At 38.9% G+C, this 288,358-nt stretch overlaps 5 protein-coding genes, 1 long non-coding RNA gene and 1 other non-coding gene across 18 annotated transcripts in view; 4 read left to right on the plus strand and 3 right to left on the minus strand.

Moving 5' to 3' along the window:
* The first annotated feature begins 2,353 nt into the window (after positions 1 to 2,353).
* On the plus strand, positions 2,354 to 16,842 carry LOC127477765 (serum paraoxonase/arylesterase 2). The gene is made up of 9 exons (XM_051802624.1): positions 2,354 to 2,496; positions 6,322 to 6,392; positions 10,641 to 10,696; positions 11,582 to 11,747; positions 12,837 to 12,963; positions 13,790 to 13,990; positions 14,654 to 14,735; positions 15,261 to 15,389; positions 16,322 to 16,842. Exons 1-9 carry the CDS (start codon positions 2,423 to 2,425, stop codon positions 16,478 to 16,480), a joined length of 1,065 nt encoding a protein of 354 aa, XP_051658584.1. The 5' UTR covers positions 2,354 to 2,422; the 3' UTR covers positions 16,481 to 16,842.
* A 4,089-nt stretch (positions 16,843 to 20,931) lies between these two features.
* Positions 20,932 to 157,794, minus strand: PPP1R9A (protein phosphatase 1 regulatory subunit 9A). Of its 5 annotated transcripts, none has more exons than XM_051802609.1 (20): positions 157,568 to 157,794; positions 154,424 to 156,113; positions 85,107 to 85,239; positions 84,494 to 84,614; positions 79,077 to 79,181; positions 64,868 to 65,003; positions 56,549 to 56,704; positions 51,035 to 51,088; positions 48,965 to 49,194; positions 47,483 to 47,579; positions 47,173 to 47,344; positions 41,856 to 42,013; positions 41,018 to 41,318; positions 36,962 to 37,049; positions 36,785 to 36,862; positions 33,444 to 33,642; positions 30,744 to 30,863; positions 28,886 to 28,909; positions 27,489 to 27,671; positions 20,932 to 26,540 (listed from the first exon to the last, which is right to left on the minus strand). In XM_051802609.1, exons 2-20 carry the CDS (start codon positions 155,888 to 155,890, stop codon positions 26,328 to 26,330), a joined length of 4,035 nt encoding a protein of 1,344 aa, XP_051658569.1. In that variant the 5' UTR covers positions 155,891 to 156,113; positions 157,568 to 157,794; the 3' UTR covers positions 20,932 to 26,327. The 5 variants fall into 5 exon arrangements, with proteins under 5 accessions (XP_051658569.1, XP_051658570.1, XP_051658571.1 ...); XM_051802610.1 differs by lacking the exon at positions 157,568 to 157,794 and adding an exon at positions 157,188 to 157,301; XM_051802611.1 differs by lacking the exon at positions 28,886 to 28,909 and having other exon boundaries at positions 157,568 to 157,793.
* Positions 157,795 to 193,169: 35,375 nt separating this feature from the next.
* SGCE (sarcoglycan epsilon) lies at positions 193,170 to 226,777 on the plus strand. 8 transcript variants are annotated; one of them, XM_051802616.1, is made up of 13 exons: positions 193,170 to 193,355; positions 202,014 to 202,118; positions 205,973 to 206,095; positions 208,651 to 208,808; positions 211,687 to 211,759; positions 212,574 to 212,772; positions 214,420 to 214,582; positions 217,872 to 218,083; positions 218,842 to 218,868; positions 219,572 to 219,760; positions 221,360 to 221,403; positions 222,245 to 222,279; positions 225,262 to 226,777. In XM_051802616.1, exons 1-13 carry the CDS (start codon positions 193,244 to 193,246, stop codon positions 225,292 to 225,294), a joined length of 1,473 nt encoding a protein of 490 aa, XP_051658576.1. In that variant the 5' UTR covers positions 193,170 to 193,243; the 3' UTR covers positions 225,295 to 226,777. The 8 variants fall into 8 exon arrangements, with proteins under 8 accessions (XP_051658576.1, XP_051658575.1, XP_051658578.1 ...); XM_051802615.1 differs by having other exon boundaries at positions 193,171 to 193,355; positions 223,995 to 226,777; XM_051802618.1 differs by lacking the exon at positions 222,245 to 222,279 and having other exon boundaries at positions 193,171 to 193,355; positions 223,995 to 226,777.
* A 730-nt stretch (positions 226,778 to 227,507) lies between these two features.
* CASD1 (CAS1 domain containing 1) lies at positions 227,508 to 255,973 on the minus strand. The gene is made up of 18 exons (XM_051802614.1): positions 255,714 to 255,973; positions 250,703 to 250,799; positions 249,896 to 250,016; positions 248,316 to 248,360; positions 246,023 to 246,085; positions 244,804 to 244,848; positions 242,000 to 242,123; positions 240,102 to 240,316; positions 238,719 to 239,144; positions 238,216 to 238,305; positions 237,520 to 237,639; positions 236,402 to 236,558; positions 234,777 to 234,856; positions 233,838 to 233,939; positions 232,413 to 232,553; positions 231,820 to 231,897; positions 230,755 to 230,847; positions 227,508 to 229,908 (listed from the first exon to the last, which is right to left on the minus strand). Exons 1-18 carry the CDS (start codon positions 255,844 to 255,846, stop codon positions 229,642 to 229,644), a joined length of 2,397 nt encoding a protein of 798 aa, XP_051658574.1. The 5' UTR covers positions 255,847 to 255,973; the 3' UTR covers positions 227,508 to 229,641.
* Positions 255,180 to 272,773, plus strand: LOC127477766 (uncharacterized). Its single transcript, XR_007907027.1, has 3 exons — positions 255,180 to 255,292; positions 272,063 to 272,229; positions 272,664 to 272,773. It is a non-coding gene; the product is annotated as an uncharacterized LOC127477766 (long non-coding RNA).
* On the plus strand, positions 258,867 to 258,940 carry TRNAN-GUU (transfer RNA asparagine (anticodon GUU)). Its single transcript has one exon. It is a non-coding gene; the product is annotated as a tRNA-Asn (tRNA).
* Positions 265,191 to 288,358, minus strand: part of COL1A2 (collagen type I alpha 2 chain) — a 38,960-nt gene continuing 15,792 nt past the window's right edge. Inside the window, exons 17-52 of the mRNA XM_051802608.1 lie at positions 288,164 to 288,262; positions 288,034 to 288,078; positions 287,831 to 287,929; positions 287,244 to 287,297; positions 287,037 to 287,144; positions 286,141 to 286,194; positions 285,937 to 286,035; positions 285,022 to 285,075; positions 284,537 to 284,635; positions 283,726 to 283,779; positions 283,035 to 283,088; positions 282,856 to 282,909; positions 282,703 to 282,756; positions 281,842 to 281,886; positions 279,570 to 279,668; positions 278,742 to 278,849; positions 277,371 to 277,424; positions 276,732 to 276,785; positions 276,142 to 276,195; positions 275,980 to 276,033; positions 275,776 to 275,883; positions 274,730 to 274,783; positions 274,583 to 274,636; positions 273,508 to 273,669; positions 272,653 to 272,760; positions 272,105 to 272,212; positions 270,555 to 270,608; positions 270,344 to 270,451; positions 270,106 to 270,159; positions 269,706 to 269,813; positions 269,006 to 269,059; positions 268,768 to 268,875; positions 268,139 to 268,385; positions 267,556 to 267,746; positions 266,216 to 266,458; positions 265,191 to 265,614 (exon numbers count right to left, since the gene is read on the minus strand). Coding sequence (XP_051658568.1) covers positions 265,468 to 265,614; positions 266,216 to 266,458; positions 267,556 to 267,746; positions 268,139 to 268,385; positions 268,768 to 268,875; positions 269,006 to 269,059; positions 269,706 to 269,813; positions 270,106 to 270,159; positions 270,344 to 270,451; positions 270,555 to 270,608; positions 272,105 to 272,212; positions 272,653 to 272,760; positions 273,508 to 273,669; positions 274,583 to 274,636; positions 274,730 to 274,783; positions 275,776 to 275,883; positions 275,980 to 276,033; positions 276,142 to 276,195; positions 276,732 to 276,785; positions 277,371 to 277,424; positions 278,742 to 278,849; positions 279,570 to 279,668; positions 281,842 to 281,886; positions 282,703 to 282,756; positions 282,856 to 282,909; positions 283,035 to 283,088; positions 283,726 to 283,779; positions 284,537 to 284,635; positions 285,022 to 285,075; positions 285,937 to 286,035; positions 286,141 to 286,194; positions 287,037 to 287,144; positions 287,244 to 287,297; positions 287,831 to 287,929; positions 288,034 to 288,078; positions 288,164 to 288,262 — 3,303 coding nt within the window. The 3' untranslated portion in view covers positions 265,191 to 265,467. The remainder of the gene's footprint in view (positions 265,615 to 266,215; positions 266,459 to 267,555; positions 267,747 to 268,138; positions 268,386 to 268,767; positions 268,876 to 269,005; positions 269,060 to 269,705; positions 269,814 to 270,105; positions 270,160 to 270,343; positions 270,452 to 270,554; positions 270,609 to 272,104; positions 272,213 to 272,652; positions 272,761 to 273,507; positions 273,670 to 274,582; positions 274,637 to 274,729; positions 274,784 to 275,775; positions 275,884 to 275,979; positions 276,034 to 276,141; positions 276,196 to 276,731; positions 276,786 to 277,370; positions 277,425 to 278,741; positions 278,850 to 279,569; positions 279,669 to 281,841; positions 281,887 to 282,702; positions 282,757 to 282,855; positions 282,910 to 283,034; positions 283,089 to 283,725; positions 283,780 to 284,536; positions 284,636 to 285,021; positions 285,076 to 285,936; positions 286,036 to 286,140; positions 286,195 to 287,036; positions 287,145 to 287,243; positions 287,298 to 287,830; positions 287,930 to 288,033; positions 288,079 to 288,163; positions 288,263 to 288,358) is intronic.

Raw genomic sequence — 288,358 nt, forward strand, 5'->3', positions numbered from 1 at the left:
CCCCATTTCCTTACTCTTCATAAGCCCATGCCTACTGCCTTTGTTGGATCTTCAGTTAGATGAACCCTTCATCTTACACAGTATGGCCACTCTTGCAATCTTATACCATCTCTGTTGTCTACATCTCACCTCCAGACACTAACAGTTTATCAAATGAGTTGCAACTCATCTTGTGCAAAAAATGAGTACCAGGCAGTAAGCAGTATATGCTCTTGCACATTAAACTGTGGTGTAAATAAATAAATGAAAAATACTATGCTAATAAAGTGGTGCTGTGAAACCTGAGATATAGAACCAGTCTTGTTTAAAACAGCAGAATCTAGGATTTTTGATGATAAGTCAATCTAGACAACATCAGGCCTGTTGGTGACAGACGGGGTACATCTGTCTCAAAGGGGGAAAGGATCTCTGCACAGGAGTTAGAAGGGCTCATTGGAAGACCCTTAAACTAGATTTGAAGGGAGAAAGGGATAAAACCATTATTAATAATTAGAGATAACCCTGGAGGTAGTAAATCAATGTTTGATGGATGGTGTGCTAGCGAGTTCCTTCGGTCTGCTGCCTCAGTGGCAGGGGGGTAGAGATGGATGGAGATACATCCAGCAGCAAAGACGTAGGGGTTACTGTGTGTTAGAAATCACAGCAGCACATGAAAATGGTCATGCATGTCTTAGGGTTCCTACCCCCAAAAAGTGGCAGAATCAATAGCCCAAATGAAGTGCATCTACACCAATGCATGTACCATGTGCAACAAACAGGAGGGGCAGGAAGCCATTAAGCAGCAGGAAAATCTGTGGGATAGTTGCTGTCATGAAAATAGGGTGGAAAGACTCACACAACTGGAGTGTTGCAATGCATGACTATAAACAGTCCTGTCAGCCTGACCTCAGTGGCAGGGAAGGTCATGGAGCAGATCATCTTGAGTGCCATCATGCAGCATGTGCTGGACAATCAGGGGATCAGGTACAGCCAGCATAGGTTTGTGAAAGGCAGGTCCTGCTTGACCAACCTGGCCTTCTCCTATTACAGGGTGACCCACCTAGTGGATGAGGGAAAGACTGTGGATGTGTCTACCTAAGGCTATTGACATCATTTCCCACAGAATTCTCCTGGAGAAAGTGCTCATGGCTTGGATGGGTGCACTGTTTGCTGGGTAAAAAACTGACTGGATGGCCAGTCCCAGAGAGCGGTGGTATATGGAGTTAAATCCAGGTGGTGACCATTCACTAGCGGTGTTCCCCAGGGCTCAGTATTGGGGCCAGTACTGTTTAATACCTTTATCAATGATCTGGAAGAGAGGATTGAGTGCACTCTCAGTCAGTTTGCAGATGACACCAAGTTGGGCAGAAGTGTTGATCTGTTGGAGGGTAGAAAGGCTCTGTGGAGGGATCTGGACAGGCTGGACTGATGGCCTGAAGCCAGTGGTATGAGGTTCAACATGGGCCAAGTACTGGGGCCTGCACTTTGGTCACAGCAACCCCATGCATTCCTCCAAAAAAAAATCTCATCTACCTATAATTCCAAAGTAATCAAGGACCCAAAAAAGGAAAAGAGCTATGGCAAAATGGAGAGGAAAAGATATTTCAGGGTGCCTCCTCTTCTCCAGCATGCTTTACTTTAAGTGTTGTTAAATGTGGAGCATCTGCTTGGCCTCAAGGGCAGGGGTAAGAAGAGCAGAGAAGACCTTTTTAGTGATTGCTCAGACTTTCAGGGAAGCGCAAAGGAATGTGAACCTTGCAGGTGAGGGCATTCGCTGCGCAGGGAAGGGAAAGATAACTGCTAAGGGAGGGCATTAACCCGCTAACGTGTGTTCCCCAAAAAAGCAAAAGGCCAAGGAGGCCAGTGCTGCAGATGATGCAAAAGCAGATTGCTGCATGGAGGAACCCTGGAGCCCCAAGGTGGATTCTGTAGCCCTTGTCCTGCACACGGGAGAAAGCTGTTGGTGGGAGCATGGCAGTGGAGGAAGCATCATTCTGGGGGGAAACTTTGCTGTTAGTGCACATGTATTAGCATGTACATCTCAGCCTAGAGGTGTACACGGAGTACTTGTACATTCTGCATCACATAGTCTTGGTCAGACACACTTATTTTTGTACAACACTTTTCTTTTTTTTTTTTTTTTTTTTTTTTTTTTTTAATAACAGAGCTGGAACTTGGTCCACCTGCCTTTCCCATGGGAGCTGTAGCATGCAGCCTCCAGAGGGCCAGTGTCCGGCTCCCGCGTCCCTGGCTCTCGCCGGCCGTGAGGCGGGCGGAGGGTGCCGCGGGTGCGGGGCACGGCCGGGCGGGGCGAGGAGGCAATGGGATGGGAGGGCGCTGCCCGCGGGAGCGCGGAGCCGGGCCCCGGGGGCGGCCCGGGCAGGCGCGGCGGGGCGGGACGGGACGGGACGGGACGGGGCAGAGTCGGGAGCGGGGATCGGCCATGGGGAAGCTGCTGGTGGTGGCTCTTGTCGGGATAGCGGCAGCCCTGGTGGCGGAGCGGCTGCTGGCCTTTCGGTAGGAGCCGCCCTGCGGGGTTTCGGAGCGGCGGGTCGCGGTGCCGGCGGTGCGGGACGGGGGTGGCCCGCGGGTGGGGGGCGGCAGCCGGGTCCTGCCGCGGGGCTGAGGCGGGCGCGGGGCGGCGAGGGCTCCCCTCCGCCCTTCGAGCTGGCGGGCACCGCAGCTCCCGGGCTGGGGCTCGACTTCGGCGGACACCCGCACTTGCACAAGTGCAGTGGCAGCCAGAGGGGAAGGGTTCTTCGTTGTCATCACCATCGCTATCATCATCATTATCAAGGGAACCGTTTTTCCCCAGAGAAAAACTAGGCACTGCGATGCCTTTTTCATTCTCTTTCTTCAAAAACTAACTTCGGGAGCATTTGTGCAATGGAAATGCCCTTTGCAGTGGGAGGATGTGAAACTCTCCCTGGGAAGATGCTGGGAGCCAGGAGACCAAAGGGAGAGGGTGCCCTGGGGCAGGGGGCCAGTACCTCTGTTTTTACAGAGGCTGCAGTTAACCGGGGTATATCAAAACCCCATATCTGCGAATTTACCTCATCTCCCACCAACTGGCCAAACAGTAAGTGGAAATCAGTTTGTCAGAAACGTGTGTTACTTTCTACCAAAGCTGACCTCTGGATAACAATAGCCCCTGTGTACATGAGGTTTCCTCTGACGGAGCACAGGCTTTGGTGATCCTAAGACGTGACCTCGCTGTAGCTGAAATACCCAGCCATATCATGATCCTCATGCCATGGTGTTACAGCAGTTTCTGTCCTGAAAGCTACCAAACACATAACTGGTCATTTCAGGTCAGAAAAGTGGTGGTGAATTACTGTGTTAAAAGGCAACTACATCATTATAATTTTGCTCATGTCCACAAGGACTCCAAATGCTCGATTTCAAAGCAACAACACCCAGCTAATTGAATTTTGGGTAATTGTAGGTAATTACAGAAGGGGGGCTATACTGCCTGGACCCAGGTATGTCACATAGATGTGTTTTCATCTTGCGCTAAATCCACCTCAGGCATTAGTGATAACCACAGCGGTAGAAGAACCCTCCTGCCGTGGAGTCACACAAGCTGGGATGGCAGAGCTGGAAAACATTCCCTGGCTTTACTGGGGTGAGACATTTCGAAGGGCTGTAGAGAGCAACGGTCCCCACATCTCCTCCAAACTGAACAAACAAATGCAATATTGGAAATCTGGTAAAGAATAATCTCCTGATAAAAACAGGATCCCCACTGTCTCTGTAGCTCTCTATGGGTTTTCCCTGCGTGCTGTGTTTTCAGCAAACTCCAGCGTAGCAGAGGTCTTAGGATGATTGCTGAGTTTGGAAACACACAACTTCAGTTCACAAAGTACTCTAAAAGTCATTTAACACAATTAAGAGAAACTGTGGGTAATTAGCTCTTACTATGTGTCTCTGTTATCCATTCCCTACCTAGAAGGCAGAAATCCAGCAAAGAGTCTTTGCAGTTCCTTCTGAGTTTGGTATTTTGTGGCACATACAGCAGAAAACTGGTGAAGTTCTGTGTTACCAGCTGAAATGACACCAATGCCCCTATTGACATTTTAAACTGCTCATTCTCTGAAGAAAGTGCTGAGCTAATTTGTAAAATGTGAATGTGAATTATATAATTATAAAATGTGTGTTACTGTTTTCCTCAGAACAATGTGTATATGATATTGTTCATATGTATTTATATATTCACATACAATGTTATCATTTTGTAACACTGTACCCATAGGGCACTGAACTTGCATACTATGTTCAAAACAGCAGCCTACTTCCAGAAAGATGCTGACGGTTTTAAAAGAACTGGGAGCAAAACCAAAATAAGAAGTGATTTTCAATCCTGTCAAAAAAACCCCTCAAAACCAAAACCCAAAAATCCAGGGTTGGTAAGTCTAGAGATGAGGAAAACTGAAAGAGAGGTCTTTGAATATGCAACGGGTTCCTGCTGAAGGAAAGGCCTATCCTCTGTGTCCCATGAAGTGGAACAGTGGGCGTAGGACTGAAACTGGAAAGAGAAACAGTGGGACAAGGTGCCGTGCATTGCAGTTGCACCAAGTAGCAAAAGTTCCTTCTTTTTTTTGAAGTTGCATCCTCCATATATTGCAGGCCTCCTGTGTTCTTGGTACGGCCAGTTAGTTATCTAGGCCATCTGGCTGAGTGGCTCAGGCTGTGCGAGGTAGATAAACTGACACATTTTGGAAAAGCCTCTATATGTGCTGCAGCCTTGTGACTAGTGTCCTTTTGAATTACTCTCATTCCAGCCCATGAAGTGTTTCCCTGGGAATGCTGTCAGGATATCATCGTCCCTCTCTGGCTGCTAGCTGCGTTCCTGCTGTGCTTTTGGCTCAGGGTGGCTTGCAGCGGGCCTGGGAAAAGCTGATGAAAGCAGGGAAGAGAAAAACCCTAAGCAGGCAGCAGTGCAAACTTCAGGCAGGATTGCCTTGAGCCACCCTTGGGTGCTTGGTGGATTTGGCTGTGCCAAGTTGCCAGTGGGCAATGGGGGAGCTGATATTCCTCCCGTGCTGTTTATCAGCTGGGAGCCAGTGTAATTCTCTGTCAGTACTCCTGGGCTGGAGAGAGAGGGCTTGGGAGGGTTTAACTTGGTTCCTTTCCCTTACTGTCCTCTGCACTTTTTACCCTTTTTCATCTTTTCTTTTGGCCTTATGTTAACAACCTATGTGAATGATACAGCATTGAAGCCATTTGCAATTCATATTTTAAGTGATTAAAACCAGGCAGGACTGACATACCATACGACGCTCAGCTGTAGCACATACTTTTCATATCACTGACTGATACTGCCGTTTAGTTTATGTTTATGCCTAAAACTATAACATAAACATGGCAAGGTTTTGCTATGGGATCTTTGCGTTCAGAATTTCCTGTGGTTGGAGCAATAGCCTCAACACATGCATAGGATAGACATGCAAAGGAGTAACTATGTTAGGTTAAATGCTTTCTTCTGGGGGTAAAAAAAAAAAAGGAAGAAATATTCTAGTACTCTACCCTGACATTTTCATGTTGAAATACAATATATTTTCTTAGAGCACTGTGGACCAGCATGGTCAAACACAGCAATTCTGATAGTGAGGTGTCTTTCATAAGAATTTGCAAACAACTTGGAATGGAGGAAATTGAGAAATAGGAACTCGTGTAGGTACCTGTCTGTATCTGCTTGTTCAGTGAAGCATGAGCCAGAGACTGAGTTTCGTGGGTACTTGTGAATGAAATAAGCACTGCTGAAGAGTGATGCTTGGAGTGGTATCGGGAGGGAAGAAGAAGGGACAGGGTAATTGCTGAAAATTGTACTACCAAGTCCTGCTTGTTGTAAGGAAATGAGTACTCTTGCCTCGCAACAGTGCTATCACTACCTTTGAATGTGGAGTAAGAAATGAGGAAGGTGCAACTGCTGGTGGCATGATCAGCAAATAGGGTTGGAGTAGAAGGTCGTCCCCTCCTCATCTGAAATGCTGGTCCTAACTGTGGGATACTACTATAGTTAAGTGACTGAAACCTGAAGAAAATTTGGCTGTCTTATTTTATTGTCTGAGCTGGGGTGGGCCATGAAAGCTTGTTCCTGACGCTCATGAACAAAATCAGGTTTCCGAAGTTACTCAGTGTGGAACAACCACTTAATCCCTGGACATACGTAACTACCACAGAGATTTGGAGCATTTGCTGCTGCAGTTCTGGGGTTTGTCTATTCAGTATCTTATGGCTGATTTGTCGCTGCAATGGAGCAGACAATAAAACTAAAAACTAGGAATGTTACCTGTTTTAAAACTGGCTGTGTGCTGTTAACCCCGCTCTTTTCTCTTGCAGGAACAGACTCAATGCTTCACGGGAAGTAGCCCCAGTAACACTCCCGAACTGCCGGCTCATTAAAGGAATCGGTATGTGCTTAAAATAACCGAGTGCCTTGCTTTTGTCCAGCCTTATTTTGTAACTGCTTCTTAAAGTCAGCTTCCAAGCCTGATCCCAAAAAACAAAGTTCTCATTTGACTTTCATTTGTTACTCGGACTTGGAGGTAGGGAGAAACTGCAGGAAGAAAATTGTGCTGAAAAACTAGTTTGATATAATGCTTTTTGCCTTCGGTATTTAAAGTTTCTGTTCCTTTTCTTGAAATTGAGTACCTTGCAAACACTTCTCCGTTGCTGAGCCACTTAGGAAATGATCTGGCTTTTAGATGAGGGCATGTTGGCTCTTCAGGCAGGTACCTACAGGTGTCTGTCAGACGGTAGTGACATCTTGAAGACAGAACATGCTGCAAGGGTGCAAGCTTTTGGAGAAGACCACAGGCATATGGTGAAGGAGCAGCTGCTAAATGCCAGCCAGGATTGCCCGCCTTAGTGCTGCATTTTGTGGAGATTTAGGAGCTGGCTGGTACCGCGTGGTGCCAATGGCAGGCAGGAGCCCAGCGTGGTTGTGCAATGCAGCTGTGTGGTTTCAAAGAGCAAGGGGTTATGTTTGCTAACAAAGTGGCCAAAATGTTGACTTTGTACTTTGGATCATGTGTTTAGCACACACCAGTGTTTCTGTCTTGTTTTTTTTTTCTCTCTGATTAGGATAACCAGTGTATAAAATGGATAGCTTTGAAATTGATTGCTTTTTTGTGTCTCCCTTTCCCCAAATAATAATTTTAAGCTTAATGGCTGGGGATTTTCCCCTCCTTAGTATTTTCAGAAATGTCTTAAATTCTTTTGAAATTTGCCTGGATTTTGCATATGTAAAAACATCATTGGATGAGCTTTAACAGCCTTGCCTTTGAGCTTGCTGAGTCAGTGAGTTGATTTCATAAATCTTGCTTCTTCCTTGTGTCAGGATTCAAGCATCTTTGTAAAGTCAAATTACTGCCACGAATGAGTATATGCTGAGTTCATTTGCCTGAGGTTATGTACAGAATTGCATTTGAAAGAAATTCCAGGTCTTCTAGATTGAGCTGTAATTTACTCATACAAGATTCTGAATAATGCTTTTTTGATGGTGATTAATATAATTCTTTTAAGCATTTCACTGTTGCAATCTTTTTAAGACTTTTTTGCAACATGATTATTGTGTTGAGGAAAGGATAAAGCTGGAAATGAAAAATAAAGTTGTATTTCATTTCCTAACAGCATTTAGTTTTCGGTGCCTGACATTTACGTGGAGATTAGGTGAATTCTGAGAACCCATCTCTGCTTGGAGGTTGCAGTGGATCAATTTACAGAGCTTCATTTCTGCTTCTTGCTGTGCTCCTCTAAGACTGTCCCTGCACACTGAGCTCTGCGCCTTGTCTTGCCTTTGCTCTGTTGTTTACAGCTCTTTAGAAAAATTAATATGCCAAAAATTAATTCATCATGTCCAATGTGGCAGAAAGAGAAATAACAAAGGATTTGTGCAAACTTAAAAGTTAGCATGTTCACTTAAATATCTTCCAAAACTCGTTTGCTATGACTAGGGAGGTTATATTATTCAGGGAGATCAAGGATCCCTAAACCTAGTTGCTGCATAGGTAGCACTATTCAGACCAGAGGGTTTGCTGTACTCAGATCTGTAAGATTGCTCCTGTGGGTGCCTTTGTGTAAGAATGCCTTTCTCCACGGACCTCTTGGCCTCCTGGGCCTTTTTCCATTAAAGTGCTATGATAAAGTTGAATAAACATTATGTCTTTATTTTAATGTTTAAAACAGTCCTTCTGAACTCCTAAGTGAGACATAGGTCCCAGGGCTGGATCAGCTATGAGCAAAATTGTCTTAAACTATCCCCTTTTCTTTCTGCAATTTCATCTTTTCTGTATCTCTATTTTTAAGACTTTGATCTATTCTGCTTTTCAAATACTGTGCTATGCAAGCACAAATGCAAACATTGAACAAGCCAATAAAAAATTGCAAAAAAACTTCATTCACCAATACTTAGGAAAGGCTATATTTCTAGAATAAACAGTAGCTTCTGATTTTTATTGGTGCCTAATCATGTTACTGGTTTATAATAAAGTAACCATATCTCCTGTTCTAATTCCTAAAGTTCAAGAAGCTACAGAAGAAGTTGCCAGAAATACTTTCATCCTGGAACAATTCCTGGGATATAGGCAAAATAGCCTCGTGCTTTTGGACATGAAATCCAGATGGGGTTTTTATTGTTAGATACACCTGCAGAATACATCAATCTAAGATAAAATAAAGAACAACATTTCTAGAGTAGGCAGTAATTTTTCTCAATATTTGTTAATTTTTTTAAAATGCTGCCTGTTTAGATAATCGAATGGACAAGCTGGGCTCAGTGATACAAATAAGCAATATCCTGCAGGTAACTGATACCTAATAAAGCAGTTCCTATTTCTCTCATGCCATATAACACCTGCAACAGCCCTCCCAAAATGGGGCCCACAGGAGAGCCCTTGAGCTTCCCTGCGGCCGGCTGTGTCCCCATCCCCTCCTCACTGTCTCCCTGGTGCTGGCTCAGCAGGGTTGCGCTGAATCAGCATTTCACTGCTCTTCTGATGGCACTCAGTTGCTTCCACACATACCAGGACCTGGCCATGAAGTGCCTGAAAAGTGCTTTGCTGGGCACTTTCTTCCCAAGCAATTGGGTGTGGGGCTCTGAGCACTCTCCTTCCACTGGAAACTTGTAGTTTTTAATTATCTGCTCCCAATTAGCCTGCTCATCTTTCTGCTTGGCAGCCTCACTGATTCAGTAGCGATAAATGATTTTATCTCTGTTTATTCACTCACCAGTGTGTGCTGCCAGCAAAAGCAGTCTGTCTAGCTCATGTCACCATGGCAATTGAGCCTCTCAGCATTTATTTGTGCTTTTATCCTCCCAGCAATCCCAGGAAGTGGAGAATCGCCACTAACCCCATTTTATAAATTAACCCAGACGTGGAAAGACTAAGGCAAAGAAAAGGAGTTGCTGGTTTAAATGAGAGTGTAAGCTGAGATAAAAAAAAAAGCCCCAATTCAAAACTTTAATTGGAAAATACAGGCTCTAAATCATAGAATCGTAGAATCAGACGGGTTGGAAAAGACCTCCAAGATCATCAAGTCCAACCCTTGATCCGCTACCGCCATGGTTACTAGACCATGGCACTAAGTGCCACATCCAGTCTCTTCTTAAAAACCTCCAGGGATGGAGAATCCTCCACTTCCCTGGGCTGCCCATCACCCTGTCTGTAAAGAATTTCTTCCTAATATCTAACCTAAACCTCCCTTGGCAGAGGACACTGTGTCTCTGGACACACCAGTGCAGATGTTTGCTTCCTGCCTGAGCCCAGTGAAAACTCAGACAAAAACCCAGGGGTGGGATAACAGGCTGTCTCTCCCCAGAATGAATCTTCAGACCTTTTGCTCTTCAGAAGGCAGGGATGCTCTGCTTGTTGGAGTCATGGAGTGGAGCAGGGGTTTTCTGAGGCTGAGAAGGTGCTGACCCTGGCCCTCAGTGAGAAGTTGTGCCACTGTATCTTCCCAGGTCTGAGCTGGGGAGAAACTTTCCTGGATGGATGAACTGGGGGTTCTGGTTCCTCTCCACTAAAGGGCTTTTGTTTTATCTTCTTTCCTACCAGGGAAAAATATTACAGGATATACAGGAATTGGTAATATTGGAAATGATTACCTGCAGTGAAAAGTGTGGTCTAACTATTAAAGCCCTTAGCTGTTATGGATATAGTAGGTTCTCTGACACTTGAGAGCTTTAACTAAATATTTAGCAATCCATCTTCGTGAAGTGTCCTAGCTCAACCAGGAGAATTAGCGTGCACAATTCTCAGAGCTGCCTTATGCAAGCCTGAGGCCCGAGTCATGGGGATGGTCCTGCCCTGGAAATCTCGTTGCCCACACTAATTGCTGCAGAACATCGTCGTCAGAACCTGGTGATTCATCTCACACTGTCTGGGGGCACATGGAGCTGGGTGAGAGGCTGTCTGGCCACTGCAGGGGCACCCCTAAGCCCCCAAAACGAAGTGAGCTGCAGTACTATTTCCTAACCTGACATGCTGTCTTCTGCTACCAATTTTAACGCAGAATGATCTTTTCCTCTGAACTTCATTGCGTGCTCAGTCATACCAGAAAGGGGCATTCATGAGAGCTGGAATTGTACTAAAGAGGATTTTTTTTCAATGGGAAATATCTAATGTCACCTGAAAAATCCTGTTTATCTCTGTTTTCAGAAGCTGGTTCCGAAGACATCGACATACTTCCCAATGGACTAGCTTTCATCAGCTCTGTAAGTGCCCATGGCACCTTCCCATGCAGGGGCCTGCTTTCTTCCTTACCTGCAGAAGCCATAGGTGAAAAAATCAGGAGGGAGAATTTTTTTCTACAAGGCTGGCTGGCTCCCTAAGAACAGCCCAGTCTTGTGTTGGCTTAGCAGTCATTCCCTTCTGCTTGAGCAAGTGCACTTCTTGACACAGAGGTGGTGTTGGTGGCTCTGAAGCATGTATATTGCACTGACTTATCTGCCCACGTAACCTTGACTTTCTTTCATGCTACTTCATTGAAATGTTGAAATGTCAATCCTCTCCCATGTTAAGATGTCTGAATTTCAAAATTAAAAAAAAAATCAGATTTTGTTTGTTGATTATGTTGTTCCTGATCTTTTTTTTTAGCCTTTAGGACATAGGTTTTCCAGCTTTCTTTTCCAATCAGGATGGCAGGTGATCATTTTCTAAAACAAAAGCTGATGTTTTCATCTACGTGTTCCAGGGACACCCAGGGAATGATAATGTTGCAAAATGCATACCAGAAATCACGATCTGTTGCGCTGCTGCTGTTCCTCATGGCTTTACCATGTTGTAGTGTTGCCTGGTTCCCCCCAGTGTCAGTTTGTAAAGGGGTTTGGCACACAGAGTGTGGCTGCAGTGGGGCTGTGGTGCCTTGGGCGTGGCTCCTTGCACCCTGCATACAGTTTGCTCCCTTTGCACTGTGACTGAGGGCTGGAGAGAGAGAGCAGGGCCAGTCCCTCCACCTCCATTGTGGCTCAGCAGGCTGAAGCAGGGGGACATCCTGATGTATTCTTGCAAGTCAGAGCAAGACTCCAGCATTTTCAGCTCTGTGATGCTCCTGTTTACTTTTTATGCAGGAATAATTTTCTTATGTTTTGATTCTATAGGGCTTGAAATATCCAGGATTAAAGAGCTTTGCTCCAGACAAGCCAGGTGAAATATTTTTGATGGATTTGAATGAAGACTCTCCCAGGGCAGTGGAACTGAGAATCAGCCGAGGGTTTGATGTGTCATCATTTAACCCTCATGGAATCAGCACCTATGTAGACAGAGGTAAACAGCTTGAGGTGGTGGCAAATATTGTCCTAAAGAGCACAAACAGAAATCCCTTTGCAGCACCCATAATAGCTTGCTCTTGCAAGGAGACAAAAGGGTTTTGGGGGTTTTTGTCTTTGTTGGGCTATTTTCTAAATGTCATCTATCAAAGGAAACAACCTTGCACATGACCTCAGTCTGTCTAAAACAGAAAGATGTCCTGTATATTAAAAGGAAAGGAAACATGAAAAAGTTTGAGTTGAAAACCACAGAAAATTTATTTTGCCAGTTTACACTTGTCTCACACTGGGTTCAGGTATTTTGAGGAGATACATCCTTCACCAACTGGTAGTGCCCAGAGTGGAAACTTTTGTGGCAAAACGATAAATTATCAAGTCTCTGTAAATTACCAAAACCTCTGTTACTCTTTGGCCAAGCCAGGTTCTCCTCTCCAAGATATGTTCTCCTGTGTCAGGTTCTGACTACCAATAAAGTATCTTTTTGCCTGTCCTTTCACTGGGGATTTTAGCAGGGCAAATAGAAGTCTGCAGATACTAAGAGAACCATTGCTGCACCTTGACCTGTGTCTCCATACAAGTCACCCTTTAAGGGAAGGTGTTGGAGAAATCAGTGGTGGCTAATTCAGGGTCTTACCAGAAGGGCTGGGCAGAAGGGCTACAGCCTTACACAGGATACAGGAGCTCCTTCTGCTTTCTCAGAGGATGTAATAAACAAACCAAAGAGCCCAAACTGGCTCTTTGAGATTCTTCTTCCAGTTGACTGGGACTGTTTCACAGATTGCAAACCCCATTGGCTTAGGCACAAGGATGAGGTTGTGATTTCTTTCTTCCTTGATAGAAATAGCAAACATGTAGTTTACCCAGCAGGTCCCTCAGTGAGGCTGGGAGAAATGTAGCTGGAGATCTGGACCTTGTTGCAGATGCATCCTGCAGTACATGGATACTTGTCCCTCTGCCTCTGAAGAGCCCTGACACAAATGCACCAAACTTGGCATGTGCTCTGTACTAGAGGCTGCATCAGCACTGGGGGTGCTCAGCCATGAAAGCTGCTGCAGAGAATTCAACTGTTTCCATTTCTTTTTTTAAGATGACACCGTGTACCTCTTTGTTGTGAACCATCCCCATCAGAAGAGCACAGTAGAATTGTTTAAATTTGTAGAAGATGACAATTCTCTTTTACACCTGAAAACCATTCAACATGATCTTCTGGCAAGGTATGGGACCCACATACCATCTTCCTCTAGAACAGGCTGCTTTGAATGAAATCCAATGTAGGATGATTTTTGGTTTTAAGGTATTATTAATATGTGATATTTCCCCTTTAACCAGCATCCCTGTTTCTCTTATTGATTACTTCTTATCTATGTAATCAAAAGCAATGTTTCTCCAATCTCTTCTGTAAATTAGATTTTTAATAGTTGTCCCACTCAACTAGTCTTAAGCACTGCTGTGATTGATGGCAGTGAATTAGCTTAGCATCCATTTCTCCTTTCATGTAGCCCACTCTTAGGTCATTGCAGATATGAATCTCCGATGTTTTATTATTCTGAATTTGCTATGCTACACTGTAAAAATAAACATAGATTTAGCTTTGTCTTTTTTTCTTTTTTTTTCAATACAAAATTTTCTTGGTCTGTCCTACTGCAAAATGATTGTAAGATAAACAGAACCAGACTGATAAAGTTGTCACAGCATCTGCCTGTTCTCGGTTTTTCACTTGAGCGTAATGAAAAGAGAGAAGAATTTCCAAGGGCTTATGGACAGGCAGCTAGATTTCTAGCTGATGCCGTATAGTCCTGTTCAGGTCTCAGCACTGCACAGTCCTGGCTCACGCAAAAAAACAAACAAAAAAAGGAGTTAAAAGGATCTAAATAGCTCAGTGTCTATCTGCAGTACCATCTCTAATTGCAGCACCCTTATGTTTGTGGGATGACCATGTCCTGCCTGGATTCTGGGCAGTCCTAAAATGTTTCTTCATACGTCTTATTTCATTATTTTATTTAACTTTCTCCATTTCTTTTTTTTTTTTTTTTTTTTTAGTGTGAATGATATAGTAGCCATGGGGCCAGATAGTTTCTATGCTACCAATGACCACTACTTCACCGACTTCATCTTGATATTCTTAGAGGTGTTCTTGGGTTTAACTTGGTCAAATGTTGTTTACTACAGTCCAAAAGAAGTTAAGGAAGTGGCAACTGGCTTTTGTTCAGCCAATGGAATTAACATTTCACCTGATAGAAAGTAAGTTTCTCCTTACCTTAGATTTTGTTTGATCACACAGAAGAATCCAGAGATCCTGATTTGTACATATGGTACCTCCGTGGTCAGGTGTCTAAGCTGGTTCATATAGGGCAAGGTGCTGCCTGTGCAGTGTAAGTAGTACAGAGCGATTGCAGCACGGGGTTGTGTGTGTTGGTGTTCAGCAGCAATGTTTGCTCCTTTGCATCGTAGTTCATGGGCAGTAAGATCAAAGGTTGCTGCATTTAAAGCAGCCGATACAGGAGTTTGTCTGTATTGCTTGCAGGGATTAACAGGGCAGAGTTTCTGCAAGCGGGGAACGTTCTACCGTCCTAAAGTCTGTGTGCCCGAATCAACCAGTCCTGTGGTGTGGACAGGTGATCTTAAATTAAAAAAAAAAAAAAGGCATAACTGGGGATTTCTAGTTCCAAGGTCTGTTTTGGTGTTGCAATAGAAGAACTGGCACAGTGTGAAGATACATTAGGATCTCAGCAGGTTGGCTTCATTTCAGTGCCCTTTGGCCTGCTTGCAATGTCTGTTGCTGTGTGAGAACTGTGGGCTGGCATTCCTCATAGGAAGAGCTGGGCTTGCATGGAAGGAACTGTCTGGTTTTCGTGTCTTCTTACTCATATACATTGCTGAGAAGTGCTTTGCTTTCTTTTGAAGGTACATCTATGTTGCAGATGTATTTGATCATAGTGTTCATGTTATGGAAAAACACACTAACTGGAATTTAACTCACGTGAAGGTAAGGTGCTGCTGTTCTATAAAAAAGAGACAAATGTCAATTTTGGACAGAATAGTCCCCATGAATGCTTGAGATATCAACATGATTGTGTGTAAAGTTCTGGTCTGGGTGGCTCCTGCTGTGGGGTTGCAGAGGTGCTGTGTGCCCTATTACAGAGCTTCAGGTCTTCCACCCTCCCTCCAGCAACCAGAGAGGAATCCTTGGGCGTGCTGTTGAGCCACAGTGGAAGTCTGCCTCAGGCAGTGTGGGTCAGAGCACAAAGAACTGAAGGAATCAGCAAACACATAGGTGTGAATGAGCTGATAGGGGAAGCTCAGAGCAGCAAGCAGATTTCTCATGGTGTAGAGGTGGGGATGATGCATACCAGGGGAAAAGAAAAACAATCCTGGGGGAGAAAATATTTCTTAAAAAAAATAAATCTAAGATGTCAGATGAGAGTCTTGGACAAGTCTGTTCATTATGTTGTAGTTTACTTCCAGGACTTATGATAGCTTTAACTTCTTGTTTTTGCTTTCTGTTGGATAGACACTACAGCTGGACACTCTGGTCGATAACTTGTCTATTGAACCTCACACTGGAGACATCTGGACAGGATGTCATCCCAATGGGATGAAGCTGTTCTACTATGATCCTGAAAATCCTCCTGCCTCTGAGGTGCTTCTTGAGAGACATCACTGGTCTCTTGGCTGTATCTGTGCCCAGAAGTTGTTTTGTTCAAATCACCCTGGTATAACGTAACTGCAATACATAGAGAAGGGCCTGGTCAGCCTTTGTGAAAGCAAAGACCAAGCTGGCTTCTGCTTTCAAGTGGAAGCCCAAACAGCATATACTCACTAACAAACACCTGTTCAGATCCTCGGGTGACAACTGAACACTTTCTACCCAGTAGCTCAGTCACTTTGGACTCCTTAGGCTGCTTTCTGTGCAGCTGTGGCCACACCCAGATTCTGATGAACTGCATTGATTACCAAGCCAGCACATCTTTGCCAAACTAAACATGATTGATGAGTGCAAAGCATGACCAGAAACGTTTGCACAGTAATGATTAATCAAGGCAAGTGTGATTCATCAGTAGGTGACACTGTAATTCTTCTTTCCTTCTGAAATTAATGAGGTACTGGCCTCAGGGTAATAGTGGCCACAAGTGCAGCTGGCTGGTTGGTGTCCATTTGATTTCAGCCTTGTCTGAAGCGCCCTGTAAGACACTTCTCAAAATTACCATGTTCAATAGCAGTAGACTTATGGTACCAGGCATTTGTTTATTCTGTCTGGAAAAAGCATGAAAATAAGAAGATATTAACTAACTCTTCAGCAGGAAAAAACTGCGCACATTCCTTGGAGTGGGGATGACTGCCTTCCTTACAGACATGGGGTCTCTGTCGCACAACCACTTAAAACCCCCCCCAAACTCAGTCTTCATGGACTGTGCTTCCCCGAAGGCCCTATCACAGGGATCACATGGTTGTAATTATCAGCAGCTGATCACCCTAATTAGTTTGTTTAAGTTAACATGCTGATGTTCCCTCCATACATGGACCATTTCCACCTGCGGCCATTTCAGTAGATGTGTCCTCCCCCTCTGGCAGGTTCTGCGCATCCAGAACATCCTCTCAGAGGAGCCTGTGGTGACACGTGTCTACGCTGACAACGGCTCTGTGCTGCAGGGGAGCTCAGTGGCAGCCATCTACGAGGGAAAACTGCTCATTGGCACAGTCTACCACAGAGCTCTCTACTGTGAGCTATAGCTCGTCATGGGTAAGATCTGCTGCAGCGGAAAGGATTTAATTCCTTGGGAACTCAGTTTCTGCTAGATTTGCTAACAACAAGACTGTTCCAATAAAGGTTAACTGCAGTAATAGACATGTATTTTAGCCTTCCTCTCCAAAATGAGACTTCTACGCAATAGTGAAGGAAATGTAATTGAAGGTGAGAAATTAGGTTATTTGTGTAATGGGGAGGACCCCATATCAGTAACAAAGGGTTACCTTGAAGTTCAGTTTCAGATTGCAAATGACTAAACTGTCAGACATTGAACTCATCTCTGCTGGCTGGATTTTTTTTTTCCCATGAGAAAACTGATTTTGTAAATAAGAATTGCTGACTACCAGTGTGGTGTGTGTTTGTGACTGACCCCTGGGCCTTCCCAGGGACTGTGTGAGATTCTTCTGAATCTGCCTATTGGCTTTCCCTAATGCTTCCAGAATAACTGGAAGGTGAATAAATGTTATTTCAGTTTTATCCACTTCCCCTTCCCCCTTCAAGCCATTTCCTAACATTACTTCAGGTTCCTAATTTTTTCTTAATTCTATTGAGAAAAGAGTGGGGTATCACTTCAGAGTGGTTTCTTACTGAGTCTTCCAAAGGGAGTTTGAAAAAGCTTTTTTTACTCTTAAGAGTGGGAAACGTCTTGAGCACCTTCATTGAGAAGTGCATTAGCAATTACTGTTGTCTGTCACAGAAAAGGGAGCATTTCTGGACACTTTGCCACAGTGACTACCCCCAAGCCTTGGTCACACATGTTGTGTGTTTATCTTCAGTCGGTCTGGAGCTGATTCCCACTGTGCTACTGTGCAGCAGGCACCCCTTCCCGTTTATCTAGCATCAGTTACTGATAACGTCTCACACTGCTAAACAGCCTATCCAGGTTTCCATCAGCTGGTGGTTTTGCAATAGTGTTAGTAGTCACTTTCAGTGAACTGAACAGAATGTCCTTTGAAGCTGGAAATCACTTTGGTGCTCTCCAGCACAGCAAGATGCCAAAACCCCCTGTTTTGGCCACCACTTGGTTTCCTGCTCATGGAGTGAGCTCTTCTTGCATTAGTGTAGATATCCTTACCCACAGAGCAGCTCCTGCTGCTCTTTTTGTCCTTCCAAGTTCCCAGCTGTGATCAGCCCTCCAGTTTTGTGAGAGATGCTGACATCCAGCTAAAGGTTCTGTGTTACCTGTGGTGGCTCTCCTGCAGGGGTTGCTGCTGTGCTTCCTGCACATGCCTGCACTGGCCCTTCTCAGCATCTTGGCAGCCCCTCCAAATGCTTCCACCAGACAGACCTCCCCAGGGCTGCCAGCCCCTCTGTATCCTTCAGCTGATGCAGTAGCTTTTCCTCACTGCAGTCCTTCCCCCATTGTATGGAGAGAAAAAAGACAGGCTGCTCCTGAAGGGCGAGCCTGGGAGGAGAGAGAGCCAGTCCCTGGGGTGCCAATTGCTATGCTAGCTTTGCTGTCCCCTCCTGCAGTCTGCTCCACCACCAGCCACAGCCCCTCCAGTCTGGAGAGTACATGGAAAGTCCAGTACTTTGAAAACACAGGAGTACTTGTGCCTACAAGATAGAGAAAATAACCCACTCTGTAGTGGCTCAAACACTGAGGCAGGAGGCAGAGTATGTGCAAACCCTCCTCTGTCTGGATTTTCCCATTCTGGCTGAGAGGAGGCAGTACTGCAGGCTGAGGTTTGGGTGAGCAGTGGCCCTGAAGAACAAATGTGTGTACTGACACCTCTTGGCTCCTGTGCTTTTCCTTTCTAACAAGCTTTCATCCACTGGTAGGAAAAGATCTGCTGCTCCTTCCCTGACGGAAAGGGACAGCTCTAACCAGAGCAAGGAGTCCGTGCCAGGGCTCGTGGCTGAGGCAGTGTTGCTGTACAGGAGGGACGATGTCATCCCCCTTCCTGTGCACAGCTGTGGGTCTTGCCACATCACCCATCTCCTGCCCCCAAAAAGCATCTGCTGCACCCTGTGCTGCCCCAAGCCTGCTGGAACAGACCCTGCTTGGTGTAAGGCAAGTCCCTGGGCACAAAGAAGTTCTGTGAGGTTGAAGAACTGAGCATGTTTGGCTCAGTCACTGCCATGGCAGAAAGCTCTTTCACATGCATGTACCAGTACAAATGGCACATGCTGCGGGGGTTACCGATGGCCAGAAGGGGAGACTTGAGCATTAGTTAACCGCGTGGCTAATTGACTTGTCTCTTGGTGGCAGCCCTGCATTAGCAGGTCTGTGCACAAACTGCGTTCACAGCTCCTCTCCAAAATGCTCACAGTTGATCTGCAGACTTGAGGGCTGCCCAGGCTTCACTGCTCACAAAGGCTTTGGTGACAAGGACTCAACCATTTGGATCACAGTTTTGAATCTCGCTGACCATGGCGTGCAGCCCTTCCACAGAGCAGAGTTGGCCTTGAATGAGGGCTGCTTTTGTCTCATCCCTTCCTTGTACTTGCCTTTGGCATTACCTAACCCTGGCTTTGCTGCTCACTCCTTAGCAACTTCTCTCCCTGCGGGACACTTTCATCTTCCCTTGGAAGTGGTGTACTTTCCTACAGGAACGTGTTATCCATTTTCAGTCTTGAGGAACAGATATCATTCCCAGAGCCCAAGCTGAAAGGACTGCTCTGAAGAAAGTTCTCACAGCAATGAGAGGTTGGGCTATTAACTTGTTCATGATTAGCCATCAACAGTCTGCACAAGCATTCTGAAGTGGTTATTTTGGGATTGTGCCAGTATTTGTTCTAAAGTGCCATCTCCTAAAGAGTTATATCACACATTAGTGGCAGTAACACACTGAAATGCTGATCAGCCACTCTGCTGGTCCTGGATTTACTCTGTGTTTGTAGAAACGCAATAACCATTTCCCTCAGCAGTGGCAGAAGTAACCCATAAAAACATTAACTTCAAATTTTACAGTGGCTTAAAACATCTTCAAATAAGCAAATCCACACGTTGTTGGGTCTTGTCAAACTTTTACTTTTTTGTTGGTTTTAGCCTTCCAGAAAATAAAGATTGTCTTCACTCATCACTGGCTATTTTTTCTGTTCTAAACTACTCCTGTGCTGAAGGCTTTCCCATCCGTCTGCCTGCAGACTGAACCGTAGGAAAGCAATGTGCCTTATCTTTTCTCACAGCATTTGAGAGGAGAGAGATTGTAGGTACTTGATGTAACATTTTGAAGTTTAACCTGAGGTGAGGACGACTGGAAGCCCATTGCCAACCTTCTCTGCAGGTATCCCAGCCTTGCAGTGCAGAGGCAGGAATTGAAGCTGGGCCACCGTTCATTCAAGTGATGCTGAGCAGGACAGAGACGGCAAGAGCCATGCTGGGGTACAGCTTCTACCTCTTGGCATGACATCACCACTTCATAAACGCACTGGAGGCCTCAGTGCAGAAACAGTAGTGGTGGAAGATGCAGCTCAAGCCTGGCCTCTCAATCACAACGTAACCTGCATAGGGAAAATCCATGCTTGCAACCTGGAGGAGGGCATAACACATCATCTTCAACCAGCTGTAGAGACTGGAGCAGTTCTGGGTATTTCAGAAACCAAACTGCAGCTGGGACAACTTGCACAGATAAGAAAAATGTATGTATATATGGCTTAGGAAGCTGCTGAGGAGACACATTTTACATGTCAATTGTGGACTTGGAGCCTCTTAGTATATCTCCTTTAATTAAGATAATAATTTTATGGATTGAAGATTCTTTTTATGTTCTTGCAGGTGATGGCCATATTAGCAGAAAGTAAGGTTTATGATTCAGTTGTTGGGAAACACAAACTGGGTTAAACAGATTAAGTGCAGAGTATTTGGCCTAGATTCTGCCAGATGTAAATCCACTGAAATGACTACACAAATTGGACAGTCTGCACCCTCTGCTTTTCCTTTATTTAATCCTCTACTAAAATCAAATAAATAAAGACATATTAAATATGTTCAGTTGAAGAACTGGTGTACTTTGAGGGTATAAAGTGCCCGTTGTAACTAAGCTACACTTAAATATAAAACGGTAATTTTTTTTATATACCAAAACTAATTCAAGTCTTTTAAACAAACACTGACCAGTATCAGTGTGAAAGTAGCCTATTTTTACATCAACCTGCAGCAAAAGATTGCACTCTACATTTCATCAGCATATGAAAAAAAGAGTAATTCTCTTTCCTTACTCTTTTTTTTTTTCACTTCTTTTTACATAATTACAGATTGTAAATGAGACCCACTTGGAGGCCTGTGAATCATGCCAATTTGGCCATGAGCTAGGATTAAAATAATCTTTGGCTGAGCAGAAGGAAGGAAAGAACAAGCAGGGGAAGGTCCATATCCAACCCCACCCCCCAGTCTGGCCCATGCAGCTGTCCAGTTGTGCTCACCATTTAATATTTCTTCTGGAATGACCAACAAATGGTCAGAAAAGTGAGGACTCGATACAAATTCTAATAAAGATTCAGGATTTCTCATTTTATTGCATTCGTTGTCTAACAACAATAATACTCATTGGCAAGAAATTTATTTACACTAACAAATTAAACCACAAGGCTTTGTTGTTTGTATTTAAACTGTAAGAAAACAAAGGGCCACCATGATGTTTTGTTTTGATGTCTCCCAATAACTAAATATTAACCAAAGTTATCTTGGGGAAAACTCAACAATCTAGAGAAGTTCATATCAACCAAGCACAAGAGAACAAGCTCAGACATGGCACTACTGTGTCCTTCATGCAGGTGATCAGACATCAACATGTACAAACAAAAAGTTCAGGATAACATGCACTTCATATACATTTGATCTCTTTAAAAAAAGACAAGAAAAATGAAAAAATCTGGAGCGCAACCATCTCTTTAACCATATAAAAAGAAACAATGTAAGAAGCCAATTTTTACAGTTAGCACAGTGCATTTTAGTCTTTTAGCTGCCTGGTCTTCTAGCAATATGTGTAACACACGTCAGTGACCAGTGAGATACCATCACAACATGACTGGGAAATATGAAAGCAGTTGTTCAGACAGTAAATGTATATGGGAAAGTATAGTCAGAAGAGGTTCACTGTGCACTCTCCACTTCCAAATGGGCTGGTTATTCCTTATGTCTGGTGCCCTGTGATCCCCCTTTCCTCCAGACATTTCTACATTGGGGCCCAAATCCACTTCCACCGGTGTCAGCAGCAAACCTCCCACTGGAAACCCATCAGGAGGCCCAGGCTCCTGGTTTAGGTGGGTTGGATCCGATCTCATGAACTGTGAGCCCTCCTCACCTCTCTGGAAGAAGAGACACGCCTAATGCTGCAAGTTTCACAAACCCTACAGCTTGTTCTTAACACAGTCCACACTTCCCAAAGAAACAGGCAGCCCAAGGCACTATAAGCCAAACCTTCCTGTAAGATGTGCATTTTAAAAATAATTACTTAATGCCAAGAGCAGAAGTATCAGTTAGTACGGCCGGTTAGGAGCAGAAAGCACATTTTATATGGAGGGACTGGAGGGCTCAGTGTCATGACTAAGGTGTCACAGCTTTGAAAAATCAGTTTTAGAGGTGGAAAAGGTACAGTGAAATCCATAGAGGAGGCTAACAAAAGGGACTGTGCTATGTGCAGATGACCCACACTCCCCTGTGGTGAGCGGGCAAGTTGCCTCAGATGACACCTGTTATCCTGCTCAAAAACAAACTGCTGAAAGTGCTACAATAGAAATAAAAGTTGGGATTAAAAGCAGAAAATTCCTTCCTAGAATACAGGCACTCAAGTAAATGAGGATCCTCTTCCTTACTACTGTAGAACTGGATTCTGCACTATTAGCAAGTGGCATTTCTTTCTCTTAGAAGTGAAACACAATTAATTCTCAAAAATGATATATCATTGCCCACCTCTTACTTGCCAGTCTGTGAGCCAGGAGGTGAAGGTGGAGCAGCTCAGGAGGAGAGGAGGCCTTGATGGAAGCAATAAAGTATGAGGAACCCTAATGCTCAGCGTCAAACACAACCCTAATGCTCAGCGTTAATGAGAGCTGAGGGCTGGCAAGTTTCAAAGGAAAGCTGCTCAGTAATTCTAGTGAAGCTCAATTCTTGTGGTATCCCTGCAGCAGACTACAGTCACAGCACAACAGATGCCATTGCAAAAAAAATATAAGAAGTTAAAAAAATACAAAAGTATTTGTATACACTGAAATACAAACATCACCCAACTCTGTCCGGCTTTTTATTACTGGCTTCTGTTCCACTGTGCAATTCTAACCCATGATCTAGGACTAGCTCCACTTACAACAACCCCCACCAGACCTGCTCAGAGCAGGGGGTGAAGTGCAAACAGTGGTGGGCAATCTCTGTGCACTGCAATGAACGAGTTCTGCTCCTTCCTTACACCCTGGTCCTGATCTCCCTAGGCAGACTGAAACTAAATTGGGAGTTTTGACACGGAAGTTGCATGGGTGCAGGAACCCACCACACGGGAAAATACAAGCTGGAACCAACTAACGTCAGTATATTTGGCTGATTTGAACAGAGCAAGGAGGTACAACTTCCTTCACAATGTCAGTATAATAATAGATTTTTCCAGACTAAAGTAACTTGCAGTGTTTTATCTTCTATTTTCACTTTCTGAGAGTTCCATTTTTTGCTAACTGTCCTTTCTTCACCTTTTTAGAGGCTCAATATATTCACAACCTGGAAATACTGCAGCAATGAGCAGAAACTAGAGTTTACAGAACTGGCCTACCACCCAAACCAGAGAGAAAATAACTTCATCAGCCTGCTGTGGTCACCTGGGTGTAATGATGACACAAGTGCATGGAAACACCACACTGCCTGCACAGCAGTTTAATGGTGGCCAGGCAAGTCAGACTAATCAAAACAGCTTTAGCTCCAGAAATAAATACACAAAGTAGGCAACAAGTACACCTGCAGGTGAGCCAAATGAGAAAATCTGTCAAGTTATTTAGCCCAGAAATTTGTTTCTTCTTATTACATCAAACCCCATATTACTCTGACTTAACACTGGTTTACAGGAAGTTTGGGTTAAGAATGATGAGACATCCATCTTTTGCTTCATATGTCATTACACAGTACAAGGGGAAAAAATGCAACACAATTTTAAAGATTCTGCAGAACAGCAAAAAAAGTTTCAAACTATGCTTTATGTCTGTTATCCAGTGACATTTCTACACATCCCAAGATTGAGTTGCATATTTAATAAAAGGAACCACATAAATCTCTTTCATCACAGAAAGAAGAGCAAAATTCTTGACATTGTTCTGTTTGCTTAGTTTTCACATGTTGATCAAAATGCATTTTAATAGTTTTATTTTAAATTTAAGCTACTATTTTTTAAGTTAGGTTTTTGTTTGTTGGGGTTTTTTCTTGTAGTCTGAGAATAACAAAATTACATTATCACAAAGCAGTAAAAATCCCCTGAATACTTAAAGGACTTAAGTCGAATTAGTTATTCTGCAGAATAAGAACACAATTTACAAAGAGATTAACTAGGCACTGTTCTAAGCAGCAAGAATGAAAACTCAGTCAAGCAGTCTGCTCAGGTTTCTAAGAAAACAAAGAACATAAAATGGGGACACCACCTGAGATTACTATATACAACCACTTAAACACTACTACAGTGTAAACATAACTTAAAAAGAAAATCATCATCAAATGCATTTATCAACATTGTATTTAAGAGATTAAATTTCCAGTTTCTTCCAGATAACTTCTCTTACTCAAAGAATGCTAGTTTTATGAGGCTGTTAAACATTTGTATAATTTTTCTCCTATAAAGAGCACAGAAAGATTTACTGCAATGTGTAATTTTTGTTAGCAGGTGTATTTTTCTGCCAGTGGTCTATCTCAAGAAAAATATTGCAAGCCTTCAGAAGTATCAGAAAGTATCTTTTATGGCAATTTCAGTTTTAGAGCTGAATAAAATATACATCAAAAACCTGTAGAAATTGGATTTGGAAGGAAAAATAAAGCTAATGCTAAGTAGATCTGCTGTGTATTAATTTTGAATGAACTACACTGTCTCAGTTTATAGACCATTTTATATGTCAAAGAAATTATTAGAATCAAAAGAAATGTAACTATAAGCAGTGCACCCCAAGTGTTTCAAACCTGAGCTTCAGAGAACTTTGCAGAAACAAATTTGAATGCTGCAAAGTGCAGAGCAGAAGAGAAGCCAAGCCAAACTAAAACAGACGTTTTCTTCAAAAGAATTCGGTATTTGCAATTTCAGGCTGGCATGTTTTTAAGTTCAAGATTCTAACTTTGTGTCACCATCTAAAACAATATATGGGTTGGCACGACCAGATGAAGACTGCCACTTCCAGGATGCATGAATGGGAAGTGGCACTTCTCAACTACTACAGTTAGCTTCAACTGTAAAGCTAATACCCCCCAGCTTCTCATTGTGGAGATTTGCCTGTTGTCTCCCCATTCTTTTGAAGAAATACTGTATAGTTTAATACTGCTCTTAAGAGGCAGTAACACCCTACACTGCTTCTGTTTGTCATAGTCAAAACTACAAAGCAGGCTTCACCGATGGCCTCACACACCATGGGAATCTCTGAAAGATATAATATGACCACTGCTAAGCCAACATTCTACAGCCAATGCCCCAAAATGCAGGTTTTGGTGGGGATATTCTTTAAACACATCAATCAAAGCTGTTAAAATGTGGGAGCTTTGGACTTAGTAACCATCATCTCCATGGCAGCACTGACCTTAAAAGCAATGTACTGAATTTAATTTTAACCAGAATCACTCGTCTTCCTCTTTTTAAAGTGCAGTTCTGTAAAAAATAGAAATCTTTAGCAGACTCAAGTCGGATAATTGTTTCTAACAACAGCTTCATAATAGCAGAGCACAAAGCTTATTCTTCCAATGCTTGTTGGAGAATGAATCTGAAGATGTGGTGTTTTTCCTAGAAAAAAACCCCAAAACCTCAAAACAAAATAAACCTAGTTTCCTGTTCAAAACACATGAAAAAGAAAGTGGAGTGTGCTATAAGAAAGTTGCCTACACGCTGGGAGCACAATGAAATTTATACAGATATATATGCTGTGCTCTAGTTAGAAATTTATCCTTGCTCAGATATCTAAAGGATAAATGTTATCCTCAGATTTCTGTGTAAACCCACATAACCATTTAAGGCTTTGCCTCCTTCCTGGATTAACTATTGTACAGTTAACAGAAAGAGTTTCACCTCCTGTCTTTTACCCAGGGGGAATATTGACTCTCCTGTCTTATCTCCAGTGTATAAGAAGTCATTGAACAGTTGTGTTTCCCGAGCAGTGTCGCTTAAAGGTACTGACACAGGATGAAACTTACTCCAGCAGATGGAACTGAGTATCCAAACACTGTAAAGAAGGTGAACTTCCAGTTAGAAAGTGAAGTCAAGTCTTATCAGACAGAGCACAACTCCTTTTACCCAGCTGAAGAAATGTTCACCAATTGTATTGACTGGCCATCCTATTCAGAAGAGGTGAAGCAGTGGACCATGCTCCTTGGCATCATGCTGGTTATTGAAGTGACCAAACACACACAGCTCAATAGAGAAGAGTAGTTTGGAAGGAAACACCACCACACAAATATGAAATCTGTTAGCTGGCAGCAAGAACAAAACAAACCGAAGAGCTGGGGTTGTTTCACATGGCAACAACAACAAGCGTGAACTGGATATGCGGGAAAAGAAAACTACACAATATAAATTTCCCTAGTCATTCTATGTATAGCCCCATTTCTCTGTACACGATCTTGGGTGATGAATACAACAAAGCTGAAGGGGCACCAGTGGATATGAGTTCCTCTTCCCTTGACATGCCTCCACTTTCTGAACACAGCCGCACTTCTCCTTATCACTGCTCATTAGTGCCCTCTGTTGCATCTGATGAACACTTGTCTGTTTTCTTTGATCTCCTCTGCAGTTGCTCTTGTTCCTTCTTCCGAAGCTTTTCCCTTTGCTTTTCCATTTTCTCTTGAGCTTTGCGAGCCTTCTCCAAGGATGCTTTCATTTCCTTTAGCTTTTTTTTAATGATTGCTCTGTCCTGGGAAGATGTCATACCAAGAGCCTGAAGTGGAGAAAACAAAATTAAAGAATTTCATATGGTTTAATCTGTCACAATTTTTTTTCATATTCTAATAGTAACTCTTAGGTAGATGACTGTAACAACTAAGTAGATCTGAGACAGACTCAGATCTGATCTGTAAGTACTACTTTCCATGCCTTTCACTTCTAGAATATTAAAGAATGATACCTCATTGCCACTACCAATGTTGATTTCATTGATCAAATAAGGCAAATAAACTATTTTCTTGAAGTCATCTAAGTCTACATAGAACAAGACTTCCCAATTTTCACTGCTATGCCTTAGTCAAAAGTTCACTTGCACTCTTCTAAAACCCCTAGAGTTAGTGAAGTGCCATCAAAAAAATGCAGAAAGGAAACACCAAACTTGGACTTTCAGATCTGCTGAGCTTCCCACAACTCCTTCCTGTAATTATTTTTGACAGAAGTAGGTTTGTATTTTCACTACAAGAAACAATGCATACTTTATACATCAAACCTATATTTAGTTCTAATACAGTACAACTGGTATCAGCTTATGCCTCCAGTATCCCACTATAATCCATTATTCTGTTGCTAGTTCTGATACGTTTCTGTCCACTATCTTCTCTGAATCACCCTTTCACAGAACAGAGAGGGATAAGAAATATATGCATGCAAATACCACTTACACATGCTGCTATATGATTTACACATGCAAATACGGGTATATTATATACACCAAGAATTTTCACAAAGCAATTGCCCTCTATTTCTGAAGCTTCTGAATCCAAGTGCATATGGGAATTTCTTGAAGTGTTGCTGTGGCTTTATACTCTGTGTTACTATTCTAGTCTATCACCACTCCACATGCAGGGATTTACTGCTTTCTGAACGAATTCTTACTGCCTTTAAGATTATGTAAATGACAAAAAATACCATAGTTACTCTTGAAGCCCAGTCAGTTAATTACCTTGAGCTTACTCCCATCCAGCTGAAGGAGATGCTCCCCGTTAATGTTTTGGGCACTGAATTCGGCAACATACTGTTCAAGGTTCAGGCTCATTAACCAGTGGGAAACCTGCTGCACACTCCACTCGTGAACAGCACGACTCTGACAATGACTGTGCTTAGGCGATTGTCCATCGTCCAGGATCTGTGACAAAAACATGCTACATTATTATTGAAAGGGTAACAGATGAGTAACAACATTTTCCTGCACAAACAGCCAGCAGCAGAGGTATCTGTACAATACCTCTTGTATTGTACAAGAGGTACACTACAATCTTTACACTACAATAATAACAATTTCACACTGCTATATTACATGTCTATCTAACCAGACACCCAAGAACAAGAACAAGGTACCCAAAAAATCTTTTATCTATAGAACCATAGAAGAAAAAGGAACTGGCATTCCTTTTAACTCAAACAGGGATTCAAAGGGCCAGGTGGCACAATTCAAACCAGGTATGCTCGATTCCCCCACAAGATTTTTATCCTTCAAATTAGAAGGTTTCTAAAGGATGACATGAATTGTGCATTCCACCTCCTTGGCTCATTCACAGATATTTATGATTTGTTTAAGCTATAAAACAAGAAATTTGAGGGGAAAAAGAAACCCTCAGAAAACCACTGCAAAGTTTAAAGTGATGACATCAAACAGCCAGTGAGACTGGTACTATCTATGGAAGATTCATGCGATGACACAGAGGAGCAGTATGGAACACACAGTGATCCCACAGCCCTGGCCCTGCTCTCATCACTGCTGCAGATGACAGCACAAACCGTACCACAAAGGGCAGGTGGGATGTCAGCTGCCAGAGTAGCCTCATGTCCCTGCTCTGCCATTTTATTCCACCCAGGGGTATGCCAGTGGGGCTGAAACAAAAGCTACTCTGTCCTGGCTGTGGTCAGCAAAGCAGCTGCTACAGGCTGCAGCAGCTGTCTGCTGTTGCAGCAGCTTTTACACTGAGTTAGATGATGCTGGGAGCTCTCTCAGCTTCTGGCTGTCCAGTTCTCAGGGCTGGGGAAAAGACGGTTTAAGCACTATCTTTTCCTTCTCCTGTTGCCAGCAGGAGCACAGTGCAGCTGATGCTTGGCCTTGTAGATTTGTTTTGACACTGACTCTCCTGCCCCTCCCAGCATACTGCAAAAACTGCAGTTTGCTGTGGCCTTGAAAACTCTTAGCAAAAAGGAGAGGGGAACTCAAGAAAAGGAAAGAGGAGCCAGTGACACCTGCATGTTCTGCTCCAACAAGGGGGTTCACCACACAACACCATAAAACAAGAAATGTGACTCTGCAAAAGAGATGATACATTGCCACGCCATGGTCACAAGATTCACCACAACAGCACACTAGTATCTCACCTCATCATCAATCATATCCAGGCTCTGAGTGAGGGAGCAACAAAGAAATGGGAAAGAAAAACATTATAGAAACACAATACCAAACATGGAACAGCATGTAAAAGTTCAGGTAAGGGCAGCACCAAGATTTGCAAACAGATATGGCTACTCAAAACCACAAAGATTTCTTTTGAAAAACTATTTCCAGAAGCAAAGATGTTATGTTGAAAGCTCAGCACACACATGATTTGGCAGCTAAACCTGACAGTATGTCAATGAAACACCTTTGGAGTTCCCTATCTCAACACTCTAGAACTGGTGGGAATCTCCCTGATGACTCCATTTCCAAGAGTAAAAGCTCCTTAATTAGAAGAGAACTGCCTGCAAGAACTGGATTCCCTCCCCACCCTGGAGGAGCCAGAGCAAAGCAGTGCTTGCAGCAATGCACTATGAGAGGCTGAAGAGCAGCACTGGCCTAACTCCTGGCCAGGGTGGCTGGGGTGGTTTCCACTGCAGCTCTTGCTGAACACACTGCCTCATTTGGAGGCAGCAATTTGGCACACAGCAGAGGATGGAGAAAACACATTCATTTTTATAGACCTGTTCAGGCTTGATATTTTAGAAACAATAAAGCAGAGAGTTGAACATGCAAAAAGAAAGCATTTTCAAGCTTTTAATTCAATACCACTCAGAACAGGGCATTGTCACAATCAAATACATAACATAGGGGATATTGAACATGGTGAGATAATTAAATGTATTATTAAGATAGTACTAACAGTAAAAAAAGTGCAAATGATGACTTTGTTGTTTTCAGTAATTCACAGGATACACAGGCCTGTCTGCAGTCTCCTTTTGTTATGAATTGCTGCCCTTAACTACCTGCAGTAGGAATGTCCAAAGAACAGTTGGGTTTGTAGATTTGCAGTTTGGCAAATGGGGTTGTGCAGAACAGCCCTCATTGTTAAAACAAAGTAAATCATGCAAGCAGTAATAGAAAAATCTATCATACAGAAAAAAAAAAAAAGATACTTCAAGTTCCTCATGTCTGGGAAAAAAAATCCGGCTCAAATCTCACATGAAAAATGTGAAGTATGGAGTATTAGTAAAAGAACAAATGCACAGGTTTTCTGAGTCCACAGGATTTGCTGTCAGCTACTGTCAAATTGTGCAGCCTCACTGACAACTGAGTTACAAAACTAGTATTGTAAGAAGAATATTTTCAATACGTTATATTCAGCTCAATTATGTCACCAATTTATACAGTTAGGAATACCTTTTTACTTTATCATTGTTTAAAAACTCTAGTTTGAAGAAACTGAATTCAAATGCACTGTGCAAAGCAAGCACAAAGCATGCAAAGTGGATTAATACACACAATATAATCAATAGACATACATTCAGGTACAGTAACACACAATTACTGTATATACAGGTCATTTTATCAGGGTAAAAATTAGTGTGGGTTAATTCATCTTACATCTCAACTATATTTACCAAACTACAGTGTAGGTTTGGTATATCAAATTGTCTCAGTTATGCCTAATTTAGTGTATTTACATATATACACCTATGGGTTCACATGTATATATTTAGAGTGTAGGGAAAATTTATTAAAATGTGTGAGGATACAGTATCTGAGGATATAGCATCTCTTAGGAAACCAACTGCATTCCACTTTCCTATGATAATACCACAGGGTATTTATTTAAAGTCATTATTATATGAACAAGAAAAATCTTAATCTAGAAACCAAGATTAATTTTCTTCTCCAATTCTATTGCCTAAAAAATTCCCTTTATTATTCAAGTAATCAAGCAAGATGCCACTGGAGAAAGAAAATAACTATTTCCCAAATTAAACAATTTCATCAGCATACCTCATCTGATGACAATGCTAAGGAGTGTGAGAAGCCTGGGGTTTTAGGTTCTGCTCCTAAACCACTCAAATCAGCTGAACTTGTGCTGCTGGGACTGAAATCATCGTTGAATGTGAAATTCTGTGGACAAAAAGAGGAGTGAGAATGAACAAATGATTGCATATGTGCATTCAAAAGGGAAATTTGCTTTTTGTTTTCCAGGTTGGCATAGCTCAGGAGTGATTTCATTTCATTTACCAAACCAATTAAAATGTACATGAGGAAGCCTAATTTTTTTATTGTTAATATTTATAGAATACACAGTATTTTTACCACTGTGTACTTCAAGAGACACTTTTACCAGCTTAATGCCTCAATGAATAACAAAGGTGTCTTAAAGCCATTTCCAGACTCTTAAGATGCTGGCTCTCATCCTGGAGCTAAATTACTGCTTCTGCAGGTTAATCACTAGCATTTACTGTCCTCCAAATATTTAGGAGAAGAGTAGCACAGGCAGTAGCACAAAGAATAGGACAGAAGATTAATGAACAGAGAGAAGTGGAAATTCCTATTGAAAGAGCAAGAATATCCTGTGAATCCATTTCTGAGTCCCAAATACTCTCCCCCAAAAAAAGTAAAAGGATCCTCCCTGTTTGTCTATGCCTTTAGAAAAAAACCTGAAAGTAAAAGAGATCTTTGGATATTGAATGTTATTTACTGAACTAAAAACCATAAAACAAACTCTCTTTTTTCTTAACAAATCAATGAGAGACATCACACCTTACAGCAAATGATAGCAAAAGCAGGCACATATTTTTCAAGAATACAACAGAATTACCATTAGAATAAGACAAAAATTAACAAGTATTTCACGTTAGAGGGAGAACAACAAAGAAACCAAAATATATAAAAAATTAAGGACACCATGATATTCCATTTAAGTTGAAAATACACTTGACAATACACAGACCTCTAATCTCTACTCTAACATCTAAATGAGTATTAAATTAATTTTTGGTGTTCACTTTAAAAAGTGAAACAATAAAAACAACACTAAAAAAGCTATCCTTTTATCTGCCCTCCCAAGATATTTGAACTATCTTTCCTGAAAACACAAAGTCTTCCAAAAAATATCAAGTGTTGATCCTCTTAAGTTTTGCCGGAAATCCAACTTAATATTGGTATGTTGTGCTTTGAAAGCCTTAATAGCAGTACAGGCACTCTTAATTTAAAAGCCTGCAGACTTTAGAGAGAACATAAGAATGTTTTTATGATTGGTTTTCTCTCACCTACATTTAGAATTCCTGTTCTGTTTTTCCCAGCTCTTTATAGGGGAGAAGCACATCTCAGCAGCCTCCTTAGCTGCTTCCTTAGCCCACACAGCGTTCTTAGGCCAGGAGTTCAACAGCTCTACTGCCTGTTGTGTGAAGAACATATTTTTCTTTTTTAAGTACTCTGGTTTTTCTTTCACCTCTATTTTGTGCAAGCTTCAGCTTTACAATAAATTTAAGCCTTTAAAATTTAATTTTCTATAGGAAAACCACAAGATAGCCAAGGCCTGCTAATAATTATGATAGCAGGACAACCCCCTAAAGCCTCAACCTAATGCTATCTAAAAGGGTGAACTTTTTTCCCTGTTTGAAAATCATTTTTAGACAATGTTTGTTTAAAGACCCTAAAAGGATTTACAGCTCCAATAATTATTTTTGTTTCCAAAAGAAAGATGTAACTGATTTTCTCTTTAATCTTCAGAAATTTCATTGGTTGTCTTCTCTATTAATCTGATTTTGATTGGGGTAAGCCTTGTGTAGCTCTCCCTGCCAGGTAACACAAGAACAGCTATGACCTTGCATAGTTTAGTGCACAGTAGAAGTAAGGTATCACCAGCTTTTGGCATCAAAAGAGTAAGAAATGCCTGTGGAAACTGCTACTATGAACATGCATTTGGTTGTAGAAGACAGAGAAATTAGATTTCTGATTCATAGTCCTGTACATAAAGTTGAAAACCATATCTGTTTCTTTTTACCAGACTAATATAAAAAATTAACTGCTAAAAATCATAAGAAGATACAGGCAGAGAAATATTTTCCAGAAGTGAAAATAAACATGAAATGCTAAATATATTGCAATAACGGAGGGTTATTTAAGGAGTTATCATGCTGAAACATTCATGCACATAGAAAGGAATCACACAGATGTATTAATTACAATAGTTCATATTTACAGTTCAAGCATCTTCATACAGAGAATTAAATCCAACAGCAAGCATGCATGACAAACAGATTTCATTATTCGGGGAGAAAAGGCAGATGACTGACGGCATACAGCATTTCTTCACTTGCAAACATCTCATTTGAACACGGGTACGTATTCCCACTACCAGTTCTGAAGAATGAAGAAAATGTCTACAACTGAACACACAAATCTAGCATTTGTTCAGTGGATCCAAATGCTAATTTCCAGTGGCACCATTTGCTTTTGTTACGGTACAGCACATCACAGTTAGTTTACTGAAATAATGTACATTAAGATAGAGTAAAAAGGTAGAATGTGGAATGGTACAGTGACAGAGATGTTCTGTTTGGATGGGCTGTTACCGTACAATGAACACCATGCACTGTTTATTGTAGTAGTCACATATTGGCCTGTTCTTTTTTCCAGAAACACAAAGCCAATTATGCTACTCAACACAGTGGGAATAAGGTAGTTTTTATTTTCTACCTTTGACCCTTTTTTAGCTGGACTTAAATTTTCAGAGGAGGGTTCGGTTGAGCTGGTAGGTGATGGCAGGTTGCTAGAAGAATTGGATCCCTTGCCACTCTCTCCATACCATGTGACTGGTACACAGTGTGGGAGAGAGGAGGATCGCTCTGCTAAAGATTTTGTGTTTGATGATTTCTGCAGCATCTCTCTGACAGTCCTGTTTAGGAGAAAGGAGCAGGAATATGTGTTAGACTATAAAAGAAGAGAAAACAAAATGCTAGAGGCAGTTAATTGTGGAAAGAGTGACATTCCCTGTAACTGACTAAAGAACTGAGGGGCATGCCTGAAATCCCTCTCTCAGAAGAAAAAGAAAGTGTGTTGTTTTGATTCTTTTTCTACATCAAGCTCTCTTAGACAACATACACCCAGCAAATGGAGACAGATGCCAGCTGAAAATGCCTGTAACTCCCACCGTTCCGATGAGAACCAGCTCCATCAAGAAGCCACATGTTGTGTTGGTTCATTTCTGAGCCACATTGGTATCTCAGCATGATTAAATAATTAGACTCAGCACTGACCCAAATGGGCTCTGGTTCCCAGAGAAGATTTGCCTTGGATTTCAAGCACAGGCATAATGAATTAAATGCATCTGTATCCATCTGTGGAGATGTGTCTTTGTTACAACAGCTAAATATCGATGAAGTACTATTATCTTGCTTTTAAATTTAATAAATATTAAAAATATTATAGAAAAATTAAAGAAACAGCTATGGGACTTTATCAGCTTCTCTCTTTGTAGTAATAAAGATTGCAGTGATCAAGGCAAAAGTAACAGTTATAAACTAAAACACCTAAATTATTCGTGAAGTATATCAAGTCAGTATTATAGTATGCAAATTAAAAATAACTATGCAAAGTGTCTGTCTCAAAAAACTTATGCATATGTCATAGAATCATATTAATTACATCATATACATTACTGCTTCAGAGCACTAAAATCTCACTGCTCTTAGCACCCATATGTAAAAGCCATGCATGTAAATCTCCCTCAACTTCAAGCTTCTGGACAGCTTCTAAATCATAATTAACATAATCACTACATCTTTGTATATTGTGAAGCTTCTTTTCTGTATGGATGAAAGTGAGGTTGTCAAAGGACTCCTATCTATGGAAGCAGAAGGAGAATCCTACTTCCATTTCACTACATAAAGAAAGATATATCTGACCCAGACCTATACTTCTCCCTCATCCTCTAATCTTGCTTGAAAGTAGAAAGAAAAAAAAAAAATTATGTTCCCCAAACCACCTAGCTTCAAGTAGGGAAATATATGCTTCTTATTTAAATGGGGAATTTTTTGTATCTCTAATATTAGCGGTAGTTTTAGGAAATAATTCAGGATTTTATGTACACATCCTGAGTGCTACTTTCTGGCAATGGCAAACAAGCATGCAACATTCATCTAAAAGTGTGATTAATTCTACACCAATCAGTTGCTGTAATTGATATGATTATAACAGGATGCTGTCTTTTCATCATGTTCCTTCTTTCAAAGAGCTTATACAGCTTTGGACTTGTAGAGAAAACATCCTCACATTTCTTCTGAGGCAAATTCTTTGGAGTTAGTAACAAAAGAAGTGACAATGGCTGTTTAAATAGTTGTACTGAAGTAATAAACTCCCAGTTTACAGAGGTACAGTGTGACTTAAAAATGTTCATAAATTTCAACTTTGAAAGCAGAATGAAACTTTACTTTCAGCAACTGTAACACTGAAATATTGAACTGTAATAAAGAAATATTAAGCATATAACTGATATATCAAATGGTCTAATAAGCAACTGATCTCTCTGTGCTGAGATCTGATGTCTCTAAGGAAGATACCTATGGGATCTCACAATCACCTGTAGCATAGTGTGTTGGTATAAGGGACATATCAAGTTCTTACAAACAAGTATACATTCATTTCCCCTGCCCTGTGCCTTTGTATGTAAATGCTACATGATGTCTAATACCCTTAGGGTATTAGACAGTTAAGGGTACTAGCTGCCTCACAGCCACACAGAAGTGTAGATTTGGCTTTAACAAATCTCCTCCTGTCACTAAGGAAACCCAGCAGTGGGTATCACTAACTCCAGGTAACACTGCAAGCAGACACAGTGCAACAGGTTTTCAGACAACAGCACAGAGGCGACGACTGCTGCCTAAGATCACCAAAGATCCTGCCAGGTATTTGCAGGATATAAATGTACAAATGTATGCTGAGACAGAACACTGCACTTTGGTACAGTGTGCCTGAGAGAGCAAGTCAGCAGGCTAAGATTTCTTTTGCTTTTCCAATTTTACGGAGCTACACAACATACTTGCCATTGGGTCTCCATATATTAGACTGTCAGGAGAACTCCACAAATGGCTACATACTAGTTTTCCACCACAATGATTTTCTGAGTAGCATTCAAGCTTTGCTTTCTTCCAATAGCACTTTTATCATGTAGGTTTTCTTTTGCATTGCTTTATGAGCAGTTTTTGAGTTGCTATGTCCTTTATAGACTTTTGGAACATATTAAGTTTGCTTTGCCCTCCTGACATTAATCTTTCATACCTGGAATCAGGTATCATGCCTGTAGCTGTGATTTTGTACTTATGTACTCATGAGTACATAAGGAGAGGCCTCCAGCAAAAATCTACACTAGTTTTTGCAGAGAAGATTGCCTCCTGTCATTTTGAATATTCATTTATTTATTCAGAGTCCAGTTGCTGGTGATGTGGTCTCATCAGATCTCACAGGGAATTCAAAATTCCTTGCCTGAAAGTTGGTGACATGACATGCAATCAGCATTTTTCCTATCTATTTTCAACTTCTGATGTTCATCTTCATTTAAAAAAAACCTGAAAGCATTCCTGATGTGGGTGCTGCAAAGCTGCAGTGAACAGCTGCTGCCCAACCTCGCTCTGGGGGTTTTTTAAAAAAATATATGGAATTGTGTCAAGGTTTCTGGTTCATGGGTTTTATCAACTGACTGTGTGCATCTTGTAAGCCTGCTCTGAAATCTATTTCTGCAAATCCCATTAGTGGATGCAACAGCAGTAGTGATCGAGTTGGACATGATGATCCTTGTGAGTCACTTCCACCTTGAGATATTCTATGATTCTACAACACTATAAACCTCCAAGTATTTTTAGATCATATGTTAGTCTTTTCTTAGCCAAGGAATCTAGGTTTGTAAGCTCAGAAGGTTATCTCAAAGCTTAACACTTATTTATGAAGTCAGTGGGACTGTTAATGTTCCATCTGCTAGGATGATTAGGTTTTTCCAGTGTTTCTGGCATATCATTTCTTGCATCCTCAATTTTCACCCATACCTACTGCCATAGGTCACCCTAATAGCTTCTTTCTCTTTCCGCTTCTTGCCCTTGTTTGAATTCCTTCTCAAGGGAGCCCTACAAAAATATTAGAAAACATCAGGAAATATCTTTGAAATTTTACTTTCAATCCTTTTTATGAAAAAAAGAAGTATTTTTTTATAACAAAATGCTTACCCAAGATCTGCAAGTTTTCGCTTTAGTCTTTCTGTATGCCCTATAGTAGGGCTAGTTGTTCTTGCTGCCTTAGCACATGTGGCACCATCTAGGATACATTTGTACACGGAAGAATGTACATTATTAATTTTAAATGCTACTTTTCACCCAGAACACCTTGTGTATCTTTTCATAATTAGATATGCATACAAACATATGTGTGAGTACACAGTTTAAATAGGGGAATTCTCTATTTTAGGAAGATGGTACGAACAGGAATAGGAAAAATCAGAATTTGAAAATACACATGAAGAAACCTTATTTTTAATTGAAGAAAATGGAAAGGTAATTTTGGTTGAGTTTTAATGAATATGTAATAAATCAAACAACACAAGAGATTTACAGGCAAACATTATAATGAATCCATTTTTAAACTCAGCAGTAGCTGTGAGTTTCTTTTTACAGAATTCATTTTGTATGTGTGTTTACTTCCAAAACTACTCCTGAAATGCTTTCTTTAAATCTGGAGCCAAGGGTACCCTTTATGATGGACATGCTACAAAATAGTTTAACTGTTTAACCTGAACGTCTTTGTTAAACTAAACATTTAACTTGAAATCTAACCACCCTGAATTTAAAAAAAAAAAACAACCACCCACCCAACCAAAAAACAAAGAACAAAACAAAACAACACAAAAAAAAGCCACCAAAGAAAGAAAGAACTAAAAGTAGCTTAGTTAATAAATCTGCCCTGAGACATCTATCAATTTTTTATCTCTTCTACAAACACTGTTAAAGCCTAAAGAGGAAACAGTCTGCAGTACCTATAAAGCCAAAACAATGAATCTGAGTCTGGAAAACATCCTGTGAAATCTATATAGAAGCCGAAAGAAAACATATAGTAGCTAAAAAATTCAGACACAGTTACTCTTAAAACATAAGGACTGTTCCCAAATACTCTAGAGGAAGCAAATGAAGCTCATTCACTCATATCACTCGTGGTTTGGTGGCTTTTGCAATGTGACCTCAGACATAGAGCAACTTTTAACTGAGAGCACTGCTGGGTTTGTGGATTTCTCCTACCGTGGCTGATATAAATTAAGCCCTCAGAATTAACCCAAAATACCACAGCACTACCACAGGACAGTCAACTCTGTGTATAGAATTTTGTGTGCTGCTTTGAGGATAATATCCGCCCAAGTTTTCATTCAAGTAAAAAATTTAGTGTGCAACTGGTTCATAAATCCTTTGAAAAGCAGGAAAATAAGCCTCTTGCAATACCCCCACTCTAAAAGCCACACTGTTTCTACCAACACAAGTCCTTATGTTAAAAAAAAAATCAAGAACAAATGACAAGTAATCTCATGCCAAAAAAGCAAACAAAAAAAAAAGTAATATGAAGAATGACAAAAGCAAAGTGAAGTCTCCTCAGAAGAAATCCATTCCCTAAGGAAGTTGAGGAGAACTTTAGGCAATACACACTCTGCATCAACCTTACACCATGCATACTCCTCTTCTGTCTCCTCTTATGGTTTCTCTTTCACCTTTAATGCACACTTCTCATTTAACCACTGCCAAAATTGCCACTTTAAAGGAAAAACTTGCAAAGTTTACTTTCACACTAGCTATTCACAGGCTTGGGGGCCAAGGGGCAGTGTGGTTTTTTGAGAAACTTGTTAATGAAAGTCAGTGAAATGGAGGTTTTGCTGCTGTAGTAGAAAAAAAAATCTGGAGAGCTCAGCAAGGACACGTAGCAGCTACCTGGTATGGCAATCTTCTGTTCAGGGTCTTGTATCACAATATTCCCCCTCTCACACAGCTTGGGCCAGCCAGGGCCCTCTGAATGACAATGACTTACTGGGGAAAATACTTGTGCTGGCTATAGGATACAGTGGCAAATGGATAGGCTAGGTCCCAAAACCAGCTTCATGGCAGAGTACATCTGAATCTACAGGGTCTTGCATGCAGGGAAGTACACAGTGCTTGGCACACGGCAGTGACCACGAGCCAGAGCTGCAGGTGCCCCATCGGGGCAGGAGGGGACTTCAGCCACCCTGGATGGGTCCACCTTCCCCAACTCCTTGTAGTTCTTCAGAGAGGTAAAGTGAAAGCCTATTCCTCAGAATAAATCACACAGAAGCTGTTTAATCCATCACTTCCAGCCTCAAGCTGGTGTGTAAGTAATCTCTGGCTGATGGATGTGAAAGGAGACTACACTTAACTTTCTTCCCCAAGGTCACACACCCATTGCAGGCAGCCTCACATCAACAAGTACTGCCCACAGGGGTCACCTCACAGCCTTATCAAAGGATGCTGTTGCACAAAGCAGGCAGAATTGAAGAAAACAAATTCATCACATACACATGAAAAAGCTGGCAGTAAAAGACAAATAAGCAAAGTTCCTCATCATTTTGCAATGAAACTGATCTCACACCACTTCAGCCCCTCCCACAACACTGCAGAATCTCATAAGAAAAAGAACAAAAGAAAAGTGTGATCTTGCTAATACTCACTTTTGCTAATGAGAGATTAACCAATGGACACATACTTGTCCACAGATGTGCTCTCTTTCCATCTCTAAAAAAACCCTCACCTGAACACATAGAACAAATACAGTGTCTCTTTTTATTTTCTGAGCTGTATGAGTTTAACAGCCAAATTAACAATCAATTAAAATAGTATTGCTACAGCACTTGTTGCCAAACAACTGCTTTAGTATGTTTCTTTATTTTAGGACTTATTAATGCAATTTTTCCATTTGAAACTAAATTGCTCTGGTTAATTCTAATTCACTACTCATCAGAGCCTGGATACACACAAAAGCACAGGTTGTTTACTTAATGGTCACAGCAAGGAAAGCATGACATCAATATTTAGACAGAGATTATTTTTCAAACCTAAAATGGAAAGAGTGACACAGTGGGCGGAATGTAATACTCTATTCCTTACACTACAAGGCTAGTTTCCACTCAATTTTTACAAAGGTATTTTTCATACATCAGTTGGAAATGCAGGATTTAGGGCTTTCCTGATAAACCAATCACACTCAAGCTGAAGTATGAGTTTGGAAAGTCACAGTCTTACGTTCACACCCTTATTTTTACTTGCAAAACTCAAATATTGAATTTAACTTCAGATCATTAACAATTTAGCCCACAAAAACAGAACAAAAAATTTTTCTTTTCAGTTAATTCAAGTAAGTCGAAGTCTGTAATGAACCTATCTAGACCTATTCCTGCAGCCCTCTCTTATAAATGGTTTTTATCATGTATTTTAGCTTATGTGACAGTTTGAGAATGCAAGCTGCATAGCTAAGAATGCTGAAGTTGTGTCAAATGCTAATTTTGACTTCCAAAGGTATCTGAAAAGGAGAGCTCAGTATTCTGTGACATATCGTATTGTTAATTCACATAATAAACTGGTGTTTACCACTTTATCTGACCTCTGTATGAATGCATCCTGTTTTATCCAGCTAGCATTTAAAGAATCTGAATTAAATTAAAACTAATGAGGACAATCTCCCCAAAAAATTACCTGCTGCTTTTTTCTTCTGTAAATGAAGAGTGTCCAGACACCAACCTCATGTTAAATCTAGACTGTGCTGCCTCTCAGCAATTAAAAGCTACAGTCTGTTGTTCTTGCTTTACACTCCTTTCCGCACCCTCCAAAAGAATCATCTAGCAGTGCCAAAATCACATTATTTGAGTAAGTGCACTGTGTTAAGCATTTTTGTAACACAAAGATGTCCCAAGGTCAAATACTGTTGTTTTTTCAAAAAACACAATACAACACTCTCTTAAAGGCAACTTTTCTTTTTTTTTTTTTCAGTGAGCTCCAAGAAAGCAAAAAAAAAAAAAAAGAAGAAAGTAAGCAGTTCCCTATCCCATTTTAAACTTTGTCCTTTTCTTATACCATCAGACAAGGTCATTTGAAATTTTCTGACTTCCAGGTAGGCAAAAGAAGTTATGAGATGATGACCTTCTAGTTGCTAAGGTGTTACTACATAACAAAAGGTCATTAAGTAGGTGTAAGTGAGCAAAATGATGCATCAATTTATTGTAAAAAAAGTAGTAATACCTTTATCCTGTAAAATATTCCTGCCAGCTGGGTGATGCAAAGGAGATGCTTCAGAGCTGTGCCCAGATTTTGAAGGAGATGAAAGTGGAGTGTCTCCCCAAGCATATGGGGAAAGGACACCTCCTTTGTGGTGCTGTTCTTCTTCTTGGTTTTCAGTTAGGTTGTCAAGTGAGATTGCTGCACTGCTAGCCACGGGGGAGAGGGAGGAAGCACCAGAATCTGATGCTGGTGAGGATGCTCTCATGCATAAGGGCAGTGGTGATTTTGAAATGTGCATGGGACTACTGTAACTGTGTGATGGCTGTTGGTATAAGAGATTATAAAGCAGGTTATACCACTTAGTAAGCAAACAGAGCAAGATTTACTTTGAACATGCAATTCTTTTATTCATTATTTAGCTTTCTATTTGTACGAAACGCTCTAGTAATTCATGGCATTACCCTTTGATACCACACACAGTGTTGTTTATTGGTATTTGCTTCCAGACAGAAATCAGAATAGGACAAAACAATTCCGTTAACAAATTAACAAATAGAGAAATGCACAATTCCAGCTCCTTTCACCTCCTGCATAAATGAAAGGACCCATTCTGAATTATAAAGCACATGTAAATCCAAAAGACCACAATTCCAGTTAAAACACAACAAAATCAAAAAACCAGGTGTGCTGACTCAAAAGGAGACTGGACTCGCACATTACTCAAGGACATTCACAGCAGACTGGCCACAGAAGAATAAATACTGCCTGTGCTACAATGAAAGGATAGATAGAGGATGACTTACAGGGGCAATCTAGCATTCCATAGGAAGCCTGAAAGAGGGGTTAGAGTCCTTCTCACCTTTCGTTCAAGGCTGTCCTCTCCATCAGTTGAACTGATGCTATCGTACAGCCTGGTTCTGGAAGGCCTCTGCCTCTTGTTCTTCACTGACAGCTGAGCTCGAGTCTTCAGAGCTTTGGAGTCCAGTCTCTCTGTTTCTGGAACTGCTTCATTGAAATCTATATGGAAACACGATTTGGAGCTATTTAACAGAACAATCTTTCACTACTTCTTCCTAACAGAGGAAGTTCATGCAAACACATGCACTTTGCATAGAATCATAGAATCATTTAGGTTAGAAAAGACACATTTTACTTGTACCTGTATCTTTGTAAGTGCTAAAGTATCCTCAAGAAAAAAGAAGTCACTTGCATAAACACGTTTATCTACACAGATTCAGTAAGTGCATAGCAAAGAATCAACTCCAGATATTTAAGAATTCAACAAATTATTCCCACAATTACATGAAGGACCACACAAGCCCATCTATACTAGCCCAGAAAGCAGGTCCACTTAGACTACTTCAGAAGGACTTACATGTTCTTGGTCTGCAGAGAATTTTCCTCCATCACAGCATAAACACCACTACGTGATACATGAAAATTGGGGGAATATTTCACATAAAAAATGGAACAATGAAACCATCTTACCTGCCTAGTTTCAAAGCCACCCTATGCCTGAATGTCTTGTGAGCAAAGTAAACTGAACACTTCATATATGGCTTGCCTCTACAAGAAAAGCTAACATAGCTTCACTTTTCTTAGCTATCAATAATCTATTCAAATGAAATCTGAGTATTGAAGCAAATTTATCACTTTACAAAGCTGTAGTAACTAAGACAAAAAACATTTTAAAAGGTGTGTCTGCATTTTACACCAGAAAAGGAACAGATTTTTTTATGGTTTTAATAATTTTTTTTCAATTCTGACAGTATAAATGAAACCATAACCCGTTGGATTCATTTATTTGTCTAAGTACTGCATTCATAACACAGTAATTAATAAGAATCTGATCTTAAAGATATTTTTACTGTTCTTTGAGTAAGAGTTAAATTTTTCAGTCACAGAATAATACAAAATAATTAGCATTATCTGACTTGTAATTAGGCTTCTGTCCTAAGTACCCCATAGGATAACTGCACATTGTCATGGTTTGAACTGCTTACATTTGTTCTTTCAGTAGTACACATTTTCATACATCCCTTCCGTTCACTGCTGAAATTATGCAAACAGTATTCACAGAACTGGTCATATTGGCTTTGTTAAAGCAAAATACCATCTGGGCCTGGAGCTTCCTGCCTCTTCCACCCCATCACTGGTCCTGCCCTGCTCACCACATGTTGTTGCAGTGGAACTGGGCTGTTGTCAGATGGTCTCTGCTCCAGCCACATGTGCTGTTATTCCCCAGTTTCAGCGCCTGCTTCTGCAGAGAGCAGCCAGCCTTCACTCCTCCAAGCACAAACACACAACTCACACATTTCCCTAGAAATCTCCCAACCCACTAGGGAGACTGGTGCATCTCTCACATAAAAGTCATAACAGGTTTTATTTTGCTCTCGGAGAAAATCTAATTAGACTTTCTTTCATCAGATGTTCAACCATTTGACTCCCATGGTCTTGTATCTGAATTATTTCAATAGCACTGTGGAGCAGGAGCTTCCCTGTCTTCCCACTCTTTTTCCATTATACAGGCTGACAGACTTCAAAATCTCCTTCTGTGAACTAATGTGTCCCTGGGTATCCAAAGGCATACAGAAAGTACAGCCACAAAGTGGCCTGAATGGGCACTTGCACAGAGATGAGTAAATATTGTCAAAGAGGACCTCAGCACTGAACTGTTTAGATTTCAAACCACTGACAGTAAATATCTCGATTCTTTACTGCAGATACAGCTCATGAACACTAAAACAGAAAGCTACAATCCACTTTATGTATTCTTCTGGACTTTCAGAATAAATTGTACATTTGTAAAAGAAACACAATCCTCAGGTTTCTAATATTCCCTGGCAAAGCAACAGAAGAATTCTGTGGGCCACAATGGTTTTTATTTTCTCTTTCCAGCTTCCACTGATGTTACTGGCAGCCCCTTAAGCTCAGCATGAGGTTATGTTACAGTCTGAGGAGTCGTACAGTCTGTCATGATGCTAAACATGGCCAGAGCACCAGCAGTGTTAGGAAGAGATATGCTTGAATACTTGTGACCATCAAGTTGCATCCATTACTTCTTCCCAAGTCTATTAATATGCAAGAATGTAACAAATATCCCGGATCATATGGAAGCAAAACCACACTTGATACAACCTTAATTAAAATATATTTTTCCATAACCTAATTTTCTGAGGGAAGACAGTCCTGCAAACTTCTGAACAAAAATTAAGGGATGTGGCTGTGTACATGCAGTCCTACTCCAGGAACCTAACGTAGAGGCTTGATCAAGGAGTACGTGTTATACTGGCCAAACAAGAGCCAGAAAAGAGACTGAAGCACCAAAGTGAATGTCACAAAGGCAGCGTGTGCGACACACAGAACCCAGAGGGATTCTGCCTGCACTCCAAAACATCGTGGACATCTTCCCTGATGTTTATAGCTCCTTCACAAACATCCATGGGTTAATGGATGTTTAACCCTTTTAAGAAAAGGGTTATGATATGGACACCTAGGCTCTTTGTTGGCACAGCAAGTATCACTACATTACAGCCTGATACAGACTTCAGAGACTGATACAGAATTTACTGGAAAAGGTATATGGAAGTCAAAGAGTGCTACAGAACATTTAAGGATCTCTTAAAAACACAAATCCAGCCTGGAATCTAAGGTCTAACTATGCTACTTCTGCTTGCAAAAAATTATTGCCAATTTATCTATTTTTCCCAGTAAATAATTGGTGTTTGTATTCAGGTGGTTAAACTTGGGCATTTAAATTCATCTATTTTAGGTCCCAGAAGAAATTAACACTGGTAGCATTGCTCCAGAAGAACATTTTTGCAATGAAAAAAGACAGCTCCTTGAAAATTTTCATGCAAATGCATCAATTGGAAAACACACTTTTGAAGCACAGACATGCAGAATTTTAATGCCATACAAAGAATTTTCAAATTTTTAGAAAGAATTTTACAATTTTTTTTTGTCTATAGAAATTCCTGGATTTTAGCTCTTGAGCCATAGATGTGCATTGACATTGTTACAAGAGTAGATGCAAACATGATTTTTGTGAGTCAGGTAAAGAAAACACACTTCCCTCTCCTGATGTAAACTACTGAAAGGTTTTGTGTTAACAGAGTTGCTAAGTATTAAATGTTTTATATTTTTTACTGAGTCTCTACGGTAGAAATACAGACTTCTCCCCCTGAGTGCTTTTCTGAACTTCAGAGATTTCAGTACAATAAAAATTTGATAGAAAGAAGCTCTGTGAAGATTTGCAGAAGTCAATTCCACAAGGACTGCATATCACCTAACATCATTTCAGCAGGACTAGCTCTTATTTGTATTTGTTAATAATGTAATTCATATTGATCTCTTTGTAAGCAATATTGCTTGGGTCCACACATGAAATGACTGCTAAAATATCAATTTTAATAAAACACCTCTATACTTGCTAGAAATTAATTTATTTCACAATGTATTACATTTTTTCACCAGAGAAATAAATAATATTATAGGAAAAAAGTTTGGTGCTCCCTTGTCAAAATTCCAACACCTTCAACATGTGATTTCAAAGATGTTACTGAATACAGAATAAGTATTGCCTACCCCTGCATCAAACAGGTTTTTTTCCCAAGGCTGTGGGTCTAAATTGGCTTTAATTCTGCATATCCTTCAACAGTGAGAAGCAACTTGCATTTACAGAACTGTAACTAAGCTGTGGAAGTTATCTGTATGTTTTCACTGGCACAGGCTATAAATGAGAATTATCTTTTCTACGTGAAACAAAGAAAAGGTACAGCCACCCTGCTGACAGCATCTATCCAGATCTCAACGTTGGTACAAACTGTTTTGTTTCTTGGTAATGTAGGAAAAAAGTCTTACAAATCTTATGTTGTAAATCAGGCTGTGCTATAGCTGAATAAGTTTTTTTAATTAATGTGCTAGTAAAGAATTTGCATTTTATTCACAAAAGGTTCCATCCTGAGAAATGGTGAGTGCCACCTACAAGGTTCCTTCCTTTTGATGTCTGTACCATAAGATTAGAACTTGCAGAGAACCATTAAAAATGGGGGATTTAACATTGTTTTCTCATTCTGGTAACTGTTCTTGTTTGATCTTTGGTGGTTGGGTAATTAGGGATAGATTTAGGAACACAGGAGAAAACACAATTTCCTCCTACTTTATTAAAATACCAGAAGCATCAAATTAAACCTAAATGTTGATGGCTTTAAGCAATCAATAGTGATCTTTGCTATACTAACATTTAGTTCCATTTCTTTTAGAATATACATTGTACAGCTCTTCTAGGACTCTATATTGGCATTATTAGGTAGAGCACTGATACAGTTGTCATTAGATACTGAATTTTGGAAAAATATCAACATCCTGGCATTATTAATTGTTTCTTTTAAATCCTAAATGATAACCATGCTGTTTACACACATTATTGGGCCCTATGCCTGGGACACAGCAACCCCAGGCACACCTACAGGTTGGGCAGAGAAGTGGCTGAGAGCCGCCCTGCGGAGAAGGACTCGGGGGTGATGGTCGATGAAAAACTCCCCACGAGCTGCCAGTGTGTGCTCACAGCCCAGAAAGCCGATGGAATTGGCTCCATCAAAAGGAGTGTGGCCAGCAGGTTGAGGGAGGAGATTCTGCCCCTCTGCTCTGCTCTTGTGAGACCTCACTTGGAGTGCTGTGTCCAACTCTGGGGTCCCCAGCACAAGAAGGACATGGAACTGTTGGATCAAGTCCAGAGGAGTGTCATGAGGTTGCTAAGAGGACTGAAGCACCCCCGCTATGAAGACAGGCTGAGAAAAGTTTGGGCTATTGAAGAGAAGGCTCATAGCAACCTTCCAGTACTGGGAAGCTGAAGTGGGACTCTTTGTCAGGGAATGTAGTGACAAGACAAGGAGTGATGGATACAAATTGGAAGAGGGAAAATTTAGGTTAGATATTAGGAAGAAATTCTTTACTGTGAGGGTGGTCAGACACTGACACAGGTTGCCCAAGGAGGCTGTGGATGCTCTATCCTTGACAGTGTTCACAGCCAGGCTGGACAAGGCCTTGAGCAACCTGGTCTAGTGGGAGTGTCCTTGCACACAGCAGGGGTGTTGGGACTAGACCAACTTTAAGGTTCTTCCAACTCAAATCAATCTATGATTCATAGGAGTTACGGTTCGTTTCAAACCAACCTTGACTTAAGCCATCCAGGCAGGTCACTTGCTTAGTATCTATATTTTCCACTGGATCTCCTCTAGAAACTTCTCCAAAAGATGTCTGCCTTTCAAAAATGTTGTTGTTATTGTTAACCTGGCTCCCATTTTGCTTCATTAGCCTGAAAACTTCTGCTTCCAAGTCTTGTATCTGAAAGAAATACAACATAGTATTACCCAAAACACATATCCCAATACATCTTCCCCATTAGATATGTTATTTTTCCAGAATATCAGACATTTTTTTTATCAGTCTCATTCTTAAAATATAAGAGTAAATGCTACTCACACGAGCTTGTAAGCCTTGAACCTCTGCAAGGTGTGCTTTCTCCAAATCTTCTATTTTCTTTCGTTCAGCTTCCTGGCGTTTGATGAAGTCAAGTTCTCTTAGAAAAAAATAAAAATGTATTTGCTGTCATCAAAGCAATCAGACTCAAACAGAAAATAAAATGTTCTGAAAAATCTTAAGCTATGCATCTGAAAAATCTGTCCTTACTAAATAATTTATCACTTACTTAATAAGGACTATGAAACTGCAGTCAGGACAAAACCCTAAGCTATTAGTCTAAATGAACATGCTAGGTGATGATATAGAAATGGTAAAAGCAATTTATCTGGAAAAAAAATCTCGGTTCTAATTGATCATCAAAAAAGTTAAACCAAATTTTTTCATAATATGTATTTACAACAGAAACATTATCTTAGTTTATGTTGTTCTCTGTTGTGGGAAATGGAGCAAAATCTCTGTTTTACTACAGTATGACTGCACTCCTTCACAGAAAGGACATCTGTAACTTTTCAGGTACAAATCAAATTTTCTTGTAAGCTATAAGGAAATTTGTTAGGTCAGTTTAGGAGTCTGAAATAATTAAAACCAACCGACTAGATATTCTACTAATATAAAGGAGAATAACAACAGAAAAGCTATCAAAATTCATTCTAGCAACTTTCCCTATCTCTTTTTATTTTGAATATCAAAGACATTTGTGATAGAAAGCACATAAGATGTAAACTAGGTTCTGGAACAGTCCCGAAATTCCAAGACGGGTAATGGCATTTTGACAATTTAACTCCTTTTTTAATGGGACAGGAAAGTAATTTTTGCAGTCCCAGTTGTCACTTGACATTGCTGTATGTTTTTGAGTTTTCTTCTTGAAACATGTATATTTCAGCAGAAAATTCAAAAGTTGCTGGGAAAAAAAAAGGAATTTGGGCAATGGAAGCTGTTATAGAAATGTAAGATGTTATTATTCTTGCTAGCCATCAGGGAGAAGGGACCACATGAAACAGAGGGGGTCAGGTAATCATGAGTTAGCTCAACTCAGCTGAAACGTTCTTGGTAACTACAAGAAGAAAAATAAAATGTAAAATATAACAAAACAATATTTTACTTGATGTCACATTAGTACACAGCAGGAATGAATCCAGCTGACACAATACCAATATAAATTCCTGCAAACCTGGCTAATCAAATGCTTTACTATGATTACTCTTTGTTGTTTGTATTCACAGTGAATTATCCAGTAATTCTGAAACATTCCAACCTGGAATACTACACACAAAGTCTTTATTTAGCTACAGTATGACTACATCTCAAATACTAGTAACATTTTTCCACAATAAAGAGTCCAAGTTTTCATGAAAAAAAGAAGTGAAAAATAGTGTTTACCTTACAGGTGTTTAACAGGGAGGTTCATATTTCAAAATATATCACATACATGTTTCCTATCTGGCCACTAAGTCATTTGCTGCCCCTGGTGTAGCTGCTTACTTTTGCTGAAAATCCTTGATTAATTTCTTTGCCTTGTTATATTTCTTCTCCAGAGCCTGATACTGGCTTTGCGTCTCCTTGAGATGTTCATTCACCGTGTGACACAGGGTTTGTGCCTCAATCCAGTAACTCTCTAATTTCATCATCCTTTCCTTATTCTCCTCAATGTTCTGCTGGAGTTGGGTCTTCTCCAATTCCCACCTCACCTTCTCATTCTCAGCAGCCTGCAGCTGAACAAAGGAGTGGAGATGCAGTCCATAAAATCTGCCTTATAGTTCAGGATTAATTCAAGCAGCATGAATGGTGAAAATCAGTAAATTAGTAACAACACTAGTAATATGCTAGCAGTGAAAAGAGTGTTCCAGGACAAAGAAAACAGGCTGATACGTACATTATTCTTCCTCATAAAACCAAGTAGAGCTTTTGCTCAGTGTACCAGTGCAGCCACTATGCTTCTCTGGGTTATAGTAACCTATCTGACTGACTGACATTTGAAAATGTCAATAGTAGAGTACTTGGGCAAAGTGCAGGGTTAATCAGCCAGCACTAGAGATGCATTTTGCTATATGCATGTGGCTCAGGTGCTAGCTATAAAGCATTGATACACTTTCATAAAATGATGACATTTCTTAATTTGGGGAGGGGGAATCTGATATCCAGTTTTTTTTGTGTGTGTGTGTTTGGTGTCTCACTTCCTAACTGAAGCCACTTGCAGGTTTCAGTGTTTGGTGCTGGATAAGGGTAGGATTGTTCAGCAGCTTGTGTATTTTAGCTCCCAGAATTTCCAGAGAACAAAAAATGCCTTAAACACCCTTTTTTACTTATCGAGACTGTTTAATTTGCTCTAGACAGTTCCACTAGCAATCATGGATGATACACACAAAAAATTTAATTTGTTTTCAGTTTTATTAGTAATATACTTAAACTACTCACAATTTCTTCAGCTCTATTGAAAATACAATAAAGGTAAAGAGATCCAACACAAAAAGGCAAATTAACCCTTATCTGGCAAATGAATTTGCACAGATGAATATTTACACCCACACATTGTTGTTATCAAGTCAATGGGGCTTGGCACAATCCCAAGGGATCGACCTTGTGGCTCCAATTGCTAGACTGGAACTGGAAAGTAGAGGAAGAAAAGATTTCTGACCTTCTGAACTGACACACTACAATAGAAATTGTCCTTACAGAAAACAGTTGCACTTTAAATTTGTTTTTAACAAAAATTTATGCAGATTTGATAAATACCATGCAAAATACACAGTGAGTGCAAATGCTGCTAAGAAGAAATAATAATCTAAAATCTTTTTCTGAAGTTCAATTTTATCTTTTTCTTGTTTTTATTTCCCTTATAATGTATTCAGACTCAAAGAGCAGGATGTCATTATAAAACCTGGTATTACTGAACAACTGAATTATTAGCTGAGTTCTCATAAAGGTTACCCTAGTACAAAAAAAACCCAATTCATTTTTATTGCTATAGCAAATTCAATCTAATAACTAGCAACTGATTGTGAGATGTTTTCTTTTAAACTGGTAATATTTTTTTTTCTAGAGTATCTTTTGAATAGAACTGCAACAGGATATAAAAACACTTTTTCTTCTGTATATAAAAAATAATTTCTATTAAATACATTTAAACAGATCAGGTTTTTTTAAAATGTCAAAAAAAGCAAAGTAGCATAAACAGGATACTTTAACATCACTGGTAAATAAAAAACCTACTAACTTGGACTTGAATATTCAATCCAAATACAATTTTAAAACCTGAGAAAATGCATTACAATTTTAACACTAGAAATCTGCTGTATAGTCAATATGATACCCCTTAAAATGTATGTTTAATTGAAGCTACAAAAGTTGGAATTTTCTTTTAACAGCAGCACTTAAGATTTTACTTGAAACTTTGCATATAGAATATACACCAAGACAAGATTTAGCTGAGCCACTGTGCTTCTTAATCAGCCTTCCATAAGGATGTTGACTTCTCCACCCACACACGTTTTCAGATTTGATTTTGTATGAAGAAAACTGTATTATATGTATTAACCATATATTGATTCTTACCTTCGTCTTCAGCTTCTGAATTTCAGCTTCTGTAACTGCATGTTTGATTTGCAACTAGAATTGAAAATATAAAATAAACAAGTGAAGTCACAGAGTACTCCGGTATTTTTAAAGCCTGTGCTGCAAGTTGAATACCTTATTACATAGCAGAAGGCCCTGAAGAGTGCTGCAGTGCAGTAGATTGTAAATTAAAATGTCTAGCTTGCAAAATGACTCAGTCTGTGCAACCTAATTAAAGATAGGATGCTGTTTAACCACTCATAATTTCAAATCAGAACATCCAATCTGTTTAGCAAAACGAAATGTCTTATGCTTAAAAAAAATAGATATTATCCTGCTGGGCTTTGCTCTCCTCTGATATGAATGTGAAATACGTCCCAGTGCTGTCGGAAAGTCCCACTGCATTGATTAAAGCAGGCATGTTACAAAAAAGCAAATATGGAAATAAGTGATTTAACAACTCAAGAACTCAGGAAAACCTTGAGGGAAGATTCCACACATTTATTTCATGCAAGAAAAAAAGGTAAACTTCTCCCTGATTAGCTGGAGTTATTCTGCTCAAGCTAGCTAATCTCAAATGAGAGCAGTTACACAGGGAAACTGTAAATAACAGCAACAGCATTCAAGCACACAAGATGATTGCAAGCAGATTAAGAGCCCCGGCAGCGTGCTAAAGATTGTAGTTCCACCACCAAGCAGCGTGCCACAACAACAGTGGATCTGTACAGTGAAAGGGTTGGTGGGGAGGACCTGGCATCCACCTGCACACTTACTGGGGGATTTCTTTTGTACTAACCTACAATACTCTGATCCTGTGAAGGGAATAGTTATTATTTTGAGTGTAATATGCAATGTTCCGAAACATCTTTAATTTTACCCCAAAGGTCTGCTATTCACAGGCTCCAAGAATGCTCAGAACTATGAATTGAACCACAACTTTAATAGCATAACCCTAATCCAAATGGAAATGATCATACACATTTACCCAACACTGGCATGCATCCCAATCCCTGCTGCTTATTATTTAAAGTAGGCAGCAAGGACAAACTTCTCACGGGCCCCAAACCCTTAAACTGAATCAGTGACTTGTGCGTGTTGGGTATGGAGTTGAGGGCAAGGGCAATTACAGCCTGAGCTGGCACTGCAGTGAACACAAGGCCTTTGTCCATTATTTATAAATAGAAGGAATAGTTACAGAAAAGCATGTTTTACACAGGGGTTACTTCTCTTACAAGATTAACATAAGCTTTAGGGAATAGTTTATGTTGATCTAATGGAGTATGTGAGGGCATTGTACTGAACTAGAAACTATCATCTCCGGTGAAGCAAAGGCTATGTTCTTGAAGACCAGGCTGTTAGTAAAATTGTGCAAGTAATTCAAAGGATAAATGCTTCTGGAAGAGAGGAATAATTTTCAAGATAACAGGAGCTATCACAGAGCTGATCAGTATCTCTGAGAAAGGCTGAGTTTATTTAGAAATTCCCTTTTTATGAAGTCTCTCAAATGCCCTTCTTGTGGCATAGGAAATGCATATTCCCAGAAGCAGTTTGGTTTGCAAACCAGCCTTCATTGATCTAATTGGACAGAATAAAGGAGACACTGACTCAATCAGTTCCACCTGAGGAACACTTCAGGAATCTTCTTTCCAACGCTCACTTCTTGGTTGCTGTCTCCACAGGAGACTGTAAACACTTCTAGTCCCCAAGATCATGTTACTTACACTTACTTTTTTACTTTGCACTGAAAAGTGTTACAACTTTACACGTGCTCAGTGAGAGCAGACGTAAGATTTCATTTCAAATGAAACCAGGCACTGACTGTGACAGCTTGCAGAAACGCAAGATGTGGAGGCACACCAGGCACACTGGCAGGTGGAATGAGCAAGGGACCAGACCAAACCCGTCCGGAGCATGCAGCTAATCTGTGGATCAAAGAGGGTTCCTGAGGAAGTGCCATAGGAGAGCAGGGCTACTGGTCCAGCATGGAGAGATGCCAGTGCAGCTGGAAACGGGGCACTCAGCAGCCCTGGAGCTGGTCTTAACAGCAAGAAGTGGCCAGTGAAGCTACTGCACTCAGTAGGCCAGGAAGCTGAGAAGGACATGTACCTTTTTGTAAATATACATATTAGAGGAAACTAAGGAGATACTTTAATTAGAATTTGAAAGAGGTTACTTGCAATTTTGAGCTCACTCAATCCAACCTCTGATCTGCAATTTTCAGAGACTGAGAACTGCTTTTTCTCATTCCATTCCTGTGAGTAGTGAAAAATTACTCAAGAACCATCTAAAAATGTTATGGTGTTTACAAAATGTCCAGCCCACTACTTAGTTCTGCTACCTCATTTTTCTCTGAGGAGATAAAATTTCTCTGATGAGAATGGATGAGCTAAATTTTGCCCTTTGTAGACTTAATAATGAAATCAAAAAACCAAGACTCAAACCCTTAGGCTACCTGCTGATAGTCCATTCCCATCTCTTCTAAACCCCCACAGATCCATAAGGAGCACTTAAAAGAGCTTATTATTACATACAAGTAAACTCCACATTGTTGCATAAATGACGATTTGCTCAGGTACAGATGGTTCTAACAGTTATTTTTATGCTCTCTGTTATTAAGTTAAAAAAATAAATACTGAGCACCCAGTCAGATCATTGAATCAGTACATGGTACAGTAGATCCCACTGAGGCAGAAGGAAAAAAGACACTTTTCTGCTGAACAGACAAATGTGTAGCTGGATATGTACATTTTTAAAGAACTAATTATGCTTGCAGAATAGATGACAAATACTAACACATTTATAGGTTAGACTAAACAACAGGGAAGGTCAACTGTTTGGCAAGCAAATCTAGATTCCGTAGCTAAAATTTTTTAAGAAAGTTTCCTAAAAGGGGATCAGAATCTTTATTCCATGTTCTATATAATGCCAGACAAATTCTTGGCACATCTTATTTTGTATTTTTATGGTTTTTAAGTTAATATAAAATTGTGATGGCTTCATTTTAACAAGGACATTTTAAGTAATTTTTGGCACATTTCCTATCCAAATATGTCTTGAAAAGCTGATTAACTTTCTTCAAAACAATAAAACTTCTTATGAAAAATAACTTTCAGAGCAAAAATGGATTGAATTAATCTAAGACTGCAAAGCGCACAAAGGGATGAAAGGCTAGCAAATGTTAAAATATCACATGTGCACTGGGAAGGAAGGTATGCAATAGAATCTAATAATCTCCATGACAATTTTTACATAATCATTATATATATTTTTGCATATAATGACAATCCCTTTTTCATATATTTAAGACATGAAATGTAATAACAAATTTTTACATAACATGTCCCTTCTCCCTACAGAACACCTCTCTCTTCAATCATCACGGATAAAATAAAGTTTCTAGCTCTCTCAAAGCAGTTAAGAAAAATCAGTCCCATTTTTCTGTTCCACAGCCAGGAAAACAAGATTTGCAGAAGTACAATGATTGACCCAGGAATGCCCATCTCTCTTCTTTCATTCCAAAAAGCAAGGCATTTCAAATAGGAGTGCTCTCAGAACATGTGAGCACATTTTTCATTGCAAGGACTGAATTCAACTAATTAGGTCAAACTATTATGCTTAAAGATTATGTCCTACCCACTTGTTTAATACTTTCATTAATCTCTGGAGTAAGAACAAGAACGAACAGTTGTTCTTTAAATACAATTCCAGAAAACACTGTGTGGGCTTGTGCAGTGTGATCGTGAACAAGTCCTCTAGTGTTTAAAGAATTCAGGGCAAATACCAAGAAAAATACATGTACTCACTCTGCATCAGCCAACAAAATACAGCTGTGTACTGTTAAATACAACCAGTGAAACAGAAGTGGCATGCTCGTAACTGCGTGGGCCAGTGAGAAAGAGTCTGCTCTTATGCAGGAGCATTTAATGTTTTCTTCTCAGGCTCTCATCTGCACTTACACTTGAGGATCCCAAAGTACCTTCATCTGGTCTCCTCTACATCAGCATTTTGAGGCCATTATATCACACAGGTCTGTAAATAGCTTCAAATCAGTTTGGACAAGCTCAAGTACGGCAATAGCCCAAGTTTATGGAAACATAGTTTATTTAAGTATAGTTTTACTTGTAATGTATTCAAAGGTCCTCTTGCCCATCACTGCATCTGTGGTTTGCACGGCCTCGGCACCCCCACTGCACACGTAGAATGGTAGCATCTTCCCACCACTTTGAGAAAGCATTAATATGTGTGATGCAAAGTATTAGAAAAGTAAGTAAACTGTTCTACTAATATGTCTAAGAGCCTGGAACTTGAAATATGGAGTGAGAAAATTATAAATTAACTAAAGTAAAAAAACTTCAGGAAATAATGATGAATTATAGGCACACAAAGGCTGAAAAGAGTATCGGTTGAAAAGAGTATCAGCAGAAAAGAGAAAAACTGGTTGCTCATTTACTTTCCATACATTACTCTCACTAGAGAGTAGGAGCAACACATTTATAGAGACTAAAATATCTGGTTTGAGTGGAGGGAAGAGGAGAGGACAATTGAAGAAGGACAAAAAGGGGAGTCTCAGTATTCTAAAACTCCTTTGTCGGCCCAGGTTCTGCTACTCAAATATCCTATGAGGTTCTGGCTACTTTCAACTCTTTTATCTTCCTGTATTGGAAAAAAAAAAAGTTCCTTATTGCCATCACTCAACCCATTACTGTGAGCTTAGATAAATCCATTGTTTCGTATCATTATTTGCATCAGAATTCAGGAAAGCTCAAAAAGAAGCCACATCAGAAGCATAGACTAAAATACAGAAGAAATGTCTCTCAGTACTTCGGTATGTGAAGTTAAATGAATTCAATAACCACAATGAACACCACTGATTCAAGCCACACTTAGTAGAGGTGGGTGCTATACAAACTCTGTAACCACAGTTCAGTAAAACACCAGCTTAAAATATGCCTGCTTCCCCAATACGGCATCTTTCTAAACACATGGCTAAACATATGACACTACTGTACATTGATGAGTTGCTGTGTAATGGTATAGGATAAGCTCCACATGTCCCTTTTCACTGAAATTTAACATTTGCTGTCTGCTTTCCTGATCATCTTTTATTGGAATCTTACAAAAACCAAAATCAACAAACCAACTAATCAATAAACTAAAGCCAACAAAAAAACACCCACGCCAAACCCCAGCAATCTGCTAGTAATGAATTAACTTGCACTTTGTCTTCCTTGTCAAACTAAGTGCCGAGGCAGAATAACTTCTGTACTAAAAAGTTAATTTATAAATTTATCCACCACCAGTACAACAGTCACCCTAAAGCTGATGCCAAAACAACTCCAAAGAATAGTTCCACTTCTTTTAAGTGGAAATTTTGAGTAGTTCAGAAGTACTGGGATACAAATAGCTAGAAATCAACTCTAGTTTTGAAGAGAAAAAACAAGCTCTGAGCAATGAGATGACTAGAAATGTAATTCAATGTGGTATTTCAGGAGTATTTTCTGACCTGTAACGTACCTCTTTGAATTTATGAGCAAGTTTGCTGGTGTCCACATCACTAGGGGAGAACATTTCATCATTTTCAGGGAGATCGAACACTTCAATAGCCATGTCACCTCCTGGAAGGACAGGTCCCATGTCTTCATCTTCTTCATCTGTAGCATATTCCCCTGTCTTAATTTTACAGTATTTAAGAAATTCCAGTTATCCTCTAATTAGGCAGAGACTGTTCAAAGAATAATTAAGCTACTGTGCAAAGCCAGCATTTTGCATACAATAAAGGTTATCTTTTTCTTTGACTATAACCCCAGTACTTATGAATTCTACGAGACAAAATACAACTCCACAGTAGTATTTCGGTACATTAAGAGAGAAAATAGCATCTTAAGCAATAAGAATTTAGTTCTTAAGCATTACTGGTTCTGTATTTCAATGTTTTCACTTTCCAAGTGAGACCTCTTTTCCGTAGGAAGAACCCTCCAAATTTATTTCAGATTTAACAAGAAATCTTTTCCAAACAGAAATAAAAGAATAGGACCAACAGGATCTTGATTGGTCTTTGGTAAAGTCAACTGGAGGAAGTAATTCTCCAGTGATATTCCATGGTGAATTTGAAAATTCATTGGTTTGTTCTTTATAAACAAATTAATGATAGAAAAGTCACACCCACACAGAAAGACAACAGTAGGAAAAAGAAACTGAGTGTTAGAGACAAGTTCAGAGACTGAAATCAGAGTTCGTCCTGAATAAGGAGCTGCTTTGAGCTAGTTTTAAACTGAAAAGGTGGGTTTTTCTTGAGCTGGTAAACCATGAGCTGTGTACAATTTGCTGACAAAACAATTTTAAAAAATCATAAGCTGCAATCAGTATTTCAAGAGTAAACAAAATAAAACAAAACAATATTGAAAAGGCTTGCAATATCAAACCCCAAGTTGCCTAGACAATCTCTTGCACGTATTCCTGTGCTCATCTCTCCCCATATCTAAGGCGGGTGGTACCACCTCCCTTCCGTGGGGCTCCCTCTGGAAGCTGGAGCGCATCACCTATGGATCACAGTCTGCTGGCTGTGCAAACACGTTATAAAGCACACACTTCCCCCAGGACCACATCTGGATTTATAAAGCTTGGGACTCAATAAATACATGGAAAAGGAGATGTGGGGGAAGGGGTGCAGTCTTTCTTACGTTTATACAGTAACACCACCAAAATTTTGACAGAACTACTCAAGTTTTTGTTCATGAGCTTTCAGTTCCTTATATGAAGAAACATATTATCAGAAATACATTCCCTGTAGCACTAAAATTGTCTATTATTGTCATTTTTTTTTGACAAAAGGACTTCTCAAAACAACAGGTTTGAAAAACAGTTCAAATCCCAGATCCTACCTTAGTTTAGTTTCCCAGTTTTGTTAAGGCTTATGTGAATATCTCTCAACTAAAAAGCAGTGCATGGAAGCATGTTAAATCCAGGTGCACAAGTACACACAGACAGAAAAGATACATGTATGCATCCAACAACAAGGTGATATACCCACAATAAAATATTACCATTTCTTTGAGGAGTAGCAGGAAGAATCATAGAATAGTTTGAGTTAGGATGGACCTCTAAAGATCATGAAAAATCTATATTCTTTTTTTTTAAAAAACCATTAAAGTTTTTAAAAAATAAACTAAGTCAGAACACATAGAAGGCATAACATTATTCAGTAACATTTTCTGACAGTAAAAGAACTACCAAAAAGAAGGTAAGTCACCAACAGGCACAACCCATCCATATTTAAACATCACTGTAAAGTGAGGCACTTTTCAGGCGAACTATCTCGACTTCTGTATATAGTAACATATTCTCCAATGAAACAAACAGTATCCACTTATTTTATATACTTGATATGTACTAAGAATGTATGACTAAGAATCACAGTAGTCTTCAACAAAAAAGGTTAACAGCTGGTTTTGCTTCTTAAAACAGAAGCAAAAAACAACATAATCCATCTCACTGGAGTTTTCAGGCATGTAAGGATTACAACTAAACAAAAAAACACCTGAAATTAAATTTAGCATTCTGTATGTCTAGATATCATACACTCACACAAAAATCTTCCGTCACACTACAGCTGTAGTAACTTCTGTTTCTATTTTATTCCCTGTGGCTATTTGCAGTTCCTTCTAAACAGAAAATTTGACTACTAACTCCCCTGGCTTTTTTCAGGAGCATAACACTACCTTTACATACTGTCAGGGCAACCAGAAGCAGAACAACTAACTCTTAAAATCGCAGCGAAAATTCAGTGAAATGAATTATTGTGTGGACAAAATATTAACAGTCCATGGACTATTGATTCTGCAGTTATTATCCCTAAAAAAATCTCTAAGGTAATACACAACTATAGGTTGTAAGTTCAAAAAAACATCTTGGCAGGTCCATTAGCAGTAGCAAGGAAATCTCTGAAGCATGCAAAGAGGAGGCAGAAAAAGGATCATTAAGCAGCAAACTTATGCCCTGTTTACGTAAAAGAACCCAGATCTAGCTCAGCTACATGTGTATTTTAAAGGAATTATTAATTTAATGCAAAATCCAAATCACATTTATCAATTTTGGCAAAATAAGAAAACAAATGAAATTAGTTAAAACTGATTTCTCCAAAGACTTAAACTAAAAAGAATTATCGAATACAAAAAGAAAAATGAACACACATGAAGAACTAAATTATAGGGAAAAAATTCAAGAGCAGGCAATATTCTACTGGGCTCAGGAGGATGAGTGTTTGAAGAGGAACAACAGGCAGTTAAAAATGAACACAAAGGAAAATCTTGCTTCAAATTGTACATAATGAGTGTCAATGAGCACAGTCATTTTTGCTTCAATTAATGAAAAAAGTACTTGTCAAAGCAAAGCACCGCTCAGGTAAACATGACAACAGGATGACACAAACACATTACAGAACACAGAAATAAATGGGACTTTTGCTTTCATCTTCAAAAGGAAGGGACTTCATCTTACAGTCACATGAAAAACAAATTACAAGTTCAAAAGAACCAATGTGTACATTAAGAAAATATACATCGTGAATTACATGGAACATACTTTCCTGGAAAAAAATTATCTCTGCTGACTTTTGTTTCACATGAAACTACCAGAAGGTTGTTCAGACAGTGCCAGTAAGCTGGAATGGGAAATTCAGTATTTTACAAGAAGCAGTAAGGCACAGAAAAAATTTTTATTACTTCAAAATAACAAAGTCCTGTAAGAGAACAGTTGTTGCTGTAACTCCCTGAGGTTTCCTGCAATACATTTTGTTTTCTTAGCTGACAACAATAATAGTATTTTTTTATTCAATAGTCAATGAAAACTTACATGGTCTTGAAGGAAAATCTCGGACTCTTCATTCTGTGTTGCTGAGCAAAATTCATCCATGCAAAAGCCCCATTTCTCATTTCAGTAGCACCTAGGGCTTAAGCTTATACCATCCAAAGCAATAGGTTCTGATACTAGCCATTCCATTTTGCTATATGCTATCACAGCTAATAGCATGAAATTATCAATATGAGCTGCAATTTTCCACTTGTACATGGCAAATGTGTTGCTTGCATTGTTTAACTGCCTTGTAAATTCCTGAAATGGGCCTAACACTCTCAAGCAGAAAGAAAGAGCAGCAGCACCAGCCAGGATAATGCAGACAGACCTTCCCCAAATCACCATAACAAAGGCTGCATCAAGCTACATCTTTGATCCTGCTGAAACTCTCCCACAATCAGGGAACTATAAAAATAACTCAAGCCCATCTTTTCATTTGATTTTTTTTTTGATGGCTCATACTTAATGCTTCCAAAAGAGCGAAGAAAAATTTAATGGTATAGTTTAATCATTGCTTTTACGGGAATGTGTCATATTAATGATGTTGGAAAAAACGTACTCTCTGAAAGATCTGGTTTAGCAAATGTATTCTTTGGGTGTTAAACATTCAAGCACACTGCGACATTTTTCTTTTTGCATGTGTCAAGATTTGCTTCAATGGTTCCAATGTTGCTTTGCTCTCAGAATGTCCTGATGAATGAAAACTTAAAAAGAAAAAATATTCATATGACTATTAATGATATTAAGATATATTAAAACACCACTTGCATTAAACTACTTGTCCGTGGCCAGTGAACAGAATTCTGTAATATCTTATTAATTTCACATTCTGCATCACCATATGCAGCCTTCAGGGGAACAGGTCATCTGCTCTATGTAATTTTGTCACTCACTGCAGAACATGAAGAAGATAATGCCAAGTTCAAATTAAAATTCCAAGAAATGTCAGAATTTGACTCGTGCACAGAACACTGTGTTAACACAAGGAATTCAAAAGGGTTTAGTCAAGGATACAGATTCAGGTCATACTTAGCACACTAAGTAGGAAATACAAAGACAGTGCCTACTTCAAAGCCTTTGAGCTTTATTTTCTGACAGGATACAACAAATCAAAAGGATATGGGACTTTAGGAAGCTAGACAAGCTAGTGATGAGTAAACTCTGCAACAAGCTATCTAGAGGCAACATACTCTCCTAGCTTTATAGTAGTTAGCACAGACTCATCAAGAAATGCCAATGCTGCCTACCATACATCATAGTCAAGAAATAACTGGTACTACTGGTTCGTGGGAGCTTAACAACAAATTTTAAGCTATTGCACATTTATCCTGCTAGTCTTGGCACAGATCCCATTGTGAGCATCACTTTTCTTTTAGTGTTCATCAGTTCTGCACAAGATTTTTGAGTTTCCATGCAAAAACTTTAATGAAGGAGCATCTGAAAGCATCCTACAATCCTGTGACAACCTGCAGCCCATGGTAACAGCAGGTTCTCAAATGCAGGAATGCAGGGCATTTATACAGTAAGTTATGTTTTCTCCAGTCTTATTTATATAGTAAATGATATATATTTTAGAAACATTATGTCTATTAGTGTGAATCTTTGCCAAAAAATGGCTGTCATGTAACACTTCTGCAAGGTAATGGAATGAGAAGTTACAGCAGGCTAACATGTGTCTCTAAATTTAGTATCTAACTCAAGTCCAGTGTCGACTGGTTGGCAGAAATCAAAACTATCTCAAAATGCTGCTTTTTTAAGGAACTTGGATTCTTCTAAAATACCTAGATGCTCCTTGGGCTATGAAGACTGTCAGCAGTTTCAAAACAGAGGAAATTCAGCCAGCTGGTGGCACAGCAAGATAAAACACCAGAACTTGCACATGCCTGACACATACTCTCTTCCTGTGATTTGACCAGCTCTAGCAAACACAGTCATGTGCAGTGACTCCAGGACTCAAAACACTGATCACTTATTTCCTGCTCCGGAAAACAGATAGGTTATTGCTGTCCTTGTAGTAAAGTCTCTGAGCCTCAGCATTTGGCAGCCTCAAAGGAGGGTTGAATAAAAATAATTTTCTTGTTTATTTATGCAGCACTGTACCTGGAGATCCATTTACCATATTTTAAGGACTGTATGAAAATTAATAGGATGATTTGACAGCTCTAAGACTGAGCAAATCCTGTATAATTCTGTGCCACCTCAATGCAAAACCTCTTACACCGGCAATCCAAATACTCCTGAACTCCATGCAGTCAGAATCACAATTTGATGAAATGGACTCAAAAGGGTAGGGTTTTTTGTACATTTGTAAACATTCATTCAGACAGTGTAAACTGAAATTTTCTTGCCCAAAAGAAGCCCTGCTTACCAGAGACAAAGAATGCAGGGCTGGCAGTGGTGTCGCATAGAGCAACATAAACCCAGTCATATTTGTTGAGAGCAAGGTAAGCTCAAAGTAGTAATACTCATATTTGACAGTAAATGGAGCAGAAGTCCTTGTGGTGACCAAAAATGTCTTTGAACTGTGGCTAATGTGCATTAGATCATAGCTAACTTCATGTCAGTTGTGTGGGAATGGTACAAGTTGCATGAGTTTACTTGGATGGCACAGTCAGGTGATCAAAAAAAATAATAATATTCAGGATTATTGCAGGTTTCCAATATAATCTATTTCTGGTAAGTCTCTTAATTAAGAAAGGAAACATACTGCATTGCATACTTTAGTAACTAAACCCCAGCAGCTATTCTGATAATGTTTACCACCATCTCCCAAATACATATTCTCAAATGTATATATGGCATCTAGTAGGAAAAGGGTACAACCTTCAGTGATCCCAATGCAGTTTTTAAGAACTCAAGTACTTGATTTGTTCTCAGACTTAATTCCTTCTTCCAAAAGTAATCATTGATGAGATCATTTGGATCTCCCCTGCTAGATGTCTTTTCCTTTCTTTTTCCTCCTTTCCTCATATACTGCACAAAAGTCACCTTTGCACTGCAAACACTAACGCCCAAAAAGCACATCATGGTCACAGAGATGGTCATCATCCTCAGTGTAGTGCTACAATAAGAGAAGATACCTTTAACTCTCTTAATTAGAGAAAAATCAGGGAAAAACTCTCTATGATGCAAAGACTCTACCAGTAGAAAACACTTTGTGCATCTAGTATTTTTGTGGTAAAAATGTATGCAGTGAACAGGACTTAAGAGTTCGTAACCACTGAACTGAAGGACAACAAGACACATCACAAAAGGTACCTGAGACCTACTAATGCCTACTCATCCTTGTCCTCTTTCACTATTGTACTGAGAAACACTTGCATGGTCATCAGTATGACAGTGTTACCATAAGCATCCTCACAGCAACAATCCCTATTGAATGCTGAAGTACTTCCAGGATCAGTATTGATCTATATGGTTTTAACAACAGGTTTTTTTTCCTGATCTTGAGTAACACCACCTGTATGGTGCATGAAGGTAAGAAACACAAACCTTTCAGGTTTTTTACAGGTGGATGCATCCTATAGATAAAAGGTGTGACACATCAATTACTCACACAGGTCTGCCTTCAGCCCCACACCCACAAACCAAGAAAGATCTGATCATCAGGCACTTGGGACACACCTCCCTTGCCAATATGAAAGCTATCAGACTATGTTCACAATAAGATGGTATCGCAGGTCTTTGAACCCTGACATCTCCAGCACGCTGTGATGAGTTATGGTAAGTCTTACTCCAAAGGCTAGTTTGTCTCCATTTTGGTTTTGAGGAGATAACAGAGCTGCTTCAAGAAACTTATCTTGAATTTAATTCTAGACTAAATAGAAGTTAGAAGACTTGTTTCTGTAGTTTGAGGAGCGAACAGAGAAGATATGGATTTTCCAGCCATTGTGGCCTCACACAGGCACACACACATATGCATGTATATTGACGAGTACAATTTTATTTAGAAGAGTTAAATATGTCCCTGTGACATGATTAATTTTAAAACATACTAAAATATTTTTAATATCAGTGGAAATTAAAGTAAGTGAAAGCATTACTGGGGCTAGACAGGATTTTTACTTAGTCTGTTGGGACACTTCTGATTGTTCTGACCTATTGTTAGTTTAACAGCATGTTTCAAAATCCAAGTGTATCCTGATTTTATATCAAGAGTATTTCTTTTCTAAAAAGAAAAACTAAACTGAAATAAATGCATAGCATGCATTTCCCCTTCTTTATGGTTTCCTTACACAAATATAATAAAAAATCTGGCCCAGGACAAAAACACACTAAGACGTGGAATCTGACATTTCAAATAATATTATTCAAGTATCTTGGTATTTAGGCATATTAGGAATTTTAAGAGAATGCAAAGAAACTATGGAAAATCTACTGCATGAAGTTGTTAGTTTCAAAACCACTGTATTGGGACATCAGGCACTAATTGTGAACATGAATCTAGACTTCAGACAAGCTAGATTAATTCTCTATCCTGTGGAATATCTGTTCACACAGAAACAAAAAACAGTGTGTGGAAGGAGGGGTCTTAGCCAGAATTTTCAGAAAACGTTCTGAATTAAGAACATCAACTCTTCCAGAAAAACAAAAAAAGGTCTAAAACTTCCTTAACCCCTCTAAAAGTCAGAAGGCAACTTCTACCAGTTTTCACAAAAATCTAATGTTTGAGTGCACAACTAAACAAACTTTATTCCCTTATTTCAGAAAGGTATATGCTTTCAGAGGAAGAGCAGTGACTAGAGAAGCATCAACCAATTTGTTATATGCTCTTCTGGAACAAAACATTAAATCCATGATGAAAAGCTTTCCTGTAACTTTGTTCTTCAAATAAGATTCATCATCAATCTGTGAAAATCAGCAGCAAAGGTAATGGAGAGGTCCAGAAGCTGACCTCTAAGTGATAATTAAAAAGAAGGAGTCAGGAATAGAAAATGGAACATCAAAAAACACCAAACAGTGAAACGCTAGTCATTCTGTTACCTCATCATCATCTGCATCATACTGTGCATAATGCTGCTCCAGCAGCTCTCTCTGGCGGCGTTCTTGTTCTAGAGTTTGGCTAATCAGCTGCGCAACCTCACTCACTTGTCCCGGTTTTTCTCGTCCAATTACAAACCTATACAAAAAATTAGTGAAAAAATATTACTCCTATTGTTTACCAAAGTTCTACCATTTTAGCTGTGTCTAGTACAGAGGGTAGCCTTTTTCTCCGAAGATATGTAGCTGGGATTGTTTCAAATATGTTCTATGGATGACATTTGTCAGAAGGGTACTGTGTGCAGGACTAGGGGTGATCAGACCATGACAGGTCTGGCCACATGACAGAAAGGGGAAAACAGGAGCGACCACTAAAGCCTTCACTCCAAACTTCAGTAGTTACAGACACAGACCTAGAGCAGAACAATTTTTTTTTAAAAGTATCATCACTTCCATTCCCTTTAGAGCCATGTATTTCCCAGAAGGCTGCATTAGACCAGACTCTTACAGATATATAGTAACAGCACAAGGCGCACTTCTGGCAGCTTATAGTGAAAGGTACGTACACCAGAGTAACTTTTCCACCTTGACTTAGAATTTATCTTCTGTTTCTGAGCTTTTATATTTGTCTTTCTCCTGTCTATAAAAGAGAACCTATTTTCACATTTTTAAATCTGACAGATGCTACTTCCATAATTTTAAGCCGCATTTTAATTTGTCTTTTATTTCATGAACTTCGGTTGCTAAGAAATGTTTTTCTCCACTGTTAGCTACTGCTGAACATTGGGAGCACATTTCTTTGGCCTAACAAAAGACAAGGGAAGTGCCTCTTTCTTGGTTGAGACTTACAAAACTGCTTCCTAATCCTGCTTTCTGCAACTGGAACTCAGAATTGGTTTGGACTGTAGCTTTTTTTCTCAGCACAGTGGCATAACCATAATTAGATATATTGCTATCTATAGAACTAATGATAAACACCCATTACACAGGACCAACACACTGTAAACAACTGAATAAAAGCACACTTTAAAGATGTCAAGCTGAAGGAATATTTTCTTAGCAGGCTAGAAAGACAACTGGGTAATTACAGATGAAAGAAGTATTATGTGGAGCTAAAAAGCACAATAAGGTGACACTGAGATACTGCATATGGTAAATTACTTGTTTCCACAACATTTGGCTCAAATGATTAATTTATTATTTGAAGGAGAGGCCGAAATGTGCATTATATCCCATGTATGAAAATTCTTTTCATTAGTACTGCCTATCACTGTTAAAAGCCCTTGGGATTTGTCATCCAACTTCTCATGAATGGATGACCCTGGGTCCATTTCCTAAGCCAAACAATTTTTCAGACTCTATGAAGTCAGGCATACAGAAAGGACTACAATTTGGAGATTATTTCAACATCATCAAAACATCTGAGTCAGTACTTTCTTCCAAAAGGATAAGAAAGGTGAGAATGAGTGACTACCTTTGAAATAATGACACAAGGTGCTCTGAAAATAATTGTCAAGAAAGTGCGTTAGCTTAAAAACATTAATAGAAAATACAGCAGAAACTGGAACAAAATCAAGACAATAACATCAGCATTTTAATCCTTATCAAAACATATCACAGTTTGGCACTCATATCCCACTATTACAAAATATGACGTTAGTTCTCAGTAATGATTAAGATGTTGGGCTGAAAGAAAAAGAATGTTTCTTCATGGCCCTTACACTTCATCTGTTCTGCATACTGACTCATAGACAGATCCTGTTTCCTCTGATTTTTAATTTTAGAGCCAAGTATTACAAAGATTAAACCAGTCATGTATTCAGACTCAACTGGGAGGAACAATGAACTTTAGGTATTACTACATAAGGTAAAAATTATTTAACCCATATTTGCTATGTGTTTATCTCCTCTAATGTAAAAACAGATTAAAAGTAAAAAGGGAAAAAAATAACTTCTATTTTAAACAAACATTTTAAGCAACATTTTGCATGAGTATATTACTTACACATAGTAGAGAGAGCACCCTGTTTGTATACACAAGGGAGATCAGCAATGTGGCAAATCAGGGAACCACGCAAAGTGATGCAAATATTGTATTCCCTCCGGCCCTCTGCCTAATAATACCCCTCCCTTGGAAAGGGACTCTAAATACTTCATATAATCATTTTTGTACACTGAAAACTTCGAACAGACAATATGTAATGCATCTCAAGTCTGGTAACTCCCGATTATTCAGGAGTGGTTTTGACACATTAGACTGTAATGTAATTATTTTTTCATACAGACAAATTTAGGTAGGATGTAAAAACCTTATTAATTGAATTTTTCTTCTCATGCCAAAGCCACTTACAGTTCACAGTGATGTGATTTTCAAGGCTGGAATCACATGTCAAAATGAAGTTCCTCAGTGATACCTGAAGCTGTTAGATGATACATTAATAAAAGCCTCCAAGCAATGACAAAGTTTAAAGCAAATGTTTTCCAAAACAGAAATACATAAGGAATGTTTTATCTTCATACAATTTACTGCTTTAGAGTGAGACATTTCCAAAGTGTCTGAAAATAAATTTTTAGAAGCATTCAATCTATGACTGATGTCAGTTCTAGATAAAGAACTGTAAATTTGTAAAATGGAATAAATACTATGTTGCCAGCAATTACAGCTTTTAGCAAGCAAACTAAACCTATTCCATGACCTTTAGAATACCATGATGCATATAATTAACTTTTAACTAAGATAAGCCATAAAGTTTAAATTTAAAGGCAGATGAATAAATATTACTCTCTTAGAAAACCATGAAGCAAAGGCAGTTATTAAAACTCTAAGCCTGAATTAGATCTTTATGCATAGAATGGCTTTAAATACAAGAACTATCATAATCTGAAGTGTTTAAATATGAGAAAGAGACATAAGGTTGTGATTCACTGACCAGAAAATTAGTCACTGAACCATAACACGCACACTTCAACGAAGGGGCTAATTATATTTTTCAAATTACTCTTGCCACCCAAAATTAAGCACATGCATTTCAGACTTGATTAATTAGTCTCAAGGGCCAAAAGTAATATAAGAAAGAACTATAAATTCTATCAACAGTAATATATTTACGATGATGGTTATGTTTCTGGATATGAGATAAATGAGGGTTTTAAAGCCTTTAAACCACACCACAATAACATTCCTCTTAATTATTAAAGCCAGCAAATGTAAAATAAAACCCAGCGAATCTGTGATACTCCCATCACTGTACTAAATCTCAGATCCTTACTGATTATTTCTGATGTGAGCAAAAAAGAGAGAGAGAAGCAGGGTATAAACTGACCTTGATATTCAGAGTTAGATGGAATTTAGTTGAATTACCAGCTGTGAAATATTCTTTGTGTTTGTGGTTAAAATAAACAGGGACAGAGACAGGAATATAATTAATATTTGACTATATCTTGGATTTAAGAATATCTAAAAGAATCATAGAATAGAATCATAGAATCATAGAATCGATTGGGTTGGAAAAGACCTCCGAGATCATCGAGTCCAACCCTTGGTCCAAATCCAGTCCATTTACTAGATCATGGCACTCAGTGCCTTGAGAAATTGAAAATTAATTACAGTAGTGGTGGTTATGAAAAGCATTCTAGTGAAACTGTCAGCAACTCCTACATCTCCTGAAATCCATGATTTAAATATTTTACAGCACACCTGATACACAGCTTTCTGCATATTTCTAGCTTTTATTAAATGAGGATCTGCAGACCTGTGCTTCTTGAAATAATAGTAGATAACTTATGTTTTTTACCAACTATGGGAATCAGAAACATTATTACAAGGATTAAATCAAAAATATTTCCACTTTGAAAATAACTTTGGTACTAAAAAAAATTGTGAAGGCACCAAATCTGTGATGGAAAACTGAAGTTCTGCAGCACAGATTTTTAATGACCTGGGTTAATGATTTGTCCTAAAAATACTTCAGGCATTAACTGCTTAGTTAAAAATAATTTAGCATGGTTCCCTTAAATTCAACAAAAATCATGTAAGAATCCAGTGAACTCATTCTAAGAAATAAAGAATAGGGAGTTTGCCTTTCTAAAATACAGTGTGGTCAATAAAAATATACAGTAAAATTCATTGTATTTGGGGGAGTTTAACAGTTGGATGCCTGGAAGTGTTCAAAGCCAGGTTGGATGGGGCTTTAGCAACCTGCTCAAGTGGAGGGTGTCCCTGTCCATGGCAGGGGAGTTGGAACTAGATGATCTTTAAGGTCTCTTCCAATACAAACCATTCTATGATTCTATGATTTTAAAAATGGTTTTAAAAATGGTTTTTCTCTGATGCTGCTTCTGCTACCATTTATCTCATTTATTTCAAGATGTCTTCAATTACCTACTCTGGCTTCTTCCATTACGATAACAGCCATATAATTAATCCAAAGTGCTAAAAGGAGTGTGAACTGTGTTAAGAAGGCAGTTTTATTTAGTCACAGCAGCACAAGCTGCAATTTTTCTGGGTTTCATGAACAAGATCAACCCCTCCTAAACACCAGTCAACTGCAGAAGTCACTGACTACACATAAGGAATTCACAGCCTGTGAGCTTCCACTACAGTTTTTCAGATAAAATGATCTAAAACTCATAAAGACTCTTCCTATCATTGAATAATTTAGGTTGGAAGGAGACTCTGGTCTACCCTAAGCCCCTGACTTCAAAGCAAGGCCAACTTTGTCATGGCCTTGAGCAGAATCACCCTTGCTGCAACTTCTGTTCATTGCCTGTTATCCTGTCCCTGTACTGAGAGTACAAAGAACCTGGCTTTACCCTTTCTACCTCCTGGAAGGTAGTTGAGACAGCAGTAAGATGCCTGGCATCTCTTTCTTTTCTTTAGACTGAAGATGGCTCTTTCCACCTCTTCTCAGAGTGTTGCCTGCACAGCTGCTCTCTAGCTCACAGTGTTACACAGGGATATGCTGCCTCAGATACAGGACTCACATCTGCCCTTCCATCGTAATGTTTCTGTCAGCTCATTCCTCCAGGCTGTTGAAGATCCTGTGAATAGCAGTCCCACCTGTTAGCCCCTCTAGCCTCACCTGCAACCTTGCTAATGGTGCCTACTCCACCCAGCTCTCCCTTGCACCAGAGACAAGCATGTGCACAGCAATCTTTAAAGCTACTAGCTGGAACCAAGAGGAACTGAGGGTGACCGATAGAAGGAAATAAAAAAGGTTTGCCTGGAGGTGAGTGAAGGTAGTGAACCAAAACTAACAAACATGAACAACTCTGCTTGGAGATCAGCACCCAAAGTAACACAACAAAGTGACAACCATCAGCCAATGAAAGGAGTAATGACTGATGAAGTTATCATACATAGGAAACATCTGAGAGGGCAACCTGTCCAGTGCTGGATGCTGGCTATGTAAAGCCAGCACAGACAAGCAAACTCTGGGGAAGAGCCTTCAAGGACCCTAGAGACAGAGTTGCCAGTAAGCTGAACTGTTGTGCAGAAGTTCTGCAGCCTCCATCCTTGTGTACAGACCCAGGATAAAGTAAGCTACCTTGAATTTAAAGACAGACAGCGTGACTCCAACTTACCAGCTTGGGTTGGAAAGGACCACACTATGAGCAGAGACACCTTTCACTAGATTGGGGCCCCATCCAACCTGGCCCTGAACACTTCAGGGACAGGTCATCCCCGACTTCTCTGAGAAACCTGTTCCAGTGCCTCACTACCCTCTGAGTGAAGAACTTATTCCTAACATCTAATCTAAATCTCTCCTCTTTTGGTTTCAAATTGTTCCCCCTTGTCCTTTTCATCTGTCCGTGTAAAAAGTCACTCTCCCTATTTTTTATTTTCAGTACTGGAAGGCTACTGTAAGGTCTCGCCGGAATGTTCTCTTTTCCAGGCTGAACAACGCCAGCACTCTCAAACTGTCTTCACAGGAGAGGTGCTCAATCCCTCTGATCATCTTTGTGGCCCTCCTTGGACTTGCTCCAACAGGTCCGTGTCTTTCTTGTGCTGGGGACCCCTGAGCTGGATGCAGTATTCCAGGTGGGGTCTCACAAGGGCAGAGTAGAGGGACAGAACAACCTCCCTCAACCTGATGGCCATTCCTCCCTTGATGCCAACCAGGATGTGGTTGGCCTTCTAGGCCAGCAATGGTATCAGTGGTGCTGGTGGGTGAGCAGCAAAGTAATAGCTCACATGCCTGAAAAGCCTCAGCAGTGTCCCCAGAGCATATTGGATACAAGCCTCTGATAAGCTATTCTGGTATCAACACTAAATGGATATTGAGTCAGACGATTAGAAAGTCATGTAAAAAACCCACATACTAATAATAATGCACTTAGATTAATTATTCCCACAGAAATCAATTCTAATATAGGGCCTCACTGACACATTAGCTTTACTCAAGAGTACTTAAAAATTAGCCAAGGCATTCAATATTTTGGCACCTCTCCAGATTCTGGTCCTTACATTGCTCTGTTCCTCTGAGAGTGGAGGTTAAGAATCAAATCCATCTCTCCCAGACAGCCTGGCTGTATCCCAACACAGTGTTTGCTTAAAAGGTTTCCTTGAATACAGGACGATCATTTAATCAGCATTTGCTACAGCACCACACAATCCTTATGGGAATGGCCAGCTCAAAGAAACACATTTGTAAATCTATACTTTAACATACCTGAATGCAGTCAGCTCTGTTCAGAAGGTACAAGTACTACCTGGGAATGTTTCTAAAACCTGATTGCTTTCTGAGGTAAGATCTGTCTTCCCTCACCCTTGCTGACATCAATAGGGAAGAAATCCAGGAAGAAAATGGGTCAGATGGGTCAGATGTAAAATGCTGGGTTCAAGCCACATCCTTAATCTGGAAGATTATGTGATCCAGATTCTAGGCAAGCTGGACCATCCCCACAGCACAGTCCAAATAAATGCTCCTACAGCACCATCCCTGTAGTTTGGTGAGTTATCCTGCAACAATGAACAGTGGATATTTCTGCCCAGCTGTCACATTGTTGTATCCCATTAATCAAGGTGTATCAAACTGTGTGGGAGCTTCTACAACATAGTAACTTGGATGAAAGAGTAAAAGAATTAGCTAAATAAACATATATGATAATATTTCAGTTGCAGGGATAGAAGTTCATGTTTAGATCCAACCAATTTGAGGACAAAGTGATTCAAAACCTGTCAAGTTGTTCCTTTTCCCAGGAAAACAAAAAAAAAAGCTGCTCCTAATGAAATTCAGCCCCACTGAGTCTTATTCATTCATGTTACACTTAATTGTAAAAACAATACTGCAATACCTAGCACGATAGCTTATAATTCAGACAAAATCTTTAAATAAAGATTTCTATATATATTTCAAACTCAAAAATATAATTTCCCATCCAAATGTGCAAATATTTCAAGAAATAACTTACCATAAAATTAAAATTAGCAAGATCTCAGGACACAGGGGCTATGTTTATGCCAGTAAATTAAACAGTGCCAGGGAATGATTCCAAGTACTAGTAATTGATTATCATATTAAAATCATATTAAATCACTGAGTCTCTGAAACAGTTTGGCCCACGTTAATTATTATTCTACTGAAGAATACTCAGACAAAGCCCAGGAGTTAGCAAAGACTAGGAGTTAGCTTGGATTGGGTTTCCAGTGAAATATACAGCCTCCCTGCCCAGAAAGGTACAAAACTTTAAGGGTAGGAGCACTGACCACTCCGGTGCCAGCTGGCCTTAGTGTGAAGAACAGTTTGAGGCACAGACTGCCTACTACAACAAGCACAGCCAAGGCATATAAACCAGCTAAGCAGTGATGAATGCAGCCTTACCTCACCTGTGCTAAGGGGTCAGAGTACTTATGGGTAGTTTTTCATGTTCAACATGCTACTCCTAGTAGTCTTACAGTCATTACCAGCGCTTGTAGGAGTTCTTTGCAGAGACCAAAAAGAAAACAGCTTATATTATGGAATATTTAGTATAACCATAGTGGAATAAACAGGAGAAATTTAAACTATTTCGGCACACAGCACCACATATTTAGTTTTTGTAGGATCCACGATTTGGGTTTATCAAAGAAGCAGAAAGTGCACCGAGCACACGTGGCTTCTTAAGCAGCTCAGCACGAAGTCCCAGCTCAGCAATCAGCATTGCAGAGGCAAAGGTCTTTTCTTTCCTTTTCTTTCCTTTTCTTTCCTTTTCTTTTTCTCTTCTTTGCTCTTGCACTTGGATTCAAGGAAAAAGAAACAGACAAGGAAGGAAAGAACAAAACCACAACCCCCAGCCAGAAAACAGATTACACAATCCAGCTCTCGGAATCAGATATGGAGTGTGGTATCCTTTGCTTTTTGGGTCCTGTCTCATTACCCAGGAATTAGAAGTCCTGCCTCTATCACAATGTGGATCTGCATTATGGAGAATGCCTGCAAATGTTTAAAGGACCCAGCTGTTTCATAGGGTAAGAGCACAGGCAGGCAAAGCTAAAAGGAGCAGAAGAAAATCTGCACAGGCATGCCCACTGGAAGAAGAGAAGATTATTATCTAGGCAAAGGAGTTACAAAAATAAAGCCATGCTGTTCAGTGCTACTGTCAACAAACAGCATTCCCACCAGGGTATACTTCTGCTGGTTAGATCCTGAGGTAGGCTTCATCCGTCCTGTATACTGTCTTAGTGCTTGCAAAGACACGACTGTATAAATTACCTTTTCAGATGCTGTGATGGCAAACAAAACTAACAGCAGGTATACAAATATTATTTTCTGAAACAGTGTATTTTTCAGAAAAAAATCAGCTCAAGATGGGATGAGGAATTAGCTGAAGAAGGAATAAATGAATTTCAAGTTGATGTTAATGAACAAGTGATTATTTTCACTTTTCACCCTTTAACTGCTCATGGTGTAAGAGCTAAATAAAAGTAAAAACTTGTCTGAAAGATTGCATTTGCAGTTCAGCAGAAGATAAAGAAATTAGGCTGTGAACCAGGATTGAAAGTTGAGACAGAACCCTGCTTTGAATTAAAACTGTCCAGATAAGCAAAAACAAAAAAATGGTAATAGATGATTCTTTATTAGAACAGAGAATAGTTAATAGTGAAAAGCCACAGGGTCTGATAGTTACACTGCTATTGTTAGAGCACACTCTTCAGTGATCTAGAAGATTAATTAAACATGGTAAAATTGGCTAACCAATTATTTAAGATGGGAAGACTGATGCATTTCAGAAGAATTTAATTAAACAAAAGCAGGTAAAATCATTGGTAGGCTAGAATTAATACAATTAATAACTTTCAGAGCGGTACAAATCATGAGACACCAAAGAGGTTTTGCACAGGTTCTGTGTGGTTCCTTAAAAAATCAAGAACTGCCTCAGAAAATACCATGAGAGCATCCGCTCAGTGCTTAGCAACAGTTTAGAAAGCTGAGAAAATGTTTAGTCACATTCATACAATGGGATACGGAAGGAGGACACGGAATTTAAAATTCGCCTCTCCAGTAAAACACTGAATTTGGTTAACTTTAAAGAAACCTTTTAGAGGAAAGTAATAATGCTAAAAGCATACAAGCAGCATGGGAAGGACTGGGATTTTCCAATGACTCTCTCATGCAAGACCATTTCTACTTTTCAATGCAGTAAGACTTCCCAGAACCAATTCCTCCTTTCCTGGGATCCTGCCCTTTCCCAGAGCTGCATGAGCACAAATCTTTGCATCCAATAAGGCAAAGAAGTGCAGTCCCCACTGAAAGCTTCCATATTTGTTCTAGAAGAGACAGAGACTAGGTAAGTATGATAAAAGGATAAAGTCTTCATTATGCAAGAACTAGATTTTCTTTCTAGTGAGGATGTTCAAGAAAAAAAATAAAATTCCCTGGAAGGATACAGCTCTTTGAGTGAGCTTTTTCTGGCGAGGACAGTAGGGTCTCCCAGCACCCTTTCCTTATGATGAACAGGGGAAAGAGTGGGATCACAAAGGCTCAACATAACCCAAGCAGCTTCAAAGAACTTCAGGTTTGATACTCAATACCACAGTCCATGGTATTCAAACAAAATAACAAAGGAGAAGCTCCACGACAGGATAGGATTCCCACTGTCAAGCTGTCTCCTTATCCTATCTTTTATGACTGCAGGCACCACTCACAAACTTCAAGCTCATGGATTACATCCTAAATGGGGTCAAAAGAAGCACAGAACAATTAGTGGTATTAGTGTGGCACTGCCCTCTAACTGATCCATTAATCTTAGAGCAGGATCAACACTCAACGATATTGAAAACTACACACATTTCAAAGGAAAATCCCTCCTGTATGTAGTCAAATTCTGAAATCCACTAATATGAGATATTAGTAAACTAAATAGTTAAGCAAAATTATGAAGAAGACTTGATATTTACATCAATTGAAACAGTATTCATAGCTGTATTTGCCAGATTAGAGTCACGAGGACATTAATTCTCATCCCGAAAAACAGAAGCTGATTGCCAGCTGGGATTATGAAAGAATTCCCTCTCTTTCCTTTGCCTCATAGGCTACCAGAGTACATCTGGTGGGTACTGATTATCTTTCTATAAAACATTATAAGAAAGAATAATTTAATTTATTATCACTGGAGAAGCCAAATTGGCTGAGTCTATGATCTCCCATGATGGTATGACAACTCTGCTGGATAGTCCAATACCGCAAACAGTAGATAAAATAATCACAGATGCTTATTTTCTCTTCTTTCCTCTCAGCCTCACCTAAAACAGTTCAAAAGGTAAAAGCCATGTCTTCATTCTCACAAATTCTTTACTGTGTCAGCTACAGACAGTCTGGATAGATTTTTTTTCTGGTAGAAGAACTGTAAAAATCTATTCTAGGTCAACGATTTCCACTCAGTATCAGTCAAAATGTTCAGAAGGCTCAAAGGGGAAAAATAAATCACTAAGTATTGGTATTACGCAAGCTCTCTGAAGAGGTATTGACTGCATTTATTGCAAAGAATTAAGAAGTGGCTTTAATGTCATTCTATTCATCTATGTCCTTTCTTTACAACTGATCTCACATAATAAACCCTGCTACAAAAAACAGCATGCACTTTGACTAGATTAAGGACAAAACGATTGCATATGCGTAATGCTGTGGGTTATAAACATAAAGTAATGCCAGTGAAATGCACACATATCTCTGTGTGCACAGGACACCAGGCAGAAGGTACAGATTTTGCTTGCTATGATCACAAAGATAACTATGCTTACTAAAGAAGTTCTATAAAATCCATCAAACTGACACTATTAAAGAGCAGACATGTGACTAAGTATGAATGTGATTTCCCCTGTGAAAGAAGGATTCATGAAGCTGCCTTGCCTTGAATTAGGTGGGGCGTGAGATTATACACTGCCTACACACTTGTAGTTCAGCAGGGACACCCCTTGCAGGAATGGCAGAAGGTATTTATAAAGCAGCAACCTTTTCCACTGCTCCAGCCTCCCACAGAGACGCAGATCATTAATGGCAGCTGCCACGGGAATGGTGCACACAAAGGTCAGTAGCACCTCCCTCCCTGCACTGCCAACAGGCAGAAGCTGACAGCTGGGGGCAAGAGAGGGATTTTGCCCCAGAAGACCCCCTTAAATTGCCCCTAGTGTTCTGGAGCATTTCAGGTGCAGAGGTGGGCACCGTCTGCCAAAGAAGGTGGAGATGAGGGACTTCTCAGTCCTAGCTCTGATACAGCTGTAAGCAGGAAAGAGGATCTGTCAGAAACCAATTGTTCTCTCCACAGAACGAGCAGCAGGCAAGGCTCTTTTGTCACACATCAAAACAAAAACAGTAAGGGAGGTAAAAATACCTCATTTTCTTTCGTATCCAAATTCATCAATATTAGCTCTCTCTTTACAAGCAAATATTCAAACCTACATTGAAGCCAAAAATCCAAGCATCTTGAAATCTAAAAAAACCAGCTTTCTGGAACCATTTTTACTTTTGAGTAGCTAAAACCAATGCAGAGTATCAGACAGCAAAACCATCCAGGACCAGATCAGAAGCCAGGATCCTGTGCCACATAATGCTTGGCCATCTTGTAAAGTCTTGCTCCTAGCCTACCACAAACCAGGGAAGAAATCATGCATTTCTTGCCTGGCCTGCATAAAGCAGAGAAGTGGTGTTTAAGGGTTTTTTTTTCCCCCCCATGAATTTTTAAATGAAACAAAAAATAGGGGGAGCTGCACCACATTGTCCCCATTTTTTTCCTCTAGTTAGAGACATATATATTAGTAAGATGCTGCTAAGCACAGCACTCTAGTGTACATATAGATTATTTTGTATCTGGTTTATTTATTAATAATTTAATATTATTTTATATTACAAATCAGATTGTATTTAAAATTGTATTGTTAAATGAATAATATTTTATGAAGGTTTTTTGTCTAATTATGACACTAATGCACTGGGTCATTTTTTTTCCATGAAAGCTCAATATCTTAAGCTTACTTACAAGGAAAAATGTAGAAACACACATATCTCTTTGATAAATGAGACCTGTCAGAAGCCAATGATCCCAGTGCACAGGATATATAGTACACTTGACAATGTAAGCTCAACAGCAGTGAAGTAATAGTTTTTACAGCCCCCTATTTTGTAACAAGGGTCTAGATTGCAACCAGTCTCACTGTAATTTACTTCCTGGGAGAAGACTCTGGGAGTTCTGTGTGAAAATCGTTTTATGTTTCTTCATTCTATTATTTTTCCATGGAAACAAGTACTCTATTCTGTAACTTATGCAATAATTATTACACGAACTAAGCTGATTATAAATGTATCTAATACATATGTTTTACGTAAGTGCTTTCTTTTTTTCTTTTGAGCTAAAACATCAAACACAAAATATACATAACATTTGCTTTGTGTACTGAAACACAGGAACACATTATTCTCTGTCATAAGGATTTTATATTTCAAGGTCCCAATTCTGCAGAAAACCTAATAAAGTATATACTCATTTTTATAGTTAGCTCAGTAGGAACACTCATAGCATGTGTGAGTCTTTGCAGAAATAGTACTGATGTAACTTAAACTGTAGATGTCAGACAAAAATGTATTCACCTGTAATTACACTACAATTTCTAATATTTTTTTTCCTAAATAACCTCTTTCAAATAAAACCTTGATCAACCACCCCCAAGATTCTTTGCAGAATCCACATCCCAGCATTGTTTTCTTAATGTTGTACAGGAACAGCCATGGAATTATAGTGGAAATGTGCACGCCAACATATAGCACCACAATCTGAGGGGGTCTGCATATATTACCACACATAGTTTAGTCATGGTTCAAAAGAACTCAGCTCTGATCTCATTAATTAAAGAATTCAGCTCTATTCCCTAAAGAAGATTTTGAAAGAGAACCAAAGGGTGACTACAGAATGGCTGTTGCTTTAAAGGATGCCAAAAATATTTTGGGGTTTATTTTGTAGAGTTAAATCTTTACTGAAATTAACAAGCTGTTAAACAGAAAAGCTTTGTGTCTGCACGGGGTTTTAAGTGGCAAACCAGTTCGTTTCTAGGCAAACAACGTTCTTATTAATTTACAGACATTTTACAACTTTGCATTTACATTAGTTCAGACTTTTACTTGCAGTGTATGTTACATTTTCTAGCCTATTCATTATCTTATGGATTTTTACAGGGACAGTATAGGAGCAGAGAGAAACCCAGAGATGGTGCCAGGAGCTAGGCAGCTCAATGAATTAATACTGGGACGTTGCCTTCCTCAATTTGGTAGCTGTTAACACTACTGCACTCAGTGTTCTCCTCCTCTCTGTGCTGAGGTGGTATCTGCAAGCACCAGAGGGCTCACCACCTAACTCCTCCAACCCTGGGGCACTAACGTGGCCAGTCTCCCCACGGGAAGAGCGGGGAGGTGATCAGTGGCAGCACAGTTTCCATCTGATCAACACCTATGACCTTCGTCATTCCAACTTATACAGTTTGAATCCATGGAGATCTAGACCAGTAGTTGAGACCATGGTCATCTATCTGCAAGTTCAGTTTGTCTCAGTGGTCATATTTTCAAAATCTAAACCAAAACAAAACTGTAATACTGTATCTTTTCCCTCTCTTGGGATTAAAGGAGAGAAGACATGAAGAAGTCGAAAAACTCTGATTCTACTTGGGAATACTGTAAGTCCTGTGAAGGAAGCCAGGTAATCTTAAGTATTAAATTAAAATTTTTTTTCCTTCTAAAATACTCACCTGACTTTCTCTTTGGTGTTTCTAAGAACAGTTGCAGCAAAATTTTGAGTAACACCAACCAGACTGATGCCATCAACTTCTACAATTTGATCATTCACTTGGATCCTTTCAGGGAAAAAACACAAATACATAAACAAATGTGTGAATTCTTGGGAATCTTCAGCAAAATTTAGCACAGAGAGATCTTTCTAGTTAGACTTTAAACAAAAGCTCAGTCATAAAATGACTGAGGTAAATACAAAAATGCATCATTCCTTGCATGCAGACATCTTGCAAATCCAGCTTCTAAGTTACTACAATTAATAGCATCAATTATCCAGTCCCTTTCCTTGTATAGAAATACAGCAATGCAATATGGTAATATGGAATTTGTCACATGATTGAGATACTTCAACAGCTCTTATATAATTTTTTCCTAAGCCAATCTTGAAAAACAGTGTAAGACATAGTTCTGGTATTTCATGATAATGGAAAAAAATGTGATATTTAACTAAAACAACCTGCTCATCTGTGAAAAAAAGGGCTTATGTATTAGACTTAATTGTGACATACTCTCTTAAGATATTTCATCTAACTTGCTCCAAAAAATGAATTTCCAGTGTAGATGTGATCTTGCTGCACACATTAACAAGACTTTGGACTGTTTTAATGAGGCCTTTCTTTCTGAAACCAAACACCTATTTGTAGCTGATATACTGTTTGATGCAGAAAAAGTTAGACAGAAGGAAAACCATGCCACTTTTATCCAAAGCAAGCACTGCTACAAAATCCCTAGAACAGGCACTGGAGTCATCTGGATTACAAATCCTTGGAAGATGGTTGCTGCATTATCCTCCAGAAATGCATGATCTCCAATAGTGTCAAAACTTAAAAAACAAACACATATAGAACTAGTCAAAGGGAGCAATTTTCCAGTACTTACAGGGATTCTATTGATCCAAACCACACAGTTTACAAAGGAACCAAGAAATAGCTATGAAAAAATCCTATTTAAATTATATGAAAGTACCTACATGAATATATTTAATATCTTAGGATATCTTAGTGATAAGACTTCTTTTCAAAGAACAACAGAGGCTTCAACACAGGGTTGAAGCATTTTGACTTGGAGCACCAGTTTCTCTTTCAAGTCTGATGCAATGCTTTGCAGTTTTACATGTGTTCAAGCAGTATTTTCTGTTCTTTGGATTCCACTGATGAGTAAGAAATACAATATTTATTCTTTGGCAGCCTCACACCACAGATTATCACTGTCTTCTGGGCAGGATCTCCCTTGAAGAAGACAGCCTATAAACTATTTTGAAAATCATATTAGGTATTTTATTCTCAGAATTTTATTTCAATTTTCACCAAAGCATTTAAGAAATACACCTATCACATTAATATTTATTGAATTTTGATTTTTGTTTTTACTTAAGTGAACATGAGGTGCAGTCAGACGGCTGCAGGAGTTCCTAGAAAAGAACTTTTAAGAAGTTGGTGCTGACTGAGAGGGAAACTGTCACTCTCCTGGCTGAAAATGGTGGAAGAACAGACTCCTTTTAGATGACAGTTTATACACAACACTGTACATCACTATGCAGTGGATTAGCAGAGTTCAGACAGAACCACAGTTACAGTATTTCAGGTGATGAAACATTATGTTAGAGAACTGTTGCCTAAAACTTTGTACGTGGCTCTATCTTGATTCAGTCTAGTTCCATTTGTCCTTCAGGCATATTTCGTTTCTCCTTCTTTCTTGTTTATATAGCTCCTAAATTAATTTCCAACTCTTATTTTTATGGCCACTGTTCTCCAAACCCCCTTTCTTTCTACATATACATATATTTTAATTATACATAAACACACATACATATCAAACAATATACAAAGGCCAGCCTTCCTGTTAGAGCTCCCTCTGCCAGGAGCTCTAGGCCTCCTCTGTCTCTCAAATCTAATTTCAAACATGAATGAAAAATTAGGCTCAAGTTGCCAAAGCCTGAATTATAGACATGTAACTGCTTTTATCATTATTAACAAAATTTGTAATTCTTCTGACAATTATTTTCTTATGCTCATGACTTTAAACTTTGCCTGCAGATTAGAATGAAGTAGCAGCTACAGAAGTGAACCAACCAAGGTTGAACAAATTACCAGCACAATTACTGCTCTGCATGACAAAATAAAAAATTTCACCTCTTCAGAGATAACTTTTAGAGCTCACGTTAAGAACTATGTAATGTTTCAAAACTGTTGTTCCCAATGTTATCAAAATACTTTAAAATGTGAATGACTCATCACCACAATAATTTGAAAGAAGCAGTTATGGATTGATTCATCCAGATAAGTTTTTGTTTTTCATATTCAGTCTAATGACTGATTCCCTATTTTACACAGCAGTAATAACCTCCCCTATTACTTATCAACATGCTTGCCTTTGGGTTCATCTTAAAGCACCCTTCTTTGTTAAATATTGGTACACAATGCCTTTTAATATGACAAATAAACTCTACCTGTCTGTCTGAAGCAACATGAATCAAGCCAGTGGTGCTCAATTACTGGGAAACCCTTTTGTACAGATTTTGTGTTTCCATGGGAGGCAAGTACTTTATATCACAATTTGATGGGTCTTTCCATGAAAGACAGGAGCTATCCTACAGATACTGTAATGTTTTAAACTGTAGCTTCAGAAGAACCTGGTTGAATAGTGCTATGTGATTATTCAGAATATCTGATGCAATTGTTGAAATATAGTTTTATTTTCATTATGAGACCTTGTTTTGCTATCAGTGTTAATGATTAACTAGGCTTTTCACAAAGATGAAGTTAACAGGACCCTTTACAGTTGATGCACTTCATTATAGAACCGTCTGCTCCTGACTGAGAGGATTACATATCCCTTTCCCAAGTGAATGATCAGTCAGGCTCTCAAAGAGAAAATCAGAGTGCTATTTCTCAGCTGACTGAACATTCTGCCAGTTGAAAACCAACACAAATATTAGAATGGTCAAAGAATGATTTTATTTTTCCTCAGCTGACAAGCTCCTTTCAGATGCCATCTAGGGAAATGAAAGAAGAGACTTGTGATGGAACATTAACTTCTGTAGCCCACTCAAACATGTGAATAATGAGAGGGAAAGAAATTACAGATCATCACAGAGCAGTAATGAGTGACTGATTTTCAACCAGAGAATTTCACAAAGAATGCCAGTCGTGAGCTTAATGCCTTTTGGCTGCGGTCAAGCACACACTTCAGAAAAACATTCACTGAAATTTAAAGTAATGGATAAAGTCATGACATCTTGAGGTGTCAGCTTCTTCATTTCCCTTCATTACGTTTAAGCCTGTGATAAATCAGTACTTGGCCTTCAACTTGGTATCTTACTGCCAAGATCTGTATAGACACCTCCAAGTCCAATCTAGATGATGATATACCTCAGTAGTTTCAGAGCAATGTTATTAAACTTTGCAATCCCCTGCATTTTAGAATCTTCTTATTTAATTTTTGTGGGGTTTCCACAGCAGAACAACTTTTTGCCTGGCTGAAAAGGTAGAGTTGTTCATCAATAAGGAACGTGTTACTGCAATACATTTTTCAGAAGACAGTATCACCTTTTTAAGAGTTCATTCTTACTTTGACTTATAAATAAAACATTCATATTATTTATAACTAATATAACAAATCATTAATGGTTGTAAACAAAGAGAATGTATATAAGTTGTTTTAATAGCTTACGTATCAGATAAGTAATATTTTATTGGCACGCAAATTTACAGAGGTTATGCACTGGGACAAAATGACAAATTGTATGGAAGATACTTGAAAATACTTTTCATTATTAAATTATTAGACAGTAACATTGGCCTTATTGTGACAGGTATTGTGTAAAACACAGATAACTTGTCCCATATGATAGGAATATTTTATGCTCTAAAGGAATTCCTTTAACCTTAACACACCAAATAAGCAATTCTTGAAGCAAGCAGGTTTTGTACGAGCATCATATAAGACTACAAACACCAGTTCATTTCTTTATTGGGCAAGATTTATGGTACAGCTTCCTATTCAAGTTGATTATTGTACTTGCAATGCCGTATGTGAAAACTGAACTCTGGAACAGAAGACTAGCCATAATAAGAAATACTAACAGTCTGTGTTAGTAAACTTAAAAGGAGTGCATTTAGTACCAGTTTAAACATTCAGATACACTAATTATTTTCCTAATCACATAATCATCAAGGTTGGAAACGATCTTCAAGATCATCTATTCCAACCATCAACCTATCATCACAATCACTCCTAAACCATAATCCCAGGTGCCACATCCAGACGCCTCTTAAACAATTCCAGTGACTCCACCACCTCCCTGGGCAACTTATTCCAATGCCCAACCCCCCTTTCAGTGAAAAAAAAAAAAGTTCTAATACCTAATCTGAACCTCTCATGACACAACTTAAGGCCATTTCCTCTCGTCCTTTCTCTTGTGACATGGCAGGAGAGACTGACCCCCACCTTGCTACAGTCTCCCTTCTGGGAGTTGTAAAGAACGATACAGTCCTCCCGAGTCTCCTCTTCTCCAGACTAAACAGCCCAGTTCCCTCAGCCACTTCTCTCACTTTCTAGACACTTTTTGTTGCCCTTCTCTGGACATGCTCCAGCACCTCAATGTCTTTCTTGAAGTGAGGGGCCCAAAACTGAACATAGGATTTGAGGTGCAGCCACACCAGTGCCAAGTACAGAGGGACAATTACTTCCTGATGGCCACACTATTTCTGATACAGGCCAAGATGCCACTGGCCTTCTTAGCCACCTGGGCACACTGCTGGCTCATATCAAGCCACCTGTCAATCAGCACCTCCAAGTCCCTTTCTGCTGAGCAGCTCTTAAGCCACTCTTCTCCCCAGTCTGTAGCGCCCCATGGGTTTGCTATGACCCAAGTGCAGGATCTGGCACTTTCCTTACTGAACCTCATGCAATTGTCCTCAGCCCATCCATCCAGCCTGTCCAGATCTCTCTGGAAAGAGATCAAATAATCAAATGTTGAACAGAACTCTTTATCTTAAGTACTGTCTGTCCAAAGCTGGCTTGAAGCGAAAAGAACAGGTGGGAGCTCAACACCTTTAAAATCTAAACTACCTTCAAAAGTGATACACAGTTTGGAATCACCAGCTTTACTCATGCTAAACCATCTGAGATTTCAGTAGTCACAAACACACATCTTTGGCAATTCTGTTCTCCTTGAACAGTTTAAACTCACTGTACCAATTTGGTGTCTTCTCATAACCACATCAGGTATTTAGACCTTACCAATGAAGTCTCTGAACTCTACAGCTTTGGGTAATCGTGACATACATTAAGCAAACAACTATTTCCTGTGGAAATCATAATTTATAGTAACCATTGCTGAGAAAATGTCCAAATACAGAGTCTAGTTTACCTGCCATCTCTTTCTGCTGTCCCACCTTCTGTTACTGTTTTGACAAATATTCCCAGTTTTTCAAGACCTGCATCTGCTCCAACTCCCATTCCAATAATGCTTATGCCAAGTCCATCTTCATCTGTAAAAAAGCAAGAGAAAGCAGAAAATTCTTACATTTGATGTGTACAGCTATTTGGTAGGTAAATATTTATGCTTTGGTCCCTCTTGCCTTTCTATGTCAATAACATTAATATTATTTTACTTCTTTTCAAAAAAATCTATGCGACTACTATTTTAATTACACACAAAAAATATCACTTTCACCCTTATGAGGAGCTTAGAGAAACAGTCAAGATTTTTACTCCCCCAGTGAAGAATGAACATATCAAAGACTGTGCAAAATCCATATGTTAATGGAGTGTCACAAAACAATTCTTTTAAGGAAAGTAAAAACTGCTTCTCTCTGAGCTGCTTCTTTAATTCCTTACTGAACAATTCTTGAAATCCAAAAAGCCAAGGTGACTACAACAGATTCATGGAAATTCAAGATAAGCTCTGTATACATGTGTGGACCTCCTCAGACTTGTAGGTCAGTGTCACAGGAACTGGAAATGGCACACAGACACCATACCTTTTTCTAGTTCGACTGGGAAGAGCTCCAGCTTTTCCACACGCTTCTCGAGTTCATATTCAGCAGATGCAGCAACTGGGTCAACTTCATCATTTCTCCTGTCATAATCTTCATTAGAGTATGTATTGAAAACCTGTAGAAACAGACCAAAAATCACTCAGCTACCTACTCCAAAAAAACCTCCAACTTATGAAACTAGCTACTGCTTTTGTCCTGTGATGTTGCAGATTTTGAAAAGGCTTTTAAAAGACAAATTTCTCCTGTTCATTCAAACTTCAAGTTTCTAAATTTGTGCTTTTTCATTCGAGAAAGCACAAGTATGGTTGCAAAAGTCAACTGAGTATAAGTTTTTATTGTTTTTGATTATAAATGAAAAGGTGATCTTTAATGACTATGTTGGTCTATGCATGTCAATATTTAAATTATTTAACTCATTAAGAATGCACTATTAGTAAACATTCACAGACATAAAAGAGTCAAGTACATTGAAATGATAATCTTTATAGTGTCTATGTTTTAGTCTTTACTCCTAATGAAGTTCCAGTTTGCATTCACCTAACAAAGCTAGACCAGAAGATTATTCATCTACATTTATGATGCCTATGGATATCATCAGAGATTATGATCCATATTATGTATTCACTTTTTTAGGACAGCAATATACACAGTCATGGGTATTTTTTAAGTAACCAGGTTTACAGGTTTATTTCAGCTCTAAAGCAGTAATTTAACAGTGACAGCATTAACCTGATTATATTATTTATGCTACTTTCTATCATACTTTCACATGGCCTTCAATCAGTGATGAGTCAGACCTTCAGGAACTTTAGTCAGGAAAAGCATATTTGCATATTTTAGAATTCAGAATTTGCCAGCCCAATTCACTTAACTGTCCACATTTGGCAGTAAGGAAAGAATATGCATTATTAGGGGTAATAACTTTACTGAGCTTTAGTCCCAGGGATATATCACATTCATTACTTCAAATAAAGGAAAACAATTTCCCATATCTCCCCTTCCTCTTTTACAGACACATTACAGAAGATACAATTGGTAGCCATGTTTTCCTTTATCTCTGCTCCTCTGACAACAGAAAACACTGCACCGTGCTACACAGCTACACATATATTCAGAAGGTCTACAGAAGCCTACTCTCTCAGCACCTTTCTTGGAGGCTCCAAAAGTACTGCCCCTGGAGCAAGCACGGCAGCTTGGTGGACAGTGCAATGCCAGAAGCTGGGTTCATTTCCACCTGAGGTTTCACCTGCCCAGAAAGCTGTTAGTGAACATTAATTTCATTTAAATAGCAAGTGTATTAAAGTTGCAAAAAAAAATACCATTAAGTTCTATTTTAAATATATTAACTGTGTTATGGCTACCACAAAGCTACTGAAAAAAACCCTCCCAGCTTTATATAAAGTAGTGGACAAAACAGAAAAGATGTTAGTTGCTCGATGGGAATTTTAACTCCTGTATTTTACATCAATGTGAAACAATCAATTTCCTCTGCCAAGAAGACTGAGGTGATAAACATTTTACAAGAATCTACAAATCTATCTCACACTGATTTTTAGTGATTCTGATCCAAGAAAAAGGCTTTTTAAACTATGTTCCTAGGAAGTCTTCATAAATATACGCCAAAGCTAAGTAAGATTAATCACATACTGAATGCTGTCCAATGCTGCTGAATTTTTGATGCTGCTTTAGTACTTGTATGATTGGAGAAAAGACACTGATGCAGAAACAAGTATAAGGGGAAGTACAATGTCCACGTTGAAACCCAACCTCATTCATGCTGACATCAACCAAATGAGGATGAGTCAGTATTGCTAGACTCAACTAAAACACTACTGAGCTAAGGTTCAACCACAAACCTTTAGGTCTGAAATGCAACAATTCTGCAAGCAAATACAGGTTAAAAACAACAGCTGTTAGTTTAGCTTGAATTATCTCATTTATCAACATGATGAGAGAGACCTGTGCCTCAAATGTGAACAGAGATGAATCACATCAAGGAAAATGGAGATACTGTTTGCTGAAGACAAAGAATAGCTGAGAGTTAGGTATAGGGAAAAACTATATCACAAAATGAGTATATTTATTTCTGGATTTCTTTTTATTACGTTAACTGATCCCATTCTTTTCCTTGTGTTCAATGACTGGCATTAGTATATCATGGCAGCAGTTTCAGATTTGTTGCAAAATGACTGGATATGCTTCCAGATAATTTTCTTTCTAAGCATAAAATCGTATACTGAATTCTGGTTTGGGATGATCTTTCTTGAATCAGACTAGACAGAAGAGATGGCTTCTTGGATTCTGCTCACTGTTTTGGAATATTTGGATAATCACACTAAAAGGGAACTGAAGATACTGCTGGTGGTGAATACAGCTATCATTATGTCTCCAAATACATCATGCTGTTCTTATCTAGTATCTTACCTAAGCATTCAATCTGAGATTGTAGGATCATTGACTGCATTAAGGTCTATATTTCCTATCTGGTATTAACTCAGTCTTTTGTACATTGGTCACATATTTTTGCCCACTACCTTGAACAATGCTGTTGACTTCCCTGAATTAGGGGAAGAAGGAGGATATTCTTGTATGTAATTTATCTCATTTTGTACAATCAAATTTAATGGTTGCCTGATTCTATTAAATGAATCCCTGGGTGTTAAACTGAAGAAAATTTGTGCTTGGAAACTTTCTTTCTTTGTGAAACAATCTATCCACCACAGTAACAAACTGCTTGCTCAGTACAGTCATGAGAACTGTCACTCAAGTTTTACTTTGCTAAAAATAAGATAAACATTTATAACTTTTTCCTCACGGTATGGTTAACTTGATTCAAGTAGAACTATTTCACTTTCCCCACGTCTGTTGCCACTGTGTTTCCCAGAGTGTGCGTGGGATTTCAGACTCATGGGAATTCTCCCATTCCCTGTGATTTCACAGATTTGGGGTTGCTGTCACTCTGGCCAAGTACCCAGTACAATAAATCTACTTAGTCATTACTTAAAGAAAGCTCTTTTTCAGGAAAATCCAATATACTATCTTAATCTCTGATTTTACCACCCCAGGTATTTAGAAAAAAAAAAGTTTCCATAGAGTTCACCTGTGCATTTACTAGGATTTACAACAGCACCTGTAATCCAGCAACAGCTGAAACAAAAAGCCAGCACTGGTGAGATGTCAAAACAAACCCTGGAGAACTGCTGCCAACAGAACATACTTCTGTGTTCTCTAAAGTGAAAGGAAAAGGGGCCATCAGTAAATGAGACAGCACCAAAATAATAATAAACTGTATCATCAAAGAAGCAGGTATTATTGTTAGGCACCCTGGGTGGCAACCCCAGGGAAATCATACGTACACATACATAGTGACCACTTGTTTCTCTTCCAGAGGGCAGTTGACAGAGCAAAACCAGAAAAGACATGTCACTAACTATAAAAATATATTGAGGACTAATTCAGAAAAAACCTACATTTTTGTTATAGTACTTAATTTTTAGGAGTAAGATCAGAAAAATGGAAACGGATTATTTTTGAAAAAAGGTAAAGTTTCAAAAGTTTGGGGCATTTTCCCATAGTTCTTAACAACCAAGTATCTTTACAGAATTTAGCTGCCCGCAACCAGTAAGTAGTGACAAGCCTTTTTTTTATTTTTTTAAAGAAAGTCAGAATGGAGGTAACTATAAAGAATCACGTGGGCTGTTCTGCCCATGGGCTAGCCAGTTTGGTGTTACATAAACCACATTATTAGTGTTTCATACTATAAACTATGCAACATAAAAACTGTCTTATCTGATGTAAGGCTAAGAGAATTGGGATTGTTCAGCCTAGAAAAGAAAAGGCTTAGGGGTAACCTAACTGTGGCCTCCAGTACCTGAAGGGAGCCTACAAGAAAGATGGAGAGAGACTATTTACAATACAGGACAAGGTGGAATGGCTTCCAGCTGAGGGTTTAAATTAGATATTAGGAAAAAAATCTTTACTGTGAGGGTGGTGAGGCACTGGAACAGGTTACCCAGAGAGGTTTTAGATGCCCCATTTCTGAAAGTGTTCAAGGCCAGGATGGATGGAGCTCTGAGCAACCTGGTCAAGTGAAAACTGTCCCTGCCCATGGCAGAGGGATTGTAACTAGATGATACTTAAGGTACCTTCTAGGCCATTCTATGATTCCATAAATCTATTTAAGAAAGTCCCAAACATATTGAGTGTGTGCTGGTTATGACTATACCGTCCTTGCAAGTTGTGCTAAGGAACAAGACCTGATCCCAGGTTCAGCTGCTGCCAACTGTGCTTTTTACCCCTCCAATGACTAGTGGTCAGCAAAGACAAAGAAACAAGTACGAACTGCATATTGGTGGATGGCACCTTGTTGCAGCAGCTGTTCTACCACACCTTCAGTTACTCAAGTCTTACTCACACATAAATAATCTCTCTGACATTCAATTCATGATTATACTAGGACATTCAATATGAGGGGCCACAGTTAATGTACACTGTGCAATATCAATTAAGAAACCATGCCTTCACCTGCTATTGCCATGCTGTCATAATGCCTGCTCCTCATTGCCTGTGTTCGGAAAGCAAAAACAAGCAAAAAAAAAGATGTGATGTCATCCACCACAGGAAAGCAGCTGCAAAAAACAGCACAAGTTTTGTTGTGATCTTTTGCAAGAATCCAAATGAGGAAACTCAGTGGCTGAGTAAGTAGTTTGGAAATCGGACATTCAGAAAAACATTTGAAGCTGTGGATGAGACCCTCAATACTTTCTCAGTCTAGAGAAGTTTTTAAGTCCAGAACAGCATGCAACAGCCCCTCTGTGAGAAGGAACAGGCACATTTGCAGGGTAGCTGCCAATTTCTTCAGAGCAATTTTACAATCATCTGTTTTGAATATACCAAACTGGACTACTGCGTTTCCTCCACTAACGACGAAAAATTCTCTTGTGGAGAGATAACCAAGGAAGAGCTGGAAGAGTGTCTCAGGAAGAATCAGTCATGTTCAAGGACATGACACTGACCTATGGTGTTGTACTTGAAGCACAAGAAGTTGTGAGAATTCCTGTGCTGCATCCTGCAAGGGCAGGAGGAAGGCACAGCACTGAGGATTCCCTCTCTGGTTATGATCAAGAAGCTAATGAGAGGAAAAGAAATCACAGTTTGACCATTATGTTCTGCTTTGAAGTCTTTCTACAGCACAGCTTCAGTGAGGAGAGGAAGCTCTGGCAATGTCTGCAATTGGTGGCTTCTTTTAAAGAGTCTTTTCTCTGCAATGTGGTTGTTTTGTCACAGTCAAAGCAAGTGAATCAGTGAGGAGGCTTCCTCCAGCTTTCCTGGCTTCGTGCTCCCCTAAAGCCTGCGTGGGCATTAGCTGTCACTAATGCTTCAGCAAGGAAGCATCAAGGAGACAAGTCTTCCCAAGACACAATTGCAGGGGTGAGACACAGATGGGAATTAGACAGTAGCAATATTGAAAGAAACTGATCATCTAACATCAAATCCGAGCCTGGGGTTTCCCGCAGAAAGCTCTGTAGGAGAAAAATCTGTTTTAAGTGTCCTGAAACTCTGGCACAGCAGTTTCTAGTTTCTGAAATTCTGGAAGTATCTGGACCCTAGACTTGTACATTCCAGAGAGACCTCTTCAGATATATGACAGGGAGACAGGAGCAACTGCTGCCACACACAGACAAACTGTTCACAGAATCACAGAATATGCTGAGTTGGAAGGATCCCAACAAGGATCATTGAGTTCAACCCTTAGCCCTGCACAGGACCATCCCCAAGAGTCACACCATGTGCCTGAGAGCATTGTTCAAATGCTTCTTGAACTCTGTCAGGCTTGGTGCTGTGACCACTTCCCTGGGGAGCTGTTCCAGTGTCCAATCACCCTCTGGGTGAAGAATCTTTTTCTAATATCCAACCTAAACCTTGCCTGACACAACCTCAGGCCATTCCCACAGGTCCTGTGACTGGTCACCACAGAGAAGAGATCAGTGCCTGTCCCTCTTCTTCCCCTCACGAGGAAGTTGTAACTGCAATGAGGTCTCCCCTCAGTCTCCTCCAGGCTGAACAGACCAAGTGACCTCAGACACTCCTCATACGGTTTCCCCTCAAAGCCCTTCACCATCTTCATTGCCCTCCTTTGGACACTCTCTAACAGCTTAATATCTTTCTTATATTGTGGTGACCAAAATTGCCACAATATTCAAGGGGAGGCTGCATCAGTGCAGGGCAGAGCGGGACAATCCCCTCCACTGACCAGTTGGTTATGCTTTGTCTGATGCCCTCCTGGCTGCCAGGGCATTGCTGACTCATATTCAACCTGCCATTGACCAGGATCCCACTAGTCCCTTTCCACGGCACTGCTTTCCAGCATCTCAGTTCCCAGTCTGTACAAAGATCCAGTGTTGTCCCATCCCAGGTGCAGAATCTGGCATTTCCCCCTGCTGAACTTCATATGGTTGGTGGTTGCCCACTCCTGTTGAGGTCTCTCTGCAGGGCCTCCCTGCCTTTGAGGGAGTCAACAGTTCTTCCCAGTTTTGTGTCCAAACTGGAAAATACTATCTCTAGATATTCTTGTTTCAGGCAACTGGCATGTTATCAAGCCTTTTGTCTGTTGGAACAGTCATAAAGACCAGTTCTAATCGAAAACCTCAGTGCCACTGTCCTGCAGCAGTGCTGACACATCTCATCTGACACCCGTACACCTCCATCCACTACAGCATGTCCTGCATCTGGTCTGTCTATGGGGAGAAGCATCCAACTGATGTTAACTCCAAATTGTGCCACATTTGCATTGCCTGGTGGGACACAAGCATTAAAATACATGGACTAATCACATGCATTTATTAGCCCTGTGACACAAGGGTGCGCTTGCTTCATGTTATAAACAGTTAAAGAAACGAGCAAAATTCTCTTTTAAACTTCTTTCACTGAAGCTAGAATCTTAAATTTTACAAAGTGCAGTTTGGTCTAAAACATGAAACTGAAATTGCCTTGGTGGTACTACATATGGATCAGATCCCCTGTTCCTGCTACTTGGCTCACTTTCAGGTGTGACTTTTTAAAACACCTGTCTTCATTAGGTAATTTTCTAGAATCAGTGAAATTTATTATTTATATTCATTTATTATTTACTCAGTGTGTACTTGTTTTATTGCTGATGTACTAGTTTTGTTTCAATTTACATTCCTCCTTGTCTACAGAGCAAAAAAATACAAAATCACTGTTACTGTAAATGAGATGTGTGCCCCATGTGAAAACTTCATGCTGTTACTCTTAATGAAGACAGGTCAGAGTAATTAGCAAATAAAAGTAAGCCCTGGTACTGAAGAGTAAAACCACAGCTCAAAGGGAATTTGCCACTTGTACAGCTCTTAGGGTTGCTGTGTGTTTGTTTTAGTAAGTGAGTTAAACAGTAAGGTGCACTGAAACCTGGAGTTGACATATGTACAAACAGACTTGTCTGAATATTCCTGGGGCTTTTCTGGTATATAGTAATGGGTTACAATTCCATTAGCTATTTTTTTTCTTCTCACAATTTTTTTTTTGTCACAACCATTATTACAAATGGGAGATTGCAATACTGTCCTGTTTTTCTCTGGTACAGACTAAATGATTTTCACTGAATTCTCTTCGACGAGTTTTGCAGACTTGGGTCTAAATCTTCTTGGATAGTGGGTAGGTTTTTGTAATGCAGCAGCTTGGATGGAACAGTGTAATGGAAGGAATAAATGACCAATAAGGTGACTCTTCCAGATCTTACTGATCATATATGAATACCTAGGAGACTTTTGAGTGTTGTGTACCTCACAGGTACACTTCATATGTAATAAATTCTTTTGCTCTGACCTTACCTTTTTTAAACTCTACTTTGCATCACTGTAAGTTACTGACAAAAATGTACTTTGCAACTGTTTATATCTTCTACTTTCTATTTTTGGTCAGTAATCTGCTATTTAGACATAGAGAATAAAAATCAGGAAGAAAAAAATTATGTGTTTTTCACAACAGCAGCTTGACAATGGCAGGGAAAAGAGACAACTCCACCATACTGCATTCCCATAAAGCTCAGGGTTTGTCAGGAAGTCCCTCCTGCCAGACTTCTTTCACAGATCCTGGACAGATTAGAGATCTAGGTACAGCAATATTAACACCTTATTGCCTACAGCACTGAAGTACTGGCCTTTAAGCCTGAATGCCTCTGGCTGACTCTCACTGCACTTCTGTTTCAGGAAAAAGTAAAAACATTTGCCTACACCTTGAGAGTGCCTCCTTCCAGCAGAATGAAGAAGCAGTTGCAACAAGAGCACTCAGATAGCCACGCTACACAGAAAAATTATAAAATATGAACACGAATACTTAAGAAGAAAATTCATTTCCTACATGACAGCAGATATTTTGGCAAGCCCCTCTATTGCCAAGGTAACAAACTAGCATGCTCAAGAACCCATAGTATCTTTGAACATGGAAATAAGCATGCAAATGAGAATGTTTGTAGTGAGTCAAGTTTGACAAATTAATTATACTACAGTACAGGCTCCAGTCTGGACCTCTGGTGTCCAAACAAATTTAAACAGATAGGACAGCATGAAGCAAGTTGCCGTTTCTGTCCCTAGACATTTATTCCTGAATCTGTTGCAGTATTTCTTCCAGATCCTTGCACTGCTGCCAGTTTACATCGTAACCAATGGTGCTATTTATCTTCTGCCTTTAAGAGTGTGACACATGAGCCAGCCAAGAGTAAATGCTGCTTCTGGTACCAATTAGTACAGGCTGCCATACAGTAGCAATGTCACCATGAATCAACACATCAGTGTTTCTTCTCCCAGCAACTTCACCCTCCCTCAGCCTACAAGTCAGGATGTCCAAACATAGAGTAAAAATGCCACAAATGTTCTCACAGGCAAACATTTGAAACAAAATATCGACTATGCATAGAGCATTCTATTTAAAATACTTCTCAGCAGGGATAAATCGTGTAACTTACACATTCCCTAAAAATGAATCCACAAAAAAAATTCACAAGCAATTCCTTTTATTTATTTACAGATGTCAGAACTGTTAAGAAAATGATTCAAAGGAAAAGAAGGACACAAAAAAGTGATCATAGGCATTAATTTAGAACATTTGCTGAGTAAATTATACAGAGAGTATTCATCCAACTTGAGTTTTATTGTGAGTCTTTATTGTGAAATTATTACATACTTTGAACAAAAGTGAATACAATTCTTTTATATGTATTTATATTTAAAAAAATCTTAAAAGTGTACTATAAATAGTACACATTGCTCTCTATTCCTTTACTTAAAGCAGAGAAGAAAGCAGTGGTGGAAGAAAAGAGTTAGGTGGAAACAGCCTGATTTTGTGTCTGATTTTCTCAGTATTAAAAATATCAATATCATCAATACACATATTGTGCTTTTTTAGGGTGCAAAGGTGGAACTCTCCTAAAGGTTTTTTATTGCTTTCTCACATATCTTGTCTCCTTCTGCATTTAGTACTAATTGTCAGTCTTACTAATAGTCTGCAGACGCAGCAAAGGCTGCATGAGCCAGGGAGAAGGATCTCCAGTGCCAGAAACCAGAGGACTTTACAGCTTTGACTCAGACCAAGGCACAAAAAGCAAATGTACCTCCATGCCAGACCATAGCAGGAGCCTTTCTGAATCTCTAAAGCTGTCTCATCACCACCTTTCACAACAAGTTCACATAAAAATCTTAATTTTTTTTTTTAAATGAGAAGTTCTTAATGAATTCTTTAACAGAGATGAGATTACTAAATATAGTGCTTACAGTCTAAGATGAGCGTGGGAAATTCTATTATATTCTATTAAGAAAGACACAAGAGATGTAATAAACTCTTCCTTTGCACATGCCAGCACACAGACTATTCATTATTTAAGTACACGGCTTCTGAGCTGAAGCATAGCTAAGTATGACATTAGATACCAGATATCAACTGGCCTTCTGTACAGGGTAAACATAATTCCCCAATTTAAGGTGGCACATGCCACATAGGGTATCTATTTCGTTTCTAGTGCAAGAAGGTATTTTTCTACAGCAATGGAAATCTTATGATTCTAAGGAACCTGAAGCCTTTGGTAGCCTATTGCTACATTCACGTTAACTTCACCATGCAGCGATATAAAAGAGACCAATTAATGGAGTGTTGCATTTATTTGGTAAGAGTCTTGCAGCCATACAGCCTGTTAATGCCATTGATTGCATATAAAAATGGACAAACAGGCAGAGCCTAAGAGGATTAATGGAAAAGCTTCTGTAATACAGAAAACGGTTTGCCGTATTTTGTAAACATCTTTCAAATGGGCAGTGCAATGCCACATTCTCAGTGCCAGATCACTACTCAGTTACTTCATACTGTAGACTTATCAATCCCTTAATTGCACCTGCAGGCAGAATTCATTTTGGCTGACTGCATTTTTTTTAATGATAGTTTCACATTTGCACTGTTTAGCACAATGAATTGCATCCCAGTAAGATGTAAAACTGCCTAGAGTAAGCAAAAGAATGTTTATCCATTAAGAATTCATACCAAGTGTATTACATTACAGTTAATCATACCAATGCTTCAAAAATGAGACAGTCTGTATTTCCAGAGGAATTCAGTCTCCCTAATGCCTCCTAATATGGTATGTGGGCTACACAAGCCAAGAATAGGGGTTCCCAGGTCTGACTTCATAGCTGGTTCAAACACACCAGCTCTAAGTGAAATTTAAAAGATGGTATTAATGGACTAAGAAACAGAAGGTTACAAATGTGTGCAGAAAGTATATCCAAACAAACAGACAAAGAGAAAGACGGATCACAGGGGATAAGCTGGTATTAATGAATAATGCTAGCTTGGGATGAGACTACAGCAATAATGCCACAAAGTGGGGATTCAAGATAAATACATTTAAAGTGACTCAATTCAACACTATTCTTGGACATTTTTCAACTTCAACATTTGTTATGACATCAGGTACAAAGTCTGGTATTACCCTCCTGAAAACAATAGCAAAAAACTTCATCAACCCCAAGAGGAAGAGATGGGAGTCTATATCACAATTGGTTTTCACTCTACCCCACATACTGTGGAAAAATTAGATAAGCATAGAAGCTACAACGAGGTTTGCTTACATAAAGATTTTACACAATTCTACGCTTTGTGCCCAAATTTACTACATAATTTCAAATTTATTACAGACATTTCCTATATACCAATCTGTGATGGATCTGAAATTCTGGAGAACCAAATGAAAGTTTAGCACCCAGTGCTGTCATCCTGAAAACGCATCTGGGGAACTCCACAGGGACCAGGTTGTGGGCATCCCAGCTTTCAGTATGACTCTCCCCTTATTACAGCAGATTTCCCATGTCTATGGCATGGGGTGTCAAACACATCGAGGTAAGGCTAGGTAACACTTATTGCAGGGTTGTTATTGCTACGCCTCAAAAAAGCAAAGCAGAAGACCTTTGCTGTCTGCATTGATACCATTTCCGTATGTGGAAGAATGAATATGAACCTTCTCCACCAACACCTCTTGCTTTACTGCTCTGGGGTTGACCAAGCATCTCCCTGTGCATGCCCTTAATAGTCCCTGCATGCTACTTTCAGGCAGAGCAGCAGGTAGGGCACCATGTCTATAGAGATCCATTACTGGGTACAGAGACAGATATGGGGTTAAATGTGAGCCCAGTGCTGTCCCTGCCACATGCCAGCAATGGAGATGGCTGGGGAAGCTGATGTACAGCCAAGAAACTCCCAGACCTTTACAGCTGACTTGAGTCTTCTAAGCTTTCTGTCTTCCAGATGCAACTTCTTGACCTGCCTAAGATAGAAATAAGTGAAGCTCAAGACAAATATTCCACCTTTGTGAGGGAAACTAAAACATGAGGCTTAGCTTTCTGTCCAGATTCGCCCAAGCAGAGAAGGAGAAACTGCTGTTTACCCTGTGCAATGACAGAGAACTGTAAAGGCTATGGAAGAACCTCTCTGTATGTTGTGTCAATGCAGCAAACAGAGCAGGGACATCTATGAGTGTGCTGCTCAGTTATTCCAGCAGCTGAAGTGTGCAGCATACAGCTGGTATCACTGTCACTCACAGTAACTGTATTTTCACTACAAACAGCTGCACATTTCTTTTAAAAGTAAAACAGACACCATTTAGCAGAAGCTGGACATACTCCAGATATCAGATTAAAACGTGTGTAATCTGTGTATGACAGGCTATAAAGCCAATACTGTAAGCCTTTCAGTAATCTTAGCATGATTTCAATGGCTACCCCAGTCTAATATAATGAATAAGAGAACATACCCAAATATCTCAAAAAAATCCTGACATCTAAATATTTTAAGTCAACTAGTGTTCATTGTCTAAAGAAACTGGCAATGATGCCTAAACTAAGAGCTGTGAATGAACCACTAGAGGAAGTCAGCAAAGTAATCTTGTAAATTTTGCTAGAATACATTTACACATATAACCTTAGCTATTTTTATGAATCCCTAAGTAAAAAAAAAAAAGTACACACTCAAGTTTTTTAGAAGCACGTCCTAAAATAGTATTTATAGTTAGTTTCAAGAATACCCATCAACGCTGAAAGGCTTCTTTTCCTGGGCATGACTCTTGTTCTTAATCAACTCTCTCTGTAGATCAAACGTAAGAAAAACAGAAAGCAATTCAAAGCAGTCCTTCCAAGTCCTTCTTTAGTATTACTAACAAAAAGCGAGTACTAGGTCAAGGAAAACATAAGTGATAATGTTAACATTCACTGGGAAACTGCACAACAGACAATTGGTACAAACTATATGTAACTCCTGGCTGCTTCTTACCCCTAAAAAAACCCAAAACAATGGTGAATAAAACCACTGTCGTGGATGAGGGAATTAGTTAGATACAGGTAGTGTGAGAAAATAAGTATGTGGTTGGACATCAAAACAGCCAAGCTGGTAAAACTTTAATCCTAAAAACTTTAATTTTAACCTTATTGTTACTGATTAAACACTGAGATTCTAAAAAAAATCTTATCAAAAGAGCACCTTTTGCTTGCAAATAAAATAATTAAAAAAGAGCATGAAATGACAATTTTTAAAAGCCTTTTCTATTGTACTGGTAAACTAAAAATCCACAAACACAGTTTTGTCTATAATCAGCTCAAGTTTTATCTTTCAATTGCTTGCAGTAAAGGATGCTATCGACCATTCTAGTCTTGAAGGCAAGAAATGTTTTCACAGATTATTCAAGAGTAAAACCAATAAAAGTGCATGCCAGAAAGTAAAATATTATCCAAACGTGTTTGTTGCTCACAACCAACAGGATTAGCTACAGATACAAGGCAGCTGCATGAATGCATTCTTGCAGCTTGAGCACAGGAGTCCATCCATCCTCAGGTGTGAAAGCTGGGTATAAGAGCCACACATAGACCATGCAGGTCACTCTCCAGGGTCAGGACCAAATGACAAAGTGTTGGCAGAAGGATTCAGCAAATACAAAATGGATTCCCTCCACTTTTTTTTCAAAGGAAAAGGCAAATCTCCCCTCTTCCTTTAAATTTTAAAAAGCTACAGAAGCATGAGCATCACCCCATTTCAAGAAGCACAAATTACCATAAAAAAAGAAGAGCAGTGCACGAAATACTGGAGAACAAAAAGGCATTCAAGTTTTAAATTGCAACTGCAACACTGGATAGTGTAAAGCATTTATTACTTTATTTAATTTTCCAAAAGAAATTTTAACACAAATGGCTAAGTGGTTTTGGTACCACAGAGAATATCAACAGTAAGTGGCTGTCACAGAAAATGATGCAGGGAACTGGTAACCTTATGACAGTTAACTGAAAACTGTTTGATAGTACTTCCAATTAAAAGCAACTTGAATATATCATGTATGTTTTTGGCCCATTTACCCTGAAAGGTAAAAGACATTGCTTCAACTCAAGTTTTAAAAAATTATTTTATCTGATTGGGCAGGCCTCATAAAAACAGTATTAAATTAATATTACTTTACCTACCTTTAGGTTAAAAGCTTGTCTCGCCTAAAAGGGTAACTGTCAAAATGCACATTAAATTCAAGCTTTCAAATAGTGAAAATACTCCATCTTCCACGCCCTAAGCCTAATTTTATTTCTGATAAATGTTATAATGTAACTCAACAAAAAAGGCACAATAAAAATACAAACTATAATTGTTTTGTCCTAATGTTATGACTTCTGGCTAACAAGAGGCAAATTTATGAAAAATCCATCATGTCTCTGTTTTGGAAAGAACTTGCATTTTATTAACCCAGCAACCTTTTTTTGAGCTTTTTTCCAGGACAGGTGCTTGAAAACCAGATGTACAAAATGGGTTCCATCACACGTACACAAAATGCATTTTAGATACAAGAGTTGTTCTTCATATTCAAGCTTTTTCTTTGCTCTACCAAAACAAGTCTTATGGCTTATATTAATTTCTGCCAAAACAGATGAGGACAAAATCCTTCCACTGAGTAATAAGAACAATTTAAAGATTGTCACTTTGCTTTTCAAAAAATGTTTACTTAACTGGGGACTTATGTAGGGAACCAGAAATTAGTCAGCAAGAGACTACTGCTACATGATAATCACCTGGATGAAAATCCCTCTGTGCTCGATGCAAGATAATTAAATCCAGGTTAACCCTCCCTCATGGAAGTTACCTCAAACTGCTGTCCTTCTACTACCATAAGAGCTTGCCACTGCCAGTTACAACAAAATAAATCTTTTATCTACCACTACACAGCCTGTTGCTAATGTGCAGGCCACCAAACAGACCACCTGTAACTGAGCGATTAAAATATCACACCTCCTCCATGAAGCCACTCACGTGGTTTTCATTAAACCTTAATGATCCCACAATACAAAACCAAGAGCTCACATTTAGTAACAAAGCCCTCTCAAATGAAACTAATGTGGTGCATATAATGCACCCAGGACAGTCTCTGTGTACAGTTCTCAAGTGCTAGAAACAACGTGGAGAAAAAGCTCTTCTCAAATAATGGCCATGAAAATACAACATGATACTAGGTAGTAAAAGCAAGCAGTACTTTTACAGTAAACGGTTCTCTTTGCTATGAATTATGAGGTAAAATAAAATAAACACCAAATTATGGTGAGATAGAAGCCTCACATCTGGCAGTTTGCATGTATTGACGAGTACACTGAGAGATATACTGGCACTCCATGGACTCAGTCCCATTTGTCTGTCTTCAATAAGGTCTTAAATAATGTTTATAAAAAAATTATTGCAGCGGTATCCTAAATGCTGAGAATCCTACAGCATGACTTTGCATTTTTAACATCTTTTTTTTGACAGCAGTTTGGTTATTCGGTTGGGACGAGGTATCCCAGCAGTTCAGTGATGTGCTTCTGTGAAACACCAGGTAAGCCATCCAAACTCTACCCAACATCACCACAGATTACAGTGAGGACAGATCCAGTATGTCTACCTAAGCATCTGGGTTACCAGCTAAGAGTGAGACTGAAGATAATACAGGGTACACCTTTTATGATGGCTCAGTACCAGAGAAAAGCAAAGATTGCAACTGCAGAAGTCAGTTTTGGCTGGAGGGCATGTAGCAGCTCAATTTGTTGCATGAAGCTTACAATCCAAAAGCCAAAATCACAACTTCAAAAGAAGAACAGCAATGGATCTTTTTTTTTTGTGAGATTTAGAAGTACTTCTAAGAGAAATAGTATATAAGTCTAGCAAAGTCTAGCAGATGGAAATGCTGAGTACTATCCAAGAGCAAAATGACTGAAAGATGCAGACACGTTTTGATACACTTGCAAAATCATACTCTGGACTGTAGGTCAAAATTGCATAGATCAAATAAAAGGAGATGGTTTCAGAAAAGTAATAATATTTCATAAATATGTTAATTAATTATAAATTATAAAATATTATTTCCAAAGTATTTTTTAATTATATTCCCCATTACTTAAAATCCAGTCAAGGTGCTACATGCTGTTTTACCCATGAACAGGTATTCACTGGTTACAGAGGGTGCAAGGAACAGCACTGGTTTAACTAAGGCACAGGTTACACGGGCATACAAAGCCCAAGGACACTCCTCTATTTGCCTGAGGACCCACAGCACCCCTTGTGAAGGAAAGGGCTGGCAGGTTGTGAGCAGGGAGAGGAAAGCAACGCTCCCCAGAAAGCTAGTCTCAGCTGCCAGCTGCCCACCCCTCCTGCAGACAGGAGACAAGCCCCTGGTGCTGACAGCAGGCAGAGCAGGAGGGAACATTTTACATCCCTGATGTCCAAGAAAAAAAATCAACCTTATGCTTCTGGGCAACTTTAAACAGAAGGCAAAGAAATCCAATATACTTATTCAAATAAATGTCAAAAGGTTAATGCTATTATCCAAGGAACTTTGCCAACCAGAAATATCACATTTTATGATTGCTACAGCTTTACATTGTAAAATAGAAGCACTTCAAAAGCAACGGTTGGCACACAGTGCAATACAAGCAATCCATTACATTTACCGTGTCTGAAACAAAACTTGTTTATGCTTAGAACGGGTGAGTGAATGAGACTACCTGGAGAGCTGATCTCAAAAGGCAGGGAGGCATAAGGGTTCATCCTACTTAACCACTGTTGTGGCTGCATGACCTATGAGGAACAGTTTCAGTGCTAAAGAAGCTTCACTTTATACTGGCCTCAGATGCATCTGTTATGAAATGATCAGCATCAATTTCTAATTTAAAAGTCACATATATTAGTTTATTTCCCTCTGGGATGAAAGAAATCCGTACGAAAAATTCCTCATATCCCGTCTAGTCCTCTGTTACAAATCAAACTGAACAAGTCACAAGTTTATTGCACTTCATTACATGTTCGTATCATGGATGAGATCAGAACTGATTTTGATTTTTTTTTCTCTAGAAAAGTCAAATGAAACCGATTTAAATTATTTTTGTAGATATCCTCTAAAGTTGGTGTACAAGAAAATCTGTCCAATAACATGCCAGTAGATTAGTATTTCAAAGGAAGCATTTATAACTGACCAAATATCAATTATATATTATAAAAATTCTATATCAACATATTTATTACTTCCTTTAGTCATCCATTTAAAAGACCTTATTAAAAAGACTTGTTTTCCCAAAGGACAATTTCTTCTCTAAATTAAGATAGCACTTTCTATATTGTAAGAGTCACACGACTTTCAACAATTTATTAAAATGGTCTCCTCATTGCACAAATTGACCATATATATAATACACCATTTTTTCTTCAAACTATTTTCAGGATTTAACTGACATGTATGTAAAAGCATCTGCATATGGGGGTACAATGGCTGCCAGAAAGGATGCAGCCTACTAAAAAAGTATTAAAGTTAACATTGGAATATTAAATGTTATTTTATGTGCCCAAAATTCACATTTCAACAGTCATATCTAAAGACAAGTTTGAGAAATGAGTATAAACAGGAAGTTGAGAGCAGAGCAAATTTATTTTCACCCTTGAATCCTGATACAACCAGTAAACTCAAAAAGTAGGTGCTCACCAGTTCTACAAAACTTCAGCAGTAAAACAACACAGGTAAAAATTTGTGCTGGATTATCACCTAATAACTATTAGAATAGTAATTATAATGCATAATATATGTTACTAGTGTGTCCTTCAGCTGAGGCTCAACCTCTCCTCCTCTCAGCACTGTGGCAAAGAAATGGGTCTGGAATCTAACCTTGCTATACTTCACATGTATGAGAACTTAATGCCCTGTTTCTTTCCCCTTTAGAAAGGAGCATGCCATCATCCCACAAGGAACACGATGGGCTCAATAATTCCCATGCTTCACAGAAAGTTAACTAGGTAGGCAGGTTGGTGGACATTCATACCAAGACAACTTGATTTTTTCTCTTGTACCCATTTGCTAGTTCTATTGTGAATTTAAATGAAAGCAGGTGATGTGATGGTTGAGTTTTCCTAAGAAATACTCCTTCACAAGAACATGACTATCAAAGCCTATTATGTGACTGCTGGTCAAACACAGCCTAGTAGAAAAGGAATTACATCTCTGACTCTGTAAACTCAACATGTATCAGCATTTCAAACATCCATATTTTAAAAGACTCCTTTCTTTGACCATGTAAACTATTTTCAGGCAAAAACCTCCCTTCTCCTGCAAGTTCATTACTTTAAGTACTTAAACAGGTAAAATGGTATCAGAAAGACTTAAAAAAAAGGAACATAGTCATTATGCGTTTATATGGTATATAATGGATATAAGTTCAGCTTTGATAGAAGCAAAATTAAAAGTGCCAGACACCCCTGCTACAGAAGTTTTGGTGTGAACTAAGCCAAAAAAGTTCTTTCAACACAAAGACAACAGAAGAAAAATAGGCTAAAGAGAAAAGGGATTTTGGAAGCCACCAAGGCACACTGAGATACTTGGTTTGATGATACTCACCTACTATGTTCTAGCATAAACTGAAGTACTGCTTAAACTATATACAAATACACACAAATTATGTAATATCCCACTTTTGTCTATGGGACCTCCTGAACGCAAAAAAGACTTTGCAAAGTGAATACTTCTTTGCCTATTCCTCCAAATCCCCCTTAGGAAATGTAGGCAGCCTGAAAATGCAAGGTGTAGGTGAGGTGTCTAGGAAGGAGACACCGTTAGAAGTACAAAGCAAAAGAATATATTAGCAAAAACAAAGTCTATAATTAAATTAAAAGTAAATTGTCTGGTAAAAACTTAAAAATTGTATAAGTATTTGAAATCAATAAGCCTTCGTTGAGAGAAAGCTGACAAAATGGCAGTTATCAAAGAGCTCCAGGCTTAGCTGGAAGGGGCTAGAGCGATGTTTAGAGAGCGTTCACCAACGCCCTGACCGGTATAGAGATGGACAAACAGGTTAGTAGGAACGGGCAAAACAGGCAAGAATTCATAGATCTAGTACCTCCGTTTGTTGCCTTTTTGCTGCTTCTCAATTCATTTTGCTTATCAAGCAAAAACCAAAAAGCACTGAAACGAAATGAATGAGACTATTCATTAGCCAACCTAGACTAGACAGATCTTTTAAGGAAACAAATTGAATGAAAACAAACAACAGATCAGAGGGATGTGATACTACCAAGCAACTGATTAAAAAAAATCAGAGGTATACACTGAATTGGAAAATATTGAGGCTTTTCCAAAGGTTCATCACCTGCTAAGACACCAAAACTATCCTAAAAGTTCCCAGGTAAGGCACAGCTGTACCTGTTTTCAGAGAATGTCTCTCCTGAAGTATAACTGCACTTTACTGGCTCATGAACTTCCCAAGTGCTAACATGACATGCAAAGAAAAGGCAAGGACGCTCAGGGAAGGCAACCATGTTAGTACACAAATAGGAGAGATACAAAGATCTTAACAAACTCCTTTTTGCTTTGTCTTGCTACAGGACCCAAACACACAAAGGGACCATGACAAATAAAATACTCCTGAAAGTATTAGAAATTGCTAATTAAGAATTCTTTTCTGTATTTTTAGCGAAAAGATAAATTAAACAAGGCTATGTTAGTGCTCATTCTCTTTGTCAATAAATAAGGGGTAAAAGTTAGTCTTTTATAAAGAACCACGTGATTTCCTCATCTACAGTCTGACACAAGAACATATTCTTCTTGCCTCTTCTATTTTTCTTTTTTTTTTTTAACTCTTCTCTCTTAACACAAGTCAATATTTATTTATGCAATTTAGAACAGATGCTATTTCTGTTCTTCAGTTATCCAGACAATCTGCATACAGTATCCTGACAACTGAATTTATATTTTAATCACATACTGCTTTCCTTTGTTATTTTTCTTTTACTGGCATGTGGGTATATGGCACATGGCTGTAAAAAAATCCTGCATGGCTAAATTCTGTAATGCAGACTTTTGAAAGCAATCAAAGAATAACTTAAATATGAACAGTACTGATTCTCAAAAACAACAAAATGCAAAGCTGTTTTACAAGATCACCATTTAAATCTCTGCTTGTACATTTTGTATATGCTATATATGCATTTATATACTACAGGTTAAAAAAACTTAATTTCTCAACTATTTAAGCAATAGTATTATCACTGTCATAAGCAGAAACTAATTCCCAAATGTCACTCAGAGAGCAAAAACTTAAATGCTGACCAGGAAACAACCCTCATATTCTGAGCCCTGCACTCCCATTCCTTATTCAGGGACTTCTAGAGAACAGGTAAAAACCTAGAGAGGGATGCAATCCTTTAGTTAAAAAGCATCATGTCTCTGCACAGCAAACTGAACACTGAAATGATATCTATTACACAAGCATTCTTCAAAATATACTTCCAGTATCATATCAGTCCATTATTTCTCTACTAACATTTAAAAAAAACTCCACTTTTTTCAAGACATAATTACACATTTAGACGTTACAGAAAAATAGCCTCAGCATTGCCTGTTATGGATAGAAGAGTAATTTAGCCTTTGTGTGGGATAACACTTCAGAGTTCTAGTATCCATCCCTCAACATGCTTCTGTAAGGTAAAACATTGGATAAATCTTCTCTGACACATTTTTATTAAAGAAGGTTGCAGGATTAAAAGTTGTACTATCCTTTCCTAAGGCATCAGATATTAGCTAATCCTAGTACACTGATTGATTTATTTGGTATGTTAAAAATTCTGTAACACCTTTACTCACCAGGGAGGAGCCAATGACAATCTGTGTAACTGCCCCATGGCACTGACCAATTTTTGACTATGATTTTGTGTTTAGTAGTTCTTTCACATTATAATCCATGAAGTAGCATATTCTTGAAGTGGAATAAGGAAAATTTCATTCAACATGTAAAGTTTAAAAAACAATCTCCTCCCTCAACAAACAAAGCTTGGTAAAAAAGTACATACTGAATATATGTAAATGTAATATAGGTTTATTGTATCAATCTTTAGAATAGTTGAATATTTTGTAGGTATGTTTATTTTTGTGCTTTAACTTAGATTTTGTATACATACTACGTATAATCATTTAACATTTGTATATTGATATGTACTATTAATATATTAGATATCTTATTAACAAGTATTTAAATAAGCCACATATAAAATATAACTAACTTTAAAAGTGAAGGAAAATCTGGATTAAACACTAATAAATCAGTAATGTATCTAAAATAAAAGATAATATACTCAATGGATTTGCTGTGTTGGTTTTTTTTTATTTTGGTTGGGGTTTTTTGTTGTTTCTTTTGTTTTGCTTTATTTGCTTGGTTGGGTTTTTTTTACTTAGAATGTGATCATTTGAAGAGTTTCCCAGAATGTCCATGCAGATTCCAAGATGGAAAAGAACGGTCATCCCAACCAGCATGGTGAACTCCCTGCAGGTCAGATCAACAGCTGTGCTGAAAGGCCCTTGGCTGGTGTCTCCCAGAATCCCGTCCCTCCTACACGTGGGATTATGTCTGAACCATGCGATGGGTCACAGCAGGCAAGGGCAAACCTCACCACTGCCTTCATCTGCCTCAGAGTAGGGATTAGAGAGGGATTGGAGCTCCCAAGGGAAAGGACAAGAAACCACAGACACAAGCCCGTACGTGGGAAATTTTTGTTAGAAGTAAGCAAGATTTCTCCCTGTGATGATGCTCCAGTGTGGGAACAGGGCACCCAGAAAGACTCCAGAATCTTCCTGGCTTGGGGAAGATGCAAAATTGAAATGGGCTGAGCCCCGAGCAAACTGGTCTGCCTTCACCTGCTCTGAGTAAGGGCTGGATAAGAAGGTGTCCTCAGGTCCCTTTTTGAGCTCAACTGCCCTGTGACACCAGTCCGTGCTCCTGTGTATGGGGACAAGAAAATTCTGCACCAATGTATCAGATAATCAGCATTTAGTTAAACAGTGGTGGTCAAGACTGAGATAAATCCCCAAATGACAACTTTAAAACCTTTTTTTGAAGTGTTTCCTAAGATTAAAGTGTTACATTTTTCAAGCTTTTATCACCCAGTCCCTACCTCCCATATCACCTCTCCACATCTCTTCCCATACAACTTCTTCCCTGCTACTGCAATCAGGCCAGTGAGTCTGATGCAGAGCTTGATCTTCTGCTCTGTTCCTCAAAACACACATGCATTTTGGCCCCTGTTCTGCAGTGGGGGCTTCTCCTGAAATTTCTTATTTTTAACCCCCTGGTGCTGGCCTTCTCTGTTATAAATTTGCCAGCAACCAGAAAAATATACAAGTACCTTAACTGTGAGGGAAAGGAGGCAATCAGATTGTAAATATCATATTGGTGCAACTGGAGAAACAATTTTATACTTTCAACACTGGAAATCCTTTTGAAAGTAGAAAGTTTAAGCTTTGTAAAAGGCTACAAGGAAGGGGAAAGAGGCATTCTCTGCACAGAACAGTATAATTCTCTCTGACAGTCTCTCATTAAAGTAAATTGTTATTACTTCTCATTAAAGAAACTTCATACCTACTCATGTACTATATTTTCTCTTTCCACTACTGTGCACCAACTACCATGAACAGTTCTTGCATTACATTCAGTGATAAACAGTATGTCCTAAAGCCACTAAAAATGCACATCTGTCAACAGCATTTAATGCTGTGATGAATGGAACTCATCAGTTAGTGTAGGGTTTTCCTATTTGACTCACTTTTCCTCGAGTGCTTGGACAATCCTTTATTGTGATACTGTAATTTTAATGTAATACAATGATGGATTCCTAATCACAGAACTGCTGTACATTACCTGTTTTTTAAACAGCATTCTGTAAGCCACAAGTAGTTCCTGAAACACAAGAGTCAAGCACAACTCTTCAACATCATACATCAGGAAACCTAAACTCTGTCTGAGAAAAGATTTTATGACCTATTTCTGAAACATATATAGCCTGTATAAAAATTCAGCACCCTATCTCTAAGTTCAAGTTTACAGAAATAGGATTACCGATAAAAAGACAATCTGCGATGAATTTTGCTTCTATATAGTTCTTTTTGCTGGAAATTCTATTTAGGAAAGCAGTATTTGGACTATGTTTTAAGAGTTGTACAGATACTGCTAGAATAGAAATATAATAATTTTAGAGAGTGGTGTAATTATTTAAATTTACCTAAAAATGGAAATGAAAAACAATCTTGTATTACAAAAAGCAGATTGTCCAAATCAGAAGACTGATTAGCACTAGAAAATATTGTATTTATATCCCATCGGTTACTGTGATCTAATCAGACACATAATAAACAGAAGTCTATCTTTAGTCCGAAGTGAACCCTATTTGCTCATAGTGAAAGGCTATGACATACCAGGAAAGGCTTAACCTACTCTCCTCCCATCTGTTGCCTACCTAAGTGGCTTAGCAACTTAGTTCTTCCCACAAGCACAGTATCAAATATCTTGTCTGTATGCAGTTCTCATTCCACTTCCTTATACACAAGAATCTGAAGATTGCTAATGATCTGTAATCCAGCTATAAACAGAAAGAAGTGGATAATCGCTTTAGGAGGTACTCTCTTAAACATTAACAGATTACTAGACTGCAAGAATATTAAAGATCAAAAGCTCAGTGACAGTAATGAAGTAAAGGTTTCCTTTCTTAAACACAGGGTAGTGATATATTGTTTATAAATAACTAGCACTATTTCTTATGACAGATTCAAGTAAGAAGTTACCCAGCCATTGATTAAGTTTTGCCAAGGAATGGAAATAAGGAGTTTCCTACATTTTTTTCTGGGTCTTTACATATAGAGAGGAGAAAAGACGAGAATTCAAGTCACTACTATTCTTAATCACCCAATGCAGGTGTTCCCTCACTCCTCCCTTCCCCTGGTTGTTTGGAAGAGCAGGGATATGTGAGGTTGTGGCCAATGGCAGTATTCTTTCTTATCCTTCTGCAGTCTCCTAATCTGCATTTTACATTATCACCGCTCAGAGAAACACTGTGCCTTTTCAAATGTCATCATGGCTGGCTACTACCACCCTAGCCTGATGTCAGAGGCTGGGGAGAGTCAAGTGTTTCACATAAAATTTTAAGTATTTATTTTGCATCAGCATTGATGCACTTTCTCCAAGAAGCACATAAGAAAAACATGAGCCTTAATCTGTTCAGCAGGTCTATTCAGAAAATGGTTCAGAAGCAAATAAAAATGTCAGCAATACCTATCCAGGCTGAGTAAGATAATCACAGTGGACAGTGGAATAAACAGTAAGGGTAAGTATAAAGGAAAGTGAAAACTATAAAATAAAGACTGGACATTGAATTAAGAGACAGGACAAAACATTATACAGCATTTTTTTAAAACAGATTGAGAATAATTTCTTTAAGCTCATCTTGGTAATGTAAAGATTGCCTCTGGACAATACTTCATCTTACAGACAGACCCTTCTGCTTAAAACATCTAGAAAGGTGCAAAACCAACTTCACAAAATTTTCCAGTGTTTGCATATATTTCAGCATGAAAAGTCCTTTGAGTTGCACATACTGGTTAAGTGCTCATACACTTTCCCCTTGGCAAGGCATTTCTGCTCCTTCCATCATTACAGCTTTTTTATCTACTACTTCTTGGGGCAAAACCTCCCCTTGTGAAGAAAAGACTTCTCCCAAGATGCATGGGAAGAGCACAAAACATTACTCTTAAAAAAAAAACAGGTCCTCACACTGTATCTGCCAATTTTCCCATTTACAGTGTTCCTAGTTATTTCTGCCAAGCTATAAAAAGTACCTATTTCAAAAAAATTCTTGTACAAAGAAGGAGCAAGCCAAAGTTTATTGTGTACCTGAAGTTAATTTCAGAAGTATAAACCAAAGCTCTTTCATTTTGGAAAGAAGTATCTACTGTCCTAGGCAGATACTAAACAATGTAAGTAATCTGGATTAGAGTTAATTAGCGCTGCTACTCTGAAGCTTGTGACTGCCTGTCCCAGACACATTGCTAAACCAGAGTGCAGTGGAAGTCCTTGTGCTGTAATTAAGATTCAGATGAACTACTGGAAGTTTTGCATTTTATTCAAAATTCTCTATACTTATGATGGTACTCTCTCCTTACAAAGTGGTAACAGAAGACCAGAAGCAGATCTGCAAGCCTGCCACGAGAATCAGAACAACCCACCCCCTAACAAAAGGCTCTGACAGAAGTAAATTAGACTACCTCTGCTTTTAAAAACTTCTGCTTGCCCTACAATCGGGATGTATTTGTGGCCACTTGACTTGCAGCTGGTGCAGGTTTGCTGTTTAAACCAATGCTGAAGTTGCAGCCAGCATGGCCTGTGTTCCTACACCATCACCAGCTCAAGACAAGGACAGGAGACAGAAAGTGGAGTGGGGAAGATATTTGTGAGGTCCCTCTCCTGTATAAACACAAGACTGCCAGGAAAGGATGTAGACACACTCAGTGATGGGACAAAGGGCAACATCCGTTCATTTTCCCCTCATGGTTGATACACCAACATCCTTTCTTTAAGACAGCTCTCAAAGAAAGTTTTTTATATACTTCTCTATCCATACCCCTTTTCTGGCCCAGACACACAAGCCCCTTCCACTTTCCTCTAACTCTCAGGCCTCAAAAACCACTGTAAACAGGCTGGTGACCTGAGATGCTGCTGTGGATTGCTACAGCCGGTACTCACAAAAGGGTTGAGATTTCAGGCTGTATCTATATTAGTATATAACTAATCCTAGTAATTTAACAGTAGGAATGACTGTGACAGTGGTCACACCATATTCAGTTTCACAGAGCAGATACAGCTTTGCAGAGAAATATTCCTACAGACATCAAATAGGCCGCAGACATTTAAAGGAAACAAAGAAATACCAGAAGTCTATTTAAGACTTGTTCTAATAAAAAGGGATGTGTGGGACAAAAAGTCAGATCAAATAAAATTAACTTCCAGAAAAGCTCTATAAGCTAAAACAAGAGATGAACATATGCAGAAGGAAGAGGTGCCATAAAACCTAACCTTGAACTGAATATTACTAACAAACTAAAGCTGACTTCCATTACATTATTATATGCTTCAATGTCTCTAAAGGCCTTTTCACCCTCTACAATAGTCTACTGTAATTGTCACAGGGTAATCAGATCTGTTGAGTATGCAGGAACTCACTCGCTTTCAAAATGTTATGGTGCTTACAAAGGATTTTATTCATTAGACAGATTAATAGCTGTTCTTTGAACTCCCTCTCCTTCACACAAGTCTGTGCTGAGTGCCAGTCCAGTGCTCGCTGAAGAAAGTAGAGAAGGGCTTTAGGAACTCACCTCTCAGAAGAAAAGCAAGCTTACATGAAAAATCTTACTGGGAATTGTAAAAGAAAATAAATTCTCAAGCTAGCACGATTCCCTTAATTATTAAAATAGACTAGCCATAAAAATAAATTCTCAGTGATAATATAAGAGGAATCTGATTACAATCTTACTCCTTCTCCTCTTCCCCCACTTCAGAATCAGATCGTTCTGGTTTTCTAGTCTACATCTTGCAAACTTCTTAGGTACCATGATAAAAATATTACAGAAGTCTCTGCCACAGACATGTATGTAAATATCTTGTGCATTATACAAATATAATCTAAGCACAGATAAGCTGCAAGAAAGAAAGCAAGGGCATACTTATATCATGCTGACACTTTTTCACCATGTGCTTTATGGAAAGGGTTGTTAATGTAGGTTCCTTGTATTGATGTGAGATAGTTATTCTTAAAAATAAAACAGAAATGGTTTTCTGCTTTTATGTTTAATGTTTATAAATGTTTTATTCACCAAACTTCTTAAATGACATTTTAAAATCACATTTAAAACTTACTGGAGGACACAAATATAATAAATTTTCATTTATTCAAATATATAATTTTATATATATTCTTATGTTCATCTTGTGATGAAAAAGAGTCTGAAACAGTTTAGAGGCTGCATACAACTATTCTTCATTGCAAACAGGCTAAAGTGCCTACACTCTTTGATATCTGTATTCTTATACGTATATTTAAATAATTAACGAAAATTACAGTATTTGGAAATTTCTTAAATATTCTTAAGATGTTAAATTCATTTATTCTAAATTCAAACCCAAAGAAATGATGACTCAGATTAGAGCAAGGTTGAGAAATGTTATCCTAAGGCTATATTTTTCCAGGGATGCTTAACATCTGAAAATGATAGCTCACTGAAGGATTAATTTTCTCCCCCCTTCCTCTACCTCTAGTATTGTTACTCACATTTTGCTTCAAGAAATAACATTTAGGGAAGCCTGGGACTCTTGTTTTAAATGAAACAGTTTTGAAAGATCAAAAGGTAACAACACCAGAAAAAACCCTGCCATTACTGTAAACTGGCAACTTCCAATTTAATGGAATGACATCTTGGAATGCCATCTGTAGTTTCATTCAATTAATCTTTCCTATAGTTCTCATTAAAGACAACGAAGCAGATACTCAGTACACCCTGGCAGAATATCACTGACTGACATCAGCCTAACCATGCTAAAGACTTGGCTCAATGCTTACAACAGGAGATACCATCCAAATAACAAATTCACCTAAAATGAATATAGTCATAACTATGGATGGACAGAAATAAAACACCTAGCTGATTTATGACTGAACTGCCTACGACAAAATAAAAGCAGCTATCACAGTGCCAGCAATAATCTTTCTAAACCCATGTACACAGCTTGCGCCACAACATGAAAAAAGTATTTGTTACTTGCAACAAAAAGTAAAAAAACCCCATAATACGGACTTCTAAGATATTTTTTCCAGATGCAAGAATCCTTCCTAGCAGAACAAAGGGAGCACAGTCTGAGGTGCGACACTGTGGTGTCAGGCTCATCATAAGCTCTTTTATAATTGTTTGAACATATGGAATGCAAAGGAGAGCCTACATGGTCTCGTTTCCTCTTCTTAAGGGACAACAATAAGCTCTGCACATAAGAATTAACACTCAAAGTACTGAAGTAAACAGCAGTCAGAGTATTTTGAAAAGATAAATCACATCACAATTAAATACAGGCAACAGCCAGTTATAACTTAGAGAATAATTACGGTAATGAGGAACAAAAACAAGGGCATTGCTTTTACTTTATACGAAATGCACGTGAACGACAACAAAACTTTACTGAAAATTTCCCACATGCATTACTGGCCCTTTCATATAGAAGAAGTCTACCCCTACAAACTGATGAGGGAGCACAGGGCTTGCATTCCTGGGCAGGGAGGCTAGAGAAGGAGAAGGGCTGCTGGCCACTGGAGGCAAAAAACTCCTTATGAAAGAAAATTTGGGAAGATAGGCAGACAGAACATCTGTAAAGTACATTTTCTCCCCTGCTAAGAATTCAATTCAGCTTCCGTTCCAAGTCAGTGAGAGACTTCCCAGTATAGAAAGGTTGCTTAATTTCTTTTTGGTTTTAATCTGTTTATTCTAAATTAGATCTCAACTTGAGAGTGTTTTTCTTCCTTGAGCATGGAGAAGTAAAGGAAGTCCATTGATTCCTCTTCAAGTGTAATAATAGATATTAAATCTCAGAGATGTAATGAAAGATAGTTTGCTATTTAAAAAAAAAATAAAGTTAAAAGGAACCCTCTCTCACGTATAGAACCACTAAACCTTGCAAACAGTGTTTTCTTGCCATATACATTAACTGCACTTCACTGAGAATTTCACTTAATATCAAAACAACCAAAGATGGTATCTACCAAACTAGAAATCATATCCCAGAGTGGGAGGATCCTGCCAGTCTCACATTCCAGTGTAAGAAGGACCACAGTTATGCAGAATAATAATTTCAGCAAGACAGCTGCAGTTTTCCCATTGTTTTGCCTGCTGTCCTCTCCTCATCCCTTTCCCACAGTTCACTTTCTTGCCACCTTTTCTCTTTTAATGCTTTTCTCTATCCAGTAAGAGCAGCTCCCCGTTAGGGATGCTGCTGGGGAACATGCCTGGATGCCTTGCTGCTGGCTGTCATCCTAGGGATGGACCTGGACTATAGTTCCTTGAATACCAGCCAGACTTACACATATTTAAGTGGATAGCAATTGATTTCAAATCAAAGGTCTGCATAAATGTGATGTTCAATCTGAGCAGCAGCAGCAAAGCATAAGGTTGAACAAAAAAGATTTTGCAGGTGTCTGTCATACCAAAAGCCTGCATAGAGGTGGTAACCCTGACCCCTCCCTAAACTCCAGCAAGCCAGTGATGCCACCATGAAGGGCTTTCCACAATCAGTAATACCTTTACTCAGAAAAGGAGTTAATTTGCGCTCTAATTTTCCATCTGCAGTTCAGTAACTCAGCAGAGTGCTCCAGCTTATCGAAGCCTGATGACTCCCGTGAACACAGTAAACCTCAAATAGCTGACAAGTGCCATAGCTCTAGCCACTATTTCTCCTACCCACCCTTCTTCCAAAATCTTTGTTGTTTAAAGCCAGTATAGTTACACAGTAAACAACCCACTAACCAGGCTGACAGACATGCTAAACTGTCTAGGAGCAGCCCACGTTTGTCTTACTGCAAGTGCTGCAAAAATGCTGAAGGGTCGGCTGGCTGAGGTGAGGCTACACACCCCACATTTTCTTTCCTTCTATTGTCAGCCATTAAAAAAAATCACAAAACCAGAAACGCATGCCAGAAAAGGATAAGGGATATAAATGGACTTTTAAGGTAGATAAAAAAAGAACAAGGAAGCATAATGCACAACAGAAGGAAGCAAAGCAGCAAAGACACCTCAAAATCTTTAACGATGAACTATATGTGTGTTTAAGGAGACAATATGACAACATCAGGTAAAGATGTGAAAGACTGATATATTATTGCCAAAATAAAATATGCCACTAAACCTCTGGCAGGAAGACAAGTGGAATCTATAAACAGGAGTAATTATACTAACAAGCAACTTACATACCAGAAATACTGAATAAAGACAAATAATAATTAATTCTTTGTGACAGCTGTCGCTAGATTATAGCAATCACATTAGCACTCAGAAGCAAAACTACAAAAACAGTCACCAAAATGGCCTTTATTTTTCAAATGTTTTAATTAACATACCAGTTTGGGGAGCTGTTTAAGTCCATTCCTAAATTAATTACAATTCTGAGCTATGTGTACTTCAATGCAGGCAAATCTCACTCTTCTTATTATGTCAATGAAATAACAGTGGCACACTTGAAAGCTAATTTAGAAAATCAATTTCCAGTACAAATAGATTTAACCATTTGGGGGAGTTTACTTCCCATACAGTGTACCTTTTATATATCTAGCTTTGGCTATGCAAATGAGTCCTTCATTTTCCCAAGCAGACTGGATTCTTTTTTCCTAATTTGAAAACTTTGAATGAATTTCACATATATTTGATTGTTCTTCCTTAACACAGGAAAGGAACGTGCCATGACCTCTGCTGCTGCTCTTGAAACGTACGTTTTACAAGCTAATTGTCGTACAAAGCACTGCAACTTCATGTTCTAAAGTTTAAGTGTTTTACTGATTAGTTAAACTTCATTGCAAAAGCAACGGGGAAAACTTATTGTTGCAATTTACTAAGGGCAATCTCTAGCAAAAAGAAACTATTTTTTTGTGCTTCCTGTACATCCTGTATTCGGCTTCAGCTCTGATGTTTGTGAAAAGTGGGAGTTACTGCTGCAAAGCAAAACAAAGCAGGACTCTACATATAGATAACATATCAATGAATACACTAAACACTCCTCTTTCATAATAGTTTTGTTATGCCCACAGATCTCATGGAAAGGCTGTAAAGAAAACAACTAAAGCCACCAAACCCTTCTGAGGCAAAGGGGGCTTGGTTACACAGAAGGAAATTCTAGAGGAATTACCTTAATATTTTCAGTTATACTAATATCTCTCCTACCTTTTGAGGATTTAACACAAAATGTAAAGCTGCAGAAGTATGTATTAGGAAAACATCTACAGAAAAAAATCCACAGACATGTCTTGAGGGAATGAGTTCTAGCACAGCTTTCAAAACCGTTCTTTTAATGCAAACAAGTTTGAAGTTTGGTAGCTTTACTTTTAACTCAGGACATTGTTGTTACATTTCTGTAGCATTTTGGGGTTTTTTCTTTCCCGTCTGTTTGTTCTTTAAATAGCATTTGGTGGCCTGGAAAGATATCGAGTCAGATTTCCTGAAAAGGGACTGTGATTTTAATAGCAGCAGCATCTGATCCTGTGTGTTTCCGTCAGATAGAGCAGAAACACCACCTAATTTCTGCAGTTGTGCTCTGGATGTTAAGAATCATCCGAAAGCCTGAGAGAGCAGGAATTTGCTGCTTCGTACCAGGTAAACCAATCTCAAAGTGTCTCTAATAACTAATTCCTCTTTTTACAAGGTAACTTTTTTTTCAGGTGAGTTCAGTGGCTCGGTCCATCCTGGTAGCTAACATCATGGAGCTGCAGCTCAACAAAGGTAGACTGAAATGACTGCTAGAATGGAAGGAGAGAATGAAGTTCCTTCCAACCATGCCAGCTGCACAGCATCCACAAGTTCAACCCAAGCAGTGCCTCCAGAGCTCTGGGGTCCCACTGGGAAGACCTATCTGCATTAAAAGAATTGCTATTTCTGGAATACTTACTGAAGTCTTACACAACACTCTTACCAGTTGTGTTATCTGCTCCAGAAACTGTAGCAGTGTGCACTGCAGCACACTTGGAGAACTAAGGAAAATGCTTTTTATAGCACAGAATAAACCTTAAGAGGCCATGCTGCAGCAGGGCCTATGTTCAAGAGTCAACACAGTGCTTGATGCCTAAAAAATAGTGGCAATGGCAGCATAGGGATGATGATAGTTTTATCTAAACACTTGTGTAAACAGGATTTGGAAGAACAATGTTAAATTGACTTATGTGACTTGATACAATCAACACCATCCAAAAGACAAAACACTGTAGTTTTGAGTGACATGCCTAAGTTCATGCACAGGTTATTTCCCTCACCTTTAGCTAAAATACCAATCATTTGGAATGTATCCATTTCCTTGGTTATTTAAACATGGTATTAAAAACAACTGAGTATCCAGCTCAGGGGGTCTTTCAAAAGCCCAATTGTGAACCAGTGTCATAACTATTTTTGACAGTTAAAGTTGCACATAGGATTGTCAAGATGTTTTTGGGTTAGTGTGGCAGGACCAGAGAGAGACCCTTGTGAAAACTGCTTTGCTTCCCTTCTGCTCCTGTCCTCCCTCATGTGCTTTCATCTGCATTACTTGTACTGACTCTGCAATCCTCACCTAGTCATCCTCGTTGAACTCCTCATGCCTCTTCTCTTTTACCCTACATTTTCCTGTTCTCTTTATATGACATTGCAGGGGAAGAGTGTTCACACCACGTCATTTCAGGTTAGGAAGCTTGCCTTCCTATTTGAACAATGGCTGTAGCATCTCCACCCCACAGCTCAGAAGAGAAAAACTCATTAGGAGTAGCACGGGGAACCCACGCACACCCCAGAGGAGGCTGTCAGGGAGCCCCAGCCCAGCAGGCAGACGAGCCTGCTTTCTGATACCTGAAGGCAGGCGGGCAACCTCCCACACTTCGAGCCCACTCCTTAAGCACTATTTAAATCTTCTTGAACAAATAAAACCTATAAAGGGAAATATTGTTGAAATATAAATTTTATTAACTACTGTATAACCCTTCAAATGAAACCCTTACACAACAGCCTCACCACCTCTTCTACTGCCCAGAAGTGTGAACAGGCGCTTGCTTTCTTTACAGCATGAGCACTGTATGTGAATTAACACAGGAAGGATATTATAAGTGTGGCCAGTTCTCCACTAGCCACACTAAACCCAACATGTGAAAATCATCCTGATGCAACAGCAAGGAGAGCTGTGGGGCTGACAGAAAGAGCTGTATGGAACTGCAGGTGGTTGTACTGCAGGCAGGAGTTGCAACCAAGAGGAGGGATCTCTATGCAGACATGGACACTGTGTCTTGAACATGCTCATATTTCGCCCACAGGGCAGGAGGAGGAAATCCAACTATTCAGTCAATAACACACATGCTTCTCCAAGACTCATGCATCTGTATGATAAGTGATCTGTCAGACGTTTATTCAGAACAAGTTAAAAGGCTGATTATAAAGCAATCACAAGAAAAAAACATTTCATACTCTTCTGAATCCATAACAAGACACTGTGACTCTTCCAAAGTACATTGGAGAAGTTTACCTGGACTCTTGGACTACTAATGTAAAAGTAATTCCTCTTTCCTACTTGTTTCCCTCTCAGAACATGCTGAGCAAGCAGTGGAGCACCTCACACTTCGATGTTAGAATAGATTTTTTATAGTGTAGCATTTCCACCGAAGATTTAGCCAAGAATTTTTAAAAATATATTACCTAATGTTTAGTTTAAAATAAGTTTCATCTGTTCATTTATGGAAGGTGTGAACTGAAATTCTTTTAATGCCTGATTATACTGATTTTCAACCAGGCCTTTATATATTTCCTGATCTCAGCAGCTTTTGTAACATTCCTGGAACTCAAAACCTGATGAGTCAATTTCTGTTGGTTTTTCACCTTGACATACTGTATTAAAAAACTGAAGCTTGAAGCAATTTTTCATAGCTAAATTAATGGTTCCTGGAAAGAGCTTAAAATGAAAAAAACTGCCACAAGCTACAGTGTAAATATCATGGTTAAGTTCTAACACCATCTAAGCCTTTCAGCACGGTTTCTGCTCACAAACAGTTTGACTACATTCTCAATGTCTAGTGTTTTCAAACCCTGTTTGGTATGCATGTGCTAGTTTTAGACAGTTGTCACCACATGAAAGTGGTTCCTTAATATCACCATTCCTCTTACCACAAGTAATATAAACTGATACTTTTAAAGGTAAATTTACTTGGAATTCAAAATCAGAAAAAGCACATTGTTTGATACAGCTATTTTTGTCTTCCCTGACAATCAAAAAAAAGGTTTTTGCACCACAAACCACAAGTTTTACATTTCAAAACATAAAAAAGTAAAAACGTAAAATATCTTCCTCCATATGATCAGTTTTTCTCTGGTACTAAATAAAGTGAAAATTAATAGAGAGAAATCCTTCTCTATTCACCCTCCCCCAAAAAAGTGATAAAATATTTATCTTGTGGTAAATATAATTATTTGTGTGGAGTATATAGGACAGGTTTAATTTAAGCAAGATCAGTTTATTTAAGTATTAAGAGCCATGGGGGCTTGCCAAAAGACATTTTCTCTCCATGCACTTCCACACAAAATCATTAAGGACAGAATGGTCAGGTATACATCGTGGTTGAATTCCATAAATAGCAGTAAACATTCGGCTTGAATTTAATACAGAGAATTCTGTAAGAGCTGCACAGAGATTTTCCACCTGTTTTAAAGCATAAGCTGCATATAGTTCTCTACCAGTAGATACATTTGCCCAAAGGATGCCATCACAAATTGTTCTCCTATTTAAGTTTCACTTAATGTTTCAATAAATCCATGTAGATACACTTATTCTACAGTGCCTTCCAGGTATTTATGTATAATATACAACTCTCTGTGTGCACAAGCATGTACACATGTTTCCTATGCTTAATTTCTCAATGCAATTCTTAGCGTTCCAATTAAGGTTTTCCAATATTAAAGAGGAGAACTTCTATTGTTTCATGCAGTATTCTTTCAAATGGCCTCAAAGAGTTATTTAGCGCCTTTTTTTTCCTAAGTGCATAAGAATTATTTCTTGAAAATTACTATTCTCCAAAGTTTCTGGAAGTTTTCCAGCAACAACCTTCTCTTACGTCTCTTTACAAGGACTGCATTATTACTTTCCTTTGATACTAGTTTTTCTGCTAAAGGCTTTTTGTGTTCATTTCTCCATCTTCAAAAATGTACCAGGGAACAGAACAAATCCTCAATCTTCTCGGAAGAAATATTTTTACCTGTACACTTGTTTGATCCCAGAACCTCACCACTTGAATGTAGCCACCTGGATCACTGGATAGTACTGCCACCACTCTCAGGTGCCAACCAGGCACCACTCACTGGGTTGCCCAGGACCACGCTGGCGATCAACCTCCCTTCGGCCCTCCACGCTCCCGGGGATGCCAAGGAGCCCCAGTGCTGACTCACCACCAAAGATCTCCCTGAAGGTTTTCTTTGCCAGCAGAAGGTTTAGAAGAGCATTACATACTTTTCAATACACTATGTGGGAAAAAGGGTACCGTGTTATTCCTTATTTGGAAGAATGTCAGTGAAAGTTTCTTCTGCTTCCCACTGTGTCATCGACAGTATTTTTCCATTTAAAACAATTAAGATATCAAGACCAAGATAACAGTACCTCATTACAGTGTCTACCAGAAGCTATTAAGAATCAGTCAAATAGTAAAAGCCAGGGAAATACATCTGATTCATATCAAGAATCACTCTTGTATTCTAAAATAGGCTGAGTGTACTTCTAAAGAAATTCAAAAGTTCAGAATTTTTCCTTCTTCTGACATACATTTTGAAGAACTCATATAAAATTTTCCCAGAGAAAGAGCAGAAGATGACTGCTCAACCTTTCACTTGATTTAAAAGAGTAACTCTGGACAGAAATAAATAGCCAGATTTGTTTTTGCTTTTGCAATTAATGGAAGAAGAAATATTCTAAAAGAAAAGGATGTGTTTCCCAAATGGTTAAAGAATACCTAAGACCTCATTCAATTTATCTCAATTGTGACTTAAAAAGCCAGCTGTAAAACCTTAAAAATGATGAATAGGTGCACTCTCTGGGATTAGTTTTGCATTCTATTTAGCATCTACTTGTTTTCTTTATTTTTCATTTCCTGAAAACCATGATGACACCAAGCTAGACAAATTTTTCATTGTAAATACTTTCTTTCTTTAAATTGGAAGTCTGATTTAGAACTACCTTCTTTCTTTTAGCACTATACATAATAATATCTCTACAGCTAGTAGAATGCAGTTTTGGAACAAAAAAAAAAGTAATAGAACTTTGGTTTGTTTTTTTATTTTTTTCAACAAACTTCATGAATTACTTCTGATAGCAAATTCTTCTCTCCAAAATTATCTTCCCTGTCAGAGAAATAGTCTTTCTTCAACACTTAAGGCACATACAACAAACAAAGAAACAAAACACGACAAACTTCAAGAATTCCTTCTGAAGAGGAACGAAGCTGAGGCTTGTGTGATGCTTCCAGACAAGCCTGATGAAAACCTGCTGAAACTTGCAGGTTGCTGTTGTCCTTGCAATAGGATGCTGTTCTCTTTCTTTCTCCCAGGGCTGTGTAATTCTCACTGTTTCCTTTGCATTTAAACTTGAAACTATGCAACTGTGTGACCAGCTATCATCAACTCAGAAAGCATGACTTTACAAGGGCATAAATCACAGTACTTGACAAACAGACAATTTTCTTTACCAAGGTCCTGATCTGTTGCAGTTTAGGAAGCTGAGCTGGTTTTACCAACTCCAGTTACTTCCTCCTGCTAAGCTGTAGTTTTGGAGCTGGATGTACTGAATATACTTCTCCTTTTCTTACTTACTCCTTCCATATTTTTGAGAAAGTTCTCTCTTGGAGGCCCGCTTGCTTCAGCACTTCTAGGGAACAAAAGAGCAACTGCCAGTAGCTTGCTTACTATCATTTCTAGAAAATGACAGCTGCACTGTTTAACTTCAAGAGTTGTCACCAACCTGTCTTCAAACTTGTACTGTATCTCAACTCTAGGGAGGGTTCAAGACAGAAAGTAGCTCTTGCATGCAACTTTTATCAAGATTCTGATACCAGTGCAGTCCCAAATCAGAGAACTGACAAAGATGTTAGGCATATGTGGCAGTTCAAATATAAAGCAAAAAGCATTCAGTCATCTAATATAATATTTAAAAAAATATTCCAAGGAATGCCAAGATGTCCAGAAGGAACAAAATACCCCCAATAAAGCACAAAGCTTATTGTCAACTAAACTCATTGTATTAGAATGCTCTGAATTGAAAATAAACCTGAAGACATCCCAACATATGTTGACAGGAGTCTTAATGAAACATTTTAAGTTCTCAAGATAAACTCAAGAACATTATAAAAGTTTATTTCTATTCTGCTCTTTCTGGCAATATCTGGGAGTTGAATTCATGCAACTTGGCCAGAATATACTACTGGAAGCAGAAGTGGAAGATGCACCCACATTCTACTAACATAAATCCATAATATCAGTCCAGCGACTGGAAAAAAATTGCTGCTGTCACTGCATTTTGGAGCTCTGAAAGCAGCCATTTCAAATGGTATATGATAGATGGTAAATAGTTATTACAGGCACACACAACCTGAGGCTATATAGTTGCTTCTTACATTTTCTCCAGCAAGACATGAGTTAAGCTTCAGGCTTTTTATAGCAATCATGAATTTAATGAACTTTTGCTCCATGTTACCCTTGAGATAGGGCCGAAACAGCAGCAAGTTGCAGTTACACACCCCACTTCTCAAAGTCAGAGATATAACAAAGCAGTTGATTTGAACTCCTTGAAACAACCATATCATGATACTACATTTTAGACCCATTACTTTATTTATGTATACTCCTAATTCAAGAATTGTTTATCACTCTACGGAGACAGCTTGTGAGCACGCTGGCCTAATGAGACAAAGGTACCATCAAACTCGGTCCACAAAAGCATGCAGGTTCAGTAAACATCATCATAGACTCAACATCTATTACACCTAACAAAATGTTTATAATTGCCACGGTAAATCTATTTATCTTACACAAGCTTAAGGGTATCCCCATCTCCCCATGAACAGAATAGTCAGTCTGATGCTTAATAAATTACAGTTTTTTCCATATACAGTTAAGAATGGAGAATCTCAGCTAAAACACATGCAAACTAAAACCAGCTGGGTACTCCAAAACAAGAAGTCTTAATAAGATGCCTTTTAAAATAACACTGTTTGTTTAAAAAAAATACCCTCCCTCAAAATACTGTTCTACTACCTTACATTTAAATGCACACGGATTTTTCTAAATTGGATTCCATTTGTTTTGTTTTAAATTTTAAAAATATCTTGAGCACTGCAGTCATTACAGTTAAAGAGAGGGGATTGAAAACACCTCACTATGTGCCAATGGTATTATGCCAATTTTGTACTGCTGCCTATTTCAGATTCCATTTATTACCAGTGGTCATAAAAAAGACTTTTGTCTATGTAGATCAGCAAAGCTTTTACTTCTATACTGCTTCAGCTATAGGTTTGGTACCCGCTGATTTTTAGTGAAAAATACATCCACATAGTACATTCTGGTTTATTTGAATTTGCAAATATTCAAGACATAACTAAGAGATTACTAACATTTTTTTCTTTTATAAAGGCCCAATACTGAGAATGTATTCCCCTCTGCCATTTGAGACATTATACTCAGTAAATTCTTGCTTTCCTAAATTACATTTTCTCATGATACAAGTACATAACTTCACTGTGTAGGCTGTAAATCTGGTGGGGGAAAAAACATTTTTTAGAAATGTCGAGTACTATCCGATTATTATTTTGTGGCAAGTTTTCCACCTACATGAAAACCCACAGACAGTAAAAGTCAAAAGGAGCTGTGTTACACACCGGATTGGCTCCAGAGGGAATGGAATTACTGCTTTTGTACTGAATTTATTGGCTTTTTTAAAACCACTTTACATTTCCAAAATTGAACCCGGAAACAACTGTATGTTAAATTATTTGTGCCATATTAAAATAGATGTTTCACAGCAGCCATGTTTTTAATTTTCCCAGTTACTCTGGATCTTACTATTCCCAAATGCTCTACACACATAATACTATTTTTGGTTGAAGATCAGTGCTTAAAGATATCTAAAAAAGAACTCCTCTTTTTTTTTTTTTTTTCAAAACATCAAATACCATAGGTCCCTGAAATAAAATGTAGATGTTTGAAAATGAAGTTCCCAGTCATGCAGATAGTTCAAAGTATGCATGAACCTGCCCTACAGGACTTTATTTTTAGGGATCTGGGCTAAACCATCTCTGCAAGGAAGCTTCAGGGTAGATTCTTGCTTTGACTTCTATTATACAATGTGTTCTCCTGGAAATAATAGCAGCTTTTTCTTCAAGGCAATTATACATGTTTTAAAAAGAAACCCTTATATAAGCCTTTCACAATCGAGGAGAGAGTAATTAACTTGCATAATTGTTAGTTGTGACCTGTAGTTTCAGTAATGCAGCTCAGCAGGCCTTTGAAATGGTCACACACAGGCTGCTAAATAGGATGTGTGAGGAAAGGATGCAATCACAGAGTTTCATTCTCCTTTTCATGCAACACATCCCTGTCACTGCAGCAAATAGAGGGTAGATGTAAGTGGAGACGACCTTCAAGAACAGATCTCAGATATCAATTTTATTTCCATAAATTTTATTCCTGCCCTCAAGACAGAATATTTCTCCATGGTATTATGGTTGGTTGAGCAGAGCAGGAGGAAATACGAATTAAAAATCCCAATAGAGTGGCATATATATGACTCCATACAAGTAATGTGATATAGGAATTTCCATAAGATGTATGGCTAAACAAGCATCAAGAGAGGTTATAAATACAAATTACCACGTGCACATTAATTCTAGAAACAAGATAGAAAGTTTGAATGAAAAAAAACCAACCTGAAACTTGAAGTAAAACTGAAAAACGGAGTAACCCTGTGAAATCTTTGTGGAAAAAAATTCTTGTGCCATTACATCAAAATGGACAGATGGTTTGCTTTTCAGTTGACGACTCAGAAATGCTCTGAGCATGATGCTGTACTAGTCATATTACCTCCTCTCCACTGCACCCTCCAGCAGGAAAGAAAGCTAGTGCGTCAGAACAACTGCCCTGGCATCAACTTCATCCCTAATCTCACATTTCTCAATTCTACATTCACTATCCTTCTTTAGTTCCTTCCCTTTTCAGCACTTAAAATTTGCTTCATTTCAGATGACAAGTAAATGTATTATTTAAGTTCCAAAGCAACAACATTTGCAGACACGTGCTCTTGCCCAGTAGCTCTTCTGTACAGTTAATTATTGAAAATGCAGTAAGTAAAAGTAGAACACCCTAGAGGTCACCTGCTTACCCACCTTTCTTAGAGAAAGTTGTAGCTCTGTCTCCATTACTGAAACCCTCCTTTGATATTTCCCTTAAAAGATCCTCTCATACTGGCACGCTACAGCAACACCAGGCAGGATTTTAAAGCAATGCCATTCCCTTGCATGTTACCCAATTGTGGTGTTCAACAAACATTGCTTTGCGTTGACAATCTGCCCATGGAGCTCATCCTCATAATTGCTCTAGTGCACAGTTACCAGGATCAAAGACCCCTAATATACACAGGGTCTCTGATGGGTACAATTCACCAAGAAATCCAAGGCTGCCTTGAATTTGAACCTATATCACCTCTACACATCACCGTATTAAAATACAGCATCTTAAATGGAGGTTCTTTATATTCATCTCTGCTGCATGTAAGGCCACTGTTAAAACCCAGCCTGAACAGATACAGATAGGGTCACAGAGTTCTGCCAGGGCTCTCAGTTGTGGTGGGGGACATTGAAGTACAGTTATGGCCCCTTCCACTTTCCTCTGTCCTATATGTACCCTTGGTGCATCCATGCCTGGAACCCACCCCCCATCCCAACCTCAAATCTCTCAGTGAAGCTGATTCAGAATCAAACTAAAAAGGAGCAAATTAATGCAGCAACCCCCCCCACCCCACTTCAAATATAGGACTATTCCAAAAGCAGCCTTCCATTTTTAGAGCAACAGCTTTTAAGTCCTCCGCTTGAGACATCTTGACTGCTATTTCCATGAAAGCTGAATGCTTCCAGCTCCCATAAAAATTAGCAAGTGAGGTGGGTGCTCAACATCTCAGTAAGCCATGGCAGCGCTTTTTCAAAGGAAAAATGTTAAGCCTGAATCACTTACAATTAGGAGGTGCTATTCAGTTTTAGAAACCATGTAAAAAAAATAAGCTATTGGAACTTGAAAAAAAGAAAGATAAATTAACTTAAAAGATGTAGAGGAAAAAAGCAGCATTTGGAAATGCATTTAATTCCTGCATCCCTAGACTCTCGATTTTTCATAGCCTTGGGGATGTGCCAGCATGTTGAAAAGATGAAAGTTAACATTCTTCCAAAGGGGTCACAGAGACGACATGCTACTAACCATCAACAAAATAGTAATTACAATGACTTTACATTTATTTGAGAATATTTTTCATTAACAGAGCTCCTTAAAAGACTGTTAAGGTATTTTGTTATGGTGACATTTCTACATTGTGCGCAAATTGTACTCTACAAAAGGTCTAAAATTTTAACACACCAAAAGACTCCAACAGAACTGGGTATTTAGGTCATTTATATTACTGCAGTGAAGCGTCAGTTATTTTGTCTGATACTCCTAGCCATTTTGTAATTTGCCAAGAGTAATGTTTTCCGTCAGGAAACTCTGGCAAGTCAATAAGCACAGGCTTGATTTGACTTGAACTGGCATCAAGGTTAGAAATGGAGAGGGTAAATGTGAATCTTCATTGGAGAAGTAAATACCCCATTTTGTGGATGGTTAGCCACGCTTCCTGCTCCTTCTGCTCACAAGGACCATCTCTTCACAGATGCAAGGAAAACAACATGTGAAGAAATTTCTACTTGTCAATGAAAATGTCTATTTAATAAATGCTACACAGTGACTTACTAAGAACTTATGCAAAATATGCTGAACAGTTAGCAAAGGGTTTCAAGGAACAGGACTGATGACTCAGGCAAACTTTAAATACAAGCAGAAAGGCAACATTTGGTTTACATGCACAGAGCATAAAACAGAATTTCTTCTACTCCCTCCTTTCTCCCCAGAGGGGAGTTTGGTCCTTGAAAGCTCCAGAGTACCCTGGGTCTTCCCAACTTCTGCCCTCTGTAGTTGTTGGATGGTTGCCCAAAACCTGTCAGTGATATTGTTCATAAGCACGCAAAAGGAATAAAAACCTATATCTGCCTCTTCAGACCTTAACCTTCCCCTTTTGAGGGAAAAAAAAAGGATGGAGAGATCACTGACAGCATTCTCTTCATGCTGATTTTAATAGCAGCAGAATTCAGTCATTGTTTAGTGGACTAGGAATAACTGATTTTATTTTTACCCCTATGGTATGAGCACTTAGAGATACCAAGAGTTTTGGGAAAGACATGAAGGCTACAACATTCAGCAGCTTTTACACTCTTATGGTAACAATATCAAACAAAACCAAACCCAGGAGTTTGGAAATCTAAACCCCTAGATGCTAATAGGTAGTTAGAACTACAATATTTATTTTAAAAAGCTAGTGAATTGTGTATTATGCCATTTAGGCATCTGCTTTTCTGGGGTACACAAGTCTACAACAATTAAAAACAACTAAACAAAACAACTGAAATGAAAACAATTAAACACAACAATATTAAAAAACCATAAAACAAGTAATGCCATATATTCATAACAGTTGGTCTACAAGGTCTTCATTTTCATCACCCTCAAGACTTGATGGTGTGTAGATGGCTGCTATTTTTCTTTTGCTTCTTGTTTCTTCTGTATCAAAAGAATGTCATCACAATCTGTCAGTATTTTCTGTCACTCTCAGCTAGTGATCAGACCAATCCATACTGGCATTTCAGTCAGCAAAATTACTCCAAAGCCCTTTCATTAATGGACAACTAAATAACGATTTCTCTCATATAGTAATACTTCCTGTCAGTTCCCAAAAACCCTGCATCCACGTACTGATAGGGGAAAACAGTGATACGTCCTAACCACAAGAACACTGACAGTAGCACAGTAATACTCTTAATAGTCTTCAAACTGCTTTCTTTTGAACAAGACAAACAAAAGAAATCCATTTGCTTAGACCTTTCACGAACTGCACATTTTGAAATTTCAAGTCAAAATAAGATGCTACAATCAAAGAGCAGCTGCTTGCTTAATCCATCGGGAAAAGGATGTAAACAAAAGCTTAAATGAGCAAAATGACAAGAATTCATATGTTGAGGCTAGAATTTTTATTCACTGAAAAGGAAAACGTGCCTTTCAAATAACTGCAGAGAGCTAAAATAATATGCAGACATTATGACACTGATTAATTCCCAGCTTCAAAATATTTCATTGACAAAACCATTAAAATCTATTATATAGCAAATATAGCATCTTCCTGGTGATTGGAGCTACTTTCATTTCACTGCTGTTACAGAAACTGTCAGATTGTTTGGGCTATGGAACCGGGAGAGTGTAATTTCTTTTAATAAATGGTTTGTGCATCTAATTAGTTCTTTAATACAACCAATGGTGCAAGCAGCCAAGTGGAACAGGTCTTATTTACAAAATTTAATGAGGTAATTTGTTAGGAAAAGTTACTGTGAAATGTCTGAATGAAGAATGAACTAAAATTACAGGGTGAGAAATACAGGTTATGCTCAGCTCAGACATAAAATGTTAACCAGACAAACTGAGGATTTTCCCTAGGCTAGCACCTGAATTCAAGAGCTGGGTCCATTTCTAAAATCTGGGAAAAAAATACTTGTAGCAATAAAAAGTTCATATTTGAATTGGTGCAAATATAATTACATCAGCAAGAATATGACACACTCAATTTATAAAGCCAGGTCATTTCTGCAAGCTCTGTTGACCCTTTAATGTTGTCAGTGCAATGTAAAGTACCTGTCAAAATACAGAAAGAATTCAACCTACACTAGTGGTTTAAAAACTCTTGAATTTTACGAAATTGGCACTGTAACAGGAAAGAAACCTATACAGTAGGAGACAGAGCTCACAAAAGAAAATGGATTTATACTGAATCTGCTTTATATTTTCGTGTATCTTTTATTTTTGCATTTTCTTCCACTGCCAGTGCTACCTATATTGAGTAGAAACCTGTGCTTAACCTCAGAGCCACCTGTAACTAAAAAGGTCATTTTCCCACTCTACTCAGCACTCCTGGAACACTGTGTTCAGTTTTGGTCTCAGATATGCACAAGGATGTGGACAGGCAGGAGAGGGTCCAGAGAAGGGTCACAAAGATGACCAAATGACAAGGAAGCTTGTTGCATGAGGAAAGACTGCAAGAGCTGGGTTTGTCCAGCCTCCAGAAAAAAAGGTTTAGTGGAGACCTTATCACCATGTTACAGTATTTAAAGAGTGGCTACAAAGAAGATTCCTTTTTTAGAAGGAATCACATGGAAAAGAGGAGGAGCAATGGATACAAGTTAATCCTGGGGAGATTCTGACTGGGTATAAGAGGAAAAATTTTCACAATGAAAACCACGAGTCACTGGAATAATCTCCCCAGGGAAGTGGTGAACTGCCCAATTTGACACCTTGAAGATCCAGCTGAACAGGGTGATGGGCTGTCTAGACTGTGCTTTGCCAAGATAGACTGGACCAGATAATCCTTGAGGTCCCTTCAAACCTGGTATTCTATGATTCTATCATAATTCAGTGCTTAATTTATACGGCATTTTACAAAAGAAGTAAAATAAATTCAAGTTTGTGGTAATGTAGGAGAGCATACTAGTCAGAGAGAAAACTCTCACTCTTGAAGCACACTAAAACCATTTTAACTTACCGAAGACTGAAGAGGTGAAAAGGCTTGTGAAACACTTAAGAGAAAACTCCTCCCAAATTATTAACACTAATTCAACACTAAATATTTTCTTATGCCTTCTCAAATGCTGTTTTTAAATTTTAGAATGTACATCTACATATACCTGTTCAACTACTCTGGTGCTTTACAGAAACAAAACCAATAAATAGCTCCAATTACCCTGAAGTTCTGAAGTTGTGCAGAAACAAGCCATTAAACACTCTGTGTAACAATCTCACTGTTGTGATTGCTCTGAAAAGCCACCAGCTTTTAGAAAAGTCCAGCAGAATATTACTTCCATTTCCTTGTGCATATGTGACATAACTAATGAGATGGTCATATACTAAAAGACACTTTTCCAACAAAACTGTAGGAATTTAATAAGTAGGGTCCAAGAATGAGAAAAGATAAATTATCTTTTCAACACAGGTGTGACATAAGACCCATAAAGTCTTAAGACACAAGGCTCAGAATCGTTAATGATATAATTGGAAAAGTCCTTGTTAATTTTGAGTTCTTAGGTATCCAGATACTGAATCTGAAAACCCAGGATAAAGAAGCTGTTTCTACAGTCTGCAATTTTGTTTTAGTTAAAAATGCTACTTAAAATACAGCCCTAATGCATTTGAAGTTTGGCTTACAGAATACTATGAACTGTTACATAATGGCAGAGTCTATCTCATGTGACCTCTCACATTGCAGTTCAGTTTTAATTTTCAGTATTTTAATAGCTAAGGCAAACTTCGCAGTTAACGTAGAGAAGAAAAAGGCTCATTTGCAAACTAATTCTCCTATCTATTTCAGACATCTCCCTCAGGATTATATTAATTACACTGACTATACTGACTAGATTGTCAGTGCCCATAAACCTTAAGGTGACTGCCTCACATCAGCTTTTACCTATTTTTCTCTTACATCTACTCTTGGCGATGTAATGCTCAAGATAGATTACTTAACAATCTGGTATATTTTGTCCTGTACTTCAATTCAGAACACAAAACTAAGTGGCTAAGAACCAATCAGAAATGGAGGTATTAGGTCTAGATGAACTTTGGAGGTGCTTTATTCACTTCCACCCATAAATACATGAAAACTCTGAAATATCAATGAAGAAGAAAAATTTATCTCCTTCTTCAGTAACAGGGTTTCTTTTTCTCATTATGCAGGCTTTTCTGTGACCTGGAGAGACTGTGAATCAGCTGTTCATGGTGGAAAGCTGGTTCACAATGTATTTGCCTAAAAACACTTATGGGGAAGCACACAGCAAAAATAGACAAGGTGCCTAGCTATCTACTGAAGTATTTAGCCCTGTACTTTGAGGCAGCATCCACTGGTGTAACCACATCAGAAATCTCAGTTCCTGCATTTCTTGGTTCAATTTAATTAATTACTCTGACAGAAAGCAGAATAGCTCTACCGTAGCTTTTTCATAAAGAATGAGCTTCACCATGCAAACAGAACTATATTTGATATAAGTAGCATTTTAGAGTTTGTCATTTCTAACATATTAGAAAAATTAATAGCTCTTGTGTGATAAATCTGCCAAAATGAAGTGGAAAAGCACGCTTTTGCAAGCATTAATTCTTCTGCCACTGGTTTGATTCAGCACATAGAGAGAAGCTAAGACATTTCATTTAGGACACTGTAACATAAACAGAAACCAGGAGGTCCCTTCTAATTGTCCTGCTCCTGTGGGGTACTTTATAATCTCTTTCATGGATTTACTGAAGTCCTCCTTAATACTGTTATATGCCTTCTATCCCAATATGAAGATTCAAGGCACACTGCTCTGGTGGTGACAACTGTCCTCTACTTTCCATCCTAAATTCACTCACAGCTTTCTCGGATCCCATTATTGTCAGCTCTGTCCTCCCATACATTCCAGTGCAAAGTAAAGTTTCTTTAAAGGCAAGACATTGGAACTGTAAACAGCCCCTCGGGTGAGGTTTTCCCAGAACTTCACTACCTGCAGTAAAAATATCTCACTGTATCTCTAGTAACACACACTTGCTTAATACATGGCCACATAACCTCAGTACACTAATTGTACTAATTCTATGATCAACAGTGAATCCAGACATTTCCTCCTTTCTCCTGAATTTCCAGGAGGTGTCAGTCATAAACCCAAAAGTACATGACTTCATTGCCCTTCTGAGTGACTGTAATCTCACAGCTGTTAAAGGTCAACCGTTTCTTTTTTAATATTCCTTACATCTCCAAATTTTACATAATCAGCTACCTTTAGAGTTGCTTTTTTGGTCAGCATCACTGGTAAAAGCACTCTTCAATTCCCAGGAATGTCTATCCAGTAGTTTCTCACTGGCATGACTGCTCTGCTTTCAATCTACTCAATGACGTGACCTGTTTGCCCAATTTACCTAATTTACAATTCTACAGCACTGGCAGAAAAAAAAAATCCATCACTGCTATCTATCTAAAGTTACAGAAATGCTCCAAACAAGTGTCAGAGATTCACAGAATGGTTGATGTTGGTAGGGACCTCTGGAGATTATCTGGTCCTACCTCCCTGCTCAAGCAGGGCCACCTAGAGCCAGTTGCCCAGGACCACAAACAGACAGTTTCTGAACATCTGGAAGGAAAGAGACTTCACAATCTCTCTGGGCAACCTGTACCAGTGTTCAGTGACCATCACAGTAAAACAGTTTTCTCCTTAGGTACACACCAATGACACACCACTGGCTCATGTTCAAATCAGTGTTAACCAGGCCCCCTGGTTCTCTTCTGCATAGATGCTTTCCAGATGGGTAGCCCCCAACACATGGAGTACATGAGTTTGTTCATCCCCAGGTGCAGGACTCTGCATTTCTTGTTGAGCTTCAAGAAGTTCCTGTCCACCAATTTCTCCTGTCGAAGTCTCCCTGGATGACAGCATGACCCTCTGGCATATCAGTCACTCCTCCCAGATCTGTGACATAAGCAATCTTGCTGAGAGTACACTCTGCTCCATCATCCATCATTAACGAAGGTGTTGCACTGGACCTGGCCCAGTATGGACTCGTGGGGTACACTGCTAGTTACTGTTCTCCAGTTTGGCTTTGCGCCTCTGAGCTCAGTCATTCAGTCAATTTTCAGCCCACTTCACTGTCTGCTCATCCAGCCCACACTTCATCAGCTTCTTTGTGAAGGTGTTAGAGGAGACAGTGCTGAAAGCCTTAATAAAGTCAAGCTGGACAAGACACACTGCCCTCCTCTCATCTACCAGGCCAGTCATTTCATCACAAGTGGTATCTAGCTGGTCAAGCATGAGTTCTCCCTGGTGAATCTATGCTAACTACTCCTGATGATCTTCTTGTTTATTTTAAATGCTTTTAAACCACTGGAAAATATTCCATCTATATTCAGGACTTTAGTTAAATCTGCTATTGTGTAAATCCACAGCAACTAAAAATCTATCACATTTTCCTCTGATTTCAGCCATCCTGGTTTTTTCCCAAATAACAAAGAAGTACAAGTCATGCAATCCACACTTATTTTCTCCCAGAGGAATGCAGAAAAAAAGGAATTGATTCATTATAATAGGTTCTACACACACTTTCCATCAACATTCTAAGTTTTTAAGAGATTTTCTATGAACCCTAATAAAATTTCTTATTAAATCCTATCTCCAAATCTTTGGTCTCTAATTATTAAAATCTTAGCAGGTAACCATAAGTAGACTACAAACAAGGAAAACTGCAGTTCTTTTCAGCTAAGTCTATAACTCCTGCTCCCTAATGTTTTTCCTCCCAATTAAGCAGTTTTCGTACTTGACGAATCTTTAGGGGGAAAAATATTCTATTAAAAATTCTAGAACCCTTTTGACTCTATATAAATTTTCAGGATGAAAATTTTTTACCTGAACTCTGCAATAAACATATCTAACAATATATGAAAGCCCTCATCACCCTCAGGAAATGCTTCAATGACCTGAATGTGTCAAGAAGAGGGAGAAGCAGATGACCATACTGAAAAAAAAATACATGAATGAGAAAACTGTAGATCAACTACTTATTGTACCAGTGCAAATAAAATATTTTTATTACAGTTCATTATACACTTAAAATTATTAATTACTTTTTAAAAAAACCTCTCGTCATCCAATGTATGATTTTGCTATTATAAAAACTGTCAAAAAGCATCATCTTAAATACACTAGAAGACAAAAGCATAGATAGTTCTGCTTAGAAAGCATGACACCACAATGAAATGTGGTGGCAAATTGAGCTTTCTCTTAGTTTAATTTTCAGGAAAGGTCCCCAGAAATAACAGATAAGTGCATGGAAAATAAAATATTATTCTGTTTTTCAACTTCTATATCCCAGATAAAACCTCCAAAAATAGTTTCATAAATCTTGATATAATTAGGATAAATACTGAAAGATAATAAGAAAAATCAGTTTCTATGTTGTGACCACAAAAGTGGAAAAAACTTCTAGAGTTTGTTTGTTATGCGAGTTAGAAATTGAAATTGTAATAGCGTGGAGATCAGCACAATACCAGTAAATACACTGTGAAAACTAAAGAAGAAACTAACAAGAAAAAATTAGTCTCTTTTTCTTCCTTTTTTTCATCTCCTCTTTGCAACTGTGCAGCAGCTATGCACAACTGTACAAGAAGACATTTCTGAACAAGAATCATTCACTGAAATGCTGCTGCTCCCCTGATTCAACAGCTGCATAAATTAGCCTCACCTATTAGTAAAACAGCTTTGTGCCTCTTCATTTTTTTTTAATTTTTACTTGCAAGTAGTTGGTTGCAAGAGATATTTACATCTTCTTCAAAATATACAATAAGGTTAATTCTCTTTGTCAGATTTTCAATGATGAAAATGAAAAACGAGTAAAACATTTTACCTGAACCTGAAAAAAAAACCTCTGAAATTCTGATACTTCTGGAACAAAGAGATTAACATTCTTCAATTAAGACAGGAGAAAGCTTTTTTCAAATTCATTTGCAAGCAGTACATATTATTTCATCAGTTCAGAGATTAGATGTGGGGGCGAACTGGTTTCCAAGGCAACTGGACTAACCATGGGGAAGCCATCAGGGTGATAAGTAACTCAAAACATTTAGGAGGCACAATATGGAAATAGAAGAGAGGCTGCTGAACTGTAGCTATATAGATAAGCCTAAGATCTATTTATTTTACACAAAGTGGAATAGGACTGTTTAGAATCGTGTTTCTAATGTTTAATCTGCAAGTTCATGAATGGTGTCTGCAAACCTGCTGTGGGGCCAGAGGAGATGACACTTCTCCCTTAACAGTACAAGCAGGAGCAGGAGATGGAGCCCTTCAGTGCTCATGCAATCCAGACCAGCTCCCAGCTTTCTGCCACATGGCTATCAGGTATGGTAAACCAGGGACACAGGTCTTGGCAGCAACAGGAAATCTGGAAAGTGTTCAAAACTATTGAGACGGCAGAAGTATGGGTTTTAGGCCTCCACAGGTCCCTAGTATAATTCCACTACAAATGCCACTGAAAATAGGTGAGCTCAACAAAAATGAACTTCTGAAGCCTGATAAGGGGTTTTTTTTCAGGTTTAAAACTTTAGGCAATGCAATTTCTAGAAATACACTTAGGTAACAACGCAGAAAAATATCTCGCTTATTCACATTTATTTCATATGTGTGAACCTAATTATCACTAAATACAGTACTTAAATACAGTACTTGATATTTGCAATTTTTTATTTGGATGTCATGATTCAGCAAATATCTAAATTGACTGTGAAAACCAGAAGGCACAAGTTTTTCAGTCACAGAGAAACCCATAATTTAGAGCAAATTAAAACATAATATGGAGAAGTAAAAATAGCTGGCCTTACATAGTACCTTCTAGATTTGTTTGCTTTTTCCTCCTGCACAAATTGCACAACATATATCCATTTGCAGTATCAATCCACACTAAAATTTGAATTCAAGGCAAAACATGAATAATACGTTCTCAGGCAAGGTTTTTAACTGAAGATATGAATATACACACAGTCAGTCTGAAAAAAATAATGATTTTGTGTCCAAAACAGGCAAGTTACTACCAGTCTGCATGGGGACGGGAGGACCATTTTCTTCTCTGAAGGTGGAAGAGTTGCTTTCTGAAAAATGTGCTGTGTTGCTGCTAAGCATCTGCTATTTCCTAGATGGGGCAGAAACTCTGACATGCAGCCAGAGCCCAAAGACACAACATGGAGGGCACATGAGGGTAAAATTTTTGTGGTTTTGTCAGGGCCTAGATTGGGTAGTTGATTTTATTTATTTTAAATACATCAATGTGGCATATTATATGCAATTGATTCACTTGGATTCACTTTTGTTATACTATACTGTGGAAAACTATTTTAGTTTTATTCTTCAGTGCTCCAAATAGCATTTCTGAAAGATTTGGAAAAGGTCTGGGAGAGAAAAGACCAGCTCATATCATCTGAAATACTTCTCAGAGCTCAATCCTGTAAGCCGCTTCTCAACTGGAAACACCATCATCTACTGTAAAAATTCATCAGGTTGCTGTAAGAATATAAACTGGAGTAGAATATAAACTGAAATAGAATAGAAACCAAATAAATAGAATATAAACCGAAACACTCAGTGCAAATAGTCCTAGTCCACATAAAATTGTCATATGCCATTACATGCTTCTTGTGTACTAATTTCTTAATTTTCAGTACTAGAAAAAAGTTTGATAATAAGCAAGATGGACTCACATGATGGCAAAAATATCTTCTGCAGATTCAAAGACAAAATCCTCCACATTATATAATGACCCTTACAACAACTTACACAATAAAGAATACATTTTCTTAAGATATGCACACAGAGAAAAAATCCTCAATACCAAACTCCAAAATTTCAGCTTGGCTAAAGGAGACTTCACTGCACTGGGGTGAGGTGCTAACTTATGTGGCTCACCAACAAGCAGGATTCTACTGTCCCACACCTGCCCACAATTTAGCAAACCAAAACAAAAAACCCAAATCAAAGTCTATAGCACACAATAGTACAAAAAAAACCCTCTAGGTCTTATCATCCTGGAAGGTACTCAAAAGACTAGAAGTCCAGAGAACTTCACAACAGGAAGGAATAATTATGTTAGCTTAACATCTCTGCATCAAGCCTCCCAGCACCTTCAGTTGTAGGTTAGCACAGGAAGAGTCACCGCACTTGCTGTGTAAACATGCTCTAAACAACCACAGGAAAAAGAAAAAAAGGCCACCATCTGTAAAAGACATAAACCAACATACAGCTCCCTCAACAGAATGACATGTAGATGAACCCACCATCACCTTCAAATGTAAGAGAAAAATCTCTTATTCTTCAAATGTTGCATCCTGAAAAAAAGCCTACCAGAAGTCTGTACTTGCCTCCTCTGGTATGTGGAGAACTGGCATTTATTTAGTTGCACACAGGATCCCAGATACTCAGTCTAATCCTGAAAGGAATTTTTTTTTCAAACTGGAAGCTTTCTAAACTACATCCTTGAATTACCATAAATAAAATTCTGTGAAAGCATCAAATAAGTTCACAATCTCTTGTTGTGAGGAGTATATAATTATTAGCAAATTCTGTAACCATCCATCAGCAATTAGCATTTGGAGAGGTTGTCTCAGTAAGGAAAACTTACTTGGCTTATTTTACGTAGCACATAAAATAAGACAAAATATATGACTATATTGGGAAGTAAATTAGTCTTTTATTGGGCATCAAACAGTTACAACTAGACTGCTTTTGGTACCAACCTGTCTTACTTAATTTTAATTCAGGTACATCTAATTTATACTGCTGCCTGCAGCAATATATATACATATATTCCCCATGGCAGTCCCCCCACCCTTAAATCTCTTGTTTCCAGAACACAGCTTGATAGCACAATAGAAATAAAAGGAGAACAGATTCCGGGAACTGTAATTTGTTTCCAACTTCTATTGGCCAAGCATATAATTACATCCACGACAGATAATATTTTCAAGCAAGTATCAAGTCACATTGGACTGCTGCAGAGAATAAAGTCAGCACTATTATAAAAACACTAGGAACTCAAAGCATGGGTTGAAGCTGCTTTCCTTTACTTCCTCTATAATAATTTCAGTTTCAGTTCTGCAGAAGATATATCACCGACAACAAACCCACTCCTGTCAGCCAGTTACATGGGAGGTATAATTCTGTCCAGAGAACACTACACACCTTTTCACAATTTCTGAAACCTGGTTTCACAGTTAGTAAAGAGCTACGACAGTGTGGGAGGTGTATTTTGGAGATGCTGAGGACCACAAACAAGTTCTCTCAAACCAAAATGGTGAAGGGAGAGAGCAGTGGTGCAGGCAGGAGGCAAATGCTCCAACATGGGTGACTGCAGTCACAGGCTCTTTCCCCAGATTTCACTTGTACCTCAACCTCATTTACCCATAGGTCAGTGAGCACACACTGTAAACAGTGAATAATATTTTCTTTCTGTAGTATTATGACATCACTTCATCAGCATCATAAGATTCCTCAAAAGCTGTTTTACAATTTTTATTTTCTATTAAAATTTGAAGGTTTTAGTTCTACTCCTCTCTCTTCCACTAATCCCTGTTGCATAACTGAGCACTGTTTCATCTTCCTCTGTTTCCCTCCCTACTACTATCTGTTGTGCTTATTTATATTCATTATGCAGACAAAGAGACATTCTAGCCACAAAGCGAATACCTCGATATGGCCCTGCCCATGTCTTCAAGACACAAATAAGAAAGCCTATCCTGCTTAGCCTGGTTTTAAAATATTCTAGCTTCTTTATTCATTGATGTTTTATTTATCTCTCCCCTCCCCTCCCCCCTGGGGAATGCTTCACATTCAAGTTGCTTTAGAGTAGTGAAGTTAAATGTTAGCCTTTCTCACCTCCCAGTCACCACTTTCAAGTAGCATAATGGGAGAGACAACCCAAAAAAAAAAGTCAGGTTTCAACTGATATTGTGACTGAAGAAAACAGGATGGAAAAGCATCCAGAAGAAGAGTCTGGTTTAAGAAACAAATATTATCTGTTTTCACTAACTGGGGATTGCAATTCACTAAAGTACTTATGACCTTATCAACCGGTCAAAGGAAAACACCACATTTATGTACTGACTAAAGTAAAAACCTGAAGTTGAGCACTTAAAACTCTCACAAAATCCAAAGGAAAATGAAGTTGTGCTAAGGGTGGTGCTCCACAAAGTATGCACAAACATTGACCAAGGCCCTGCCTAGAGTCAAGAATTAATTTAGTGAGTACTGCAGTCTTCCTGACTTCTTCCAGCTTACAGCCCTAATAACAGTGCACACAGATGCCTCCTTTACTCAGGCCTCAAAGCCTACAAGTGCCTCCTGAAGGCAGGCAACTGTCGTATTTGATCAAAAAACCAAGAAAGATCTAACTCTCTTCATGAAAGCTTATCCAGGAGAGGAAGAGATGACAGTGGTGCGCTTCATATAAAAGGCCAAGTGCTTATAAGACTCATCCAATATGTGGGAGTTAATATTCAATTTCCCCTTACATACAAGAATCTCTTTTTAAATCTAATAGCTCCTTACCTGTTTCACTTTAACAAGACTTTCAGCATATCTCAGATCCCAAAGCTGCCCTCAGTGCCAAAGGGGAATGGTCTAAATATTAAGCTACATGATCATATTTGCTCTTGTGTTCTTTCTCGTGCCAGGACCTGCAAGTTCATCCTGTACAGACAATTCTTTTGGCCCCATGTTCAACCGAAAGGATAGAAGAACACAATGTAACCTACAGCATAGTGTTTAGGTAGATGCTCTTCTAGAAAATTATGGAGGTCTGAGTCCCCTTCCTTATCACATGTTCCAAAGATGGTTATCTTTTATTTATTTATCCAAGCTCTTTTATTAACTGTATGGACAAGCCGAAGTTTTTTATAAAATTTTATTATAGATTTGCAACACATCCGGAAAGCTGTCAGCCTTCACGAGATGATATACATGCACTTCATGATCGGCAAGTACGAAATTCTGTTAAGCGTTAGAAAAGTTTTTCTGACCATAAAGCTGATCAGCTTAGAAAGGTGAGATGTGATCACACAAAGGAGACTCACTGACTAGTAATTAAACTCGAGAACTGCTTTCAACTGAAGGCACAACACCCTCTTTGACAAAGCTGATGCCACTTGTTATAAACTGTCACCCAAAGTGCAGGATTTTTTTTTTAGTTATAGATCTAAAGTACTGAAAGTTATTCGCTTTCTTAGTAAAATAGCTTTGCATCTCTTTGAATACTAACAGATATCAAATCTGTTTCCAGTGAAGTATCAGTTCATGGTTTCATTTAAGATCTACCTGGAGCAGACATTTTCTGACACAATTCTTTAAAGGGGATGAAGAGACCATCCCACCAGCACTTAGTAAAATTAGACAGCAGACTACATGTTCAGTGCACTGTTTTAGGCTCCTTGCATAACAGACTGCAATTCCCAGGGCTGGTTGCTTTGGGAAAACAAAGTCAAAGCAGAGAAAAAAGGTGAACAGTTGTTATCATCTTAGCTAAAAAATACCCTACAATCTCACTGCTAGGCTTTTAACACAGGTGGCAAGTACACTAGCAATTCATGCAATGGTTCCCCCTCACCTTCTAATAATCATAATTATTCTTCTATCTTTAAGAAAAATTCCCCTAAGCCACCTCAATTTGACAAGGTTTTTGACATTAAGTGCTACCTTATTTTGCTGCATTACACCACTCTCTGAAGTTGTTTGTTCCAAACTTTCCCGTTCTGTTGAGTTTACTTGCTGCCACAGATCCGTGAGAAAAGGAAGCACTGTCTGTCAGTTTTGCAGCTCTCCTGATGCCATGCTTACCCTTAACAGCCATTTTTGCTAAACCCTCCTGGCATGTTTGCCCTACACTGCAAAAACTCTCGCAGTGAAAGCAAGCCCCACACCCTTGGAAGCATTATGTCTACCATGTAAATATAAACTACAGAATTTTTAAGACAAAGATGTATCTTTCAAAGCCTCTTGATGAATTACCACTGCAATATGTTATTAGTCATGTATCTTCATACACAAATAAGTTAGTTCTTTTAATTCTTAGTTTTCTAGGTGTATAAGTGTATCTTCTAAAGCGTCGGCAGCAGATCTGCCTGTAAATTGGCCAAATGAAGCAGATACTCCACACAACACAGACCAGAGAAAACACTTTCTCTCCTCTCAGGTGTCAGCAACAGTTTTAAGGAAAATAAGGAACAGAACATATGGCACATCTAGATTTTGTCTCTCACACAATAAAGAAGCAAGCTATCAAAAGCAAAGCACGAGATCAGAAAGATCGGTAGAGAGAAAAAGAACCAGAAAACTAAGAGCATTTACACAGTCTTTATGGATATGAAGCTACATATTTCACACATTATTTACTTATTAGAAATAATAAAATACAATAAACAAAATCCACATATAAGGTCGCAACAAAATAAACTCGGTGGAAAATATGTAGCACAGTAAAATGTTCACTCTTTTGAGTGATGAATATGCTCTATCTAAAGCAATGAAAAAATATAAACTGACAATTAAGAAAGCTTGTTTGTTTTCTATTTTTTAATGTAATGTAAAATGTCAAGTATGCAGCCCTAGAAAACAAGCAAACTGAGGATAAAAGAGGAAATTATGTCCTAGGCCATCAGAAAACAGCAGCCCTGGAAGTCTCCAGAATCAATCAGAGGGAGGGGGGCCAAATTGGAGAAGAAAGGGTTCAACTCCTATTTTGGATAATGCTCTAATTGAGGGACTAGTGATGCAGATGGAAGTGGTTAGCTCTTAAAAACAGGCCACAAATCTGCCCTACAGCTTCTTGGAAACCAAAATGCTGCAAGTGCAGTGCTACCGAGTACCACTGGCTTATGAAAGCTCAGGCAGGATCCAGCCAGGCAACAGTGCTGGGTGCTGACCAGGCTCCAACCCAGCCTGCACTCCCACCCCATCACCCAGCTGGGGTAGGAGACTCCACCGCTCTGCCACCACCCCTGCCAAACTCCCATGGTTCTCTTGGCTGGATTTAGCTTCCAGCAGCACAGCATTCTCAAGCTAAATCCAGATTTCTCGAGCTCAGAAACTTGCAGTTCTTAATGGCATGGATTAACTACAGGGCTTAGAGACATAAGTGACCCTTTGCACAAGAAAAATAAAATAAATAACATAAATCATATATGGGCACAAGAGGCTCACTTTAATAGAACCACTTTTAAGCCAAAGGAGTGAAGAACAATTTACTTTGTACTATCCACTATCTTTTATTCCCTTTACTCACAGTGCTACTCAAAAAACTTCTCATTAACCCCTCTCATGTTTTATAAATGGCTGTTGGTCATCTTCAGCCATACATACTGGCCTATCTTTTGGGAGTTCTTGAGCTTTACAAAACCAGCAAAACACCTCTCTCTATTATTATCAGAAAGATTTCATAGATAAACTAGATAAAATTAGCAGCTCAGTACATTTTACAAAGTTCACTGAAGGTGTACAGCACAGTATGGGATTATTTACCAGTTTAACCACAGCTTTTGAGTACTTGGACTCAACTGAGCACTCAGAACATGTTCCCATCCCAACCAAGGCTTACCCAGCTGCAGGACAGCAACAGCCATACAGAATTCAGCTACTGCTAAATGCAAAATGTTAGACGGCTTTTCCGCTGCTGCAAATGAACACTACTCCTCAACAGTTTTATTTTTGTACAGGCTATTTGAAATTTTCCCCCTTAATCATAAATATTTAACTCATAATATTTATCTAAATATTTCACCCAAAATTTTTGCATTTTGTTAAATATTACTTATAAGTTAGGTCAACCTGCTCATGTATACAATACGTCCAAAAAAACCCCTTAAAATCCTTTATTAGGTAGCTCTTTTGATTGACAGTCGTGAGCCTCTCATTAAGAAGAAACATTAAAAGTCTACTATCAATCCTTAAACTTAATTATCTGTAAGTACAGGTAAAATTTCAAGCTATATTCAATGAATTCTTGCTAAAATGCTCATATATCTTTAAACAACATTACCTATTACAATCAAACCTACTGGAATTGCTGCATAACCCCTGGATTTGCAAAACCATGCATTCTTAGAACTTGATAAATAATATAAGAGGTCACTTAATATATTTTACAAATAATAAAAGTAAAAGAATTCATCTTGGATGCAATTTAGCTGCTTCCTTTGTCAAAGTTCACTATCAGAAAAATAATTTTTCTCTGATTTAAGCCACAGAACTGCAGGATGGCAGAAGTTGGAAGGGAGCTATGAAAATCATCTAGTCCAACCCCCTTGCTCAAGCACAGTACTGCTTGTCCAGGACCATTCCCAGACAGTTTTTGAGTATCTCCAAAGATGGAGTATGCACAGCCTTCCTGGGTAACCTGTACGTGTTTAGTCATCCTCTCCGGGAAAAAGTGTTTCCTGATGTTCAGAGGGAACCTCCTGTGTTTCAGTTTGCACTCACTGCCCCTGGTCCTGTCACTGGGCAAAACTGGAAAGACCCTGCACCTTCCCTTCAAGTATTTATATACACTAATAAGACCACCCTCAAGTCTTCACTTCTCCAGGCTGAACAGTCCCAGTTCTCTCAGCCTTTCCTCACAGAAGAGATGCTCCAGAGCTGTAATCATCTTCACGGGCCTTCACTGGACTTTCTCCAGCCTCTTGTTCTGGGGAGCCCAGAACAAGACCCAGAACTCCAGGTGTGGCCTCACCAGTCCTGAGTGCAGGGGACGGATTGCCTCCCTCGACCTGATGGCAGCACTCATCCTAACACAGCCCAGAACACCATTAGTCTTCCTTGCTATATGGGCACTTTCCTGGCTCAACTTCCACTTGGGAGTTCTCCAGAACCCCAGATCCTCTTCTGAAAAGCTGAAGAGGATCCACCAACTGGGTGGCCTCCAGAATATAATGGTGCATGGGACTTTTCCCCCACGAGGTGCAGGATTCTGCATTTCTCCCTGTTGAACTTCATGAAGTTTATGTCTTCCACCTCTGTCTTCAGCCAGTTTCCAAGCTACTTCACTATCTGCACATCCAGCCCACATTTAACAAGCTTCTCTATGAATATAGTATGTCAAAAACCTTACTGAAGTGAATGTAGACAATGTCCACTGCTCTCTCCTCACCTATCAAGTCAGTCATTTTCATTGTAGATGGTTATGAGGTTGGTCAGGCATAACTTCCCCTTTTAATGGTCAAAGTTTACTGGTAGTGACTGTGTCATGCACTTGCAGTAAACCACAGTAAGTCTCAGCAGTTACTTTGGATCTACAGCTGTTAAGCCTGGAGACTGCTTTACTGGCCATACAGAGAGAAAGAGAGGGAAAAAAAAAAAGAAGAAAAAAAGAGCCCCTCTGTTTAGTAGTATTTCCCTCCCACCACACCTTAAATATCAAATGAAAGAAATGTGCAAAACATCAAGAAAGCAGTTTTCAGTCAACCTACATTTAATAGAGAGGAGATAAAACTGACCAACTACTTCAGAGGAAAATGCTGGGCAAAGGGGAATAAAGAGTTACACGGTCTGGTAGTCTCTTCATATCAAAGATCATACTGAAACATTCTCATTTGTGTTAGTGCACTTTGACACACTGCTAAATTATCTTTTTCAAGTGTGCTCTAAACCTGTGGATTAATGAGGTCTCTCTGGTTTGCCCTTGCGAAAATACAGTATTAAAATAATTTGAGTATTCTGCTTAAACACAATGAAATCTACTGGGCAATCACCCAAGTCAACATTAATGAGCAAATATCTTTGGGCTTCTGAGAAGGCTGAGCTAACAGGTAAATATTTAAGTATGTCAGATTCTACACACCTAAGGAATCTAAGCATGTCAGTACCTAAATACATCACGGTCTATCTTAAAGATGACTGCAACTTTATAAAGATGTAAAGATGATTACAAGGTTAGATAAAGCATTGGGATATTTTTTATCAAAAAGACCATGATCTAGATCTATTAGAAAGCAGTTTGATAGCATGACTTAAAAACCTCTATAGTTTATTGCTCTTAAAAAATAATGTGAATAGTGAATTTGAAATACAGGTATATTTTATCAAATAAAAGTCCCTAGGTCTACATGCAGCATAGACTGAATATTAAAAGATATCCTTTCAATGTGAACCAGCATCTTATGCCCTTGAGATTATGCACTGAATACTAAGGCAGATGGAAACTGCAGGGAGGAACATCAGAAGTTACAGATATGCACAGTCTAAGAAGTGCAGCTGTATGTGTAATAACACAACACAAGTGAGTCTTGGAGATAAATTCTGAATTCACCTCTTCCAGAGACTTTATCATATGGAAGTATCTCTGTGATCCGGCAGGTCTCTTGAATCAACTCTAGTAAGTAACTGAAGTAAAATTTGCTTCCCTCACCAGAACACTTTCTACATTAAAAAGGACACCACAGAATAATAGCTATTGCTTTGTATTGTTTCACTACAGAAATATAGGGTACTTTTTAAAATACATTATTGTGGCCTGCAAGTTCAACGGTGCTGAAGGAAATAGCAACACTTAACAGGACTAATAGACACTATTAGACAACACAGTAATCTATTAGGAACATAGGAAAAGAGTGCCTGCTATTACAATTCTTTAATCTTATTTGGAAAATGTTCAATTCCACCTTAAAAGTGGAATGCTGCCCCTAAGACTTCAGGTACCTTTTCTTTATGAATATACCAGGGATTTAATTATGCTCTTTTTCAGGTTTTGTCCTCACTCACTGGCCAAGACAAATTTCTTAAGGTCCTTGTTTTATGACAAAATTAACCAAGAAAAAGACAGATAAGAGCACCAAGTTGCTGAAGCTCTTCCTGCAAACACACTTGCCTTAAGCAGAATCCACCAAACACGTTCCAGATGAAGTCTCCTTAGCGAGTTATGACACCCACAATTCCCTACCACTTCCAAAATATTTTGCCTCATATCTAGCATGCCATTTCCCTTCCTCACAGCTGCATCGCACCACGATGTCATTCTGTGCTAGCAAGTCACAGAGTGGCTTTCTCCTTAGCAGTTGTCCCCTACAAATGAGTTACTAGTTCACCATGAAATTTCTTAGCTCATAAATCCACTCACACTACTCAAGTCCTCCCAGTCACCCGTATTTTACTGTAATCCTATGCAATGATAAGGCTTCCCTATTTTCCGTCAAAAGCAAGTGTCATTAGTGTGCTCCAACTTTCTGAGACAGAACTACTGAAATTTTTAACATGGTCTTTTATCTTATCAAAGGCAGATCCTAATTTATTCTGACATATACATATACCGCCTCTGATAAATCCATTTACATGTATTCCATTTGTCTCCCTGCCTTTGATTCTTTTAAAAGTGTTTGCTATGCTATTGCTGTGCTACAGAAAATAAAAAAATAAAAGAAAATATTAATAATTTTCAGGCTGCCAGAACCACCTTCTTCTCCACTTTCTGAAAAATAGCTACTGCATTTGCTCTTCTGCAGTTAAATACTATCTCTATTTTGCTAGTTTTGTTTGTTTTGAAATGTTTGCTACAAGATTTTTCTAAAATACAACTCCTTTGACCCAGCCCCATGCAAACCTGAGCACTAGGAGCTTCTAAGTTTCTTCTTCCTTTCACTATATGAATTTCCATGGTAACAGTTTCCACCTGTATACGTTTATTTCACTCTTAATCCCGATTCCATGTTCAACATGACCTACTGCACCAAAAATGAAGGCAAAATTGTAATATAAACTGGGGAAGATAACTCTAATCATAACTTTATGCTCACTGCATAATGCCCAGCTTCCTTTCTTGTTTCATTTTTAATGGATAAATAGCTTTTTACTGCTTGGATTATTTTCCTTTAGAAGGTCAAACTCAGCTTGACTTCAGGCAACTTCTTATTCGCATTTAAGGCTTCTGAACCTTATGACATTCTTCATTTTTTGAACAACCACTTTTGCCACTGCTTCCAAGTCCTTGGCTAGCTTATGATCTCTTTGGCTGGCTTTTTTTCTGATTAGGTCTGCAGTCATTCTGCTTGTGTATTCTGCTTTTTCTTGAGATGCAAATCCTATGCACTTTTTCTAATTCTGAATCAAAGAGCTCCCTTTGCTCTTTGGTTCAACTAATTTCAAACCATTTCCCTACAGTTTCTCAGTCTGCATTTTTGAAATCCAAAACTTTAATTGGAAACCCCTTTCAATCGAAACCACATAAACCTCTGATGCCAATTATCCAATCCAAACTTGGTTGCTACAAACAGTTATCCTAGAATGCCCTTCATGCTCATGAAACCTACTTTAAAGCAACATTATTTCACAACATTATTTCTTTTTAGTTCAAGAACTGTGTGTGAACATTGCATCCAGGAATTACTGATCTTTAGAATTAGTAGGGAAATTATGACCTATACAAGAGTTCAAGTCTCCACAGCACATTGTGGTAGGCAAATAACTTTATTCCATTACTGTATTCCAATAACTCCATGTATACTTAACACAAGAAAACTCTTTGGCACCTGAAATCACTGTGTATGAAAGACTCATCCACTGAAGGTACAAAATTTCAAGTCAGTACTATGAGATATCCATGTACAATGCCTTCTGAGAACCAAAATAATAACCTGTTCTGGAATGCTTTATCCCTTTGCTATTCCTTATCTCAGAGCATCCAGTCTTTGAATCATTAATATTTACTTCTCATTCCTTTCCCTGAAATATATATATATAAAAGGTTCTGCTTTTCATAAAAAGATCTTTCATAACACATGCAACTGAAATAAGAGAACAGGTCCCAGAAATGCTCTATATACCCCACCACCAGAACAAAGAACCTGCTTTTTTACACTGTTAACTTTTACAAATAATCAAAGTTAGCATGACAATCCTTGCAGTACAACACATTTTATTACTGCTTAAGTCAGCAGAATTCCCCATAGTTGACAATACCTGAAAAAAGCGTAAGTTTGTTTTATGTAGCAGAATAGACACGTTCCAAGCTACCCAAGCGATAGCTCTGTATGTCAAACTATTTCACAAGTAAAGATGGATTTAAGGCAACAGACTAAGCAAATTACAAACTTGCTGCCCATTTTACAGAATTCAAATACCAGCATATGATCCAGTAATATATTCAACACTATAGGAGACAGAAGCTTAGCCTACTTAATACCTAGTTTTGTGCTTTAGCCAAAACTATCATCCATTCCTAATGCTGTAAACAAAGCATGGACTGTGGTGTCCCACCCTTATGGGGAAGGAGTACCCAAGATTCATAGATGCTAGTGGTCGAAAGGGACAATAAAAGACAGAGGGTCCACAAAAGCTTACAAAGTTTTATTAGCAAATTATGCACTTGGCATGGAAATTGGTATAAGTTAGTCCCTATCTCCTAGTATAAGCACACAGCAGTGGGTTTTGAACAAAGGTATAGGGTAAATGGAGTGGGAGCTAATGAGGGGGGGGAAGCGAGGAAGAGGAAGGGTGGAGGGTGGAGAGGGGGAAAGAGAGAGAGAGAAAAAGATTGCCAGTCTTGGTTCCAGCATTTATACAGCTGATGGGATGCCCAAGGTCCTGGGGTATGTACATGCCTGGGCTTCATGGGGATATTTTTCTACAGATAACTGTTCCCCACCCTGCAGATAAGTTTCTTGCTTTCTACACAAATTATTTATCCTGTGTAGTCTGATCTTCTATACCCTTCTGGAAATGGGTCAGAGGGCTTTGAGGGTTCTTGGAGGCCTTAATCCCCCGCTACTGGGTCAGCCTCTGGACAACAAGCCATGCCCCTTTCTCAGTCTCATTCCTGTGCTTGTGGTGTATTGTGTAGTGCTTATCTCCAGCAGCCAGAACAAGGACATTTGTCCCAGAAATGTGCTGCCCTATGTCCATATGGCCCACTTCTCCAGCCACATTCTGTTCTTCAGTGTATTATTACCAACAATCCTACGCTCCACAGCTATCTGACTACTGGTGTTTGAGACATACACATTAGCTCTCTTATTTTCTAGGCTTCTACCTGGAAGAGGAACTGGAGTAGGGAACCAGATTTAAGGAAAGCAAAATATTCTTTCAGTGATTTCAGAAAGAGCTACACATCTTTCTTTATCTGTAAGCTTTCATAATTAACCCATTCAAAAGCGGACAGATTTCTCAGATGCTGTAATCATTTCAAATCTAACATAGCCTCATGATTTTTCTGCAAGTCCTATCTTCCACACTGGCCTTAAACAACAAGTATCCTAACATGCACCAGTACTGCTTTATTTATAGAATCACAGCCTCACTGCGGGTGGGAGGAAGATCTGAAGATCACCTAAATCCAAGTCAGTATTCACTTAAACACAAATAGAAGCACTGGCAAGTTTGAAGCCATGGCCTGTACAATGCTTGCAGATGGGTAATCTCTTATGACTCCTATGATCCAAAATAGTTCATCAGCATTATAGCAACAGGTAAATACAGTACTAAACACTTAATCAGGCAAAGAAATACTTTTTTTTAACACTAAAATTTGAAAATGTTTTCAGTACACTTTATTTTGATGTTTACCAGACAAACAACAATGATGCTTTAGAGTAAATATTTCTAAATTAATTAGTGTCAGATTGTTTCACATTCTTTCTCAGCCACTATTTACATTCCTGAACTTTTTTTGCCAGGGCAACCCCTGGTATCAGCACAGGCTGAGGGATGGACATACCAAGAGCAGCTCTGCTAAGAAGGACTTGGGGTTGCTGGTGGATGAGAGGCTGGACATGAGCCAGCAACGTGCATCTGCAGCCCAGAAAGCCAATTATATCCTGGGCTGCATCACCAGCAGCGTGGACAGCAGGTCGAGGGAGGTGATTCTGCCCCTCTACTCTGCTCTGGTGAGACCCCACCTGGAATGCTGCATCCAGCTCTGGAGTCCTCAGCACAGGAAGGACATGGACCTGTTGGAGCAGACGCAGAAGAAGGCCACCTAGATAGAGGGATGGAGCATCTCTCCAACAAGGAAAGACTGAGAGAATTGGGATTCTTCAACCTGGAAAAGAGGGGTGACCTAATTGCAGCCTTCTAGAACCTGAAGGGAGGCTTACAAGAAAGGGGGAATGGTTTCAAACTGAAAATAGGTTTAGATTAGATATTTAGAAAAAAATCTTTACTGCAAGAGTGGTGAACAGGTTGCCCAGAGAAATTATGGATGTCCCATCTCTGAAAGTGTCCAAAGTGTTGTCGTGAAAGGTGTCCCTGCCCATGGCAGAGGTGTTGGAACTATACGATCTTTAAGATCCTTTCTAACTCAAACCACTGTATGATTCTATGATTTTAGTGACAGAAATGAGGAATAACTAAAAGAACGATTTGTTCCTTGAACTGATTTTTAATAAGAAAAATCACCACATAGTTCATAAAAAAAATTCAAAACAACTTTAAACACAAATATCATTTGTATTCTACACTGAACTACAGTCAGAGCACTGGTAAAACGTCTTCAAAGGCGAGAGAGAGACAAAGAGAAGCACAAGTTCCAACTCCTGAAGACCACCTGAACAAAATATGATCTGGAAAACTGGTGTTGTGGGGTATAAAATTCAGTCATGCTGCATGACAAAAGAGAGGAAGCACAACATGAGGCACAAGCACTATGATTATAATCCCTTAGTACTGATTTAGCTGAAGCATGGAAGAGCCATTTGCTATACACCTTCCTTCCTGTTACCCTTTCTCCCATCTACCCCAAAACTTACAGAGGTCTGCAGAGATGTCCCTTCACCACTGCATCCTGAGGAAGCCTTATGGAACACTGAAAACTGCAGCAGCAGCTTGAGCTAAAATCCCATACAGCACCACAAGTTACCTGCTGTCTGCCATACGGTCTGATCACATACTACCCAATCCCTTGGCTGGTAGGAGCAAGTCAGAGGAGCAGAAGGTTGCAAAACAAGACTCAGCAGGCGACACCAATTGCTGCTAACAGCTTTAAATGGTTTAACGTGTACCTGGTGCCAAAATCCAGGCACTAACTGAAGATGGAGCCATCAGCTATCAAGACAGCAGAAATTCTGGACTTGGAAAGAGAAGAGGTGAACATTACCCTTCCATTCTAATTGTACCCAGGATGGAGGAAGTGTAGCTATGATTTGGAGAAGCAATAAATTTCCATTTGCTAGAGCATGGAAAGCCAGGAGATAATGAATTCTGCACTACTGGCAATCCTCGTCCAATTAGCCCGCAGTGTTTGGGAAGCGGCATAACAACCAACCCTCAGGAAACCCTGCAAAACTCAACGAAAAAACAATAAATCACCAAACTGCTGATTTGGTGGGGGGTTTTGTTGGGTTTTTTTGTAGAAAAGTATCCCTGGCAAAACTAGGGTATTTTTTCCTCAACACATCTACTTATCTTTTTCACCTCTTACACTCACTTTGGAAAGCTTCAGTTCTATCCCTGAGCACAAATGCAATACCTCATCACAAGAGCAGGCCAGGGCTGATAAAGCTCCCACCGACACACAGAACTACTCATATCAGTGATGCCACACTCCAAATACCTAGAAACTCTCCAAGCCTGCAGCGGCCCATAGGTTGTCACCTACTCCTAAAGGGACTTTCAACAGAGATGAGATCAGCAAATATATCCCATAATCCCAGACCAGAGCAAATGGCCCATGGAGGATGGGATCTCTGATAGCAAAATTACAGACTGTAACAGAGTAGGATTTCCTGCATGCATTGACTTGAATGTTTATAGTGAGTTTGTCAATAACGGGGTCATCTTCCTGCTCGGGAGACAAGCAGAATTCAGTCTTTATCAGTCTCATCCTTCTGCCTATACTTCACTACTTCTCATAGCCGCCAGCATTTCCCCTAGAGGGACAAAAAGTCCCTCAACATGTCTACCTGAAAAATCATACAGAAAAATAGTCCAAAGATGTTTATCTAAATCTGCTGAGACCTTCAAGTAACAACTTTATGACAATAACTATCCATTGATTTCACAGGTTACACATACAAATGCCAACTTTGTGAATTATTTCAGAGCTCACCTGCAGGAGGAGAGTGAAGGTACAATAATGCAAAACCAGCACTAAACATCTAGAGTTTTGGTTGGACTTTGCATACCACTATCTAGCAGAGTAGTTAAGTACAAATTGCTTCATTTTCATAAAGAGAAATTGGTTTTCAACAGTTCAGAAAATACTCCTACATTGCTTTATATTTTCCTCTCTCAAACCACTACAAACACCATAGTAATTCAGCAAATTATTAATGAAACCAGTTATAACCACTAATACACAAAATAGCGTAGAACAGAAAAATTCTTAAGTAGTTGCTGTCAATTCAGTTAGCAAGCATCATCCCCACATAACAGATGGGTACAGGGAGTTACTGGGTAAGTTCATCCGCTAGCACTGTGCAAGGGGACAGAATGCAAGTCCCCCATGGCACCTACACTGCTCATTGATACCTATCTGCTGGGTAGAAATCTCTTGCCAGAGCCAGTTCACAACCTCCCAGCAGTATGTTGAATTGGCAATGCTGTTGGAGAAGGAGTGCAGGAGCCCAGAGACTCAGAAGCCACGAGGACTCACCAGGGGATTTTCCAGCTGCCCTTCCTGGGTCCCTGCCCGCGGCAGCGTGGCCCAGCAGTGACCTGATGGCACTGGCAGCCTGCCAGGGCTTACACCGCTTGACACTGCCAAGGGAACTACAGAGCAGTGCAGAGAAAAGGGAGGAAGGCTCGAGAAGAAGCTTTTAATTTTCCACAACTTTTGATGCACTTCTTCCTCCTAATGCAAGCTTTCCACATGGTATCACTTCTGCTTCCCCACATGACTAAAAGATTGCATGCACTGGAGGTACCATAGACAAAAAAGCAGGGGCTCTCCCAAACCTCCCAATCCCTCCTACAATGTTCACCCCCAGAGCAGCTTTTATTCTGTTTTCTTCCTATCTACAATAAAGATGCTACAATAATTAAAGCAATGATTCTTTTACTTTGTATAAGCTTGTTAAGAGTGCTTTATGCTTAAACCCATGACAAATGCACTCTTTCATTATTTACAGAAAAAGACTTTTAGAGCATTTTCCTGATGGACAGTTATTCTTACTGTATAATTTGTAATCTGAAATGAACATAGCATGAAAAACTTGAAAAGAAAAAGATTTATAACTAAATAATTGAGAAAATGCTCTTATAGCACTTGGCATGACAGCATGATTCAGACAGACAACCACAATATACTGAAGTAAGAATGTCACTGTTAGCTCTTTCAGAAACAGCAGAAAAATCTGACCAACACAAGAATAAGATCAGCAGAGTCACTTTCTGGATTATCATTTTTGGGAACCATCATAAACAACTGGTAGACCTTTAGAAGCGAGATCATCTTATCTGTTAGTACAGCCTGCAGGGGAAGGAAGCGAGGTGACAACTTCCATAATTCTTTGTAATAAAAATCTTCTCTTCGCCTCCCCAGAATTCAACAAAACTACCTAGTTCAATTATGGGAATAATCTAGAGGAAGCATAAACACATAGAATTTTTGGTTCATGATGCAAGCCTGAATAAAATACTAACAAAACAAAATAAAATGCACTATCTTGTCTTGGAATGTTTTGTTTCAGTGTAAAAAACAGTCTTCCAAAGCATGAAGAACACAGGACTATTCTTCTCTCTCCACCCCACAATAAACAGATGTGAATACCTGGTTGTTTCCTTCAGATGAAAATTTCGTAATACAATATACATCTTACCTACCTTAAACCATATGCAGTGTAAATGCAGATTTTGTAAATCACATTACTTCAATAGGGGAACTTCTGTTCATTGATTTAGTGATTTTCATTGCTAAGCTCACATAATGAAAATAGTCAACTTCAATTACATATTTTTAATCATAGAGTGTTTGCATTTCAAGTACTCGATAATATATGGCTGTTTTAAGAGCCATTTCTGCAAAAATTACTATGTTTTTGAATTGTCCATTTGAGACATCTAGCATCTTCAGCCAGGTCAAACCACCACATACATGCACTAAAACAACCTTGGAAGTAAAATACTCAACCCTGAGACTCAGCAGTGAAAAGCCGGTACAACAAAACATGACTAGTTATTCCTTCTTGCACTGAAACATACTTTTAGCTGTAATTTCAAGGTACTTAAAACTACATCATAACAGCTCTCCAAAAAACACACCTTTCATTAGGTGTTTCAGTCAACTGACTTCACCTTTCTGTAGCACTAAGATATACTAGATAAACATGTATTGTTTTAAAGTTTTAAAAAGTGACAATGCTACTAGAAAAGATGACACAGAATACAGATGCAGAGTATTAACAGTCCTCCACTACAGAATCCCACTCTATTTCATGACAGAGTCTTTAAATACAGGTATTTTAAAGAATATCTGCTGAGAGCTGAGGAAAAGCCATTCAATCTAAAGAAGCTGTGATTTCAAATGAAATGAAACGAGCAGCACAAAGGCCACCAAATACCCACATCGACATTCCACCATGTGGTTACAGTTCAGTCTTGGAAGTCAAAACATGCATGCTAAATTCTCAAACTTCACAAACGCAGCTGTCATTCTCAATTTCCAAGAAGTCTAGGAAATTACACGAGTTCATCAGAGCTCGGCTGCCTTACTTCATTTAAGATTATGTTCACTGGTTGACTGCAATAAAAACATGTATCAAAAGATCCTCTACAATTTTTTCAGAGAGGAGATCAGATGTCAAAATTTCCTTCAAATAAAGCTGCATTTGAAAATTAACCAACATAAGAAACTTTACCTTAATTGGAGCCCGGCTGAACTGTATTTTTCTGTTGGCTGGGATTTCGTCTTCATCTGGCAGTCCATTAATTTCAGAATATTCCATATCAGGTTCATAACAGTTATTTTCATCACTGTCATCTAAATCATCCTGTTCTGTACCTGTCTCTCCCCAGTCAGAATTATATCTGGATCGTACCCGATACACATTATAGTCAGAGTGCATGTACACGTGGGAACTCTGAAAATTAATCACATCTTCATTCACATCTTTTTCATTTGTCTCATCATAATGGGACTCAGTAGTATCTGAAACCGCATCTGTGGCAAAATCACCACCTGAAGCTACATTTCTTGTTAATTCTGCAGCTTCGGGTCGATCAAAGATACCTTCTGTATTTTCTGACTGTTCCTTTTGTTGCACCAAAACTCCCGCCTCTGTTTTTGACTTACTCCTAGAACAGTGGTCCACAGGTCTTTCGCTGTCAAGCATGCTGACCAAATCCTGTTGACCTGTTGCAGAGCTCTCAACAGAATCAGCACTTGCCTCTGTCCTCTTCTTTATTTCTTCAGTTGTTTTTGAACCTGCTGAAATGCCTGTAGACACTTTCTGTCTTGGTGTTGAAGGTGTGTTAGTTTGCTGAGAATTCTCAGCAGACATCACGCCTGTACTCTGTTTGGCTGGGGGAGACCATGTGCTAGCCTCTTTCAAAGGACTGAAACCCTCAAGGTTTGCAACCGGGGAGGAGATACTTGTGACACTAGATGAGAGGTTTAGTGGATAGTGACCAGTTACAGAGTACTCTTCGTTGTTTTCTGACTTTTCTACAAGGACTGCATTGTGTGAGTCGGTGTTTTCAAAAACCGCGCTGAGCTGACTCACAGTTGGAGAGACGGTCTCTGTCCTTGGGCTAAGACTGTCCAGTGAATCAGTGCTGCCTCTGTGAGACTTGGAGCTACACCACTCATCTGGAAGCTCATTGGAAACGATTTTCTCTTTCTTTGGGGAATAGCGATTTGAGTGTCCCATTTCATGAGCATTTCGCTCAAACATCTTTCGAGTTTCAGTAAACTTGGAATAGGAAGGACCATCATGGATAGTATCAAATCTACTAATCCTTTCTGAGACGGATGATTCCAATTTTACAATTGAACCATCTGCTTTTTCTACAAATTCTTTAGGCCTAATTCGTCTTTGAGGTGATGCAGGGCCACCCTTCCCCCTGGTTTTAGGGGCAACTCCAGCACTTTCAGTGGGCTCCATGCCCATCTGCATAAATAAGTTCTTGATCCGATTGACATTTGAGCCATATTTCCTTCCCCTGCTCTGCGAGGCCTCTCCTTCCTCTTTCGCTTTTTGGTCTCCATCTGATTTCGGTTTGTCAAAGGTGCTTTTCAGCGCCTGGAACTCAGTTCTGTAAGCATTTCTGTGAGGAGAGGCACTTCGGAGGGTTGATCTTTCTCCTGAAGACTCTGTTTTCATCATGTTTACTCCAGGACCACAAAACCTGCTTGCATAGTTTCTCTGGCACCACTCTCAGTAGTTTGTCACAGCTGAGATTCTGCTTGAGGAGTGTTTTTCCTCAGAGGCCACTGCTCTTCAGCAGGAACATACTCGACAGAAGATCTGGTGGCAAATATCTAAACACATGCAGCCAATTCCGACAAAGCAGCACGACCAAGGACTCAAGAACAAGGGCTGATTCAACCTGCAATAGAAAGGAGGGTTTTCTGAACCATGTCAGGTACTGTTACTTTAAATGTCACAATTTCCACTTACTGTTATTTGAGACGTTTACTAAAAAATACTAAAAAAAACCCAAAAACCCAACCTGTGCAGACACATGAAAACTTATAATTACAAACTTTTTCAAATTGACTTCTGAAAAATTTACAATCTATAACATCATTCCATAGTGAAAGAACAGATTATCACATCTTATCATTCACAAGTACCATGGCACAAATACGCACGCAAAGGAAAGGCAATGTGACATGAAATGTGAGCCACTGCAAGACAATCTTTCCTCTCTCATAGAAACATAATGGCAGAAATACAATCAAAGATAATATGCTTAGAAAGGCAAGTTAAACATCAGCTCGAGGGAATTCAAAAAAATGCACCCAAAGTTAACATCCTCAGCTGACATGGTAAAGAAAGTGAAATCCCGTTAGAGAAAGTTGCCCCTTGTCACAGGCAGCGGCTTTAACATCTGGAGGAGCCTGGAGGTGCCCAACGCGGAGACGCAGAAACGGAGCCAGGGGCTGGACCCGCTCCCGTCCCCGGCCCGAGGGGCTCGTTCCCGGTCCCCGCAGCCCAGCACGGCGGTCACCCAGAGCCAAACCCTCTCCCTTCCCTTCCGTCCCTCCTCCCCAGCCCTCGCCCTGCCGCGCCGCCGCCGCTCCCCCCGAGGTGGGGACGCCTCGCTCTGCCCGCTGCACGCACGGTGCCGGTACCACCGCCCGGAGCCACCGCGCCCTGCTCCCGCCGGTCGCCACGGGCGACTGGAAAGGCCACGCGACAGCGGCTCTCGCCGAGACCCGCCGCTCTCGCAGAAGGCAATAACTTAACCCGAGCGGACAGCGCTGGAGCCCCCGCGGCGGCTCCTCCTCGGGCAGCCGTGCCGTGCCGCGCCGCCGGGCAGGAGCCGCGGGCGGCAGCACCTTGCGGCGGGGCAGTGCCCGGGCAGCCGCCCGCCGCCCCCGTGGAACAAAAGCCCGGTGCCAGGGCTGCTCCTCACGGAGCCCGGCGCCTCTCCCTCCGAGCGCGCACCCCGCCTTACCCAGTCTACAGCCGCGACGGGCTCCCCCGACCGCCCGGCTCAGCGCTGCCCCCGCGCCTCCTCTGCGCAGAGCGGCCGCTGCCGCCGCCCGCCTGACAGGAGGCAGCAGCCGCCGCCGCGTCGCCTCAACGCCATTGCAGGCAGCGGCAGCGGCGGCGGCGGCAGCGGGGCACGGACACGGCTCCGCGCGCACACCCGCGGCGGCGGCGCGGGGGAGGCTGAGGCGCCGCGCCCGCCGCAGCCGCGCTCCCGCCGCCGCCCGCCCCGCCGCCCTGGCGCGGCCGCCGCGCCCCCCCCGCGGGACGCGCCCCGAGCCGCCGCCGTCGCCCGCCGCGGGGCCGCCGCCCGCCGCCGCCGCCCGCGGGTGACAGGTGCCTCACCTCCTCGGAGAGACTCAGTGGTTCGCTCCGCCGGCGGGGCGGGGGAGGCGGCGAGCCCGCTGCAGTCCGGCCCGGGGCGGTGACCGCCGAGCGGCGAAGGACGGGCCCGGCCGCGGCCACGCCGCCGGCGCCGATCCCCGCTGGCTGCCCCCGCCCCGGCTTATCCCCTCCTTCCCGCCCCGGGAGCGCTCGTTTCCAGCCTGACCCCTGCGGACTGGGCCGGCTCGGCACCCGCCCGTGTCGGCGGAGACAGCGCGCCCGCCCCCGGCGGGAGGGGCAGTGCCCCGGGTCCCGGGAAATCTCCCGCTCCTTCCCGCTGCGGGAAACCCGCGGTCGCGCCGGGCACCGGGCGCACGGAGAGCTCCCTGCAGATCGAGACCCGGCGTGTTCCCTCCCTCTGTTGATCCATTCACCCAGCCCGCCCCAGTGAGGAACGTGCTGGTGACGAACCCCGGGAAACCGCGCACAGGCTCCGTTGGCATCGCTTGTTCTGGCAGCTCCTGACAGGGACGGAGGATCTCAGTGGATCACCCCTGGAGCACAATCACAACCAGCATGCCTTTGTTGTTCGTTAGCTGGGCGAGTTCACCACAAAAATGTTTTGGCTTTATGCTGCGAATAAGAAAACTTAATTGCGGAACATGAAATCTCTAGGTAATTTGTAAAACTGGCAATCCAAGAAGGTAATGACTGTTAATCACATAGCAACTCCTAAGCAAAGTTCATTAAACTAATTGCATAAATATCCAGAAAATGGCCTGGGGATGTACACTGCAAATTCTGAAAACTAATTATTATGCACACAGAATAAAGACAGTGGTGACTGAAAATAAAGACATGCGGTATGTAGATCCATTAGTTTTAATGACACTGAAGCACAGGTACTATATACCATTCAAGTGTTCACAGGTGTCAATCTCTAGTTAATCTAACTTGCACCAAGGGGATGCAGCTCAAAACGGTTTTTCTCAATGATATGTAAGTAACCAGCATGTTAGTATTGACAGGCAAACAACAAATCTTGTTAGATTGAAAACCAGCATTTTGAGAAATAAATATACGAGAGGCCAGGAACAGAAGTGAAGACGTTTCAATAGTGTTTTTCCCACTGCTGGAAGTAGCCCGTCCTGGTGCACTGCATGGCCCCAGCACAGGCTCCTGTTGCCTGCAGACAGAGGCACAGAAGGAGGCCCGGGGTATTCGGGATGCCCTGAGTGCTACTGAGTGTGGCCATGCCAAAGCAGGCTAGCACAGCAGGGAGAAAAGGAGATCTGATGAGATATGTCATGAGCCAGCATATAGGCAGCTCCTGAGCTTCAAAAGCAGTCATGGAAAGCTCCCCTTCCGAAACCCTTTCCCAAACCAGAAGAATAAGGGAATGACTGTTTCACAGCTGCCTGTGGTAAGAAGTCCTGCAGGTGATTCCCTGCACAAGGACTGAAAATATTGCAACTAAGCAGGACATTCCCTATTAAATTATAAACATACCATATCTGAGGTCCAGCCTTTCTGGCAGTGCTTTTCTATCTGTATGATTTTGTAGACAGGAAGCTGTAGGAACACTTAGAGAGCTGCTTGACTTTTGGAGATAAAAATACATTAACAGAACTTCAAGTGTCATTGAAGAAGAATAGAGACATAAAACAGAAATTTAAACATTCTACTCCCTTTGTGAATTTTGTCTAAGCAGGCAGAGTGGTTGAAGAGCTTAACATGTACCAGATAGGTATCTGTAAGAGTTCTGTAATTCACAGATACAAGCAAAAAAAGAGACACAAGCAAACATTAAACAATCAATGAAACAACTGAAGCAATTTCAAAGAGACTAATTCACTTCTAATTATATAAAGATAATTGAGAAAGTATCCACTACCATATCTACATAACTGGAGCCACAGATCTTTTTAAATCTATTTTCTAACACAAGTTGTGCAAACAAAATGGCCCCTTCTTACCTATGATATATATGTTAAACAATGTACCTAAAAGAACATTTGTACTATTTCATGGCAGAGTAGTGCAAACAACCTCTATATTACACTTTAGTAGAAAGTAAGGAAACAAGATGACTCACTGATGCTGATAGAAGCAACACACATTAAATTATTACATTTATGTTTTCCTTACATGTGCTGTAAGTAGACAGCATAGATGTTCAAACAGACAATACTCAGCTTTGACACACAATCTAATGCAAAATTATTTTAAGTAATTTCACATCCCTTTGATATCACCTCAGGTTCAAAGCAGCCAGGATGTATAGAGACTACTGGCAATTTTGGCTGCTCCATCAGAGACAGTTTGGACCCCATTTAGAAGTTCAGCTTTGGTCACTGGCATCTAAGGTATTCAAATTTACATTATAATCACTTACCAAAAAATTTTCAATCTACATTTACACAGTGCCTATGTGAAACATATTATTATAAATTCTACAATTTTAAATTATATTTTGTTTCAATTCCTATGTCACTTTTCAAGAAAGATTCTTCATATATGAGCATGGCCATGCAGCTAACTATTAAAATCAGAATTGTGTGTCCTTTTACATTTTCAGTATTTTTGTGATAATCCATATGACTAGAAAGTATTTTGAGGCTTTGCTAAACTATGATTGATACTTCTGTTAATTCCTGAGCAACATTAAAATTCTGCACAACATACATTAGAGAAGATAAGAGACCAAGGGCTATACTATGTTACTATAAAATCAAAGTAACTTCACTGAGGTTATGGAATTACTCCATTTCCCAGCCAATGGGAATTTAAAATCTGTTCAGCTTAATATTTACATATGATAGAGTATGACTATCATTTTACTTGCACTGCAGTAGCAACACCATTCAAAGGATTCTGAATTTGCACATATGACAGGGAGAGATCCAAGTTGTTTAACCTTATGGAATCACTTTAAATTATACTTGGTATCTTTTAAAACCAGTTTTGGTGCAGTCCTGCAACACTGAAGACAGTTGACTTTCTGTTTATTCTAGATTTGTGAATTATATTTACAAACAGGACTATTTGGATGTCACTGATGAGTTGTTTCAAGCCACTTCTGTGCTTTTACACCACTCAGGACTTGAGATAGTGATTTATTTGCACAGCAGAGCAGCAATGCAATTTTTTTTGCTCAGGCAAAAGAAGAAAGTCATTCCATCATCTGTCTCCTGTCAGTGTCTTTCAAATCTTGCAAGATAATACCTGTATGTACACATAGAAATGGAAACTATTTACTTCATTTGATCTTTGTCTAAGAAAGCCTGTATCTGCTACCCTGCCAAACCACTGGCAGGAAGGAGGTTTTCCTTCCCTATACATATCATAACATAAACAGAATTAGTTCTATTTCTTAACACTCATGAATTCTTATTACATAATCCAATTTCAATAAAAAGATCTGGTCTGAACAAGACACATACATTTTGGCAGATAAAGAATGTTCGAGGCAGAGTTGCCCTGTATCAGAATAGCAGGAGACTAAAATAAACTGCAAACAGCTACAATAATAAGTTTTGAAACCTGTAGTTTCAAACATGAACAATCTGTGATGGCAGTAAGTATAATTCTTTTATATAGGAAGCCATTAATAGTTAAAAATGGGAGCTCATTAATCTCACTAATTTGGCAACTTCAGAAGATTGTGCTGTTTTTACATAGAACGTGTCAAACTACTTAAAAGCTCAAGAATAATGTCAAAAAAAGAACTTTGTCCTGAAAGATCTGAAGAAAATCTCTACTAATGATAACAAAACTGTGTATTCTAGCAGTTCATGAGAAAGGCAAATATTAGCACATGAAGGCCTAAACTCAGGCTAGTAGTAGCCTTTTCTCAGTTAGTGTGAGGAGATTCTCACATTCATTCTTAAACATTCTGCTTTTAAATTATTCAAAAAATGCACAGCTATGACTAGAATAAAATAGAATTTTCAAGGGGGAAAAACATGAATTATACACTTCATACAACTACTTACTTTGGAATACTGGTTCTGCCTGCATTAAAAGCTGGAAATCCTAAGAATAGTCAAAAGAGCTGTATTTCCCCCATCTTTCCCTCATGAACTCTCAACATTGAACTCTGTATTTATAGCACAACACATAAAACTATTAGTTACCAGCCTAGATAGAATGATGGCAGCTCGTTGCAGAAAATATTTGATCTTACAAAAAAGGAAAAGGCTAAATGTTCGGTCTGTTAGTATTTGCTAAGAATCCATCCTGGCAAAACTTATATTTCATCTTAAACTATTCAGATGGGGAAATTGTTAGGAAACATTCCATAAAACAGATTAGTTGACAAAAAGAGTAAGATCCTGCAAGGTCAATGGTACCTGTCACATACCTTGATTCATCAGATAAGTATCATATGTAGAAACACGGTATAGGAAACTCTCCAACATCAATGAGAAAGATTCAGACTTGGAAATGTTACTAATTCAACTATTTCAAACCAGAAAAGCAGACATAACAGATAGTTGAGAGCCTCACTATAATAATTTAATAATTATCTCTTCATGTAAATATTTTCTTATTGTAACAAAATTAATTTTCTATTGAAATGAAGTTTTTCTTAACAGTTTGAATTTAGAATACAGAAAATAATGGGGTTTGGCAGTTTGTGTATTATCTAAGAGTATTTCTTGTGCAGTAAATATCCATTGTTATTCTTAAATAAACACTTAGTGAGCCAAACTGGGAGAAGAGGGAGAAGTACACTAGGAGGAGAAACATACTTGATGATCAGAGCTTATGAGTGTACATGAAACTCTCAGTAAATAATACATAAGTAAATCTGATTACTGAAGGAATCTCTGCCTTGGTAAATAACATTTTGGGCCATGAGGAGGAGAAGACAGGAAGTTCAGTTTCACCTTTTCCAGCTGACTGTTCAAATTTAGTGGCACTTTGGAGCCTATACTGCCATTCTGGAAACAGCAACAGATGACTTCTTGGAGAAAGAAAGAGAGACCGAAGTTCACAAAATACAGCACACCACTGCTGCCTTGCAGTGTGGAATCTGTTGGCATGTGGGAAAAAATTTGTATGGATTGCTCCACCCTGAAGCTGATGGTTATGCCTCTATTTGAGCTCACATCTTAGTAGTCTGTGCACCAAGCCCTCCTGGTAACATGAATGTAGGCTGGTTATGGTTGCATTAGTGGAATTAGTTTCTCCTTTACAAAAATTTAGTAACTTGAATAAATAAAAATGAGAGAAAAGCTGTTTAGCTCAAAATAGCAATGTGTCACTTATAGAATGTAGAACCAAATATAATTCCATAATGCCATATCTTTGTTACCTGCCATGTCCTTTGATTACATTTTCCCCTACCTTACAGGTACTGTCTTGGCAACACACCCTCAGTGAAAATTCTCTCTTAAAGCTAGATTTGCTAGTCAGTTTAATTTAGTGCATAAAAGCATTAAATACTTAATTACTGTGTTCTGTGTGGCATCAGATCATGAACGTAGGCCAGCTAAAAATATTCTATTATTTTGGAAAAGCTGTGTCCTTTGCCAAAGCATAGAAACAATATCACTGTGCTGCAGTCACTGTAGAAATACAGGTTACCAGTTAGAGGTGTCTATAAATAAGAGTTCTGTGTGAACAATAAAGCACTTGTGTAAAGAGAAAGTGAAATCAAGAAGGGTGACCACTTCATCACACCATTGAAAAGAAAAATGAGAACACTGCCATCATGTTGAAACACAGACATAAGAGTTAATGAATCAAAGTCTACAGATTTAACTATGCCATTTTTAGGAAAGGGAAGGAACACTCACATTAATCAGTATAACATTATAGATGAATAGGATTACATAAATATTTGCATGAAACAGAACAAGCAATTGCACGAGGCAGGAGACACAAGCTTTTTAAGGGTCTGGGCCATTGCCCAAGACAAAATTACCCAGCAATAGCTGCTATAAGGTAGCCAGCTTTGCACAGGCAAGACCATCAAGCCACCAGGGTAACAGAAAAGAAAGATCACAATCCCACCCACTGAATAACGGGTCTAATACTAAACTTTCAGGTGTGTAACATAAAAAGCCCAAATTCAAGTGTGAGGCCGTTGAGGCGGGTGAAGAGCAGTTCTTTGGTGCACCCTGTCGGGGGAAAGGGGCACTGCCTCCCTCCTCACACACGTGTCCAAGCCTCCTGGAGACACCACTTGTGGAAAAAATGTGGGAGAAAAAGTGGAAAAACATACTGATTTTCTCTATTTGTCTGCAGAGTTATGTTCTGTTAGCTCTGTAAGTACTTCGTGTATTGCTATACAAGGGAAACTTCTTGTCATTTCACTGTTAAGTCAGGGGCTAAATCCACCCAAGACAGCTATAAAGTTAAAGCTTCCATTATTTGGAAGCTCCATTTCCTGTTCTTCGAGAAAAGGGTTGCATTCTGAAAAGCAGCTTTCTGTTCTGAATACTCTGATGCAGCACATATTTCTGGTAAGAACAAAGTAGATGCACGCTCTCTCAGAAGGGACGAGACGCATCTCTAGAAGAACTTGAGAAGCTGTAACTTGTATTAGCAAGTGTTTGAATAGACCTGCACAGTGGGTTTAGGTAATGGATCCTTAGTTCTCCATGAGGAGATGGTTCTATCTAAACCAGAGGCAAACAGCACTCCTGCTACCAAGGCAAGGTATATTTACACACAACTCAACCATCCATTTTCACCAAACAAGTTATGTCCGATTTGGTCATTTGTATCTTTACTGTGAAATGACAAAGAGAATGAAGAGCTCCAGGATGCATCTGCTGAATGGCACTTGGAACTGAGAAGGCCACAAATTATTCAAGTGCCCCCTGTTAAAGGCGACCATTTTCAGTCATTTAGGCATGGAGTCATGCACACTTTAGCACAATAACAAGAGCACTTAGTAAATAAGCTGATAGTAGGGTTTGGACCTAAATATTTGTATGTGCTAGTTTCTGGACAGCAAAAGCAGGTACTGCAAGCAGGCTGCCTGATAGCCCAATAGAAGTGAACATACCAGAGTATACAACAAGTGAACAGGAGGGGATGCAGAACCAAGAACAAATAGGATGAAGAATTTTAACTGTTTTACCGAGGGCTTTATATAAATTCAAGTTATGCTAAAATGCTTTATAATGAGGTCATATTACTAGTTTTTCCTCATATTACTATTCTTTCCTTCTATTGTGTGGCAATGCCCGGTGTAATACACCTCTTACAAATGCCTAGCCTCTCTTCCAAGGACTATCCTGTCATCTAAGAAAAACTGGTGTGAAGAAGGGTGGGGAGAGAGGGCTGGACTGAAGGGTGAGTGAAGGAAAGTGAGATTACAGATGTCTAAGCTAGTTTAGACCTACCACCCAGCAGTCTGCATTAGTTTCACACTGTGCAATGTGAAAGAAAGAACACATTTAGGAAGAGATGGTGAGGAGGTGGAGGCAGAAGAAAAAATACAGATGGGTACAAAACTGCCAACAACCTGTCAGATCTGAGAGGGAAGTTGTAAGGAGTGCATGAGGAGCAAAAGAACTTGACCCTTGTTACTTATCTATTTTAGATGTAGTGGAATTTTCAGATAGGGATTAAAATTACAGAAACAAAATAAAAGTTGGCTGCATGTGTCAATGCCTCTATATAGGCAGCTTCGAGAGTTCCACTAATGCCTTGTCTATGATGCCTATCAGGCATGAAATCACTGGCTTTGGTTCATGTAGGTTGTATGGTAGAGACACCATCTAATCAGTCCCAAAAATTCCCAGCTGTAGGTAAACAGAGCATATACAGGCAGTGAAGAGACTAATCTCATCAAAAAGATTCTTCTATTATGTCACTGCAAGGAAAAAAAGTAAATGGATATTTAATATAGCATGAGGTAGTAGTAACTCATGGTGCTACTACTGGTAATGCTCAGTGCCATTCAGAGAAGGAAAAAGAATACAGTGCACCAAATCTTCAGAAACAGCTGAGAGAGTGGGAGTTTAATCAAACCCAAATTCACTACCACTACAGTTCGCCCATGCATGATGTTCTCAGCAGTTTAGTGCTTTGTTGGGGGGGGAGCATCTGAAGCTATACATAGATGCATGCCTGCAAATGGGTACCACATTACTATTTTACCATCTTTGTAAAAAATAAGAGAACGCTAGGCATAAGTTTAACTATGATCATTTTTCACTTCCCACAACTGCAAAGCTGCCAAGTCCCTGCCAGATGCCTGAATAAGATTTGTGGATTGCTGGAGGGAGTCTGCACCAAGTGAGTTTGAGATTTTGCTATTTCTCGTTTTCATTGCTCTCCATTCTTCTTGGACAGCAGATGGTGGCATTATCATGGATGGATCATTTTTTAACAAAGATCTTCTCATGACTTCTCAATATAAAAATCACTGGAGTGTCATAACAAAGGATACACCTGGTTTGTTACCTGTTTTAAGTTTAGAAAAACAACTGAGGCAACTTATGAGATGGAAAAAAATCTTTTCATTTGCAAAGAGAAAACACTCAATGAAATTCTGCTATTTTAACTATTTTACATTGTACCAAGACACCAAATCCTGTTTTTTTTATAAGGATAAAGATTCTTAAATCATCAAATTATGCTACGGTTTTCTTGAATTCATTATGCTTAAAAATTATGGGCCACATAGGAACACTGTGAACCAGTAAAGAGAATGGGGAATATCTTTCTGAGTATATTGAACCATCCTGATCACCAGAAAAGGAAATATTTGCAGACCTCCCAAATGGCAGAAAGCACTGGATTGTTTGAAAGTTAAGTTTAGGACTCTGAACCTGTACTATAAAGGTATAAATAAAGACAATACGTGCATAAGGCTAAACTACTTATTTTTAGGCAGGCTTTCTGAATTTTGCCCAGAGCACTTCATTAAATGCCCTAAACACTTCCTATTTACCTTTTAAATAGATTTGCTGAAGCTTGCATCCAGTGCTGCTACAGTACTGAACTCACAAAATAGTCAGCAGAACTATCTGTTGGTGATAGAACAAAAATTGGGAATGAATGTTGAAATAGTGGGGGGCAAAGCAGAAGAAGGAGAAGACATTTTAGGGAAATATAAATGTATATGTTACCACTTGGACAATTCTTTTAATATGCTGAATAAAACTGGGATGCAGTAGTAATACAAAAGGGTAAGTAAAGGATCCTTCAAAGGACACTGTATCTCTCATATTACTAAAGAAATGAGAAAAAAACCTATTATGACCAAACAACAAGCTGGACAAGTCACTTTAGGATCTCTGAGTGCAAGTAATCCACTCCCTGCCTGCCCTTAATTTTTATGGGTCAGTTCATACAGATAAGTTTTAGAAAAATTGCATTTACTATTTTCCCTGTTTATACATAGCAGGTACCCTTTCTGTCCCTGTGATCTTCAGTCTGGCAACAAATGCTAGCAGAATTTCAGGGATTCAGGATCTCAAAATTCAAGCCTTAATTTTTTTCTGCCTTCTTTCACTAAAACCTTTGCTCTGTCAAACCATCTAATTGCAAGGAATGACTTCTGCTATACTGCTCTTTGAGAAAATCAACCTTCTGCCCACTTCTATTATTTGCCCTTTGGTATTGATGGGGGGTTTTCCACTAGACTGTAGTTATCTACATGGCCACAACACTCTAGCAGAGATGTAAACCAAATTTACATCTTGGTAGATGTAAACCATATGATTCAGCATTGAATGGAAATCACTGACTATGTAGCCTTGTTTAAAGTTTTGCCTTTTCCATTTCATTTGTAGTAAGCTTGAAAAGCATAAACTTGAAATCAAATATCCAACCATCTGCAATTAATACCCTTACTAAGATACACACTATTTTTCAGCCTAAAACTACCTGTAATACTTTGTCCCACAGAATATATGATTACCCATGATACATACCAGCTGTGCTTGTAGTCAGATTGTAATGCTAGAAATCTTGAGTTTGATCATGCCTTCCATTTCAGTGATAACTCAACAACCATGTCCTCATGGATGCAATATCAAAAAGAAAATTAAGAACTTCTTGCTGATGAAATGAGAAAGCTTGCTAGAAGATAAGTCAGTAGGGGTATGATCCTCAGGCCACATAGGTGGGGAAGTTCAAGAAATTTTTTTGTAGGAATGAGTCATGAATTCTTCACTAACTGATTCATCTGTAACACAAGAAATTTTAAAGAGGACACATACATAACAGTCTGTGTTCTTCATGGAAGGCTCAAAATTGGAGAAAAAAAAATAGACGCTCCAGAGGAGAACTATATTTTTTTTAATTAGCGTGCTAATCTTGGACATTATTATGACAATGTTTCTTTAACTTTTCCCTTCTGAGGGCTGAACATAACTCATCACAAAACAGACTGTTTTTAAAGTAAGAGTAATTGTTGCAGGCTATACTGCCTTAAAATGTTCTAAAACTAGAGATTCACGTTAATTAGAAAGTTGTTCATGTCTCATGAAGTACCACTTGTTCTGTGTTGCTTTTGGAAAAGGGAATTGATTTTGTGTTTATTTATCTATTTTACATACCTTAGGTAGGTATAATTGATTCTGTTATTTCAAATATGTGCAAAACTATGTAAAGTAAACTTCTGCAAAAAAGCAGAAGTCTTAACTATTGGGCTATGTCATAGTTATTTGTATGTACACTTTGAAAGCTGAGTGTGTATATTCAACCAACGTCAGGCAGCAGGAAATTATAGTGATGGTGCTAACTTTTCTGTGCTTATTTCATTGTTCAACCAAGCCTGTACAAACCAAATTCAATGAATCCAGATCAGAATCCTACATAATTTTTTACCTCTTTTCAAACTTTCTGAATGAAAAGGATATAGACCGAAAGGAGTTCTGCCAGGAGGGTTGTGGCCATGTAGATAGCTACAGTCTAGTAGCCATCAATACCAAAACAGAAGATATAACCTTCTTCACAGTAGGATGCAGAAACTCTCCTTTTGCCCTGCTTCTTCTTAGTTGAGCTAATCACAGTTCATAATAGAGGAAAGCTAACTACTAAGCCCCTCCTGTGGCATAATCTTTTCCTGCTACTCATGCTGTGGTCTTGCTCTATATGGTTACAGAGCAGAGAGCAGTATGTGAAATGCTTCTGCACCTCCCACATTAGGATGCCACCTTTAGATAGAGAAAACAAGGAGAAGGTCATCTCCATGCCCCTTGACTACACAGACTATAGATTTGCTTGCCCAAACAAGCAGGAGCAGAGCTCCTAGTATTGTTCTTTTCTCTTTACCCTTTTCTCTTATACATAGGCAAGGGTTCAGTCCACAGGACCACTGAGGAATAAATAGACAAGGAGAGGGAAGCGAGCAAAGTATTTTTCCCCAGGGCCATTGTTTTGAGAGGTCAAGAAGGCCTGGCACATAGTGGTACAAGTCTCCCAAAATACAGTCATGAACTCAGTCTTTCTAGAGCTTGTGTGGGAGTGCTTGTGATTGATCCTGGCTGGACAGCAGCTGCTCACCAAAGCTGATCTATCACTCCCCTCCTCAGCTGGACAGAGCAGAGAAAATATAACAAAAGGCTCATGGGTTGGTATAAGGGCAGAGAGAGATCACTCAGCAGTTATCATCATGGGCAAAACAGACTCAATTTGGGGAAATTAGTTTAATTTATTACCAAAATATTCAGGATAATGAGGAAATAAAAAGCAAATCCTCCCTACCCCTCCCTTTTTCCTGGGCTCAACTGTACTCCCAAATTCTCTACCTCCTCCCCCTCCAGCTCAGGGGGACAGGGAGTAGAGGTTGCAGTCAGTTCATCAGATGTTGTGTCTGCCACTCACTCCATCCTCCTCAGGAGGAGGACTCCTCACACTCTTTCCCTGCTCCAATGTGTGCCCCTTCCACAGGGTGCAGTCCCTCAGGAACAGACTGCTCTGGGGCAGGCGCCCTGTGAGGTCACACCTCCTGACAGCACACCTGCTCCAGTGTTGGCTCCTCTCTCCTTAGGGCCACAGGTCCTGCCAGGAGCCTACTCCAGCATGGGCTTCCCACGGGGTCACAGCCTCCTTCAGGACTGCGCCAGCATGGTGTCCTCCATGGGCTACAGGTGAATCTCTGCTCCACTGTGGACCTCCATGGGCTGCAGGTGGACAGCTTGTCTCACCATGGTCTGCACCACAGGCTGCAGGGAAATCTCTGCTACAGCGCCTGTAGCACCTCCTCCCCCTCCTTATTCTCTGGCTTTGATGTCTGCAGAGTTGTTTCTCTCACATATTCTCAATCCTGTCTTATCTGGCTGTAATTGCTTCCACATATAACTTTGTTCCCCTTCTTAACTATGTTATCCCAAAGGCTCTACCACTGCCACTGATGGGCTCAGCCTTGGTCAGTGGAGGGTCCATCTTGGAGCTCGCATCGGCTCTATCAGAGAGAAGCTTCTATCATCTTCACACAGAAGCTACCACTGTAGCCTCCTGCTACCAAATTGCCAAAAACCCAAATACATTGTGGGAACGTTTTGCCTCTTGAAAAGAGAACAGTATAAAACCCTATCAGATTGCTGTGTAAGTCACCATCATGTTACCAAGGTCAAAAACATAACCCTGCTTATTAGAGTAGATCCTCTTTTAGTCTAAGTCAGCATTGCTTGAGTCACTTAAGCTTAACTAACGTATCACCAGGGCATCTGCTGAGTTCCTGTGGGTCTAAATCCTCTGCTACAAAAACTGAACAGAAGACAGCCTTTAATTTCAGTGAAATCAAAAACAGATCAGCTCTGAGGAAGGTTACGCTTCCAACATACCAAATTGTAGTTATTTTTGGGGTACTGTTTTTGCTTGGTCCTGAACAAATCCCTTGTCAGTTGCTTTAGGGTATTCTGGTCTAGCAGTCCTTTCTTTCCTTGAAAAAAGAGACTTCAGTAAGTTTAACTCAAAAAGTGGTATGGTAAAGGGGGGATCTGATATATTTTCAGATATAAACAGTATGATGATTGTAAAAATAATCCTAGGATATGTCATACACATTCTAATATCTGCCTAAGCTAAAAAGGAATGTAGAGTAGCTGGAAATAATGATAAATGGGTTGTAATTCCTGAGCTGCTTCCCACTATTGTAAAAGTTGAAGTTAAACTAGTTTGATGCTTAGCCTACTCTTTTTCTCTCTTACCTAACCGTACTTACACTTTTAGGTTTACTTTTCACAGATGAAAGAGTGACTTCTTGTTTGAAGGACTACTTAGTGGTCATTAAGTTACTTCTTGCCAAATTCTTGAATAATTGCCTCAAAGGTTTTTGTAAGGTAAAATATATTTGGCATGCATAATTGGAAGAAACAACATAAAATATACATTGCATCTTTTAAATAAACAAACTATTTTTCGTTTACACAAGACTACATAAACAAGTAATAAAGACTTTGGTGGCAGAACTTTCTTGCTGGGTCATTAAAATAATTCTGCTTTCATGCTTCTCCCCTTCCCTGGGAATCAGACTTTTTTTTTAATAACTACTGTTATTCTTGTTACTATTATACTTGCCCCAGCATATTGATGTTAGACCTGAATGTCACAGTAAGAAGCTTCTTTTAAACTACTCTTGTGACATCCTGAACAGTGCTTTTTCTAACTTATCTTACATTTTAAAAGTGCCTTCAAGTTTTTCATCCCATAATGAAGTTCAAATAGTAAAACACAATAAAACACAGATGACTGACAGTCAAGCATAATATCAGAGAATAAGCACACAGTAAACAGATTTTTAGTGATTCTAAATTATTTGATGCTTGTATTTCTTCAACGAAAAGCTTACTTACCGAGTAAACATTCATTCTTTTCTTGGATATGTAAGAAAAAAAAATGTATATCTGATAGTTTTGCCTTCTGCTGGAATATTACACTTTACAAAAGTAGAGTGAATTTTCCATGAGCATTGTTCTACCAAGATTTTCAACAATAAAAAGAGCTGTATCGTTAATTCTGACTTGTACTATATCAAACTTAGATTAATTCCAGCAGTGAGGACTACCACATGCAGTTTGAGAAGAGTTTGGCTGTACATTCCATAGTCAGGACTACACAAAGCCTTCTCTAATCTTCAGAAATAGAGGCTCTCTTTGTGGGGGAAGAAGATGCTTGCTGCTTCACTGAAAACCTTCTTAAAGCACCTACTTTTGTATAATAAACAGAGGGAACTAAGAGTTCAATGTAAAGAAGACCAGAGCATATAACCATAGCTACTTGAGAAAGTCACTGCAAATTTGATGTGATTTCTGACCAATTTAGCAGCACAGTAATCTGCACAAAACATTTATTTCAGTGAGCGTGACAGCAAAATTCACAAAAAAAAGATTGTCTCAGGAAGGTCTGTAGATTAGCCTAATTAAAATAAATTAACCCAACTTAAAGTTGGTACAATTTTCTCATGAAGACAAGCCCACTTTCTTGAAGCATTGCCCACATTTATCACACTTGGACATTTTGTTCAGAGCAGACATAACATTTTTGATAATATACAGTATGTAGGACAAAGCCGCAGCAGTTTGTCATGGGTGGGCTGATCCTCGCCCACTTGAGTTAGGCAGGTTTTGGAGGACTTGTGAGAGCAGCAGAGAGCTTCTCTCATGATTAATAGGCACGCAGCATTGTTCAATCTCCCAGGAAACGATGCTGTTTGATTTGGGCACGCTGTGATGAAATGGCAGTTGTATCAGCCCTGTCCTTTTTTCCACTGTCTCCTATCAGATGTTTAGGAACCACCAACATTTCTGCTGTTCCCATATGATTATCCTCACGTTCTTCCTCACTGTGTCACCCAGACCTTCAAGATAAGCAGTAGCCTTGATGCCTTTTTCTCTAAAAGAAAAAGTGTTTGAGATTTATGATTCATCAGTGGTAAAAGTCTTCAGTTTCTCCTCTAATAATCATCTTGCCTAGTGTTTGTGGTCAGCAATTAGAGATCTAGCTCAGAGAACAGTAGGGAACATGGTGTTAAGCAGCCCACCAATATTAGCATTTGGTGGCTTGCTACATGCCACATCCACAACAAGCCTGTTTTACAGACCGTAGGAAAGGGAAGGAGCAGTCTCTTTCCCAGAATAACTTCAGTTAGGTCAGCTGGTCACAGGAATGAAGAATTTTTGTGCAGTTCTTCACTTCTGGAAGTCAAGGCAGACATAATGTATAAAGCTAATAGCAAATTAAAGAACTGGGTAAATACTTATCTCAGACAAGAAGTAAGAAGTGAATAACGTCTCCTAGGCATTAAACCCATGAAATAATCTTTATTTGTGTTTATTTTTGATCACCAGACCTGCAAAGGGCAGTAATTTACATGAAGGCATTTAAAATACAGTAGGTAATCCGATATTAGAATTCAGGAACAAAATGGGCACCACTTTACACATTTAAACTGCACAGCTCTTGCTTGCAGCGTCACTTAGGGCATGGCTAAGGGTGCCAAAATAAGGTGACCCAAAGACAGAGCAGAACTGTGCTTCATCTGCCACCCCATCCTCCTCAGTAATACAACTGGGTTCATTTCTCATAATCCCACCAAAATACTTATTTAATGTAGAAAAATCCATTTCACACTCTTTTTTTTAATGCAAGTATTTCATTTTATTTATCTCCATCCACACGCTAAGAAAAAATATTTTAAATTTTCAGTCCTCATTTTTAAATACAGTAATTGCCTTCAGTGTTTACAACATATTAATTACTGGCAAGAGACAGAAATGGGATTTCTTAATTTAATCACTGGATTAGATCATTAATCACATCTATATTTGATATATTATACAATGCAGAAATAACAATATTCTCCTTCACGTTCTATTATTTCAACTAATTGCAAAATTACCCCACGTTTTTCCAAACACTGTAATAATACTCTATGTGCACTTTTCATTTTCCTCTCTTAATGTTTGTGAAATAGAGATCAAAATAATTACACAAAGGTGTACATTAAATACCCAAACCCAAAACCACTGGAAAAGCAGATGATGGTAAAGAATATAAAAATGAGTTTAAGATAAAATAAATTTTTTAAAAACATACCTTGCCATTTACCCTTCTATAATTCAAGTTTAAATTGTGCTATATTAAAACTCCACATATTGGTCAAATTTATTTCTGTGTTAGGAACAGATTTCTGGTCTTTTCTACGAATCAACATTTACAGAGAACTGCAAGTTTGCTGCAAGATCTGTGGAACTTACTTTCTTCTTCTTTTGGAAGTCATCTTTCACAACAATGTCAAAGATCTAAAGGAGGGAAGACATTCTTCTACGTTTTCCATATTTTTTTCTCACAGGAATGGAAACATGGTGTTCTCAGTGTTTCAGGATAATAATCCCAATGACTATGACAACCAAATAATGGCCAGCTTAGCAAAGCACCTCATTGGACTTCAGAGTGACTTTATTCATTACTTCAGATCACTCTTGAGGGGGTCTTCTCCCTTACAAGAAATTGCAATAAACAACCTCCATTCTTACTAATACTCAGCCGTGGTAAGAGGGCACTTAACATTGTACAAAAAACAGGAGAGTTCAATTCTGGAGTCAGGTCAATCCTAGCACCTGGAAAGCCTTCCTAAGGGCTGGTTTCTGCAGGATCATTCAACAGCCTCTAAAATTTTGTGTTCATGACGTGGTTCTCTACCTCTACCACACATGTAATCAACTCACCTTCTCATGACTGCTACTCCTGCCTCAACTTTCCTGGACTGCGAGTGTTTGAATTTAACAGAAAGTTTCCCTTCCTATAATTCAGGAAGCCTACAAACACAGGAGAATGTAGTGGTTTTCCCTTTAAATACAGAAATTATGAACCCTACAGGTGTACAAAGCACACCTGGCCTCCTTCCAGATGTCTTTTTTTTTTTCCTCTCCTTCAAAACATAATAAGCTCTAGTGCCTTCCATTAAACACTGGAGAAGTAAATCTTTGCCCACTTGTAAAAAGGAAGATTATTATTTGACTGTTTCAAGACTCATCAGTTCTCATTCTCTGGTTCCCATGGAAACTATCCCCAGTGAAGTTTGAGAGGGGCTTTGTGCGCCGCAGAAATTACAATAATTATGGAGAGAATTAGGTTTCTGAAGGGGAAAATCTTAACTACTTTCAAATTTTGTCCAGACCCTGGATGGCAAATCATCCACTGTTTCACTTTTGCCAAATAATAAAGTAGAAATGAGTAATTTGCCATGTTGATTTTTAGTTCATGAGATTTTTAGGGAAAAAAGGTACTGGAATAAAGATGTATATTTTGTCTGAACAGAGAGCAATGTAATCAGCATAATATAAAGAGTACAGTATTAGGCTGAAATTAGTTCACAGTGTTTTCTGAGAGAAGTTGTATCTAAATTTATGGATAAAATTCTATCACAAGAGGTACATCTACCATATCCCTTGATACAGCAAGATTGTTTCACTGAACCTCTACTATAAATTAATTTGATGGAGCAAGTAGTAAACTGGCCCAGCACCTTCAACAAAAAAAATACGGAAGAGGTTACATTAAAAAGTGAGAGACAAGAAAGGGTTGACTTATATACAAAATTTTATAAACTGTATGAGTGCTCTATTAAATTCTGATTTTTGATGAATGAAAAGCAGTAGGTTCAATAATGACAGTATTTCCTAAAAAAACCGCTATGCTTATAATTGAATCTAATTATCTTCTGTAGAAAGAAGTTGTTATACAGATTTAAAACAAGATGGATGATTGAAAGAAGTGGTTGTAATGATGAGCAATATTACAGAGACATAATTATGATAGAAACTATGATTAATAACTATTTTTATTTTTTTAAACAGATTTGGAAACAGAATAGGCAAAGAGACAGGAAAAGGAGCAAGGGCACTAATATGAGGCCCTACTCAGTTAAGACTACATTCAACAGAGAACATCTATATGATTTTATAGCAATTCCAAAACCATAAACCAAGCATCTACAAGTTCCTACTCCAAAGGACACCTCTCACTTAAACCTGGAAGTGTTCTAAAAATTCTATTTCTATGGAAGCAGAAAATGAAACAGCTTGGCAATTGTGTCACATGCCTATTCTAACTGAAGACCCCAAATCTCCAGGTGCCACTCTGGCCCCCAAGGAGCCAATACCTGTGCTCAGAACACACCCAGCCTACAGCAGGAGGCCAGAGTACTTCATAAAAGAGAGAGGTGAACATTTTCTTTTAAAACACAGCCAGAGAGGAGGAAATTGTTGTGTTTATTTTCATACAGTATCCTGATGGTTAGAGCACTCACACTGGGAAAAAACAGGAGACACCTGAGTTAAAGGTTTCTTCAGCAAGATGTTCTTCTCCTGCCTCCTCTCTGTCTCCTGCCTCAAAAACATGTTTAAATACGAGGCTGGAGGGTAGGTGTAGCAGGGGGAGGGGAACAGAAGACATGAATGTATGTTCACCCCTGAGCAGTTAGGGCTTCAAGCAGAATAACAAAAATACAGATTGCACTCCTTGGACTTGTTTTGGAGCTGTGTTTGAAATGCACAAACAAGTCTGGAAGCTGGGAACAGAGGCCAGAAGTTACCCCTCCCTGCCGGGAGAGCCAGGCCAGGAATCATCCTCCCCCAGGCCCCAGGATTCCCGCATTCCTCTCAGCCTACTCACACAGCCTTGGCAGCACCGCTCCCTCCCCAGCTCCCGCCTCCCGGGCAGCCTGCTCACTTGGGCATTCCCCCAGGACCTGGGAGATGCAAGTTCAACATGCCCAACTGAGCAGCAAGCCCTTATAAACTTCTTAGTTAAAGCTTATGCTACTGATTCAAGTATAAGGGGTGTGAGGAAGAGAGAAACCACCATGGGTTTGGTGAGGTTTTGTGTGCTGGGGTTTTTTTTTAATAAATGACATAGAAGGATAAAAACATAGACCAGAGCTCAGAGCTTGCATGCACTGGCAATAGAGGCAGTGTGCCAAGGGAAGGCGGTGCCTATGGCCCACGGAGAGCTAAACGCCAAAGCTGCAGAAGGAGGCAGGATTCCTGAAACATCCCTGTTCTCTCTAATTGGCTCAGAGCAGCTTCCTGCTGAGAACGCTGACTCTTTCAGATCACCCTTCCCCATACGCAACATCCATCACCTCAATTGTTTAACAGAGGCAATTAGGGTGCCAAACACCTGAAAGTTATGTACAGGAGCCTGTTTTCTATTTCTTCACTCTGAAGGCTAGATGAAATCTAGCCTCTATGGACCACTGTTTCCATTTGTTACAAATAGATAGAAATTAAGCTTTGTATTCCACTGGGGTGGCAAGGATAAATGTACTGAACATTGAGATGCTGAGGCATTCAGTAATGGGAGTTGTAGCACAGGATAAACCTCATAGAGATAAGATCTCTGTCTGAAATCTTTCCTATTCAAGCAATAAACCTAAGAAGAGTAATATGAATGTGATACAAAACTATTAGAATACTGAGTTGGTTAAAATAGACTGACCAACCAACATTGTGGGAGGAAAACATTCCTACAGCCTGTATGAAAATCACAAGCTTTCTGCACAAAAGCCAAAAGCAGTAAAAGTGCTCTCAAAATTCTCTCCCCCTTCTGCGGCCTACATGAAGGAAAGACAGTAATAGCCTAGGCCAATACTTATCCCTGCAGTGCAGCACAAGTAAGGAAGGGGAAATCATAAGGAACTGGCACAACCAAAACAAGAAATAAATTTTTAGCCCTGGACTGGGAAGGGGAAGAAGCTGATGAACAATTGCAGAAGTGAAAAGCTTTGGCATAAAAAAGAGTGGGGCTCAGACTTCGGCTCTGCCACTAGGGCTGTGTGGAGAAAGACATTTCTGCTTCATGAAAGCTGAGATTTCAAAATCTGGCTTTAAGCCAAACCAAGATAGAATTTCCAAGCTGATGGTTCCTAAATATGACTTTTGGAAAATAAGCAAGATGCTTGCTTTTCCATCCAGTAATGATCCTGTAATACAAAAGCAGAATTTGTTACAAAACAACAGAATTTAGACTTAGGCATCAGAATTTTCTATCTTTGTGAATGCAAATTCAGTTGAATTTACATGATTTGATAAAACTTTCTAAAATAACTACATTTTTGATTAATTTGTCTGTGAAGTTTCTGTCCTTAACTACTCACAAGTAAGATTCATGATGAAAACAAAACCACAAAAAAATCAGGAATTGGACACAAAGATCAAATCAGAAATTAAATACTAACCAAGGGAAAAGATGGATCTTAAAGCATGAGAATGAATGTAATATGAAGACTACATACCTTATTTTGTCTCAAGAGTATATCTATCCAGAGTTATGCAAAATGGTAGTAATTGTCATTTAAAGTTCACTGATGTGGACAAGACTAGTGGACTGTGTGTATAAAGCCTTAATAATTCACTGAGACAAGAGCAAATATACTACAGTTCATCAAATTAAATAGTTCCTTACCCATGTTTTTGCCAAACTGCCTCTGCTTTATCACTGTGCCACAGGAGCATCAGCACAGATTGATAACAGAGCCTCACTGCTGTAGACAATGGAAGTCACAGATCTAAGATTTCCTAATCTCCCCTTCCTTTAGGCACAGAAATTCATTTGAGAAGATGTCCATTTTTTAACTGAATCATATACATGCTGTCTTATATGTAGAAACACATGAAAAATAGTACAGGTGGATAAAAATAGGTTCAGCCTGGGAGAGCCCAGAATTTCTGAACATTCGCCACTGTGAACAAGCTGTTAGGAGCTGTGGAGCTGTTCAGCAAAGGCCCCAGTTTGGAAGCCTAAGGTTGCCATCTTTTGGAATTGCATGTGAAGTGTGTAGCTCCCACACAGTGCCATTTCATGAGGTCAGGAAACAGCAGTAGCTTAGTGAAAGAAATTTGGGATCAGACAAATTGTCTATACTGCTAAAAAGTCTTTACTTCAAAGTGTTTTAATCAGTAGTAGCATCCAACTCCAGAAGAAATTTCCACACTTCCTTGTCATCAGTACTTGCATCACCTGGGTAAGTTCAGTAATGGTTCTACAGGTGAGTGTGAAGGACCCTAAATCAACCTCTGTCTTATATGGAAATTCCACAGCATCTAGTTTCTGAACGGAACATATGGAAAGGCTTTCCATTTTAACCTCCACCCAGTTCCCCTGCCTTGTTCCCATGCTCCTTTAAAGTCTCTTCCTCCTCATCTTGGATGCAAGCTGGCCTAGAGGTTACTCAGGAGTTTTTCTATCTCCCTTCTGTTATGGAGTTAGTTACTCCTTCCCTTGCACGTCCCACCCTGCACTCCAGCCTCCCCTAATCATGCAACTTGTTTTGCTCTCACAGAAGGTGCCATCTTTGCTCTCCTTCATCCAGTGTGCAGCAGCTGGGACAAGAGGCAGTCTGTGTTCCTCTCCTGGCCAAGATGCCTCCTTTCCAGCTCAGGATCCAGAAACTGTCAGCAGATTAACTAAACTGTTTTTCAGAATCATGAGATTCAGTTCTTCTCGATTTCAACAGGAGTTGTTCCTGAGCCTAAAAAAATTTCACTTAAAGATACTATACAAAAGTCATCACTCCAGCGAGGGAAATAGTATCGGTATAAAGCAACTTCTCTTACTAACACCTCGTGGTGGATATGCCTGGTACAGCTCGTGACTGAGAAAATTGGATCACAAATTACATGGGGACCACACCATCCAAAGTTCACTTTAATTCAATTCTCTGGCTTCTGTCACCCAAAGTTCACTATATTCGTACTTTAACTCAGTTCTCTGGCTTCTGTCAAGCCAAACTTTGTAAGATGTTGGCAAAGATGGCCAACATCCTTCTGGGCTATATAAAGAAAAATGTTGCCAGTAGGTTGAGAGAGGTGATCCTTCCCCTCCCTCTACTCAGCACTGGTAAGACACACCTGGAGTACTGAGTCAAGTTCTGGGCTCCCCAGTGCAACATAAAAATTAAACTGGAACAATTACAGTGAAGGGCCATGAAGGTGACTGAGTGACTGAAGCAACTGTCATATGAGGAGAGGCTGGGAGAGCTGGGGCTGTTCTTGGAGAACAGATTGGAGAATAGAAAGCTCAGGGAGATCTTGTCAGTGTGTATAAATATTGGATGGGAGTGTGTAAAAAACATGGAGCCAGGCTCTTTTCAGTAGTTCCCAGTAACAGGATAAAAACAATGGGCACGAATTGAAATATAACAAATTCTACTTGTAAAATATGAACTGTGCTCTAAACTAGGGTCTAATTTCCCATCAGTTCACAGCAACTACGTATTTGCTTTCCAAACATACGTCTCTATGACTCCTTCCCCTCACAGGCACTCCTCTGAAACATCCCCCCAGTTACAATCCTATCAACTTCAAGTCACTCTGTAAAGCACTTTTGCTATTAAGTCTGCAAAATGTGAATTTGATTATTGGGTTGTTGATGGTTTGTGACTTCAACTGACCCAGGCATTCTCACTGCCCCTTTTACTCCTTCTGTCATCTTGTTTTATACTTAGCGTGTAAACTCTGGGAGTTAGGACTGGCTTTTTATTTTGTGAACAGCCTCAACCCTCTTGTTCATACCTAGAGTTCCCAGATACCATCGTAAAAGCAAACAGTGGTAAAACTGATCTGCTGATGTAAGTTTAGAGAGTACATTATCTATCACTTTCATTTTTAGATACTTGTTCAAGGAGGTTTTCATCACTGAAGACATTCATTTCACTTAAGTTTAGCCATTTAACTGCCAGAGCCCTCCTGGAAAGACAGATAAGCATCATCAGCAAGGCATTCACCTTACCTCAAGAGACTTATATCAGCCTGGTATGATCTACCTCTCTCTCTTCATTTATTAGAAAGTGAGCATAGAGACATAAAATTTAGCCAGCTGAGATTATGACATAAATCTACATACTCATCAGTAAACATCTAGCTTTGAAAATTTTTATTTAGATGGCCAGGACAAAATCTCATCATTTTCCCCAAGGAACGTCAGAAAGTAATACAAGATCTCTTATAAGGCATCATTCATATGATTTAGTTACAATATTATGCTTTACTAGTTGCAGTCTTTCTTCACAGAAGCTGAGATTCCAGTGTGCATCGATTTCTTGTTGCGCACTTACCCTGCTTTCTGAGAAAACAACCATTTTTCTCATCACAGACCGTAAAGCTGCCATGAAACACAAAAAGCCATTCAACTGGGCTGTTACAGTCTCAGTTAAACTTGCTTAAGATGTGGTTTAGGCATTCCTAAAAGATCCTTCAATGTTTTATAACTTAGACAATACTGAAGTGGCACCAATAACCTAAAATTCTGTTGGGGACTCTGAAAGTACAGCTAGAGCAACTCCAACAGTTCTGGTAATTAAGCACTCCTGTAAATGGCATTTACTATTCTGACATTTACATTTAGGTGAGGAAAAGACCTGTTAGAAGTAATAATGGATGACTGTTGTGATATAGGAAATGCTGAACTCCAACAGTCTGTGATTAACAACTTACACAACCATGCAATTAACATCTTGCCTTTTCAATATAACTTAAGTTACACAATGCCAGTGAGAAAAATGAGTTTTATTCCCCAACAAGCTGACCAAAGCTGTACAGTGTCTTAAACAATTTGCAGCTAATCTTGAGTAAAAGAGATTGAGAGACAGAACTTTTTGTTTCTTTGTTGTGAAATTCAGTCATGCAAAGAGAGAACAAGTGTTTACTATTCTTTCAGAAAAAAAGAAGCATCTGTGATGATTACTCACTTAATGATGCACAAAATCTTGGTCAAGGGCTGGAAAAATTTTGAGTTTGAATTTCAGTAGAAACAGTGCAAAAACCTCTTCGTAGATATATAGCTGTCATCTCCAGGGCTACTAGAAAGAGAATTAATTTTGGACCTTTCTGTGCTTTGTAAGTTTATGATGTAAGTATAGCATTGACAAGTATTATATCTCATCTTTGGAAGGATGGAGGAGGGAAAAAGGGGCAGGCAGGATTTAGGTTTGGTTTCAGCAGCTTTAACTCACATCTAAGCATGATCTTACTTACTAAATAGTCCTAGTGATCATTACATTTAAGTAGATAAATGTAGAAGGGAATTAAGTAGATAAAAATGCAGAAGGGGAAAAAAGAACATCAAACAGCCTTCTGAACATAAACATCAATTCCAGATTTAATGGCATCTTAAAATCAAAGGACAACTTTGCTGGCAGCACACTTCTCAAGATTATTCTAAAGAATCTAATTATCTAATTTTGAAATATAATTTATGTTCTTCTTGATATGAACTCATAAAACCAAAGCTTTGCTAAACTGTTTAAGACAGAGTTCAAGTTACAGACATTAACAAGGAGGTGGTGATACAAAGTCTTTCACCTCTGGCAAAAATTATAGAATCATAGAATTGTTTAGGTTGAAAAGACCTTCAAGTTCATCAAGTCTAACTGTTAACCCAGCACTGCCAAGTTCACCAGTAAAACATGTCCTCAAGCACCACATCTACACATCTTTTAAATACTCCCAGGGATGGTGAATCAACCACTTCCCTGGGCAGTCTATTTCAGTGGTTGGCAATTCTTTTGGGGGAAGAAATTTTTCCTAATATCCAGTCTACACTCACCTGGTACAACTTGAGGCCATTTCCTCTTGTCCTATCCCTTGCTACTTGGGAGAAGAGACCGACCCCCACCTGGCTACAACCTCCTTTCAGGTCACTGTAGAGAGTGATAAAGTCCCTCCCGAGACTTCTCTTCTGCAGGCTAAACAACCACAGCTCCCTCAGCTACTCCTCATAGGACTTCTGTTCTGTACAATACTAAATATTCTCATAAATAATGACTAGTTGAACTCAAAGTAGGCAGTTGAAGTAAAACTAAACAAAACTTCGTTGGTTTTATTTCTTTAGTAATTACAGGAATGTGTGAATTGATGAGATCTTAGAGAATCTACCGTGTTCTGTGAATGTTCCCATCCCAATATTTAAAGCTTTAAGACAAAGCTCAGCCATACTGCAGCAGTCACAGCACCCACACTTGAAGTCAGTCAGATACTAATTTGATCATGTGAGCTCTTATTGCAAGCTATGGCCTGTCTTGTCACATTTAGGCATATTTGCTATACTTCCTGCACGCCCAAAAAACTATGCATTTGGCCTATACAAGCCACCTTTTGTTACATGATTATCAAAGGCTCTTTGCACCTAGTTCCAAAGCATAAACAGGAGAGAAAGGCACAGAAATGCCAATTAAAAGCCATAATTTGCTGTCACACCTAGTTAAATATCAGGATCTTCAGTCTGGCAATTTCAATGGGAGTATTCAGCTCTGTTCAATTATACTTAATACCTGACTGTGTTTATAATCTCACAGCAGTTGCTCCCATCAAAAGCACTTTTCTGTGCTTTTGCAGCTCCAACATTCTCCTGTTTGTCAGAACAACACATCATTTTGTAGTCACTCTTCTCTCCCACCTCTCTGAGTATTTTGCCAAGTCCTGTTGATTCCTCCTTTACAATATGTCCTGGAAAAACAAGCAAGTCCTTTCTGTCAATCCCTGTGGCTGAAACCTTTGTCTGAGTTCTGTCTCTCTTTCTTCTGAAGTTCTTAAACTACTGCTACCTCCCCTGTTGCTTTTTTTAATTCCTACTTGGTACTCCCACAATTGCTACAAACACTTTCACAAAGGCATTCCCTCTTACAAACCATGAATCACTTCACTGTTTTCCTCCATCCTAGCAAGCAAATATTCCCAATTTTGCTTATTCTATTCTTTCTGATCTTTCAGATTTTTCTTTCAATCTTATACTCAATTGTATTGGCACTTCCAATCTGACTCCATTCTGGTACTGGTAATACAAAGTCACTTCCTACCCCCTGCAGCAAACTTTCACTGAATCCTTCCAAAACATATCACTACCATACACATAATTCTGAATATATTACATATTTCTGGGATTTTTTTTTTTTACCCATGAAAAGTTGAGTTTGAGTATTCCTGAACCAAACAAGAACTTCTGCACACAACTTTCTAGACGGCCTGTGAGACAGGTTCCTATTAGAACTTCACAGTGAATTAAATACTGTAATTTCTAGCTTAATGCAGCTGATCCGATACATAAAGGTCCTCCTACACAGTAAGCTCTCTCATGCAGAGACTTTGTCTTTGTTCTGACACTTTGATGAGAACATACATGTCTTTAGTTCATGTATATAGGACATTTATTCCTTGTAAAAGCAAAATAACTCCCTGTCTTTCCCTTCCTTCTAAAAATACAAACTACTCTCCCTCTCTCAAATAAAAGCCAATCAAGAAACCTCTAATCAAACTGAAGGACTTGTATGGTTTGCTTGGCTGTTGGCAACAACTTTGCAACTCAGGGGATGGCACCTGCTTAAAATGGAATGTTACTTTTACAGGGCAAATATTCAAATTTGTTCTTGAGTTAGGCAATTTTGAGTGGTTTAAGCTTTATTAAAATGTATATTCACAATAAAATACAAATTTATCTTGTTGTATTTTAACCAAGTTTGTAGTTTCAAATTAAGCTACTTGTGCCTTACTGAAAAAAAAATAAAACAAAAAACAAAGCACACCAAAAATCTTCTGTATATGACACTGCCCAAAACTCCCATGTTTGGAAAGGCTGCAACGCTAGAAAGCAAGGAAGGCAGGAGTGTTTCCCTGCTCTATGGCAAAAATATATCTTCAGTGTACAGTCACTTTTTTGTATCTGGTTTGCAGTTCCAAATACTTCAGTTCTACTTTCTCTCTGGACCCTTACAGTGTAGTGCAATTTCATATTACTGAATATCTCTCTGCTCCATCTTCACATGCTCTGAAGGGATCTTCTCCATAGTTTTTAACACACATGGTTGCTACAATAGGTAGCGAAATCCGGGGCTTTGCAGAAATGACTGATCTGCTTCAGAGTATCTAGTCTCTTTACACTTATTTTTAGGATTCCATTTACTAACTTGTAAAACACAACTGAAAGAAACTGTTTTCCAATCATCGCTTTCCTTGGGTTCCAGAATATTCCACTGGTTGCGTACAGCTCATTATTTTATTATCTGACTGCTGGTTTAAACCTTTTAGCCTAAAGATAAACAGAACTGTCACCTTCAGTACCGTAAACAAACACTTCTGGCAAACACTTCACTTATTTCACTCCTTTAGACCTAAATAACCAGATAGACAACATGTATTCACAAGAATATACAGAAAGGATACAAGGTACAGAAAGGATGACAAATGAGTCAGGCCTCAAAACTTGGGTGCTAATCCCTCCCACCATCATTGTGGGCATCCAACTCACTCCTCCCAGCAGCCAACCTACATCAAGTGGCAAGAAAGAGCATGAGGGACTGCACACAGACAAGCAGAAAGGTCTACATATTGTTCTGCAGTGTTTGCAGATCCGTACACAAAAGAGCAAAACCATTTCTGCACAAATATGTTGGAGAGAGCAGGGTACATTTAATATGTGTAAGGAAATACAGGACATACACTATCAGAGTTAAAGGATGAAGTGATTGACAAGGAACTCACAATCAAAAATTGGAAAGTTATTTTTAACCTTTCTCTACTAAAATTTCATGCATAAATCAAGGTTGCATTTTAAATACTTGAATAAAAGCAACTGAGAGATTTAAAGGTAAAAGCTCTAATCAGATAGGACAGGAAGATACACATGTAGACAAAGATTTAAAACAAATCTTCAAAATAATTCAGAGTTGCTAGGGGAAATGGAGGTCTTATTCTGTGGTAAAACACGTAAAATTTTCGGAATGCCAGCAGATACAATTTATAACATTAAATCGAGAAGTTTTATATCTGTGGCCTGTACTTGGGATAGAATTTGTTTTGCAGGAGAAAGTGGCACAGATGAAGGTTTTCATTGTGCAGAACACTTCACAGCAATGAAATCCAACTTCATTTAAAATCCAGATTCGCCGACAATGCAAAAACTATGGAAGTGACAGATCACGACTACAATTTGTCTTAAAAATCTATAATAATGCTGCACTTAAGTTCAATCTCTTACAAATTACTTCAAATCAAAAGACAGCTAGGGTCTACTGGAAAATAATATATAAATGTTTTTAAAAATTCTTATAAAAACCTGAGGAGTCCACTATAGAACTTATTTTTTACAACACTTGTGAAACCAGGACTGTCAGGTACTAAGGATGTTTTGTGGTCAGATTTATTAACCTGGTACTCAGCTTTTTGCATTAAAAAATCCAGAAAGATGGATTTTATAAATAAATAATAATACAGGTTCACATAAATCAAACCCTTAGCATGAAGGCAAAAAGACTGGTCTGCCAGGAAGCCATAGCTTATTTCCATGTGACAAACAGAGAAGTAAACCTAGAAGAGTCAGAAATCACCTTCCTTCTCCTATTGCAGAAGAAGCTGTAAAGATGAATTTTGAATCCTATGAATCTGAAGCAGAACAGGCCAGCAGCAGGTATGGAAAGGACTAGACCCAGAAATCTGACTATTAAGGAAAGCTTTGCCAAATTTTCAGTCCTGCACAAACCCCTTCAAAATGTGAGGATCACAGGAGTTCTGACTTCCATATCAACCCTTCCTTCTCCCCCTCCCTAAGATTAGAGGCCTAGATTAAACAGCATTCCCGGTTAATGGTGGTAATGTCCACCTTCACTCACTAGATAAAAGCACTACTTGCAGTCTACTGCAATCACTATACTCTTCATCTACCTTGGATACTTTAGCATTCAGATGATTTACTATAATCAGATATAGAAACCTTATCCAGAGACAGCAAAAAACCTGTGATAGACTGGTAAGTGAAAATCTTGAAACATGAACGTTCATGAAGAAAGACTAATGCATTAACTCATGGGGCTCCCAAATTTGAAATAATCTAATTTTCCAGGGTGCAAAATTCTCAATTCCTACTGAAGTCAATGAGAGTAGTAAAGGACAAGACTCTGTCTAGGCTGTTCCTTCCCAGATTAATTTCTAGTTTCTCTGATCACCTGCCTTTAGCTGGCCGGTCCTCCACCTCTTCAGATGAAATCCTGCAATTCAGTAACTCTCTCTGTTACATTTCCCCACAATAATTCATAAGATGAGAGGTTTGGCAACTGCTAGTTAGTTACTTTGCCAGTCACAAACACCGCAACACAAGGATTAGTTTCTCCAAAACAAAATATGTTTTCCTCCCAAAAGACACAAGCACTCCAAGTGTGAAGACATGGCAGTTAAACAACAGAATCACCTGAGCACAATCTTGTTTGTATATGGCATTTTTTCTGAAAACTAAAAACATCTGTCTCCCTTGGTACTTATTCTCTGGGGAACAAATGTTAATGTTTGCTGCTCTCATAATAACCACCTCCCAAAACCACATCTATATAAGACAGAAAACTAGCCTAAAATCCTGGACATGAACTCCCCATTACTCAAAACTAGTTCAGATGTGTTTAGATAAGGCACGCCTTTGGATTTCAGTTTAGACAGAACCACATTCAACAATCCTGAAACTACAGCTGCATTCCGCCCTTCCAGCCTCCATGTTCTCCTTGTAAATCTGATTATTGTACTGTGTGGCATGCTCTTTATTTTTTTAGTCTTTCTTAACTGCTACCCTTAAAGAGCCACTTTCAGCCTGTATCTCTCCATATTAGGTAATATGTCACACAAACCCATAAGAGAGCACGTGATACTTATTTAAAAGAAAACATGCAAGTATTTCACTCTTCCATCAAGCAAAGCTTGTTCTGGAACAAAAAGAAAACTTATTCTTTGTTCTGTGAGAACCTTGGCCCTTCCTCCCAACATCACTTTCAAACTTCATGCCTTCAGGCTGGAAACATTCCATTTTTCATCAAACCGTTTTCTGGAGACTGCACATAACACACCTGTCACAAGCTTTTGCTCTGCTCCTTTGAGAAGTTTCCGCAACTCCCACACTCTTGGCAAGAGCTGACTCCAGGTATAAGTCCAACACCCTGCTTTACTCATCATCTAGGATGTATGATTAACTTGTTTTTTTCAAAGTTATTGCCTTAATCTCTAGGTGCTGACTACTCCCATATGAGTAACTGCACATTTTTCACTGTTGGCCCATGTTTCCGCTTCTTTGGGCTGAGAATTCCTAATGAAGCTGGGATCTGTGTGTTGCATAACCAGGCCAACACAACGCTGACATCCAAGGTTTGGAACCGGCAAGAGCTCCTGCTAGGTGTGTTCCATTCCCCAAATCATTCATAGATTCCATCTTGATATGGGAACTATTTCTCCAAAGCACCAGTGATTTATTGCATCAAACATAATAAAGGATTTAAGTTCACAGACATACACAGTCTCACCTCTGACAATGCACATGAAACCCCTAAAGAGGACATGCAACTTTCAGTCTAGATCACATTTCACAGATGCTAAGCTACATTTGCTACAAATCCTGGTTCTAGGAAAATGTCAACCCTTTCCGGTAAATTTGGTGAGAAATTATTTGGTCAAGGGAGAAGAGATGGACATTATTACCAGAGATTAGGATTTATTCACTTGGTGTGCATTTGCCAATGTCCTCATCTAGCCCATTGTTTTCTCTAATAATTTCTTTTGAGCTAGTTCTGTGCATCTGTGCATACAGGGAGTGTATTATCATGCAGCTGCACTCCAGGGCCTATGCTCTGCTAAAAAGGAAAACAAAAAAAATTAATTCAAATGATAAATATTCTCCTTTTTCGACAAGGAGGACCTCTGAAGTACAGAGGATCTTACTTAGTTACATTATCCACAAAAGGTGCATAGCTTTGGGCAGCCACAGGTTAGCAGCATTTAGAAGCTCCCATTTTTCATCCATTAACTCTGATAATTGTATTTCACATATGCTTTTGAACAGACATGCACTCTTACCTTCCCAGGGGGGAGAGGTTTGCCTTGCTGTGGATTACAAAAAATGATGAAACAAGGGATTTTTGTAGATAACTTAAGAACTGATGAAGAGTGAAGAGGCAAGAATTAGTTCAGAATTTTTAACTAATTTTTCATCAGAGATTTAGGAATAGCAAAGGTCACAGAAAAGATGAGGAAAATATTAATTTAGTGATATTTATACTAGACTAAGAAGACTACTAATATGAATACTACAGACAGACATTTTACAAGATTCAGATAATGGTTCTGGCACTATTTCCCCCATCCATGGTAAATCAGTATATGTAAAGTATTTATTCTCTGTGCTAGTCTACAAGATGCAGCCTTTGCCAACACAAAGGAAAGGGAAAGAAAAATCAAACTTACCACTGTCTAGCTATTTTTGTATCTTTCTAGAATAGCACTTTCAAACCCAGATAGAAATATTAATTCTCTGAATGAACACATTCCCTAAAAGCTTTGACCACAGGAAAAATTTTGATGAAAACCACAGTCAATACTTTTTTCTTCTAAGCTAAGGTACGAGCCATCAGTGAGCAACCAGCAGCAAGTATGTTTGAAATGAAATTTTCTCTTAAAAGAAAAAACACATATAAAGGAGTGAAAGCTCTCAATACTATTGACAAGAATCAGTACTTCAGGTGCAGTAGTGCATGTCTTAAAAGCCACAAGTATTACACAGACATGTGAAACTGTAACCTCTAAAATAAGGCCAAAGTTACACAGGGCTGCTGGCTATACAACTGCTGGTTCAGCAAACTCAAGTCGCCTGTGGGCTGTTTTAACTTAGAGTGTGCTTCTTATTTCTTCCAAGTATTTTCTTTTTATTCGTTCCTGTTTATCACTTCCATATCTGAATATATATAACCTTCTTTCTCTGAGCACATATTATTTCCAAAAATACATGCCAAATTCTAGAGAAAACTACTGCATTATATAATTTGATCTTCTGAGCTCCTCTTAATACTTTTAAATTCCAGTAAAAGATAAAATACATGGGCTAAATATGCCAAAACCACAGCTCATAAAATTCTATTTTTGTTCAACTCTGAAAGTTTCTTCTGAATAATATGTTTTGTTTCAATAAGCATCTGTTAGGTGAATTTCACATAACACCAAAATTCTTGGATCCTTAATTTTTAAAAAATTTTTTGCTGTATATAGTATCCTGTAACACTGTCGCATATAAAACATTTAGCTAAACACTGCATAAAAACAAGTAGTATACTGCTGTCACAAATTACCACATTAACATGCCAAAGGCTTCCAGTAAACATTGGAAAGACAGAAGCACAAAAGAAATAAGAATCATTGGAACGTAATGAAAGGTGTTATTATAAACTCCTCAGGACTTACAAACTGAAATAAGAATTGTAGTTGATCTTTTTATGTCTTACATCATAACTTGGTATACTCATTGCTAACCTTGAAAGCTATACAACAATATACAAATATTTTTCTCACAAGAGTTCAAAAAAAAAAAAAGGGAAGGACAAAAAAGACTCTTTTTCCTTCTTTTGTCTATGTGGGCTGATCTTCAGAAACACTGAACACTTGCAAGCATTTAGTACCTATGAAGATCAAGCTGGAAGCACCTGTGCTCTAAAAGACAGAGGCAAATGGATTAGGTTGTAGTCCTTCTGCATGAAGTCGACTGCCTAACGCATCTGAAGAACAAAATAAACCTTTGAACCTGCTGCGGAATGCACGAGGGAACAGTAACTGTCTCTACTGCATCTTTAAACAATGAGGGGCTTATACTCTGGAATTAAAAAGTTTTAGCTAAAACCTACTGTACTAAGTGTTAGAAGCCAGCTCTTCTCCTTGCCAAAGCAAATGCTCTAAATACGAATATGGAATACAGAATCATTTCTATAAAAAGATCTCATCACTGCTCCCTTTCAATTTATTTCAATACAGTCTGTTAAATTACAGTACAAAGAGAAAGAAATACTTACAGAGGGAGTATTTCTAACCAATATCAAGTAATTGGTGGCTGATTTAAACAAGCTGTTTTGTCCATATCACTTCATTTTGTGAATGCAAGGGTAGAATTCTTAAGTGTCACTGCATTACCTGAAGCTTCTCAGGTGAGTCGAAGTCTGTCTTGTGGGGCTGGGTTAGTGCTGGATCCTTTGGAATTCCTTAAGATACAACTAACAAAAGAGACATAGATACCCACCCACGCACAAGGGCTGCTACGAAGGAAGCAGTGGGACAAGGCAGGCTTTTGTGGCACTTGTTTACATACCCATGACACATAACCTTTCCTTCTCAGGCAGTACATCCCACAAACATGTTTTAGACAAACAGAGCCTTCTTACTATGCAAAGGTGGCAGAGCACTGAACACTACTACGCAGCTGAATGATGTTGACAGTTTTATAGTGTCTATAGGAATAAAATTTTCACACGTAATACTTAGAAAGAAAATGGTAATGAATAATCTGATGACAGTACAGATGCTTACAAAAATCGGACACTTTGCTAGCATAAAAATTATTTTTGGAAAGGTACCAGTATTCTCACTCATTAGTCTAAACATTACCATCACAGCATGAGCTAGGTACCCAAGATTCTTATGGCACAGCTGCACCTGTATGGCTTTAACGCTTCCATAAACGAATGAATCAAAAAAATTACATTAACTTCTCAGTGGAAGTAGGCCTACTCAAAATTATAAAGTGCCGTGAAACAGAAGAGTACTTCTAGGCACAGATAAGTGAAGGAGTGTGATTTCTGCTTTTAAATATCTATGTAGTCAAATTAAAAATTAAATATATTCTGAAAGTCTCAGTGGAAAGAGAATTAAAAAAAATCCTTTATCTGGGATAATGAGCTGGCTGACTAAAACACCAAAGTATTTTGCACCTTAATGACAGACAGAATATTTATACTGAAGAGCCTCTTGATATGTAAAGTTCCACTTCATGAGATGGATTACTGGAAATTTAGAGCTGTAACAAGACTAAAGCCAGACAGGGCAAAGTCTTCCACAATTGTCTTTTTCCCCCTGCTTATAAAGAGGTCAATAAGGTCAAAATAGTTTGAGTAAGCCAGATTATACTTCTTCCTTCCAAACCTCAAAAGCATACAATTATTACTTTTTTACAAATACATCTGGCTCACTAGAGTAGAAATGCTTATGGAATTCCATGAGAAATCAAACTTCTGTATGCAGGACAAAGGAAGGAAGGTTATATACCACGGATAATGGAAGACTTACTGCAATTTACAAATACCAAACATGACAACCCACCAGAATGTGAAAATAAATGTAAAAAAACCTAGTTGAGCTGAGGCTTTAGTTGTGGAATATTTAGTTCTAGTGCAGGGACTATTCTTATATGTGCCATACAGAAAGCTGAGTAGCTCTCTGAACAAAAATGTGTATTTACATAGCACTTTTTCTTAAGTGGTTATATATGATATATACATGCACCTACCCACAAAATTCATCACCGTACCCAAGAACTGCATTTTGACAATATTTTTCCTTCCTCCACAGGGGGATTTGCTTCCACAGCACAGCAAACACTGCCATAGATTTTGGGCTATGCCACAGACATTAAATGGCAGTCAAAAATCAGCAATTAGTCCAGAAAGCATAATGCAGACAGTGTGAAGTGAGGCAGCATGGAATGGTTGGACCTGACATAGGAAACTGGGTACAACGCATGGGGAAGCCTGGAGCTGACACCCTGACCATTCCCTCCAGACACCTAACTGACAATTCCACCAGCTGCAGGGGCAGCTGTTGAATGCTGAAAAAACCAAACCACTTTGGATTTACATGTAGAATAGGGATCTAGGCTTAACATGGGGTGAGATATTCAGAAAAATGCTGTGGCAAGGGCTTTTGTCACAATGGCCTCCAAGAGCACACCCACATCTGCATGCACCAGGCAAGCCTGCCAGGTGTCCTATCCTACTTTACTGCTGGTCTCACAGAATCACAGAATTGTTAGGGTTGGAAGGGACCTCTGGAGTTCATTTTATCCAACTGCCCTGCCAGGACAAGGTCACCTAATGCACATTACATAGGAATGCGCCCAGGTGGATTTTTAATGTCTCCAGAGAGGGTAACTCCCCGACCTCCCTGGGCAGCCTGTTCCAGTCCTCTACCACTCCCAACGTGATGTTCTTCCTCATGTTGAGGTGAAACTTCTTGTGGTTTAGTTTATGGTCATTGCTTCTTGTCCTGTCTCTGGCACCACTGAAAAGAGGTGAGCACTGTCCTCTTACACCTGCCTTTGAGATATTTATATGCATTAATGAGATCCCTCTTGGTCTTCTCTAGACTGAAGAGGCCCAGCTCTCACAGACTCTCCTCATAAGAGATGCTCTAGACCTGTAATCATCTTGTGACCCTCCGCTGGAACCTCTCCAGTAAGATGGGGTAAGATGTTCAGAAACCTGATATTGCAAGAGCTTTCGCCACGACGTCTTCAAGGCGTCCCGGCTTCAAGGGAGAGCATGGGGCTGGGCAAGGGGAGCAGCGAGGTGCCTCAGCAGCTGCCCTGCCTTCCCCTTCCGACCCGGCGCACCACGGCTTCGTCCCGCCACATCTGCCCCGCGGGACGGGAGGGGGGCAGCCCCCAACCCCACCAGGAGCCCACGGGAGCACCGTGTCCCGCCGGCCCCCTGCCCAGGAAGCGCGCAGGGACCATCCCTCCTCCCGCTCCCACCCCTCCTCGGCGGCGGGCGGCTCCTCCCGGCATGCCCGGCACGTCCCGGCCGCGCTGCCAGGAGACGGCCGGAGGGGCGGGGCGGGGAGGAGCGGAGCGGGAGGGGGAGGATGCTGCGGCCGCCGCGGGGCGAGGCAGCGGCGGCGGCAGGAGTGGCAGTGGCGGCGGTGGTGGCACTTCGCGGCACGGAGGATGCGGCGGCGGTGGTGGTGTCGGCAGCAGCAGGCGGAGGAGCGGGGAGCGATGCGGTGCTGCGCGGCGGGGCCGTGGCCGCACAGCGCCCTCACCACCCTCCTGCTGACAGGTCGGTCCCGGCGCGTCTCCCCGGGGCGAGCGGGATAGGGCCTCACCGGCAGCCGCCGGCCTGCGCCGCGGTGCCCCCTCGCCCCGGGCTTCTCGTCCCCTCCCGCCGGCGCCGCTGCCCCCCGCCTTGCCCTTCGGCTGCGGCTCGCTGCGCGCCCCGTTCCCCCCGCCCTGTGCCTCCTGGCGGTGCGGGGTCCGAGCTGCCTCGGCACTCCCCATCCCGTGGCTCCCGGTTCCCGAGGACGCTCCGCGGGCGGGCAGGGATGGCGGCCTGCGCGCCCCCGCCTCTCACCCGCCGCAGCCCCTCCCGGCGCGGCGGCAGCGCCCGAGGCCGGCGGGGCCCCGGGCTGAGGGAGCCCAGGGGCGGCCGGCCAGGGTGGAGCGGGATTGCCGGGAGGGCTTGCAAGCCAGGCCTGGCTCAGAGCCGCTGGATGGCGCGGACGGCTCCGCTCCCGGGCACTGGGCCTGGCCCGCTGCGCTTCTCCGCTCCCTCGACCCGGTGCCTTACCCGAGGGATGGGCTGTTGGGGGTGCGGGGTTGGCTTTCGTATTGCCCCTCTTCCCCCTCATGTCTCATCTGACCATTTAATCCAGCTGTGTCAGAATTACAACTGCAGAAAAAAGCCTGGATCTTGGTCCGTAATGCATGTAAATATTGGCTTTCATGCAGTAGGCAGGTTTCACACCCACAAGGTTCTTCACGTTGAAATACAGATACCACTTAACAGCAGCCCAGCTGCAGAAGTGCCTTTGTAAGACTTGTTACACCAAGAGCAAGCCAACAGCAAGAAATCCTATTTCTTTTGCTTATTTTGACGTCCGAGAGGTTGATGGTGTGTCATCTGCAAGCAGTCTGCTCCATATCCTCTCAAATACTGTCTGGGTATGCTTTTAGTGCTTCTTTAAGTGTATGGCCATGCTTGTCATAGGATATTGACATCAGAATTGACATGAAGCATTGGTTACATTTAAGATGTGGTAAGAACCTAAGTGTGAAGTTGTTCAATGTGAGGATAAAACTTTGCATTTGTTAAATGCAAGGTACTTCTTACTCCTTAAGTGGAAATTCTTCCTGCCTCTTCTGCCTCCCCCTCCATGACTGGTTGTGGGATAGCAACCAAGAAAGAACTAGGAGAAGTTAAGATAAACTTTCCGTGTCAACTGAAATAATGGCTTTTAAAAAGTGCAACAGAAAGAAGCTGAGTTGTGAGCTTAATCCACATGTCCTTTCCAGGCTACTTCGAAAGGGAAGAGTTCTTAAGGTTTTTTAGTGATAACTTTTCCACTTCAAATTCAGACCTTTCTAAGCTTGGTTCAGTTGGATTTCATTAGTTAAAACAGAAGAATACATGGTTTGAAACTGATGTATAGAAGGAGGCATGAACTTTAGTTCTGCTACATTCTTTTAAGAAATATTTATACAAAATTTATTCTTCATCAAGGTGGAGATGTGTAGTATGTTCCTGATCTGAATGATGCAAAATGTCCCAGGAGCTCACCTGAGATCCCCTCCATTCTCCTTAAGCAAAGAACTTCCAACCTTGTCTGCTGGCTCTGGGATGAGCCGTAGCCCAGCATTAAAATCTGTTCTTTTGAATCCTGGTCTTCAGGAGAGTCTACAGTACAGCAGCATTATTTAACGAGGCAAAAGACATCTTGCAGACAAAATGGAACATGAGAAGTAGCACAGGATTTGTAAATAGATTTTTTTTTTAGTACTCCTCAACTAATACAGATTAGTTTTTCCCATTTCTTTTGTACAACTTGATCTACAGAAGAAACTTATGCTTTTTGCATTTCTTAAAAATGCATGAAATGTAAAGACTTTTTGGAAGCGGGTAGCTGCTGTCAGAAGTCTGGGTTGTCCCCCTCTTAATGCTCCCCTATCTTCCTCGTAGCAAAACATTATTTCAAAATGCAGAGATTTCAAGAGATTTAACAGTTTTAAGGGTGTAAGAGGATTTCAGAAGTTCAACAGTTGCTCCAAGGGGGCTAATATAGTACTCAAATTGAAGGTATTGACTCTCAAATGCTAGCTGGTGATCATTCTCCTCCACGGATAGGAAAAAATGGGACTTTGTTGTGGGAAGTGACATTTAGGATTAAGCATTTCTAATGCAAATTAGTTAGTTGTTCTTTGGCTTCATAATAACAGACTTCATAGAATCTTGCTAGATTACAGTAGTAGAGATGTCTGTCATATTAGTTTGGCAGAGCAATTAATTGCCCTCATATTCTGCTTCCGCAGAGAGGGTGGTCATCAAAATGTTTGAAATGATTGTGGCCAGTGTTTTTTCCCTGTATTTCTGCACTTAAGGAGTTAGTTGTCAGTGCCCATGTTGTCCCTGGAACTGCTCTTTCATCCCAGGAATAGGGAGTTTTAGAATGATGGAGTCATCTTCCTTCTTCCCTATTATAAAGGGGTCAAAAAGGGGAAGTAGCTCATTAGTTCCCACCTTGGAAGCTGTGGTTATGTGGTCACGGTAATCTATCACAGCTACATTGCTACCAGAAAACATTCTTCTGCCCTTCCATGGCTAGGGATTTTCACTGCTTTCCTTGGCATTGAGTAACTTGTACACTGATAATGTGAATTGGGTCATCGGCTGAAAACTAATACATGCACAAAATTTGTTCACTGAAATCTGTGTATCCCTACACTTGTCCCACTGTTGACAGGACAAGGGCTGTTGGCAACACTCTGTTGCTCAGCCACACCCTGCACAAGGAGGCAGAACATTTCACAGATGATGGGTGTTTTCAGACTAAAGCCGTGGCAGACCTGCCCTTTTTGCTTTTCTGGATGCAAACGTAAGGACAGAGAAAGAGGTTTCCTTCAGAGAGCCTCTAGGTGTCTGCCTGAGAAGATGTTGCCTGTCAAGTCTTTGTACTAATCTGACCCAGATCAATAAATAAAATCTATTATCAATGAGTACTTGCTCGAATAAGTAATTACACAAGGGGAAGGGTAGCCATTCCATTAGTGTGCTTCTCATTACAGAAGCACATTATTTATAGGCAATATAGCTTACAGAGAGACATCTTGGAGGTCCCAAAGCCAGTAAGAAGTGAGCTTTATAGCAGAAATTCACATCTACATGTAACTGTTCAGTGTGTAGAGAGGCTTAGTTTTGCTCCATAGTGTTTTTAGATTTGGGTAGAAGTTCATTAAAGTACCTCAGGAGTTGCAGTCACCAAAGTAAAACCCTTTCTTTAGATGAAAGATTGTTTCCAAGCAAACTAAGAAAAAATAATTTAAAACCTGGACAAGAATATCTATATTGGTATAACTGTTGGGCTCTTCTTGAATAGATACTGATAAATTTACAGCAGAAACTATCAGTGTGGAGTGCCCTCCTTTGGCAGACCTCTAGAGGAAAAGAGGGTGTTGCTAGTTTTGATTACTTCCGTAAGAATTTGAAGGAAACAGAGGAGAAGAGGCAAGAAACCAGAGAATGCAAATATTAATCTCCCTCCTAATCAGCTGAACTGCTTTTCAAGCAAGTTCAAGAAGTAGTAGAAGTAGTAGAAGTAGCAAGAAGTAGTAGAACTAAGAAGTGCTCTAACCTGACAGGAATTTTTGCATGGGTATCTTGCTGAAGCGTTTTCAGTGTGAAACCAAGTGCAACAGATTGAGAGCTGAAGGCATGGTTTCAGTATTGACTGGCAAGTATCTTTGTGTTGAAATTAACATGAATATATTACATAGGTTGAAATGATACATTGTTTTGTTAATAGCATAGTTATGGCGGTCATCATGTAAAGCCAAAAAAATAAGGTTTATGTAAACATGATGTGTCTAAATGTTGTTACAATTGCAACACAAACAGCCAAAATGCCTTTTAAATGCGAGTTATTTTTAGTGACAATCCAAACCGCGAAGATGAGAAGTTAGAAAGAACAACCTACTGAGCAGACAGAAATCTTAGCGTCTTGAGATCGATGACTTTTCTGAATTCCTTAGTCTTTCAGATCAATTGCCACCTTAGAAATTTGGAATGTAATTGCAGGGATACTCTGATAATTCATATCGAAAGATGATAGAAATGTAGGAGGCATCCTGGAATAGCAGGCTTACAGGGTTGCTTGGTCATACCTCATGGTTACACCGTGGGCCTCGGGCAGGAACCACAGGAACTGACAGTGTTTTCCTCACCTTCATGGAAATGCTAACTCAATTCGGTTCTCTTGTCAGGCCTGCAGTAGGAAGGAGAATGCTGGTGGGTAAATGCTTTTATTAGTAAATAATGAGGTTTTTGTTCTCTCAGTATTTAATTTGCAGCGTTCCCAAGAATGCAAGTGCTGAAGTTTCACAGTGAGACTGGCAAAATGCTTTATTCAGTTACTTTTCTTGAATGATTTTGGAGAAATGTTCAGATGTTACAGTAATCAATGAATAGCACAGGAACAGGTAGAAAACCATTGCCTACTGAACAAAGATAGTATAGAGCTGAGAAACATTTCTGGTGTTGATTTGGACTTTTACAGGGTTCAAATAAATGGAGTGCAGAGGAACCTGAACAATCCGCAGCAGAGAACTAACACAAATTAATTCTTATTTCTTATGTAGTAGCTGTCATTGAAGAGGATTTTATCTGTTAGAAAATATCCACTCTCAATGTGAATTTCCACTGAGAATCCACTTTCATTCATAGTAAGTTTCTCCCATGTACTGTGTATTAGGTAAAAGGAAGGTGCATGGAGGTTGGAAGAGGAGGGAGAGTAAGTAGGTGGTGCTGCAACTTCGTGCCTCCTGTGATGGACAGTGTGACCTACTGGGCAAATATCTCAGTGTGGACACCAGTGGATCCTCATGAACTGCCTGGGTACAGGCTCTGATTTGAAGTGTGGGCCAAACACCTCAATGCAGAGAGTTCCCTCTTTACAGATGTTTTGTTTCAACTCGGAGGTGCCAGTTTCTGATTGTTCTGCTCCACAGTTCTTGGCAGCCCATCAGAAATCTGCACTGTGTATGGACCTGTGCTTCCAGCTCAGGATGCAGGAAGGAAGACTGAGCCAGGTGGGATATGCACTAGAGGAGTACAAGGGTAGTTTTTTGGAGCAGAGTTCTGCTGTAAAAGAGTAAGGGGCAGTGTAAGCATGGCCTGAGGTCCTCGTCTGTGGCATGAAAGTAGCAAGCACAGGTTTATGTCAGGTCCCAGGTGAAGGCAGAGGTGTAGGAGAGAAGGAAAGAGCCAGCTTTTGAGAGCTGGAGCTGCATGCTACTTTAATAGTGGGAGAGATGGACTTGAGATCCTACTTCAAAGAAGCAGTTAGAGGATAGGTTAGGGTGTAGGATGCTGTGTGGATGTCAGAGTGCAGTAAAGGAATGGGGAAGGTGAAGTTGGTCCATGATACTTAGGTCCTTTTTTGCTTGTTAGCTGGGCAGAAATTGTTGCGGGTATCTTCTCTGTTAAATACTCTGTTGGTAAATAGTAATACTTAAAATCTTTGCGTAAATCATATGCAAATAAAATTAAAGAAAGGGAAAAGTAGTATAAAGTAATATACTTTATATAATACTATAATTTATAGTTATAAATTGATGCAATTATAATTAAAAAAGTAAAATAAAATTAAAATATTAATTACAAAAAAATATAATTGAAGTAAAGAAAAATGAAAACACTGTGATGTGCTTCACCTGGGCTTGTTTGAGTACCAGGCACAGAGTTATTCCTGCTGTTAGAGACCGTGGTGTGTTCTCCAGCAACTGTGGCAATGTGTGCAACAAACCGAAAAGCCTGACACTATTAACATTTTTTTAGGAGTGAGTACAAGGCTGATTAAATTAATTCTAAACTATCTCTTTGATAAAATGCATGGTTTGAATCCCTGCATTCTGTAGTATAAGGCCTCTTTTGTCATCCTTTAATCACATTCAGATCTTCCCAGAGCCTTCGTGATGTTGTCACTGTGCTTCTTGAAGGCTCTGCTAGACAGAGTATTTGAACAGTGATCATATCTGTGTCAAGTACAAAAATAAAATCTCCCTGTTCCTCCTTGATGTTGCTGTTTACACGTCAGCTGTTCTAACCAGTCTTCTGCTGAAAGCCTCTGTTCAACCAGTTACTTCCTGACTTACATTTCTGGGTTGTTATCAAAGTTGAGCATCCCTGAATTGCGTGCTCTGTGGTGTGCATGGCATGCTGCTGCCTTTGTTCTTGGTGTGCAGTTACATTTTGTTTTATTGAAGTGCACATCACTGATCACCTTTTTACCAGAGAATGCAGACTGTTCTCTGTTAGGAGCATGTCATCTCTATTATATGTCAGCCTCCTAGCCTTTGTTTTTATCTGGAAATTCTGTTCATTGTATTTTATACATTTAAGTCATTCTCTCTCCCCCCCACTCCAGTTGCATAAGGCTAATGCCAGACCCTTGTGAGGCCCACTAGAAATCTCATATAACAAATAAACTTTTTAGTAGCTGTGTTCTCTTGCTTCTCACACCTGTCATTTGAAATGAAATAGGTGGTGATATATGTGCAAATACCACATCGTAAACTGGCACACTGATTTGAAAACAGGCACACTGGCTGCTTTTCCAGTTCCCCTGTAAAATGCAGCATGACATGGAGAAGTAAACAGGTAACTTCTTCAATCCCCACAGGTAAACACAGCACAACTTCTGAACCCAAATCAAAGACACTTACCAATCATTTATGTTTAAAAATACACGTGGAACTTGTCTTTCTTCTTTTTTTTCAATTCCATTTACATATGCTAAAATTATTTTAGTATCTACTTTCTCAATCAAAATGTTAGGTGATTAGCTGCATAGCTAAGTGTAACCTGTCAGTATTGCTATCTTTATCAGGAAAAACTTGTGGGCTCGTCAAAAGTGGGATAATATCCTTAATAAGGATGGTGATAAGTATAATACTTTTGACAAGGACTGTGATAGCTATGATACTATTTTTTCATTTAGTAATTCAGTCACCTAATTTTGTATTAGTTGTTTTGTCTGGTATTGGTGCTGATTTGTAGCTAATTGCTCAGCTCATCCTGTTGAAATATTGGAACAAGTTTGTTTTACCTTTTTTGGAATTTCTTGAGCATTTCAAGAATTACTAACATTTACACTGAAGGTCTTATGCAGTATTGAATTTCATAATCCCTAGGATGATATTATATTAAGATTTTCAATATATGTGGATCAGTTCAGTAGAGAAGAAGTTATCTGTCTTGCCAGACATATGTAAACCAGTGGACATAAATAATAGTTTTTTGTTAAATCAGATCCTTTATGTATATTAAAAATCTAAAGAAATTTAACAGAAATGTATAATTTAGAAATGTTATTGTGTTGGTATGTTAATTATTGCATTAATTAAATTATTAAATTTAGTAAATAAATGAAATTAAAAATTCATTAAAAATGCATTATTTTTTTTATTACACTTCATCCTCAGTTCAGTTTTTGGTGTTTTGTGTAACTTATCATTAATAAGTCTGTCTTACATGCATAGATTAAGTATTGTGTATCTTCATTACTGCTTAAGCTGGATCTGTTTGGCTTCCTAAATTCTGTTTGGAGAATGCAATATCACTAATGTCATAGCTGACTGGTGTAGCAGGTCAGAAGTTTCCACAGATGTTTAAGCTTCTAGTGTAAATGATATTCACATACTTGGAGTATTTGCCAAGAAGTGTTCATTTCTTCCTGTAAACCAGTGTGTCTGTACACAAGTACTGCTACTTGATGTTTCTGGTATTGCTGTTTTTACAAGGAAATTAGGATGCTAATCCAATAACATCTTTGAACTGGGGTTTGACATGAGTTCTCACTCCCAAAATATTTGAAAATAAAGACTACTTATTATGGCTACTTTCCCTTTCCTGACTGCATTTCTTTCCCTCTGCATTTTCAGTTGGCTTGTAACTGTACAAAGAGCTGATATATCCATTATTCATCACAGAATAACAGAAACAAAAAAGTGGGAAGTGAGAAGGGAGCTTTCTCAGGCAGTTCTGCTACTGGCGAAATGGAGTCTTTTTGTCAGCTCCACAGCTGCTTGTTTTCTCCTGTAATCATTTGCTCCTCACCACATTCAAAACTTCTTCCTCCTTCAGCAGCACAGATCCAGCTGATTTCAGGCTGTGTCCTTGCTGTATGGCATATAGACAACCATTTTTAATGGGTCCTTTTTTCAAAATTGGTTATTGGTTATGCCTGCAAGGCAAGGCAATCAGCCCCATGTGTCTTTTGTATAAACATTGTTATACAAGCAAAGCTGTGCTCTTGGTTATATTACTTTCCCTTCTTTGGCCAAAATATACTGTGCTGGTGAAAGTTACTTTATATATGTTTTTACCTCTATGTGAGATTTTGCCAGTGCAAATACATTTACCAGAGAATGCTCTTTGTCATCTTTATTATTAGTACAATTATGTCAGCAGAAGCGTCTGCAGAGGTTTAGGCATTTAGTGTAAACTTAGCTTATTTGGAAAAATAGGTGTCAAAAAGGTGACTGTCAGAAAGATTATTATATGTTTATATATTCAAATCAAACGCCACCATTTTTTTTAACCTGTGGTTCCTAAACTCTGACTAAAACCAAAACGTGGTTTAGAAGGCATCTGATCCCATCTGATCAGATTGTTTATGGAATTCTGTTGATCTAATTTTTTTTTTTGCATTTGTTTTATTCTGAAAAGCTTTTTTGCTAAGCTCTGCTGATGGCAATAATGGAACTGTTAACTGGACGACTAAGCGAGCCCACAGTTATATTATCAGCAGAATAAAGGCTGTTCAGAAGAATGGTGAGTTTAGGTTGAAAATTTAAATCCCATGTTGGTTCAGTCAAACCTGCTTTTAATATTACTCTTGTTTATTCAGTCATGTCCGTGTTTTAGGAATAGGGTGCTGGTTTAAGGTAAGTAGCTTGGAAAACTTAACATTTCCTCAATCTTCAAACATTCACAAACCTGTGTGTCCTTGTGAGTCTTCTCTGACTTTTCCTATTCCTGTAGCTTTGCTTGAAATAATGGCAATGTGTATATCTAATACTGCACATTTTCTTATCATGGCTGGTTGCTTGGAGATACCTCTGCAGTTTGCTTAATACAATAACTTTTCTGTAACAATTTAAAAAAATCTTCTCACATATAAATGTAAAAGATTTTACTGTCATTTATGCAAGTACACATGGAATATTGTAGCTGTTGCATGCTAGCTGAGAAAAAGCTTTGCACTGGTTGCCCATCCAGACAGACAGTCTGAATTGCCCTCCAGATCAAGTTATTTCTGGGATTATGCTTCATCTGCTAAATATCAATGGGGAGAGGACCCATCGAAATTCCCAGAAAAAAAATTCCAGATGGATTTTTTTCTGAAGATCATCCAGATACAGGCTTCAACCAACATGGTGAACCTTCTGAAATTTCTGGAGATGGGGGGTTTTTATATCTGATAACAGGCTCTGGGATGCAGGCTGTTATAATCCTGGCTGAAGTCCTGGCTGTGCCCATGTTCAAGACCAACAAAAAAACCCTTGAGATCTACGGAAAGGCCTCCAAAGGGATCTGGAAACAAGAAAGAAGAAAGTGCTGTCAATGTAGCTGATACTGTCTTTTTTTTTAGCAGGGATCTGATGTGATCCTATGTAGTGGAGATTTTCAATTTCCCATATTAGTTTTACAGAAGCCTTTCACAATCTCATTGAGATTTTTGTCTACCACAGGGAATTTGCCCAGGCAATTCACAGCTGGCAGTCTGCTGTATTAGATTAGCATCTAGAAGTTGTTAAGCATAATCACTTTCATCCCGAGATCACCTAAGATGATTACACATTCATCTCCATTCTCAGGAAGTCTTATGAAAAGACTTGTGAAGAAAATAGCATTTCACTTGTTTCATTATTGAAAAGCTGGAGTGATAGAGGTAGTGGGCTGAAGACTCATCATTTTCCTTCTAATTTTGAAGAAACTTCGTAGGGGAAAAAGAAGAGGGCTTCTCTTACAAGGGGAGCAAGAACTTTTGAATTCTTAATCTCTATACTTGTGTCATTACAATGTGTTTGTCATTCCAAGATAAAATAGATCTGTGGGTTTTTCTCTTCTGAGAGATGTTTCTAGAATTCCACCAAGATCAGTGTTTTATATCTGCATCAAATCCTTATTGTCATACTTACTTCAGCAGCTGGGGATGTTTCATTGCTAGGGATGGGCAGGTGTTTATTGGTGGCAATAGGTTTCCTATAACAGACGAAATAAATGTTATATGGGGTTTTCCAGTAACTGCTATTATCCTTCTTTTTTTTTTTGAAACTATTCATCATGGAGAAACTTATGCTTGTGGTACATTACTTTTTCACTGTTCTTCCTGTTTGAAATGGATTTTCATTGTTGAGGCAAAGCATCAGAAATGGAAAAATAGATTTTTCTAGGTATGTGATGCATTGTCAACCAGCCACCATGTTTTTGTCAGCTTTTCTGCTCTATTATTGTTATTGTACTTTTTCAGCTTTTCTTGAAAATATGTTAAAGGAAATTAATTAGTTTCCTTCTGTTTTTACAGCTCATTCACAGAATTGAATGCAAAGGTTTTTTTGGATCATCATTTACTAATTTTAAGTAAATAAATCAAAGAGCAATGTTACTGTACTTAAGTTTATGTAATGAAAATTACAGTAACTGGTTTATTAACCACACAGAATTGTAATAAATTTAAATTTCAGGATTGTTTTAATTTTATCACTAAGATAAAATTATTAGAAAAATATTCTGTTCAGAACTGTGTTAAAAGCAGTTTTCAAAAATGGGAAAAAGCAAATGCTGTGAAATTTGATGACTAATATATCCAGAACTTGAGACTATTAATTCTGCAATATTAAGCTTGAAGAGTGGGAAGTACGTAACTAAATGTGGAGGTCTACATTACAGATGTCTGCATCTCCTCTCAGGTGCCTCTGCAGTCCATGGAGATCTAGTCACCATAGCCTGGAATATAGGACATGATTAATCTCATTTTACAAGAGAAATCAAATTAATCAACCCCGAGAAGCGTCTGTGTCTTCTCCACTGACTATAAAAGGAGCCTGACTAACTCAGTGGTGGATGTTTTTTCTGTAGGCATCTAAAATTAGGTGAGATAGATTCCATACAGAGTACGTGGTGAGAGGGCTAGAATGCCTGTGATTAATGCCTAATTAGCAGTGTCTTTTTAAGCAAATCTCCAGTAAGAAGGTTGATATAAGGCTGGGGAAATTATACTAGGATTAAAAAATTACACCAGCATGAAAAAATTACATGAGCTTGGTCCATATTTCAAATATGTCGTGCTTATTGATCAAAGTGTTGCAATTAGCCCTTTATCTTCTAGAACCTAGGAGTTTGTTCCTAGGAGTTTGTTACAATGACTCTGAAGACTCTTTTGGAGTCACTCTTCCCAGTGACAGCATCTCCATGCTGTATGGCCTATAGTCTTTGTTCAGACATGTAATTTCTCATAAAGTTTCTTTCAATTCAGCAAGCAAGGCAGGTAGCTGTGTGTGTCTATCTGTGACTTACCATCTTTATTTACCACTTTTGTGATCCTCATGTCCCTGACAAAATTTATTAGCAATGATCGATTCTTTCAGGGCATTGACGTAAAATTCAATAGTAATAAAAATATTAATATTATATCTTATTAAGATACTATGAGAAACACCTATTAGATCAGTACTCTCCATTTATACTTAAATTTTGAAACTTGTCATTAAAGTGGTTTCTTATCCAATTTATCATAATAATTTCTTTTTTCTTCTAATTCATTAAAATTTGTATGTAGTACAGCCTTGAATATGTTATACCTAAAAAAAGATATGCCTTTATCAACTAATTTTGTACTAAACAAAAAAATAACATATTGCTTTTACATATTCTGGTTGTTCTTAATTAATTTCCCTTTAGACTTTTAATTCTTACTCTTGTAAAACAGGGCTTCATTTTTTTTTGTTTGGAATTAGTTTCATCTGACTGGCCTATAATTATCCATGTCCTTCTGTTTTATCCTTCAATACAAGCACAATGTCTTCACTAATGAACTCTCTAACCAAAATTTTAGATGTATGTTATCTGAACCTGCTGGTCTGAGAAATTCTGCCTTTAAGAACTCAGAGAAGTCAGCTGAAGTGAATTGCTTTGTTCTTTTCTGCATAAGAACTGAAAAATCTGCTGTTTCCAGTCAGTGGGGAATCAGTACCATGAATTGCTAAGGTTTCTCTGTATTCCTCGTGTTCCTTTTTTATGTAAAAACCAAGGAAACATGATTGTGTCATAATTTAATGTATTTTTATTCATGTAATACCACAAATAAATGAACTATAAAATTACAGTAGCCTTCCTCTTTTTTATAACAATAAAATTTAAGAGCTTGTATAACTTCTGAAATCTTAACATAGACAGGTTTATTTACTGCAGTCTTGGAAAGGATCCTGTTGGGCAAAGAAAAGGTTTGCCCTGCATTCTGTTCTTCAATCTCTGTAACCTTTTAAAAAACTAATAAACAGGTATCTAATATTTGTTGCTTTCCTTTCCCGATGCCCGCATTGCTGTTGAAATGCATGGACTTCCCTATAGCATGTCTCATTTTTGCCTTTTTTCTGTCTCTTATCTCTCCTTCTGCTTTTCAGTGTACACGATTCTGTCTAGGGTGCACTCTGATCGGAATGTATACCCTTCTGCTGGAGTCCTGTTTGTTCATGTTTTGGAGAGAGAGTACTTTAAGGGGGAATTTCCTCCTTACCCAAAGCCTGGTATGGGATGCTAAGATCTTCCATATTATATACAAATGTAGAAAAATTACTGTTTTAAGACATTGAAGTCTACTTAGTGTACCTTAGAGTTCAACATATAACATAAAAAGGACAGGTTTTAGTTTCTATTGAAATATATTCAAATTAAATAAAATATGTGGTCTTACACTTCTAAAATATTCTGGTTTGTGATAATTTGTGAAAAGATGCATATAACTGTGTGTTGTGAAAAAATGTAGTTAATTTGGAAGGCGTAATCATACATTATATATATATATATATATATATATATATATATATATATGATATTAGGAAGTGTTCCTGTTATTCACTTTTGCATTAAATATGAAATTGTGGACGTTTAATAATTATGTTGTTAAAATTGCCCTTTAGCTGATCACTGTCTCAGACATAGTATCCGTTAGTCTATATGAAGGAGGACTTTGAAAGCATATAGTAAACATGAGACAAAATAGGAGATTAAAGCAAATGTGAGACTACATAGTAATGTTTTCTTTAATTTAAAACAAATATTCCTTTGGATTCAGCCTTTTTCCTACATTTAGAAACATTTTAATGTTAGTAAGCATTTGTTTTTAGAGAAGGACCTGTGATTTCTTAAGTATGGTATTTTGGTGTACACCAAAGCTAAAAGATTGATCATTGGCAGGTTAGAATATGTGTAAGCAATCTGGAGGGTGGGAAGAGAAAGAGAAACCATTCAGCCCTACATGTTTATCTACAATAAAAAGGTATAATAAATATATAAATATATCCAATTTAGGTAAATGTGGCTACCATATTTTCCTATAAAATATGAAAAACATGTAGTACCTGTACAGTGCACACATAATCAAAACCTGTTTCATTAATAAGCTCTTGAATTGATTTGAGAGTGCTGTTATCAAGACTCACTTTAAAGAAAAAATAAGCTTCTGTTAGCATTGCTTAAATTTTGTCATAAGTAAACCCAAATGTTTTAAAAATTTCTTCTCTTTGAAAAATTGATGTTTTTTCTGACATGAATACCTGAGTCTTCATTTATGTCATGGTGACTGGCAGAGTGAAGTTTGCCTCTGTCCCAGTTTCCTCCCAGATTTGGCAAACAGATGGAAGGAACCTGGAAATTTTACTAATGATGGATTGTCCTTACAGCTGCAACCTCTCTCAACATTCCTGGCAATAGGAATCTGATTTCAGATCCTACTGAAATTGCTGTCCCCATAGATGATTGTGATCATATCAGAAATTCACTGTAAGGCCAGATGTTACCATGGTCCTTTTATTTTTGTCTGCTGGATAATTAGCATAATTCCTTGATGAAGGAAGGGCTAACCAGAATGTCTCCCAGGTGGCTTTCAGAATTTTCCCTGAATTATTTGTGATGCTGGGAATTTTGTTATGAATGTGATAGATTAGGTTACTGAGATGTCCTGAGAGAATTGCGAGGGAAGTTGTGTTACACACCCGAGTGCTGGTTTGGTCTGGTTCTGGTTAATTTTACTCATGACCAGATGTGTAAATGTGTACCTGAAGACTAACCTGGCAAGAGGTCTCAGTCTTTTTGTTCCTCTCTGGAGGAGATGACAGCTGTTCATTCCTCAGTGGGCTCAGTTTCTGCCTTCTGTGCCAGCCTGCCTGTTTTCTTCTCTCAACATTTGTCCTAAAGTGCCTGCTGTTGCCATCTGAAAGCTGAGTTGGAGCATGAGGCAGAGGTGTCTGCAGGCTCATAAGGGATTTGACTGGATTCTGTGCCTCAGCTGGATGCTGCCTCAGCAGTGGGGATCTGGTAGAGTTCAGCCATGCTTGATTTCATTTACAAAAGCTAAAATAAACAAGTCAGACTCAGGCATTTTTAAGAGTATCAATGAGAACCACAAGAATGGAAGTAGTGGTTTGACTTGAGGGACTTTTACAGATTGCAGCTGGACCATTGTATTTAGTAGCCATCAGTGGATCCATTTCACAGGAATGTCTGGCCCTTCTTTGAATCAATGTGTTTGCTGAAGAAAAATGACTGCCAGGCTGTAGGTGCTGAAGACGCGTGTGTGTGTCCTGATGCTAACAGAAGCTTTCAGGCATTGGTGATTACACAGCCACTCTTTACAGTAAGCCCTCCCTGGTACATTGAGTACCTGGAGCCATCATTAAAAACATAAAAGAAACTTGGGACAGGGAGAGAATTAAAGGACTGAAACCTTTGTGCTTTTGTCTGTGAGGAGGTGAGATGCTTCAGTTCTATGTGGAACTGAGCTCTAAAAATCAAACCCGCTAGTTACTGAACATGCACTCAGTTGGCCAGGACTGTAGGAAGTGCCAGTATATTATCTCTGCAGTTGGTTACACTTTTCATGTGTGAATTTCTTAATACTTAAAAGTGCTAAGTTGGAGTTCACATACTTCTGATATAGTAAAGGTTAGCAATTTTTTTTTTCATTTTGGAAAGGTTCAGAAAACATAACTGGCAGCCAGAATAAGACTTTCTAGTGGAAACATCAAAATCAAAGCATATAGCATTTTCTTGTAAATATTCTAATATAATTTTTCTTATCTAGGTGAAATAAGTAATGATCCTATAACATTTAATACCAATTTAATGGGTTACCCTGACAGACCTGGATGGCTCCGCTATATACAAAGGACACCATACAGTGATGGAGTGCTGTATGGCTCACCAACTGTAGAAAATGTGGGCAAACCAACCATCATTGAGGTATTTTCTTTCAAATGTTCAAAAAGTTTTAGAGTGTAGTATTCAGAACTGTCAACAAATATTGCCCCTTATTTTTGAAAAGTTAATTACAATAGTTATATAAAAGATTGTAAGGCAGGGACAGACTTGTGACATTAACATTTTCTCTTGGGTACCATTTTATCCTCTTTTGAGAGAAAGACAGATTGTATGACATTTTATAGTTTACTTTTAAGGTGTAACAAATAAGTAGCAATAACTAGTTAAGCTTAATACTTCTACATGCAATACTTTTTGATTTTTGTCTTTTTTAACTTTCCAAGAGGCATTCAGTTAATGATGACTATATAAAAATTTTATTTAAAATACAGGACAAAAAATCTTAGTAAACAACTGTAATTGAAGAATAACTGAATTCTGAACTTTGTAACATTCAACCTAAATGTGGGACAGACTTCTCCCCACTGGAAAATAGGTTTGAGTCAATAAACAGTTGTGGGGCTTTATGTTAGTTTTGGTTTGTTGGGGTTTTTTAATTCCTTTTCATCAAGTATTCCCTTGTTTATTATTCATGTTTATTGTTATATTTTAGTTAGCACTTACATGTATGTAATTCTGTTCATTAAAGTGTTAACCATGACAAAACTTTATTTTTGACAGTTAGCTATCCAAATGTTTAAAAGTGCTACTTATTCATTGAGCAGCAATTGAAAGGGAAAAAGGAGTATGTTTTCTGCCATGTATTTCATAGACAGCAGACTGAATCAGGCACTGTGTGGTTCACAGTGTTTAAGAAATCTGCACATTATCTTGCTCCAGCCATTTTGCTGCAGCACTAGTACATTTGTCTTAGACCCTTAATGGTGGTTTTTTTTCTAAATTGCATTTGATATAGTTTTTCTTCCTCAAGAATGGCACCTCTGGATGTTAAGTTATAATGTAGCTAATTTCACCCATGGTTAATTTTATATACATGATTCAGTTTTGATTTCAGCAGGACTAATGACATCTGAGAATTAATCATGTGCAGAAGCTCTTACAGACTCTGCTTAGCTTTCTGTAGAGGAAGCCATTATTTAAAATTGCCAGTTTTTAAATGGCATGTGCTTTTAGATTCTAGGATCTATATCAAGACCTCTGTTCTAAGCATGACCCCAAGCTTATATCTGAACTAAATGTTGCCTACCATACAAGTTAATTCTTTGCAGTCCTAGTGTCAGATGTGGCTTTTGAATAAATTCTATGGTATGTGAGGAGGGCAGATGGCATTTGATCTACTTCCTAGTGCCATCTGAGTGGTTGTATATTCCTGGCCTGAGTATAACTTCCATCGTGTCCTGAGGGGATGTCATGGGTAGGTCAATTAATTGGAGGAGACCTCATGATTAGAAGAGCCTAACATTATGCACAGCACTGCAGTACAGCAGGTAACATTCTTGAGCTCAGCTCCTATGAAAGCTGTGCAAAGACAGTTTGTGTTTGAATGAATATTCAGGACAGGGCAATCTCTGCTGCTGTTGCTATTCCTTGGTGCTGGGGCATGGCCACACTGGCAGCTCCCACTGCTGGAGTGCAGGCTCAAAGTGGGTACTGTTGTGCTCCTGTATAAAGCTTGTACAACCAGGGGATTTGTAACTTCTGTTACAACCCTTTGAAAAATTAACAGAATTGAGGATTGGAGAAATCTCAGAAATATATTTTCTGTTAATTTTGTAATGAAATTGTTACATACACAAGATCTAATTGTGTCAGGTAAGCTTTTCCTTCTCCACTTAAATGAACCTGCAGAAGATATTCCACAGCATTTTTCCTTTTCATTCAAATACGTTAAAAAAGTGCAACATCTGTTACTTTGTTTGTTTAACAGTCAATGTCACAATAGTTTGTAGCTGTTTGCTGAGAAGCAACATAGTTCTGTCACTATTGTCACTCCTCTGCCTCTCCTTTGTCTCTGAAATGAGTGAAATAAAGTCTAAAATTAGAAAGAAGATTAGTTTTTGTAAGTTTGTTTCATAAAAGATTTATCAACTTTCAGGGGGAAAAAGGTACAAAAAAAAGTACATATTTATACTGATATCCTGCCTCATTCAGTGTTTCTTATGAATGAGCACTTGATATAGTATAACTTTGGAGTACAGTCACCACTGGGAAGTAACCACTTGCACACATTTCAGGCATCCTAGATATTTAAAATTTAAGATTGGTATACTTGCATATTTTAATCATGAAGGTGTATGTTTCCAAAAATAAGATGCAAGAATGTTGCATCTACCCCCTAGTTTTCACTTCCCCTATAGTTACAGATTTCAAGATTTTTTTAAAACTACTTACGTTGGAGCAACATTTGTGAATCCATTAATGGAGTATGACTTTACTGGGTCTAGAGCTAAAACTAAACCCCTGTCTCAGAGATGAGAATCCCAACACTTTTTGCTTTAAAAAAAAAATCTCTGTCTAGTTTAGTTCTCTAGGAGCTATTAATGAATGTAGATCTTACAGTATTGATGGAGGGGTTTGGAGGCTGGATGGGAAAATGGTTGCTTATGGTTGTTCTTAAAGAAAACAGAAAAGAAAGAATACACGTGTGTGGTAGAACACTTCTGTCAGGGCCAAAATATTATTTTCACATACATTTCTTGGATAATTGTATTTGGCTACAGACTAGTCAAGAAAACTCTAGTATTCTGACTTGAAGGTAGTACTGCATTAAATAAATTGACCTTACCTTTCAAATTTTATTTTATATTAGCAAATGAATGTTCATACATTTCAAAATAAGGAGGCAAAGCATTTAAAAGGTGATAAGTGTTTCTGAATTACCAGTTTAATTTTCATGGATGTTTCATTTACCTGATTTTTATTTTTGCATTGTTTTGCAATCATTTCTTTTTCACTCCAGATCACTGCGTACAACAGGCGTACCTTTGAGACAGCAAGACATAATTTGATCATTAATATAATGTCAGCAGAAGGTATGTACAGAAAATAGCTTACTGTGTTTTGAACTGAATAAGCAAAGCCGTCTCATAAGCTTTGGTTTTTCAAGATAAAAAATACTGTAAAATAGTTGTCTGGTGTTCAAGCCAAATGCAGGGGCACAAGGGAGAAATAAGAGAATTTTTCCTGCTTTAATTCATTTTGTTAATTTAAGATGGATTATTTCTGTCATACAGGACTGTTTTTCCTCACTCGTAAAAAAAAGTTAGCTTTTTTGTTTTTAATTAAACTGGTTTTAATTTTAAATTTCTCCCTGTCTTTTCAAATGGACTTTACATTAAGGATTTCCCTCTCTTTCTGCATGTTGTTTAGTTTTCTTAGTTCTGCATGTGCCTTATGCAAAGAACACTTATGTAGGCAGATTCAGAAAAAAACAGGTTAAGGCATATATAGACATTTAGTCCTTAAAATTAGTTCTTTTCATCATATTTACCTATTTACATTATGGAGTGTTGTGGGTTGGAATCCATTGTTGCTGCAGATCAGTTTTGACCCCCAAATTAACATGAATGTAATTTTATCTGTTTCATGAGGTTTTACCAGGTGAGACTCTTTTCCTCCAGTCCTCTTCTCCAGTCCCAGTTGCTTTATAAATAACTGAAGATTTTCAGCTCGAGTAACAGCTAATGGTACTCACTATTGAATTAAATATAGTCACATTAGGTTCAAATGAACTAATTCAAATACAAGAATTTTGGAAAGCTGTATAATCTTAAAGTAGTATTACATTAATCATTACTTCAGATATTGGAGCCTTTGTTTAATGCAACACTCTTTCATCACAACTAGATTTTCCTTTACCATATCAAGCGGAATTCTTCATAAGGAATATGAATGTAGAAGAAATGTTAGCAAGTGAAGTTCTTGGTGACTTCCTCGGAGCAGTGAAAAATGTGTGGCAGCCAGAGCGCTTGAATGCTATAAACATCACTTCAGCCCTTGACAGGGGAGGGAGAGTTCCACTTCCTATTAATGACATGAAAGAGGGGTAAGCACATGTGTCAGTCGGTTGTTTTTGCTTTACACTTTGTTTTCTTACTGAAAAGCTTAATATTTTTCAGGTTTTCTAGAAATTTTGCAATTGCTGCTTTATATTTTGGAATTAGATATAATAAGTTTACTGGTGTTCTGAGCCCTAATTGTAGTACAGGTTTACTATGATAGATACCATTACAACAGGCAACAGCTCCTGTTTGATGTTACAGTCCAAGGAATACTAACAAATTCCATTAATTATGAACCAGTTGGTAGTAAATTGGCTTATTTTGTAATTCCAGTTTTACTTCTGAGCATTTGGCATGCTTTTCAAGTTTTTAATGGTTTCCAATTCATGAAACTCAGAATTTTGAAGCAAGATGTGATAGAGCTTAGGTTACAGGGACACTTAAATTTCTAAAAGCATTTAGCATGTAACAGTGTAATTTCTAGCTGTACTCTTACTTAATGTCAGTTAGTTATGTGATTCTGGAGCACTGTGGACTTTCTTCTGAAAGTCATAAGCTGAGGTATCTGGGGAGCTCAGGTCACTTACTGTAAACTTCAGGAATGCACTATTTCCAGTTCTGATTCGTAACCATAAATTCTGTTCTGAAATACTGTACTTCTCTTGGAAACTAATAAGGATTCAGTCTTTTCAAAGTATTTTCCAGGGTGAAAATAAAGATACCTGTTTATTTTTAGATAATTTAGATATTTTGGTGTCAAATAATATCCGAGAAAGGGCTGAAGGTTCAAAATCTGAGATGGGTGCAGAAAATCTTGTTTCAGAGCCTTTTTGTGTATCTGGAGGTTTTGAGCACATTTAAAGGAAGCAAGTCATTTCTGTATTAGCCAGAGTAATAGCAGAACCACTTAATACAAGTGGCTACACTTCAAATATTTAGTTAGATAATGCCTGATATACCAAGTGGCAACCAGGACCTAATTTCTGTTTCAGGGTCCATTGGTACATTATTACCCGGTTCAGCAGACTGTATTTTCCAGCAGCATTCTATATATCTAAATATGACAATTAGTGTAGTAGCTCTTATTTTATGTATGGTAATGCTAAATGAATTATTAAGTTTACATTCAGCTTTCAGTATTCTGAAGCAACTTTTGTTGGCAGAGCATAGCTACAGTATGGAATCTTTTAGGAAGAGCTGGGGATTTGGCAGATTCATATTAGTATTAGGTTTAGAAATAACTAGTCATTGTGAATTTAGTTTGAAAACATGAGAGGAAACTCTTCAGAAATACTATGATGAGCAAGACTAAAGATTTCCTTAAGATAAAATGACACTATTTTAATCCAATTTTCAAAAGTAGTACTGATTTACTTATATGAGGAACCTACACCTGGAGCTCTGTGACTGCATGGAAATTGACACTTCTGCTGGTAAGCAAATATTTCCATTATGTGGCAAAACAGAGTATGTTGTAATGTGCAGCTAGAAAAATCCTTTTGATTTCAGTCAGTTTTTCGTATGTTTAGATAAAGTACACTATGAAGAAAAATAATTTTTAAAAGTAATTTCAGTCTTTAAAGAACAGCTGAATGTTGCTGTAAACAGCAATAATGTTTGGAAGAGTATATAATTGTGCTTTGGGGATTTGTGAGACATCCTGCTGGTCTGTCACTCCTCTTTTTCTGCAGTGTGTATGTGATGGTTGGGGCAGATGTTCCATTCTCTTCCTGTTTACGAGAAGTGGAAAACCCACAAAATCAGCTGAGGTGCAGTCAAGAAATGGAACCTGTAATAACCTGTGATAAAAAATTTCGTACTCAATTTCATATTGACTGGTGTAAAATCTCTCTGGTGAGTTATTTTATTATTGCATTAAAATGATGTTTGTAGAAGTACAGGTGCAAGTTTGGCCAGCCTGGCCAGACAACTTTGCCAGTTACACTTTATTGTGACTGACTTTTTTTTCCATCTACCAGACATGCTTAAGGTTGTGAAAGGATTTTGCTATGTAGGCTAAATTCTATTAGGGGTGAGCCCAGTGAAACCACCATATTTGTTTTCACTAGCAGTGAATGCTATAAATGGCCAGAGAACTCCAGGCCTTACAGAACTAAAAGTAATGAGATAATTATTTAGGTACATGTAATTCATTAATTTAGAATGCTAATACTACTAGTTACACTTGCTTTCCTAAAAAAAACTGTGTGTCTATATATATGTATGTTTTCTCAGATATTGATTCTACAGCACTGAACAGTTAAATAGCATTTTTATACTGTTAAAAAACTGTTTCTGGAAATTGTCTACAACATATTTCATGTTAAAAATGAAATGAAAAGAAAATAATGTTGATGAAGTAAATGAAAATAAATGGGAACATTTTTCTCAAACACAAGAAAAATGATAACCAAACAGTAGACTATTTGCCATGGAAGGAGTATAACTCCTAAAGAGGCTTTTTAAGATTATTATTTTTTAGTTCCAGTAAGGAAAATCAAGAAATAATACAGTATTGGAAGAGAATGTTGCAAAGTTTGAACAATGATGGTGAAGGTACATAAAGTAAACTTAGATAATTGTTGAGCTGCTTCATACATTACTGAGAAGGAAGCTGAAAGGGAGATATTAAATGCTTTTTATAGTGGAAAAAACATATTGAGTATGAGAAAAGTTATTCATACACAAAATTGATTGAATAACTTCAAGTCGTTTCTTCCTATACACTATAAATTAGGAAAGCTGCTAGAAAAACTCGGAAATACTTGTTTTCAAAAGAATATCCAGGTTATTTACATTTTATTGGCCTTCTGTTGAGAAATTGCAAAAGGCACAAGTGTACACAGCAATACTTACCAGCACCTGAAAAACAGCAGAAGGTAGCTAGTCTTTGGGAAGACTTTGTCAAGTCTTCAGTTTCCTCCTCCAAGACAGAAGTAGAACAGAAGTGCAGCAGCAGATGTCATTCCTTTATGGTAAGGTTTTTTAATACTGTCTCACAAACAAGCTCAGGAACGTGGCCTAGGTGAAGCTAGGACCTAGTGAAGAGCTGGCTGGTAGCCATAATCCTAGAATAATTATCAATAATTCCTTGCTATTCTTCATTAATAGCTGGATGATGAAATGGGCTTATTAAATTAAATTTGCAGTCTCCGTGAAACTGAAAGGATCTGCAGCTGCATTGAAGGACCAGATAGCATTCAGAAAGATCTTGAGAAGTTGGAGAAACAGCCTTAGGAAACAGGGTGAATTTTAAAAGGAGCAGCAGAGGTATAGTGCACACAGCAGTGTTCATGCACAATGAAGAGTGGCTGGTTAGGAGTACTTCAGAAAAAAAGGTCTGATAGTAGCAGTGGCTCATAAAGTAATCATGAAGCAGCATTGCCATGCTGGTTTGATAAAAGCAGAGATCACCTTGGGATGTGTAACAGGAACAGGCTCTCAGAGAAGTCTAATTTTCTGCAGCAGCCTATAACTCAACCTTCTTGAATTCAACATTTGTTTTGGCAGCTTGCCACAATAACTGAATTTAAACAGTCTTAGGGGTGTTTACTGTTGCCAGCAGCATTGCTGCTGTAACCTGGTTCATCAGAGGGAAAAGGGAGGCGAGCTTCTCTCTATCTAATCACAGTCTGCTTTTCACAAGGCAAGCCAAGGGGCAGGAATTCTCCTCTGCCATGGGCTGGGAGGGAGTGGAGCTCTATTTCCCATAACCACAACGTAGATAAGTGATTAAAAATACAGCCATCATAACCTCTTCTTCCCATTTTTATGAGGTGACATAGGCAGTTAGCACCAAATCAAAGAGTGGATTCAAGTTTGGGGGTCCCAAATTCTGCAAAGAGGGACAATGTAATAAATGCTTCTTCTTAATGCTGCTTTTTGATAGCTTATTCTCACTTTGTGTGGGGGCTTTTGTCAGTCACATAAAAAGTACATCAATATTTTTTGTGCATTTGTTAGGGTTTGAGATTCAGCTAAGCAGCCAGGTGGAACTCAGGGGACCTAAAAGGTACTGCGGAATTAATGAGTGGAGAATACATAAGTTAACTTTTGTTTTGCAAACTGTGTTGCACTAATAATATACATATATGCGTGCATTTTAGGCTCAGCAAAATTTCTGGCATTCCATGAAAGTCTGTTCATCCATTGCATAAGTTGTTACCTAAAGTGTAAATTATAAAGAAATGACCATAAGTTGCAAGATTTCTCAATGAACAGTCAGACAAAAATTCAACCATGTATGCAAATATATTTGATTTTTATTAATGATCTGAAGAGAGTCTTAAGCCAACACTGATAAAATTTAATAGTAATATCTAACTAAAGATAACAAGAAAACAGAGGCAGAAAGTTAAAAAGTCATCTGGGAAAGGCAGTCAAATGCAATAGGAAATTCAGTAGCAAAACAAGGTTGTATTTTGAGGAACATTAGGTATAGACATAAAAAAATATAAAACCAAAATTACTTGTGACCAGGAATGCAGCCTTCTGAAGGTTAGTTGAATTAAAAAAAAAACCCTTGAACCTCCAACTGATCAACTAAATGCACATCTCCTATTGTGGTGCCTCCTGCACTGGGTGTGTGGGGCAGGCAATGAGCTGCTTAGCCCTCAGCAGCTCAGTTGATGGCTCTTGCTTTTTTGAGCACTGGATGCAAAGCACTGAAGGCTAAGGAGGAGGAAGAAAGTCATAGGTATGTGACTCTCATCTCTGCCACACTCATACAAGAGAGGGCAGTATTGTTATTTAGGAAGACTAGTAAGAAATGGATTAATTCGTCAAAAAGAAATCAGTACTAAAGAATTAGTTTGCACTAGGGATGTTTACTGAATTTTTACTCAACTACTGTTTGTGTGACGTATGCCTGAAATTAATCTGTAAAAACCGTGGTATCTCTGGTAGGCACGAAACAGAGTCATATTATAACATTACTATCACATTGATCAGAAGCTTTCATAAAATGTAAGGTTCTATTGAGTAAAAAAAGTGATTGGATAAAATTGTATAGAATTTGTCTAACATGTAATATGGATCCTTTTATATGTTATCGTTGGTTAGATACTGCCTGTTTTTACATTCTGTTACTTTGTTATTTGATCATCTCTTTTTTTTTCTTCTTTTTTTTTCCCCTGGGTATCAGGTTGACAATACAAAACAAGTTTCCACCTTTCAGGAAGTGATTCGTGGAGAGGGAATATTACCTGATGGTGGAGAATACAAGCCACCTTCTGACACACTGAAAAGCAGAGACTATTACTCGGATTTCCTAATTACACTGGCAGTGCCCTCGGCAATAGCACTGGTGCTTTTTCTAATCCTTGCCTATATCATGTGCTGCCGACGGGAAGGAGTGTGAGTACTTTACCACGCTAATAAGTAACTGTAGACTTTTCTAAGATTATAACGCATAGAGGACTATTTGTTAGAATAATTCCATTTGGTTCATTATAAACCTTTAAAACAGGCCAAAAGATATCTTCTTGAAATGCTGAACTATTTCTCACCTAAGCACATGGACTAATTTCCAAGCAAGTGGACACAGGGCCTTTAGTTGTTCTAGCGGAAAGGTTTAAAATACTCAGCATACGCACAAAACTCCCCAAAATCTCCACATGTGCACAGCTCTCCAAAATGCCCCCAGCAAATAAAATACTAATAAAAGATCATTGGTTCAGGAGGATATTAAGTAATTTCTAAAATGCTAACCTTCATAACATAAACCTGGTTGAGATTAACTGAATTTAGACATACTATAAAAGAAAAACACATAAAAGGAAAGCAGCAAGTAACGTGATTCCTGCCATTTCTTACACAAACTACAATTTCATTTTGTCACAGAATTTATTTTAGCCAGAAGCTTGTTCTTTAACCTGCATTTTCATTTCCCTCTGTGTGTGTGTCTGTGTGTGTATGTCTGTCACCATTATCACATCTCTCTATGTCCGTCCATCAAGGCCTCTTCATAAACCCCGTTACAAATGCTGCCAAGTTGCGTTTAGCAATAACCTTGTCAGCATTCCTACATCATGTACTATTTTCATCATCAGATAGATTTAATGTTCCAACTATCAATGCTATTATTTAATTCATAAATTTTGTTTTGTTTTTAGGGAAAAGAGAAACATGCAAACACCAGAGTAAGTGTCTTCTTTCCTGTTATTTTTCTTTTACCATTTAATTTTCATTCTCAGTAGCTTGTCATGCTTCATACATGTGTGTCATAATCTTCTTTCATTCTCTCTAAACCATGGTTTAATTCATAAATGTGAAAGCTGCTTTTAAATCAGAGTCCTGGCAAGGATAGAAGACCAGAATAAAAAGGGTTTGAAATTAACGACTCATAATTCAAAATAAAATAGTGTTGTTAGAATAAATATGTTAATATGCAATTTATACTCCTGGTTATTGGACTTACCAGCCTGTCTCTTAAAGGCAGTGACCAGGAGAAGAGATATCCTGGAAGGTATCCAGGGTCTATACTATGGAGTGTTTTAAAATTAATTTATGAGCTTTTATGAATCTACCACAAGAATCAGGAGTTAACCAAAGCTTTCATTTTAACTGCAGCAAATAAATGGAACATTAGCCATAAACTGCACAGTCTTGGATCCTATGAGAAATATCTATTCAGGCAGAAAAAATCTAATAGAATAATTACTGCCTTAAAAATTAAATAAAGGCAATATTTATTAATTTAACTATGTAAAGGTACAGTAATTGCTGCACTGTAGAGTCTGTAGCATGTGTCAAAGTCCTTATATTTTTAAGAACAATAATAATTGTAAAAATTGGTAGAGCACTTAAAATATGTATACACTATTTTATTTCCTTTTGACATAGCATCCAGTTGGTCCACCACAGTGCTATACAGAAATCAACCAAAGAGCTTCGTGACATGTCTAAAAACAGAGAGATCGCGTGGCCTCTTTCAACGCTGCCCGTGTTTCACCCGGTGACTGGGGAAATTGTCCCGCCCCTTCACACGGACAACTACGACAATACCAGCATGCCACTGATGCAAACACAGCAGTAAGTGTTGAGATTTTATTTCTTAATGCTCACTGTGTTGCACAATTTAACTGTAGATTCCAGTGCATGTCTTCTGAAATGTGTTTCTTATGGAGGTTTCAGTACTGACTCTCAGTTCAAGATTGCTCTGATGTCTGCATTTCCAGCAGCAAGAAAGGCCTTCTGTTATAAAATTAGATGGCCGGCTTTCAGTCTGAAAGCTTAGCAAGAGGCTTTGCATGGAACAGTTAGATGTGTGAATATTTTGGAGAAAAACTACTTTTGATAGAGGAATCAATTAAAACTGTTCTATTTTAGACACCCTGTCTCTCAACCAATGTCTTTGGAGTTCTGGTATAAAACTACCACCAGGTTGGTGGTAGTTTCATACCAGGAAATCCAGACTTTGTAAATGGTTGGTCATGTACCTGTCACACATGTTTTATGTTTGAAATGTTGATGTTGAACAGAAGAACATATTCCATTACACAGATAAAAAATACAGACCCGTCAAGGAAAACACTTAGAGCTCTCACCCGTTTCCATTGTTGCCACCCTCTCTCCAAGATAGAAACCAGAAAAATACTCATTCCTGTTCTTTAGAGTTCATTTACCAGTAACTTAATGAAGCTACTAAGACAGACCCACACAGTGCTTTGCACACATTCTAGTTTAGACAAGTCCATAGTGCTGTAGCAAAAAGGCATTTCTGGTAAGATTTGCTTGAGGTGCCTGAGGCTGAACAGATCTGAGGCAGTGGTCTCAGAAGTGGTTGGCATTTTTCAATGCCATCTCTACAACACCATCTCTAGCTGGTAGCTCCTCTGCTGGCAGGCCTGCATGGTCCCAGTGGTCCAGTGGCAGCACTAACTAGGCCCTAATTTACACATCCTTGCCCTGAATTCCCTTCATAATGTAGTTCCGTGTTTTCTTCTCCCTGTCCCAAAGCTAAATTCTCCAGGAAGTACAGCTGTATAAATTATTCCTTGTACAACTGCATCAAAGTGCTCTGCCCTGTCTTTTAGGGCTTCTTTATTCAGAATAGCAGTTTTTTATGACTGGGGTGCCAAATCTTGTACCAAAGGCTTTCTTGAGTTGTACATAAAGTATTTATGTGCTTCACCTGTATTCCAACCCTTAATTCCTTTCTGTAAAAACACCTTAATATATGGTAACTGTGAAAACAGACACTGAAGCAGGGCACAAAAATGTAACTTTGCCTTGATAAGTGAACTGGTCCAACCCATAAAACTGGCTGACTGTTCATTCATTCCAGTGTCAATAACTAAGTGGCAAATGCTGTCACCTTTGCTGTACTCATCGCTTACAGAAACCAAACTTTGCTTAACATCAGAAACCCGTGGTGACTCTTGTTACCTCTGGCATTTCACCAAGTCTGAGCCTTTGAACCTAGCTGATAAGTGAAATAATAGGAACTACTTTAGCACTAGTTTTCTTTGTTTCATGGACTTGGCTAACCTTTGGACAACTGTATTTGCATACTGAAAATAGATTATTGCTTCAAAAGCAAAAAAAATGAAGTGTAAATACTCAGCTTTCATCATAAGACAGTTCAGATTTTGTATGGAAGCATTAAAGATATTAAATGTTTTTTTATAGGAACCTGCCACATCAGACTCAGATTCCACAGCAGCAGTGTGCAGGTCAGTACTCAGAGAATACTGTAACTATTAAGTGACTAGTGTGGAGGAATCACTAGTCAAAATGTATACAGTCTATAGACAGTGGAAATAATTCTCAAATATAGTAAAGTATTACAGCATTGTTGTTCCAAATTTTTTTTTTGATGCAGCATTGAAAATTGTGAGATGGGAATGATTGAACAGGTGGGTGAAATTGCTACATTAGGACTCTGCATGAGACCCTGGAATCGGGTACAGCTAAGTTAGAGACCTCGTATAAATAATTTTCTGTTACAACATGAAGCTACAGCCAGATTCCCAAATGTAGTTACATGGTTGGGATTCTCTGACACTCGGTAGGAAACCCAAATTTTTAATTCCCACCAGTACTAGTTAAGCTCTGAAGAAGGAGTTCTTTAATTGCTGTTATTAGACATAAAGGGTCGATACTGGGGAATCTGTGGTGAGGCACATATGCATGCTTCAGGTTTCCCCTGTCTTAGTCATCACTTTTGTGTCTTTTCACAAATGCTCATGCACTGATTGAGGTCAGGAATGCCCTGTCAGACTAAGGCTTGACTGGTCTCTCTACTTGCCACCTCAGGTTTGAGAAAAAGCTACAGCCATATAGCCATGTGAAAGGGGGTAAGAATCACACAGGGAACAGATAGAGGCCAAGACATGATTTTTAAATATTCAAAGAGGTATTTAAGCAAAACACTAGAGAGATACATATGTATTGAACATAATATGGGAACTACAGCTCCAAGTGGAAGATTTCTTTTAACTTAGGAGTTACATAAGCAACTCTTTCTTTTCATTGAAAATCCTTCTTCTTCATTACTGCTTTCGGGGATTAAAGGAGAATTTCGTATGACAACATTTCAAAGATTTGAGGCAAGTATATAATAGATTTTTTTGCCCATGCGGGTTGTTTTGTTATCTGGAAATTAAAAACAGTTATAAAAAGCCTGACTGTAGTTCTGCTAGCTTTGCTATTTGTGTGCTTTATTGCACATATGCTGGAAATGGCTGATGACCCTGGCAGTCAAAGCCTTGATCCAAAGCCTCCAGCACTGGTTTGGGTTGACATTTAGCACAGCTCTTCACACTGACTACTGCAGACATTTAGAAGGCAGAATAAAAATGTCACACAGTGCTACTCTTCTGCTATGACTGTTTTGTTACAAGAATTCCAGTGTGTCTTGCAGTAAAAAAAGATGCAAAATCAGCTGGTAGTGCTGTATGGTGACAGCAGAGAGGAATTTTTGAAAAGGTATGAAATACAAGCTAGCATGGGTTTGGCACTTGTGAGTCGCACTGAAAAACTGCCTAAAAATAGATCTTAAAAATCCTCCTGTGTCTGTATTTTCTGTAGCACATAATTTTTGTAGAATACAACTGTTCTTTCATATTCATCACAGACACTGCTTGTGACGAGCTCTCAGAAATCCGAGGCGGGGGGGGGGCAGGTGTTGGAATGTATTTGGGACAGACAGTGTTTCCTCCTCTCCTCTTAGTTTATAATGACACCTTACTTTGTAACTCAGATGTGCAGGTGAACCTGTAAGCACTTCCATGACATGATGGCATGTGCCTCTTTAGTTTATCTTCTGTGGTATCTTCAGGGTATCTGTGACTCCTGTTGTCATAAGGTTAGATTTTTAGAAAGTTATAATTTAAAACAAAATTCAGCTACTACTAAGTTGTTTTAGTAGCATGAGTACAAACTTAGCAATCAATTTTATTCATCTGTTAAGTAAGAAATTTACAGAAATAAAACACCTGAGGCCAAAAAAACCTAGATTTTCATTGATAAATTTTCTTCCTTTTGTACAGAAAATTCAAATTCCCAGTAATATATTCAGGATTGTTAACATACTATCAGTGACTACTATGAATAAGAAATTTCTATTATAAATATTCAGTAGGCCATATTTAGTAGTTTGAAGAGCAGACCATGGCTAATAACCACTGTCCTTTTCAGGAACTATTTGAATCCCCAATAAGAAATGGTTTTATTTTAACCTTAACTAAAAAGGCAGACTTAATAGGTGACATAATGCTTGGCTATTTCACAAGGTTAAAAGCTAACTGGGAAAGAATTGTGTGAAAGGTGACCACTCACATCTAACGTTTATATTACACTGATGAAAATTGCTACTGGTCTCCAGTATGAAAAGATACATTAAGTTTTGTAGTTGTCTCTCTGTCAATAGTCGGAATTCATGAGGACTGTTTAAGGTGTTTAGATGAGAAAGTTTATAGGGTATAATGCAAAAGACTAAATATTGCATGTACACCGTGTACTGCCTTTTCTGGTTTGTGCTTCAGTCTGACTATGAGGCCTGTTAGATCCCAAACAGAAAGATAAACTCCCAGTTAAACAACCTTTTCCCAGTGTTTTTCCTTCCCAGAAGAAAGCAAGCAAAGCTCTGTCATGTGTGTGTCGTCTCTTGGACCAGGTTGTACTTTTGCAGTGTTTCTCCAATGTGGTTGTTGATAAGGGACTCATAAATACTATTTATGTGCTGTGCTCTCAATTGACAGTTCAATATTGTTGAAGCATCATGTGCCACTGATGGATTATAAAGATTCTCATCTATTTGCAGGTAAATGGTATTCCTGAGGAAAGAAAACTAACAGAAGCAATGAATTTGTAATCAGAGAAGGCAGCAAATTGTCTTACTTCCTTATTTGTTCTGGTTGATGCATGAGTTTTTCTGGTGTATATTGTGCATGCCCACAGTATTACGATGCTTTCAGTGCCAGAGAGTACAATCACTTCCATATAACTAATGTACTGTATCCTTTTGTACTTTGGACATTTTTGACAATTTGTAAACACTGATAACTTTTTATATTTGTTACATTCAGATAATAATCTTTCATATCTATATCTATATGTATTAATAAATATCAAGCTTTATTCTGTCTTGTGATCTCTCCTGAAAGTTTTAACAGGGAAGTCAAAACTTCAAAGGATTTCAGTGTGTTTAATGGGATGATAAAGTTGCCTTATATTTGCACAGGAAAAGCAGTAGTGTATAAGCACAAAAACTTGTGCAATAAGATGAGGCTCAGAAATAGTACTGCACATTTATTAGGCATTAATTTTTTAGAGAATATCAAAGATAATGAGAAAAGTTATTTTTGGAAAAAAAAACCCTAGAAATAAAACCTCAAACAAAATAACTAAAACTACTCCTGATGAAAATTGGATTTCTGTTCTTTTACAAGATATTTACCATATTTGAAAACTTGTAAGCAATAAAACATTTAAAATCTGTCCATTCATTCATCTGGTTATCTTACAAGAAACTGTTGCAAACTACTGTAGGCAGAAATTAATGTGTGCAAATAAAAAATGCTTAATTTTGTTACTGTATACTTGGACTAACTCTTCAAAAAAAAAATCTTTAAAATTTTTTGTGATGTTCGCAATGCAGGTAATTTTTTTGTATCCTCCACGTTCTTTGTTCTTTTTGGAGTACAAAGAGTTGTGGGAGAACAAGCTATCTAATCAACCATAAAAAGGAGTTGATTTAAGACATACTTTCCTGGGATGTGGTTACTTTGAGAGGCATTTGTCCCTGCAGCTGAAAGCTTAAAAATATGGACTTTGTTAAAAGGATCTGTACTGAGGTTTCCATATTTTTCAATAGACAGTGATAATTTATCTCCTGACACTTTTCACAAGATTTTAAATGAGTTTCTGATGCTTCTTTAAATCTTCAAATACAGCATAACACAGGACTTCAGGGTCTGCAGCTGTAACAGCTCACACCAACATTTCTTGGGGTTTTACCTCAAAGCATTGTATTGTTTTAAGCTGACACTTACGCTTTGTCTTTTTTTCTGTAATATTTTCTCTTTCAGAAGCTGTATGCTCATCAGGACATTGCATTGTAAGCAGAAAACTGCGTCTGCTTTAAAATTACTAAATGCTGGCTACATTTCCTTAGCTGAGGTTTGTGGGGTCTCTGCTAAGAGAAATTTGAGTAATTCTGGAATTTAAGACTGAGGATAAAAGGAATTTGTAAAATGAGGTTATTAGAATTTGTAAAAAGACCAAGGTAGTCACTTTTGGTTTTGCTTTTTTTTTTCTTTTTACAGTTATGACCCTGTTCTGTCAAAACAAAAACTTATTTTAATTTTTAAGCAAACGTGTTTATAGGCTCGAACCTGAATGCAGCATCTCAGCAGATAGTTAGAACAAGTCCTGAGCTGCTTTTTAGACAAATTTTGTGCAACAAGTATGATAACTCTTGCAGCAAAGTATATAATCAGTGCTCAGTACATAGTACATACTTGTGTATTGTCAAACCTCCAATGTCAGTTTGCAAAGCTGCCCTGACTGCTCAGCACAGCCCACAGAACTTGGGAGCAAATGCATAGGAATTCCATAGGAATCCTGCTGGTGGTTGTTAGACCAGGAGAGGTAGCTCAAGCTACAGGCATTAAAGTTGAAAAATTAAGGCAGTTTCTGAAACAGTTGGAATAAAGAGCCATTCCTACTCACTTTCAAAGTGACATCCATCACACCTTGCTAACTCATCCAAAAGGTACCAGGGAAGACTTCCCCAGTCAATCAGCTTCCTCAGAGACATGTCCCCCCCCCCTTCCAGCAGCTTGCATGGTTAGCAGGGAAAAGTGAATCACAAAACTGCACACTGAGGCTTATAGTAAATTAGACATTTACATCTTATACTCAAGCTGTGAAAAAAAAAATTGAGTACAATCAGCATTTCGTTTCTGTTAGTTTATACTACTGTTTTCAAATGTATGAGCTGCCAGTGTTTTGGAACTGAAATGAATGGAATGGATTTTAAATAATGGTTTTTAATGCAACCTAAGACTGAACTTTGTAAATAGTATTGGGTTTGGATCATAACAATTTCTGGTAACTTGAGGATGACATGACAATCAATGAACTACCAGTTGAGCTGCTCCCACCTTATTTGTATTAATGTAACAGTGCCAATATATTTAAGGAAATGTCTCACACTGTTATGTACATGCATAAAAAATTAGTTTGTAGCAGTGGAGGTTCCACCTATTTTGAAAAGAATCTGATGATGTAGGTGACTCGGGTATTAAGAATACCTGACCTATTTTATGACTGAAAGCTTCATTTATCTGAGGTAAGTTTAATAACAAATTATTTATTTTTACTTATTAAAACAATTATTCTGAAAGCATAGATTTATAAAGCTGGTTAAAGACACTTAATGGCTAAAGAATTAATTAAGACAGTAAATTCACAGCCTCTTTTAACCTATGATGGCAGTATGAACTGATATTATATTAAGTTGCAATCAAATTAAATAGAAAGCCCTGCCGCTGTCTTTGTACATATCTGAAATGTAAAATCTAATAAATAGGAAAACATGAAGGAGTGAAGTTGTTGCCTGGTTAATTTACAAAATGATGCCTAAAGAACACTGTGTTACAGCTGTTAACATTACTGAAACAATACTGGATGGTCGGTGTCTGAGAACTGGGGTGGAGCTGATGGTGCAGGGTTTGTTTAGCTGGGGGCGATGCCTAAGCAGGTGTCATGACTAGAAAGGATGGAGAGTGTTTGCAGCACTTAGTTCAGGTGCCTGTGTTAGATACTATCTCCCTGATTATACACGGAGCTCTGGGGATAGGAACGACCACTGCATCCTTTGCTCAAGGAGCCCCTTCTATTTAGTATGGGATTTAAGTAGCTCAGTTAGAAGCTAAATTCCTTAACCCAAACGAATCTTAAAGATGGGTTTGGTTTCTTGATGTTGCCAGACCAAAGAAAACCCAAGTCAGTTCCTGTCCTTTCCTGCAGAGCTGTGCCTCAGAGTTCCTGCCTTCTAACCTGGGCAGAAAAGTGTTCTGCGCCTCCACTGCAGAATTCTGCTGAGGACACCTGAGCTCCAGGGTGGTTTTGGCTACTGGAACTCTAATTTCATCAGAGCAGGGACAGTGCCATTTACTGCAGAAGAATCTTTCTTCCTGCGTTGCATCAGACATAATTTGTGATACAGTGAATACCTCGAAGTAACGGTATCCAGAAGTGCAGAGCTCTGGAGAAACTGCAGTACTAAACTGTGATTCCAGGCAGGCTGAACAGTGAACCGAAGTGCAGCTCGAGTCAAGCAATAAAAAGTTTTTACTTAATTGATGCTGCTCCCATTACAAAAATAAGCATCCACAGCACATTTATTTAATGTTTAAATTACTTCATATTTTTACATAACCTGAAAAGAAAATATATTTATCCCACATACAGTAATAGTAAACAAGTGCATTATTTCAAACATTAAAAATAAATCTTTTAACCAAGTCTGTACAACAGATAAATAGAATTATATCTACAATACTTAAGTTGTGAAGAACAAAACAAAAGTTATCCCTCAAACTCACAGTTCCTGTTGCTCAAAATACTGGCATAGATGAAGGTTATGCATGCTATCCCTGTCTACGGTGTTCACCTACACCCTTTCCTTCAGTCACTCATAGGTATTTTTTGAGGAGGTTTAACTTCCCAAACATCAGGAGTAATGCACACACAGAACAAACAGCTGAGTATCTTTCCAATAGCTTTAAAATAGCTGGCAGGCTTAGTAAAACTGCTGAATTTGGGGCAAGTGAATGATTGATTTTTAGTGTTTTTATGATGAAAACTCTTAAAACAGTTTTAAAAGAAAACTGTTCTCCACCAAAAAAAAAAAAAAAAGTTGAAGCCATTCTCACAAATTTTCTTTTGCACTCGTTCATGGCTGCAAGTTTGAATTCAATGTTTTACCTGGAATAAGATCAAGAACATGCATGGGATGGTAAATATGGTACAAATTAGGAGTCATGTTGTTTATAATTATACATAATTGCACAACATGCTTGGAAAATAATACTGTGCTCATGTTTTTTGAGTGCTAACAAAGAATCAGGAGAAGAATAAAATGAAAAAGCAACTTAAGGTCAAACTATTACTTGAATCAAACCCACAAACAGGAAGAAATGTCCATAACTTCACTGATAAGTAGAATGTAAACAACAGCATGTCACTGCCACACTGAAGGACTATTTCTTTTAATTTTAGGTTTTTTTTCTAAAGGAAAGAGTTAATAAGAAAGATGGGCACTGCTAAAAAGGATGGGAAAAAAGGTTCCTCCAAACAGCTGCAATCTCATTTCACTTGTAATTCTGAGATTCAACCATCTGCATGGAACAAAGATGACCACTCAGTACCTTCTCCTCATACCAACAGAGTGGCTTGCATCCTTGACTTGCATCCTTTTAAATGAAAATATTATTACTGGATAGAATATGGCACCAGTTCCCTAATGAGACCTAGTTCAAGGTCACCTACAAACTCAGTGAAAGCTTCAGTGATCACCATCTCTCTGTTCTCCAATTTCCTTAAGATCTGATGGAGTGGATATGATGTGATTTCAGTTGAAAAGGTGTTCCAAAAATTCTCCATCTTGAACTCAGTCTCTGAAAATTATTCATCTGTTTGTTCATGGGGGTTGTACAGAGAATTACACACAATTAGATGAATTAGTGGAAAATTTATGGAATATCAATTTTAGGGGGAAAAAAAAATCAAATTTTCTTTATAAAAAAATTTAATCTCAGAATTCACCATATTTGTGAAAACACCTTAAATTTCTAAAAAAACTCCCATAAAACATTACGTAAACTTGTATATAATCTTCAATCACTCAACTGATGATTACTTTTTATTTCCATTTATAAAGGGCTGCATATAATATGTACTATTTCCACCCGAAATACTGATTTCTAAACAAAAAATTACCCTTTTTGTTCAGAAAAATGCCCTGGTTTCACATCAGCCAGAAGGGGCCCTTCCGAAGGATCCCAGGTTTGCTCAGTTTTGTTCCTGCTGGGAATGATGGCAGCACGTGCGACGTGTGGGCCGCACGCCCGGAACACCCGCTCTTCACTCGGCTCCCACAGTGCCGGCTCAGTCCCGTGAGACGCCCATGGTGCTGCTAAACCACCCTCACTTCTTCGTGTCACGTTTAAACAGATATGTAAACAGAAACATACATCCAGTAGAAAAGACTCATTTTCACATGCAATTCTGTACAGTGCACTCTTGTTTCTCAGATTATTTGAGAAGGCTGTTTCCACACAAAATATGTACATTTGCGCTATATACATTTTCCACACGCTTAATTTAAATGTCTTCTTGTACCTCCAGTTGAGAATTTTTGTTCAGGCACACAAACAGTAAACCTGAAGAAAGTTTCCAAGTTAATGCCTTGACTGATCTTGAATTGCTGAGAAGAGGTGTAGTCCAGAAAAAAATCCAGCTATGCATAGCAACCTTTTCAGCAGAGTTGAGTTATCTTTAGGAACCACAATCTGTGCTAGATCATTAGTGATCTGAGAAATTTCATGTGCCACACACACAAATATAAAAGTGCTGACAAGAACATTAAACATTGGATATCCAGGAATGAGCACCAAGATCCCCTTTGTGTCTGCTGCCAGCCAAATATGGTATTGGCAAATGAAAAGCTAAAAGAAAAAAGAAGGTGTTTAATAGTATTTATAAATATTTTTACTTACCTAAAGCCATATAATTATTACTGTTGCATCAACTGACATACTTCTGTTTAAATCAGAAGTTGCATTCCACGTCTTCACTATAAGACTATGAGCTTGTTAGAACACACAGTGAAATGGGTTTGCTTGGCCCTTAACCAAATAAGGCTCCGAGGAGCATGGGATACATTCTGTCAGAGCAGAGGAAGAATCCACCTCTGCTCAGTTACTGTCTCTCTGGTGAGGGTCTGAACTAACAAGCCTAAAAATAAGAGATAGTGCTTCAACTGATGAATGCACAGATCCCTGCAGTTGACCAGCACCTAAAATTCATCAGAAATTGGAAGAATGGAATGTGATCCTTTAAAAAAAACCCACAAAATCATGTATTACATATACATTGTTTGTAAAGTTACATTTGTTAATTATTCACAAAAAGCTTTCTAGGGCAAACACATTTATAAGTCTACTTACACTAGTAAGTATAATTCATGCTGATTCTTCAACTGGCTTAAATTTTTATCTTCCAACTCCATACATCTCACAGCATACTCCAGCATTAAATCCCCACCCTCCCAACCTTAAATCACTCCGTCCCCCAAAATAGCACAAGAATTAACTTGCTACTGTGAGACTGCTATTTCAGTTGTGATTTTTAAGTGTAATAGAAGCTATAATGCTAAAAGAGGTCAAACACCACAGCATGGTATTGAGTAAACCAATAAATGTTTTCACTATGTGTTATATGAAGATTTAGATAATAAAACATCCTTACATTTCTAAGTTTCAGTTCACTGTAGTTCTGGTCATTCTACTTACCTCTAAAGAAATTTTGCCAAACCAGGCAAAGAAGGAGCTATACACAGATCGGACATAGCCAGGAATGTTCCTGATGAGGATGAAAGCTAAAATCTTTTTTTTTTTTTAAAAAAGTAAAACAAAAAAAAGCAACTGTGGATGACAAGCCAATTACAAACAGATAAAAGGTTTATTCATATTTACTGCCTGAAGTGAACTGCTTCATGCATTAAAATTTTTTTAATATCTAATATCTATCTAAACCAAACAAAAATCCATGCAGTTTATACTTAACAAAGTAGGCATTGAAACTGAAAATCTCTTACACACATTCTTAAAGCATAGCAGGTCACATTTACATCTCCAGCAGAATCATGGCCTTGATGTTGACAGCTGTTACTATACGGTTACTAGGCATGGCCACAAAACGTGTTACACCATGCCAGCCTAAAATAAAAGTGGCCACAAATCTGAATTAACCCTCAATTTTTAAAGACAGGGTGTCAGGATGGACAAATTAATATTAAAAAATTAAGTCATGTGTGCTGCCTTTCAAGAGAGCAGGACAAACTACTAAGAAAAAGAAACAGAGGGCACAGAATCAGACACCTGGTGCTTAGTGACGCAGGGGACAAAGCAAGAGGAAAATCTAAATTTAAAAAAACCACATGCATGCCCCTGTGGCTCACCTCTTCTCTGCCTAAAAGTGACTACAGGGTCCCATAGGTTGCTTCCTACAGTAATACCTCACAAACAGTCATGCTTTCCTACAGTTGCCTTCTTTTCCACTGCTACTCAAATAGTCAAAAGTTGGCTGTGGACTGAAACGGTGCCTATGAAACCTACACTAGGGACATCCAGGTTAATCAAAAGCACAGTCACAGTGTCCAATTTCAGTGCTTAAAGGCAATGAAAAACTGAGCAATGTCATTAAACCCTTTTTCACTTTCAGACATGAGAATGAAGTGCAATATCTGACATTCCATGCTAAGGCACAAATATATTTAAAAACAGTTTAAAACCAAGACCAAATAAGAACAGACTAGATTCTATGACTGTAATGAAAAGGACTATAATTAAAATTACCTGCACCACAGAAACAGAAGGATGTAGCTCATTGCACTCTGTCTTGTTTTTACAGCTACTAGCCCAAATAGAGTAGGTCTAAATGATATAAAAAAAAAAAATCAGTCTGTGTAGCAATTGTATGTAACATTTAAAAATGAAACAAGAGTATGGTATTTTGAGTTGCTTTAGTGGTAATTTGTTCACTAAGATGGGAGACACTAGTAGAAAAACCCCCTACATTTGGCTTAGTTTTGTGTCTCAAATTCTTTGCAACTGGTGAATACTATACTTATTCATACAATTTTTTTCATCACAAATAAAGAAGCAATTAAGGGTGGAGATCAGAGCTGCATTATCTACCATTTTATTTTTATGATGCAATTTTCTTGTAACCTTTGCAATTAACTGAAAGAGTGATGATGTTTTTATCTACAGTTGACTGAACAGAAAAATATTTTAATGAGTAGATAGGTAGGGCTGTACAGAAAAACACAGCTGAAATATCTCCAGATCAAGATTTCATTTCTTAAAGTATTTTCTAAACAAGAACTTCAGAATATTTATTTAAATATTTACAAACCTGATTATACTAGGTTATAGTTGGTACGTACCAAAAAGGAGACAACTGAAATAAATAATAAAACATTTGAAACTCTGTTGGAGAAAAGAGGATCTCCTTTTCCTTCTGATATCATCTGACGTTTCTGCAATGCCAGATAAATAAAAGCAAACAGCATCCCATGAAAAACCACCTGTAAAAGACGAATAGAATGCAAAGAGTATTTCATGGCCTTTACAAGTACTTAGGTACAAACACTTAATAGAAATGCTTCAAGATAAACTATTTTTAAAGCTACATTTCAAAAGGTCCTTACCCAGATTTACTGAAGCAAACAAAAACAGACTTTCTACACTAGGTAGTCATAAACTGCATTTTTAACTACAAAAACTACAAACTACAAAAACCCCCAACTTTTACTAATGCTTCAGAGAGCATTAAAGACAAGACAATGCTTGTCAAGTCTTGACAAAGCTTGTCAAGAAGCTTTCAAGTACCTACTATCCTCTCTGCAATCGGTGCCAACACTGAAAAAGGCTTTCTCTGGGGAAAAACCACGAGTCTCTGGCTTTCTCCCAAGTTGGCAGGTGAAAACATTCAAGAAGCAGGACAAGTGCTTCCCTTTCTCACAGACACAATTCTTCAACAGAGCGTTCTGCCATCTTACGCCAAGTCCTCATTAGCTGTCAGCACCAGGCTGTTTCAGGCCCATGTGGTGCTTCTCTTCTGTGTTTATTTTAAGCCTTCCTGGGTCCACAGCAACAAGGCTCCGAGTCCAAAACAGCACGTGCTGCTGCTGGGGGCAGCCCAGGGTGTGACAACAGTGTGCTCCCCAAATTCCAGCTACTGAAGAGCCCCAGAGGGAAAAGCATGCAAGTGATCCCATTAAGTGTAAGTTTAGCAGATAAATGCTCCCATCTTAGAAACTGCATTTACCTTTATCAAGAAAGCAAAAGAAAAGAACCCGAATGTCTCCCAGTTCTATTCCCCCACACTGTAGGGTCAGTAACTGGGAAAAAAAGCACTTTCCCCCTGGAAAACCATTAAAAAGTATGTGCAAGAATAGTTTGGTTTGGGCATCCAGACCCTGATTTTAATCTTTTCTTAAAAGAAATACATCCTTAATTGATACAACTTGCAAAAAGTATTACTAAGAAAGCTACCACAACAGCCTGAAGTGCTACAGGTGTTAAATTTTCACAGTAAAATTTCTGAGATAAGACAAATCTAGGACACTTTATGAATTTATTTTTTAAATCCAGAAGCAAATAAATCAACTTCCTTTTGCAACTTCTTTTAAGCAAGGTTTTGACAGACATTTGCAGAACTAAGATGAATGCAGCTCAGTCTTTTATAAAACAATGGGGTAAACTCCTGTTTTCTCTGGAGGAAAGGAAAACAACCCTCCCTCCCCTCCCCCCCCCCATTAAAAAATACACTTAAAAGACCAGTATAAATTTATGCAAATGTTACATACATAGCGATCCAGCTTCCACCTAAACCACCATTCATAGACATTCCCATTCAGTTCAAAGCACTTGGACAATGGCCAAAATGAAAATATCTTCTCAAATGTACCCTGTAAAAGATAAACATGGCAAATGCTTTAACTTGGATCTCAACTGTATTTACTAAATTTAAATCAATACGCTGTCTTTAATGTTATTTCATCCCTATTTCAATGGTTATGTGGCATTAGCAAAATTACAGGGTTCCTTGGAAGTTTTTCCACACCAAAAAAAAAAAAAAAGAAAACAAAAAAACTTCTTCACATGAGAGAGGGTTTCAGTTTTGCCTCCCATAAAGCTATTGGCACATCTTTCATTTTGTACTGCTGACTTAAAGGGAGAGATCCACTGATACACTGTGATAACAAAAACACACTCTACAGAGGACTACAGTACAAAAGGCTTAAAACCAGTGAGGGATTAAAACCACACAAACTCCCCTGTAAGATCCTAGAGTGACAAACTCTGCCCTGATTTCTGTCAGCTGTACTGACTGCATGCAGTAAGTCCCTAATTTAGCCTGTGAACCAGGCTTTTGATGTGTCTCTCAGAGACATCATATCACCACACATATCACCATATGCTGCCAAATATCAGGAACTTTAAGCACATTAAAAAACCTCACCCCAAAACCAAAGCAGAGACCCTTGTATTTATTACATTTGTAGTAGTAGTAGTACACAGAAAATGTGTCAAGATAACAAAGCAATGAGTAAGATACAGAATTGAGTTTTTTTCCAGCATCCAAACCAGTTCAAATACGAAAAGAAACCAAAAGGTTCTTTTTTCCTTTTTTTTTTGATTCTGTATTTATGATACTGGAGCAAACATACAAGTTATGAGCACATTAAGAAGTAGAGACAGGCAATAACACACTCTAAGGTCATTAATAGTCAAGATTTACAAACCTGAGAATATGACAGAAAATATATACATGTCAGTAAGCATATCAGTTTCAGCAGTAAACCAAAGTGCCACAGGCAGTTCCCTGAGGAAAAAATAAATTAATCATTATACTGTCATTAATTTTTCAATGGCAAAAACCCAGGACACATTAAATAATAATTGCCAATTATTTAATGTAGCTGTGCTTTGTAATAGATCCATTCATAAATAAACATTTAAATATTGCCAGCAATATTTTATCGCTATTTACATTTAAATTTTACTTTAACCAATTAAAATAAACATTCACAGCAATTAACAACCTATTAATCCTAAATTGAGCCTCATGTCTAAGACAGGGACAACATACATACAGGAAGATGAGAATTTAGGTGTTCAAACAGAAATTGTATTTTAAAACCTCTGCTTTCCCAAACACTCTGCACAGGCAGTCCTTACTCTAGGTGAATGTAAATAAATAAATATATAAAAACACCCAACAGCTTTTGTCATGTGAAACAAATAGAGAAAATATTATTAAACTTTGTGGAACTGGTTGTACTCCAAAGCTCAACTTCAGGTTATTAAGGACAAGTATCTTGTTAAAAGAAGCCTGAGAAACTACTCCTCAAAGCTGTCGACTGATATTAAGCTCCACCTAAGCCTCAACACTGCAACAGAGATAATCTCCCTCTCCTGCCATATAAATTGGCTGTAAACAGGGACATAAACGACTGAAAGCTGACATTGAAAGATTTTCTAGTTTCACAGTACACTATTGCTCCGAAGCACACACAAGTAATTTCTCTGTTTCTGGAACAGAAGTGCCTTTGTACTTAAAGAAAAATAAAATTGAAGCTATTTGCCTTTGAGATACCATGTAAAACTACTTTTAAGTGTATTTTTGCAGCATCTATTCCTAGTACATATTTGGTATAATTCACTGTCATATCTGCAGAATATCAAATGGAGATACTCCTCCATCCATAGGGAAAGAGGATTTAAGACTTCTAAGGTTGTAGTTCTAATTTAGGTGAATTAAATAATAAGCATTTATGACATAATGACAGCTTTTTCAATGAATAGCAACGCATAATGTAAACTGAGATTTCACGTAAATTTTTATTTAAAATACTTTTATCACAAGACATAATAGCTGACTTAATCTAAGATACTAAGACTACAAACCCCATGTTCGTATTTGGCCAGATACGGCAGAACTGGGGCTCAAGATGGATGAGACACATTGGCAAAGCAGAACAGGAAAGTCTAAACACTCCCTGTTCACATTAGTGAACCTATTAGTACCTATTAGCCCGGGACAGACACAGTCTCAGCAAGCACAGACAGTGCAAACTATGGTTTTAATTTGCATTCGGTAATATTTCAATTCCTGATAAAACACATTTCTGATGATCAAAATCTATTAAAAAGTATTCTAATGTGACTGCAGCCAGAGGCAGAGTTTAGTTATCACCTGTTAACTTTTTCAAATCACATAATTCATCTATGACAAACTGTATTTCTGTGAACAGCTGTGCTGTGCTGCAAAGAGACTGAGATCTATTAATAATGCCATTTTCTCTATGATTATCACTGTAGTAACATGAAAATGTTTTACAGCAGAAAGAAAAGAAAAAAATCTTACCATTTGCTTTCTTCTGGACAATCTGAGGCCATATAGCTAAGGTAGCATAAATGATCATAAACCAAACAGTGACTAATGGCACAAAGTAGTAGAACTGGTAAGGTCGGTCCATCACTATGCACAGTACCACAACCAAGAAATTGAGACGAAATAAAACCTGAAGGGTGTCAGAGAAGAGAAGACAGAGGATATATAAACTGGGAGGCAAAGTGAGAGATGTAGGGCACATGTTTCTTTAGCACTGTACAAAAATATCTACATATTTACATCTCATGGGGTGATTATATTCCAGTGGAAACATGGGCAAGTATCTCAGGGAAGATCAAAAATGCAATGTAAGACTGCAGGCTGATTCTGTGGTTCTGGACCTGTCCTACACTGCTTGGGTAGAGATTGCAATGAAAATAAGGTTAACCAGACCTGACTATTTCCCAGGCTGAGGACCAAGTATTCCAGTTGCTGGATGCTGTTAATCTCTCTGCTTTCACTCCCACAGCTACCTGGGCTAGCTCAGTTAAAGCGAGGTAATGCCATTATCAGCACTGCAATCAGGCTGTAGACATACATTTAATAAGCACAATGACCTGAGTCACATGACAGTGTAACACTTAACAGCAATAAAAGACACATACTAAAAAAAAAATAAATGTAAACTGCTACAATACATGCTGCAAAAACGTGGAGGAAAGCCACGAAACCAGGTACGTTTCCCAGTATTGTTATGGTGTGAAAATTAGTTTTCTTTAGTAATAAATGTAGCTCCAATACACCATCTTTGGAAGCCTGCCTGGATCATTACTTATATATTAATATATATTGTAAATTGATACTGCAATGGAACCTCCATTGCTATTTATTAGAAAATATTTGTCTTGATATTTTAGAGTATACATACTTACATTTTCTACATTGTAAGTACCATTTATACGATTTAGTTTCGTATTAGATAAACACTACTGACTAAACAGATCAGATTACATAGACACAACAGCCATTTTTACTGTGCAAACCTTTTTTAAGTGATCTGATATCACATCATTTAGGGAGGATGGATATATTATGGATATTTTGCTATCTAAACAGATTTCTTTATAAAAACAGTAAGTAGATATTCTTACCTGACACACTCTGTATACACCAAAGTCTCCTTTTATCCAAAAATATGAGAAGTGCCCATAACCTGTTTGGAACAGATACGCAGCAACCAGAACTCGAATGTGCATGTACACAGGCAAAAACTGTTGAGAAAAATAAAGTACCTTTTATTAATGGCCACGTAAATGCTTTTGGATTTCCTTTTCCCACTTCTATTTTATGATTTTTCTGCATTGTAGTAAATCAGATTTAACTAAGGAAAGAAACCCTATGGTACATTTCCCTGTTTCTTACTATGCTCTTCTGGTGCCCTAACCTCTTTGATGTTAAAATCATTTTCTCCTATTTATTGCTCTATACTTTCCATATTCTAACTACCAGTTAAGAAAGACTTAAGAAGGGTTCTTTGAAAGCTCACCTTCAGCAGTTTCAATTCAGAATATAAAAAAGAATCTTGCTAGAAATCAAAAATAAATTAATGTAATATTCTACATAGAGGAAAGAAGTACATTTTTTCACTGGTCAAGTAATGTATATAATGCTTTTATCAATCAAGTCTACACTTGAAATAGAGAGAAAAACTAATTCTCCTTATACCATGTTTAAAACTCCAGGAATTCAATTCTAACACACATTTACACTACCTTTCCTTTCAAATAGCATACCCAAATTGCATTCCCAGCAGAACAAAAAAAATAAAAAAATTTCAAATCACTTACAGTGCTTGCTCCAGAGATATGATAAATCAAAATAACAAGTTGCATCCAGCCCTTCCATTCATCAGTCTGTTCTCTATTTAACACTTTAGTCTAATGCAAAACAAAACAAGAGTGTTGATATTCCAAAAAGAACAAGGAACAGGTACAAAATGAGGAGAAAAGTTCAAAGCAATAAACCACCTTATGAGTAAATGGGTCTCAACTGTAAAAATCTTCTGCCTAGTGGACACAGGTCTACCAGATCTTAACATGATCTACACTCTCTTATAGCTGAGCTCTGCTTACTTCCAATTTGACTGTGTGAGAACAGTTAAAGTGCTCACAGACATGGTTTCAAAAAGCTTTTGCATCCAATTCCATACAAACACTATATTGCTTGCAAAGGCATTTCTGCAGATGAGTTATACTGGCTTTGAGAAATTAACTTTCAATATTTAGCAATTGGTTATTTACACACAAATTAGGAAACAACATTATAAGCTGGATGTCAATGTGAACATTACCTCTTTGGTGTTTTCAGTATAAAATACCCCCAAAACCAAGATATAGACGATTGGTATGAAGAAAGATGAATGTGTGTAAAATTTATTTTCCTTCATGAAAAGATTTGCTCTGTCACACAGATAAAAATAGGTCATGATTAGACCAAGTTTGCAAAAGCAGTGTAGAAGCATCTCTAAAGTAGAAACGTTAGCCGTGCTGATGGAAGGTTTCTTCTCCTCTCCGCTTTCCAAATCAGTGCATGATTTGTTCTTCCGATAATTATTCCGATGAATTAAACTGATAATTAAATATCCAATAATGGACAAAGTAAAAAAACAGAAAGCCATCTTCTGTATCAGAGTGAGAGGAGGCTGAGGCTGGCAGCAGGAGCCATCAATGGGCTTCATTATCTTATTGCAGTAGACATTCATAAGAATCATTGCATTCTGCCAAAAAAAAAAGCAGTTTTGTTAATTAGACTCCAATAAAAAAGTTAATATTTACACAATAAGAAATTTTTTTCAAGCTCATGCACTGACATAAAACATGTGCAATTCTCCCTTATCACACAAAGATAAAATTGCACAGTTCTACCATACACCCACTTGCATTCAACAGTCCAGTCAAAATACCTCTTCCAAACAAAAAATGCTTGAGCTTCTAGAGGTAAGCAAAAACTCCTCATCTTAGAAGTGTTTGCTCTACTCGCTGTAAGAAGTGCTATAAAGAGCTAAATGGACTGCAAATGAAAAACTGCTCACAAACTTGGGTCCTAAAGGGGCACAGTAATGCAAGTCTCTAAAACACGATGATGGGATTGAAACCTGCGGTGAGAGGATATTTAGTTCATCAAGTACTTTAAAGCAACTGAAACCTGCAAAGGAGCAGAACCAAAAGTGACGTAACAAGAGAGCTCTTTCACAAGAAGAGCAGACTGACAATGCTCAGAGAGGCTCATTTCATGCATATATGTATTGGTAAATTAAAGAGAAGAAATAAAGTCAGAGGCACTCCATGCAACCAGGAAGGCACATATTATGTGTTTTCTTATCTTCTTCATCCTCCTTACCAACCAAAATCTTCTGGACAGACAGATGAAAATTTAAGACTTACTTCTTAGCAATGCTTTACAAGTCATTAACTCATTTTTGCACATGAAGGCACAAATTTGCACTCAAGATCTAAAAGATCTAGTGGATTAACAGCTATTTTAAAATAGCTACACACTAATGTGCTTTTTAAAACTCCTGTAAAATTGCACTCCCACCTACTGGGATTTTCTGAACAAAATCTGATGAATGCAGTCCTTGTTACATTTATACATTGCCACTGAAGAACATTCACTTCAAATCTTGTTTTACTATTATTACTTTTTAATGTTGACCAGTTATAAAAACACTTACTGTATCTCTGCTTGATTCAGGGAGATGCAGGCCATCTGCAGACTTCATGATAGTTTCTTGTGCTATCAATTTTGATACACTGAACACTTTAACTTTAGCTTTGGAATTTCGGGAGCTGCTGTTTAGAATACGAACAGCTGCTTCATTATAAGCATCTATTTTCTCATTAGTGATCATTTTCCGACTTTCACTCAGCATATCTTCATAAACAGGATCTGAATTTCAAAGAACAAGGAATGAGTACATTAATCTTCAGCTTGTCAAAGACATTTGCTTAGGTCAAGTTGTACAGGCTACTTTCATTTAGGTGGTTATTGTACAATTGGGTGTACAATTGTTTAATGGTACAAAAAATGCACAGCAAGGAATAAATGACTGCTACAGTTACTAGAATTGTTTATGATTAAATGTTCTTATCACCATTCTCTAGTCATGCATATATATTTACAGATTAGAAAGCTCTGGCCAGACATGAATGCCTGTTTAATTTCCCCAAACCTACAAAAGGCTGGAGTGCAGAGCTGCTTATTCCTTCTCTCAGTAGTGGAATCCCCCATGATAAGTCTCCACAGGAAAGAGGACAGAAGACAAGCAGCTGAATAGACATACAGAAAAAAAAATAAAAAACTCTCCCAAACCCTCTAGTTTCTGTGGAACAAAAAAGCTTCTCATTTCTCTAAGTCACATTTAATAAGCATATTCCACTTGCTTCTGTTGATTCCAGTTTGATAGCAGAATTTCAGCTTTACAGAAAAATGGACAACTTAATTGCCTACAGGCTTCAGAAATTATATAAAGCTTAACACCAAAGCTATACAGGATTCTAGGTCAAAAGGTCAGCTGGAGATCAATAGGTTGCTGTGAAAAGCTGCTGATGTGACACACCCTATGAGATGCAAGTTGATTTACTGTAGCTAACTCATGCCTACTTTTGGACGATGTCTAGACAACTCTGTGTACAGGCCGCTTCTCCTCTCACTTGTTTCATTAAAGAGCTCACAGATTACTCAAATGGACTAGATCTTTAGCAACAGAATGGTGGGACATGTCTGACAGTTAATTGCATCTGTTATAAACATGGTTTTGAAAGGAATGCAAGAAGATTAATTTGTTGATTCAGATTTACCTCTAGAACCATCTTTGAGAGGAATTTGGATGTGACTGTAAAGGTACAACTGAGTAAATTGCTATCAGGGCTCAAAATGTGCCTACTTTTCTAACTGAGGTGATAATATAAAATGCTGTGCTCTGTGGCGAAGAAACCAGGAGCGCATTGTCACTATGAGATCATTGTTCAGTGTCAGGGATATAATTTAGTTTTATTGAAGAAAAGCAAGAGAATGTAAGCTTGGTGCATGATAAAAATCTCACTGACTTATTGTGAACAATGATTTCTGATCTCGGTGCACAGAAGCAAGTTTCATTCTACACACCTAAATTCTCTGTATTCTTAAGAGCATGTCTATTTATTCTAGACACACATAGAGGATGCACTTGTTGAACTTCTCCTATTATTAATGTAATTTGAAAATTTAATAGAACAAAATCACAGGCATTCTGCTATTTCATTTGCTTGTGTTCTTGACTCCCAGGAGGTATGTATGGAGCACAGCACAGAGAGAACAGACCTGGCACATTGAGTCTGAGAGTAAGCTAACAAAGAATTAAGAGTTCATAAGGCAAAAGATCTTCCTGAGAGAGCTTAGGAATCTCCATCACTAGTAGCAGCTAGTTAGGCATCAGCTAGTTAAGACTGTAAGAAAAGCCAGACTGAAACTTAACCAACACCCTTTTAAATCCGCAAGTAAGCAGTATGGACTAACTTTTCCATATCCTACAAGATAATGATTCAACAGACAGTGACGGTACAAATTGTTACCTACTGTTCACTACTTTACCTTGTAAGACCCAGTAAACATCACTACTTTTTGCTAATTTTTCCAAAAGAGGTGCAATTGAAGTGATATTGATTTTATATTGTGCAAGGGCTTCGTTGCTGCCATTGTGAATCTTGATAGACCACTGAAGAAATAAAGAAATAGATTGAGAACCCGTATGCCTGAAGACTTAATTCACTGATTCCCTTGCTCTGTTAGTAGCTATTTTTCATTATTTCTATATAGCTAGATTTCCTTAAGTTTTCTATTCAAAAGTGCTAAAAAATTTCTTTCGGACCAAGTAGGTAATTAAATTCAAACAGATCATTTAAATGCAGAGTATATAACATTCAACTTAGGTACATTTGACTTTTCATAAATTAAATTACACAAGGTGTTTTAATTCAAAGTCTCCTGATTTTAATCAACAATGAAGTAGCAAAGCCACTAAAAAGCATGTCCAATTTGGTCAATTCTATTCTAGGAAAACTGACCACAGCAAGAGATGCGTGCAAACAAAACTTGATGGTGGTAACGAGTTCCAACATTTCCATCTGTTTTGCAGATACCCACAGAGGAAAAAAAAAAAGAAAAAGAGTCATTTTAATTTGTGGTTTAATCTTCTAAATGAAATGACTGGGAGAATGATATAGCCACACTAGAATTTCTCCTAACTTCTGAAAAGAATTTCCCTCATTGTAGAAAAAATGGATTTAGCATTTTTTTTAAGTATTACTGTATCTATACTAATTTAGTAAACAAATGGAAAAAAAACCCCAAAACAATTAGCCTGAATGTAGTAAACTCATAGTTATTTCTAAATATCTACATAAAAATTTTGATGTAAGCCACCAATTAATGCACTTCCTCAGAATATTACTGAATATAAATTAATACTTCATGAAACAAAATAACATGCAGCTGCTCTGAGAGCTCACACACTGAAAAAAAAAAAAAGGCAGTTTCTTTCTCCCAGTAGCTACATCTTTACTTGTGATTCACCTACAGTATTTAATAGACAGTTAAAACAGCATATTCCATTCAACAGGAAGTCAGGAATTAAGAAGCAGGACACTATAGTGACATTCTCTGAGTAGCTCCTTTTCCCAAAATAAGCAAGCAACTGAGTTTTGTACGAGTTGGAGTTTCTCCAGTTTGTAAGACTTTGCTTCTATTTATAAACTGTCACGCAGTTGACATCTTAAGACAGACATGCCCAGGCCAAAGCAGCATGACCAAACTGAGAGCTAAGTTAAAAGATAAAAGGAAGTTTCAAAATGCTGACAAGTCCAAGAGCACACACCAGTTTAATCTAGTGGCAGGTTACCACACCAGTGTCAGCTGTGAGGAGGTTGCTGATGCATCTCGTTTTTGAACCTTTTATTTTTTTGCAAGATCCTTAAAATAGGGGATGTTTACCTTTGTCCCACTCTAGGTATCACTATTAATGTTTTGTGTAAATATACTGGTGTTAAGAAGAGCTGAGCCTCACTTGCATATTGTTAGTTTGTATCTCCTGCTGTCCACAAAGGACTAGCAGCAATGGCTAATGTTTTACATATGAGCAAAGGACATTATTTAGCTAAGAGTCCTGTAGAGCTTTGCAACCTGACCTTCTGCATGCCAGAACACTACCCATATATAATGGCATTTTCTGTGTGAAATACAATGACTCGTGCTAGTAATACATGCTACATTCTCAGACTGAGAAGGGATATTCTAGGCTTACTATGAATCCTAGAAATCAAATATTTATGTGAATCCTACAAAAGATGGGAATTTAGGGGTTCACCTAAAGGCAAAAGAGAATTCCTCATCCCTCAGGAAATGTGTGGAGGTCTCCATACACACATGACATTCCCTTAAAATTGAGGGAATTCACCCTTAGATTGGCATGCTCAGAAGCTTCCAGACTGGTAGAATGCCTGAAGCATCCCTAAACAAAACTTTTTTCAAAGGATTTTATTTATAATGGAACACATTTTCCCCTCTTTACATTTCAGCTGGTATGAAAATATAACAGCTAATCCCTTTCAAATTCCAATTCCCAAATATTTGGAAGTAAGGGATACTAAACATGGAAATAATGAGACAGGCACTTGTTCAACTCTTGATTCCCAGTACCAGCGAACTACTACAATAGAATATTTAGGAGGGGTTGTTAAATTCCATCCCTGGAAGTTTTAAAGAACTGGTTGACTACTGCAAAGTGCAACACAAGTATAACTGATCCTGCCTTGTGGCAAACTGATGGGTTAGGAGACCTCTTCTGGTCCTTGTCAGCCTTGTTTTCTGTGACACTGCAGCACACAGCAGTGGTGGAAACTTCCAGTGGAAGAAGATTCAGGAACCGCAATCTCTTTGGTGGTTGAATTATTCATTTTTACCCACATAAATCTAAAGGAAATATGTGTGGTCAAAAAGACCATTCCAAATTGGACCATGCTCAAAAGCAGTATTTTGTGACTGAAAACAGTTAATTAAAAATGCATCTTAGTTAGTATGCAAGTACTTCCATTTAAAATTTTAAATTAATAATCTGCTTTTAATTAAAGCTTCTTTATTAGCTAGGTTAGAGCTAATCAATGCTTATTAACCAGTATTGCTGACAAAAAGCAAGTACTGTACCTTACACAGCTACAATAAAATACACCTTATATTTTAAAACTACTTGTAACAGCAAATTCACTGAGAGTAGACTTTTTATTATAAATTGGCTTTAAAGACTTCATCCTGTAACCAACTTGAGAGCATTAATGTTCTCCTAAGAACATCCTACAAGAACTTCCTTCTTTACTAAAATGCCCCACATATGTCTAACTTACCGTGGCAGCTCCTACTACAATTATATGAGGTTTTGCCACAGAACCCTAAGACACAAAAGTAAAAAGGAATTAGTTTTAAAATATTCATAAATTATACCTATTATTACAACTCATATCTTAATTAACCGTGACTCACTTGTCCATCAGCTAATGGTTACTGCAGACATATTACAGTGACATCAACTTGTGATATACCTGAATTTTCACAAAATAGCATCTGCAAAAGCATGAAGTATCAATAAGCACTTACAATCATTATTAATTTAGTAGTGTATTTCTCTTTAAAAGCTATTTAAACTTCTTCTCCTAAGGTCAAGTAATTTGTAGATCACACTATTGAAGTACTTTTTATCTCAGTCTCTCTCAGCATTGTCAAACATCTGTTGTATGACTGAGATGACCAGTTGTTGCTCTAGAGATCTGACAGTTCTATCCAGGACAAGGACCAGCACATGTAGTCAAACAGAAAAGCAGAAGGAAACAGTCCTGATCACCTCAGTATGAGTTCTGCTCTGGCACAGCAAGGGCTTAGCACCTCTCATTTTTTTGTTGTAATCATAGAAAAAGAAAACCAAATGGTAACTTCAACTATCCTGATGGAAGGTGGTGTGCAAGAATGACCTATAGGGTAGCAAAAGAATCATTCAGGGCTACTACTGATAATAACTCCAGGCTATTTAAAGGTTAACAATGGAAAAAAGGAAAAGAATTTAGTTGCCAATCTGCAAACATATGACTTGTTATCAGAATTACATACAAAATAACATGACAACCTGCATCATAATTGAAAAATCAAAAATTAATAGGATGTTAATTGAGGGAAATATTCAAAACAAATAAAATCAAGAAAACCTTGACTTTGCAGATCACCTTTGTCCTTCAGTCTGAAACACTCAAATTAACATAAATATAAAATCATAGAATCATAATATATTGAAAGTTGGAATGGACCAAAGGATTGAAATATTTGGTCACATTAAAGTGGAGCTATTGCAGACACAGAGGAATTGAAACACCAGATCAGAGTGAAATCCTTTCAGCTTTTAACAGGGTGAATTAACCTGCCCCTAGGAAGTAGGGTTTTTCTGGTTTGCTTTGGGGTTTTTTGGTCCAAGTGAAGTCGTCCTTTGGAGACCAGAAGATACGCAGAAACATATAAGCTAGTAAACATCCCCTTTTCACTACTTTGACTTCAAATTTCAGATCTCTTAAGACAAACCTCAGTCCAAGATTTGATACGTTGCCTCATAGAGCCATTAACTTCTGGATACCATAGAAAATCCTGTAAGACAAAGGCAGAGTTACTCTGTAAATTAAAAAGCAACCAGTAGACTAAAACCAAAAAATTCAAAAAACCAGACTAATGCCATCAACTCAACTGTAATGGAAAACCATTCAGCCCCAAGTGAGATTTCCCTTATAGTTAGTAGGAAAAGCCTGACACCATGGCCTGGAAAACAGAAAGCAAAGGCAAAAAAAGGCAGCAATCCCACAAAACTTTTCCCTCATAAAAAACCCCCAAATTTTCATTTCTGGTACAGGAGTTGGGATTTCACCAAGAAGGTAATTTTTTAACAGTTGCCAAATTGGATGCCCTTGGGTTTCCTATGTGATCAGGGACAAATCTAAGGTCACATCTATAACTTGTTCATTAAAACTTGCTTTTCGTTCAATTTTCCACATTTTTACCAGCAGATTTTCTTTGCTCCAGAGCATAACATAATTGATAGTATGAAATCACAGTTTTCAAACAAAAATAAAGTCTAACAATTTACCTTACAACTTCAAAAATTATCAGCTGTTTAAATCTAACAGTGCCATGGCTATTAAACACATTACCTACCGGCATTCTTTCAGATGCCAGGAGTAGTGCTCAACCTTCTAGAAGTCAGTCTAGACTTTGGCTAGTACTATTATGTCTCCCAGGCAAAGCCATGACTTCCTAGCATCTAGTCACTCCTCAGGTGCAGCACTATCAAATGGTCTAAAAATACATATTAAAGTGAAATGGCAGGGATTACATATGCAGAAACTATTGTGAGAAAAGTTGGAATGCAGAAACATTACCAGCAGAAAGGAAGTCCTTATCTTCCCTTTGCACAGACCTAAAGATTCTGGTACTTCACTTGAGTACTGTCAATTCATTATTTGGCAATAATGTTAACAACCATACAGTCCTCTGCTGAAGGACAGAAGGTCACTATGACGACTAGAAAGGGTAAAATTAAACTCTCCACTTGTTCCCAGTAATTTTCTCTTTTGTTGGTCAAGTATTTTCCACATTTAGAGTATTGGGTCACAGCCATTCTGAACGTGGAAATTCAGCTACCATACCAGTAATGCCAAGAACAATACTGTATCAAAACAAGGAAGCAGCAGACTCCAAATATATTCTTAACTACCCAGACATCTCCTAAAAGCCCAGACCTGCCATCTAAAATCTTGGTTGTTAGGCACCTACCAAGGTTTAAGGAGTTTTGAAGATGTAATCCTGTGTCAGGTCAGGCCAACGCAAATCACACTGCACTGGCCTGTTTGTCCTGCCTTGAGTTCTGTCCTGCCTTTTCCAGCATTCAGATAACCATACGATGAGCCACATCAGACCTGATCAAAAAGGAATCCTGCAAGGTAACTTTTTGGCTGAATTGACTCCTAAAACAGCCCACTCCACAGCTGTATCAGGAATAGTTACAGCACAAACACAGGAACATACTGTGAAGGGAAAGGGACTGGAACAGCACAGGCTTGAACTGCCATGGCCTTACACCCTAAAATGTTATTCTATACCCTAAATCTTAACCATGTACACAAACAGGTACTGAAAACTCACTTGCAGACAACTCAGCAAATACACTGCTTCTTTGGTTTTTGTGAATAGAGAATGAGTTGTCTCCAAGGCATAAACAAATACATGACTAGCAGAATCCCTGCACTGCTGACAGCTGTCATGGGAAGCAAAGAAAGCTATTGAGGACAGCCTTTCCATTGCCAGAGCAGAAGAGAACAGAGTCCTTCAGAAAACCTACCCTCAAGCATTTTGTTTGTTTTCTTTTTTTAAATATCCACATTATAATCAACATTGTGTTTATTTCTTCATGCAAAAACAGTGGAAGGAATACTTGTTTGGATAGCATAGAAAGCTCAACAGCAATTACCATTACCAATCCAAGGAAGTTAGCCCCACATACATATTCTTACAGCAGTGAAAGAGTACACTTCCTGGCAAAAGCTATTCCTGGGAAGGCCAAATTATAAGATCTGACAAAATGAAAAATTATACACATTTCCAGAGCTTATGCCCAAAACTAACACAGAATACAAGTATTCAATGCCAAAGTCTCTCAAAATACAGTATATGAAGATACACTCTGAAATACATGTGAAATATTTATAAAGAATATTGACGGTCTAAACCTTCTTTTAATTTTTCAGCTCTGACTGCAATTTCATTTACATTGTACGAAATAATAACATGCTTATGGCTTGCAATTTAACGCTAGATAAAAACTTACCACTTTAATTGAAGCAGATTTATCTTCAAATGGGATATTTCCATGCTGTCAAAAAAGCCCCCAAACAATAAAAACAAAGTAAGAAAAACTTTCAGAATGAAAACAAAATATTTACATTCCTATGCTAACTTGCTCTCACTCAAAAGTTTATCTTCAGTGGAAAGGATTTTTCTTGTATAAACTTGTCACTGTACTCATACAAAATGTTGATGTTACTTTCTTGATAAAACAAGTTACTCAAATAAACGATTATACTTCCTGGAAGAAATCTAGCCAACAAAGTCTGAAATGCTTTCTGTTCACTCTGTTACAAACGTATCAAATATTTTTCTAAATTTAGCCTGCCAACACAAGAAGAAACTTAAGACCTTTTCCCTCTTTCTTTTCTTACACTGCCTTTCCCCAGCCTTTTCATCTGCCCATCTCCTTCACACAAAACAACCAACAGTTTTAATTAAAAAACAAAAGAAAATAATCTTAGGCAGAAATAAAATCTGGAACACATTATTAAATTTGCTGAGTGAAACTGTAAGAAATCAGAAAGGAAGGACTCAGATATGCATACACATTACTCCTTTAAAATATACTAAATACAGAATTAGTTTCAATCATGGTCCAAAGGAATAAGATTACTTCTCTTCCACAAACTGAGATCCTGATTTCAATAACACTTGACAAATAATACTTTTGACTCAAAATCAATTATAGCACTATATCATCTCAGCATCACTTTTGGGAAGTAACTGTGACCTAACCAACCGACTAGGAAAACCTGGGTTCTTGGATCAATCAAGCATCTTGTTTTAACAAGTGAAAGCAGTTTCATGCTGTGTGCTGGACAAGCCACCAGCCTGAACTTCTAAATGACAGAATTACTAAATAATTGACAAATCTGATGCACTGTTGAAAGTGAAATGTGTCTTTTCCCTCACATATGTACATACATCTATGAAACTATGTGCCTAAGAAGTACAATATAGCAAAAGAAATCAATATTCTGTTCAACAAATGATAGAGCTAAATCCCTTCTTACTGTTTCCCCCCAGCAAACTGCTGTTTACATTCTTTACCTTATAAAATTCAGACAGCTCTTCATCAGTGATCAAAAGGAAGGTAAGACCAGAAGCTATTTTTAGTTTCAGCTTCAAGTTAAACCTGGAAATCTGTCATTGCCCCACAGATTTGTATGAACAGATTAGATCAGCAATTTAACTGACATTTTAAATGACAAATTATAAGACATGAACTACTATTATTTAAAAACACATAAAGGAACAATCATTTTCTCATCAAGATACCAAATATGAAACATAAGTTGCTATGGGACAAGTCAGCTTCATTTATTTATTCCCAGACTGCTGCAAGCTTTCTCTTGAGCTTCCTAGTTCCCTTCTCAGATTTACAATCATCTCATCTGTATCCAAACAATTATTTTGGTCTAATCTTGTTATTCTTCAAAAGATCTTTCTGCGTTTCCCTTCCTGAGGGCTAGGTCAGCAAACAATATCTGAAGTTTGGAAAAGAGTTATAAGGTAAATCGGGAAGAAACAAAAAAAAATCATCAAAATAAACTATCTCACCTTATTTCCCTCTTCTTTGACTTGAGGATTTATGAGTTTTATAAATGAATAGAACAGCTGTCGAATTCTAGAATCTCCTATGAACACAATATGTTTGTCTATGAGGCAACTTTTTGCTTCACTGTAAAACAAAACAGCAACATTCATGTTACAGGAAGTTCATATGTCAGAAAAAAAGTATTTTGAAAATCTACAGAGCAATATAGATAACTAAGGTATGATCAATCTTTTTCTAAACATGTTGCATCAATAAAAACTTCAGTGCAATTTGCACAGAAATGAAAATGAATGTGAACAATATGATTAGGCAAAGAACCAAGCAGGCTTTCCTGTTCTGTGGTGCTACAAATACAGTTGTTTCAAACAGTAGTTTCAAAATGGTAACATACAGCATAATTTAAAAAAAAAAAAGTTCTCTTACCAGTAGGTGAAACAAAGTGATTAGTAATTTTATTTGGGATATTTTTACTTGCAATTTGACATATAAGGTCAGCATTTTCCCTTTCAGCAATCTGAGAGTGACATATGAAGCTATGCAGTCTCATGTGGCTCTCCAGAACTCACACCAGTACCTCTATCACCAATATTTATTTATATTTTTATATAGAAATACAACTATGGTAAGCACTGTAGACATACACATAATGTACAAAGAAAAGATTTCTTTCTGACATATACTGTATATTTTTGAAAGCCTAGAGAATCAGCTATGAAGTGAACAATAAAAGACACTGCAATTACTACAGCTGCAGTCAAACAACGACTCTTCTTTCTATGCAGATGAACAGAAGACATGAGTTTCCTTACCTATTTTTATACTTATGCATCATACAACTGTGAGGTTGCCATACTTTTTCTCCAAGAAATCTCCCACTGGACAGAAGATACTCACATGTATCGCCACCTTGAAAATGTTATATTACGATTAGAATTCAGCTGCATGAAATGTAAAACATAGCTCCACTGCTATTACAAAAAATAATTTGACAATATTTGAAACACAAGAATTGGAACAATCAATGGCAGTAAACAAATATAACTTATCATAAAAACATCTTGCACAAGTTTCTGCAAGTTGCCTTCTTGTTTATTATACCGCCCTGCTCTGTAAATCACAACTCTCTACCCAAAACGTTAGTGATCCCACTTCTGTTATCAGAAAGATGTTGTGACCTGGAATGGTATTTCCTTTAAAAGATGCCAATTCACTGTGCTATCTACTATCCAGAGTACATTGGAATATGAAATTAAAGAATACAATTGTTCAATATAATAATCTTCTACACAGAATCATCATGCACAGCATCTTGTATAGAACATGAATCTCAACATGAGACTGGGAAGAAAGTTTATTACATCTCCCTGCTTAAGACTTTCCAGTCACCTTAGAACAGGTGAGTTAACCTGCTGGGTTAAAATGCAGAAAAACCCCAAAACATTTACAAAAGAATTTGCTGATCATTAAGGACTTCAGGTACCTTTTCCACTCATTAAGTTTTACAGTAATTAAGATTAATCACTTTACAGGTGATGATGTTTCAGTCATGTTAAGTTCTTATAAATAAAGTTATGTAATCAGTGACTGTTATCTTCCCAACTCCACATCAGAATCTGCTGCCTTATAACTGAATGCAACAGAACACCATTCACTGCAAGAGAAGTTGCCCTCCAACATTTTTGTCATACTTGGCATTTCCGAGCACTGACAACCAGGGAAATGGTGGTGAATGAAATGGTAGGGACTTGTGCTGCTTGTGCAGAAACAATGTACTGCTGCCCCTACTTGACACTTTCTGTGAAACCTTGACTTCATTAAACTCAACTTATATTTTGGCTTTCAAGTAACACGATTTCTCTAATTCTCAAACATGCACACTTATGTAAACTATCATTTTGAGTAAGTTGCAGAATAATGAAACAGTCAGGAATAATAAAAAACCAATCTAATCAAAAGCAACATGACACATTCTCACTGATAATGACAATAGGTGACTCAGAGATATTACTGCTACGAAGTCCTCCACTTTGCAGATGATGAAAACTAGGAGATGTATCAAAGTGATATGAGTGAACCATATAAAAGAATATCTATCACTAATCAGATTCCCTCTGAAATCCATTAACTTGCTGAAAAAGATGCATAAGAAAATAAGAACAATTATTCATGGTCAGAACAATGGTCAGTCTAGCCTGGTACTCTGCCTTCAACAGGGGCCATAAACAGATGCTCAGAGATGAATAAGAAGAAAGCAAGTAAACATTATGATCTTGTCTAATATTCTTCCAACTATGTTTAGTCCAGGGACTTCCTGAACTGGACATGCAGTCTTCAGCTTTTGGCATCCAGAGCATCCTTCTAAAAGAGTTTTCCATACCCACAGCTGATGCTCAAAGAATCACCTGCCTTTATTTTAAATGCGGTTTCTACTACATTTACTTGGCAGTTCCTTGTTCTTCCATAGGAAAAGGCAGTCTGGACTCATGTCTATTATGATCTGTAGACCACTATCAATCCTTGCTCATTTAGGTTTTCAAGACAGGAGAATATCTGTATCTTGAGTTCATGACCCAAGCTTGGTTCCTCAGTACTCCATAATTACCCACAAATGAAACAATCCTCCATCTACAGTATGTTCACTGATGTAACATTCCAAACAGCACACATTGTATACATTTTAAACAGAGAGACAATATTACAGGTCAAGAACTTACACCTTCCCTCCCAACTCCAGGTACTGAATATCTTACTGTTGCACTGAGCAATATTAGAAAGCTCCTGAAACTCGTTAGGAGAGTTACTGATGTCTGAAATCTTCCTTTAAACATAATAGTAGAAGTCATGAGGAGAAGATGAGGGAGGGGAATAAAACCAGACTGGAACAGCAGCCAAGAAAGTAAACTGGAGGTTACAGACCAGACAGTTCCTCCAGAAATGCCCAAGTCTGGCTTAGGAAATGAAATATCAGCTGAAGAACAATGCTCATATTAATATACCACACCCTCTTCTTAGCCAGTAATGAGATGTTAAAAGAAAAAAAAAACAAAACACAACAACAAAAAAACCCAACCTAAAACCTGAGAAAAAGAATTCCAAGAGCCATTCTATACACAAAACATAGAACATTCTTCTTAAACTCTTCCTTTGTGTAAGTTATCCTTCCAACATCTTACCTTTTATGTTGGTATAGCTACACTACGGTATAGTTATACAAAGTGTATAATTTCTCTGAATTTTATTATGCTCATTATTCTAATTTATCATTCCTCAAAATCATGGTTATTCCACCGAAACTGTGAAATCTCTAAGTCTTCATTCAGTCCAGAACAGACTAAGTTTCACAAGCTTTCTCTAAAAGGCACACTCTCTGTTTTGAAAAATTGGAAATTCAATTGTTCTCTATCATTCAAAATAAAAAAAATGTAGTTTTAAAGAGAATCTACTAGTGCTGCTGGTGATCCCTAAATATAAGTTTCCCTGACCTTCCATAACCCCAGTCCAGCATTTTTTCATACAATTAACTTTAATACAGGCAAGTTTGACTGGGAATTGTACTGGGTTGCTCCTATCTATAATATGTACTTGCATTACTGAGGCCAAAATTAGTTGAAACCTTTACATGTAATGACAATCAGACAAAAGAAAAAGTATAAAAGCATGAAAAACACAGCAATCCCTTCCCTGGCATGGCCCAGCTTTCACAGTCTGGCAACTTTGAGCCTGTTTGCAGGCCCACCTCATCCACCCTCTGCAAATCAGGATAACGTTTTTTGGGAGTATTTTTGGTATAAAACCTTGGTACAGAATGTCTTGTGTAGAAAAAAAAGTGCTTTCTTCTGATAACTTTAAATATATTGCCTGCTAATTTCATTTTTCAGTTGATACTTTTTGTGTTATGACATAATCACAATGAATTTACCTTTCCCCAATAATTTGTAATGTTTGAGACCATTAACAAGTTACTAAGTTTCTGTCCAGGCTACAGAATTTCATTCTATTTCATTACTTCTTATAGAGAAGCTGTTTGATTCTTCTGCTGTTTGTGTTACTCCTTTGTTCATGCTTTTCAAGTTCTATTATACCACTACTAAGAGGAGGTGACCAACACCACTAACAATAAGTGAGGTTCCAGTTAGCTTTAGTTGTGCAGTATCACAGCAAAATCTGCTTTTTTCATTAGTTGCCAGGAGCATTGTGACATTTGCTGGACTTCAGATGTCTGATATCACCGCAGGGTTGCAGAATGATTTCTCAAGCACCTCTGCTTTTATCTATCCTAAAAACTCTTGTCTGCTACAAATCTTCCACCCTCCTTTCCTAAACCACTCATTCTTCTGAATGTTACTTGTTCAAAGAAGCCCAAACTGGTAACTCTCTATTCTCTCTGACTTCTATGTCCTCCTACCTTTTAAACAATTAGAGGAAAACCTCTCACCCTCTAATTGCTTCAAAAAACTAAAAGACTTAGGCAAAAAAAACTTGTTGAAAGGTTTGTAACAATCCATACAGACCATATCAACTCACATAAAGTCCAGTAGACTCTCACCATTTTGATTCTGTGACTCCCCCCTCTAATTAACTCTCCCAAAATATATTGAAATTATGCATATTTTAGTTTCCCTGTAACCTGCTTGACATGGCAGTCCCTATTTTCTTAGGCTGGTCTTGCCACTCTCCTCCTGTCTAGTTTTGTGACTCTCTTATGCTTTAAGAACACTGCACAACAGGTAAGTTTAATTACCTCATGTTTGAGCTCCTCTAGAATTTAGTAAATGCTTCTGTGTCTTCCAACTTAACACTAGTCAGTTTATCAGACTCATTGACATGCCAGCCAGAGGGTGAACCTGGGGAATTGTATCCATAAAGATCCCTACCCCCTTTCCCATTTCCACAGCGAACTGCCTCAGCCTTGCCTTGCATGGATGCTGGCAGCAGGTGTTAGAACCCGACACCATTTGTCCTACAACGAGCAGAGCCGCAGTGATCTCTCTATGGATCAACTTTCTGATTTGCCCACAGAAACATACCACATTTTTTAGCGTGACAAGGAAACAGGAAAATATTTCCTTCAGCATTTCCATTTGCATTTACGGATCACGCCAAGATTCGCTGCTCCGAGGCCAAAACAAGCCCGGAGAAGCGGAGCCGGCGGAGCTCCCAGCGCCCCGTGACCGCGGCGCCCCGTGCACAGGCGGGCAGGGGCACGGCCGCGCTCGGTCCCGGAGCTCGGTCACCGCCTGTTCCACGGCCACTGACAACGCGGGAAACCCAACAGCTCCGCGGCTCGCTTCACCCGCCAGCGCGGCCGGACGCTGTTATGGTCGAGGCGATGGTTCAAGGAGTGAAATCACATACACCAAGTCTCGTACCAATTAAGACTTTAACCACTAATTGCCAAGGTAACTAATCATCCCGTAAGGGAACAAGTGACAGGGAAGAAGCCACCCTCTAGCCCTGCAGCTTCACCTGCCGCAGGCCGGGCCCCGGGAGCTGCGCTGCGCTCTCGGTGCAAACACCGCATCGCCACGGCCCCGCCAGCCCCGCTCACCCCCCTCGGCCTCGCCCGGATGGCGGGAACTGCAGTGACCCCCCGGTCGGGCCCCGCGGGCCGGGTCCCCGCTCGTCTCCCGCCGACCTGCCCCGCCGCCCCGGCCCGCCGGGGAAGGGCCGCGCTTGCCACCCCCGCCGCCCCCCGGCCCGCCACAGCTGCCCCGGGCGGGGAAACCCGCCGCCCTCCCCGCACGGCCGCGGTCCCGGGGCTCCGCCTCCCCTGCCCGGCAGCCGCGGCCCCCCGCGGCGCGCCCGCGGCCGCCCCCTCACCTCGATAGCGGCGGGAGGCGGCGTGGCAGGCGGTGAGGAGCAGGACGGCGCCCAGCGCCAGCGCCTTGGCGCTCCTCACGCTGAAGTAGTAGTTGATCTCCCGCTTGCCCCCGGTGTAGGCCAGCGCCGCCATCTTGGCTCCTCCATGACAACAGCGTGCGATGGGGCGGGCGGGCGCGGCGGGGCAGCACTGGGTCCCCGCCGGCGGCCAACGCGGACCCCGCCGGCTGCCGCCGTCCCCGCCGCCGCGGCCGAGAGCAGCCCCACGCCCCGCTGCAGCCGGGGCGGAGCCACCGCCGCCCTCCTGGCGCTGCCGCTTCCTCTCGGCCGCCAGCGGGCGGCCCCAGCGCTCCGCTCCCCGCCCCGCGGCCGCCGTGGGGCTGCGGTGGGTCCCGGTGGGTCCCGCCCTGCGCGGTCCGGGCCCCGCGGCTGAGGGGGCGGTGGTGGGGACCTCGTTGGGACCGTGCTCCGTGAAGGAGTACCCTATGCGTGACGGCTGGCACTGGACAGTGAGGGCTTCTTGCTAAATAATGCGATTTTAAGTACTTGTTACTCTTCTATTGACAAGGGAGTGGTCATTCCAGGCTGGGAGACGCTCACTCCCTCTGAACGCGGGTAAGTGTACAAGGAAGTTGACACAATCACAGAATCAATAAGGCTGGAAAAGATGTCTGAGATCGAGTCCAACCTATGACCCAACACCACCATGTCAACTAAACCATGGCACTAAGTGCCACATCCAGCCTTTCCTTAAACACCTCCAGGAATGGTGATTCCACCCCCCCCCGGGCAGCCCGTTTCAATATCTAACCATCCTTTCTGTGAAGAAACTCTTCCTAATGTCCACGTAAGCCTCCCCTGGTGCAGTTTAAGAGTAAGTCTTCTTGTCCTATCAATAGTTGCCTGGGAGAAGAGGCCAACCCCCATGGATTTAGCTGGATTTGAGGGGATGCATGAAATGATTGCTGAAGTCTTACAAAAGGGAAATCCTGTTCCTCCACAAGCAGCTACCTGAGTTGTACCTGGGAAAAGATACAGGGCAGCAAATCTGGGCTCTGAGTCCAGTCCCTCAACAACAGGGGAGTTGGGAAGCAGCCACTGAACCCGCCAGGCCCGGAGCAGGACAAGCTGTCACAGGAAAGACATTTCCACAAAATAAAGTAACCACATATAAACCATATAAACAAATATAGAACTTAGGAAAAGTGTGCAGTATGCAGTCAGATAAATATGGGAAACAAATATGGGAAATAAACAGTGAGCAGTTGCCAAGCCTTGGGTGATTCTGAAGTACGTACTGTGCTAGACAGATTCCCTCAGATCCAGCAGAATTCTTTTCATTAGGATTGGCCAAAAAAAAATGAACAGAAAAAATGTTGTTTGTTTTGGGTTTTTTTTAACCGAACAGGTAAACAATAATAACGAACGATCTGAGTTCTGAACACACAAAAAGTTCCGTTTTCATTTCACCAACCTTCCATTTCCCTGTCATTCAAGAAACACTACTCTAGAAGTTCTGAAAATCATTGAATTTGATTATTCATTTAATAATAGATGAAAAAAATAACTGTATGTGGGGGGAAAAACAGTGAAATATTTGAAACAAGAAACAGGAAGTCTATCCATTCAAGCAATGTTTTATTTTGAAATATTACCTGAGAAACAGAAGAATTTAAAGTATTAAGCAAACACAATGTAATGTGCATGCAAAATTTGAGTTCAGGTATTCCTCTATTACTATATGTTCAATGTATTGATATTGATATGTTCATTTCCATCCAACCAATGTCTTTACTATCTGCCAATATATAATCTATATTTTTTTCTATTCAAGTCTGCCTGTTAATCACTTTCTCAGCATTGTTTTTAAATTATAAAAACACTATATTAAAGTGCTTAGGTTTATTCTCTCAGGGATAGAGGGAGAAAAGGTATCCCTTAAACTCCCAGGTATACAGATGGGTGGTTACTGGGTTATGTTTTTCTTAAAAAAAAAAAAAAAAAGGCAACAAAACCAAACTAAAATAACAACAAAAATCCAAACAAACCAGCCACCCTAATTCTGGTTGTAGTATGGGTTATTTTACTCCATAAATGAAAAATTCCCATTGATGCATAATTTTTGTCTCATGTATCATTCAAAAAGCCAAGAACTTTGGAAGCCTTCATACTGTGAACAAACTTTATTGTTTGTTAAAATATTTCTGTTAGTGCTTATCTTTCTTTGTCCTCATTTCACATGCATTTTTACACTTTGAGGAGCAATTTGAATATTTTTTAACACCTCTGACTGAAAACACTCACTAGAATGTTGGTAATTTACTCATAAGTTAGAATAAGGTGAATGAGGAGGCATGGCGACTTTCTATTCAATTTAGAAAATAAGTTTAAATTGGATAGATGTAATTTACACAGGTATAATTTAGATGAGATAGTTCTTCCTTTAATGATTCCTGACTTTATTTGCCAGGCTCAGTGTACATAGAAGGAGAACTTTGTGCCATGGGTCAGACCTGGCATGCACATACAATTTTGCTGCTAAGCTTCGTTCGTGGTAGATCTCCTTCAGCATTACAGCATTACTCCATGTTCTGGAGTTGGAGCTGCTGTCCTCAGTCAAAGGCACAAGGCAGTCACAAGGACTGGAAACATGTAAGAAGATAAAATGGCTACTATAGTATAAAGTCAGCTATTATAGAGAGCTGGTATTTAAACATTTTCAATCAGAGGAATAGTAGGGCATTCTCATATGATATTTTCCCTTTAGAGTTTTTATATGTTTATAAGAGTGTAATTAATTTTTCACAAGTATATATAGCAAGGAATATAAGCACCAATGATGGAAGAAAAATTAAATTACCTTTAATCTATAAGTTTCATGAGGAAAATATTCATGTGTTCATAAGGAACATACTATTTATGGGGCAGCCTTTGGAAGCCAACCCAGCCACTATCCAAGCTGTGTTGCATTTGTGGAAACAGTAGAAGCCTTCTATTCTGACTGCCAGCAATACCAATGCCATAGGATTACCATGTTCTCTTTTAGCACCTCTGCACTAAATGCCTGCTACTTGAAATCATTATTTTTAGGGAGATAAATTTATTTTGGAAGTGGAAATTATATTTTATTATGAAAGTTACAGGAACAAGGGAGTCTCTGTGGCGCAATTGGTAAGCGCGTTCGGCTGTTAACCGAAAGGTTGGTGGTTCAAGCCCACCCAGGGACGTGTTCTTCCCTTTCCTCTGCCATGGCAGGGGCTTGGAATCACATGACCTTAAGATCCCTTTCCAATCCTAACTATTCTATGAAATTTTGGAAATTTATAATTCTTTGTTAGCCTCGGGTTCATTGAAACCCTAGTTTGCTGAAGTATCAGCAGTGGATTAACGGACTAAAATATTTCCATGTGTCATTATTCTAAACTGAAATTGCATAGAAATGGTTTCATTTAAGAAGAATATTGCAGTGTTCCTTGTTCTGTCATATTTGTTTTTCTGTATGGTGCTCTGTTGTGTTGCTGTGAGCTCTAAAGTGTATGTGTTATTTTATTATGTTGAAATGTAAACATATGTATACAAAATATCAACGTGGACTACTGTGCCCCTCAGGCTTAGCAAAGATTTGTCATTTAGGAATTAACAGATAACTGAGTAATTGTGTCACTTCCAGGAATTTTGTGTAATAGCCTGGTGAGTTGGAATCTAGAGGACAACTGTTATTGTTTGCTTCTAGCTTTAAATGTCCTGTGCATGGCACACTTTAATAATTACTCACATGATAGTCATATGGATCTTAATTCTTTCGTGTGATGTTTTTGCTTATGCTTTAAAAACACTTGTACTGAGATAGTACGAGTGTAGTCATATACTACTAGTATATGACTTTCTCTAAAGCCTAAACCCAGAACAAATCCATATGCAGTGAAACCACTGAAGCCCATTATCCTTCAGCAGCTCTCTTGTGGACTCTTCGCAGGAACTTCAGTGATAGGACAAGTAGTAATGGGTACAAACTGAAAGAGAGGAAATATAGATTAGACATTAGGAAGAAATTTTTTACTGTGAGGATGGTTAGACCCTGGACAGGTTGCCCAGGGAAGTTGTGGATGCCCTGGCACTTTGAGCACTGTCCCCCACAGAATGTTCAAAGCCAGATTGGATGAGGCCTTGAGCAACCTGGTCTAGTGTGCATGGCAGGGGGTTTGGAATTAGATAATCTTTAAGTCCATTGCAACCCCTAAACATTCTGTGATGCTGTGATTCTATTCTATGAGGCAGCCCTTCTCTCACAGAGCTCTCTCTCCACAGTCCTGTTTTCATGGTATGTGCAAGAATTCAGTCTTTCTGAGATGTCTTCCTTTCTTAGTGCTGGAGCATAAGTATCTAAATACTAGGAAAGAGGCAATCAAAATGCTGCTTTCAAAGCTGAAGGCAAAAACTCCAGCATTCAATCAACTTGGGAGCAGGAAGCTGACAATTACATGGTGAAGAGATGAGCTGATAGCCAAGAAAAAATTCTGGCCTTGATCTAGGTGCAATAGAACTGCTAATAAAACCAGATGAGATCTTTGATATTGTCTGTTGGCTTTGACAGAGTGCTTCTACTCTTCAAATAAGGAGCAAGAAAAGCAGCTTGTAGTTTTCAGAAGGTGCCTCTGTGCCCTCTAGGTGGCAGAAGAGTGCAAAGCAACTTGGAAACGGAATACAAATTCCAGTTGGTTTTCAACACACTAGATTCAGATCGTATCAGATAATGAGTTTAAAATTAATATTTTTTTAGAACATCATGCTATCCTAAATTTCAGAGCTTCATATAGTAAAAAGCTATGAGTTTAACTGAAAAATCTATTACACTTCATAAGCATGCTAAGAAACAGATGAAGGGGTCAGTAGGAACCAATGCAAATAGTCTTCATACTGTGTTTGGGCAACGCATTGTCATGTGTGTGGCAAGGAGGTAAAAGAGTTGTTCAGACAAAACCCACAGAAAACAGCTGCTGAGTTGTTGCATATGAAATTTCCACAGTATTTATGTAGGGTTAGCATAGAGAACAGATTTTTAGACCAAAAAGTCCTCCTGGAGCAGAGGATAAGGAAAATATAAGAAGATTGCTATGGACCTAGAAGGAAAGTGAGAGAGCAACTCAATCCAAAGGTCAGTCATTGGCCCATAATTTTATTAACAGAGTGGTCACATCTGGAATGGTGTAGTGGGTTTCTGTGGCTAGGTTTTGGTAGCAGGGGGGGCAACAGGGGTGGCTTCTGTCAGAAGCTGCTAGAAGCTTCCCCTGTCTGGTGGAGCCAATGCCAGCCAGCTCCAGGGTGGGCTTCTTGCCGCTGGCCAAGGCTGAGCCAATTAGGAGTGATAGTAATGTCTCTGTGGTAACATATTGAAGCACCAAAGGTTGTTGCGCAGATGAGAATTCCAACCAGGGAAGAGCAGAGTGAGAACATAGGAACAGTGCAGACACCAAGGTCAGTGCAGGAGGAGGGGGAGAAGGTGCTCCAGGCGCCGGAGCTGAGGCCCCTGCAGGTCACGGTGCAGCCCATGGTGGAGCAGCTGTGCCCCTGCAGCCCATGGAGGACCATCGGGGTGCAGAGACCCACCTGCAGCCCATGGAGGAGCCCATGCTGGATCAGGTGGATGCATGAAGGAATGTGTGACCCCTTGGGAGGCCCAAGATGGAGCAGGGTCCTGCCAGAGACCTGCAGCCCTTGGAGAGGGAAGCCCACGCTGGAGCAGGTTTTTCTTGGGTAGGACTTGTGGCCCCTGTGGGGGATCCACATTGGTACAGCTCATTTATGAAAGACTGCACCCCATGGAGAAGTGACCCACAGGACAGCAGTTTGGGAATAACTATTGCCCAAGGGATTGATTCATGGTGGAGAGGTCCATCAAGGACTGTCTCCCGTGGGAGGGACCCTACAGGAGCAGGGGAAGGACTCCTCTCTCTGAGCAGCAGTAGAAACAACAACTGACCATAAGCCCCATTCCTCATTCCCCTGCACCTCTGAGGGGGAGGAAGGAGAACATGGAAGGAAGGAGGGATGGAGGGAAGGTGTTTTTGAGATTATTTTACTTCTCACTCTTTTTACTCTGATCCTGTTAGTAATAAATTTAAGTAATATCCGCACTTTGAGTCTGTTTCACCCATGAAGGTAATCAGTAAGTGACCTCTTCCAGCTGTTAATTCATGAGTCCTTCACTGTTTTCTCTTTTCCTCTCCTCTGTCCAGTTGCAGAGGGAGAATGAGAGAGCAGCTGTAATGAGTACCTGGAGTCCAGCCAGGATCAACCCACTACAAATGTAGTGCTGATATACAGACAACAGTAAAGGCTATGGAGATGGTAATATCATCGTATACAGGGCCAGAGAAACACTGTCCCAAACATGAGCAAGGTCTTAGAAACAGTACTGTTTACCTGCCTATTAAATGGTTAATCTGTGGGACATATGTAGGTGGGGGGTAGAAATGTAGCTCCTGAATCTCCAGGAGGGACAAAGAGCTCATGCTCCCAAAGCAGTTGAGGTCATCCCAGCTCAGGAGGAGGGACATGAAATGCTGGTTCCTCTCACCTGGAGACAGCCAAGGACATTTTCGTCTGCAGGCACTAACCACCAGCTTGTCTTGCACAGGGAAGAAATTCTTAACATTAACTCTTAAGCTATTCAGCAGATTGGATGCTACTAGTTAAACAATAATTTCAAAAGCTACAGGAACTATTTGAAACAAAGTATTTGAAGTCTGTACCCTAGAACCATACATGGAACTGAAAAAAGTTCAAAGGACCTATTGTATCTATTTGTATCTATTGTATCTATCTTGTTTCTCTTGTATCTATAGCATATTAAAGTAGCTGAGAGAAACTATGGAGAACTCTAGTTCGACTCTATGTGTATTGTGAGGCAAGCGGTCTGCATGGATGCATTTTGCCCTCTTTGCTCCTCCTCAGAAGAATAAGCAGAGGTCTTTAGGATATCATTGCAGAATCTGGGGAACCAATAACTTTGGGTATGCACAGTTTCTGCAGGAATTGAAATTTCAGATGACTGTGGTAAACCAAACATGGTATAGAGGCAGGTATAGCCATAACAGCAATGGATGTTCTTTCAAACTGAGGAATTAGTCTTATTCCCCTTTAAATGCTGAAAGATAAAAATAAACAAGAAGGTAAAAAAGACTATTAACCAGAAAAATTGTGAAAAACATTTTTCCCAAATTAAGGCAGGCTCTGTTTGGGTGACTCTTCTTGCCACACATTCTAGGAACTGTTGTAGAGAATTTACCGGAACTGGGGAGCAGACTCTAACACCTCAAGATGTTAAATACCAAATGTTACCAAAAGGTAGTGGTAAACCCTTTTGGATAAAATTGCCCAAAAGAACTTATTATGGAGGAAGGATCTCAGCTCTGAGATTAGCTTAATTGGTTAGAGCATGGTGCAACTAATGCCAAGGTTGTGGGTTTGATTCTTGTATGGACCATTTGCTTAAGAGTCGGACTTGATGATCATTGTGAGTCCCTTCCAACTCAGAAGATTCTGTGATTCCATGAAGAAAAAACCCTTTCCTTTAGACCAATATAGAGAGAAGATAATTTCAGATTCACAGGACTTGACAAATGAAAGACTAAATTATTATTGTATTTTTTCCACCCTGAGTGAGCATGCAGTTTGCTACCAGAAGGTTTCCTGGTTTGGATGGGTTTTGTTCTGATGTGTTTATATAGTTTTAGGGTGAGTTCTGAGCCTGATGTTTTGGAGAAACAGCCACAGGCAGTTCAGAATATTTGGACAGTAAAAATGACTGTGAATTCAGGAAAAAAAACCCTAGAGAAATATTCTTCAGGGGCCAGTAATTAGCATGTGAGTCAGTAGGTGGTGCACAACGCCGGTGGAAATGCCGAAGAACTGCTCTGCTGTTTCACTAAGGGTGTTCAGAAATGGCATTTGGGAAAAGTTGTTTCATTTCACCCAAAGAACCAATTTCGGTAGCTAGAAAGCAATACGATTTTTTTCTTAATCAGTTCATTGCAACCAAGACAAAAAATGTCTTTAGAAACAGTTTTTAGTGGTTATTCCTCCTTGCAACATTTGGAGCTGCCTTCAGTCTCTCCACTGTTAACCTTTGGAGTGGTGCTTTCTTCAGGTTACAGAGACTTTAGTCTGGATATTTTCTTCATGCTTTCCTTTGGGAGTTCCCGCTGACTAAGCCTGTCTCATCTCTCCCCTTACCTGCTTTTGCTGTTGTCTTCATGGGCCTCTCTGCGTTGTCCCAAGCATGTTCTCAATTCCAAAAACATGGCTGTTGGAATTGCAGATCATTTAGTGCTTTTAGCACTCTCTTAAAAGGTCTCAGCGAAGAACAGTCTTGACTTCTGTGGTTTCTTTTGTGAAGGTAAATTATTAAGGTTAGCAACAGTAGGTAGTTCTGTGTCTCATACAGAACCGAATAAGGGCCTAACAACCCTGAGCTTCCTGACAAGACAACTAAATTTGAGATTCCTTTCACAGACTTCTGCACATCCTTTCTAAAGTGCACAGGCACAGTTCTGCTGATTACAGCATAGCACCAGCCAGTACAGCTCTCTCAAGAGCCAGGAGCTTTCTGTCTCCAAGTGTAAAACAGAAGTTTTATTTTCCTTCTACCTTTAAGTGAGATCATGATCTGTCTTTCAGCCATTAGTCCTGCTTAACTTGGAAAAAAGGAAGGAATTATTTCTGCTTCTGAACTTCTCATACTATGAGGCACAGAGTTACTGAGTGAGTTTCTTGGGATCTTTTCAAAAGATGCTGTTGAAATGAAGAGTCAAGTAGACAATCACACCCTTAAGAAAGTTGTAAGCAGCCTCCCAAGACTTTAAGCAAATGTTTTACAGCAATGGGCTAACAGAGTTACAGCAATGCAAATGTATTGTAATATCTGGGTGTGAGCATCTGCCACTGCATCTAAGCAAGTAACTTAACTCATTAAATACTTTCTTTTGGAACACTGGACATGCTTTATTTCATTACTTTTTTTCACAATTTATTTAAACATCTCACATATACAAAATACATTTTCTTTCTTTTTTTGAGAAATGATTCTTTTTTTACCCTTTGTAGAAGATGGAAATGAGATTTGAAAGCAGGAGCAACCTGATTTTGGAGGAAGAGGACAAAGATGAGGAAAAATGATCCACATGCTTAAGCTGTGGGTGAGACAGGACATTCTAAGTTTTAAGACAGACTTCAAAGAAACAAGAAGCAATACTTTAAATGTCATTAGCACCATTGAAGTTCAAGTATTGGAAAGATACTCTGTAATTATGCAATTAGCACCACTGTATTTTGAGTGGAACTGAAAGTACCCCAGATTGTATGGAGAAGTTCCTACAAAAGATGTGGATCACACTTGATTTAGTGTATGAGGTAGTTTAAACCTTTGGAAGTTGTGGATTTAAACTTCCTCTGTGGAAGATATTCAAAGGCCACAAATGGTGCAAACTTTCATGACTTTTTATTTTGGTTTTTTTTTTTCTTTACAAAGGTTGACATTTCCCAAAACAAGGTGTTAAATCTTGAAAGACTTCCAAGTCCATTTGGGGCTGTATTAAATTTCATTGCACAATTCTCCAATCAGTTCTTCTCCTTCTCTTTCGCCCAGAGTTTAAGCAAGTAGATGAACAGAAGAAATGGAAGGAGTCAGCTTTCATTATAAAAAGAAATGACAAGAGAATAATTTGGGAGAGGCTTTAAGTTAATTTTAGTTCATTCATTTAAAACAGACTGGGCCAACGTCCACACTGAATTCTTGATCAGCGCTGCCAATATCCAAAGGTGCAATGTCAAGAATGGGCAAGCGGGATGGTTTATTTGTTCTGTATTCAATGATCGTTTTGCCCCATTGGTTGTTCTTCCTCTGTAAGACAAGATTCATTACAACGGTTATTGCATTGTTCCTAGTATTAAGTAGTTGTTTCACCTGAATGGATAATTTCTGAAAGAATTTTGCATTAATTTGCTTCCATTGTTTGAAAATCAGATACCCAATATCCAACAATTTAGATCTCTGACACAGATAAAATATTTACTTGAACCTCCTGAAGTTGTATATGTGATGCTCTACATAAACTGCTATTATTAATTTATTTACACTGATGTTAAATCCACAAAGAACCTTGCCTGAGTGTTTCAGGTCTTAAAGATCCTGCCCCTTCTACAGCTTGTGCACTGTTTTGTCATCAGTCTTCTGCTTACACAGAATTTGGATCTTGTCCCTCTGAGAAGCTTTTTTTTTTTTTCTGCCACACTGTACAGTACAAGGTAGGATTTGTTTGTAGCCCAGTCCTTTCCACTTGTTAAGGATCTGGACCAGCTGGGTTTGTAGGCTATTTGTCTTCATTGGGTAAAATTTTGCTGGTCTGACTGATTATTTAATTCTAAATCAAAGCACGACTCTGTCCCCAGTCACATGCTTAAGCATGGACAGTCACTGTGCCCATGGTTTATGCATTACTTACAGAGCATCCATCCTCAAGAACACTGAAAGTGAATCTGCTGTTGCCTTCAGCTCGTAGTTCAACATCATTGGATCCCTGCAGCATTAGAGCCTTTTTAAGGTTGCCAGTTTCTGCATCCATGTAGGCAATGCTGTTCTTGCAGTGGTAGGTGATGTTCTGGGAGGCATGGTTGGCCAGTAGACGCATGAAGGCAAGTTGGGTGGCCATATCCTTTGAGGTCACTCCTTCACTATTGTATTCAAACTGAAAAACAGAGAGGAACCCAGTCAGTTGTATTGCTGGATGTTTGTAATGCAAGTGTGTGATAGTCGCTCTAGAAACATTAAAAACAAGAATCACCTAAGTCTGCAGTCACTTGTCTATTGCAATTTCAGAGCTAAAGAATATCAAATAAAACTAGTAGAAGGTAGACTGACAACATCCATGAGTGGAGGTAGTTAAATTGTAGAACTCTGTTCTGAGATATGGTGTTAACAGTTTATGTGGATTCAGAGACAAGAGCAAATAAGTTCAAGGAAGACAATTTACTGTTTCCACAGATACACAGAAACATTGCCTGTCTCAAGAAAACCCTGAATCTTATTCTTTTTTGAATCTAATAGAATAGTGCCTGTGGATATTACAAATGTTTACCTCATTCCTAAATTCTTTTTACAGCATCTACTTTTAGCAACTGTAAGAAACAGGACCCTAGATTGTTTTGACCCAGTGGGATCAATCTAATCTTCTAATATTAAAGATCTTGGACACTTCGATTTCATCAAAAGATCAACTCAATTTAATTTAAGAATTATGTAATTAGACCTCCTTAGCTGTACAAAAGTGATTTATTTGCAACTGGCTGGGACAGTGTTTAATGTGCAAGAAGACATATTTCTTGGTTTTGTTTACACTGATAATTCTGAATGTTACGGTGGCATACAGTGTGGATCTGTGATGTGTAATATAAATATCTCTCCATGAATAGTGTAGTATGTAAAAAAATCTCCATTAAAAGAGTAAGCAAATTTGGGTTTCTTACTTTTTCAGAATTTCTGGACTGTCTTTATACTAACGTACCATATTCCAGTCCAGGCTTCCCTCAGCAATAGCAATTAGTGATGTTGAATTGATCACTAGTAGACATCAAGAAATATTAGAACAATACTGAAAAATACTTTTAGCAAACTGTGCCCTAAACCAGAACCAGAGCTGTGTGCCCTTGAGATAAAAGGTAGTTCCCTTTTCCATATTTCTCCCCTAAGAGAGTTTATCTGCTTGCTTGCTTGCTGAGAGTCAGTGAATTGGGAACTCTTCAGACAGCGTTATAGAAAACACTCATCCTCCCATACATCACTTACCTGGCTGCCACCATTGATAGTTTCACCAAACCAGACGTGCTTCTTGTCCTTGGCATTCTTGTTGATATACCAGTTCTTAGCGGGAATATGGTCAGGGTTGGCGTGGATGCAAGTCTCACCAGTGGCAAAGTCACAGTATACTCTAATGGCATCTGCAGAGCAGCCTTGGTTGGGATCAATCCAGTAGAAGCCTGCCATTGAGGAAAGAAATGTGGACAATAGTTCACTCAGCTTAACCTTTGCATTCAGTTCATATTCACTTGTCTGATATAGGAACTCAGAGAGAGGCCATAAATATCACAGCTAGGAACAATATTAAGGTGATAAGCAGGATGCATAGATATTTTGGATTGTTAATGTATAAGCAACTGCATTTGAAATCTAGGGTTAAGTATTTTTGCATTATTTTGAAAAATTTTTGGAATAATGTGCAGCAATAGCAATAAAGAGCTTTTCAGAATGTATCTATTTTCAGTGGAGACAGCAATAACTTCTTCTTTGTCACTTAGTATTTTTGCCAGGTGGCCAAGGATGCCATTCAAAGAAATGAGCCAGAAAGGGCAAATATCTGGCACCAACATACCACTGCTCCATTCTGGGTGGCTAAGTCTTAGGTCACGACAAGTGCGAGCTGGGTTCTTTTTGGAGCCTTCTGGGGTCAGCAGGGTCTCAATTTGGTTGTTCAGTGTTTTCAGAGTGGCATCGACTTCATAATCCTTGGGTCTGAGAGAAGGCTGATCAGCCCGGTAGTATTCCGCATCAAAGCCAACTTCATATCCACCACCATTGGGACCAGGGGGACCAGGGGGACCAGGGGGTCCAGGAGGACCCTAAAGTTTTTCAAAAGCAAAAGACAAGAGGCATCCTGTTAGACATATTTTTCTCTCCATTAAATGCTTCCACACATGCATAGTCCTACTTAACTCCTGGCACCCTTAGCTCTAATCGGAGGCAGCACATATGGGCTTGCCCTGTGGTGATTGCTATGGGCTGAAGCAGTGGAAGATGCACAGTGTAGGACTACCACACCTCTTTTGTGTATTTGCTGTCTGGATGTAAGGAGTGAATAAGGACTTCAAGTTTAAACCTAATAGGGAAATGCTTCAATAATTTTTTTAAATAAATAAACCCACATATATTCCTACTATATTCCTCCTAGGCTTCTAGTGTGACATAAATGTGTTAAATCAGCAAAATAAGAGTTATACTCACAGCAGGACCTTGGCTACCATGAGAGCCACGCACACCAGCAGGGCCAATAGGTCCAGGGAGACCATTACGACCATCTTTACCAGGAGGACCAGAGGGACCAGGTGGGCCCTAAAAGGAAATTTGAACAGTTTAATGACAGTAAAAACACTGCAAATAGAGATTCATATAAATGGGAGTGTACATATATTGTACAAAAGTAATGGGAGAATTATTAGAATATGCTCTGAAATTCACTTACCCTTGGGCCAGCAGGGCCATTGTTACCAGGAGGACCTTGATCACCGTGTTGTCCCTATTGGGAAAGTCATAGTCATTAAAAAGTGCAGTGGCACATGTTTGTATTTGCATGATTCAAGAAAGAGCTATAGTTAGAGAATGGTATTCTAGGGCTAATTACATTTATTAGTGGAGTTGGGATATAAAATCCTTGTTTTGGGAGGGAAGGAGAAAGGGCGTAAAGAGGTATTTAATGGGATAACCTATAAAATTCTCTATATTGTTTCTTCAGGTTTTCAGAATTCCTGAAAGGCAATACCTCAGTTTAAAAGGGAAGAAAATTCATGAATTACTTCTGCTTCTCTGATACCGAGGCTTTACAATTTCTGGCCAAAATAAGAAATAAGACTAAAACAAAGACAGATTTTTTTTAATTCTGTGCTAGCCAAATGCAGTTGAGTTTCAAGGCAACTCATAGTTCTAAAGCCATTAAAATAGTTAATTATTAAAATTATTAATAAAAGCCTATTAAAATTTGCCATTTTATATGAAGAGCATTGAGCGTTAAAGACACTCTTAATGGCCTTTGAAAGATGATGCAGAATGGAGTAATGGTATCAATCTGCTGGGTTGTGCATATATAATTCCACCCTAGGGTGACCTTATTTCCTCTTTTTTTTTTTAACTCTTTCTATTCAAAATCCTAAAAATCAATTACTTACAGCCAGACCAGGAAGACCCTGTAATCCATTGTGTCCCTTCAAGCCAGGCAGACCTCTAGGACCCTTATCACCAGGTACACCTTTCTCACCACGTGGACCTTGTGGGCCCTAGAAAGGAACACAGTTGTCAGAGGAATAAGCATAAGCACTCTATACTATGCCATAGGTTGCCTCAATTTACATCCTGTTAACACAACTAGGAAAAGTGCCAATCCCAAAAGTTTCAGGACCAATCCCACAAAAGAGAATGCTGATTGAGATTCTAGATCCATAAATATTTACAGGTCCTTAAGCACTATTTTTTGGGTCAGTATCTTGAGTAGAGTCATTAGTCCTTATTAATAAAGTATGTTTTCTCTTTTTGCATCAATGTGGTAATGTATTTAAAAATCAGACTTACAGCAAGACCTCTTGGACCAAAAGCACCAGCAGGACCGACAACACCAGCAGGACCCTGAAACAAGAATAGAAAATACATGGCACTGCTGTATACTATTCTAATGAAGGTTCCATGCTCAACACATTTCTGCAGAAAGTATTTATCCACACATTGTAGAGGTGTGAGGTATTTTATATCTGATGGACAAATCTTAGTCTTCTTAGACCTTAATAAAAAAATTAAGGTTTCAGCAACTTACGGGTTCACCACGGTTTCCAGGCTTTCCAGAAGGACCAACTTGGCCATGAGGACCAGGAGCACCCAGAGCACCACTGGGACCAGGACTACCAGGAGCTCCACGCTCACCCTGGGAACAAAGGAACACAGCAGGAGAGACGGTGTGTTACTACTGACTTACACATATTGGAATATTTCTTCCATGGTAATGAAATAAAATAAAAAAAAGTTACCTTGAAACCAGGAGCACCATCACGGCCTGGAGGACCATCATTTCCAGGATTGCCCTGTTAAAATATCATGAAAAAAAAAATCAAATTCCATCCCCTTTCATCTCCTATGGAACTGTGTGTCAGACTAATTGCTTCCAATGACAGTAAGAAGACATTGAATGGGATAGTATTAAACTTGAAGACAAAAAGGTCTTCCTTATAGATACTATTCTCGAATCCCTCAGATATATTAATTTTCTCAGAAAACTAAATTACTTCGCTGTAGTACTTCACAAGGTTAAATGGCTTCCTTTCTGAATGTTAATCTCACTTCACCTGTTTCACTGTGTACAAAAGTAAACCTTTTCCTTCAGAAAATTCCAATGGAAGAGAAAGTTTGTTTCTTTTTAATTATTATTCTCCGTTCTCTTTGAGATCCTGCAAGTCTCAGGACTTGCGGGTGCCCTGTATTAAAAATACTTCGGGTTATCAAATACGCTTCCCTTCCCTTTCCTCTTCAGGGAAAGCTTTATATAGTTCTCCTAACAGGAAACAAGGCAATGTGTTAGTATTTTACTTGAACTGTTCTCAAAGTATAAGTCATGTATAGCCACTGTATGGATTCCCTGCTTTAAGGTGAACTGCTAACTTGGATGGTTAAATTAAATGGATAAGTTTATTTGCTACTCTATGAAGGTGTTGGAGCAGGACTCTGTCCTTCAAGTAATCACCCACAAGGCAGGACGTTAGAGGGAACAATTTGTTCCATTCCAGTGTTCCTACATTCCCCCTTCTGCACAGGGCTCATGTCACCATTGTGCCTTTACCTGCAGTTCAGCAGTACCTGCCACACAGGCCAGAGTTGGCTCTGTGGTGTTTTTACCCTGTAAACTTACTTTATGTTTTGTGGAGAGGGAATGCACATTGGGAAACACTGTGTAGCTCAGCCACAATGTTTAAGTGTATCTGTTTTGTGAGGACTCCAAAACAGTGCTGAGTGTTGCACAACTCCAAAAACTGATTTACAACATTTTGTGTAATGTGCTTCATAGGCCTTCTGAGCCTTAATTTTAAAAAGCTCTGTCTTTAATACCATGAATCACTAGATACCTCAAGTAAAAGTGACTGCAATTTTTATACTTCCCTGAAAGATACGTATAATGTGTCTTACATGATGTTTAAGAAAATTTATTGATAAACAAGGCTTTTGTGATATATTCTTCTCTATAGCCAGTGTATATCCCCTGGAATGTACTATTTGTTCTCAGTTCCAACAATGAAGTAATCTTTTCCCCACTCCATCTTTCTTGGCAATTAAGTAAAGAAGTCAAAAGATTTTGATAGTGACTCCAGAATGTATTTCAGACATAACTTGTGCCTTGAAGAATTTGTCACCTAACTGGGGATGGGAATCTATGCCTATAAAAATCCTGATATAATTTTCTCTGAAGACATTGCAAGGTACAAGTTTGCTAGCAGAACAATCTCCAGTTCCATCCACTTTTTCTATGTATTTGTCTTTGGCTCAGAATAAAATAAAAGCAACCTGAAGTGGAAATAAGACAGCTTACATCACGTCCAGCTTCACCAGGAGCACCATTTGGACCAGGAGAACCCACAGGACCAGAGGGACCACGGGCACCAGGAGGACCAGAAACACCCAGGGGACCAGGTTCACCCTAATATAGGAACAGTGGTAACAAAATGTGACATTATAATACAACACAAACCAGTCTTACAGAACTTTTGGCCTTTATCTAAGAGAAACATTTCTCTGCAACCAGTTCAGGAAGTGAAAAAGAATCAGGACATGTGAAACATATCTAACTATATCAAATATTATCTTCAGTCTAAATTTTACTATCAGAAACCTCTGATGACAGTGAGAAATATGCTCACTTACTGACACAAGTCTTGTTTGTCTGCAACAAGTCATAATTTCTTCCATTGCTCTGTTAAGTTCATATCTTCTGTTTCCAGCAGCAATGGAAAGAGGAGAATCTACATCTCCTTTTCCCTGGCTTCCCATAAGAGTGGACCTCAAGTGGTTTGTTTTTTTGTTTGTTTTTTTTTTTTAACACATTATCTGTTTAAAGCAGTTTACTAATAATATACTCACTGTTGCTCCAGAGATGCCTGGAAGACCACGTTCTCCCCGAGAACCAGGCAGACCAAGAATACCAGGAGCACCAAGAATACCCTGAGGACCTGGGGTACCAGGAGGACCCTGTGATGTGAAGAGAATAATTTTTATATTACAAGACAATAATAAATTTAACATACATATCTGTCAATGATACTGAAGATTTCATTCTCAGCTGCAACTTCTGCAGATCACAGAAGACATTTCTATAATTTTTTTGTTGAGAAACAATGGGAGTATTTCACAGAGGTACTCACTTCAATAAGACAGAAATGTGTATGACCTTAAAAAAAGCCAGTAATTCAGATGTGCAAGCTTAAAGATACTCAAAATTAATTAATTTATTTGCATAGTTCTAAGTCAACCTGGGGGAAGACAACTTTAACATCATGATCCCCACAAATCAGAGTTTCTGATGCAGATATGAATTGAGATTGTTCTAAATGGATGTTTACATGTTCCCTTTTCCATCCATGATGATCAATTTCAGAGCAGGAGACTCTGCTCCCCTTTCTCAGACTAAGTATCAATTTTTTCTCTAATTAGTCATATTGCTTTCATTTGCTCTACTTACAGAGAAAGATACAACTCGCCACAAGAAAAACAAAGAGCAAAAAAAACCTGATCCAGGGATCAGGTTCACTTTTTAAAGGAGTGTTTGTCAAACACACCTATAAACAATTTCTTGTGTCTCACTGGAACTATTTAAAAGCTTTGCTAAATTTGTGGGTGAAACAGAAAAGCCCTTCACAAACATCGAAAGTATCTTAGAAGCCATAACATTTACATCAGAGAAACACCTTTAACGAGCTGTTATACTCAGTAACTTACAGCAGCACCGGCCTCTCCAGATGGACCTTTCTCACCAGCAAAGCCAGGTGGGCCAGCAATACCTTGTTCACCAGTGCGGCCAACTGGTCCAACATCACCACGCAGACCTCTAGGACCATCTTTGCCAGCTGGGCCAGGAGGACCAGGGGGACCAGTGATGCCCTAGGATTGAGTATGAATATGACATCATTACAATATAGACCCATTAACTGGGGATATCAGAGATAAACTTCACTTTAAGTCCATGTAAAAAAAATGTGCTTTGCAATAAACACGTTATCAGCTACTCTGATGCAGCAACTTCTATAGCTTTGTCAGCAGAGGATAGCTGTAGGGTTATTGAACTGAGTTTTTTTTTAATCAGGGCAGGTGAAAGTGGCATAATTTGGTGGGAAAATACAGATTTAGCGCTCTCTGGAGACATTAATTGCAATTATAAAATCTATGAGAAAAAAACCCAACCTCTTCCAATTCAACAGGATTATTTGCTTTAGATACTGGGATTTAAAATTTATTTATATCTAGGGTATCTAGGGAAAGAATTACTTTTTGGTAAAGGCTGGAAACACCTTTGAAAAGAAACATTTCAAATGTCAATCTGGAATGAGATTTTCTGGCTGAAAAATAAATAAGCAGGGATTCACATTCTAAACCATAATGAGACATTTCTGTGCTCAAGACAGGGGCTGGAACTGCAGATAGTTTAGAAAGTGTGGATACAAGATAACCTTAACATGCTTTTGCACATTGGACGTGATGTCCTTATTCCAATCCACCAGGAATAACTGTGTAGCCATTGATTTGAACAAAAGCAAATAAACACAGATTTTGCAAATGATTGGGTACTTCAAGATGAATAAGAATGCTTGACACACTGTAAAAAAACCCCAAGAATTAAATGCATAGCTCCTACTCTGGGAGTCTGAACAGTTAGATTTTTTTTCTTATCCAATCCTATAGGGATCTGAGATATCTAGTGCAATTAGAATTTGTGTCAATGAAACAAAATTTAGGATTATCCCTAACCAAAGCAACTTCTTATTTATCTCCCAGTAGAACTTCATTAGTTACTTACAGCAGGGCCAGGAGGACCAACCCTTCCAGCAGCACCAGGGAAACCAGTCATGCCCTAAAAACGATAGTGAAAAGGAAGATTAATTTTAAAAGCAACAATAACTTCATGAAAAGCAACAATGTCAGTACCAAAAGTTTGAAGACTTACAGGAGGACCAGCATCACCACGAGGGCCAGCAGGACCAGCAGCACCAGCAGGACCCTAGGTATGAAGGATGGAAAAAGAGAGATGGATTAAGCAAAGGCAGTTAATGTTCTCTATTTACAATAAGGGCTCAGTGTCTCTCTTGTGATAGCTAAGGGTAATTTTTACTCCAGCAGGAGGATAACTGGGCCCAAAACCACACTGCCTATCCTGGTACCAGGGTATTAAATTCTCACAGACATTTAAAATCAGCATCATAAGGCCTAGGAAGAGTTGCATATAAGGCATTTATGATTCAAATGAATTTCCTTGCAAATGTTATGTGCATCTAAACAAATCTGGAAGTCAAAATGTGAAAGTAGGACAAAACCAGTAAGTCCCCTTTTGCACTGTGTGACTTATACATCCACATAGTGCAAGAGCCTGGTGTTGGTCTATTAAAATTATGCAGTAAGTACCTCAAGTCATGTTATCTTGCAACACTTTATGGTATTTGAACTACCTGGGTCTGACTTTCTGCATGATTCAACCAGTTCCCCAATAATGGGCTGCATGCATGTGAAGCAGAATATAGCTTTGGGCTATAATGCTGGTAGCACATGAAAAGCCTGTGTGCAGGTGGGTGCATGAACAAATTTCCACATGCACTTCTGGATGACTGAGTCTGAAAACTAGTCTGTGACAGCACATCCTGACTTTGAGAGAAAGGTATCAACATCCTCAGCTCAGAACTTACCCACAATCTCTCCCTGAATGGTCCAAGATACACTGATTTTGCTGATCTTCAGAGCAAGGTGAAAAGTAGGTGTTTGGTTTTTTTTCTCCTTGTTTCAGTTCCAGACTCACAATCTGAGCCCACATAAATAGATTGACAAAGTTTATATAATGCGTGAAAAATCAGTATGGTGACTTTCCACACAGCCTAATTTGTTTTGAAGTTTTGTTTCTTTTTTTAATTACTTTTTCAAAACTCAAGGCCTTCAGATTAGTGTATTGCTTGCACGGCACAGTTAAGAACTGTGCATTTTAACAAGACACAGTTCACTTACTGGTGGTCCAGAAGCACCGATGGGGCCAATAGCACCCGTTGGTCCAACTTCACCCTTAGGTCCTTTAGGCCCACGCTCGCCTTTAGCACCAGGCTGACCAGCTGCACCCTACAGGCAGAAAAACAGACAGAATGAGGAGCTAGAAATCTTGCAAAGGAAAGAGAGGAATGGCATCAATATCAGGAAAGCACAAACAGAACTCACAGGGGGTCCAGCAAATCCACTTGGACCGACGGGACCAGGCTCACCACGTTCACCCTAAAGAGAGAACAAAGAAGAGAGGAATGGTTGGATTGGGCTTTAAAAGGGCAGTTTTCTGAACATCATGTCTTTGACACAAGAATAGTTGCAGAAATTACTACTTACAGGGATACCACGGGCACCAGCAGGACCAGCAGGACCAGCAGGACCTCCTTCACCCTTAAACAGATAGCAGAAAACATTATGACACTGTGGGGAAAGGCCTTGCTGTAACCAGAACAGGGGTGACCTTGTGGTACTGATGCAGTCCCCTGTGTCTCCACTGGAGGAGATGTTGCTGAAAATGCTTCTTTTTTTGACCCACCCTGTATTAATAATTTCTAACAATTCTCAGACAGGATCATTCTGAGATAATGTGTGGTTATTCATCACTTTATCAAAACCCCTTCTCACACTGTGAGAAGGGTTGTGGAGCTTAACTTTGACTGGGAAGAATTCAGCCAAAGCCTGAATCAGAATCTTCTCCCCATATAACACAGTACCATGTAGATGTGCATCACTTCCCCACCCTTTTAGGAAAAGGTTTGGGGTCCTATGGCAAACTTTGCCGAATAGTCCCAATAAACTTGCCTCCCAAGTCTGAAAAATGTACTGAACTTGTGCACATTAGAAAGATGGAAATCATCTTTAATATTCATGTGTGGGCAAACTGCATAAACAAACAAGACACTTTTTCATTCAAAGAGTAGACTTACCCGATCACCAGCACCACCAGCAGGACCAGGAGCACCAATAGCACCAGGGAGACCCTGCAGGTCAAGAGACAGGACACCATTTCTAACAAAATGTGAGTAGGAGCAAGTACTTTAAATAATTTTTCTCTTTCCTCCTAGAGAAAGGTGTGTAACTTTCTTCCAGATGTTTTCAAGATAAAAGGACACATGATCTATTCTGTTATTTTCCTTCCCAATTATTATTATTGTTATTATTGTTATTTCCTTCCCAAGTATTAACTCTAGGACAGGCACCTTAAATCTCAAATTAATGATAAATTTTGTGTAGTTTTGCAGGCTGCCTTTAGAATTAGCTGTCTGGGCTGAACCCATGAAATTAAAGAAGACAACGTCACAGTGAACAGCTATGCAATACAAGGTTCTCTGCTCATGTAATTTCTCTGCTTGGATGCATGAGAAGTAAACACTTTTCTCTCTTTCTCTCCCTAAACTCAAACATCCCTGGACAAGGGGCAACAAAATCACATTGATTTGTATTAAAATAAGCAGAAAGAAGCAGTAACACAATAAGGGGGAAACTTAAGTCCTGAACATCCTTTTCAGTCACTTAAGTTCTGAGGTGCAGCAAGGCAAACTCAAGTAGAACCAAAAGATACTCACGCGAGCACCATCTCTTCCTGTTGCACCCATATCACCTCTCAGACCTGGGGCACCCTAGAATACACAGAGGGCAGAAAAGCATTATATTGGTAAGAAACAGAGTAGTTTGTATGAAATAAGTCTTGAACTGTTTGCTGGGTATCTGTATGTTACTTGCACATCATACAAGATGCTTATTTTTTGGGTATTTTTTGGGAATGGACTTTGATTATTATTTTATTCTTATTTCTGACTATGTACTGACTTGAAAAGTGAAAATTTGCAAAGAGGATTGACATGCTTTTCAGAATTATAAGTCTGCTTCTTTCATGGGAAATCTATTTAGATTCTCCGAGGTCCCAAGAATTTTGGATGGAATTAAAAATTCAAAAGCAAGTTGATGTATATTACCAATTATGAATATAAATCCCCTGTCAAAACTCCTTTACTTTTGGTCAAGAAATAGCTATCTGTAAAAATTATTCTAGGTATTCGTGTTATACTTTCTAATTGAAGCAGGAAAACAGCTGTTACAAACAATGATGTCATATGGGTGGTCACATAAAATGCCATATGTTTCATATAACAAAAAGTTACATCCACGCCACCACTAGAGTCAAGAAATCAGACCAGCACTCTGTTCTATGTCTTTTTTTTCCCCTAAATACAGCCTAGACTTCTGCATTAATTTGCATGTCAATACATAGTGTTTTTTAAAAAGTTTGCAAGGAATTTTTAAAAATTTCCTTACAATTTCATTTATGATAAATGACTGGATTTTTAGTCAAATAATGCAGTTCTAAAAATCTCAGTTTAGATTTTAAATAATGAACAGGAGAGAATACGGAATGGAAGGTACATAGCAAGATAAAAATCAATTCTATAGATAATTATATGGCAAAGCAGAAGTAGCAACAGAACTTGCAACCAGAGTTTACAGCTTTATATAAGAGTTTAAATTGGCTAAAATACTTTCTGATTTTTTAGAAAATTGATACAATCCAAAACTTTTTGCAACTGATTTACTTATATTGTCACTGCACCTAGAGCAGTCATGGATTTGATCCAGAGACTTAGTCCTTTGTGATTGGTAGGCCCATTCCTACTATAAAGTCTGTACTCAGACAGCTTTAGTATTTCTCTGGTAAAGATAAGCTCATTGTTACCCAATCCTGTGAAGAACCAATTGCCACTTAAGCCAATCCCAAATGCTGAGCAAAGATACGAATAAAACCTTAGAAAAGACTGCCAGTCTCTACTCGCTCACTAAGTAATACAGTTTCACACTAAATAAAAGTTCCACTGGGGTAACCTTCAGGTTTTTTCAAGTTAATAAAATTCAGGCATCTCCCAAACCTGTGCACACAGTGACAAAGCAGTTGTCCACCTTACCTTTTCACCCTTGCCTCCTGGAACACCAGCAACACCTCTCTCTCCTGGGATTCCACCAGGGCCAGCAGGACCAGGAGCACCAGCAGCACCAACATTGCCAGGCTCACCCTAGCAGCAACAGCACATCGTGTAAGTCAGGGTCAAATCATTCACACAATTTGGAACAAAACCATCATTAGTGCTTTGCTCATCATTCTGCTTGGTTGTAAACAGTGTGAATAGTAGCATTTTGTCTTAAGCTATTGTACATATTTTACTTTTTTAGCTAGTTAAGATGCTACACATGAACACTCTCTGATTCTGTGGGCTCCTGAGGTTTTAGGGTGTCCCATGTTCCCAACTAAACTTCTGTAGAAAGATTCGCCATGAAAATCCTGAAAACTAAGACCCAGATTCAGTTATCATCAAACCAACATAATTTGTTAGATAACCACTTATCATTGCCCTGATGTTCGGGGGAGAATATTGCTTACTAGACACAAGAACTTCCTGTGTACAAGTAGATGTGGGTATAAATAGAAGTCAGCATGGATTTCAGTCAAAATCTCAGATCCTATCTCAAAACAGAATAATAGCATACCCAGTTGACAAGCTGTATTCAAACTGAGTTCCCCTCCCATCATCTACAGTACTATCCATTTAATATTAGCATGGACTAGTTGGAATGGAATTTTACCACTTGAAGAGATGATCCAGGGGCTATAGTGTATTGGTAACTACCTATTAGCAGTTATCACCTATGCCCTCAGGAAACCAGGTTTTGGATTGTGTCCAAATTCAATCATCAGGAATCCAACAGCAAGGCAGTGGCAGCTGGGAAAGGTATACCTTGTTACCATCAGGGCCTGGTGGGCCAGCAGGACCACGGCTTCCAATGGAACCGGCGGGACCAACAGCACCGCTTTCACCAGGAGGACCACGTTCACCCTACAGGAGAGAGTCTGATTTAAGTTTTCCCTTGAATTTCTCTTTAGCTGAGAGGTTTTAAAGCACTGGCTAGTAGCATTTTAATCTGAACAAACCACTAAGAACTGTGTGAAAATTGTACAGCCACTAACTAAACTGGTCATAAGAACTGGCTCCAGTTTAGACACAAATACAGCAAAATGAGGTAATAAAGTCTTGCATCATGGTAACAGCTGACAATTAGGTTATAAATACTTTTTGAACATGGATTTTGGCTACTGTGCTCATTCTGGTAATAGTGTCTTGCATTCTACTGCCAAATGGAGATTCTGTTTCAGGAAAAATAATGGATGCTAGTGAAATTAAAGCAATAATAATTGGCAAACAATTATTTTTACAGTGTCAAATGCCTGGTGAATATTGGAGAATAGAGGTGACACCTAAAGCCTATTAACGTGACCTGTACATTATAACAGGTATAAGGATAAATTCTGAAATAGAGGTCATCCGAAGATGTGGAAGTAGCTGGAAACTGGGTTTAAATGCACAACAGATCTATCAAAGATCTTTGGTAAAACCCATATTTCTATATTTCAAATTATCTCAGTGTGATCAAGTTGGACATCAGGGAATAATCTGATAAGGTATAATAGAGATTTTTCGTTATGCTGGATTTTGTACAGTATTATGTATAATATGTTGAATTTTGCATAACAGCATCATAGTTATTATGCAAAATCTGGGATTTTTCATGAGAACTATAATGTGGTCAAAGAACTGACTCAAGGAGACATAGCACACTGCTAGAAGCACCAGTGATGTGGAAGATTAAATTATATTTTAGAAATGTTCCTCGATTAATATTTCTTCTACATACATTTTTTTAATGACAGAGAGGCTGAAAAGGAAGATAGATATTTATGAAATATGCAGATATCACAAAGGTGGAAGTTTTTGTCGACAGGAAGAAGGGTTGGCATATTACATAGGAAGAAGTGAATAACCTGCTAGATGGCTGTCACAGAAGAAGTGGGATAAAATTCAAGAGTGCAAAGTATCAGGCCATTTATGTAGGCACTAAAAATGAGAATTTCTGCTGTAAATGGAAGTTTCATTGGTGAAAATTACAGAAAGGGAAAAGTGATAGCCAGTAGCCAACAACATGATGCGAACGTGAAAAAGGCAAATGTGATCTGGCACAAGAAGTGAGGTATTTTTAGTTAGTGTTAGTTTTGTGTACAAAGCATCAGCAAGACATAATTTTGAATACTGAATGAAATACACTCTGGGCTGGGTTTGAGATACTTAAGGCAAGCTAGAGCAGAGGCAAGTAACTGATAATAATATGACAAAGGCTTGGATAGATCAGCGAAGTCTAGAGAGGACACAGTTATTGATATTGATGCCTTAAGATTCAGTCTCAGGGCACTAAATATAGGGAGGGAAAGTGCTGTTTAAACTGATCAACATAACTTATAAGAGTGAATGGGAATATTTGTCATTGGATACATTTAGGCTGGAAGTCAGAAGAAAGGAAGAAGCAACAGAAGTAGGTTAAATATCAATCTCTTCATAGACGAATTTGGAGAGCAAATAATTAATCGAGCATTTTATAAATCACTCATTGCTCTACATAAATGGGATCTTCTTGCCATGCAGGAAGGCCTCTGCACAAAGATCTTTAAAGATGTTTATTGACAGTAAAGGGAAGTGGAAGGCAATACCTTCCAATGGCTATTCCAGGCTCTGAATTCAGCTCACTATTCACAAAGAGGTTACCTGAGAGGTAGGAGCTGGTAAGCAACTGAAGTGGTCAGGCTAAGAAGGTTTGCACACAGGCACTGTACAAGAAAATTCTCATATGCATCAGGCCTCAGTGTAACACTGTAGGATTAGTCTTTTGTCATCCACAGTCTCATTGTGAGGTTAATACAGGGTATCGTTATTTGGGTAATAGTCATACTGCTTATCCAGAAGTTTACTAACACTGGCAACTGCTGTATTATATAACCATATACCCTGACATGTGCAAAGAGCAGAGATAATTCTCTTTCATTCCTGGGAATCTGCTCTGCAATACACTGTATTCTATAACAAGACTTTTTGCCTTGAGGAACTTGGAAATGTATAGCTACAAGTATTATTGAACACATTCTTAAGACAGTCTGTACCAGATTTCAAATGAGTTACTTACTCTTGGGCCAGCAGGACCAGGGACACCAAATTCACCATGAAGACCCTAGAAGAGGGTAGATATACAGGTAAGGCTTATTTCTAAAGCAAACTTGTTTGCTCAAATTGTACTTTGTTTCTTAGCAGTAAACATAAATGCTTCTCAAATTGCAACAGCATATTGAAAATTTTAGATACACGGAAATAAGCCCTTTTCATCTAGCTGCACAGTATCTCAAGGCACACACGAGATAATTTTTCATCTGAAGAGTTAGCTATTAAATTACAAGCTCTTTTTTCAGGTATATGCATTGTAAGTTATTTTACAGGGACACAGAGAGATGTAACTATAAATGTTAAAGGTGGTTATGACACCTAGGATAAACAACTTGCAGATTTCATCACACACTAACTGTGCAGCAGTCAGAGAATGAATTACACCTAAGCTACCTCAGTTGTACATCACTGTAAATTCACTGAAATCAACAGAGCTGCAAAAGAACATAATTGGAGTAATGCAGGTTAGACTTAACCTTAAAGATTTCAAAAGAAATGTGAAGTAAAATATTTTTCATGTACTGTGTCCTCCTCTGGGGGAGGAGGCATACTTTATTACTGTTTAAGGCCCAAAAAGCAAAGGACTGCCTTGGCTCGGTTTCATACCAAAACTTAGAAAAAGAAGTATGATGCAAGTTCCAATAGAACTTCTTCATTTGTGGCTAGCTTTAACAAAAGGGACTATTAAACTTTGCATATAACACAGATTGCTTTTTTTTTTGGCAAATAGATCCAACAGGCTCTTGCTTCACCACATGTGCAATTGCAAATGCAGCACTTATGCAATGCCTGCCCCCGCTCGTAGAGTGCTGTATGTGCCACTCACCCTTTCGCCTGGTTTACCAGCTTCACCAGCTGGACCCGAGGGACCTGGCAGACCCTAAGTATAAAGAAACAAGAATGCACATAAAGTTAAGGCAGAAGCACTTCGTGCTCTGGAAACCATAGATAATATTGAGCAGAGCATATGGTTACTTACCTGGAAGCCAGGAGGGCCAGCAGGACCTGTTTCACCCTTTGCACCTTGATTCCCCTGGATGGAACGAAAAACAACTGATTAACTTGGAAGGAGAAATACAGGAAAATGGATTTAAAAATGGAAGTCCCACTAATGAAAAGTAAATCACAAATTGGACCTGTGTAAAAGCTGTTACTTACAGTGACTCCAGGAGGACCTTGAGCACCATTGTTTCCCTCTGGACCAGGAGCACCCTATATATGTTCAAGTAGAAAGCTGTTATCAAAGTTTTGATTTTTTATGAATAATACATTTAAATTATTATGTGCCAAAAACAAAGGGCACTTCCTGTGCATTTTGGACTTAACTGCAGAAACTTCACTGTCAAAGTCTGCTAAAGATTCTTACAATTTTAAATTCTGGCAATTCAATTATTGCAGCACATTCATCCTTAAGAAAGCTTATTTTGGAATTACAGAATACAGGAACGTTGCTGATAGTATTTTTCCCACAACAGACTGATTCTTTGGTCCCTCTACATGGAAGAATTAGTAAGTTTCAGCTATCAATAAGAAGTTGGAAATTTACAGGATAAATTAGAAACCATACACTGTCCTCAAAGAATTGAGGACAGGGAGTGCTATTTTTTCCTCTTCATAAGATGATAATACTGCAAAATTAATTACCCAATTAACACCCAAGAAGAGGAGTTTTCATTTATCCATTAAGTAACAGCCCCCACTGACATGAGGCTAGATGAATGTATTCCCAAGTGCTTTTCTATATCATCATCTATTCATGCTTGCCCAGGACAATGGTATCTTATTACAGAAGTTTTGAAAATCTACTTCTTTCTCTCTGGAGGGTGCTAAAGCAATTATATCCACATACCCGTGGGCCAGCAAGACCAACATTGCCTCTTTCACCAGGTTTGCCAGGTTCGCCCTGAAGTCAAAAGAAAAAAAAGATATAAAAGTTAACCAAGACTTTGTATTAGACTCAATTTATACTACTAAGCAGACATTTACACTCTCCTTGCCAGATTTATTGCAATAATTCTTTAACCCCAATTAAAACACCCACAAGCTCCATCTGACTTTTTGGATCACTTTGAATATCTCAAAAATAAACGTCTTGTCTTTTCAAAACTCTGTTTCCTTATTTTTTGAGATCATAACTTATGACTCTCTGCATAGTATCCTATGCAATATGTATGCATGTGTGTGTATGTATAGCAGCACCCAAATCCAGGAGGTTATTATTGTTATCTGTGGCCTCTGTGGGATATATTAAGAGGTCCACTGAAGTCACAGGTAACTTTTCTTCTAAACTGAGTGATCTTTGGATAGTGCTCCATAAATGAGAGTACTCTGGAAGTGAACCTTAGATTTAATGGCCAGCTTTTACACAACTTTTACTGAAGCATATATACAGAAATGATAAAATGGAGATGCAGAAATTATAAAATAGATGTGTATTATCCTAATCACTTCGGTGTCCAATTACATGGTTTTTCAGTTGTTTAATCATATTTTGGATAACTGAAAAATAATTTAAAACAAAAATCTTGAATGTAAGTGGATGCTACAATAAGCAGTACAGGAAGATACAGGGAGATGTGTTTGATTAATGTCAGAGCTGGGGACCTAAAGATGTCTGGAAATACCTTCATAGTAATAGAAAGCTTCTGTACTGTACTTACAGTGGGACCTTTTGGTCCAGGGAATCCAATGTTGCCAGGCTCACCTCTATTACCAGCTGGACCAATTGGCCCAACCCTACCATCTGCTCCAGGGAAACCCTAGAAAGAGAAATCATACTATTAAATGGCTGAGGTAATTTAATTAGAGTTCAGCTTTAGGAGAAATGTGTACTGACAGGAAGCAAATGCCATTTAACTTTTAAACATTGTTGATACACTGCATGCTCACACATTCCTCCATTTTTCTCTCTTTTCATAGAACTGTGTATTTCTTCTTCCCCTTCCAGGACACAGGCCTAATCTGAGACCCACAGAAACGAATGGAAAGTTTCACACTGTTCTTCTGAGTAATATGGTAGTAAAATTTTGCTGGTTCTATGTAGTTGTGTGAGGGCTCAGCACCGAGACCTCTGCTTTTTAAAATCTCACTTTATGTGTGTGTTTCACATGCAATGGGGGAACAGAATGGAAAGCAAAGTACTTACAACAGGACCCTCCTTGCCAGCAGGGCCTGGGCTTCCAGGCTGACCTGGGAGACCCTGAAAAAGGAAAAGTTTCATGTTTTTAGAAGGAAACAAACTCACCCAACAGTTAATCAACATTTTTTCCTACATGCATGCATACACACAGAGAGATGCCAAGTTATCAATATACACTGAGGAAACAGGACTGTCTGCCTTATCAAGTTTACATCTAAAGCACACTGAAGTTTAATTTGGTGGTGTGTTCCCTTGCCAGTTGAAAATCAGATTAGGTAAGTACCTGTTTCACTCAGACAAACTTATTTAGGCTCTGCTTTGGAGGAGAGTGTGTTTCAATGTTTGCAGATGCCTAATAGTTTCACATGTGCATTGAAAACCTTTTCACTTCATGGGGTAGGGTAGGAAGAGTAAAGAGAATTAAAGACCATGACAAGGACATAATCTGACTGCAGCCAACACCACTAAAAGTGAATGGCTTCTTTCAGTGAAATAATTTCCAAAATAAAATAGAAATAATTTCGATCAGCCATCTAATCGTTTTAGTAGGGTTTGCTTTTCTTTTAGTTCATTAAAGAGGACACACACACCACAGCTGTGATCTTAATGACCATATTCTGTAATAATCACAAGTGGAAACCCCTGTCAGAAGTCAATGCAGTATCCAGTACAAGGTGACAATGTTCCATGACAAGGCAATCAAATGCTACCATAACAAAAGGAACTAATTTCAATAAATATTTTGATGCTTCTTAATCATTCCTCATGGCTTTTTTTTTTCAACAGAGTGGTGGAAGTGCCCTAATTGTGGTTAGCACATGCTGAATTTTTGCATTTGGATTTCTGAATAATTTTATCCCTTAATTGTAAGTAATTTTCTTTTTACATAGTTCAAACTTACACCACAGAGTTCGAACTTACTCTTGGACCCATAAGACCAGGCTCACCAGGACGGCCAGCATCACCATGAGGACCCTTAGCACCAACAGGACCACTAGCACCACGGTTACCAGCAGGTCCCTACCATAAGAAAGAAATAAAATAAGGCAGAGGCAGGAAAAAGCATCACATGTCTGCGTATAAAAGAAGATGTTTCAGAAACAGTGGCCCAGACAAAAGTCTTACCATGACACCAGCTCTGCCATCAGCTCCAGGAAGACCACGAGATCCAGGCACACCCTGCAAGTCAACACAAAACAAATCAAGAAACGGAAAGAAATAAATCTGTTGTTGCTTGCTAAATTTCAGCCTTCCAAGCAGGTCTGCTTAATTCGAGGTAGGTGCAGCTCTAAGCTCACACACCTCACTGTAAATGGATATTGTGAAAGAAATCTCTTTCACTTCCTATAGATTTCTTTAAATTTTTGTTTGTATCAGAGCATTTTCAGTGTTCACTGTAACTAATAGTGGCTCTACCCAGTGGCTAGGATCCCACAACCTGGCCCACACAGTTCCACATTCCCTTCTCTGTAGAGAGTTACTGATTTCTCTGTGACTCCCTACCCAAGGTGCAACACCACATCTTTATCCCTGCCAAAAAAATATCTGGAGGAAACACTGCCATTTTTTGTATTATTTTCCTATGAATTGTTTTCCTGCATGCTTCCTGAAGTTCATAGGGTTGTTTTCTCACCCAGTGAAAAGGGTACTAGGCATCCTTGAAGACATTGAATTGAAAGCTTTTGCCTCCTATGACATGTGAGCCAATTTTCTGTTTTGAGCAGTTAAATTCCATCACTACGTTTAAGAGTAATTAAAAGATAATTCACTAAATATTACACGATGGATGAATCAAAGCAACCTCTAATTGCTTCAGGGATAAGATTGTAAACATGCACTAACACAAAGCAAAAATAGGTTTGGTCCCAACTAATCAAAAGGCTTAGAATTGAAAATTATCTTTGTGTAGAAGCACTAATGTAAATTCAATTACTCATAATTATTTAATTTGTCTTTGTGACTCTCGATTGATTTTTTCTTTCCTTTTACTTCTAATTCTGGAACACAAAAAGAAAACCTACTCTCAGACCAGCAGGGCCTGGGGGACCAGCAGAGCCAGGTTCACCAGTGCTTCCTCTCTTGCCTTCCTCACCACTGGGACCAGGAGGGCCAGGAGGTCCAGCAGCACCCTATGTCAGACAAATAGAGAAAAAGAAGAAATCAGGTGCTGTGTTGCAGTTATAAGGAGGCTTTTGATTGAAAAAACCTTCACATTTTGCCATACTTACAGGCTCACCCTTGGCACCACTTTCTCCCTTGGGACCGGCAGGGCCTGGTTCACCCTAGAGTCCAAAACAAAAAGCGATCATAGAATTAGGCATCATTCAAAAAAATATCTCTTCTACCTGGAGGGATTTCTCATGAATCAAAACAGTCTTTGATCATCTCTGCCTCTATTGTGAATAACGGTCAACGAGTACAATTGTATTTTTGGTTTAACAGCCATGAAAACAAACATGTTCAAGATGCTTAGAAATTACATATATTGAACTATGACACATTCAGGGCTGATTCCCCTGCTCAGGATACCCACTGAGGGCCTAGCTGTGGGATTGCTGCCACATCTCTCTTGATACTATCAGCATGGACAGAGCTTAACAGTTCTTGCACTTGAAGGGAGTGCAAAGTGAACCTCTTGAGTTTTGGCGTCTGAAGTAAGTAGTGAGACACAGAACTGAACTACAATGTTCAATTACAGTGCAGCAAGAAAAAATGTCTGCATTATAACAAAAATGTATCCAGAGGGAATCTTTTACTACTGTGGACACTGTGTCCGGTTTTCAAATGAAGACACATAATATACAAGGTCACTTACGACAAGTCCTCTAGCACCACTAGGACCAGCAGGGCCAGGAGGACCAAGAATACCACGGGGACCAGGCAGACCAGGAGCACCAGCAACACCAGGAAGACCCTGTAGAGCAGAGGGGAAAAAAGGTATTATGAACCTGTTTTCTGCTGCATTAACTGAATTTTGGTTTTTTTAAAGCAAACAAGTATGAGTATAGTCGTACTTACAGCTGCACCTTTAGCTCCTGGAAGACCATTAGCACCAGGGTTGCCCTGTTAAGGAACATAACAATGCTGGTTCATTCAGAATCAAAAGTACACTCATCCAACAATAGATAAAGTCTGGCAAATTACTTACTGGTGGGCCAACAGGACCACTAGAACCAGGAAGTCCAATCTCTCCTCTTGGACCAGCAGGACCAGTAGGACCAACGTTACCAGCAGGTCCGATTTCACCCTGTTTGAGAGAAGAATAGAATGCTCTATCAGTGTACACAGTGTTATGGCAATAGTGAAGCAATCCTATATTAGCCTGGCATTAAGAAGACAATCA

The sequence above is a fragment of the Manacus candei genome, unplaced genomic scaffold, assembly GCF_025592945.1.
Source record: "Manacus candei isolate 608988 ecotype Guabito, Panama unplaced genomic scaffold, ASM2559294v1 h1tg000056l, whole genome shotgun sequence".
Classification (NCBI taxonomy): domain Eukaryota; kingdom Metazoa; phylum Chordata; class Aves; order Passeriformes; family Pipridae; genus Manacus; species Manacus candei.

Excerpts from the sequence above, each read along its gene's own strand:
- CASD1 (XM_051802614.1), bottom strand. The coding sequence starts at position 255,846 with ATGGCGGCGCTGGCCTACACCGGGGGCAAGCGGGAGATCAACTACTAC. Across the intron at positions 246,086-248,315 it reads AATCTGCTTCAATTAAAGTG|GATTTTCTATGGTATCCAGA; the intron begins GTAAGTTTTTAT and ends TTTGTCTTACAG. Across the intron at positions 239,145-240,101 it reads CTGAATCAAGCAGAGATACA|AATGCAATGATTCTTATGAA; the intron begins GTAAGTGTTTTT and ends TTTTTTTGGCAG.
- SGCE (XM_051802615.1), top strand. The coding sequence starts at position 193,244 with ATGCGGCGGCGGTGGTGGTGTCGGCAGCAGCAGGCGGAGGAGCGGGGA. Across the intron at positions 206,096-208,650 it reads TCCTCCTTACCCAAAGCCTG|GTGAAATAAGTAATGATCCT; the intron begins GTATGGGATGCT and ends TTTCTTATCTAG. Across the intron at positions 221,404-222,244 it reads TCCACAGCAGCAGTGTGCAG|GAGAATTTCGTATGACAACA; the intron begins GTCAGTACTCAG and ends CGGGGATTAAAG.
- PPP1R9A (XM_051802609.1), bottom strand. The coding sequence starts at position 155,890 with ATGATGAAAACAGAGTCTTCAGGAGAAAGATCAACCCTCCGAAGTGCC. Across the intron at positions 47,345-47,482 it reads TTCAAGGCTTACAAGCTCGT|ATACAAGACTTGGAAGCAGA; the intron begins GTGAGTAGCATT and ends TATTTCTTTCAG. Across the intron at positions 33,643-36,784 it reads AGGGTGACCTATGGCAGTAG|GACTGTCAGAGAGATGCTGC; the intron begins GTATGGGTGAAA and ends TCTCCTAAACAG.
- LOC127477765 (XM_051802624.1), top strand. The coding sequence starts at position 2,423 with ATGGGGAAGCTGCTGGTGGTGGCTCTTGTCGGGATAGCGGCAGCCCTG. Across the intron at positions 6,393-10,640 it reads CCGGCTCATTAAAGGAATCG|AAGCTGGTTCCGAAGACATC; the intron begins GTATGTGCTTAA and ends CTCTGTTTTCAG. Across the intron at positions 14,736-15,260 it reads GGAATTTAACTCACGTGAAG|ACACTACAGCTGGACACTCT; the intron begins GTAAGGTGCTGC and ends TCTGTTGGATAG.